At 33.6% G+C, this 279834-nt stretch overlaps 5 protein-coding genes and 1 non-coding gene across 6 annotated transcripts; 3 read left to right on the plus strand and 3 right to left on the minus strand.

Moving 5' to 3' along the window:
- The first annotated feature begins 2470 nt into the window (after nucleotides 1-2470).
- Nucleotides 2471-2552, plus strand: Trnal-aag. Its single transcript has one exon. It is a non-coding gene; the product is annotated as a tRNA-Leu (tRNA).
- Nucleotides 2553-38212: 35660 nt separating this feature from the next.
- Nucleotides 38213-196366, plus strand: LOC123663772 (homeobox protein cut). Its single transcript, XM_045598438.1, has 10 exons — nucleotides 38213-38618; nucleotides 63636-63988; nucleotides 121876-122205; nucleotides 166339-166520; nucleotides 177177-177307; nucleotides 177729-178241; nucleotides 191658-191851; nucleotides 192061-192206; nucleotides 193016-193917; nucleotides 194017-196366. The coding sequence occupies exons 2-10, from the start codon at nucleotides 63866-63868 to the stop codon at nucleotides 195573-195575; spliced, it is 4080 nt and encodes a 1359-aa protein (XP_045454394.1). The 5' UTR covers nucleotides 38213-38618; nucleotides 63636-63865; the 3' UTR covers nucleotides 195576-196366.
- A 2397-nt stretch (nucleotides 196367-198763) lies between these two features.
- LOC123663773 (heat shock protein 70 B2-like) lies at nucleotides 198764-200722 on the minus strand. Its single transcript, XM_045598439.1, has one exon. It carries the CDS (start codon nucleotides 200708-200710, stop codon nucleotides 198824-198826), a length of 1887 nt encoding a protein of 628 aa, XP_045454395.1. The 5' UTR covers nucleotides 200711-200722; the 3' UTR covers nucleotides 198764-198823.
- Nucleotides 200723-202088: 1366 nt separating this feature from the next.
- LOC123663209 (GPN-loop GTPase 3) lies at nucleotides 202089-205474 on the plus strand. The gene is made up of 5 exons (XM_045597905.1): nucleotides 202089-202560; nucleotides 202893-203089; nucleotides 203496-203710; nucleotides 204176-204281; nucleotides 205188-205474. Exons 1-5 carry the CDS (start codon nucleotides 202516-202518, stop codon nucleotides 205453-205455), a joined length of 831 nt encoding a protein of 276 aa, XP_045453861.1. The 5' UTR covers nucleotides 202089-202515; the 3' UTR covers nucleotides 205456-205474.
- A 13940-nt stretch (nucleotides 205475-219414) lies between these two features.
- LOC123663709 (PHD finger protein 12) lies at nucleotides 219415-233917 on the minus strand. The gene is made up of 15 exons (XM_045598374.1): nucleotides 233836-233917; nucleotides 233526-233710; nucleotides 233257-233403; nucleotides 231632-231846; nucleotides 230950-231092; nucleotides 229866-229940; nucleotides 229465-229598; nucleotides 228373-228491; nucleotides 227923-228107; nucleotides 225939-226184; nucleotides 225475-225687; nucleotides 224356-224375; nucleotides 223151-223289; nucleotides 220360-220562; nucleotides 219415-220083 (listed from the first exon to the last, which is right to left on the minus strand). The coding sequence occupies exons 1-15, from the start codon at nucleotides 233881-233883 to the stop codon at nucleotides 219876-219878; spliced, it is 2280 nt and encodes a 759-aa protein (XP_045454330.1). The 5' UTR covers nucleotides 233884-233917; the 3' UTR covers nucleotides 219415-219875.
- Nucleotides 233918-246316: 12399 nt separating this feature from the next.
- Nucleotides 246317-272721, minus strand: LOC123663409 (14-3-3 protein epsilon). Its single transcript, XM_045598094.1, has 6 exons — nucleotides 272532-272721; nucleotides 271171-271334; nucleotides 256969-257124; nucleotides 250761-250919; nucleotides 249820-250009; nucleotides 246317-248095 (listed from the first exon to the last, which is right to left on the minus strand). Exons 1-6 carry the CDS (start codon nucleotides 272593-272595, stop codon nucleotides 248040-248042), a joined length of 789 nt encoding a protein of 262 aa, XP_045454050.1. The 5' UTR covers nucleotides 272596-272721; the 3' UTR covers nucleotides 246317-248039.
- Nucleotides 272722-279834: the final 7113 nt, after the last annotated feature.

Raw genomic sequence — 279834 nt, forward strand, 5'->3', positions numbered from 1 at the left:
GAAACATAAAATTAACATCTGATTCATTCATACGTTACATTCCTTCATCTACTACAATAATATTAATGTGAACATTAACGAGCTTTATTTATATCACTCTATGCTATTTTTTATACAATAAATGCTTTACTGTAGTAAGTCCAGCTTGTTCTGAATCGACAATAAAACCAATTGGTGCTTTTCAATCGATTGATAATTTACGATTAAAAGGTTGTTACTGAACTTAATGTATTCAACACAATTTTAACACTACGATGACAAAAATGTACCGGCCGCCTGGGAGGTGGTTAACGTGGACTATAGATGGAGCAATACCTAAATCTCACAAACATTTTCGGGCTCTATACCCAATGTCGACACGGCGCATCTTCAGGAGTTCTGGCTACGTTGGACAGGAACTCAACACAGGAACACAACACTATTTGGAAACAGTGTTATTTGTCTAAAATCTTCTGTAACATTTGGGTTCACGGATTGAGCTGCCCCCTGATTTTGATCAAGGTACTTTCTTCAGCCCTACCTTGTCAGTGTGTCAAAAACGCGAACGAAATCGTGGCGAACATCTAACTTTGATAAATCCAATCTTAAAAGGGTTATAATTAAATTGGATAGAAACGCGAATATATTTGCACGAGGATGGAATAATATTGTAAATTTTAATACCGATAGCAGTCCGACTATATTGCTCGGAAGTGGGTCGGCGAACCCCCTCCTCTCCACCAGGAGGGGGGGGTGTCGTACGTCTCGATCCGGTACGTGATAATTGAGAAATTCCTACCCTTCTTAAGTACGTCATACGTCACGTCATTTATTTATGCTTTTCGTTGAATTGAGGATTTTTTTTTCAAGTTACACTACAGGGGTCATTGACCTACTTTAATTTTTTTGGGGAAAGGTTTACCCTACGTCCTTACTAATTAGTACTTTAAAAAAAGTAAGCATATTTTGACACTAGTATTGTTATAACATTGTCTGATATCTAGGTATACATACTATAAAAATATACCTAAAGCTAACAAGATTTCAGCCTTAGCCCGACGTTAAAATTACCTTTGTAAAATAAATAATACAGTAAGTTGTGAAAAGTCACTGTATCAATCTTGTGAGTTTCTCTATGATTTAATCGACGTTTTTAACCGACTTCCAGAAAAGGAGGAGGTTCTCAATTCGACTGTATTTTTTTTAAGTATGTTACTTCAGAACTTTTGACTGGGTGGACCGATTTTGACAAAAAAAAATTTAATCGTAATTTGGTGTATGTCATTTGGTCCCACTTACATTTATTTGAGATCTAACGCCTACTTTAAGAGTTATATCCGATAATGCGATTTTACTTCACTATTTTTTCTTCGACCTACGTTGTATTTATTATACCGCATAACTTTTTACTGGGTGTACCGATTTTGATGATTTTTAATTTAATCGAAAGCTGGTGTTATCATGTGGATACATAAAAATTTCATCGAGATCTGATAACAACTTTTTGAGTAATCTTTGATAACGCGTATTTACTTGACTATTTTTTATTGTCGATGTAATTGAAGTCGGTTTTTTTTCCGTTTGCGAGCAAATACAATTATACAGAATATATTATTAATAAACAAAATTCTAATTTCCTAATCTGTGTTTTTTACTTCTTAACGCAATACGTAATATAAGCGAACAAACTGTCGAAGCTTATAACGAAGGTAGATACGAGTATACATACTGAAATCGTTGTAAAAAATCTCTAAAACAATAGAGATTGTCCGCTTTATCATAACAGAACAAAACATCTACCTAGGCACTCCTAACAGACCTAGGAGTCGTGACTCAAAGCGCGCGAAAGTAGAACCCTCTTTATCTAAGAGGCGTTGGGGGGAGGGGGGTACAAGTGCATCTCAAAGAAATGCAGATTTTACACGTCGCTACACTTCGGATGTGTCGTGTGTAGTGTTGAGTTGAATGTACGGTCCGAAAAATAACATTTATAAATATATTTATTTTAATAAAATAAAATGATGATAAATCTAAAATTCTTAACCTGTGAGTGTTAACGTTATATAAATATATATATATAGACACGTCATGCTCAACGCTCGCATCGTTTGTGATATACACCATGTTATATTTTACAGTTATATTTTACATAAATTTAATATTAATAACAAATTGTTGTCTATAGCAAAATATATTGCACTTTTACGACCTACCCTTCAATAACAAACAAGCTACTTTTTAAAATCCCTAGATCAGTGACTTAAAAGAAACGAAATGTCTATTTTCTAAAAATTGTTAAATAGTTATAAAACTAGTTCGATTATTAAGTAGAAAGCTTTTAAACTGTCACAAAAAAAAATATTATTTTACTGTCATCTCAAATGCATTCCTATCACACTAAAGTATCAAACTCGTTAATTTTAAAAATAGCCCATGCTATAAATACATACATCCCGATATACGATGGTAAAATACACTCATAAGTGTCATCGGTAGCGTGGCCGAGCGGTCTAAGGCGCTGGTTTAAGGCACCAGTCTTTTCGGAGGCGTGGGTTCGAATCCCACCGCTGCCATAGATATTTTTTATTATTAGATATGAATTTTACCCTTTAGTATATAATAAAAAGGTAAAGTTATCTCTAGTCTTATTTCTAATAAAGAGTACTTTTAAATTATTTATTTATTTATAAAAAGTGTGTTTTGCTATCCGTCCGTTCCGAATATGACACTCATTACAGCGAGACGAAAGGATTTCTCTAAAATATTTCAAACGCGAGGCGACGTCGTGATTCGCGTCTTGCCTCTTTGTAATTACGTGTAAATACTATTATAGTTATTATTTATATTAAATAAAACAAATGCATACCGTTTAAATGTCCATATACAGGTAGTTGAACAAGATATGCCTGACATATGTGCTGATTCTCTTTAAGTATCATAAGGTTAAAATATCAAGAACTTTTTTTCGAAAATCTGTTTTTTCTCCCAATATTTCTCTCCACCGCCTAGTATGAGATGTTCTTGCCGCTTTATAAAGATAATATATATGGAATAATTGTATTTAAATTAAAATTGTATTGTAATTAAAATTGTATTTATTATATTTCAATAGATTTGAGGATACGCTAGTGCAAAGGTCATAGCACTGGCTTATGGCTGTTGCGCTGGGAGTCGCGAGTTCGACCCCCGCACACGGCATATATAATATTATGTATTGCCCTTACAGGTGTTTTCTTATATCTCGGTGTTAATCGTATTTGGAGCCGTTGAGTGTGAGGCGTTTACTTATTTATTCATTATGTTATAATATTGTTAAAATATTTATGTAAAAAAAATCCAAATAGAGACATTAAAAAGCAGGTCGGAGGAGGCAAATGGAAATTTGTGGGCTATGTTAGCGGCTTGCCATCAGGTGACCTTTGCGTTTGTTAGTCTGAGGTGTAAAAAATACAGTTTATTAAGGCATGAACAGAGAAATAAACAAGCATTAAACTATAAACATAATTAGTTTCCTAAATTATTTTACAGCAAATGGTTAAAGTAATAACAAACAAGGCAAACATAGTTAACATGTCTGTTCACTTTCTTTTTTTATTAACCAAAATATTATACATGTTTTGTTTTACATTACATTATAATTAATACTCACGTCATTATATTAAAACATGTCCCTGAAGATGAATATTTTACGTTTAAAATATAACACAAAAAGTTCCTTCCATTTTATTCTTTGAATTTTGTTACGAAAAAATTTGAACATCATCGAAAAAAAACACATAAAACAAAAAAAAGGTCCTAAAAAAAGTATACATTTTAATAGAACAACATCAGTTCTCAGGAAAATAATTGGATACCAGATAGATTCGCAAAAAAACACGAGAATAAGACTCATTAAAAATAAGACAAATATATAAGAACATAACTAATACACCACAGCTTCTTGTATAAAAATTAGTATAATATTACTGTAGCTCTCATAAAAAATATGAGAAACAAATCGATTTGAATAAAAAAGTTCAAATCTTAGTCAGCATGGTAGAATTTTTCTTTATATAATTATTCTGTAACAAACAACCTGCATAACAAATGAGATATGCATATCCACCGATCCGAAGTGAAGAAGTGTGCTGAACTATACTCCAAACTCACATGTAATATAATGAAGGATTCAGCAGACATTTACAAGCCGTTACTTCACAGTTAAGATCAAGTTAAGAGACATTACATTCGACTGATAAAACGTATTTTTATTACATAAAAACAATTGGAAAACAACCTAACACTTATTTTTAGAAGTCGTTTAAAAACACCAAAAACATATTTCCAAAACAACAAACCTAAGTAAACATCTTTAAAGAGAATCAGAGTAATTATACAAATGGAATGGAAAGTTGGAATTCAGAGCATATTGGATATTTCATTGGATATTTTCAATAACAATGAGCGCCGAACTTGGCACATTACGGGATCGTAATGTAGAGCGATTAAAAGCAAAGTTTTTACGAAAGGGTGTGGTTAGTATCGTTACTTTGTCACAGAACCACATCGAGATGTTATTACGAAATAAGAGCTGATAATATTCGTTAAATATTTAGAGCAAACTATAGTTACTTAAATTATTTCTTTACTGATTAATTAGGACAATAATGACTAAGCTATAAGATTAATTTTCTGATTGTAGGCAATAAAAGACACATAGGAATTAAAAACCAATAGAGTGCAGTAGAGTAGAAAGGGATATAGAAATTTCCATCTCTCATATTGATTATAACAACAGTCAAGTGTAACTTAAGTTAAAAGAGTAACTGGTTACAAATACTTCAAATAAATTCAATGAAAAGAAATTTTCCAACTCCAAGCCGATCTACAATTAGACAATCGGCGCATCGGCGGTCCGTGAGCCATTAGGGTTTTAATTGAAAATAGCGTAACGGTTGTAAATTGTGAGTGCAGCCTGCAGCCCGTGGCCATGTCTCTCTGTCCTCCTGCGAGCAATAATTGCCCGAGGTTCCGTACCATTGCTGATATAAGAACGATCGATGCGAATTAATTTTGTTCAATGCGTTAGCTGGTGGACTTTGAACGACTGATATGTAAACGATTGATGAATTAACGACGATGAATGGATGAATACGAATTAACGAAATCGATTCCATGAGTGTATTGAGTCTCTTGCTGGTAGGAACTGTATACAGGACCGTTGGCCGATTCCACTAAAAATTGAAAATATTTTGCAAATTTCGTACGTTATTTTAAATATTTAAAACCTGTTAAATGAGTTCAAAATAAATTATTTTTATTACGAGTAGTACAAGGAAACTAAGAAGTGTTGGACCTCTGGTCCTCACAGTATAACATGAAGTACGTTTTAATATTTCGATGGCTTTTATTTTTATCGAAATATTTAGCGCCACAATTTTTAAATTCGTTCAAATATGCTTTAGAAGCACTACCTTCTGACTTGCTATTCTACAATTATGTGTTAAACAACCTGTGAGGGTACATCTAAATTTGGAATGTAAATTCTACATATTATACTGAAAAGGATTGCCAAGAATCTCAATTCAATTTTTTTTTTAAATTGAAACATAATTTAGTAATTTGGTTTATTTTCTAATGTTCACGCAAATTTCATCCATTATAATGAAACAACTTTTTCGGATTTTATCACGTGTGGGATGTCACAAGAGGAAGAGCGTCGTCATGTGACCATGGTTGCTGTAAAGTATCCGAAACGTCGGGCATCTAAAAAACTTAATAAACCGCGATAAAATCTGAAAAATTTGATTCATTGTAATTACGTTTTTCGTTATAATTATCTCCAAGATTTGCCAAATCCACACATTTGTATCTTTTATGTAACCCATGTAATGTAGTATCAGTAAATAGATACTAAATAGTACTACTTATATAATATATATAAACATCAACTCTTCTTTTAACAAATGAAAATTTCCTAGTAGATTATACATTTCTCCTTAATAGTTAACTCTTCAGCCTGTAATATCCCACTACTGGGCATAGGCCTCTTTCCCCATGTAGGAGAAGGATCAAAGCTTAATCCACCACGCTGCTCCAATGCAGGTTGGCGGATATATTCCCTAATACGAGTAACGATCGCTATCAGGTGTATGTACATGATAACAACCGGGACCGACGGCTTAACGTGCTCTCCGAGACACGGTGGGGAGACCCACAAGGACTGCACAAACACCCAGACCACGGCAAACACCTGTATGGCCAATACAAATGTTTGTCATGAGCGAGGATCGAACCCGCAACCGCCAACGCAACAGGTACAATCCATGGCTGTAACCGTTGCGCTAACGCGGCGTCCTTAATAGTTATTTACATCATATACCTCAGCAAAATGAATTCCGATACAATTTTTTTTAAATATTTTTCATAAAAAAATAGATTGTAGGAAAACGTTAAAAGTCCCTTTGGAAAAAAAAAGTATTCCTATCAAAAAGAATGTAAATTGGGGTGAACGGCGCCTATTTGACCAGAGAGGGGCCGTGGGTCAATCGTCAGTAATCGGCACTATCGCCCCGATCAGTTCGATTCCCGCGGGTTGTAATTAGATTGTTAGTCGCATGCGATATTAACGTGACGTACACGGGGATTAAAGAGTCTTGATACTTGTTGCTAGTCTCTTGTACTGAAATTAAAAAAAAAAACATAATTAATTTAATCTATTGTGAAAATAATTGAGATATAATTAATATATAAAATAAACGTAATTATTAAATATATTTTAATGGATATATTTTCAATGTACACCTACAAGGTTAAAGCAATTATCATTGACTATAATGTTTTTCCTTATAAATAAGCTACAAAATAATATAATTAAATTAATGAACAGATAATTTAAACAGCATTAATATAATACCGAAAATGTATTAGTTTTTTTTTTTATAAAATAATAACAACAAAATGGTATGCTTTATATTATAAAATTATATTTTTAGAAACAATTGGTGTAGAATATAATAACTTCTAGTAAATAATTGCCGAATAAAATAAAAGAAATAAAGATAATTATCGGAAAAGATTTAATGGAATAAATAATTTCACCACACACACGGTATAAAAATTTATCAACACTGTCGATCGCGGGTTCGTTTCCCACTCGGATCATTAGTTTCATATTTCTACGTATACAATTAATATATTTTTTATCTATCAGAATATAATTATAATACATCTCGACCACATTATAATAAATTCACAAAATGTACTATTTCATACACAATAAAGCGTTGAAATAAAGTACATTTTCATAATACGATTTGCAAAAATATACTGAACTTCAAAATGTGATAAAATTGTGTTACTAAAAAGTAAATGTCAAACGTCATCTTGCAATTTTTACACCGATACTATATATTGTCTTAATAAATATTATATGTTAAGTTTAAAAATATTATACTTATATAGTTATTATGGGTGTCCCACCGTGCCTCAGAGAGCACGTTAAGCCGTCGTTCCCAGCTGTTATCATGTACACCTGATAGCGATCGTTACTCATAGTAGAGAATATATGAATATATAATAGAGAATATAGAATGAATATATAATAGATATATAAAATATATAATAGAGAATATGCGCCAACCCGCATTGGAACAGCGTGGTGGATTGAGCTCTGATCCTTCTCCTACATGGAGAAAGAGGCCTATACCCAGCAGTGGGATACTACAGTCTGAAGCTTAACGAAGCTTAATATAGTTATTTACGTTAATAATGAAAAATGTACCAATCTCCTTCGTTAATTCTCCATACTACATGACATTAACAAAATCATTTATCCTATTTCGACAGCATTGGAAACAATTAAAGAAAGTAAATGAATGAATTACCAAAGTAACTATTTATTTATATATTCTTCCTTGTACACCAAAATAGAGACATACAAAGATAAAACTACAAAAAAGTTAGTCTCTTTCAAAAGTCTCCATTAGGATTAAAGTATCAAAACCGTTCAATACTCTATAACAACAATTTGATGTCGATAAGAAAGTCAGTTGAGAACTATAATATATACACAATTTCTTTTAACGTACACCGTGGCGTGTTACGATACCAACCAATATATAGAAACCAACCTTCGTACAAAAAAGAGTGAAAAAGACAATTAATTATTTGTAAAGGGCAATTACGATGTTTTATAATATAAATAACATTACATAAAATGTGATATATCAAAGAGAAAGTTAACGGAAACGCATAAACACGAGTACATTCTCACATTTATTTATGTTACATTTATTGCGATATGAATGAATAAATATTTCATTAGTTTTTACTAATAAGTTTTTCTATTGCCCTATTGAGAGTGCACTTAATAAAGTTTGTTGTTTTCTTTCTTTAATACGATTCAGTGTTTCTATTTTATTAACTCAAATTTTAAATTTTACCGTCTCACTAATTTAAGGTATTTCTTATAAAAAGTAAATATATGTATGTCATATCAAAAAGTAAAATTTAACTTTCCCCCGAAATGTATGCAAAAAATACCAAATCATACGTATAGAAACAGTTTTCACCCATTTAATATAATGTTTTATTTGTTTTTTGTATAATTTATTATGCTACATATAGTTTTTTTTTTTTTAATATAAGTACGTCTTTAGTATACCAATTTCTTATTGTTTTGAAAAAACAAGAAGCAATTAGAATATATGTTGTTCGAACGACGTCTGCCGTGCGACTGTCAAACAAATCAATGTTTAATATTAAACACGCACACATAGCACGGCGCGCCAAGATTGTTAACACTACCCCCATATAAACAAGTACGTAGGGTTTAATTTTATTTTATTTTAATTAAATTACTTTAACTAACCTAACATATAATTACGATTTTATAACTACCGACACTTTATATTGTCAGGAGGTGATTATCGAAACAAAAAGTAAACGTATGATCGTCTGACATTAACACTATTTTATCTAGTAATTTCTAGACATGCTTCATATCGATGTGTGAGTTTAATTGGTAATCGTATATAAAATCCACACGAATTTAGTGATCCGTAGAAATTCGTGCAAATGTTGTTGCTATAATAAATAAAAAGTATTTTTATAAGCTAGTGTTTATGATTTCGATGCGGTGTTAAGGTTATCGTAGGATGATAAGAGAAAAAACGTAAAACAGAATATATGTATCAAAAAAAATATTGTAGACAAGATTCAGCCAATACCAAATTTTAGGTTAAATGGTACGATTATCACACATAATCATCGAATCCAATCAGTTAAAAAGAGGGTGTAATTAAAAAAAAAAAACATCAAAATCTATAAAAATAAAATTGTAGTGTCTGTTTGTAATATTAAAATGATCGACTTTTAACTAAATTCATATGTATGTATACACGGTACATATACTAAAATAATATTTTTTATAATCTTTGTCCATCCGTCTATCTGGCTTCCGGCTAATCTCTGAAATGGCTGGACCGGCTTCGACGGGACTTTCACGGTCAGATAGCTGGTGTAATAAGGAGTAACTTAGGCTACTTTTATTTTAGTTTTTTATTTTTATAACTGCAATCAGACAATAATTATTTTGTTAAATTTCACGCGGACAAAGTCACGGACATATCTAGTGTTTACATAAAAATCTACAAGAATATTTCATATTGTACGTTTGGAAAAAGAAGATCTTAGATTTACATCAATTAAAAAGTAATAAAAAATGTTACTCGATGCAGACTGTAAAGCACTACTACAACCGAGATGACCTGAATGGTCCTATTGGTCCACGTATGTGAGCAACGTGGTCGACTTCATCATAGAAATTATTATAGGTTACTCAAAGTAAATACCTTCTCGTTTGGAGAGTGAACAGTGAAAAAAAGATTCTAAGGGGTTTTTATTCTTGATACGAATAGGTTGACAATCAACCGTACAGTCCACCTGATGTTAAACGTTTACCCTAGCCTATAGACGCACCCCGTAACCTACAACACCAGAAGTCTCGCAAGCGCGTTGCCGACCCTACGCTTGACCCAGAAGCTCTCCCTTACCACAAGGAACACAAATCCACTTGATAGCTGTATGATTTAGCTGTAATCTTTGTAAGGTTGAGGTACTACCCCGGACGTCTGCTCCAGATTTCTAACAGGATATATCCTGCTGTTTCCTACCTCAATAAAAAGGTATGAGGTAGGGGAGCTACAGTCAGTTGTGTACCACATTTAAATTTATCCTTATCACCGAAGTAACCAATGGTTAAAATATGCTTCCCTATTCATTACAAACGAAATCTTGTCAGTTATCTAAGTGAAATAAATTACGCCGCTGTTAATTGATACAGTTTCGATTGTGGGGGAGTCGGCGATGCGTCACGCGTTATCGGCGCCGATGCCGTCGTATTAATGAGCTGTAGCAGATGTTACTGAATTAAGACGTACATACAAAGTACTCGACGATTATAATACTATAATGTATTGTAATCGAATGCGTTTTAGGATTAAACACCCAAGTTAAGAACGTGAATTTCTTTTATTTACATCTATCGATTTTGTCAAAAGTGACACTTTTATTTAATTGTGACTTGAATATTTAAGCTTTGTTTACTTAATTAATTGATTAAATATTTCAAATTGAAATGAAGTAGAATTTGAGCTACGAATGTCTTGTTTACGAGAATACCTCGTTTTTTAAATAATTTTAGAAGTAAAAATAACCATGTTGCAAATTCATCGTCTAGTTCCTAATTTCGTTTATACTGCTAAAACGAGAGATTTAATTCTACTCTCACGGAACAATCCTGATAAATAAATTAACAACACTCAAATAAAATTCATTACAAATAAGGCTATATAAAATCGTTCAGGAAGCTAGTCAAATGTAAAACTACGTTATACCTAATATATTAAATTGAACACAAGGTGGTAAAGTTTTAGCAATAAATATTGACATGATAATGATCAATACAAGACATCTATCCCCGTCATAGCCTCCTTTTGTTTGGTACTTCCTGAACTAAACCACAGTTTCTTATTCAACCGAACACACATGCAGACCTCTAATTACATTCATATTGGTGACCACCTTCGCAGGTGCACGGTAGAGCGTAACGGCCATCAGTGAAGCGAAACGACAGACGATATTCAACCTTAACGTGATCATGTATAGTTCAAAATGAATTGCTAATTCGATAACAATAGTTGATGTACATATAGGATTTATTGAGAAGACTTTAAAGTTCAATTTGGTTTGGTTCGATTTTCGGTCTGACAATAAAAATTTCCCTGTTAAGGTCAATAGCATGATGGGCGAATTTGGTTCGGTTAATTACTGTATGTGTTTAGAATTTAAGACGGTTCGAGTATTTTCGATGGACTTTCGAGTTAATATTTTTCTTCAGTTACGTTTTAGCAAAACCTTCCGCCATTAGTTTATATGTGTACATACTCTCTGTCCTAATATAACGTAAGGGATTACGGCGTTATAGTCTTTGGGAAATATTTTAAATGACTAAAGATTTACTGATAAGTCACTTTTACAATTAAATTGTCAGATAATATTATGTGCCAACTCATCAGGATCACATGTCTACCATGTACAATCACTGAATACTTATAAAGTAACCCCAATTTTAAACCAAAATCGACTCAAAATTATTCCTCTAGTTGTAAATGTCAATACATCGAAACATTTAATTTCCTTGACATTTGTGTAAGAATAGGGTTTTAGTTCGAAGGTTTTCACAAAAGTAAAAAAAAGAGAGCTTATCTATTACTTATGATGTATATGTATTTCACTGACTACCTTTATTTACAGAATTCTATTGATCATCATCACCTTTCGCAATCCACTACTAGACATAGGCCTCCAAAAGTTATAGCCACCCCCTCTCTTCCCGTGGGTGTCGTAAGAGACGACTAAGGGATGACACAGTTCCACTACCACCTTTGAAACCGGCTTTGAAATACACAGAACTCTATTAAAACCAATTAATTGAACTACATAACAAAAATAAAACCTCTTTCTCTGAAGTCGATAAAAGTTCGTCATTAATTCATTTTAAAATAAGTTAGTTATTATAAGCATTATAAAGAAAAAGTAACGCATCGTTGCCCCCCAGATAGGATGAGTGTGTGATATCAAGTCAAGGATTTGAGTGATCGGTAAGCCGTGACGGATTCGGACACAAAATACTTTATTTCTTGAATTATCAATGCTACAGTAATGTTTTATGGCGCTTGAATAATATGAAATAAATAAATTCATTTTTATTTAAGAATTCGCTTTAAAAATGAGGGTAGACCGAAAAAAGTTTTTCCCTATGACAAATATTCTGTCAATTTTATGCCAAAATATTTTTTTTATGTAACTAGATCGGCAAACAAGCGTACGGCTCACCTGATAGTAAGCGATTACCGCAGCTTATAAAGCGTCTGCAACACCAGAAGCATCGCAAACGCGTTGCCGATCCCATCCCTAGTTCCCCCTCCTAGGAGCTTTTCTTCACCTTACTCACCAAAAGGAACACAACACTGCTTAAAAACAATATTATTTAGCTGTGGTCTTCTGCAAGGTCGAGGTACTACCCCAGTCGGGCTGCTGCATATTTTGAGCAGGAACTTTTACTACTGTGCCCTACCTAGTATAAGTTAAAGAATGACACATTGATACTTTTTTATTGATATTGATTGAAATAAATAAATAAAAAAAAGAGTGACTTATTGATTACACGGTGACGGGTATTTATCTGTTGATATTGCCCTGAGGCTAAGAAGGCCTATTTGTATGCTCTATAAGTTTTTGACTAGGCATATTTTGCCATTTAGGCAAATAAAGACGAATAGAGCACTAGTTCTAGCTCATTAAATCATAACAACTATATTTACTTACTCAGACTACTCTAATTGGATATTTTATAGCCTATATTTTAAAACAATCTTTTTTCTTTTTTTTTTTTAACAATGAAGACTCAGCCTGTACCATCCCATACCTGGATATAAGCTATAAGCATATTTCTTCTTGTAGTTTTTCATTACCCACAAGAAGAGACATCCAGCCTGGAAACAAATATTTGTTGAACTAACCGTTGGTGTTTCGGCAGCTACACGTATCAATAAAGCAGAACAATTGCTTGAAAAAAAATCTGTTATTTATATGCGTACAAATAAATTATTTCAATTAAATAATATTATTATTTTACGCAGATATATAAAAATTAATTAAATGTAAATAAATATAATTTATAAATATTTTACGATCAGTTTTATAAGTGAACGGATACCTACTTATAAAAACAAAAAAAGGGTAATTTTAATTAATATTTAAGTATGTAAAAACTATTAAGGAAAACGATACAGTGCTTAACCCACAGCGTAAGTATCGTTAATTGGCGAATAAACAAGGTTATTTGCATACTAGCAAACCGACCCGATATCACCCGATCATCCATAAAAAGCAAATATCTGTAATATTTATAGAAGTCTTCACGTCAACGTGCAACACCAATGTTTGTACTATAGATCAAAAATGATAAATCCAAAGTGAATGAGCAAAATTCGATATTTTCGATAATGAGTGATATAATTAGAGATAAACTTTGAGCAAATGACATGAAAAGCATAAAGCAAAAAAGGGTTTAGCGGTGATAATAAAACAAACTATATAGGATTATAAAATTTAACTTTAACTAACCTTTAAAAGGAAAGTAGAATATATTTAAGCGATTTAAAACAAAAACAATTGATTCATATGCAACAATATAATTCTTACATCCCTACCATATCTCGTCATTCTCTAAGTCGGTACATTTGTAGCTCATCTGGTGGTGCAGGATCTGGGCAAAGTCAATCACTTAATACACAAGGTGACGATTGTTTTCACATAGACCAATTGCGAATGCTACTGCCACTTAATGGGTTCTGTAGTAATATAATGTTTAGAAACGCGTGTACATTTGTACAGAACAAACTTTAAGGATATATTTAATATTATATTTAATTGATGTGGATCTCTTTGTTTTTATTTTTTATTCTTTGTTACTAATGATTGCAGTAAATTAATAAATAATTAAATAAGCGCTTCTCCCTGTTCTCTTGTGTCAGGGGTTGCCCAAACATCTATATGGCCAATATAAATGTTTATCATGAGTGAAAATCGAACCCGCGACAGCTTTTAAAAATAATAATCATTTTAAAATTTTAATTTATGAAAAGACGATTCGAAGGTGCATTTGAAGCCTATTTGCATAAAGTTATTTTTTATTTTGATTTTTATTTTGTTAGCCCATCACCAGTGCTGACCGCTACGCCAATTCATCGTCAATATTAAATAGTAGACAACGGGTTGCCGCAGTGGTCACTATATTGGTTACTGTGTTACCAGTCAAAATTTGGACTCGAAGCTTGTTTGTGTATGAGTTGTGTATTTCGAACCCCCGATACATTCACACTATTAGGGGTCGTTGAGTGTGAAGCGTCTATTTATAATTACACGTGTACGTACTAAGATACATTCTTTTTTTTTTAAAGAAGTTAAAGAACTATCACCGAATTGTTAAAAACATTATAAATTTAGGGCGTAATGATCTCAAATCTATATGACGAAGATTATTTAAAAGGAGAATAGAATAGAATATACCTTATTGCACACCACTAAGTAAGATTTTTTTTTTACATAAAATAGTTATTTGCACATAGAGATAGTAATGTACAAAGGCGGTCTTATCGCTTAGTAGCGATCTCTTCCAGACAACCTTTAGAAATAGGAAAATATGGATTAAAAAGGTAGATGCAACAGCGTAATTATCTGTATAATTTGTAAATAAAACATTATGCATGCAAACATGAAGCGTTTTAGTTCCCTACATAATAAATACAAAAAATAACATACTTAATATTCCTATTCACTCGTGTTTCTATCATAAAAATACACTAATAGATCAATATTAATTAATAAAAAGAAAAATCATCCATTAAGCTATCTCTAATCAAACTTACGTTACGTGGAACATTGCAAATAGCATTAAATGCAATGTAACAGCTGTATCGCAAGTATTAGCGGAATAATTAGCGAGAATCTCCGGGGAGTATGACATGTATCGCGTGTTTGAATATAAATGAAACTTTTAATTGCTTAGAAGGATCGTTGACAAATAGATACCTAGATAGATCCATACGAGCGCGCACGAGAACTGACTTATTTATTGTTCTATTCATCAACTGTACTAAAATAATAATTAATAATGTACGTATAGGAATTTTCCGTAGATGAAATTGATAACTTTATTTTTAATCCAAAGTATGAAGCAATCCAACTACCTACCTACTCTATATCTCAAAAATATCTTAGAGAAATAACGTTAATTAAATTAACAAAATTAATAAAATAACACATTATAAAAAATACAATAATATCACAAAAAGGTATCTAGAAAAGTATAAAGAAAAACACAAACTAAAAAACGCAATATATCATGCGTATGCGCAGCTACACGCGCAGTAATAAAACGGCATTATGTATACAATACCAAAATACCACAAGATAGCACCACCACGCCACTACGATGGTAGTGCCGATAAAATCGATGCCGTCGAAACGTACAGTAATTAACGGTTCCGCACACCACATGTCATGACATGAGAAACTAATTATTATCGATGGGGAAACGAGACTTCGTGTATGTATATATTTATTTCTATATGTATGACACATGTATTAAGTAAGACGTTCGAAGAAAAAAAATTCCATAGAGAACACATACCTTTCTTTGTTTGTGGGCCTTAATCAATGTTGAGCCTATGTTTTAGTTGTATTTATAGCGTAAGCCTAAGTTATTTTATTTATTTATTAGCAAAACAAACAGTGTTTTATTACAAAAAAACATATCTAAATTAAAACTATAGAACAAATACATGTTTTCACAATTAAAATTTATTGGTTCAGTAATTGCGTAATTCTAATGAGATTTTATGATAATCAACGAAATTTTAACGTCTCACACATATTACAGAGAAATCCTATATATATGACAATTTCATTGGGTTTTTTTATACGATTAGGTCGGTATACAAGCGTACGACTCACCTGATAGTAAGCGATTACCGTAGCCTATAGCCTCCGATCCCCCTGAAGAGCTCTGGTCGCCTTACCCACCACAGGAATACAACATTGCTTGAAAACAGTATTATTTAGCTGTGTTCTGTAAGGTCGAGGTACTTCCCCAATCGGACTGTTCTAGATTTCATGCAGAATATTACCTGCTATGTCCTATCTCAGTTTTAGTAGCAATGTATTTATTATTTTACTTTCGTTTTGTTAGTAACGGTCAAATTCCTACATTAAAAAAATATACGAGTAAATATTATTATTTCATATCATCATCATCATTATTACGATCATTTTCATTTTATTCAATCATTCGAATAAATGACTGTCGATGGTAAACAGAGATGGTAAATGTCACGTAGGATTGAGAATACACGGAGGAAATTGATCGGTACGGTCAAGAATACAAACTTCGTTAAATTTTGCAGATACTAAACGTATTACGCACTTTGGTATTTGTCAATGTGAGGTAAAACCACGAAGTATTATTATAGCATATTCATAAAATAAACCACAATTACAGTTATAGGGGTAATCTCATTACTCTTCGACCCTACAACAAAATCCTGTTAAAGAAACATTTAAATTTAACATCTAACGTTGTTTCTAATTATATTTGACATTAGCGCGAGAAAGAGACAGCCAGACCATTTTATTTAATTGTCTTGAAGCGTGAAAGAGATAGATAGTAAATTAAAGATCGGAAGTCGATTGGCACGCTTCAGTGCTGGTGACCGAATGTGTTTTTTTAATACTAATTAAAAATTCATTCTATTTGATGAATGATATCCTGATTCGTCGGTTAGAATATTTCTTTGTTTATTGTATTGTTAATATTTGACCTTTGAATTTTATATTTATTTCGTATATAAGGGAAAGACCATTAAGTAGAAAGTGTGGGTATTTATTTATATTGATAAATTAATAGTTCTTAAAAATATTTTACCATTATATTGAATTCAAAAATACCTAAAATAAGTTAACTAACTTTTAATCTGTTCTTTAATAAAAACAAATCTTGCATAGCCTTATTTTTAAATAATAAGACATAGTTGACCAATAAGACAACTAACTATGATTAAAAAAACTTAGTGGAAATAAAATTGATTGTGTTATATTAACATCCCCCATCAACTTTTGAAATCGAAATAATTAAATTAAAACAGTTCACTTCTTTATTTATAATCCTCTTAAATGTTTAAATATTGAAATTATTCTCAAAAACGGCAATACTCCGTTTTAATTTCAATAATAAAAATAAACAATATGAAAGTGAACCGTAAGCAATATATAATAAATAAATTCTTAAACGTGAATAGAACATCTACTTATTCGATATTCAAATTTTCAAAAAATCGCTAATACCTATTGAAAGAGTTAAGTGCGTTTCATAAATCGAACCAAAAATAAACTGTAAATCACAATCATGCAAATTAACCCTTCGAAAGCCATCGAAATTCAAATGACGACCATTAAATCGGTTTCCCAACAATATCTTCGACGCATCCGGGGACATTAACAATACAAACTTAAAGCCTACGCCACTTACGCCCGGGTTGGCTTTAGCGTCCATTAATGAGCTATTGAAAAATGATAGCAAAAATAATTCGCTAGAGAAAAATTATCATAAACCATTTTAGGGTTAACCTTTCCCAAGCTCTACGAATTCGGAACGTTCGAATTTCAAATCTAATGTCACAGAATAGGGACTGTTACGGGGGGGATGTTAATTATCTGTGCGGAACTCCGCATTTGAAAAGAGCATCTAGTACTTTGCATCATCTTTCATTTTACAATCACATTCAACTGATTTTGAATGTTGCATGTAAGACATAGAGTTCAAAATTCTAAATTTAAATATCAAACGTAATCATATGATAATTTTTTTTAACCCGTAAATGGCGTATGCAAATTTCTATACGGCTTGTATCGGATGTTTAGGATTTATGTGAGGGTTAAATCTGTTTCAATATAGCGATGACAGATGCGAAGACGGGTTCAAAACATCGTATCGAATTACACGATGTCGTTTGAAAAAGGAATTTCTTTTTAAATTCATCGAATGGGAATGTATAGTCTGTGAGATTTTCTAATCATTCAAAATAAAGATTAAAAATTTAAAACCTAATCCATTTCGTCAACGCGACTAAAGCCGTTCACAATGCTATAATAATATTCGCCGAACTATCAGTTGTATTCAATTAAAATTCTATTATTTATAATAAGTATAATAACACGCGTTTCGTTCGCATCGAGAAACCGTTAATAATTAACTAACTATAAAGTGTTATTGAATTACTGGACTCTATATTTTATTACTGGAGTTAATGCGGTACGGTCGTAAAATACATACACAATCATACACCGCGCATCTGCAGATCAATCTTTGAAAATATTAATATTGAAATTGACCGCTCTGGATGGCGTAGTTATTTCTTGTTAGACATTTTATATTTGTTTTCATAATTACTATTATTAAACTTTTCACTATCTAGATGCAATATAGGCTGTATAAGAAAACCCTTCGACCTAATAGAACTCATAAACCTAAAATAGGCTACAAAATATTAAAGTGTTGAGAAAATTACGATTACTATACAACAAGGCATTATCTTTATCATTGAGGTAGGACACAACAAAATATTATGCTCAAAATCTGGAGCCGGACAGCTAGTGTTTGACAGAGAAAGAAGCGTGTTCCCAGCATTGTAACGTTATAGACTAAATAAATAGATCATGATCTCAATCTATTGCTGTCTGGTCTGCTACCAACGAACTTTACACCACATTTTTTTTATATATAATTATATTTTTATATATATAGATATCGATATTTAAAAGAATTACGGAATTCGAGAATTTAATTCGGCAATAATTCGCTCACATACATTACGCTGAATCATCTTCCTATGTAAATATATTTATTTCTATATCTCAAAATCTATTTATTATAGCTAAGACTTATCACAAAGGTAGATTAACATTATAAGGGAAATATATTCAAAGACTGCATTATAGCTTATGACGATGTCTTCCAGGAAACCTTTACTGTTAAAAGTTAAAGAAAATGTGCAGGAAAGAGTGTGCAAATAAAACAATACAAGGTTATTTATATACGTTTTTATATAAATAGATCTTGCTTAGTAATAATAAATTTGTGACCTTGTATAGAATTTATATCAAAATAGTACTTCTAGTAAAGAAAGTCGAGTACGGGTTCTTGAGTTCGTAAGTCGGTCGAGATTGACAGGTGTCGACCGTGGCACGTGGGTTCGCATCTGGCTTTAATGAACCGCCTTTTGTACATTTTAACGGAACTAGTTCGCATCGCCCTCGTGTTTACACGTACGTTATAATAATCAAGAAAAAATTTTACAAGAACAATACTATTTTTCTCTTTTTTCTAATTTAAAATTTTTACCGGCTTAAAAAGGAGGAGGGTCACATTTCGACTTAAATTTTTTACGTGTACCGTATCATAACTTTTTACTGGGTCTACCGATTTTGTCGTAATTTAAAGTCAATTTGCTTTTATTTGAAAACAAACAATTATTTACACTTTATCTATCAGAGATCTCAAATCAAGGTAAGTCTTGTATAAGTAAAAGTCTTCATAGTAGACCGTGAAAGCTTAACACTTATGTCGTAAGAAACATTTTATTTAGCACGTCAAAATATATAACTATCTATTAAAATTAGACGCTGATTCATAAACTATCATATATCTTTGGCCACTGTGAAAGTGTGAACTAACAAAGCAATTCGCATTACTCCGACATTAAACGTACATAGCTGAAATCGATTTAATAATGGTTCCCTATAACATCTATATTTTTACATAATATTAGCACTTATGACTGTAGGGAACTGACCTCGATTGTCATTTTGAAACTGGCTTCACGGGTGACCATGGCGCATGCAACGTCACTGCAATATTGGGAGAACTTACAAAATGACAACGCGCGGTAAATCTCGTGTAAGTAAAAGTATTCAGGTTAATAATTCTAGGTTAATTAGGATGTTGCTTTTAAAATTGTATCTATAATGTAATCGTAATATATTATGATATCAAAACAAATAAACTTTTTTCGTTATTGCAACGAAAATGCTCCCTTATTGTTCGTAGCCTTCGCCTATAAATAGACAATTCAATACAAAAAGATGTTTTCGATTACGATTCGCTCCTTAGATTAGCGCATTCAACCAAATAAACTCTACAGCTTCATAATAATAATTCATATTCCAAATTCAAACTTTTATACTATTTTATTTTTGTGCCTGGTAAGCTTTATATTCATCCATTCATTCACTCATCAATTACGAAAGCGTTAGGTGGCAATAAAATAATAAAACTCTTCGCTACCGCATTTCGTTACAAAACCGGTATAATTTGACCGAAGAATAGAATACGTTCGATTTTTAAAATTGAAAGTCGAAGATGGGACATGATTATTGGTTTCGAAGAGCTCCCCCTCGAGACCTTGCGCGGGTGGTCTGGGTAACTGACATGCGAGTATAAAACTCGTAGTAATTACAATCGTATTATAAATATATATAATATCTTATTTTATTAAAAATTCGACAAACTTAACGATAATTTAAAATTCATGCGTTTGATAGTTCGCAAGACAGGAGTGTCGTATTAACGAGTTTTTAAATAATGTTTGTATTAATCGTTCTCCACTTGCACAGCTGAAAGCCATTAAACCAATCAGTCAAACAATCAAATACTTTTTATATACTAGCTGATTCAGCGAAATTCGTAGTGGCATGGCTTTTTATTGCCGTAAAACTTCTTTACTCACGCTTGACTTGGAGAGTAAGCAGGTGAATGTGTGACGATAGGGTTACGAAAAGTGTGATTGAGCGAGACGAAAGAAGCAAGAGATAGAGGTGCAAGTACACACCTATATCTAAAATACAATACAGGCCTATTGCTAAATAAGTTTTACTTCAGTCATGTGGCACACTCGTTTTTTTTTTCATATAACCTTTTTTTAATTTTCTTTTATACAAACATTTTCCTGATAATAAAGAGTACAAAAAAGTCATAACCTAATTAGTAGTAGATTGTACATACCACTAATACTAATAACATGAAAAATATTCTTTACCAACAAGCATACCTATTTTAACAGTATGTATACAGTCTAAATCATTGTATTCAAAGTAAACTAAAAAGGATGATTTTTATATGTGATCATGTTTTTTAAATTTATTCTCCGAAAGTCACAAAAACAAATATCCTTACAAACTTAAAAACTGTAATGTCTTTTAAACTCGTGTGTGTTATACAAACGTGTTCATTTCATTATCGAAACGTCATTGCATTTCCGTTAAGTTAACAGATAAATACTTATTACAAAATACTCTAATATAAAAAAAAACATACATACAAATGAACGTTGAACTTTCTTTTTTTCTGAAGTTACATAAAATCGTGCGTTTTTAAAATGGAATTACTTAAATCCAAGAAATTTACTTTAACATTGTTCTATAAGTTACTCAACTATCAAATTACAACCTTTTTAATAATAAGTCAAAAATAATTTTGCTTTTTCTAATAGTTGTTTTTTTTTTTTAAGTAGGAAGTTCCTTTATTTTAAACATTTTAAATGATAGTAGTATAAAAATTTATAATAATAATAACTATCCGTATTACTGGTTGATGAAAAAAAAATTAAGATTCGTTCCATTTTTAAAATCTAGATCAGAAGTCAGACGGATGTCATTGTCATTGTCTCCGTGTCGAACTAGAGATCATTAATCCACATAAACAACAAAAGGAACGAGTTAGGATAACAAATGATTTATTTATAAATGGCGGACAAATCGACAGAAAATCGAATCATCAATACGTATTACACGGTTCGATTGTGATTCGCTTTTGACGTTACATAATTAGCGTAAAGGAGAAACATTAGACGAGAGACTGTACTTGTAAGATGATTATGTAATATGCTGTATGGTTACGGCATTAAAGAATATAGCCACCCCCTCTCTTCCCGTGGGTGTCGCAAGATGCGACTAAGGGATAACACAGTTCCACTACTACCTTGGAACTTAAAAAGTCGACCGATGGCAGGATAACCATCCAACTGCTGGCTTTGAAATACACAGGCCGAAGACGGGCAGCAGCGTCTTCGGTGCGACAAAACCAGCCCTGCAGTCACCAACCCGCCTGCCCAGCGTGGTGACTATGGGCAACACACATGAGTTCACGCCATTTTTGGCGTGAACTTGTGGAGGCCTATGTCCAGTAGTGGACTGCGAAAGGCTGATGTGATGTGATGATGTAACAACTCGATTAAAAAAGACTCCAAAACTACCTTATATTTTACATGTGTCAAAACTTTTTCTACTAAACCTTTCTTAATAGTATTTTCAACTCTTTTGCATATTTATTTATACCGATGAAGTTTTCTTCAATCATTTGAATAAAATCGATAACAATAACTAAGTAAAGTTTCGCCTTGTCTAATAGAAGCCATTTTCTGTAGTACACCAGCGATTTGGTAAATGTTATTTACAACTTAGAATTTTGCGTATTTACCCACTTTTCCACAAAACGCTTTTAATTTAAAAAGTAAAAGCATTCCAACATTTTTTTTTTCTTTTTTATTAAAAGTAAACACTTCTAGTGTATTCTTCTTTCACTTTTAACAAAAAAAGTATCTAACACAACATTCCCATCTTCAATCTTCCCATACATCAATAACAAACACATACAATCAAATATTGCGTGTTCAACCAACACATTTCTAAAAGATAAAAAACGGCAACGGAACTAGCGTTCGAAATTCGAAAGTGGAGCATTCAAAAAACGAACCATCAATTAGAGTAACTCAATACGGTGTCACATTAAAATGACGAGACGCACTAATGGATTTCCAAATTTGAATTTCAAATACGTTCGAACACCATCGGTTCCATAGAGTATGACGTTTTTAATATTATAAATTCAAAATTGTTAACTGCCAGCTACAATAGACAACAAAACAGTTGAAAGGAAAAAAATAATAAATAATATTTTTTTAAAATACACACTTCAAACTTTTTTCTGATCACATGGAAATTTTTAATATTTATAAGATTATAATTGTAAAATAAAACACATCAACATAAAAAAATAAAAACAATATTATTTTTATAAAAACATAAACAGACAACCAAATAACGATCGCAGAATTGTAACTATGTATTAAAAAAAATCGTGTATAGACTATTTAAGGCCACCGCCCACAGACAGACGAACATACAAACCGATCTCATTACTAACAATGCGCCATATATTACGTCGTTTCCGTTCCTCTGTCTCGCTCACTCCTATAGGTTTTAAATCTGACGTCTCTCTCGCACTGACGCATCAACATCATTAGGAGGCGATACAGTGATTTGTTTAATATCTTAAAGGCAATGCTCCTTACCAAGAGATTAATGTGTATTCCGTATTACTATGGTATTTTTTTTTTCATTATAAATTATTGAGGTTTTTATTGTCAAATGACAATTTAGTAGAAGTTAAGAAATAATTCAAAAAATAGTAATTGTATATTTTCCTCGAAAAGTCAACAAAAAATATCTTTAAAAAATATTACTAAATAACCTAAAAAGAATTAAATGCAAACACAGTACCTGAAGAATTTTTATCTGAGGCAGAGCAAGAAGAAATATCCTGCTAAAATCTGGAGCAAAATAAGCATTTCTAGCATTGTATTCCTGTGATGAGTAAGGTGATCAGAGCCCCGAGAGAATTGAGGGTAGGATGCAATGCGCTTGCTATGCTTCTGGTGTTGTAAACATCTATTAGCTACGGTAACCACTTACGTTCAAGTGAGCCGTACGCTTGTTTGCCCATCTTGTTATAAAAAAAATATATGAACAAAATGTTTACAAACGTCACAAAAATTTCTAAAGCAATCCGAATTCAATTTAATTCACCCCAAACCGTAAAACACAAAGTGACACTGCACCGAATATGTTTTAAAAAAACACCAAACAATGAGTTCAAACTCATATTCATTCATTCACCCGTTCATATGCAAATCGAACCGAAAAATTTTGACACAACCATAAAAGATGGATCACGTTATTGAATGAATGGAACGAATTTAAATATTTAAACAATGACTCCGATCTACTTTCGCGTTCGATTTTTAAATATCGAATCTTTTTATCTTGATCGTTTTTGTTGTTTTTTTTTTATCACAAAAGGAAATTGTAATTGTAAATTGTGAATTTAGGAATGTATTTCAAATTCAAATTGCACTGACTTCAGATATTTAAAAGTATTCTGTCTTACACATGGAGTATTTCTTAAATACATAATTGTTTAAAGAAATCCTTTTAACAGGATTATTTAAAAAATTGAATACCTTCATAAGAATAGACCTCACTTAGACTCATCATGAAAAGAGGTTGTAGTCAAGCGCAATCCTATTTTGTATAAAAAATATCTATGCATGTGTATATATTATACTCGTTTGTATATTTTAAGACAACATCAAATAATACATATGTTTTGTTTTCTAATGTTTACGCCAATTTCATTAACTATAGTGAAACAAGTTTTTCGGATTTTATCCGACGTTTTGGATACTTTACAGCAACCATGGTCAAGGGAGGACTGAATTAGTATCCGACCCGTCGGGCATCTAGAAAACTTAATAAAGCGCGATAATATCCGAAAAAGTTTTTTCATTATATTATAATATATGTACATCGCATTGTTTTACTTATTTTTACTACTCTTATTATTCTAAGAACTTAAGTATCTACTCTATTTTTTTAAAGGTTTGGTAATTTTTACCCTTTATTAAAATTTGTCGTTTCTAATATATCAGCGTATTATTTTGCGCTAACGCCAGGATTTCTTAACATTGAATTAATAAATATTATGCCTTAGAAAGCTTCGCTATAGAGGCTGGTTTTAAAACATGAAGTCACACAACTTAAACGAAATTAACACAAACTGTAATCTGAACAGTATCGAAATAAATAATTAATATTAAAAATAAATCTCTAGAGATATCGATTTATCTGTTTAAAAATAAACAATCATATAGAGAACACAGAGATATATTTTTTTAATAATAAAAAAATATGTCCGATCAAACACAAGCTCTGACAATGGCGGAATCATTAATGGATTTGAATAATAAAAAAAGCTAACTAGAGGGGAGATACTCAGCGTTGCATAAGTAATTATAACAATTATTTTTTGATAGATAATAAATTATTTTTGACGGTACGATTTTGCCATTTCGCGCCATAGATTAAAAAGAGCATACGGTTCAATGAATACTACAAAAATAAATGTAGCAGTGGTTATGTGAAATAAATATAGGTGACTTCCTACAATAATAAAGAAGCCTATACGCAGAATATGTATGCTATGAAAAATTCACCAAAACACAAAAATAAGAAAACAATAAAAAGATAGATAATCATTACAATTAATATGTAAAAGATTAAGAAAATAATAAAAAGATATCACACACACGTGCGTTCTTGTCACCCCCATCATTTCCTCCCATTCTCAAGACAGATGCCTTTCTCATTCAAATCGAGTTATTATATTTAGATCTGAACTTTTTGCCGCGACGCCATGTTGTAACAGCTGATTTGTGACTTTTTTTTAAGAAAAAAGGAACTCAATGACTCATGTAGTGAAAGTATGATTTTTGATTTCTATACTTTTTATTCGTGTTTTGATTTGATTCTTGAGATAATGTTTACTTGATTAAGTCATACTTCGGAATATTTATGCTATAAAAATATTCAAATATATATACATAAGGGGCATAATAATAATTGAATACATTTCTATAAGCTAATATTGTAGGTATACAAACTCACAGAAAACAACCTTACATTGTTATTATTTGTAACTATTATCCGGATATAGTTGGCATTATATTACATTTTTTTGCTAAATTTACGTGTAATTAAATATATTTTCAAATAACATACCAAAATAACACTCAAAATCACTTTATGCAGAACTTAGTAGAGCAAAAATAACCAGTTCTACAAAAAAAAATCCATATTAATGTACATATTTGAAATTCACATGCTGTAAACTTAGTAACGAATGTATCTAAAAATTAAATTTTAAAATATATCAATTATAATGCCGTGGAGAGCATCAAGTGCTATCGGATATTGGGTGCAAGATGCAGTTGCAACGAACAGAGCGCCCGCATTGTACACTTGTAATTATTTATGTGTGTACTTATGAACCTATAAAGTTATAGACGCTTTTATATTTTTTATTTATTTTATTTTCTAATTTTTGGAGATACTTGGAGTTGAGAAGATGATAAGAGTTTATGGTATTTCACGATAACACATCCGCATATGAAACCCGCGGTGGCGGTCGCGTCAGGTTGGGCGACGTGCGTTCGCGGCGCTATCATGTGTGTCACTCTTAATTGCAACTACCCTCAAGTTTCTGTCAAAAATCTCAAATCGCGGGCAGTGAGCGCGTAACAGCTATACAAGGCTGCGTTTTATTGCTGCATAAACCTACTTACACAGAACATCGATTATAAAGTTAAAACTACGATTTACTACGAAAACGTACGATGATGGAACATATATATATAAATTTTAACAGTGTATTCTTCTGTTGATATACTTTTTGTTATTAAAAATAATTAATTATTTTTGCTACATAAATTTCGCCTTTTTTTACACAAGTTTTGAAAATTTGTTTTACATATTTATATTTTTAGCATTACACAAATTTCACTATTTTTATTGCTACCAGTTCTTAATTTACATCTTACGTAAAATAATCTCAAAAAATAAATAAATTATGACGTGACTTTATTACGAAGCCATATCTACACTTCGTGTGGTCTATAAATGCATTCATTATTAACAGAATCGTCATTTCTGTTGTACATTTCAAGAATATAATAATAACGATTAATTAATGATGGCTGATTGTGGTGAAACAATGACTCGACTAAGAATTACTTCTATGGGGGCTCCGTGAGGGTCATACAACATGAACCCTCTCTACAGAGTATAAGGTTCAAGTTTGCTAGTTGTAATTGTGTTGTTTAATACATCGACTGTATCTATGTATATTTATGTATGTGTTTTTTTTTGTAATATTTAAGTTATCCGTAAATTGCATTTTATAACTTTGTAAAGGATACGTATAACTAAGTAATAATGTAATACCTATCCTAGTAAACAACATATATATGGTAATTTGCATGTACGAACTTTTTTTATAAAATTTTCTATGTATAATATTCGTATTATGACTTGTTAATTTAAATTGTATGTAAATGTATAAAAAACGTAACAAAACTAATTTGTTGTTTTTTTATTACTTATAGTAGTCTACTACCTTTCACAGACAATTATCTTGATATTACTAGCTATGACACCCCACTTTACATACAGTATATGTTGACGCCTAGAAAACTTCGTTATTTATACTATTACAGCTTATTCAAAGACATTCATCTTAACTTTCACTTAGCTATTATGTTACTTGTTTCATTTATCAATTATGTTACTGTTTATGTAAAAAATTTATACCGATCATTGTTAAATGCTAAAGGGATCGAACCGAAACTTTCCTCTCGTTTCTAACCACTAAGCTGTAACAACTGAACAATAATAGCCGAGCTTTGGAAAAGTGCAATAACATTCGTAACATCTTGGAGGCTTTGATGGCCTCGATTTGTGGAGAGTATTGAAGGACAGAGACATTTATTATTTACATTAATTTAGATAATGTAATACAGCCTACACAATATTGATATCGTATTTTTATATATTACTTTTTACTTATTTAGCAATTGCACATTATGACTACCATCCCATCGAATCCCATGGAATCAGCACTTAATTTCGGATCAAAAAACAAAAAAGCATCTAATATCGTGCTGGTAGTACGAACTCAAATCATGCCAATTTTCATTTAAATTGATTCATTACACCAAATCTGCAGCACAGTGGCTATTGAATGCGGTATCCTGAGTAAAATCTTAAAGACCTTAGCTAAAATTTGGTGTAACTTTCACCTTGATATACTCGTAGGTACCGTAAAATAGTTGAGATTCTGTTCCATAAACAATAGCTGTTAAAATATAGCAAAGTTAATTCCATGCAAGCGATTTTTTTTAAACTATACTTATGTACATGCATATGACATATTATATGTAAATCTATATGCATATGTGTGTCTATTACATGTACCAATATGTATGTCAACAGTTTGTATAGTTGTAACCGTCTGCAATAACCTACTCTGTGTCCTATTATCGAAATGCACATCGCGGTTTTCTAAGGGTTGAATATTTTCTATCACCGACAGATATGTCCTTTACATCGCTTTAGAGCGATGGAAATAAGGTTCAAAATGGTGTAACTGATATTACAATGATGTGGTACAATTATGACACCCGTTGCTGGTCGCATTACCGAAATTGTTTGTGTACCTCTCGTAGTGATACTGTTTAATCTCTGGAATATATAAGTATGTTTATGTAGGTATACATAGAAATTTAGTTTTACTAGATATCACTACATAATAGAAAACAAAGTCGCTTTACGCTGTCTGTCCCTATAGTTATGCTTAGATCTTTAAAACTACGATCTTTAAAACTTTACGCTGTCTGTCCCTATAGTTATGCTTAGATCTTTAAAACTACGCAACGAATTTTGATTTTGAAACGTTTATATGTATAATTCATACATAATATGGTACAGAATAATTTAAGAGGTCACTAACGTATCTTTTGTTGTTGATAGCATCAGCATTGCACCCGTGCAAAGCCGGGGCGGGTCGCTAGTTAAATATAAGTTCGTTTTCGGCGCAACAATCATAATGATGATTATTAGGTATTCGTATAGGCTATACAGATCGCGATCATCAGTTCATGTAAAAACATGAGTTTAAAATTGAGCGGCCCGACTAGAAAAGTACCTCAACCATACACAATATTTGATTCAGCCTGGAACATCCTACTTCTAGGCATAGGCATCTTTCTCCACGCTGGAGAAGGGTCAGAGCTTAATTCACATTCAAAATAAGCTATGGAATATAACTAAGTATAATATGTAAAGTACAGATAATACCGCAGCTGAAATTTAATTATTTTATTGTTTGGGATAAAACTAATTTTTTTAAAGGAATCTTAAGACACATCAGGATTTATCCTGCTCAAAATGTGGCGCAGCCCAACTAGGAAAGTACCTCGACCTTACATAAGATCACAGCTAATACTGCTTTCAAACAGTGTTGTGTTCCTGTGTTGAGTAAGGTGACCAGAGCTCCGAGGGGATTAGGGGTAGGGTCGGCAATGCTTAACGGCTACGGTAAACGGTAATGGTAATGATTGCTTACCATCTAATAAACCGTGCGCTTGTTTGTCGACCTAGTTCTATAAAGAATACGTATTGACACCAAAACCGCGACACAGGAGTAGGTAAATATGGGATGTTGAGTGTTAATTTTTTTCTCTATTTATTTTATTTATACAATCTACTCCGTTCAGGACATGAAAAACAAAATGGATTTTTATGTGCTTTTTACAAAATATCATGAAACTATGTTTATCTTAATTTGAAAAGTAACATTGTAGCTACCTACACCCTTCTTGAGCTGATACCATCAAACATCTGTATAGAGATAAATTCAGAGATCGCCATGTCACCTCCGCACCTTGTGGACAACAAAACAACAACAATAGTCGACAGGAGACGAACTTCACTACGCATCCACTACCGCGCATGTACCTATACTTCATTTGAATATGGCGCAAGTTACAAGATACACGTACAATTAAATTAGTATTTTTACACCAACTACCACTTCCCATGTTTTGTTGTAAATTGTTATCGCAAAGTAATCACCATGTCATAGTAATTGGTAAATGCAGTGTGGGACGTCCTCCGGCCCGCGGGACCGATGATCTACGTAAGATTGCCGGTGCAGGCTGGATGAGGATTGTGGAAAACCAGGATGTCTAGCGCGACCTTGGGGAGACCTATGTTCAGCAGTGAAATGCAGACTAAACTGACTGACTGAGTGATATCCATAGTAAGGCAGCCTTTTGTATAATCGCTATTTCTTTTATAAAAATATAATCTAAATCTAAAAATATAATCTTATCAATAAAAAAACGAGCTTTTTATTGTACCATTATTCATATTATTCACTTCGGTGTACATGCTCGAAATTCATTCGTTATATATATATATATATATATATATATATATAGCATAAATACTGATTCCTAAATCGCTAACGCTTGTGCTATATCCCACGCAACTCGATCAAAGCGCCGCGACCGGCTTCTGGTACAAAAATATAGTTCAACATAAATAATTTATGAAGACTGAAGACTTTATTATAACTGATGTTAATTCAACGTTTAAATTATTTTTATTGACGCGCCATCGCCGTGTTACTGCCTTCATTACTTCGTTGTATAGTGTTTAAATATATCTGTGCGTTTTATGTTATTTTACAGGACTTTAATAAACAACATCGAAAACGTAACGTAATATCCTATATTCATGTGTGTTTAAGGTAAACATTTTACCCATTACTCATATCTTCACATTACAATTAATCCATTTTTGGTGAATTTTAATCTATGATATTTATAGCAATTGTATTGGTTAATTACAAAATTATAGGTGACTAAAACCTAAACAAAATAAGTAAAAATAAACAATAAAATTATAAATAATTAAAATAATTGTTGTAATTATTTCATTGAAGATTACTTGAATTATACTCCTATTATTTCTGGTAAGTCTACTGTAAAATACAGTCTTGCAATGAAACATCAAAATGTACAAGGAACTACTTAAAACCCACACATACGTCATCAAAAGTATCTCTACAATGATGGAATGTAAAAAATCTTTGTTTATAAAACAAGATCATTGCGTGCGCGAAATTATAGCTTATTGTAGGACAAATTTGAAAACACGAAATCAAATCAGAGCAGTAGCTATAGCTAATTGGTCTTTTCTAGCTGATATTTATGATTTCATCTACTTTGCTTACGACTTATGTGTACAAAATGACTTCGTTCCGATTCCAATGCATTTGCTTGTTCGATCATATCCAATTTTGATTTTTTTTTAGAATTATTAGGTCAAATTATTGTTATAAAGACCCCAGTAACCAACATTTTAAACGCTTCTGCCTGTAATATCCCACTGCTAGGCATAGGCCTCTTTCCCCTTGTAGGAGAAGGATCAGAGCTTAATTCAGTAACTATCGCTATCAAGTGTACATGATAACAACCGGGGCCGACGACTTAACATGCTCTCCGAGGCACGGCGGGGAAACCCACAAGGACTGTACAAACACCCAGATCATGGCAAACATCTGTATGCCCAACACAAATGTTTGTCATATGCGGGGATCGAACCCGCAACCGCCAGCGCAACAGCCACAAACCAGTGCTGTGACTGTTGCACCAACGTATCGTCAGGTCATTTTTTTAAACATCTCCCGTATATAAACATTGTCCGGATACAATTTTAAATCCTACTCTACGTACGCCGATAGAGGTGTCCTTTTCTAAGCAGCGACGTCATGCTCGTCACAATAATGAAACAAGTATAGACTGCAAATGTTCATTTTGAAAGTTTTCTATCACACAAATAAAATAATATCGTTGAATACGCATGTGACAGCACACAGTCACTGTTCAGCATGTATTAGGCAGCGGAAGTATGTGTGCGTATAATTATTATTCATACACAGCATTGATATCTATCTCAAAAACGCAGCAGATGTCTTCACTTAAATGTCAAGCTAAAAGCAATAAAAATAGGACACAATTTTATGCAGGCATTTTCAATTCATTTCAATTTCGATTGAAATTAAAAAGATGACTTGAAACATCTCGAAACTTTTAAAAGTTAGTATATTACAAGCCAGGCAAGAATATTTTTACAAATTAAACCTAACTAATTTAAGATGTAAAAGGAAGACTGCGAAATATACTTATATTCAATATACTATCACCCCCTTTTTAATCCTTGGAATACCTAAATGTGACAATAATCTACAAGACTTTTTACCATAACTTCTCATGTAAAACATAAATTAATTGATAAGTTTGTTTATAACAATTAGACATTGTTATAATTAAGCAGCTTTTTCGGATTTTATCGGGAGGTCCTCCCGTGACCACGGTTGCTGTAAAGTATCCGAAACATCATATAAAAAACCTAATAAACCGCGATAAAATTCGAAAAAGTTGTTTCACTATAAAGCATGAAATTCGCGTAAGAATGAGAAATTGCTTAAACGAATTCGATATAAAATAACTGAAATGCAATTATTATTCATCAATTAGAAATATTTTAAGTCAAAGCAAACGAATGAAAAACCCTTCTTCGAATGAAATTCACGTTTATTCATAATGAAGTTTTATTAAATTTTTCACAATTAAAAGAAGACTAATAAATCATTCGTAAATTAATAACTGATACTGTTCGCGCGACGCTCCGTTACCGACGAAATTCGAGTTTGCATAAGAATGAAAACGTCTTTTGATTTTTTTTTTTCTTACTCTTTCGACGCTTTCGTTCTATAAATGACATTCCGTTACATTATTTTTCTAAATAATAATCTAATTGTAATTGATTATTATTAGTAAATATAATAAAGGGTTTGAAGAAAAGTGAAAATTACACATTATACAAATAAGACTTACCAGTAATATTTTTTTGGGAATAAAACTAAGCAAAGAAAATTTAACTAATTTATTTATCATACAAAATTACCCAGATGTCAAAAAAAAAATACAATTATTTTGAGATTACCAAGAAAGCAATAAAAATGTAAGGTTCTAAAATAATAATACAAAATATTACTTTAATCCGCTAACCCGCAGTGGATCAGCGTGATGGATTGTGCTCTGATTCTTCTCCTACATGGAGAGAGGCTTATCTGTAGCAGCCTACTGCTGGACATAGGCCTATATTATCCATCGTCATTACTTTATTCAAACGTAATAAAATTTAATTGTTACTACTCATTCAATAATGAACCTAAAGTTATGAGAAAAGTGATAAAATCGAACGAAACGTCAAATAAAGATTTCCTAAGTTAAAAGTCGAAAATTTAAATTTCTAAACATAATATGAAAGGCTGTTACAATATATGGATGCTTATAACTCTTTCAAATTTTTTTTTTTTTAAATTAATTACACAGACATGATACTGTACATAATTGTTGGTACTTTATTATAAAATCAAGGCCAATACTTCTTCGAGGCAACCCTTATCTTCGATGGTATCGAAAGGACCGCTACAGCTGTTCCGTACAAGATTCCCTGTTCTATTTACATTTTTGGGATCTTTTTGTTCTCATTGTTTACATTTTTCGTCAACGAGTGTTCTTGTTTTATGAATCGAACATCTTAAACAATGATTGTAATCCACCAACAATACATATATATATTAACGAATAATTGAGACAAAATATATTATATAGCATTTGTATTGGCCATACAGGTGTTTGCCGTGGTCTGGGTGTTTGTCCAGTCCTTGTGGGTCTCCCCACCGTGCCTCGGTTGTTATCATTTACACCTTATAACGATCGTTACTCATAGTAGGGAACATATCCGCCAACCCGCATTGGAGCAGCGTGATGGATTAAGCTCTGATCCTTCTCCTACATGGGGAAAGAGGCCTAGGTAGTGGAACATTACAGGCTGAAGCGATGTTATATAGGTTTTGAACACACATAGGCACCCGTATAATGATAAATAATAGGTAGTAGTAAGTAACAGACGCTCGTGTGTGTGCTAGTGCCTAGTAGTCTGCTCCTAGTTCCTAAGATGGATTGTTTAATGCCTTCTTTACCTTATAACATTCACACACGGTCGTCTGTTTGCTTTTTTGATTAATATATATGGAAATAATATAAATATAAATATATAGGTAAATACAAGTATTACACCCAAACTCAGGCGGGAATCGAACCCACAACTCTAACTACGCCAACGAGCTGGTCACGTCTTTGGATTTCGATAACTGCGATGTAATACATATATTTTTAAATTTAATATTCATTTATATAAAAATAACGTATTATAAATATATAATAAGTAAATAATACGTCCAGACTTGAAATGGAAATTGAATCTACAAACTGGAACAGAAAACAGGGTAACTGCAAACTCAGCGCCAACAGGCTAATAAACATTTTTATTCATATACAACCATTTCCAAAATAAATATGTTTTAAAATTATAATCAAAACACAATACCGACCAATTGTAATTACGAATGATAATAAATTTCACAAGAAATAAAAGCGGCGCGAGCAATTCCGATTTCGAGTTACATTTCGAAAGTGCACTCCGATTGCGAAACAAAGAAATTAAATCGTGACAAATTCTAGCTACGTTCGTCTTGCCCAATGCCATCATTGTTCTGATATTAAGATTGCTTCGAGAGGCTTCGAAACAGTTCATTATTGTGGTAAACGTCGAACGGTGGAGTGGTTATCTTTCGCCGATGTGCACGTTCGATTCTCTGTAAATTTTGTTGTAAAAGTATTAGGCACTTGTTTATTTTCATCGTAATTCGGTCGAGTAAAGAATTCAATTTAAACTAGTTACAAATGTACAAATTATCATGAGTTTTTTTCATTGTATTGTGTTTCGACCACATGATATGGTTGACTTGATTTATATCCTTGTTTTGTAGCCTATATTATTTCTAGTACGAGTAAAGTCACTGCCTCATCATAGATTAACTCTACAATTAAAGCTTTTAACAGCAGGCGAAAGTACCTACGTTGGTAAAAAACCCTATACCTATTACTTATCATTTCATTTCAAACAAACGATGGACCGTTATATATCTCTCACAATTTTGTGATATGTCTTCAATTGTAGATATTACCAATATCATACTTATTGGTATGTCGGCTGTTACCTATGACACAAACATCAAGCAGCTTACCTTTAGGAACCAACCACCGTATTGTAGGTACCTAAGCCTATGTTACCGATTTTTTTTTCATTCATTATTTTTATATCGCACAAATAGTGGTAGAATAAATATAGAAAATTATTGTTAAGAGGAATTGGAGAGACGTCAGGAGAGAAACCTTCATTTAGCATACCAACAAGCATCTTGACTAGCACATATTATAAAACACAGCCTTACGGCCGGAGAATAGTGTCATACCTGTACCATTTCGTGGTCTCTAGAATAGTAATTAGGTAACACATAGTGGTAAGCGCTGGTAAGTAGTAACCATACACGACCCAAACCAAATTCTTGTATAAGCACTAAAAAAACAACAGTTTTTCACAGGGTTGTGTGTTCATTTATTTAACAATTTTTTATATGTACAAAATTATATACATAATATATTTGTCATGGAGACTAAAGTAAGTCCTATTTAAATACACCTTTATAAATATTCTTATAATATTTGCAAATACACAAATATAGCTATGCAAATAATGTTTATTTCTTTATTATTATTATTTTTTCTTAACTAAGCAAAGGAAGGAAAAGGTTATTTAATTATAATTAACTAAATAATAATCAAAAATATAAATTATTTCTTACGAAGTTTTAAAAAAAAAATCTTAAGCAATGGTAATTACATTTTCGTAAATATACTAAACTTTGGTTTCTAATCGACAAAATCTAGAATCATACTCACTAGTAAAGAACTAAACTCGTATTCGTGAAAATCTTCTGTCTCTAAAAGAATATTGTGTTAAAGAAAACCTAATGAAAGGTATTCTAAGAATAGCACATGCACTGCACTGCAAATCTCGTAGATTTACTACGTACTCTTCCTTCGACAATTCGACTTGATAACTCTTTACCCAGTAATTAATTATATTTCAATGGACTATTTTTACTTACTTTAAAAGGACTTTTCATTTAAATTTAGTAAGACTAGCTTATATCAAATAAAAACTGAGGTAGGGCACAGCAGGAATTTCCTGCTCAAAATATGGAGCAGCCCGACTGGGGTAGTACCTCGACCTTACAGAAGATCACAGCAAAATAATACTGTTTTCAAGCAGTATTGTGTTCCTGTTGGTGAGTAAGGTGACCAGAGCTCCTGGGGGGATTGGGGATTGGGTCGGCAACGCGCTTGCGATGCTTCTGGTGTTGCAGGTGTCTATAAGCTACGGTAATCGCTTACCATCAGGTGAGCCGTACGCTTGTTTGCCGACCTAGTGACATAAAAAAAAAAAAAAAAAAAAAAAACTGAATAATTGTTTAAGTACTTAAACTAATAATTCAGGAAAACCATTTTCATTTTTTCAAAAAAGTCTATACAACATAATTATCTTTGCTTTTCAATAAACATTATGGACCTTTGAATAAAAATTGAGAATCGACTCCAGATAATAGTTGGTACAAATCTAAGTCGGTTCAATCAAGTTTTAACTTGTCATTACAGATTAATCTTAATGGTGATAGAAAACACTAAGGATGTTTTAATCGGAGAAAATGAATTTCGAAGTTTTGGCGTGTTCAAATTAAATATATTAAATTCGTATAGGTTTTATAATACTAATAAAGGTTTAATAAAATAGTTTTAATAATATATTTTACAGTTTTAATCGTAAAATAAATGAAATTGCGTAATTTTTTACTAAATCAGTCAAAATCGGTTAACGCCTTTTACCTAAGCACGGCAGCATCAGTAGAGCAGAGCACTCCACTTGTCACACGGTATGAACTGTTCTTACAAAGTTACTATCAAAATATCTTTAGATTTCCTTCAATACATATGTCAGTATTATTATTTTAATACTGACATAGTTACATATATACTACAATGAACTTTATAAAAAATACAGGTTGTATACCTTAATCACCAGAAGTGTATTTTCATCACACAATACTTGACTTCATAATATTATCATCTTCATTAATAAAAACATTATACACTTGTTTTAAAAATGATCACGTAATTTATAAACATTTTATTTCTGTTCTTTCGTTTCTATAAATCAGTTTTCCAGTGAGAAAATGCTGTGATAATGAAAAAAGCGACACACAGCGCCATCTAGTAGCGAGAAGAGTTCAAACGTTAACTTTGTGATGCGATAACTACGGAAAGCTCTTTTCAAGACATTAAAGATAAATTTTTCTTTGTAATAATATTAATGATTCATTCTTAGAATATAATTATTAATCCTAATAAAATCCTAAATAAATTTCTTTTTAGTGACGGCATAACATAATCATGCCTAATAGTGTAGACAGTTTTGAAAAAAAAATGATGTTTCATTTCGATTCATATTAAAATATTTTACATTTCTTTAAAATTGTATATTTTATGGTACCTATAAAAATATGTATGTAAATTAAATAAATTTTCTTTTTGTTATACCTGTTATAAATAGAGAAAAGTTACTATTTATTTATTGAGAAAAGGGATTCCCGATCGCACGAACAAACCTAGTAACCGAATTTCGGGTGGCGCGAAACAAAAACTGACCTACATTTGCGCCCTACCGAGTTCAGCCACCCCTGTCGACTGCCGACTGAGACGTCCCTACGCGTCTTGCCCTTTGCATCGCTCTGCACCTTCGATCATTTCAAGGTGAAGTCCTTTTGTTGCATTTTTTATGATAATTGCATTGTCATACTAATTTGTATATTTAAAAAATGCAACCCGCAAACTCGAGCAATGTATTAAAGCCCAATGACAGCTGTGCTCGCGGAAAACAAAATTAATAGAAATTACATTAATGAATGTTTGTAAGCACTCGAAACATTAATGTAAATGATCGATGTGTATCAAGAAGCCGCGAGTGTAAACAAGTAAACGTCGTACGAAGGCCGCAGTCCGAGCGGCGGGCAGTCGATTGCGCCGCAAAAAAAAGCGCATCCTATTATCGACTACAACAAAAGGACTTGTGCAACGATACCTAAGTACACATCTCGATTCATCGTCTCGACTCGATCCGAACCGATCCTATTGGCGCGCCCCACTGTCGCCGCGCGGGAACGGGACGGAGCGAGGCGTCGCGGCCGGGGGCGACAGGGAGGGAGACGGTCATCTTAGCCCCGAGTGGCGTCCCACTGGGCGGGGCCGGGCCAAGGAGTGAGCCTCAGATGCGCGTAGTGGGGCCTCGGCCGAAGGATCGCACTGCAGTCGTCTGTCGCGGCACTGACGCGCGCCCGCGACCACGCGCGAGCCTCCGATCACCTTACGTAATAACCGATCTGATCGAAACCGTTCATCCGATTATCGATTGTGAACAAGTGAACTTTCTTATCTGTGTCCGAGTTTACTTTTTTTTTATTATAATTTTCGCGCCTCGAAGTGAACTCGCATTGTGCGCTCTGTGTCATGTTATTGTTTTGTTTTTGCAAAGACTCGTAAGATTATTTTTGGGCGTAGCTGACTGTGTTTGATTTTGAAATATTTTTGTTGATGACATTGTGAGTGTTTGTCGAACGACTTTATTTGAAACGTTTTATAAGTTTTGGTGATTTATTTGACTTTGTGTGATGTGGACGAATTTTCGTTTCTAATGTGACAGAAACTTTGTTAAATGTAAGTACATATTTTTGCCATTTTACGAACTATCAGTTCTTTTTGTAGGGTTTATTTTTATTATTTTTGTTATTATTTAGTGGAAAATATTTGATGAGATAAAGACAAAATATTTCAATGTCCGTACAATTACAATAAATCTTATAAGAATTTAAAATGCTTATGTTCAAAATAATAAAAATTTTATAGTAAAAAAAAACCAACCCAATAACAATATAAATAATATTGTGGTACTATGATAACATTTTGAATCCTCTATAACAGAGTAACTTTTTCAACAAGAAACTCAACTTCCATGATAATTAAAAATCAAAACATGAAAAAAAAAGAAAATAAAAAAAAACCATTTACAGTTAATATTACTCATGGGTAACTCTAAAATATTACTCATAGAACGAATTCTGAATACTTTAGTGTCTACTGTCTAGTAATCTATCAGTTGATTGACGTGAATATAGTACGCGGCGGCAGAGAGAAACGTTTAAATTGTTTTGTTCTTACATGCGACACTATACTTGAACTATACTTGATTAATGAGTTACACTTTAACGACTATCAGTCATTTATAAAATCTTTAAAATAATTATTTATCCTATACTCACCTTAGCTTAAATCCCCAAATCACGGAACAACTAGACTTCGGTAAATTTTCTTATTGGATTCTGGTAGTAATAATGATGATAATAATTTCATAGTATCATTATTATGGTAATATTATAACTTTACTGTTTTTTCATATTTGTACACATATACTTAGGAAGCTTAATAAATAATTTCGAGTTAAAATAAAGATTTATTTCATTTGTTACTAATAAAGATTGTAAGTGATTGGCCGTTAGAGATAAATTATTACTTTTAAATAGTTTTATAGTCTATAAGGACATAATAGTTAATAACGGCTTTATAAACTGTGTAGTAGGTAATTTTTAATTTATATTTTAAATGCATAGATATTTTATTATTTAAAAAAAAATGATGGTTACATACAAATATTAAATAGGTATATTAGTAATTAAAAGTTCTACACGTTTCCTCACAATAGAATTTAAAAAATTATTAATTTACTCAAAAATCATTTTTATAACATAATAATGATAGATTAATCATTTATAAATTAATTATTAATTCCGTACTTAATGAAGTGAAGTTTGTCGGAATTCGTACAGATGGCGTCACGGGAGGTTCTTGACCCCTTTCCGTTTGTTATATCTATGTTTGTCTGTTCGTGCAAACTTTCCGAAACAATTAGTTAGAGCAAGTTTATTTTTAATCTTGTTCTCGGATGCTCGATTTTTAAATTTAGTTTTTTAATTTTAAACGCAGTTAATCGATACCAGTATACCAATTTGTTTAATTAATTTGTAATTATTTAATTCATTTGTATTGTAATAATTTTAGTATTAGGCGTGTTTGTAAATTACTGAAAATAAAAATAGCTCCTTGTTATTTATAATCAAAAATTATCACGAATTTTCGATTCAGTTTAAAATTGACAAGTCACATAAAAAGTGAGATCAAAATAGTTTTTCAGTGTGTTATCAGATGTATCCTAATTTTTAAATAAATCACCCACTTATACTTTGCAAATTGCACTTGTAGATAATAAAAAACCTAATAAGAAAATGTAACAAAATGTGTTAATTATCGAATGGCAATTAATCACGGATAATAGCGCTAACACGACAATACGAGTATATAGACCCATTGTCTTCAACAACAGCGCTTTTTACTTCATTAAACGTATTTACACGCGTTATTGGCTTTTTTATCGTTTTCCGATCATTTATGTTCAATTCGAAATTCAAAATAAATTATAAAATAATAATGATTGTTATTTATATGACGTTCGGAATTCAAATTACTTATGGAATTATTATAAAATTATAAACTGAATATAAGATTGTTCGTAATTCAAAATTTTACTACAGATGATGATATTGTAAAATTACCTATATGTAATATGAATAATTACTTATTTTATGTTATGTTAATATTATAATAATATTGTTGATAGGCATATTCATAACACAATATGAGTTAAGCTATTGACTGAAATTCTTGTTATTTCTTCTGTTACATGGCGATTTTTTCTGTCGTAATTTTTAAGTTTATATACTCGTATTTATTGTAAGGAAACGAGGTACACTATGTGACTCCTAATGCTAATAGAAATTTTGTACGATATTAAATGTATAAGTCTAATACATATTATTTTCTTTGTATTTGTATGTATTATATTGACTTTGAACTTATATTTTTGCTAGAATATTTTGTTAAAGGTGTGTATATTTTAATAAATGTTATTGTTACTTTGTATTATAATTATATTACCCACGCTTTCTCAGTATACATGCTAATTTTTTTTTTTAATAATGGTTTATTTTGTATTATATTCTGAAATATTAAAAAGTAAAATTGAATAAAAGATAAAAAACGTAAACTTTTTAATATAAACTATAAATTAAGTAAAATGAAACGGTTTTAAACTTCATCAACGAATATAATTAAAAAACAACTACGTTGTACATGTAAATAATTATTCAAAAATATATAAATGTTAAAATTTCACAAAAAATAAAACAGCCATATTTTATACAAAAATTAAAATTTAAAAACGTGATAATTAATAAAACGAACTCGAACCGGTAATATTAAGTAGAACATTTAATAAGCCCACTGAAATGTCCTTACACAAAATTGTTTAATACTAATTTACACTAATCACGAAAACTTTAGATTTTTCGTACATAGTTAATAAAATTATCGCATTAATAAACATAATTACTGTTTTAAATACATTTTAAAGTATTTCTATTTAAAATGTAAAACCGCTAAAATGTTACTTGATCGCCACTAAAAACAACTCCTAACCTGTAATAATTTTAGAGATATAATACTTAATTGTGCTCGTAAATGAAAAAACCGACATAAATTTTTATCGACAAGTAATATAACGTAGGTAGTGAAAAAAAATAATCAATTAAATACGCATCTTAGGGATTTATACGAAACTACATGACAAGCACTGACTTTCGATTAAAAAAAGAATCATCAAAATCGCTAGATAAGTAACCAGCACTCTTTAAAAGTTATGAGGTACACGCATAAAAAAACAGTCGAACCCCCTTTACCGACTTCAAAAAAGAAGGAGATTATGATTAAAAATACGTGTCGTCAATAAGCCGACCATCTTTACTCCAATGACACATGTGGTCATAGTCTCTATAACACATAAAGCGAGTAAACACATGGTGTTAATCGATCCACCAAAGTCTGGACTTCCGCTCTCATCAATTATTAATAAGATAATTATTAATATATATACATTCATTATAAATTAAACATCAGTTTATATCTTAGTATGCGCCAATCCGCATTGGAACAGCGTGGTGGATTAAACTCTGATCCGACTTCTACATGGGGAAAGAGGCCTATGCCCAGCAGTGGGATATTATAGGATAAAGCGTAGTATCTTAGTACTATTTAATTTGAAATTAAATAATTTAAATCTATCTTAAAATGAACTAAATACTGTATTATTATAATTTTATTTTCTTAATTCTTTATCACTTTAAGTTCATAATATCAAATTTGATAAGAGGTTATTTGGGAAGGTTAGACGTACACAACGCTGGGTATCCAATTGTGAGCCGGACAGTTCCCATGGGAGCCGGACAGTCCCCATGGAGGAGAAGTCTGGCCTTTTCGCCGAGGCCAGTCTATCGCTGGAGGGATCCTATTGCCTGCAGATCCGGGACCCTCCAATTCAAGCGGCTGAAGGCTCCCGCAGGGGTTTTGGTCGGTATTGCACCCCCAAGTGCTGAAGCCGACATACGGTCTAGGAATGCCTACCCAGCCATCCTGGATATCACCCGTAAATGGGTTCCCCTCCGATACCAAAAAAAAAGGGGGTATCCTATTATATCTATCTCAGCATTCCACTGCCTATGTTACATTAAAATAAGAATAATAAGTAGATATGTACTCGTTTTGTTTAATTATTTGGTGATAAAATATTTTAAAATAAAAGTTAAAAGTATTTTAGTTCGAAATTTAATGCGTGAAGCGTTGTCTATGTTATGAAGCTGCCACTCTTACTCTTACGTGGAGGAAGAGGCCTATGTCCAGCAGTGGGAGGTTACAGGCGTAAACAACCAATCAATCAATCAAACTTGGTAAGCTTACAATTTTTGTAACTCTGTATCTATCTGCGAAACGACTGGATCTATGGTCTTTGACTAGAACAGGAGTTTCAATTTCTTTGCAAAATTTTGAAATCATTTTACTTTCAATTTTAAATTCAAAATTAATTTTTAAATATAATTTGATGAAATAAATTACTATTCTTTTTCACATTCCATAATTATGTTACGTGTATTTCGTGAGTTTATCGCTTACGTTTCGGTTGTAATTCAGTGGTTAAAACAGGTTGGGCTTGATTATGAATTCAAATCCGTATAAATACATTTAGGGCTACTATTGCTTGTAATAGCTTCTAAAGAGAAGCTATTTTCTTTTATGTCTGTTTTAATTTGTTATTATAATTAGTACATAAAAATCGTTTAAGATGTTTAGTCTCTATACGTAACAAACATACCGGCACATAGAAGTCTCTTAAGTGTTTACGTGTCAAATGACAATGTTAAACAATAGCAGACACGGCGTGAGACGAATCCGGTACCATAAGTCACATATGGGCCGATAATCATGGTGTCATTTTATCATAGGTACTATACATGCCGTTTAAGAAACCTTTGACATTAATCTAAAGATTTGTATACATATAGGTATAAATAAAAATGGATCGCAGTAATGCTACACGCATACTTTGGAAATACAGCATATAATTTCATAAATCTTTTTTTTTGTTAATTTTTTTTAAAATCGATATAATTACAATCAAACGAGTGTGTTTTAGACCACACGACTGAAATAAAACTTACGAAACGTAACTCTCTCTCTTCCTTTCTTCACTAACTTATATCTCTTATAACTTCCGTTCGCCTCGCCCGATCACACGTTTCGTTACGCTCTTGTCACACATTCACCAGCTTACTCCACAGTATAAAAATATGTTGGTAAGAAGTTCGCCGGGTCAGCTAACAGATAATCAAAGATACACTATCTATATCTATATAGTTATTATAGTAATAAAACTTTATTAATGATATTGATTAAAATTGATTTTTAAAGTAATTTTCGATACGTGCGTGGCGATTATGTCAAAATAATTTATTATCAATTTTGTATACTAAATGTCAATGTTCTCGTATAAAATGACCGTTGAATATTAATATATTATACAAAAAACATAATTAAGTAGGTATTGGAAACAAATGTGAAGAATTTTGTTTAAATTTATTGATTAGTTCGAACTTGTCTGCTCAAAGGCAAGATTGTCAAACAATAATTTCTATAATAAATAATAAACTATTGAAAAGTACTTAAAAGCGAACATTATTTTGTCTTATTTCATTTATTTATTTAAGCATACTTATATATATAATTTTTAAGAATACTTAAACTATAACAAACATTTTAGCCTCTAGATTTGTATTGAAGTATTTACTGCATAATTATCTATTTATTAATATACTATAAAAATAAAATTACCATATGCTGTCATCCTACACAATGCCCTTTTTTTTATTCCTAGATGTCATTGTCAAAATTTTATCTTTTGAAAATTATACAATTTTGACATGACTTCTTTCTTAATGTTTAGTATGTTATTATTATTTATCTATGTAAGCTAAATGAGTATGACTTAAATAGCGCATGAAGGCTTAAACTGCATGTTAGAGAAAGTACCAAAAATGATATACTTCGATGATAATCTTTTCTTATCAGCATGACGTAGATTTTTTTAACTTTTCTGTAGCTAGAGAATGATTAGACAGAAACATAATCTTGTATTGTTTGTCCAATTTTATGAGCATTTTATAGAGTAAGTAGTAAGTTATTTATTAAGTTAAACACTCAATTTTAGTTTTTTTTTTTTTTTTTTTTTATAAAAAATATTTAAAATTTTAATTACAAAACTGTAATTTTTTTGCAGTTATGTGATATTTTATTTTAATATTTAAATGAATTCTACTAACTAATTATATTGTAAAGTAATAAGTATCACTACTAAATTTACTTAGATACAGTTTGGTGTCCTGTGTCTACATAACTTATAAACGATGCAAATTGATATGACATAAATTGTAGAATAATAAATAGTTTTAGCGTTAACGATCATATTATATATTTTTATCTACCAATTAACATCGAAGATCGCTGATGCGATTCCCACTCGGAGCAGATTATGTTTATAAGTACAATTATATGATTTTCTATTTCGTGTGTCCCTAGAAATGTGCCTTAAAGAGCAGAATAAACCGTCGGTCCGAATTAACAAAATTTTCTCAACCAATCCACAGTTTGTAGAAAGCCTTTTTATTCAATCATATTTATTAATATTTATTTTTTTAATCTCCTGTATAAGAAATATTCCGTAAAGAGCTTATCTAAATGTAACAAGTCGAACCCGAGACCGGATGTGCTATCAATAACTCATACAATAAACAATGGTACTGGGAACCATCGCTAATATTCGCTACGGCTATGGGAAAATATTTGATAACGTCTCTTGGGTCAGCAATCGTTTTAAGTGTTCCATTACATATTTAAGTAAAATTTTATAATAATAATAAATACACAATCCTCACATTCAATGACAGTAAACTTTACTCTTGGGTAGAGGGTCCAGAAACAACAAAAATATTATTTAATAATCGCATAATTTATAGCCTAAACTAGACGTTTTTTAGCCTATTTCACGTCATCATTATTAGTGAAAGTATTAATTAAATTGTTGTAGTTCCAGAGTCTGTAACTTATAAACAAACAAATCTATTCTCATTGTATAATGTGGTAACTATTAAAGCACTTATAACCATCTACTTTGATAAAATTTTAACAATTTGATCATAAAAAATTAAACAACTAACTTTTAGTTAATTAGTTACAGAGTCTAAAACAATGCATTTGACACAAACGCAGCTAATGTGTTGGGCATATGGTGAAAAAAAAAAATTAAAATATCCTAAGATCGATAGCTTAAGCATGTTATAATGACATCACAACGCCACAATCGTAACCCGATGCCACTAATTGATACTCCAGAACAATTGCTTGCTTAGCAATATAGCGACAAGGCGCGTGTGGTCTAAGTCACGAGTGGAGCGATCAGGAAGTACAGCCATGACATATGTAATAAGAATTGTATCTCAGTTATCGAACAAAAACTCATAATGAATAGTCTTGCATAGTTAGTTATAGTGATGATTAAATCATTTCATGATTTTTTGTGTACTGATGCCGCTATTTTCAGTGTATTGACGAGATAGAGCGCACTGTGACAGCAACAACACGATTATAGACAGACCCTAAAGGTGCCGTTTAGAAATTAAAATATTCTTTATTTCAACTAAATAGACACAGTCAATGACAAAACTGATAAAATAAGATCTGTATGATTGTTGTCTACCATATTATATTGTATAGATGTAATCACAAATAAGCTAGCAATTAATTAAATAATAATTATGTTACCAAATAATTTAAAAATCGCAGGTTGGTAATCAAAACTCTTTTTTTTTAAATTATTTGTTACGATTGTTATAAATATATATACATAGTGAGTTAATTTAAGTTATATAATTATTTATCAATATTTGTATATCTATACAAATAAATAAAATTGGAGTGTCTGTTTATAATATTAAATTAACCACTTTTTACTCAATTCATAAGGATGTATACACGGTATATAATATACCAAAATAACATTTTTTACAATTTTTGTCTGTCTGTCTGTCTGTTCGTTCCGGCTAATCTCTGAAACGGCTGGACCGATTTGACGGGACTTTCACTGGCAGATAGCTGATGTAGTAAGGAGTAACGTCGGCTACTTTTACTTTAGAAATTTACGTATTTCGCGAACTGAATAATATTTTTTAATTCCACGCGGGCGAAGTTGCGGGCACAGCTAGTACTGAATAAAAATCGTACATAATTACAATAATAATTTTAAAATCGCTAACTCCTAAGCTTTGTACCAAGCGGTCATCAAACACAACTCAATAAACACAATATTAGTCTCTATTACTATCACAATAAGGACTGTTTTCCACAGCGGGAGTCGTGAGAAACTATGCCGAACGCGGTGATAACGGGCGATAGTTGAAATACAACTCTATATTTTTATAACGCATAATTTTAAACCTTTTTTCCTAGTAATCATTTCACTGGCACATTATTTTTATACGGTGTCGGAAAAATTTCATCATTTTCGATGATGTGGTTAACATAACACCATCTATAGTATCTGCTTTCATTTTTTAAATAACAAACATTTTAAATAACAAACGTGACATACGTTTTTTTAAATCGCTGACACAGACTGACGATTTGTTTGTCATTTGTTTGTAGATAAAAGAGTATACGAACTTTTTAATTGTAATAATCCGGCCGTGGATATAATTAAATATATCGATAATATTAAAATCTGAAAAAAAAAAGAATCCATTTTTTTTTTAAACAAACATTGACTGTTATACCACATAACTGTACATTAAACAAAAACAAAAAACTATTTTTGTTAGATACCATAAAACACAGAATTCCCATACGAAGCCGATAGTATAGAACTACAGAAAACCGATAGTTATATCCTTCAATAAATATACAAAATAATATAATCGAAATTATAAAGGGACCGATATAAACAAATAAACGGGAAACATGTGGCGAAATCGGTGCCTTAAATAAAAAAAAAACAAAACATCACTATCTCGTTCCTTCTATAGCTGCATCTCTCTCTCACGTCACATGTGCTCCGCGGTATTTTTTTTTTCATTGTTTTTAATAGTTTCATCAACGACCGCTTCATGGTGTCGAAGTCTCTTGCGTTTTGTTTTGATTCAATCATTGACCTCTTGCTGAATTCACTTATGCCAGGTTCCTATATTCCGATAAAGATAACGATCCGTTTTGCGTTCGTATGTTTTGTAAACAAAACAACCCGCTTTTGGATATGGGAACTGAGATTTAAACGTTCAATTGATAATGTTGATAACTTTGTGGTAAGTTTTATAATGCTTTTGAACTCATGCTAGACGCCGTGAGGAGACTTATATGTGACAATTTTTTTGTCTAATGAAACCTAACTTTTTTTGCTTAACCGAAGAACTAGACTATTTACGCCAGGAGATAAGCCATTCAAAGACTAACTATACGACTATACACTACGTACATTTTCTTTGTAATTATTACGTCATTGTGTATTTAATATATATATTCAAGAATTTTTATATCATTTTCCAATTACGTACTACAACCATAACACCGTGCAAGCCCATAAATTTTATTTATGAATTCGTTTTATTTACTATAGCTTGATACAAGAAGGACTTATTTTTTAGTAGAAAAAGCTAAACTCTATAAAGCTAATGAAACAATTAGTAATACATCATAATCTATCAAGCTGTTTTATTGACCTAGGCTATATTACAACATACTACGACTAACAATTGCTGAGTAAACAAATATTAATAAGAATAGACGTATTGTTTCCATTCATTATTTTTAATTTTTATGACCGTAACGAGTCTAAGTTCACACAAACAACTCTGTTCATTATATTATTAATTAAAAAAACGTGACTAACATCGAATGATTATTAATAACGTCATTTATCTTCATTCATTCACTAAAGGTCGTTCAGACGTAATGAATGAACGATACCGTGTATGCCTACTACGGCTTGGTTCTACTTGTGCATTTAAGCAGATAAATGTTTATTAATGAAATAAATTTATATTATAAATAACCATTATTATTATATAATTTCATAATTTTATAACTATAACATTGAGGATATAACGTAACGTTATGTACATTGTAAGTACAGTTATTTAAACTAAAAATAAGTTTTAATTTGAATATTTTTGCGTTACTGGCAGGTGTTTAAAACTTGGCCAAATCCAATAGAATTTTCGTCTCTCTAATGTACACTACGTCAACTGGATTCAAGGTATTGTACGATTTTTAAGAGAAAACTAATCATAAAAGTCTTAAGGTGTTACAATGTCTACAAATATTGAGAAATTAAACCACCGCCAACTAGTGTGACTCCTCAAAACCTATAATTATCGAGTTGTCGTAGTTTTCCTTGGGGGCGTTGTATAACTAACCGATTATATCTGTTTTATTTATTCAAATAAAAATAAGTTATCGAAATGTATCTACGCATGTAACGATATACCTAATTGACTAACTGTTTGTGTTCGTTTTTGATAGGCTTTTTTTTTTACTGTAACTAGTTCTGCAAACAAACGTACGGCTCACCTGATGGTAAGCGATTACAGTAGTTTATAGACGTCTGCAACAACAGAAGCATCGCAAACGCGTTGCCGATCCTATCCACGATTCCCCCAGGAGCTTTATTCACCTTACTCACCAGCAGGAACACAACACTGCTTGAAAACGACATTATTTAGCTGTGATCTTCTTTCAGGTCGAGGTGCTCCATATTTTGAGCAGGAAATTTCATTCTGTGCCCTATCTCAGTTAAAGGCTAAACATTGTATAAAAAAATAGAAACAAAATGTGGCAGTAAGAAGTTTGTCAGGTCAGGTAGTATAATTCATTATTACATTATTCTAAAGTACATTATTTCTAAAGTATAATAAGATATGTATGACGTTGCCCGATGACATTTCATCCTGGCACAGAATCAAGCTATCGAAACATTGGCAGGTGTCCGGATGAAACGATGAGCTCAATTTATACAAACTGCGAACTAAACGCGCGACTCAGATCACTGATTGGAGACATTTTGTTGGCCGTTCGTTACAAATAATATCTGTGTGAAACTCCCGATATTTCGGCGGGGTTACAGAAGCCACGGTCGTGGGTGACTTGTTCATATTTCAATAATTAATAGTAATATTTCCTATGTATCAATAAATCAATGTTGTGTATTTTAGAACGAATATCGTTTTATTAATAAATCCGTTTGACATCAAAGAGGTTAACGTGATTTAATATCGAGGAACGTTTGTGTGGGGGTGCTATTTATATATGGGTATATCATATTTTGATCTTCAGTCTATACCTACAATAAAGTTGTGAGGCGTCTCCATGGTCGAACATATACTTGTGTACATTAATTAGGTTTTGTTTTTGTTAGAATTTTATGAAACTACTTGCTGACCCGGCAATCGTTGTCTTGCTGCTAATGGCTATTAAAAAAGGGGTTGGTGGTAGAGGGTTGAAAAATTAGGGTTTTATGTATTTCTTAATGTTGTATCATAAAAAAACAAAAAAAATAATTCATCTAAAAATTAATTCACGATTCTCAGACCTACCCAATATGTACACAAAATTTCATGAGAATCGGTCAAGCCGTTTCAGAGGAGTTTAACTACAAACACCGCGACACGAGAATTTTATATATTAGATGTAGATAGGAAATGTTTTAATATTATAGATGTTCGTTTTGTATTAATTCTTTATTTGAGCTTAAAAATGTATCAACAAATCTATTTACAATAATACCTTGTAAGCAAAACGCGACCATATTATTTCATTTTTATTTAAAGTGTATTTTGCCTCGGAGCGAACCAAAAATCATCTATTCTTATCGATAGATATAGATAGACAATTGATTCAAATGGCAGGAAAATTATTCATTCCGTAGTGGAACAGCGGTGGATGGAGTTTAAAATCTAATATACTTAAGAATAGAGGTCTTGCAAGTAGTGAGACGTTTACTGGCTGATTAAGAAAAGATTAAATTTTCATTAATACAAACACTTCATTGTCAGACTTTTAAACAGTAGTTGAACAAAATATAATGATCAATATTATTCACTATAAACACGAAAGAACCCCACCCCATATGTTGAACTAGAGAACATCTTAAAATAACACGAAGTTCATTATTCGAATCGATAAAAAACAATCGTAAACTATATAAATATATCGTAACTCCGTCCGTGTGTGCACGTGAATATGTCATTATAGTGAGGCGCGGTATGTCGGTATGTCGATTCAAATATTTCTCTCGAATAGAATTTTTAATTATTTTGTCCCTTTCTTTATGTATTTCTCAATTAGAACTGTATCTACAGATATATTTATTACACTTACAACATTATTTAAGCTTATAAAGGCTTGATGATAATCAGGCTTAAAACACCACTGTTTGTTACCACACCATATGTTAAACATACACATTACACACGCAGTCGTCAGTTCCTAAGGTAAGCAACTAAATATGTGGGTTTTAGGAAGCAGTCGCCGATTTTAGACTTTTTTTAATTACAAAAATTACAAACAGGTACCTACAGGGCAGCAATTGAACGCATAACCCTGGCGCTGAGAGCAGGGCGCTGCCGACTGAGCTATTGGGCCAGCTAAAGGGCCAGTTATCTATTCAGAACTCATTTAACTCCATTAAGACTTTTTATGCATCCCTTCGCAGGGTTTCCAACTCTTGTCATAACTTTCTGTATAATCAATTCTTAGACTATATTACAAGAAATACACATTACACCATTTTATTAACTTCTTACAAAATACGATTTCACCCTAATTTATGAACCTTTGTTATCTTTAATTTAAATAGCTACGATGGAAAGATAAAAAATATGTTTTATAACATTCGCGACAGGAAATTCCCAAATTACAAAATTTTGTAGGTCAATTGTAAATTAAAAAAAAATGAAATCACCCAATATACGTACATAAAGATACCGATCTATGACAACCCTAAAAGGTGGCAACATAAACAATGTCATTTTTTTCTGTTCATAGACAGTATTTTTTTCTGTTACGTTTTTTCCCGCCGTTATGTCATCTCACACAGTATGTCCCGAATGAATAATAAATAGTTTAATTATGCCTTGGAGAGCTTATTGATGTATTTATTACTATTGTCTATGAACGGAAGTATTGTACGTACCTACGTAATCGTTAATTAACCCTAAACTTGGCAGCGTATCTAATAATGCACATTTTATTTAAAAAAATCTGCTGGGTTACAGCGATTGCTTTATAATATATTTTTGTCATATAATGGTAGCATGAGTTATAAACTTTCTACCAATAAATATATTTTTGTGCCCTGGTTACACAATTTGACAGTAGCTCGCAAGATCTCGGACCCTGCGCGTGCGGCTACGAGGCTCAAGGCAAGAATTCACTAAATTTTCTTATTTTGCTTATTTAGGAAGTAGCTAATGTATTTATTTTATAGTTCAATAATTGAACTATAGGTTTTAATTTGTATCTGATAGTAAATAGTTTAATTTCCTGGTAAAATACAGACGTCTTTCCTGATGTATCCATAAATGCACATTGCCAGGTTCATTGACGGATTACATTGATTTTGTCGTGTGCACTTAGAGATACATTGCCATGTTACGAATATTATTGCTTGGGAGTGGTAATGTGCATTTTTGGATGCATTGCCAGTGATTCGGTGAAATAAATAAATACATTTTTTATCTTTTTCTTGACATAATTAATAAAATAAACACTATTTAGTTAATTAAGTCTTGTTTGAATCTTCTACGTTGTTTTATCATTAAATAATTTCATGGTTTGCAATCAATCAAAAGATCTCAGCGAATTTTGGCATTAGTAACTAAGCCAGGAGCAGATTCATATTTAGAAAAAAGCGAAACTTCGGAAGACGAATTGAAACTTCCTGCACATATATCTGATTCTGACAGCTCACCTGTTCCATCTAAAGCTCCATCGTTAGAAAACTTACATTTGCTTTTAGACAATGATAGCGAAACAGAAGAAAATATAGTATCAACTAAAGATGGAAATCAATCAGTCGTTCTACCTACATCGACTTCGTCTTGTCCTGATGTTACTACGTGTAGTCCACTGGCTCCAACACATTCACCTCTGACTCCATTAGTACAGTCTAATTCTCCAGCTGCTCGAAATGTACAGTTCCAACATAATGTAGCAGTTTCTGACATAAATCCACACTTACCATCAGTTGCAACAAATAGCTTGAGCAGTTGTCCGGCCGTTTCCTCTTCTAATGCAACTCAGTCCGGATTTAAAAAAATCTACAGTTGTCATAAAAAAACCTTCAAACAAAAAACCTGGGAAAAAAATGGACAACCCAACATTTTCGTGGGAATGCAGAAATCGAAAAATATTTAGCAAACCTCCTAATACACAGTCTCCTGCAGAATATTTTACTATCTTCCTATCTGACGATATAATACAAATGATGGTGGAACAAACGACTTTGTACCATTTCCAATTAAAAGGTACATTGTTGGCGTACAATACTACTGACTATTGGTCAGCCTTTTTAAGATTCGATAAAGTAGCTGATGTAATGAGCATTAAACGGTTCCAGCAAATTCGAGGATATCTGCATTTTGCAGATAATCTACGAGACAACGGTGATCGATATTACAAAATCCGACCATTTCTTGAAAGTGTTCGTCTTAGTTGTTTGATAGTCGGTTTATGACGAAAGGTCGTAGGAAGAAGGAAGGTATAAGGCACAGAAAACACATTTTATGTGTGCCATGATAGAAAAAAGTACGTTAATTTTTTAAGTTTTGTTTTGTAATTGTTCTGACGTGAAAAAAGATGTTAATAAGCATTATTATTCTTCATACTTCATGTTTAAAAAGTCATGTCATATTAAAGTACTTTGTCTTAAAAAAAAATATTTTTCTCTCTTCCCTAGGCAATGTATCCTTAAGGACACACATTGATTTTCAAATAAAATGTAGAAGACTTGGCAATGTATCTTATAAGATACATGCTATATATCATAATATATAAAAAATATATTTTTTTTTAGATTTTTCTCATATATTATTATGCCTTATTAACTATATAGATTTAAAAAAATATGATAAATCGATCACTTTTATCGCTGCCAAGTTTAGGGTTAAAAAGTTTTTATGATACAATTTTTTGACAGCGTACATTTTTAATATATTTTTATTCCTATTTTAGATCTGTATTAAATATGCCACTTAGATGACATGCTAAGTATGCCTTAGTATAGTAGAACTTCAAAATAGTTAAAAGATGAACTTAAAAAATTGTTGCAATTAACTAACATACATACATTGCTCTCTCATTAGGGTCTTGTTTGTTAAGAAAGAAGAATAACAACAAATGAAAAAATAAATACAAAAAAAACTGTAATAAATTACCTTGTTTACAACCACAGACACGTGTCAAGTAAATATCATACAGTTAAATACCAATAAAAACACTTGATATGAACTGAACTGAAACAGCTTGTAACGTCCCACAGCTGGACAAAGGCTACTTTCTCCATATACGATTATTAGTGAATTACGATATGCATTAAATGTTTAATTTATTATTATTTACATAATTCATAAATTTCTAGTAGGTTAGTTTGATTTTGTTATAAATTAAATTAATTATTATTGTATTGTAGGTGGTATGATTTATTTTTAATGTTGTATATAACTAAATTTGTTATCCTTTAATTATTTATTATTTAATTGATAATTGTATGAAATGTTTCTATTCGTATATGTTTACCTAATTATTTAATTTACTACTGTTATAATTATTTATATTTCTGTGTATATCGATTATTTCTTATTAATGTGGGCTTTTTAGCTTTTATGTTACCAATAAAATACTTTTTTTTTATCGATGAATTGTTTACTATTGAAAACTTTATTGGTTTATGTATAAGTTTTATAAGATTTGTTTCCTTGTATTATTGTACTCTTTGTTTGCTAAATAAAATAAAATATCTAAGGCAAAAGGCGGAGCTTAATCAACCAAGCTACGAATATAATCTACTTGCATTTATTTTATTATTTTTTTTTTTAGATCATATCTGTCATTATTTTACTTATATACTATTTATAGCATAACGCTTTTATATTTATCAGACTTATACTTATAGGTTAAAAATGCCACCCAAATAAATACCAGACATATTTATGCATGAATCATGATAACAGCAAAGAAGGAATAGTCTCCTAATCCATCACCGTTATTCCTAATATATTAGTAAAGTGTCAAAATTGACCTAAATAGGGGTCTATTCTGATGTCCCGCGATATATTATCAAACGATCTCTTACTAGTAACGATTAAAGGGGAAAGTATCACCTGCCCTTTAATAGGTCAAGTATAATATAATTAGAAATCACACATTAATATTATTTATGCTATAATTTATATCCCGACGTTTGAATAATAGTGTTCGTTACTCTTTTACGCAAAAACTGCTAAATGTTTAAAATGAAGATTGTTAGAAATATATATACATATATATATATATCTAAAAGTTATTCATAATTTGTTATTCTCGTATGTGGTACAAGATGGAGCTATACCTTTAATATTTCAATAATTAATAGATTAAATTTTATCGTTTATTTTTTTTTTCTTTTATTGTGTTCTTTTATTTTTTTCATAATATTTCAATAATATTAATATTCAATTATTAAATAACTTAATAAACTAATAAGTTATAACGTAAAGGTTATTAAAAATGACAAATAACTTACATATATAGAAATAGATCAACTATTGTCATTAAAAATAATTTTATAAAAACAAAAAGTTCCAAAGTTCCTAATCAATAAATAAGGCATAGAAGTCGTCAAAACACCTGTCTCTAATAAATAGAAGGCGATGTATCGAATCAATTATCAATGTATCGTGATCGGGGGGTATTAAGACAGTGTCGTTTTTATTGAGCAGTCGAATTGAAATTGTCAATTTGGCCGAGTCATTTTTATTGCTTCGATTCCCTTATCGGTGAATGATATTTGAGATGCCGGAATTGATGCTTTATTGATATTACATTGTGTACGTACTGTTTGATAGTATTTTTTTTTATGTAAGTGATATGTCAACAGCCTTATAATGCCCGTGCTTTTGTTATTCCATATTTTTTTTAAACCTCGGTACTTCACTGCAACATTAGAAAACTTAAGAACTAGCCTTATAGTCTCTAAAAATCGACGCGAGTCCACTGACCAAGACTATTCTATACTAAGAGTACTAACATGCACGTTATCAATTTTATAAATGAACAAACAATAGCATGACGTTTTTTTTTTAATCAGGCAAAACAGTTTCTTTTAAGTTTTGGAGAATTTAAATAAAAAATGTCCCTATCACTTAATATCACAATTCTTACACTGAAATGTTAAAAGGAGACGATAAAAGATGAATGGAAAGAAAAAAAATACCTTAAACCTATTTTAAGACGAAATGTAAACGCAAACCCTTAACACAAAAATGAAAATGGCGGTAAAAATATCCCGTATTTATACGTCATGCACTTAACACACGTTCAAAAAGCACTCGCGTTCGCAAACAAAGAGTAACAGAGGACTCGAAAATCCATCAATCAAAGAACTGCAATGAAATAATCGAATTTCCGAACGTCGAGTGCAGTTCAAAGCGCAAACGAGGAACCACAACAGATTTTAAAAAAAGGAAAAATACACCAAGTTCGGAAATATGACTAATATCTGGCACAAAGTTCAGTGTCGATAACGCGTCTATGGCAACAAAAGGAGAAAGGACGGGGGAAGGAATTTCAAAAAAGGAACGCTCCGAACGCACGGCATTTGAATGTCGAAATAGATGCCGATTTTGATTTGGAATGTTTCCCATTCATATAGCACAGGTTATTTATTATTGACATTTCACAATCTGTCTTTAATACCATTGGCGGGAATTTTGTTTACGTTTTTATCGGCCTGTTTATTTTTCGAAATTACGTAAAAGAAACAATAATATTAAACTTTCTTGAAAGAAAATAAATAATTATGACAGAATATGGGTCGTAAAAGAAACGTCGAACTAAAAGGCATCGATTGAAATGGAGTTCGCCAACTCTGTCACGATACCGATGCACGATAGATTTTAACTGCCTGTCGCTATTACATAAGCAAACTTACGATCGCTTCCATTTTATTTTGATCATTTGAAATTGAACCTTATTCCGTTTTCCATAAGGCTTATTGAGTTAAATTGATTAGTATAAGATAATTATGTATATCTTTCGATGTTTTAAAAGTTTACGCGTGCAGTGATCGAACTGTTTAGTTATATTTATGGACGTGATAAAATTGTTTTGCGGCGGTGTTCAGTTCCTTCTGAAGCACCTGTCTCCGTTTTATCTTTATTGTCTATAAAATTATCGGAAGTATTCATATAAATCACGTGAAAGCTTTCTATGATCGGAACAAAGGTGCTTTGAATGTATGTATTTTTATTGCATACAATGTCATGAAGAATAACTAGTCCAAGCTGTTCTTTGTTACGTTCGGAACTTTGTAAGACATAGTGTCAAGTACTACAACTGTTTTAAAATTGTCTTATACCTCTTCTACTCAATTTTTTTTCCTACATAGAATCACTAAGTGATTATACTAGTATATGTGTATAGCAAATTGACGTATAATTGTTTTCCCTCTCGTTTTTTTTTAGTGTCTCACATGCATAGTTCATTTTACCTTTTTCAGTTTATTCAACGTGTAACCTTTAACTAGGTACAAGTGAATGTCTGTTTTTTAAGCATTTCACAAACTCAATAAAGTCAAAGGACTTATAACTAGGGCAAGTAGTTAAACTAAAATGGTTATTCCATCAAGTTTTAAAAATAATACATGACAAAAAAGTTAAACAAAAAACCAACCGATACATGATTATATAATATTTATTATAATGTAATAATTTCCTTTGAACATTTGAACAAATGGAACACTGTTTAATGGCAATAATGTGTGTAGACTCGCAAACATGCATTCTTATATTTTATAATCTTTAGCGACATGCACACATTCATATTACCTATATTGTGTATATATGCATGTCAATGCATCTAGCAAAGATATTTAAAAGTAAAAATAGGAACAAATTTAAAAATCGAACGCTGTGATTGAAGTATCAATCGTAACGAAAATTCACACTAACAGGTGTGTGCCTAGCCTAAACTTCTCTCATCGTAAATAGTACCAGGTAGGTACTATTAAATGACAATTAAATTACTTTTTTCACGGTGACACTTGCGTTGATGTTTACGACTACTGCTTCCCTCCCATCATTCGTAATTTATTGTTTTATAGCCCCATAACCTACTCTAATAAACAGGCTTTTTTCACGTTAAAAAAATGAAATCAGATCACAAAATGAAATTGACAAATGCAAAAAAACGAGTGTGCCTTAGACGATACGACTGAAGTAAAACTTCTTTAGCTCCATCTAACTCATATCTCCCTCTCAACCTCAGTTCGCCTCGCCCGATAACACTTTTTCTAACGCTCTCGTCACGTATTCAAAAGCTTACTCTCCAATTCAAGCGTGCGTAAAGAAGTTTTACTGACTTATTAGAGGGAGATATAAGTTAGATGCAGCTAAAGAAGTCTTACTTCAGTCGTGTGGTCTAAAGCACATTCGTCTTTTTATTTAGTAGATATAATTAATGGAATTTCAATTGTCAAGAGTTTGTTTGTAGAATAAAATCGACCCACATACTATGCATATTTTCCTATTGAAGGTACTTTACGTCAAAATTTATTTGAATCAGAAACGGCGGGAATATTTGAAAATGGAACGCACCTAAGCAACGTGTCGGTAATAACAGTATTCTTGGAGCCAAGTCATGCGACACTCGACAGTAACAATCGCACTGAATTCAATAAGGACCCTTCGCCACGACAAATTTACAATTCTAATATTATAAGCAATTTAAACGATTTATATTTCACGTATTACAAACACATTCGAAGCGAAATATAGTTGTTAAGGAATAGTAGTAGTGACAAGCACGCGACTCGGGTCGCCATCGACTATAATTTAAATTAGTACTTTTTTTTTAATATAAGAAAATATATTAAAATTGTTAGTTCGATAAGTGGATATGATTAACAAATACATTAAAAATTTGCAATATTTTTAGTTATTACTATTATTGATTTTCAAAATAGGTTAACGAAACAACAATCCAAACATATGTATGTTTTTCTATACATACAATTGTAAAAATCTACTTTCCTACAGCTATAATAAAAAAAAAAATCTCCAAAAATTTGCTAATATGGTTAGCCTACAAGAGCGCCTTCCGATCTCTATCGATGACAAAACTACGACTCCTGCATATCACAATACACGAAACAGTTCAAAACAGATTCTATTTTAAAGACAAAAGGCTGAAACTTATTTTTTGTAAACAGTAGCGACTTATCCAAGACGTTCGATTTTTGAACTGTCTTATTTGAACGTCACATTGTTTTTTGTTCAAATTTTAAAATTGGATCCTATAATTAAGTTTAGAAAGTTATTTTTGGTAATATGTATTTGCCCGGAAGTTATATTGTATTGTTTTATTTTATTTTTAATAGGTTGGGGAAAAAGTCTTGTCGTATTTTCTAGTACGAAATTGCAATAAAATCCTTTTGGCTGTATTGTTTACAACTGGCTGGTTTAATAAGATGTAAGTAACATTTTAAAAATGAAGTTACTTAGAAAAATACGACTGCAGCCGCGAAAAAAAAAATTGTGACGTTTATGGATCTAATTGAGTATCAGTAAGACTAGCACATAATTGTGTTTGCTAGCAAACGAAAAAAACCGATTTCAATTATATCGACGAGTAATACAACGTAAGTAGACGAAACAAAGTAACAAGCGCACTATACCCGAGTAGAAATTTTTTCGTCTTCCTTAGAAGGACCGGACCAGGCATGCCTGATCAGGACTAGATAAGGCATGTAACGCAGATGATTGGTCTGGACCTGATCAGGATGAGATGAAATTTCCTGATCTGGTCCTGATCAGAAAATCTCATCTCATCCTGATCAGCGGGTTCGGTTCGGTCCTTTTAAAAAACACGAATGTACCTATATTTTTGAAAAAATTGTTTAACAAAAAAAAAAGCGAATTGATATAAATATGTATTAACATAATTATTATAATATTTATTTCCGTTTATTTTTTCCAATGTATTATTTATTTATGTTTTTACTTTAAATATTAATTATTTTTATTTATTTTTATGTTTATTTTTGTGTTTTAATTATTATTAATTAAATTGTATTTATTAACTTCTAATGATTAACTACTAACTACTATTTCCTATTACTTACGACTGCTCCACTGTGTAGAAATGGACTCCCTGCTAGATTGTCCTGATAACTGTATATATACTAAGTGCGCTTAAAAACATTAATAGCGCGATTCAGGCTCAGTTCGCGTCATTTCTTTCAGGCCATCCTGATCTGGACCGGACCAGGTCCTGATCCTGTATGCCTTACCATACTTGGTAAGATTTTACATCAGGCTAGCCTTGTCTAGACCGGACCTGGTCCTGATCCAGTATGCCTTACCATACTTGATTATATTTTACATCAGGCTATCCTTGTCTGGACCGGACCTGGTCCTGATCCACTATGCCTTACCATACTTGATTATATTTTATATCAGGCTATCCTTGTCTGGACCGGACCTGGTCCTGATGGAGCTTGCCGGATCAGGCATGCCTTATTCTATCCTGATCCGGTCCAGATACATGATCTGGTTGAGCCTGACCTTTTTTCTACTCGGGTAGTTGCCGCTACGATTTTCGAAGATTCTCCTCGATTTCTCTAGGTTGGCATCATCAGATCCTGGTTTCTTTATCATAATTCCACCCTTGGGATATCTCTTTCTAACAAAAAATAATCAGCAAAATCGGATCAAAAACGACGAAATTATCCCCGAACACACATCAAAATATATGTACGGTCGAATTGAGAAACCTCCTCCTTTTTTGAAGTCGGTTAAAAATTGGTTTAAGTATTTTCAGTCAAAAATGCATTTCATTCTGGTCACCCAGTACAAATGAACGTGACGACATTTTTTCGATAAAATGTCTTCAATCTGTTTTTTTTTAAACTAGGTCGGGAATCGGTAACTAAGCGTACAGCTCACCTGATTGTAAGTAATTACCGTAGCTTAAGGACATCTGCAACACCAGAAACATCGCAAGCGCGTTACCGACCCTATGCAAAATTCTCCCAGGAACTCTGGTCACCTTACTCACCAACAGGAACACAACACTGCTTGAAAGCAGTATTATTTAGCTGTGATCTTCTGTAAGGTCGAGGTACTTACTACCCCAGTCGGGCTGCTCCGTATTTTGAGCAAGAAATTTCCTGCTGTGCTCTACCTCAGTTATAATACAGCCATGTGTATATATATATGTATATATATATATATATACATATATATATATATATATATATATATATATATATATATATATATATATGTATATAATAGATTAGATACGAATTTTACTGTCACGTATTTCAATATACGTTTGTCTACATTTTAAAATTTAAACTATTAATAATAGCAATAATTACTATGGTCGGTATGACGTGGAACGTATCGATGGCTAACCGACCCGACCCGTCTTATCTATCACATCTGTAGTCCCCTAATGAATATTAACTAATAAACTACGGCGAAGTGGGAATTATTTCTGTGTGACTCATTTTTGTTGATTATGTAAGTCATACGGAAACTATTCATATTATTATTTTTTAATTAAAAAGTTAATCGAAAGCAGTTTATATGTAGCATAAATAGGTATTGTCTTTGTTTACTAATATTACTATTTACTATGCGGATAAGTGTATGATGTTTTTTTATTTTATTTTTTTTATTTAGATTTATGTCTAAGTAAATGGTAACTCAAGTCTGATAAATCAGTAGTAAAAATAAACAAGAAAATTATGTCAACCTAGTATGTTTAAACTGGACCCTAATACTGTTGTAGAGAAAAAAATAATTGTATTTGCTCGCAAACGAAAAAAAAAACCAACTTCAATTACATCGACAAGTAATACAACGTAGGTAGACGAAAAAATAGTCAAGTTAACACGCGTTATCAAAGATTACTCAAACAGTTGTTATTAGACCTCGATGAAATTTAATTGAGACCACATGATAAACATCAGCTTTCGATCAAATTAAAAATCATCAAAATCGGTACACTCAGTAAAAAATTCGGTATAATACAACGTAGGTGGACGAAAAAATAGTCAAGTAAAAACACATTATTAGATATAGTGGTTGTAAATTTAAGTGGTACCAAATGACACACACCATCTTTCGATTAAAAATGTTTTTGTCGAAATCGGTCCACCCAGTCAAAAGTTCTGAAGTAACATGCATTAAAAAAAAATACAGTCGAATCGAGAACCTCCTCCTTTTTTGGAAGTCGGTTAAAAACAACACATTAATGGCCAATCTCAAATTCAAATTTGTAATTCGTAACAGTAGTGACTAGTGACCGCAAGTCAGTCGATAGCCGACATCGATTGAAGGCGGTTCGTGCTCGTAATCCTGTTTGCATATCGCCGCACGAAACTCGCACTTATCATGTTTATTGATTGACACGCCAGTAATTCACCGTTCCACCCTCGATAGCTTAAACTAGAGGATACCGCGAGAACCGTAATGTTACAATAATTAAAAATTACGTTAACAATAATCAATTATCCCTTAGTTGTTTGGGGGTGAAATATTTTTACAACATTGATTCCCTCGCTGTGTGTCTACGGCAATAAAGAATATAGCCACCCCTCTCTTCCCTTGGGTGCCTTAAGAGGCGACTAAGGGATGACACAGTTCTATAACCACCTTGGAACTTAAAAAGCCGACCGATGGTGGGATAACCATCCAACTGCTGGCTTTAAAATACACAGGCCGAAGACGGGTCAGGTGTCACCAACCCGCTTACGCCTGCCCAGCGTGGTGACTATGTGCAAAACACACGAGTTCATGCCATTTTTGGCGTGAACTTATGGAGGCCTATGTCTAGCAGTGGACTGTAATAGGATGATGAAAATGATGATGATGAATGAATGACTTCCACACTTTCGAAATGTTTTCTATTGAACTTACTAAAAAACAATGTACCTATCCTATTAATATTATAAATGCGGAAGATTGTGAGGATGGAGGTATGTAAGTTTGTTACTCTTTAACGCAAAAACTACTTAACCAATTTTAATGAAACTTGGTACGTAGATAGCTGCTCAGTAGAAGTTAGTTATTCTTGTAATTCTGTGTCGGTGATATGTCACTAGTTAAAACAATTATTTTCGAACGTCGTAACAATGAAACCAGCAGAATCTAACAAGAAAGTTCGTACGAACAAATTTCGCAAAAAAAAATTATAGAGATGAAGGCATAGACCAGATCGAAACTCGCTTCAGCTTGTACTTTACGTCAGATGGCAAAGTTTTGAAATTTACAAGTGAAGGTTTTACAAGTTTTTGTACGCGGTAACTTGGTTTAGGCGTCGCCCTAACCGTCACTTTTATTATAATTACTGTCTTACCGATCGGCTCGATAACATACTTTTAAAGGGTTTTGGGGAATTAAAATGTTTACTTGAAATAACGTCTATAATTTCGTTATTTTAAGCGTTGAAATTAATTATAAAGTGTACTTACATATTTTAATGTAAATAAAGGTGACTCGTCACGAAATGTTTATAAAATGTTATAATTAGTTAATGTTATAATTTTTATCAACAAGCTATATTCCTGTTTGTCGATGTAAAAGTCAAAGTTTTTTTTTTTTTTTTTTAAATAAAGTACTAAAATTATTCTTCAACGTCTTGGCAGTTTCAGTAAATAGGTACTACCTAAAACGCCTATCAGCTAACACGGCAGGCAAAAAAACGATTAAGGCCGTCGAAGAGTTCGCGCGCGTGAACCGACTACTCCTTTACACCGACCTGTCAATTTCCTTTTTTTCTTTTTCCTTTTTTTCTTCGCGATATCAGCTCTGAGCATCGAACATAACCAAATTAGTTTCGACACGAACACCCCACTGGCCGATTGTCTGCCGGTTCACAATGGAATCGATATAAAACTTCCCCTTTCAATATTCCTTTTTTCTGTTTCAGGTCGTCAGGCACAACACAATAAGAAACTGACGGTAAACAAAGAAACGGCACTCGAACGAATAAAAAGAACAATTCAAAATTCGAACATTGATACTGGCAATCGAGAAAGTTTCGAAAAAGTGTGTCTATTGGTATGAAAATGCGACGTTCGATGTTTGAATCAGGCGTATGCGCGTCGAGAGGGTGACGGGTCATTATGCGCCGGGAGTGAGCGCGGCGCGGACGTCCGGATGCACCCGACCGGCGCGGCCAGCCTGCCCGCCGCACCAGAGGCGGAGGTGCAAGCTATGCACTCGATGGACTGGCTCTTCAAGAAAGAAAGGATATATCTTCTAGCGCAGTTCTGGCAACAGGTAACGACCGCGATAGCAAAACTAATCGCACGAATAGTTTCAGATATACTAACGACTGTCATTACTATTAATGGCATATCGTAGCTTATCTTCGTATTATGGCAATAGCAAAAAGCAGTATAACCACAAAATCAATTAATAGTAACGCATTAGAACCGCAATTAACCTGTAATCGAGCGGGTCGGGCGCTCCGAACCGATCTGAGCCTCGAAACAATTATGTCTATTGTTACAACGACCGTTATGCAAATATCTGATCGACTTTGAACGGACAGATATGATGTTTGCACACTAACGCACACTATCGAACCTTTGAAACAGATGATTTGTTACACACCCACCCACACATGTAAACGAGAAATAAATTGTTTAAACATTCTATTTTTAAAAATTTTCAAATCGTATCGGGTAACGTTTTCCAAACAAAATACAAACAAACAATCAAACAAATAGAAATGCCATAAAACTTAAACGAAACATAAAATTCGAAATTTAAATTGGTATAGGAAATTGCGAATCGGTTATTCTCGAAGGTAATAGACATAGATAACGTATATATACGTAGATAATTATCTCACCTCGATAGAGATGTGGAGGATGTTGCGTAACAATGAATAAGAGGAACTGAGCGTTTTAATAGCATCGAATGAATTTTTCAAGGCTCTGAAGATAAGATTTACATTCACTTATGCAAGCATAAGCGATAGTTAAAGTTGTTTAAATACAATAAAATACTTATTTAATTTGATTTTCAAGTGAATTCAATTATTGTTTATAGATATCCTTTTCTTTTTATAATGCAAATTTACAAATACGAGTTTAATGGGACAATTGTTATTTATGTTAAATAGTTATTAGGCGACCTTTGAGAACAATAAATGTTGATAACGTTTCTGTTTATCGCTGATCTATGACATCGCCATTGATTTCAGATGGTGTCAACTGCAATTACGGCCATTAAATGGCTGAACTCTAATAATTGCATTAAATTGCAACATTAAATATTAAATAAGACATATTGTGACTATAGATGAACTCTGTACAGTCATAGTACACAACGTTGTATTAGATTATAATATCTGAGCAAGGAAATACAAAGAAAATAAAAAATGAGTCAGAGAAATTGTTCAGATTTATAAACTTTTTTAATATAAGTAAAAACGCAATTTCAAAAAAAAAGTGAAGGTATAAATTTAAAATTCAGACAGTGACTCTCCTTTTGATGATATCATTAAGAGTAAAATCGTTGTTTTCCAATCGATCCTATAGCGATATCTGGAGCGGAACAATTACTGAGGGAATCATTGGCAACGATCGCCGCTCAAACTGCCAATAGTGCAGCATTTAATGTTATCTATGACAAATAATTATCGATCAAATTTTCAAATATTAATTACTTTAAAATAATCTCATTCCTGTACCATTATCAAAGACAGTACACGCGTGGAGCAACTATTGTATATTTTTTAAATACGAAAAAATTCTGTATTTAAAATTCGAATATGAGCGTTCGATTTTTAATTCGAAACCGTCCTGTTCCAGAGCGACCGGCGAGCGACTACGCCGCAATATCATTCGTAATAGCAACGAATATGAACAATAGGAGCCCATATTAAAATCGCGATGCGAAATAAATATTCATCCGCGTTCAAGGAACGGGCCCGCGATGCGTCCCAGTGATACACTGCACATTTGAATGCTGAGTCCCGATAGTATTGTTTTAGTATTACTAGCAAAGCAGCTAAGCCTTATATTGATTAAAAAGCGTATTTACATTTAAATTTACATATGCCGTGCCTCGAATCGCACTTATCGATTACAGTCGCAAGGACGTTTTGTTCCGCCGTGGTTTACGAGTAATGCTGCTTAAAAATTCCGCGATGTACCTTGCGACAGGCTGGCGGGCTGGGAATGGATGTTTCTCTGTAATGATTAACGCCTAATCGAAGACTCATTGACTTCCTAATGAAAAATCAGTGTTCGAAGAAGGCGACAGATAAATAACTGTCTGAGACGCGATATAATTATGAATAATTCTAAAGTCGCGTAAATTACTTCTATTGGATGTATTTATTGCGTGACAGTAAAAAATATATACCTAGATATCTGATTACGCGAAAGTATAACTTAAGTAATTATTTGTAGCTATTTGTCCAGTACAAAATTACCGTTTTCAAATATTTAAAACAATAAAAAAAATGGAAAACAAAAAACCTTTCTTTTATTAAATTAAATATTTCCTTCTTTTTAAACAGCTCATCATATCAAACAATAAGTCTAAAGAAGACTTTAAAATACCCCAAATACATATTATAATAGATATCTAAGCTTCAGAACGCAAACCCGAGTCAAATACCCTTAACGTCAGTTTACGAGTCTCATATTAAAACGGCCATAAGTTTATTGTTCTCTGGGTATCAATCGGTGGGTATTACTGGCGGGTAGTAAACCGAGGTATCGTTCAGAACCGATATCAATAAACGCGCCATTAGCCACCCAGCTCGGGACGAGCGTTTAAAACCGCATCAAAAGCGACCTGCCGATGTAACCTGTTGAAGTTTATTCCCTGCTTGAAGATTTTTTGGTTATTTTTTATTTAGGAAGCTAATTGTTATTGATGGAAGATAATTATACTATATTATGTATTTGCAAAAACATCGTTGTAGTTTTTGCAACATCTTCAATTAGTAATGTCTTTGTGCTTCTGATTGTCTAGAAGAGATTGCTAAAAAAGTTCAAGTTTTAAAACTAAGTTACAGCAAAAAATGTTTCAAGATTTATCGCTTCTGCAACTTATAAATAAAATAAAATCAATGAAAACTATTATTTCAACGATTGCTGATAAATTATTTGACGTATTACACTGTCCAATAGATAAAAGTTTGTGATAAGTTTTTCTTTTTCACCATTAAACTTATTAACTAAACTATTTGTCAGATAATTTCTTAAAAATTTGAAGTTTAAGTGAAACAGATCCTAAAGGCCTGCTTTACCACCGCTGATAAAGCCTATCGATACCTCGTCTACCAGATAATTTTTATCAGCAATCGGTGAAACTGACCCTCCTGTTATTAAAAATACAATAACAGTGGAGCGTGTAGCTCACCATCGTTAATAAAACTAACAATTACCGTCTATAAACCGCTGCGCCGGCGTCGATCGTATATTACTCCGAAGCGGCCGCCGATGGCCCGCGATCGATTCCGAGCGGTTGTAATCATCGTTACTGTTTTACGATCGACGAACGGTAGCGAAATTTTGAACGTTTTATTATTATGCGATATTATTTAAAAAAAAAAGTATTTGGTATACAACTATGTCAGCAAACAAGCCAAAATAAAGCCCACCTGATGGTAAGAGGTTACTGTAGACTATATACGCCTGCAATGCCAGAAGCATCGCAAGCGCGTTGCCCTCTGACTCTCCTCAGGGGCTCTGGCTACCTAACTCACGACAGGAACACAATACTACTTGAGAGCATTATTTGGCTCTGATCTTCTGTAAATGTTCCGTACAAAAGATCACTGCTAATTTGATTAAGGAGACATTTATTAAATAGTGTTCTATTACTGAAATTTATCAATCTATAGTGACGTACTTTAGGTAGTTAAGATTTGACCCTTGTGTTAAATAGGATAAGAGCTCCTTGTCCTACAGCGGGATGTTTAAAGGGGCATTACAGGTCAAGACAGTAAGGTATACAAAAGCATAATAAATACGTGAATTGTGTTCTTATTTAGATTATTAAACTAGACTTTTCTTGGAGGAAAATATTAAAAAAACTTACCCAAAATTTATATTATATCGACTTACTCAAAAATTATAGGTACTTTCGTTTCGTCTATCAGATCAATTTAACATTAATATTTACCCACGTAATTTCACATAACTTTAAAGTTTTACTGTATCGTTAAAAAGGTTAATATAACGGTATTAATTAGTTCGAAATTCGAAAAGATTTCGATATAATGAGTCGCCCCGATATATCGGTATCGGATCTCGCATTTCCCTGCAGAATTCCATCGGCCCCGTAGTTCCCACAGCCGCGGAATGTGCACCATTCGGGGGCAGAGGGTTTTGCGACAAAAAGTACGCTTTCCCATGGCCTGTCCGAGTATACACAGACGGACTGGATCACTCGTTTTTTTATTATTATCACTTTAACTCGACCACTATGAAACGTCTACGAAGTTTCGCTAAGTACAAAAAAAATGTTTCAAATGTTTCCATTAAGTCATCAATTTTTACTCCAACTTGTATCGCTTCGTCAAACTGCAAGTTTAACTGCAAGTTTTGGTATGAAAAGTTACTAAATTTAAAAATAATATCCAATAAAATATTTGATTTGATATTATTTAAGTCTCGATAGTAAATACGTAATAATTTTAAGACCTTAATCATCTAAAACGAGCAAAAAACGCAGAAGATGAGACCGCGGCGCGGAGCCGATCTCTGTAGAACTTAACCTGTATTTAAAAATCGATTGCAACCAAAAAATTGTCACTGACAAATGATTCGAACGTCTTGCGGTCGAAATTACGAATTCAAATCTTCGAATTTCGAACAAAAACGTCCATTAACAGACGGTTGTTACCTTTTTTCGGCTGTCGATGATTTCGGGGCTAATCGTGTTTTTTGTCGATACGTTTCGACTAATCGATGCATTGCTTCACTAATTCGATTTGCGCTCCACCCACCGTGTCTATAAGTGGGCGTGACCTATCGATACTTCATCCGGATCATTACCGGCCACTCGACCTCGCCGTGTTTCGATAAACGCAGTACTTCATAATAAATATATTCGATATTTAAATAAAACGCTGAAGTCATCGAACTCGCGAATAAAAAGCGAGCTGTTCGAAGCGAGACGTCACCGTCGAGAAGCATTCGAATCGATTCGGATAATCGACCGTTCAAAATAGCTCGCAGTCGATAATTTAATAAAGTAAAAAGAAGTAATGAAATCGATTGTGGTCGCCGGTGCGTTCGAATCATCAGCGCTGATGGTTTTTTAATGATATTTTTCACGATCGCCGATGGTGACGGCTGTTAGGACGCCTCGAGACACGGCGAGTATGCACGATACATTTTTGTCGACTAGTAATCTTTATGATTATTGCCTTGAGAACCTGTGAAGTCGATTACGATTGCGTTCGAGCTAATCGCGTCACTATTACATGTAACTAAACACTACTTTAGTGTAACTTTGAACAAAAAAGGCCAAAACTTTGATTCTAATTTCTGTCAGTAATAATCTAGTTCGGTAGTTAAATTTCTATAGTTAACGTATTCGGGTCATTGTTTCATACTTCGGTTTATTTTGTAACTTTTAGTTCATTCCTAACGAATGGCATTATTATTTTTAAAATTAATATTGACAAAGATTTCAAGGTAAAAACACTCATTAATGTCTAATAGAGATCGTTAGGACGAACAAAGACGGATTCATTTTTTCCCAAGAACTGAACCGTGCCAAAAAAAAACTGAAGAATCAATGATGGCAATAAAAAACTCATCTTTTCCTTATAATAGTGTAATAAATAAATGTTATTGTCGGTTTTGAATTAGGTACTCATTTTTGTCAATTCATGGTCATTACTTCGCCTGATTTGTTTTGAAGTAGGTACTGTTTTATAGCTTAAAATTCTTAAATAAATAGACCGGATATAAATTAATGGGGATGTATCCATTTTTTTTTTATATTTTTTAATTGTTGTAAGTATTATTATTGTTCAGCAGGCTACAGTCTTGTTAGTAGTTCATTGGAATAACGGATTGTACACAGTTTTGTGTAGTTTACGTTTGTTTGTTTTTTCACAGAAAAACTTATAAACAATGGTGTATCATAAATAAACTAAGTAGTAAATATGTCAACCTTTTTTATAGTTGTATTTTTTTTTTTAATTTTAACACAATATATTCATTTGTTTTCATATAAATTACATTTTTTTTATTTTTTTGTGATTAATATATAAAATTTATTGCTGAATTTACTCTATAAATATATTTTTACCCGACTGCCAAGGAAGGGTTATGTTTTTCGCGCGTATCTTGTATGTATGTATGTATGTTTGTATGTAATATTCTTTACTACCATATATTTCCAAAACCACTGAACGGATTTACATAATTGAGGTATCGTTAGGTTCGTCTTAGCTGCCCAAGTGTTCTTAGATAGGTGACATTAAGAAAAATCAAACACGGCGGCTGCGCGAAGCCATTGTGTTTAATGAAAAAATTTTTTTTATCTTATGTTAGATATTAATACGCTTCAGCCTGTAATATCCCACAACTGGGCATAGACCTCTTTCCCCATGTTGGGAAAGGATCAGAGCTTAATCAACCACGCTGCTCCAATGCGGGTTAGCGGATATATTCCCTACTATGAATAACGATCGCTATCAGGCGTATATGATAACAACCGGGACCGACGGCTTAACGTGCTCTCCGAGGCGCGGTGGGGAGACCCACAAGGACTGCACAAACACCCAGACCACGGCAAACACCTGTATGGCCAATACAAATGTTTATCATGTGCGGGGATCGAACCCGCAACCGCCAGTGCAACAGGCACAATCCATGACTGTAACTGTTGCGCCAACGCGGCGTCTAGTAGATATTATTAATAGAGCATTGTAATGTAAACATATGTATAATATGTAGTATATGTAAAAATAAAAGTGCATTTATAAATCAGGCAGCGTACAATTGTTAAAAAATACAAACGACATTCAGACGGTAATGAAAATTCCGAGCAGCGATAATCGTCACATTAACACCTACTGACGAGATTACATCAAAAACATTTGTACATTATTAGAAAAAAAAACGACTAAAGAGTCTTAGGTTCTCATGTTTTAACAAGTAACCGAATGCTACATTTGTAATTTCTTGGAAAAAGATCATCTTGATTTTATACATAAGAACTTATATTAAAAGTCGTTGTAATTATTTGAATGACTATTGCCTATTTTCTACATTTAGAAAACCACTACTTTTCATCGCCTGCCAACCATTAACCGTTGAATTTCGAACACGAAATATTCAAAATAAAAAAATCCAACACGACATGTTCGAAATTTAAAGTCAGTCAGCCAAACGAGTCGTTTTCAGAATATAGAAAACGGACTAATAATTAGCGGTCCGTTCAATTCCAGCTCAATGTTACTTATATCTCCGCTTAGTACTTTACTTAAAATATAGGTTTTTAATATTACATATTTAGATACAGATACTTCACATTCTTATTATGTGATAATGATGAAGAATCCAAGACAATAAAGACTAGGTACTCTACCCTCAAATATTTATTAGTTGTTATTATTAACGTAGGTACTTATATGTGTTTAATGTTACTCTCAACAGTTAAATCGTAATTATCGTATATTCCTTCTTAATTGATTTTCTTTTAACCACCGATGAAAAAATGTCCTCGTGTGTGGACGCAAAGTCCTAATACTTGCATTTGCGTATGACTTGACATACAAGTGATCTTTAGTGACTGTAGGTCATCGGTCTGATCGTGAGGCATACCTATTATGTATCTATGGTTCCATATGACCGCTAACTATGGGCCTCGTAAAAAAATTCTAGCTCTGTTTAGAAAAAAGTAGTATGCTCAGGACGGAGCAATAAGTAGATACACACTTGCAACAAGTTGTGTTATAAACAATAATCTAACCATTAGCTAGCCATTAAAACATTTATAGTACATACTCAATAATAACTAAGAATAGCCTGCCGACTGTAATTTTATATCTATCAAATAAAACAGAAAACAAAACAATACATTTCCCCGATGCCAATGACAGAGTGACGCGACTCAGCAGCCGTTTGAATATCGAAAACATTTCAAAATTAGAACGCGCATTCGAACTCTTTCAAAAGACGTTCTAGAATCGAAAACAGCGATTAGTTTTAAGTGTCGTCGTTCGAACTTTAAAAATATGTCGCTCGTTCGAAATTTAAATTTAAATATAAGCCGGGAGAATGCGTTCTATTTTGCGTCCACTTTACGACGTTTGTCAGTTAATGATTCTCGTTACGAAATACGAAATACGTGTCGTGATATGAATTAATAGTTTTATATATTCTCTGATCGGTTAGTGTTTTATTAAGGTTATTGTATAAGATACTTGGGAATATTTATTTACACATAATATATTCAGTTACAGGATACTACGTTACGTTTGTAAGATTTATGAACAGTTGAATTTGTTTCTTTAGCTCCATCTAACTTATATCTCCCTCTAGTAAGTCAGTAAAACTTCTTTACGCACGCTTGACATGGGGAGTAATCTGGTGAATGCGTGACGATATCGTTACGAAAAGCGTGATTGGGCGAGGCGAACGGAAGTCGAGAGGGAGATATAAGTTACTTCAGTCGTGTGGTCTAAAGCACACTCGTTTTTTTTTTAATTAATGTGGTCTTTGAACGTAATTGCATTCAGTCGAAAGTACTGTCGAGTAACTTGTCACATAAATTTTTAAGCTGTATTTAAATGGAAAATTAAGAAAAAGGTCTGTCTAAATAATTTAATTGGATTTCAGAGTCTCGTTGCGCGTGAAAGTCTAAAGATATCGATCAATAGCAGGTATCAATTAAAATATATTTGTAACAAGTTAATTTAGCAAGCGATGCGGTATGAACTTATCAGCTTGCGGGTGACGTCTTAATTCCAATGCCTTTGACATATCTGAGCGGCGGATTTGTATCGGTGACAGTTGTCAGTGAAGCCGTTCTGACCGAGCTATGAGCGTTATGGGTCGCGAATTATTTCGCTTAATTAGTTCCTAAGCTAATTAAATTAGTGTTTTTAATTTTTTTTATATTTAATCCTATTAAATTAATTTTAGTATAATATAGGTCATTCATAGTTGCAATATATTTTTCTTTTTAAATAGCCATGACTGTCATTCATAAGTCGAGCGTCGTTTTTCGAACAATGAAAGAAATAATAATAAATTGTTTTTTATTCCATTGACACTCACCCACTTGGCACGCCGCTTAAGCCATTACTATAATGTTTGTATAAAAATATTAAAAACACGCTAAAGAAATATAAATTAAAAAAATATAGCTAAAACGCTAATTAATGATAACATCTACAGCGCCTAACTTATTCCTTGTTTATTATTTGGTATGTAACCTTTTCGCGTTTGACTTATACGTTATAGAAAATAATGATAAAACGTTCGATTTAAAAAATAATTTTATATTTATTTTAAAAAATGTGAAAAAACAGGAACAACACAGGTGCGTATTCCGCGATGCGTTCTAAATTCAAAATCCGAGTGCGACTACGGACCGTGGTTCGATGGCGTTCGATTTTTGAAAGCCGAAATGCGTTCGGAAATAGCGCGCGACAGCTGAGACGACATCGGACTGATTTTTTATTGCCTCCTTCGTGTTTATGACCACTATCACTTTTTTCACATCTCCTGTCACACTCTGATCGGATTATCTATTTTCGATTCACGGCATTAAGAAAGTTTACGATAAACGCCAACGACTTTAACGGTTACATTTTCCGAATAACATTCGATTGAAACGTTTATTAAATTTATTATATATTTATAAACGCGAATCTTTGAAACCCTAATAAAACAGTTCCTCGGCCTACTTTACGTTCTTACTAAACATATAAACGTTTTGCTACAACCTTCAAACACAACAAATGATATAAAAATATCTATAACCTAAAATTTTTGATGCAATTTTTATAAATTCAATTTATAAACAGAATAAACGTAAAGTAATAAATATCAATTGGGGCAGTCAATAACAATAACACCAACACGTGGAGCATCCATTTGATTAGATCATTCAATTCCCGATCGATAAATAAGCGATATCCTTTCCAAACGAGGTCACTTATCGAATGAATCTATAATCGAAATTCGAGACTACTGTGTTTGAATTAACGATCGAGTTCCTTGCCGTATTGAATTTATTCAAATTAAAAAAAAATAAAGGACGCCTATTTGAATTAAGAACGGAAATCAACCGTCGCGACCGATTGTATGAAGTGTGAAAGGATCGATTCAAACGAAGTAGTTTTTTTAATCCAGCTTCTGTTTATTGACATTTTATTATTATTTATTTTTAATTTTTATTGCAAGCGCCATTGTTTTAAGTCCAGTGTTAGTGGTCGCTCACACGATTGTATGCGATTTATTAAAAGTACAGTAAGCTTCAATTTATCATGACCATAACATAAATTAATTTTATTTTATTATTATTGTTATTTTATTTTTATTGTTATTTTATTCTATTTTATTGTTAAGGAACACAAACAATTAAAAATAAACACATACAATTAAATTTCCAAACATAAAACAGAAACCAAAACTGTGTCCACAAATAAATTTAACTCAATCAGCTTTCGCTAAAACTAAAAGCAAAAATACATTTGTTAAATAAATAAAAAATTAACATTAGTAATAAAAAGTAAATTCAAGCTATAACTACAGGCAAAGAAAGAAATATTACGAAACAATATTAAACAAAAAGTAAATCTTAGACATCACCAAGATATGTTGCAAGTCAATTCTCTAACCCTACTCTTATAAGAATTAAGTTAAAATTGTTACATATTTTTTATAATAATCTAAGTTTCATTATACACTTATTTAACTGAAATTTTTGACGTATTTTCAAGTTATTAATATCAAATAAAACAGTAGGTGTCTTCGTTTACTCGCGTAGATATTAACAGCGTTTAGCGTCCCGCCTACACTTTTGACGTTTGTAATTACGTTCTGAAACATTTCATTATTTCCCATTTCGTTATTTATATAACTTCCGTGGGTGAAGATTCGAGCCTAAATCGGTAAACATAATTTTATTGTTTCATGAGTACGTAATGAACCCAAAACTATATATTTTCGTCTATCAACGGATCGTAAAAGGCAAAGGTATCGATCGTACAAGTTGAGCTATTTTATGATCTTTTTATTGTTATTTATAGAGGAATAAAATGTTTTTATGTATGTCATCGGTAGGAAGCATCTCAGTGGTATCGTCGGTAATTAAACCTTTGTTTGATTTTTTAAATCAGTTTTAATTGGCTTTCTAAACATCAACGGGAATAATATCCATAATTTTGATATTAAAGATTGTCGCTTGATTTTATTACTTTAGTGTCCCACTGGTGGGAAAGACCATGTTGAATAAAAAAATATTTACATTGAAATAGTAAAAATTTAAATTAAAAATAAGGTTACGTCAGCGTATATTTGGTATTAAATACAAATTCCAAAATTGCTGACACAACATGTTCTTGCAAAACTACTTACACTACGCCGTATTTATACCCTCTTGATTTTTTTCGCATTAAGATGTAGCTTTGTTTAACCTTATTTATAATAATTAAAGGACAATTGCTTGAACTCAAACACAATGAGAGCGTTCAATTGACATTTTATGTAAAGTTATAAAATAATTGAAAAACGATAAAATTTAATAAACTTTATGTTATTAGGTTTTTATTTTACGACAAAGCCCGCATTAGTGCGTATAATGTCAGTACGTAAAATTCTCAGTACGATCAAGTTGATACCGGACATATCTGGATTAATGATTCGGTTTTATTTTCAGGTAATTATATCATCGTAGCCGTCCATATACACAGTAAATGGAAGGCAAGTATTCTTATTATAAAGTACTTATACAATTATAAGTCCGAATTATAAACTTTTGTATAAGGCTCATTTATACATACAATATTATAAATTAACTAAAATTTGAACAGAAAAACGCCATTTGCGATTATTAGTATCATCAATTAATAATATATTACGATTCAAAAAGTACCAATATCGAAACACTGGCCGCAAAGAAAACAAAATGTAAAAAAAACGAAATAGAAACACAGAGACAATTTTTTAACTTCAGTACTCCCCAGATGAATTTTGAATTTAGAACAAAACGAGATCGAACAAATGCTCCCAACTTCGGCGCGTGAAAATTAATAATTAATTTGTTACCATCGGCCGTCTCCGAGGGACGTGTGCCTGTCTGCCTTTTTATTTTAACAATTTATTATCGTTTCGATAATAGCTAACGTTTGTGCTATTGTGGCGATTTCAATTTTAAGAATCTATACCTTCAAGTACCTATGTATATTTCAAATATCAGTACTTATTGACATTAATTAAAACTATTTAAATATTTTGTTAGAACTTTTTCAAACAAGTAAAGTCAGTATGAAGTGCAATATGTAGTCAACTGCACATTAAAAGTTGTTTAAAGTTATTGAAAGAAAATTGTTTGACATTAAATTATACCTAATGTATTATTGTAGAGTAAACCGTAGAAAAAAACTAGTAAAGGTATAAAATCGATAAGTAACTCTTAATTTTATGGTTCGTAAAAATAATTTTTAATTTATCTAAAAAAACCGTTGAATCTTTAAAAACACACATTGGGGCACTTAAGATATAAAGTCGTAAAATGTAACACTTTAAAAAACACGATTACTATATTTTTAGGCTTTAGTTAGCGAACTACCCGCCAAACGGTCACTTAAGTCACTTTTTAGAAATTTTTAATGTACTTATGAATTCTTTTTAATTAGGTTTTAAAATAATAAGTATACTTTTAATTAGGTATTATACTAAAAGTGAAACAATGTAGTAAAAAAGTAGCAAGAAAAACAAAATCAAGGTGGTAATTACGAATTATTGACTTAAGAAATTGTAACAGATATATCTACAAAAAATCTATACCAAAATTGAATTGATATACCATTTTTCACTTAACATAGAAAAAAAGTTCTCAAAAGGTATCTACCGTCCCGACGGGACGAACATCAAAGCGGCATAACAGTGGGGAAACCGACTTTATGGACTCCGTGTGATCTTACAATGTCACCGGTTTATGGAGGAAATACCTTAAATACACAAGTATAATGTATTGACATTTTGATGTCATGAAAATTGTACTCCAACATAAAATATACGAACTTATCATGAAAATGGTGCCTTAATATGTCGCGGACTGTACTTTGATATATAAAATAAAATATAAAAATAAAACCACCCGTGACCTACAAAACTTTCAGTATTGAACTAAAACAATTTATATAAGGAAAAAATCACATCTAATAATTAAAAAAAAACAACAATGACAATCAGCAAACTCGATAACAAAAAAAGAATAAAAGTGAAAGGGAGGACAAAGTTCGAGTGATTTCTCGAACCCGATGTTTACAAGAAAGGGACTACACAGGTAAAGAGGTACTTAAGATGTTTTTTTCACAAACCGATCACGTTCGATGTAAGTGAGCCATCTTTGTTTCCCGCCCCTCGGCGATTTACGCGCGAAAATTTCATTCCGCTTTATTGATTCTTGTCTTCGTGTTCGAATTTTAAAAGGGTGGTTTTCTTTTTAACTTTTCGATGTTTTATTGCAGATGTTAGAGCGGCCAGTTTGTTTTCAAACATTTTTCATTCAATGAATTTTAGTTTTTTTATTCTTTTTTTTTATTTGAAATGGATTGCACTAATATTTGTCGATAAATAGAAATATTTTTAAACTTGTATATTAAGTTATTCTTATCAAAATGAGATGTATAGAAATTAGATGAGATTATATTAGATGAGATTTATATTGTTTTTTTTTTTTTTTTTTTGAATAATTTACTGTGCGTTGCTGAATTGATTTTTAAGAATTAATTCGTTTAAAAAAAACTACACTATCCATAAATAACGTAAAACATCTAGTAAGAGCAGAATAATTAAAACTTACATAAAAAATAAATTTAGTACACAAAAGTTGACAACAAATCACACATTATACTTAAATACTCGTAGATACCTAACAAAAATGTCATATCAAAAATGTATGACACAACAATGTCATGTCATGTGATAGTGAGAAAGCAATCACGCGGCGCTCCCGTGCACCGTGCAGTCAATTGAAGGCCTATTATCAGATAACTGATCAATCCGTTCTGATTGCAAAGTCGATAGTTAGCCAATTGAACCCGATTCGGCCGACCGACTTACCGACGACGACCGCTTATTTACATACGTTTTTGTACGTTTTAACTGACTACCACGAAAGATAATAATGTCTTCAGTGTTCAAATTTATAAATAAAAAATAGGTGACTGATATTTTGCATTTCTACACATTAAAAAAATCTGGTCTTATTTGAATATACAAAATGTTAGATTAAATTAAATTAGTTGTTACCTTTAGTTTTATTTTTTATTCTTAACCTGATATAAAGTAATTCGTGCTCTACGTCATTAGTGAATGAAAGTGTAGTTTATTTCGTTAATACGTTTTTCACTTTCACTGCTCTTGCACCTGCTTTTAGATAAAAAACACATCGATGCAATTGACAATTTCGTACAAACAAACAGCTGTAACGACAATTCATATAAAACCTTTTATTACATCACGAACGTTAACGAAATGTTAACCCGTTCTTTATTATCGATAAAATTATGTATATTTTATGTTTTCATTTCGAAAAACCAATAATTATGTGAGTTTTTATGTCGTAAAATCACATCAATAACGTAAAAAACTCTTAAATATCGATCGTTCGACAACAGACAGAGGGAACTACCGATGGGGTCTTAAAACTTTATGGTCAATAAAAAACTGACTTATTCGGACACCGCTGGCACTTGTCGCGTTTTTGACTAAAATCAAACATTAAAATTCGATATTACGACCGATAGTTCTAATTTTACGACCTTTTAAAACTGAACGACGTAACCCTTTTTTAATAAATTATTCGATGAAAACGGACATAAAACGTTGTGTTTGATCGAAAATATGATTATTATATGAATATTAATAGAAACTTTTTTAATTATTGAACGATATAACCAAGTGTCATTAAAATCTCGACGTTTATTAAAGCTTATAATGTACGATGAAAAGGTGTTATTTTTTAAGAATGAACCGAAGAATGATTTTGAATAGTAGATAGTAGGTACTTACACACAAGAATCTTTTCAAAGTTTTCCATCCAATATAATTGTATTGCTTAAAAAGCTTACAACTTCACCAATGAAGACAAGTGAGCGACATTCGTCTGTGTGTTATTTTAAAAGAAATTAAAAATTAAACGCAGCATAAACAAGATCGTACAAAAAACCGCAGAGCGAGCACAAATCAAACCGGTTCCGTATAAAAAGGAGGTTCTGTATTTCGAATTCCTGCCAAGGACACGCGGTCTCGAGGAGACAATGTGCACAATGTGCGCGATGCGTAGCGTTTTAATTGTCAAAATTGTCCCTTTGATCTCGCCGACGACGTGCTCTCGTTCGAACGATCCGCAATTTCGATATTCGATCGAACCGAGTTTTTGTAGCGAACGTAAACGCTTCGTAAATCGTTTCATTAATGATCAGCTACCTGTTAAAAGCGTTTAATCGACTCCGGCACATTGTCAGTGCGCAAAAAATATATAAACGTAAAATAAAATGCCGATAATAAGGCCGATCAACGGTGCAAAGGTAAATACTATTGCAAATTACATTTAGCTTCTGTGCGCATCTAGATGACTAGAATAAACCTTTATGTTAAAGGTAATACGAACACAGACCGACGTTCGGGCATTACTCGACGTAAAACAGACACGTACAACAATAAAATTCGTACAAGACAGAACGAACCGCGATTGGACAGGAGAGGAAGTGGCGTGCTCAGTTCGAAGATCATATCGGCCATGTTTGAAAGAGTTATATTTTTTTACAACGCGCCACTAATTCTCGTTCATACGAAACGAGGAAAAACAATCGTTAATCTAACATTTCAAAGATACAATATTGCTTGAAAATAATTTGACGTTACTCGTGAACATCGTACAATGTACAGAGCGGAGTTAAATTAAAAAAATGTACAAAAGAAAATGGATCATATGACTTTTGATGTAGAGCGTACAATTGTACGTTAGTATTCGCTGTGATGTCATAAATGTCACGTCATACGAGTCATACTTGTACGTGCAGACGCTAGCGTGAGCGCACGCTGGCCCTGACCTCGCTGCGCGCGCGCAGAGGAAGTGGGGGCTTGATCGATCGTCTCGGATATAATCAGTTTTGCTATTCGACTTTTAACTCTGATGTCCACCGGAGTGATGTAACAACTGGCAACCTCGCAACGCCTGCGTCCGATACACCGGCGTGCTTCATAGACAATGACACAGTTTGATTTAGTTAAGTTAGCAACTTTGAATGTGTCTTATAATAGTTAGCAATACTTAATTAAAAGAGAGTTTTCTCTGACGAAACAATAAAAGCAATATATGTAATGAGTATATCACAAACTGCTGTAAAAGCCACAAAACAAAGTACTCAGTCGCATTTGTCTCTTCATGGTTTCGTTTCAAATCTTCAAATCGACTTCAATCTTGATAAAATTGCGAGTCAAAAACATTTGCGCGTTAGTTTGTCGACGGCAAGTTAGTGCGCGACCAAAAGGGTTCGTACGAGTGTCGTTCGCTCGCCCACAATCTCGCACGGCGACGACTTTTTGCGCGAATGCCGATTATTCTACGTGACGTTCCCACAGTGGCCGATCGTAATCCCGAATAGTCCCGCAGCGGAATCAAGACGAATTCCTTTTCCGAATTAGCGAATCACCTGTCTAATTACGCGCGCTCCGGCCTTCAAATTCGGAATTCGATTTTAAAACGTTCAATTTTTGGTCGACTTTTATGTCGCTTTACGGAGTTCGCCTTTGATACGGCGACTACTTGATGCTGGTAGAGACATTCCCCACTGATTACTATCGTCGGCTTGATTCCGTGTAAACGTATTCACATCCAGTCGTTTCGAATATTTAGATGCGATCCTCCGCGAGCTCTCGACGAGTTTACTGAAACCATAATTTATAACAAAGGCGGTAAAAAATACAAACAGTATAAAAATCGTCTGACATTAGCATAACAAAGTGTCAAAATCGCTTTCGGATCGACAATCTGACAAATTCGCGGCCGATCGGTGCGAGAGTGCCCCTTTCGCATGCAAATTTCTTTTCTTCGCCGATATATTTTTTTTCTCCTAAACTTCCGCCTATTTTCTCGCTCGGCGCACTTCCGGTGGGGCGCGTCGTCCGGAAATCGGATGACTTTCAAAGATACCTTCCCCCATCGGATCGTAAAGTGGTCATATTTTCTATTTTATGCTCTTTATTAGCTTTACAAGTATTGTATTGTTGAGTTTATTCGTTGACAGCGCCAATAACACCATGAGCCATCATTGTTTATCCGTCGCGTAGTTTGGCTTATACTCTAATCGTGACTAAAAATAAAATTAAATAAAATTGCTTAATAGCGTCGCCGCTATAATTTTTAATTACCAACTAAACAAGGTCACAATTAAAAACACATCAAAACGTACACATTATAAATTCATCGATTCGAAAGCATAGAGTTAAAATAGAGCGATACAGCAGATGTCCCGTATAACCGTCAGTGGGTTTGATTCCCGACACCTGTTGTTTTCAAACTCTTCGATTACGCGCCATTAGCGTCAAACCGATATTCAATACCATTGAACATTCTTGACGTGTTTATTTAAGTTTTATTTTTATATTGGCTCTCGAGATGTAATTGTTTTGTGTACTGGTACTTAATTGTTACGTATTTAAGGAACCATGACGGTTCTAATGATGTTACACAATTAGCTGCCCGCAGCCTCGGCCGCATGCTTTATGACTCATGACATTAATCTCATTTAAAATCATTATATTTCTTATAAGTAATAATTTTATTGACATTATAAATATTACCAAAACATTTTTTTAGACTCTTAAACTAAGTTTAAACAATACAAGTACTCGTAATTACTTAAACGTAATAAAGTTTTAAAACCATTCGAATTGAAGAACAAACGGTCAGCCGCTTCCAACGCAAACAGACAAATTATTTCACTTACTTACGAAAACAACGCCAATTAATATGAATATAGCACCTTGACACTCACAGGAATATCGATTTTACCACGTTGAAGTAAAGTTGAATTTGGAGCGCGAAGTTTCAGAAGTCCGTACAAGGGTCCGACTGAACAATAAAATATTTTCGGTCAGCCACAACTCAATAAATACTTCATAGTATCGGTTTGAGGGCGCCGTCCGGATGTCCGGCCTTCGATCTCTGGCCCCCGGGGCGCCCGGGGCGGCCCGACGTTAGGGTTACGTTAGAACACCGAACTACAAAAGAAAAGATATGTTTCAATTTGAATTTACCCGCAACGACATTTAAAGCAATAAATAACAGATTTTAAAAAACTTTTTAATTAGTTTTATTTAGGCTGTATATTTTAACAGAAAATAGTAATCATCATATATTAGGTTACGCTAAGGTGAAGATGTTTGCCTCCCTTTTTAGAAAAAAACCTCACAATTAATCCAGATAAATTATATATCATTTTATAGATAAATCCTTGCTCTACCGGCATCAACAACTAAAAAAAATATTATTGTTTTAACATCAACATATGATTGACGGTCGGTAATTTTTTTACTTATTTAGTGCGAATTATCATTTTCTTGACATATTTGACAGTTTACCATATATTTATTAGCACGGGTATTGCTAGTTTATAAAATTGTATAAATAGCTAATTTGTTGTAACATTTCTTGCTAAATAATTAAATTACTATATACTTAGTTTAAAAATTCTGTGACAATGTAATGAACTATTCAAATCAATATATTGATAATCATATATTTTATATAATACTTGCTTCCACACGCGGTTTCGCTTGCACAAAACCAGGAAAAAAAATTCTGTACATCTGTTCCACTCTATATGTATGGTAACAAGCCTGGCCTTCTCGCTTATAATAAATGTCGTAACCGTACATTTCTTCGTACGTTTGTGTCTGTTGCGCAACGGAAGATAGGTTTATTTCGACGATAATTTACAAAATATGTAATTAACATTTGTACTATAAAATAAATATTATTTTAAAATAAAAAATTATGACCATTTATAAAATATAATTTTAAGATAATTTTTCAATTAGCAGCCACTTACTTTTGTAAAAAAAAAATCGTAGTATTTATTAGAATTGATTACATTATTTTATTTTTTTAATTTTGCACTGGCATGTATCTTTGACTGTCAGTTTTAATAATCTGTCTCTATAACTTACTATATATAACATTTTGACAACAACTCCAAACAAAACCGTGTCACACATACACAGTAGTAAGCCAATGATTATTGAAAGGGCCTGTTAATGAACAAAGGTCAACCGATATTAATTACGATCAACGGATCAAGTGATCCCGGTAAGACGTCCAGTAGGAGGTGTTCGTCTGAATGATCCCGGATTACTCGTGTCCGGGCCATCGCCTTAATTGGGGTCCAACTATCGACTACCAACTAACCGACTTTAAATAAAGACTTCTATAATTCATGGACTTTAGTTGTTGTTGGGACGAAAGTTTTGGTGCCTTGCTCCGGTGTATTTATTAAATTTTTTTTTAGAACTTTTTAGATTGAATATGTAGGTACTAAAAATAAATACGTAAATTATAAGGAAATCCGTTATTTTTTTCTTTTCGGAAATAGTAATAATAACGACTGTACTTTGACCGAGGCATCCTTACAGACCGCACAATCCATTTTAATAGACCCGATATAACATTAATTGACAAAATAAGCAAGACTGGTTTTCTTATTGACATAGCAGTACCCAACACACATAACTTACAATCAACAATAGCTGAAAAACTATCTAAATATACCGAATTAAAAAATGAAATAACCCGAATTTGGCATTTACAAAAAGTTACAATAGTCCCAATAGTACTTTCCACAACAGGAGTTATACCTACTCAACTACATACGTCTCTACAAACACTAAAATTACCAGCGAGCACTTACCAATTATTACAAAAAGCAGCAATTCTAAACACATGCAGATTGGTAAGAAAATTTCTCCAAAGTGAGCCCAACCCATCCGACTAAAGACTAACACTTATATAAACTGTCACACTAACGATTATGAAATATAATGTATATAAATTTAATAACCCTTTATTTGCTAACCCGTTGATGTACATTTGGCCTAGGCCCGTGTCATCGACTACCCGGCTTAATGGTTACTAGCCGAGATCATAAAACGTAGAAATAATAATAATAATAATACTCTTTTTTGTACACAACAACAATCAATACAATAACATATTACAAATAAAAACAGTGTACAAAGGCGGTCTTATCGCTAGAGGAACGATCTCTTCCAGACAACCTTTGGGCATATAGGACACAGCGTAGTGAAAGCGTTAGGGAAGTGTACACAGAAAAGTGACAATTAGTGTCACCTAGAACAGTAACAATTAGTAAGAAAATTATCCAAATCAACTTTGGTTGAGAAAAAATATGCTTAATAAATATTAGAATAGGCAGCACACGGGTTCATTCGTAGATACAAAAGGGTATATTTAAAGAATCTTAAAAAAAACAACTCGCGAACAATCGAATTTGTACGTTCGTTTTTAAAAAATAAAGTCGATATTAGTATAAGCGTGTGTCACACGTGCAATCTGTACGAAAGGTTACAGGATATTGCTTATTAATGTCTACAAGCTATCGCTAATAAAGACGATCTGACCCCGCGACGTGACAGCTATCTTTACAAAGAAATCAGTAACTAGGGTGCGTGAGGCGTTCGAATTTTGAAATATGAAGTTTGATATTAGAATACAATTTTAATAATAATAAAGAACCTACATATGTAAATATCCAAAAATTTCATCGAAAGGTGATGCATGCCATTTGGTTTCATTTGAATTTAATTGAGATGTGACCAGTAATTTTTGAGTTATCTTTAATAATGCGTATTTACTTGCCTATTTTTACGTGTACCTACGTTATATTACTTGTCCATGTAATTGAAGTCGGTTTTATTTCGTTTGCAAACAAACACAATTATTTATACCAACGTGTTTATTTTGTTATTTTTCTCAAACATATTTTCAAACTTTGTATGGTCTGTACTTTTTATAATCTGCTTCTTTGAATCACGGACATTATGAGTATGTTGGTATAGATTATAATTATATCGTTAACGGATTACTAGAGTAGTACCTACTTAGGTATATAAAAAATAATGCATGCACGCTAAATTAACTTCAATTAATTATTATATATTCTTAATTAAAATGATAAATAAGTAGTTATTTGAATTTATAAGAATATTTATCACATTTTTAGACTCGAATGATGTAATTATTTAATTATTTTATACAAAGATTTTATTAAGATTTATTTGTATTCATTAGTATTTATACCTACCTACGTATACCTTCATATTACACATAGTTTACAAGTAGTGAAAGCACATAACGTACATCACTCACTTCATCCACTGCTGGACATAGGCCTCCACGAGTTCGCGCCACAAATGGCTTGAACTCATATATGTGTTGTCCATAGTAACCACGCTGGGCGTGCGGGGACCGCGGCGCTGGCTTTTTCGCACCGAAGACGCTGCTGGCCGTCTTCGGCCTGTGTATTTCAAAGCCAGCGGTTGGATGGTAGTAGAACTGTGATTTTGTGAACCCGCGAGAAGAGAGGGGGTGCCTATATTTTTTACTGCCGTAACCAAACAGTATACATCACCTGTAGCTATCTAGGTAGTCATACCAAACTTTAGTTGATGGTGGTTACTTAACCATAAAATAATTACCCAAGATACCACAAATTACCATTTTATTTAAAATTTGATTATCATATTTTTATCGATCTCGGCCTATATTGATAGAACCACACATTTTTCGGACGCTAAGCACCCTTTTACTCCGTAATACGATGGTAGCTGCTAGCTACGCATTGAACTGAAAATTATTATTAATAAAATAAAGATTCAAAAGTGAATTTTAATAAAAGAACCGACCTAAATTTAAAAATTATAATTTTATGCGTTTATTACCTATAGGTAAGTATCATTCACATATTTTAGAATAAAACTATTACGCATCAGCCTGTAATATCCCACTACTGGGCATAGGCCTCTTTCCCCATGTAGGAGAAGGATCAGAGCTTAATCCACCACGCAGCTCCACTGCGGGTTGACGGATATATTTCCTACCATGAGTAACGATCGCTATCAGGTGTACATGATAACAACCGGGACCGACGGCTTAACGTGCTCTCTGAGGCACGGTGGGGAGACCCACAAGGACTGCACAAACACCCAGACCACGGCAAACATCTGTATGGCCAATACAAATGTTTGTCATGAGGATCGAACCCGCAATCGCCAGCGCAACAGGTACAATCCTTACTGTAACCGTTGCGCCAACGCGGCGTCATGAAAATATTATAAAATCTTAATTACTTTTTATATGTCTGTTTATTTTGAATTTGTTTATACTTAATCTCTCTAATATGTCATAGTGTTTGGTTAAAATTCATAAGCCTTCATAAGCACTTTAGTTATTAAAAGTAAAGCTACGAACGATTCGAGATGTAGATTGTGCAGAAAAGAATCTGCAAGAGACTCGACAGTTACTCATTTGAAAATAATATATAAAATGTGTTTCAGTACAAAATTAGTAATATCTTGCATGAAATACAGCGTCACTAAGTCGAAACATCTTTATCAACTATGTAATCCTGCACCGAATAATACGCTTTACTATTAATTTTTTTTAATATAAACTTTAAAATTTATGTTGAGACAATTGCAAAATGGTTTGTGGGATTTTATTATACATGCGAATACCATAACCAGAAAGGAGACGTTTACTTTGCGCAGTAGGAAACTTGGAGTCACAATTTTGTTACTCCTTACCGAACTCCTTCGCGTGTTTATTTGGTAGATCTAAAAATATATCGCAGGCTATTTTTATAGCCCTAAGTGATGATGAGTGGTGACCCTATCCATATGACAGAACAACGTTTTCCGGGTTAGTTAGTAACTTATATATTCCTATTGAGACATGTAGTCATTAAAAACGTTTGTGTACGTCGGATTTGTCGTTAAAAGTTTTTTCGTTGAGCTATTTTATTACTGTTTTTGTAAGCTGTATCGGTTTCAATGAATAAAAATTATATTTATTCCCACCAGTTCGTTTGTAAACATTGTATCACGTGTTATAGTTCTATCACAGTATTTATACAAATACGAAGTCCCTATAAGTTTCTATAAGCTACCTAGGGGTAGCCCTAATTGCGGGAATAATAATGATACTTGTATAAGTGCCTTATTCGACGGTCTTAGAAATTAGTATCATTTTATAGGTAGGTTTACCCTAGATATATAAATTTAAATTACAATCAGGTATTATCAAATGTTGATACTAGTCTTATTTGTTCCTGAAACTTGTCATGTACCCACGTATTTCCTAAATTTGATTTCATTTTGTCATAAGTGATTACGAATTCAAGGATTTTTCGAAGGATTTCATTGAGTTTTGAAGTTACCTATACTTCTTTTGGCGCGTAAGGGAAAAATGATGAAAGTAAATTTTTATGATCCACTCGCACACCGTCACAAAAGAATCGACACCCTGAAATTAGCTAGTCAACGAAGTTAACAATGTATAGCTAGCCATTGAATTATAACTTCTTGCGTGCGTTCATAAGTACATAAACACTTTTTTTTATAATAATATATGTGGTATGGAAAAAAGTCTCACAAACAAGATCACACAATCTAAAGATACAAACTATTCGATATATCTTTAATATCTATCTTTCACACGGCGTCGTAAAAGTCAGAAATATCTATTTTAAAAGATATGTGAGATCGTCGATATAATTAAAGTCCATACACTTTTGAATTTATTTTACGATTGTCATAAACATCAAAAATGTAAAGCTCTACTATAATTGTGTTTCCAGTATCTGAAGGGATTTTATTTTATGTTGTTATAACGATTTGGGCGTTAAGATAAAACTGTTCTCGACATACTTGTATATCTTGCTGTTTCTGTTGCGGATCATTGCTTGATGTTTTGTAGCCTATACCACATCTTAATAGGTAATGTAGATTTTATATGTTGCTAAAGAAACGTATACCTAATTGATTATTTATTTTTTATAAAATAATAATGAAAACAATTTTGTAGATTGTTTAAAAGTTGATTTTTCTTTTTGTTTTCCATGATCTTTCAGAATTTCAAACTTTATAATGTTTTATGCTTACTGTAATGACTTTATATCTAGGTACCCACTCTATAACACTGAAGGTCACGTTAAAAAGTCACACTATCAATAAATGTAAACTTACTTTACACTTCTAAACTGTCTATCTACACATAATCTACCGAGTACTGGCATCAAAGATAAAATATCAGATACCTAATAAATAAACCGCTATCTTTACAGAACGTCATAAAAATAAAATAATAAATTATATATCATAAATAAAGGCAGTTAATTAATAGTAATGAAAACAGATCCAGCAGTGTAATCATAACATAAATATAATATAAAAAGCGAACAAGTGTAGATTGAGACGCGGCCACATGTATCACCGCCATTATTTACGTTTGAGATATTTCTAGTACAGAACTAACACGTTCGCTTTTAAAATAATATACGGACGAATGAGACGACATCATAAAATGCATCTGTTATTAAAAAATAATTTGATTTATTTATTTATTTAAAATTCCCGGCTCACGCCACTTCCGTCTACAGATTAGGGCGTGAGTTATGAATTGTTTTATCAGTTTATCTGTTGAGGCGCTTTTAATTTACAAATAAAAAAAAATTGAATTACAAATTTTATTGTTCGAATCAATTTCGAAATTCGAATTCACATCTCAATCCACAAGAAAGGATTCGTTCAGAATTCATCCTTCGAACAACATAGTCGCGTTCGGAGTCGGAGCGACCTCTAGCGAGCGGGCCGGGAATATTATTGCTTACTTTTGAGAAAAGAATGCGCAGATATTACAAAGAAAGTCCCGTCTCCATCTCGCGGCGACAGGGACGCACGTACGCAAGGAGCACACGAGGGACAAGGACGACGGCATGCCCGATAACACGTCAATACATTCCTTACGAATTGCCCACACGAGTATCGACCATGTGCGCGCCGCACAGGGTCCACATTCGACTGCACGCACTAATGGAAAACCGATACCGCATCAATATATTTTACTGCGCGTCCGTTCACACGATAATAGAATCTGTTTCGAGCGAAGTAAGGTTAGCAATGGCTCTATTTTTTATTTTGTAAGAAGGCGTTCTCGATATCTTGCAAGATAGTGAGGGAGGTTCGGAACCGATCGAAGGTCGATAGCTGTTATCGGAAAGTGGCCTTTATGCGACCGCGGCGCGGCGAGGCGTGCCCGGGACACGCCCATGTCTTATATGACGCGAGCTTTTCTTACAAATAATGGCCTTATTGGTTGATACTTTTATTGGTTTCTTTGTATTTATTGTCTTATGAGAAAAACGCTAAAGAAAACTTTATCTTTTCAGGTACGTCCCAAGGATGCTGTGTCTGTTTAAGGTAAATTGTACCACAATTGACGTTTCTATTATACTCGTATCGCGAGAAACAATTTGCTTTTATACATTGCTTGTAAACTCATTAGACTCTTACGTTAGCTGAGCTGTTGGAATCGAACCTCAAACATCCAAATAGCCGGTATCATTAAGTACGTTGTTAGGATTCGTTAAAGGTTGCAATATTCATTACAGGTCCCCATAAGTAATACATAAAAATATTTGAAATAGGTATCTAGTTAGAGACGTTTGAAAGTTTTAAACGCGTCAATCTAATTAAGCACGATTCCTTTTAGAAAACATTCTTATCTTGCTACATCTATATACCTTTCATAGTACGTTGTAATAGGCCACATGACATTTAAAAAAATTCCATCAAAAAGAACCTCGGATACCTTAGTTTAAACAGTACGAAATCTATCCATACGATGGTATATTGTACTTACACGCAATTTAATTCCAAATTCAAATTCGAAAAAGAACGCTCTGACGTTTCATTTCAAACGGCTTGCCGGTAATACGTATTGAATTTCAACCGCGAACAATTCCCGCAAAACAATGCTATAGGCGAATAATCGAATAAAACAATAACGCGCTTATATTAATTAATCGAATATCTGCGTTCTAGCCAATGATTATGTACTTATTTCAAATTTATTCAGTAATCGTTACCTAAGTAAGTCTTAGCTCGCTGAAATTATTGAAAAAATATATGCAGGACATAATAGCCCTGAAACGTGACTTAAATGAAGTGAAAGAGGCTTATTAAAGATTTTTCAAAAAAAAAAGTACCTATATTATGCGTTCGAATTTTAAAACAATACAGCCCTTCACGCGTTGGCCCGTTTGAATGTGGAATGTGACGGACAGTTCCGGGCGGGCTTTCAAATGTTTATTTTTTTGACAGTTTATTTCGGTTTATGGTTCAACTTTTAACCCTTGTGTTTCGCGCGCTTTATTATTTATAACATCTGACCAGTATTGGTGGCATTGATTAAGTAAGGAAGTATTGATTAAGCTTTGACCGTTATTTTGTGAATTGACCTATTTAGATGCTTTATACGCGGAGTATAATAATTAAAGATCGTGGATTTGAATCCGGGATAGCTTTGTGGACTTTTTAGGTCCCCAACCCGATTCAAATTGATCTTATCAGCATGGATGTAAGAAAAATTCGCTAGTTTACTTAGATACATTACGTGGTAGAAATTTTGGGATACTCGTATATTCACTCTCCATTATTAAACGGTTAACCGAATAGTATATTAATACTTACCCTTAACAAAATAATAAGACAGAGAGACATTTTGTCAACTTTGAGACCTTTAGGGACCTATAAGCTGTTACAATACATTTTTATTTTCATTTAACTTGCTAAATAGACCTTATATACTTACAAACCTATACCTAGATGTACCTATACGTAATAATATACTCATCATCATCGTATCAATCGTATCATCTGTGACTTTAAAAAAAGTCTCCCATCAACTAGGAACTTCTTATAAGTAACATTTGTGTAACAATAACAATCGACAAAAGGCGATCGCATTCAAAACGGACTCATTTATTCGGATCCGATATGGCGTCGGAGCAATTTGTGGGCAACAGTGATTGATCCCGGCGATACATCACTCGGTTTTTTTCTATGAAAAATTGCCATAATCGACTTTAAAACTCATTAGGGCCAAGACAAAGGAACCCGCTATTCGTCTAATTTGTTCGTCGATCGACTTGATTGAGTTTTTTTATTAAGTATACAAAAAAAAAACCTCATGATATCTAATCTGTAAACACATTACGTTATATTTTTATTGAATTACAGTTTTTCAACGAGGTCGTTCATGTTCTGCCAGATGCGAATAAAAAAAACCAGCGAGATTAATAATTGTCATCTATTATATATAACACCCGTGACAATGCAGGCAGATTGAGCTCTGGACTTTGACGGCTCATGCCTCAGTAAAAAACAAAATATGCATTGTAGACTCGCGCGCATTTGTCCTTCGTCAGCGGCGCTACATTCACAATCGCTGACAGCAGGAAACGGCAATAATGCCGCACGGGGGACAAAAATCATAAACAATATTTATAATTCTTAAAAAAAGAACTCGTTCCAAATTTGAATACGACGCGATTAAAGGTGTGCTTCGACATTAAGGGGAAGTGGACAAAAAAATCGAATCCGTCACAATGCCTTCGATAATTTAAATCGGGTTCGAAAAAGTTTGTCTCCGTCACCGTTCGAATTGGATGACATAATTAGGGATCAGCAGATCCACGCTCCGAACCCTATACCAATGTATATACATTGTCTTTACTTCAAACTTGGTCAATAAATCTTAGAAATGAAAAAGGACTCGACAAAGATAGCACGTGACAAATAAGCGACGTTTAAAGAAGAATAAGTTTGATTAGTTACTTGTCCCGCAGCCGCGGACCGACTCGAACTTATCGATATTTTGAATATGTATCGCTTTGTATTTGAATAAGTGTCACATTAATATTCTCTTGTGATAAGTTTGAATTCGAAACGCCCGCGCGCCATTGTCTCGCGAGTTATTGGCTCATTAGTGACGTGTCGTTTTGTCACAATTTGAATTTTTGATGTTCGAATCGAACGCGATCGATCCTCGTACAGCGAATGTAATAGAGTGAGTGAATGATCTATGTGTTTTGGACGCGCGCCAGTGCGTGCCCGCGGTCACTCGGTCGTTCAACGCAATTGCATTGAGCGTACTTTTGTTGCTAAATGTTTTTTTTTTTTAAATAGTTAAACCTTAACAATGTGAATGTTCCTCGATGAACTATTGTATTATCATTTTGTCCTTTTAACACTGAGTCGTAGGTACCTACCCAAGTGTCGTAGTAGTGACTCGATTTACCTATAGGTATATCTATAATATAAAAATGAGTCGCTGAATGTGTTGCTAAGCGCAAAACTCGAGAACGGTTGGACCGATTTCGCTAATTCTTTTTTTAAAATATTCCTTGAAGTACGAGGATGGTTCTTACGGAGAGAAAAATTAAAAAAAAAAATTAAATTTCCTGAAAAAGTCTAAAAACAACACTTTTCTATACTCCCATACAAAAGATTTGTGATAATACTTAAAAGTCAATTTGAACTTTAATACCATACGATAAAGTTTGTGTTAGGCGATACGAAGTTCGCCGGGTCAGCTAGTAAATTAATATTATTATTTGTGAAATATTTTAAAGCTTGTAAGTAGTAGTTGTGGTCGGATACAGGGAGGTCTGTCGGAAGGATCAGAACATTAGCATACATAATTCTCGCGTCTTCCCCACGTGGGCGAAAGGCATTGTTCAAATATATCTCAGGTTTTTGTGACCCTTCGGGAGATAGGTACGCGTATCACGGTAGGAATGAAAGAATCGACAGTTTCGATTTATAAAAAATACAAAATTATACGAGACAAAGAGATTTATAAGTTTTGATGTGGGTTTTTCATACTTTTATTTTTTAATATGACAGTACAAAACTGCTATATTTATATTCATAGGTATCAACTATTATCTGTTATAGGTATGTCGAGCTGTTGTCAGTGTATAAATATTGATAAAATATTTGTAGTATCACACCGGTCGGTCGGGCACCAACCCACCTGTCCAGCGAGGTAACTATGGGCAACACACATGAATAACATGAATTTACGCCATTTTTGGCGCGAACTTGTGGAGGTCTATGTCCAGCAGTGGACTGCGATAGGCTGAAGCTATGATGAGTGATGATTTTAAGCATATAAAAATTTAATAAATGGGTACTGAATGTTACCTACCTACATACCTACAGAACTTAACGACATCATGTATATATAAAAGTAAATTGAATTACTTAAGAGTCATTATAAAAAAGACATTTACTTATTATCTTTTATAAAACTGAGTCGTGATACTTAAGCTTCGTAAGTATAATGAATGATAAAATACTATTCGTAAACAAACAAAAAATGTAACTACATTTCGTAATAACATAAAAAAAACAAATGTCGCGTCCCACTAGAGACATCATTCAAAATAAATCGTACCCGCGCTCCCTAACTCCCAAACAATATTAAAAGAACGTCAGAAACGAACGAATGAACGAATGAAACCATGACATTACCGGTAATCATGCTTTATGAGTTCCCGCCAAAATAGACAATATGGCCGCCGTTGACACGTATCCTTGTGAAAAGTTAAAACTGTCCGACTCTTTATTGGCATTCGCGTGACGTCATTAATGTGTGCATTAATTTTTTTATCGTTTCTATTCCAATATAGCCGACACTGCTATAAGAATATTTCGTTTGCTTCGTACATTAATTTATTTTTAAATTACAAGTTTGATGTTGAATTAGAATAGTAAAATTTCGGCTATTTTTAGGGTTCCCTCGTTAATTAGTCGCTGTAACGCTTATAAAGTTTATCGATGTACGGTCTAGACGCGTTGCAACAATTTATTTAGTCTAGGAATTCAGTATCAAATATTTTCCACCTATCAATACCGACAGACGACCCATTATTAGTCATTATCGTTAATTTCCGTTCAATATAATAGCGACATTGTAACCGTCACAAAATATTTTATCAATAGCAACATTGCGATATTTCGTTTGAAATTAGAATCAGTACCGTATCCGCTTCCGTTCGATATTTAAACTGCGTGTTCGAATTAAGAACGCGTTCCAAATAGATGATAAGCGGGAATGAATTATAAACAATTGAATTCCCCCGATTTATTTGAATTTTGAATTTTAAAAATGAAATTATTAAAATTTATTAAAAGAGAAAGAAACATTGTTGTAGAGCACCTGAACCATAGTGATTTCTTTTCGTTCGGAAACGAGCCAGCAAGGGAAGAAGCAATAACCATTAAAAGCTTGCGCAGGGCCGTTCAGAAAGTTTTCTTTTCAATAACGCGTCTAATATTCAAATGAGAGGCACTAAGGCGAGGAATTCTCAGCGATATATCATCGAAGCTAATCAGATTTTTCCTTGCAACGTACATTTCGTAAATTTTCCGGAGATTAAATGGGGGTAGTACGGTCCCCGGGTAATTTAATTGTTCCATTAAATTTAAACACAGGATATACAATTGTTTCTTATAATTACGTATAATACGTAATAAATATACCTGAATACCTATTAATATTGAAATTCCAAAACATTATTGTAATTAGGTTATTAATAAATATGTGCTCAGTTCATTTAAAGATGCCCAACGTCACAAAAGCCCTTAAATGATTCGGTTACGCAATAACTTACTAAAGGAGAATGGGACTTTTGGGCCAAAATGTAATGAGTAGAGATATTGTTTAAAAAATTGGTCATATTTTTTTATTTTAAAATATAAAATATCAGCTCGATTCTGAATCTAGAAGCGGAGAAAATTGAGAAAGATAGTTTTCATCAAATTATTTGGGTATCGATTCAACTATAATCGATTACAGAATTCAAAAAAAAAAAAAGGTTTGCACTAGTTAATTAATTCAAGATATTTAGATGCACAATTAAAGCTGTAAACAATAAAGTGCATTTAAATAAAGTTACATTAATATGGACAATATCAATTAATACCTGATAAACCAAAATGATTATCGATTTCATATCGATTTAAAATAAATCATATTTTTAATGACAGCTTTGAAAGCTGACTACTTGTGACTAACAATAATACTGTGTCCGTCATTCGTTTCGTGTTTACTGTTTTCCGATGCATTCTGAGTCCATTCCTGATATTTATTTATGGTTTCAAGTGTATATCAATATTCGTAGTGAGTTTTCAAACAGTCTTCACTAAATATAATAAATATTAATGCTACAAGAACTTAGTGATCGCGTTTTTTTATAGACATTGTAACATAACCTCACTTTTACAAAAATTCTAATAACTCCACTCTCAGATAGCCAAAATATAAATAATTTTCAGTGAGGAAGCAATAAGCCTAAATGCATTAATTGATACCATTTTCATTTCATTACATTTTGGCCCAAGAATGTATGGAATCGTATCATTCTCCTTTAGGTCAAGCTATTCTAAATTAAGGTTTTAAAAATAACTCAAATAATATTATAAAAGAAACCTTATCGCAATCGTTTAAAATTCCAAAGTTTTCCTAACGTCTTTAAATTTAAAATCGAATGTAAAAAAAATTCTAATCTCCGCTATCAGTAATTCGAAATTCGAACACAATATTCCGCGAAGTCTCAATGCTCCGAAGCGCCATAAAAAATAATTTAAATTGCTCTTAGTGTTCGTATCGCGAACATTTGCATACAAAAATAATGCACGAATCTATGCGAACGCACTCGCCGCGTTTCCCTTCGCGCCCGACGACCGGCGACAACTATACTAAAGTATGCGAATATTTTGTTTGTTTTTTTTTCTTATCGTTTCGCTTCTAGAATTTGTTCGATATTTGAATATTTGGTGACTACTGAATATTTACGACGAAATGACGATACAAAAGCAATTTGAAAGAAAATTTTGTTTTTGATTCATAATTATTATCTTTTTTTGTTCTTTATTGACCTCGTTTCTCATATCATGCATTTCAGAGTTCATTTGGACATAGACAAAAACTAAAGTTTGGTTAGGTTTTCTATTGTCAATTTTGAAAATTTAACCACATCGACGTAATCTTTATCAATCGGGCAATGGAGACGAACCAAAACATTAGAAGCGTGGGGCAAAGAAATTTTATGTGTTATTTTTTTTTTTCTTGTTTTGAAATATGCGCGCCGTTAGGTTATTTATGGGCTCCATAGAGGTTATATTTCGGGAAGTAATGAAGTTTCGTTCGGGAAGGGCAATTTGAATGTGCGTAGATTGAGTCGTTAGGCGTTCATCGGTTACAGCACTTAGAAGTTGCTGAACGTTCAATCGCGATCCGTATTACGAAGGAACTTTTAATTTTATTTTTTATTTTTTATTTTGAATTTAGGATGATTTTTAAGAGGTGAAACATAATTAAAGGATTAATCGTTAGTTTTTAATAATTAAATGTGTAATGTACCCGAGTAGAAATATTTTCGTCTTCCTTAGAAGGACCGGATCAGGCATGCCTGATCAGGACTAGACAAGGGATGTAACGCAGATGATTGGACTGGACCTGATCAGGATGAGATGAGATTTCCTGATCTGGTCCAAATCAGGAAATCTCATCTCATTATGACCAGCCGGTTCGGTCCGGTCCTTTTAAAAAACACGACTGTATATTCTTGAAAAAATTGTTTAACAAAAAAAAAGCGAATTGATATTATAAATATGTTACTTAACATAATTATTATGATATTTATTTCCGTTTATTTTTTCCAATGTATTATTTATTTATGTTTTTACTTTAAATATTAATTATTTTTTATTTATTGTTATGTCATTAATTAATTATTAATTATTATTATTATTTATTAAATTTCATTTATTAACTTGTAATTAACTATTTCCTATTACCTACGACTGCTCCACTGTGTAGAAATGGACTCCCTGCTAGACTATCCTGATAACTGTATATATGTTGCAGTCAAAACTCTTAACCAGTCAAAAGCACTATTGACTAACAAAATCAGTCAGAAGTACTTTTGACCGTTTGCTTTAGTCAATAATACTTTTGACTAAAATAACAGTTAAAAGTACTTTTGCCCAATGGAGCTGGTTAAAAGTACTTTTGACTAAATGATTCCGTCGAAAGTGGTTTTGACTGGTTGTAACAGTCAAAACTCTTAAAAAGTTAAGGTGGTCGATAAAAATAACGACAAACGCACATATAAACTTTTATATTACTCATTATTAGTGGAGAACCTGCTGATATTAGAACAAAAATGAGTGACTACGAAAAGAAAGAAGGCTTTTTGCAAAGAATTTTAGCGATGGAAGATATTTTTTTTTTTTCTTTTTTAAGATATGAAAAATAGTCATTTCAATGTGATGACAAAAGAAAAATTTGAAAAGTTTGCAATGGATGTGGAAGACGCGAAATTTAATGAAAAGAAAACACCATTACAGTACAGTAGACTACAACGCTTTAACATCATTGAAGTTTGTAGTATAAAAAAAAAATGTTACAAACACAGAACCTGTCAAATATTTTTGCCGGCTGAGGAAATCTACGGCATTATTGATGCTGCTCATATTTCTATAGGGCATGGTGGTCGCGATAGACTTAAGAATGAAACGGCAAAAAAGTACGCTAATGTTACAAAAGAAATGATTAATATATATTTATCAATGTGCGAAGTATGCCAAAGGAAGAAAAGCAAGAAAAGGATGGGTCAGGCTTAGGAACCGATCCTGCACAATGAAATGAACAGCCGCTGCCAAGTCGATCTGATTGACATGCAGTCGCAAGAAGATCGCGAGCATAAATTTATTATGGTTTATCAGGATCATTTGACTAAATTTAATTGGAGTTGATTGATTTCACATTTCATAAATATATTTTTATTGACATCTAATGAGTTAATATTGCTTTTGACTGACGCTTATTTGCAGTTAAAACTACTTTTGACGGAGAGCGTCAGTCAAAAGTATTTTTAACCGCAAACTTGCAGTCAAAAGTACTAATAACTAATAATTTTCAGTCAATACCACTTTTGACCAACTTGTCCAGTCAAAACTACTTTTGACTGATTTCGCTAGTCAATAGTACTTTTGACTGGTTAAGAGTTCTGACTGCAACATATATACTAAGTGCGCTTAAAAACATTAATAGCGCGATTCAGGCTCAGCGTAATGTTTTTCAGGCTATCCTGATCTGGACCGGACCGGGTCCTAATCCAGTATGCCTTACCATACGTGATTATATTTTACATCAGGCTATCCTTCTCTGGACCAAACCTGGTCCTGATAAAGCTTGCCGGATCTGGCATGCCTCATTCTATACTGATCCGGTCCAGATACATGATCTGGTTGAGCCTGACCTTTTTTCTAGTCGAGTAGATGAGATCAGAAAGTTATTTTTAGTTATGTAGGTGGTTGGTTAGGTTGTATAAAATTGACCTTTATAAAAACATTGAACAGGCGCTTACATAAATGTAACCAAAATAGTTTATTTTTACTTAAAGATTGATAAAAGAAATTGGTATACAATATTCAAATGACATGGCGTTCATTGTCGATCTTAAAATAGTCGGTAACAATGATTCATTAAATCCAGTTATAAGCTGAAAGTCATTACATCCGCCACGGTAGATAAAACACACCAAACCAGATGAAGAGCCGATAACGACGAACGAAAAAAAAATATATATATAACCGCCAACCGTTATTTATTTTTATTAATTTAACAATTAAACGCCGCTAAGTGTACCGTGACAAGTTCAACGTACGCTTTCGATACAGGGCCGAAATTTCAAATTTCGAACGTTCAAATTAACATTTGAAAAATTTCACTAGTGTTCCGTATAAAATATGTTTACTCGTATTCTAATTCCAACTCTTTATTTTGTTCGAAATAAATTTAAATTTCGAATTTAATTCGTTCGTTAAATACGTTGTGTGAATACAATGTGAGCCGTTTATTTAATTTCAAAGCGGTACTCTAATCATAATTCAAACGCGTTAATTTGAATCTACGTTGCACATAATTCTAAATTCAAAATTGTTAATACGAACAATAACCGCTGAGCGCATTGAGTGTCTGAAACAATAATTTTTCTCATAAAAAAAAATTAATCACTCGTTAACCGATAGTGAACTTTAATTACAGCGATGTAAGTCTCGTAATCGTTTAGCGATCCGCTCCGTGATCGCGATCGTAATACAGATTAATGATAATTAATTAAAAAATATGAATTCAAAGAGCGGTTCGTTTCCAAACTTGAAGTCAACGAAACGTTTCGCTCCATATAGAATTGGGCTTAATTTTTAATATTATATTTTATTTAATTAAAACTTGTATTGTTTTACGAATTATTCGTAATTAATATTGTATTAAAAATGTTTTTGTTACGACCGTTTTACAGTTATTTTTTAAATATCTGATAAAATTCAAGATGCAATAGGTACTTTCTCACGTAAAATATTAATATGTAAATAATTAGAAACGATTAAACCCTCACCTTTGCATGTAGGTCAATAAATTAAAAAAAAAAAGCTACGAAACCGGTCCAAGTATCCGATCGTACATAAATCTCTCACCCTCGATTGTTCTATGATTTATTCTCGATCTTGCATATGCTAATAAGATAAATATATTTTCTCAATAATTATTCGATATTATTTTCGAATCCTGTTCACTTCGGGTGTTTAATATGCGAATAATAATTAGTGTTTCCTCGTTTTTCTGTCTGTTTCTCACGAAAGGGTGAGAGTTCGATCGGGGTCTCGCCTTGTCTAATTATTCAATAATCTATTTAATTTATGCATTTATTACCAACTAGATATGACTATTTAACGGTTGGCCTTAAAAAAGTTACAACCCCTGTAGACCTATTTAAAAATAGTACACGAAACTTGATCTACCAAGTTACTTATCTGATTAATGTTTTTCAGACATTTAAACAATTCTAATAAATATACACATCAGCCTCTCGCAGTCCATTGCTGGACATAGACCTACACAAGCCCGCGCCAAAAATGGCGTGATCTCATGTGTTTGGGCCATAGGCCATCACTACGCTGGGCAGGCGCGTCGGTGACTGCAGGGCTGGCTTTGTCGTCCGGAAGACGCTGCTGCCCGTCTTCGGTATGTGTATTTCAAAGCCAGCAGTTGGATGGCTATCCCGCCATCGGTCGGCTTTTTAAGTTCCAATGTGGTAGTGGAACTGTTATCCCTTAGTCTCTTGCGACACCAACGGGAAGAGAGGAGTTGGCTATATTCTTTGCTGCCGTACCCACACAGCCTCTAATAAGTACACGATGAACAAAATATCAAATAATTCTCTCATTGATCGAAAGTATAGCACTGTATACATTGTATTTCGGAGACACTAATGTATTCGAGGCACTTCATCTGCTCGCTATAAGTCGGTATCAAAACGATATCAATGCGACCCGTCCCATTATTCATTCTTACGCTAGATAAGTAAAGGTGCGTCATAAAGAAACCATTTCCGATATTCGCATTATTCACGAGACTAAACATCAATACATTGACATCTGGCCTCGAGGGTGAATTAACCCTAATCCTATCCGAGACGTGCACAAAGACGCATCATATATTTAAACCTGTTTTACCGATTGATTCCGATATTAAATGTCGTGAATGGGGTCGGTTATTTGCATATGATTTCTTTGGCTATGCAAATGTTAGTTTCGAAGGAGGCAAGCTTGGGAGCGTTATGTTAATTGCGGAGATAAGGAGCGATGCGTTTATCTGTGCGTCAGTTGCTCGCGCGCGGCGGATGCGGCGAGCCGTTCCAAATTCGAATTCAGAAACTTGTCAGGTTTGACAGCGCGCGCTTTTCATACGTATATTTTTTTCAATGAAAATTCGGATACTCTTACTGTTTATTTTTTATGAATATTTTTTTCATATTTTAAGTGTATTAAGTGTAAATATATTAACCTAAATGTTGTTGTTAATAAAAAAAATATATCATGAAAATTCGGAATTATTACATGGAGGTAAGTAAGGAGTTAAATAAAAATCTTAATTAATCATTATTAAACTTTTTTTTTTAAATAGCAAACTTTATTCAAAATGAAATCACAAATAAACAACAATTGATATCTAACTTCCGAAAGAATTATTTAAAAACTGAAACAATTCAATTGCCATTAAAAGTTATCTCTAAAGAGGAAGACGTGTTTATACTATAATTATACATATTATGTTAAAAAAAAAATAGGAATTTGCAATGTCACGTAATATTATTCTTTCAAGTCTCGGTTCTATTAAAACTTCAGAATAACACATACTTATTTCCTGCGTTATCTTCTATATATTAATATGCGAAGCAAAAACTTTATACCTCTTTTTACGGAAATCGTGCAGTGTAGAATGCTAATATATGTTTAAAAATATACATTAATATACAGTAAATTAATTTAAAAAAAAATATTACATACACACACACACACACACACACACACACACACATACACACACACACACACACACACACACACACACACACACAAGGTCACAAGTCCTGGGAACTGCTCTGAGTTTCTCCCTCTGCCACACGATGGACAAGGCACTCTCACGGTGAATCCATGGAATGCTAAGAAGTTTGTCTCAATTAATGTATTAACAATTTTTTCATAATTATTTTTGTTTTAAATGGCCAAAAATATTGAAAATGTTCTTTAATTTAAATACGATTTGTAGAATGTGAAAAATTTTGAAATTTCAATAGAATTTTTTACAGTTCAGCTGTTTTATAGGTCAAAAAACAATAATAATATTTGATATATTACAATTTTATTAGTAAAATTATTATGAAATAATACACACGCATATGTAAGGACGTCACGTTCAGCAAATTATTTGAAAATATTCACAAAAAAAAGAAACTTTTTCAATCAAATGTAATAAACCTAAAAATAATTGAGAAAAAATCAACTCTTGTGTTGGCTAGCAAACGAAAAAAACCGACTTCAATTATATCGACAAGTGATACAACGCACTATAATTTTCAAAGGTTCCCCTCGATTTCTTTGGGATGCCATCATCAGATTCTGGTTTCCGTATCGTGGTACTACCCTTGAGATATCTCCTTTCCAACAAAAAAAGTATCATCAAAATCGCTTCATAAACGACGAAGTTATAGTAAAAAGTATATATATATATATATATACGGTCGAATTGAGTAACCTCCTCCTTTTTTAACCGAGTTCCAAAAAAGGAGGAGGTTCTCAATTCGACTGTTTTTTTTTTTTGTTTTGACCGGGTAGACCGATTTCGACAAATTTTGTTTTAATCGAAAGGTGGTGTGTGCCAATTGGTCCCATTTAAATTTATTTGAGATCTAATAACTACTTTTCGAGTTATATCTAATAATGCGTTTTTACTTGACGCTTTTTTCGTCGACCTACGTGGTATTATACCGCATAACTTTCTACTGGATGTACCGATTTTGATAATTCTTTTTTTGTTAGAAATATATTATATCCCTAGTTTGGTACCATGATAAGGAAACCAGGATCTGATGATGGAATCCCAGAGAAATTGAAGGAAACTCTCGAAAATCCGTAATAACTTTTTACTGGGTGTACCGATTTTGATAATTTTTAATTTAATCGAAAGCTGATGTTTATCGTGTGGTCACATATAAATTTTATTGAGACCTGATAACTACTTTTTGAGTAATCTTTGATAACGCGTAGTTGCTTGACTATTTTTTCGTCGATCTGCGTTGTATTACTTGTCGATGTAATTGAAGTCGGTTTTTTTTTTTCGTTTGTTAAAAAATAGAATTAAATTATGTTTTTAACAAGACTCAGTGCAATACAGCCTTACAGAAGACCACAGCTAAATTATACTGTTTTCAAGCAGTATTGTGTTCCTGTTGGTGAGTAAGGTGACCAGAACTCCTGGGGAGATTGGGGATTGAGTCGGCAACGCGCTTGCGATGCCTCTGGTGTTGCTGGCGTCTACAGGCTACGGTAATCTCTTACCATCGGGTGAGCCGTACGCTTGTTTGCCGACCTAGTGATATAAAAAAAAATACATGGTAGTTACTATTTAATCCTAATTATAATGTATCATGAACTTTCTTTATAATCGTAAAGATTAGTGGTGAGCATAAATTTACTATTGTGGTAAAAACTAACCTCAAAAATAAATTTAATTTCTTATCTTAATAACACAATAACATAGAACATAATTAAAACAATACTAAGATAAATAACAACAATACATTTGTAGGTATATATTTGTAAACACGTTCTCGAAAACAGCTTATCAATTTTAATGAAATTTGCAAAACGTAGAGTCGAAAAATCTGCTTCCCTCTAGCAATTATAGGTATAATATAATTGTACTTAGTTATAAAACAAAAAAGACTTTTTTTAATAATTACAATTTTTGTTTAAAAACTGGCATTTCTTCAGTCATCTCCTCGATACGGGTAAAGCACGCGACCAGCACGCATTAAAATTGATCAACACATAACGACGTTATCCACATAATGCGGACCCTACTCAGCGGTCACTTCGACAGCGGTTGCAAACCTTTTCCGAATCTACCCCCCTGAGCCCTTCCCCCCTAATTTTCAACCCACTTTTTACGTCAATGTTTTTCTATAGAAGCCACGTATAAATGAATGCCGAGGGATATCAAAACATCTCGTACGGGGGGAAGTTTTTAGGGAAAGGATTATGTAGCGACAAGGATGCCCTTTACGTGGGGCAACTCGCCTAGTTTGTTTTTGATCGGTCGTCAGATCCGCTCGAGCATAATTATGACGAGTCATTAGCTAATTCGATATATCGGCACGATTAACGAATAACTAATAATACGTTATCCAACATTATATAAATGATGACATAATGAAACACTACACTACAGACTTTAGATCAAATAACTGAAACGCAGTTTTTTTGTTCATTTTCTCAATTGTATCTTAACTAATTTAATTTTCATCTTCATTATCTGAACGATATATTAATAATGTACGTGCACGTGGATATCTAAAGCTTATGATAATAAAAATAGCTTTTAAATATAAAAAATAAACGTTTAACAGCTTGAGAATTTTTCCGCTTATATTAATTCTTCATATTGACGTACGCTAATTCGCCTCCGGGATGGTGTGAAAGGGTGACCGGTGGGGTGCTAGGGGGGATAGGGGGGGTCAGATAACGGGAGACATAAAGCGTAGGAGATCGCTAATTCATCATAAGTTAAAGGGTTTTTATGTACGTCGGACGAGTATCGCACTCTTTGTACGGTACGCAAAAAGGTTGGCGATGTCTGGAGCGATAGCTTTCGGGATTAAAAAAATCGACGCCTCTCAAAGGCTAAACGTAGTATGAGTTATTAATTAACTTTTAGGGAAAAATTTTAGGTCTAAAGGGATCCTGTTAGGCAATATTCGATTACAGACTAATGGCGAAACTAAATTTTTGTTTTAAAATACACGGAAATCAAAATTAAGTAAAGATATTGTTGTTTATAAAACACTCTTGATATGATATAGCATCAGATATTACTGTTTGGACAAAACGTACAATTACTTTAAACAAATAATAATAAAAAAATACATTTAAAAATGTACCTTTAGAAAAACTATTTAAATATAAACGTAATGTAAACATCATTATTATTACAGCCTATACAGTCCACTGCTGGACATAGGCCTCCACAAGTTTACGCCAAAAATAACGTGAACTCATGTGTTTTGCCCATAGTCACCACGCTGGGCAGGCGGGTTGGTGACCGCAGTACTGGCTTTGTCGCACCGAAGACGCTGCTGCCCGTCTTCGGCCTGTGTATTTCAAAGCCAGCAGTCGGATGGTTATCCCGCCATCGGTCGGCTTCCTAAGTTCCAAGGTAGTAGTGGAACTGTGTTATCCCTTAGTCGCCTCTTACGACACCCACGGGAAGAGAGGGGGTGGCTAAATTCTTTAGTGCCGTAGCCACACAGCACAATGTAAATAAAATGTAAACATAACCAAAACAAAATACAAAAACACACATTTCAAACGATACAAGTAAGTCAATTCAAATATCGTTTTCATAAAAAAAAAAAAACATACTTTTAATCCTATTCCGATTCAATCCTTTGCGAAGTTTGAAAGTTAAAAAAACAAACAGTGAACTTCAAGTGAGCGTTTGATATCGAACCTCGACAGTTCAACATGAGTAACTTTCATGGACAACGAGATCGAAATTTTTAAACTCGCTGCGAGGGATGCTGTGTGTGGACTTGCCGAGCTAAATGAATTTGAAGTGACGGTAAACTTGAAACTCTTTTAATTAATTGATTTAACGACATTATCGAGGTACGAAAGGTCGGTAGAAGCTGTCCTAAGTTGTTGCTGATTCAATTCTTAGTGAAACTCGCAGAAAATCACTGATTTATTTATATTGCTTTTTTTTAAATCAGATAAATTGCTTGTTAAGTAATTTGTTTCTCGATGCAAACAGTGTTATAGTTAATAAAAAATATCTTTATAAATATTCCCCATTAATTAGAAAAGAATTCAAAAAAAGCAGTACACCAAATTTTTTTTATTAAATTCGCTATTCATTAAAAAATGATCTGAGCCTATATTTATCAATTAAAAAAGAACAACAGATACAGATTAAAGACAGGCCGTACCGTAAAGGACATACCGTTCAAGAGTCGTCACTAGCTTCGATGTTTTAATTAGGCGCGTCACTAGTTCAAAGCTCGCTGTGTCATCGATTCGCGCGCCGTCAGGAACGCGATCCGATTCTAATTGGGTTCGAATTCTTGACTCGATACAAGAATAGAACACTTTTTGCGTTAGCCGTCTACATGTTCTTGGCGATTTCGTTCTATTATTGAATTAAATTTAGAATGGAAGACAGAATAGCATGATTTTTGAATTATTTAATTTATGTAAGTAGGCATTTTTTTAAACCGTTTTTGATACATATTTTCTTTTCAGTGTTTGTTAAGGGAAGGAGATTTCTGGTCCAAGTAAATTCAAAATATTAAATGATTGAGTTAAAATTAAAATTGTCTAGACAAAAATAATATAAACAAATTTCATATATACCACAATTTATTACTTGATAAAAACTGAAAATTGTCTCCTCAGAGCTCGCCCCTCGCAGCCGTCCTCTAAGACCCGTCTCGCAGTATTTATCAAAATCCATCCCCAATTAATTCTATTTTGTTCAAATCCAAAACTTCACTTTTAATCCAATCGATCCCTATTAATGCCCTTCCCTACCCTTTTACCGTTTTACGATACTTATAATTGCATCATAGTATATTGATCTGGTTAAGAAGCGGAGGCTCTACTGAGGGTGTGAATGGCTGAAAATCGTAATTAAATATTGTTATATAATTGTGATAAATTTACATTTTCTCGGTTCAGTAAAGAGAATTAAGAAGATTTTACGATATAAATCAATTCCTTTGGATATAAATAAATAAAAACTTTATTTGTTAACTTAATTTTCCATAATATATATATATTTTTAAATGTAGAGTAATCTAGTAATTGAATTATACTTTAGGTCAGTATTACTTGCTTGGTAGAATTTACATTTGAAATCAGACCAAAAACATATCACTCTACCTTAGAAAGAACATATAACATGTAAAAGACATTTGAGACAAACATTGTTGTTGTAGCAACTCGATTGCTCATATATCGCTGTCACACACCTCTCAACGCAAAATCATCCCATCTATCGTCATCTATGAGCACGGCCGCGCGCCGCAACGAGTCGAGTCCACCTGGAGAGGGAAAATAATTAAAAGGCTAACAGAAATCGTAACTTAACTCCGATGCCTATTCGCGTCTCATCGGGAACTTTGAGAAGTTTGCCTCGAGTTGTGAACTTTTCGGTTATATTTGCAGCGTCGACTTTTAGTTCGTTTCGTTAATTTATAATTACACTTAATTGGTTGTCTGTCTGTTCGAGATTGGCTCCAGGGTGCTCGCGATTAATATACAGCGGTATAATCTTATTTGTATATAGTGTTACAGGATTATTACGTCTATGAAGTTATTTTGTAATGAACTGCACGAAAAAACTAAATACAAATGTTATGCTAGCTGATACCTCTTGTCTTGTATATATTTGACTTATACTTATTCCCTGTTTTATCTTCTATATATTAATACGTAAAGCAAAGACTTTGTATCTCTTTTTAAGGAAATTGTGTGGTGCAGAATGCTAATATGTATTATAAATATACATTAAAATAATAAAGAAAAACATTAAACACACTACCATGTACTTGACACACATACACACACACACACACACACACACACACACACACACAAACAAACACTTTTGTTTATTGTTAAAGTCTGACGAGAAATTGAGATTAATAATGTTTGTCTATACTGAATGTCAAACATAACCATGATAAATTTATTAAAACCTTAATAATGTTTAAACTAATTATAGGCTATGGCCGAATATCGACCACTGGGCGACAACTAGTTTAAAGAAGAAGACGACGAATAAAAGAAGAGCTACTTTAAAAATTCAAGTTTAAGACTATTGTAAAAAAATAAGCTTTTTGTTCTTAGCAATTAGGTAATTTGTTTGTTGAAAAAGAAAACAATAAAAAAGTCATTTATATCCCCAGTATTACGCTGTGTGATGTATGAATAGAAGTAAGACCTGCCTACAAAACAAATGGTAATTCTTATTAAAACTAAAAATATTCAATCAAAGGGTCATAATAAATATATTCGATCAAAGAAGCAATTAGTCGAAGATGTAGGCTATTTATCGACGCACCGACGTGCGACCGACGCGCGACCGCGGTGATGTATTGTGAATGGACTCCATTGATGCGCGCGCGCAGCTTGGACCGCTGCCATCTTTGTTGCAAATGTCGAACTGATTGTTTTTTTTTTTTGTCGTCTCGTTGATTTAATGTAGGTTATCATAAAATTAGATACGTTTTGATTTAATGATCATTCATTATAGTGTATGGTGTTACCTATATTTGTTGGGATTAATTTAGAACTGCTTCGATGTTACAGACTCCATTATAAAGGTCTGTTTACACCTGACATATGCTGTTACTTGCTTTATGTTAGATTCAACTTTATTTTATTTCGGTCCAAAACTATTATCTGATTACACGTATGAGTTACACATGTTGACATTTGTAGCTACAGTTTACCAGCACGAGTCGTAGCGTGTTATTGTCACTTCTCAATAAAACAGCTACAAAAAGCGAACGAATCATTAAGTCGGTTTACTATTTTACGCGTTTCAAGCTATTTTAGTTAAGCTTTATTCTGTCAAAACAATTCTGTTTAAGTTTTTCTATATAATTTATTCAAACAAGACCATTAACAATACATTACGTCTACTAGCCGCGATCATTCTGAGATCGCATTTAAACAATATTTAAGACGATCGCGTTAAGATGAACATCTTTTCGCACGCATTGTCCGTGTACCGTTGCCGTTGGTCTGAGATTCGAATCTATCTAGCTACCCAATGTTCCGCCCCGTCTGCCAGTCGAAACCTTATCAGATACAGCGCATCCGACTAAGGTTAGAAAATAGTTCGCCTTGGCGTTTCGAATGCAGAAATGTACGTTGAATTGCTAATTACAAATGCTTTGGAAATCTAGATACTTTTATACTTCAAAGATTAGTGATCGTGAATAATTAGGACAATGTTTTTTCCATCTACGTATGTAATATTATATATATATATAACTAGGTCCCCCACCGTGCCTCGGAGAGCACGTTAAGCCGTCGGTCCTGGTTGTTATCATGTACACCTGATATCGATCTTCGCTCATAGTAGGGAATATATCCGCCAACCCGTATTGGAGCAGCGTGGTGGATTAAGCTTTGGTCCTTCTCCTACATGGGAAAAGAGGCCTATGCCCAGTAGTGGGATATTACAGGCTGAAGCGATAAATAGGTCGGCAAACAAGTGTACGGCTCAACTGATAGTAAGCGATTACCGTAGCTTATAGACACCAAAAGCATCACTAGCGCGTTGCCGACCCAATCCCCTATGCTAAAAGCTCTGGTCACCTTACTCACCAACAGGACCACAATACTGCTTGAAAACAGTATTATTTAGCTGTGATCTTCTGTAACTTCGAGGTCCTACCATAATCGGGCTGCTCCGTATTTTGAATCACAGACGTCTTCCAACAAAAGTTATTAAATTAGTGCTTTAAATCATTTTCTATGACAAATGCACTGAATGTAAATGTTAATTGATACTCAAAATAAACTAATATTGTATTCTATCGATATTAAATAGAATATAAAAAAATTTACTCTGATGTCGATTCTATGTCTGTTCAAAAACAAAAAAAAGATCTGCTCAGAATACATCAATAAAAACAAACACAGAACAAGAGTAACAACAAAATTTTCAGAAACACCAATTAAACTTCCGTCTCACCATTATCGTGTAAGTTGTGCAATACGACTGTCTAATAAACAAACGAAAATTCAGTTATTTCAGAAGTTCTAACAACCAAATGATTGTCCGCGGAGCTCGATGCGGCAGCACCTATAGATTTCCGAACTTTGCCCGCCCTACCGATACCGGCAGAGAGAGATTAGGAAACGCAGATGCGCAAACTACGTAACATATACGATAAACTAACATCAAAAATGTAATTTAAATTTCTTCTAGTATGTGTCACAGAATATAATTATTAAGAGATTCTAATAATACGACAACAGACAAAATTTTAAATTAAATTATCCGTTTAAAATTTATATAAATTTAAAATATATTTTTTTCGAAATAAATAACTATGCAACTATTGATCATATTTTATCTATAACAATAGTGCAGTCTCAACACCTGCAACTCATTTAAAACGACATGCTTTTATACATTTTCCATAAACAAAAAGTAAGATGGCGAATTGAAACAGCATTTAAAAAACCTTAACCGTACCTTAATTCAAAATAATAGATTATCGCTGTTAATGATATTATACGTGTATTGAAATGTTAATAAATAAAGTTATGTATCACACATAAAGTCTCTCAGAGGCAGAGGCACTCGTTGTAGGTTAGTTTGTCAGAGTTCCTCATTGTTCTGTGAGTGCATGCGAGCAGGTGCGAGGTTCGTTCGGTTTTATTGACTCGCCTCCACTCCACTAACTCAATATTTGCTTGTTAATGCACTACACCCGCCGCCCGAGATTTCCTTTAATATTTCGCATCGCCTCGACTTTAGATTGCGATGTGTGTTAGGTGTGATATAGCTGAGTTTTATGTAGCTGGTTGTATGTAGTGTTTTCTCAGACTTAACGATTACCTTTTCTTTGTACTGTTAAATTGAGGCGATTAGAGAACAATGTATTTAATTTTGTCACGTTAGAAACGTACTCCTGAAATGATTACAAAGTATTATATTCATAGTACCGAGGCACCATCGGTCACACCCCATCAACCCCATCACGCCGAGCGTCGCTCCACGCTCAATGTCGAATAACATCCGATTCATTCTGTAATAACACATAAAACAAACCAATTCTCGAGATTGAACGTCGCTACAGTCAAACCGCGCGCGAAAATTACCGAAAACACACGAAAATTCAAATGTGGAACGCTCGAATCACCAATCCGATTATCGTTCTACATGTATAAAAGACGAAAATTCGCGCGAGTTCTTACCCCTTCCGCCCCCCAGCCCCAGTGGGGAGGTGGGGGCTAATGGCAGCGCCACTCGGATTCATTAGTAAATTAGAAAGCGGATGAGTCCAAAGTTACGAAAATTCAATATCTAATAATGATTAGCTCCACTCTCCTAATACCTGTCTATCGTCGATAGACGTTACAAAGCGACCGTCGAGTTTGTCAATTCGAGTTTGAGTTCGTTCTGAATTATGCGGAATTGAATTATTTAGTTTCCGATTGGATTCTGTTTGGATACTCGTTTGGGTTTTGTGTTTACCATCTACCTGAAACAGGCTGACAAATCATGCTTCGCGTTGTTTGCTTGTGTGTATCTGAACGAACGGCTTCCACGGCTCGTGGTTTGTCGAACTTCGGTGCGGACACTAGGTCTGCTATAGGTATACCTTACCTATAGATAAAAATGGGCCCGTGTGCAACTAGTTCTATCTACGCCGTTGTTTTTTCACTTGATTTTCGAATATTTTAGCGCGAGATTATTTCGTCCCGAGGCTGTCGAAACGTGTTTCCTCTGCGTTGTCTACGAAATGAGCTTCGAAAATAAAACTCTCAGAAGGTAATTCGATGCCGGCAGCAAATTAAAACTGACATTGAGAGATTAAGAGCTCGTACCTTGAGTGTGTATCGACTGGAGGGAGATAGACAAACATAATTTTTTTTATTATCGTCCGAATCGACGGTAATTTGATTGCGTATTTTTTCAATTTTGTCCTAAATGAGAAATGTCTTAGCTTTTTAAATTGTATTCGGAATCTAATACAACTATGGCGATACACGTGTACGATTCGTTCTTTAGACGTTAAATAGAAAGCAAAACATTTGGAGATGAGATAATTGTCACAAAATAAATATAATTTAATATCTCAATATAAGAATACTAAGCCCTCTTAAGATTCTTTTGAACGTATCTTTTACGATATTCGTCGTAATAAAGAATAGATACAGATATAAAGGATGGTCAGAGGGGAGCGGACAAAGAAGGTATAGGTAAGTAAACCTGACGAAAAGTTTGTTGAGCTCAGAACGAGCAGACAGGACAGGATACAGTAATATCAATTTAAACACTTTAGTACTTAACATATTGGAGATGTAAAACAACGTGACGTATTAGGTTTCAGCCCTAGTAGTTAGAAGACTCCATGACCCATCACTACAGTTTCATTTACAGACACAAGAAAAAAAAACAGAGAAAATATATAGCAAAAAATCACGTAACTATTGTAACAACCAAATTCGACCATACGCTTTCAAGCTGTAATTTATACAATAAACATATTAAATATTATAATATTTAATTATAATAATTATAATAATTACAATAATAATAAAATAATTTATACGTAATTACGACAGTTCTAAGTATTTCTGATACATCGCGTCGTGCCCAGTAGACCAGAGCGGAATCCCGTAAGCTCTAAACGATTCCACCTAATACATTAATAAAAATCATAACAAGGACAATTGCTAAATAATATTATTTAATATTTTCGTTTTCTTTTTTTTTTTGGTTCCTTTTTATTTATTTATTCATAACAATAAAAACACCTGTTTTTTTCGCAAAGACGGTGTCAAGCATATTTTATAAAATAGCTCGAAAAAAAGAAAATACAAAGTAATATAAAAAATTAAGACATGTTTGAATAGTCGAAGGCTTTCAAAATAAAGAGTTCGAGTCTTACGTGATGTAGTTTTATACTAAATCATAATCTAAGTTGTAAGCTATCATGTTGAAATTACAAATTCTTATTGATATGAAAATAGTACAGTATGTTTGTGTATTTTAACTAACATTTAATACAAAAATAAAAATAGGTAAAAAAACTTTTTATGTTAAACGGTTTTATGTTAAACATACATTGCAATGTTTAAGATAAATGTACTAAAAACCAAAAAATAATAAAATAGATACAGTCGTGGGAATTATAAACATATGCATAGACTAGACTAAAATAAAACCGTGGGGCACGTCAATTGTCTACAATCGTTGATTAAAATGTTTGTTTTGTAATGTTACACTATAATTAGGCAGTTGTTCAACCGACAACGATGGACGTGTGATAAGTAGGGCTAGAATGTGGAAACAAGCTAGCAAGCTCGATTATAAGCGAGTTTTAGGGTTTCATAGTGGTGAGCGAGTAGTACTTTTATCATATGTTTTGTCGATTAAAGACAAACTACGAGCAGTGAAACGATTCCTCGCCAGTCAGCAGTGTGAATGTCCAACGATAAACTAGTTGAAACATCTCTTTTATTTACATGGAGTGTATAACTATTGGAATTTCCATGAGCAAGAAAATAGTAAGTAATTTCCTCATCGTCTGCGGGCCAACTGCCTATTTTAACGACGAATTAAACGATTCTTCTATCGCACATTAAGTCGATAATTTGTAGACAATTGACGTGCCCCACGGTTTTATTTTAGTCTAGTCTATGCATATGTTTATAATTCCCACGACTGTATCTATTTTATTATTTTTTGGTTTTTAGTACATTTATCTTAAACATTGCAATGTATGTTTAACATAAAACCGTTTAACATAAAAAGTTTTTTTACCTATTTTTATTTTCTAGTTTTTAGTTTTTATTTCGCATTCTGTTTAATTCATTTAGTGCTTCATTATTGCAAGGCCCATCTTAAATATTGAGGTTGTATAGTGCACTGTATTCTTCTTATCAAGCCCTTTTATTTGATACCCATATTGGTAGGATTGATAAAAAATTGTTATCAGACATTTGGTAGCGGTGGCCAGCTTAGATTTCAATTTTGCATAGTAAATTGTATTCTACTTGTTGATACCTTTCATTTGATACCCATGTTGATGGGATTGATAAAACCTAAGTTATCCGCCATTTTGTAGAGGCCGCCATCTTGGATTTTAATTTTATATAGTACATTGATTATACTGGTTGAGCACTTTCATTTGATACCCATATTTATGGGATCGATAAAACCTACGTTATCCGCCATTTTGTAGCGGCCGCCATCTTGTATTTCAATTTTTTATAGTATATTGTATTCTGCTTGTTGAGCCCTTTCATTTGATACCCATATTGATGGGATTGATAAAACCTACGTTATCCGCCATTTTGTAGCGGCCGCCATCTTGGATTTCATTTTTTTATAGTATATTGTATTTTGCTTGTTGAGCCCTTTCATTTGATACCCATATTGATGGGATTATTAAAACATGAATTATCCGCCATTTTGTAGCGGCGGCCATCTTGAATTTATAATGATAATGAATAAACATAATTGTATTGTCACCAAAATCCAAAGTGTATACAAAATTTCAGATTAATCGGTTGACAGGAAGAGGGTGAAATTTGAATTACTAAATTTGACCCAAGAATAAATAATAAATAAAAAATAAAACAAACGGGGTGAGCTAAATAAAACCGTTTAAAAATACAAAAACCTTGAGTAATTTTCGATAGTTTCAAGAAAATAGATAACTAATCCAAACGCATATCTCTATTTTCTTCCGCGTGTAATAAAAATAATGAAGTCAGACCGATAACGGTTACTCGCATCCGCCCGGTCGTCCTTTATCATATTTATTTTATTTCAATTCCGTACAAATTTAATCCTTTTCCATTAATTAGTGACCGCTCCCTTATAGCGGGTCTCCCTCCGAGGGCGTTAATTTTTCTTCGTCCTGAGGGTTTCGTATGAAGTGCTTTGTTATCGGCATTGCTTTTACTACCCGATGTTTGATAATTATGTATATGTTAACATAAAATATAAAAATAACAATACGGCAAAATACTATATAGTGGAGTAGGCTTTAACGAAAACTAACTATTTACTTTGAATCGTCTAGACAAAAATGAAAATTTTAAAATCATTACAAAGACATAACTTAACTAATATGATCGATGTGACATCATCAAACCAAGATGGCAGATTAAATTGATAATTGTCAAACAAACAATTAGTTGACAATTCGAATATTTTATTAATTACTGACTTTTCTTTTATTGTTATGATAAGAAATATTAAATCGCGCGGATGGAGGAGTATGTAATTTCGTACACTTATAGTTTATATAGAGAAGGAGTGCAGAATGATATTTTTTTTAAATATGATAAAAAATGTATTAAATAAATGAAAAAAAAACATTACACACAATACGATGTATTTGACATACAGACGCATATTATATATACTCTTTTGTTGATTGTCAAAGTCTGTAGTCAAATTGAAAATTTTTAAAAATGTTCTTTATAAGAAGAAGAAAAAGGTTCTTTATTTTCATTACTTTGTGATTTTTTTAATTTAAATTTTTAATTATAGTCGAATTTTGATCACTGTGCGACCACTCGTTATAAGAAATACAGCTGACTTATTGTAGCTCATAAATACATATATTATAATATTTTTCCTGCATCAATCCTGCGTCATAATCAGTCATTTAACACTCCACAATTTTTGTAAAGTGCACATAGATAACATGTTTTTGCCTTTCTATAGTAGGTATATTTATTAAATCTTTTTATAATTCTCATTCATAGAAAAGTTTCATTTCTAAATCACATTTCGTATATCGAACAATAGTTTAAAAACTTTTTTTTTTTGTTACGTTTCGTGCCGGCAACATTATGTTAATTAATCCGACTGAAATTGCGAGAACGTATATTTTCATACGCTGACTCGCTAATGTACAAATGTAATCTAAAATCGTAAGAAAATAAAAATTATATTTAATTAAGAACGATGCTCCCAATTAATTTGATACATCGAGATAGCGCTGATAACGGTTTTGCCGTGAATTTAAACCACACACAAACACCTAATTCATAATATACAGTTTCAAAATGTTAATCGAGAGAGACTTGTTAGTACCTATATATAACATTACTCCGAACAATTCTTACCTTATGGACATGGTTTGTAAATCAATACTATTTACTTGTGTATATTTATTTATCTGACTAGCTGCCCGGACAGACTTCGTTTTGTTAAAAGTTAATAGTAAAAAAAAATTTTAATATTTTTTTTTTTAGTTTTAGAACCTTCCGTGAGGTTTAAGGAACATACAAAAAAATAAACTAGCCAAATTGTTCGAGCCATTCTCGAGTTATGGCGCCTAGCAACATTCATTTTTATTTATATATAAGATGATTTATTTTGTTTCTATCGATGGTATTATTTTCAACTTCTGATTAATGTAGCGTTCATTAATGAAAAGATTTGTTGTTATGCTGTATGAACTCTATAAATCAAAAACTCACTCTACTCACTACTCAATAACCATAGACTTTAAACTTGACCTAGTGCAAAGCCATAGCGATTATAGTGGTTCAACTTGCATATTCAAAATTATATTTACTTTAAAAATTGAAAAAGTTACATAATATGATTGTTATATAAAATTTTTGAGTCATCATTTTATAATGTATCTAACAATAACATAAATATGAAGCATCAATTCAGCTTATCGCAGTCCACCACAAAGGCCACAGGCCTCCACAAGTTGTGTTGCCCATAGTCACCACGCTGGGCAGGCGGGTTGGTGACCGCAAGGCTGACTTTGTCGCAACGAAGACACTGCAGCCCGTCTTCGACCTGCGTATTTCAAAGCTAGCGGTTGGATGGTTATCCCACCATTGGTCGCCTTTTTAAGTTCCAAGGTGGTAGTAGAACCGTTTTATCCCTTAATCGCCTCTTACGACACCCACGGGAAGAGAGGGGGCGGCCATATTCTTACTGCCGTAACCAAAAGTAGATTTTATTTTAAATTTACTTAGTCATAATTATGTTCTGTCCCTAAAATCAGCATTACTGAACCCACACTTTTTCATGTATATAATCTTGTCCTGTTACATTCCGTTGTAAATAGACTTCATTACATAATAACAAGTTGTATATAGTTTTATTACAAAAGGTTGAAAAAAATTACCAAAATCACGATGAAAAAATGATAAATGCACACAAGACCTCGAAGAAAGCTTACTTTGATTTTATTAATACCTCAGTAGATAAACGTATGTTTCACAGCAGTTTGTTAAGTGATTAATACAATTTCTGAATTAGGTTATTTATATACACAAAAGAACGTACAACGTTATATTCTTCACGTCTAAGGGTAGGCACTAAATACAGTGTTTGTCTCATGTAAAATATTAGTAGTGATTGTTTAACTTGAGTCATTTTTAGCAACGGTGCCAATTCCACAACATTCCGATGAAACATGATGATATATCAAATAGTGAAATCTTTAAGACAAACAATAGGATGAGTTTACTAAGTTTACGTTTTGTGTCTCAATTTGTGCTTTATTGTTTATAAAAATAATTTTAGTGATGAGTTACAACTTTGAGGACTTTAGGAGAGTTATTAACTATGTGAGTAAATAATTATAAGCTAAATTACTGAAAGGCTTCTCATGTACCTTCTTAGATTAAATCTTAATAGTTCGATTGACATCTTCGTAAACAAGAGAAATCTGAAGTTATAATTTCCTTACATCTATAATATACTAATGAGTCGCTGAATGTGTTGCTAAGCGCAAAACTCGAGAACGGTTGGACCGATTTCGCTAATTCTTTTTTTTAAATATTCCTTGAAGTACGAGGATGGTTCTTACGGAGAGAAAAATTTAAAATAAAAATTTAAAATTTCCTGAAGTCTGAAAAGTCTAAAAACAACACTTTTCTATACTCCCATACAAAAGATTTGTGATAATACTTAAAAGTCACTGTTAGGCGATACGAAGTTCGCCGGGTCAGCTAGTTAATAATAAAAGTAAGTTAATTTCTTCAAAAAAATAACTCTTCTAACGTAAACGTAAAACTAATTTTCGGTTCGGAATGTTATAATCTATACTAATATTATAAAGAGGAAAGATTTGATTTTTTGTTTATTTGCATTGAATAAGCTCCGAAACTACTGAACCAATTTGAAAAATTCGTTCACTGTTGGGAAGCTACACTATCCGCTGGTGACATAGGCTATTATTAAAAAAAAATTAGGAAAAAATTTTTTCGAATTTTTTGTTCAATACCCGTGCAAAGCCGGAGCGGGATGCTAGTTATAAATATAAAGGTACGTAAGCAAAAGTACCGCAACACAAGCAATAATATCAGACTCAAGTAAATCGCATTAAACACATTGAATCATTACCCAAACCTACTGCCATTGTAACAGCATCGTGAGAGACTAATCTATTGCTCAAATATTCAACGATGGTTCATATAGATAACAGTTCTTTGTTAAAATCACGGCGAACGAATCGAGGCGACTTAATTGCAGCTCACAAGGCACTTGATCTTGACGTCTAATAAAATCAAGTGAGCACACGTTAATTTCTCATTGTCTAATCATAATATTTTCTCTACGTTTTATTGTATGAATGTATCCGTAATATTTGAATAATTACGCGATTAATATCTGAGTTTTAATATTCCGTTTTGAGAACCGGAAATGTTTAGTGAAAATTTGTATTGAACTTTATAATAGAGACAATGGAAAAAATGGATAATTAAAATGGAATAACAATTAGAAACTAGAAAACAGTTATTTTTATGAAATTTTAAATTATGTGTAATTTATATTTTAATTTAAAGTATTCAGCCATATTGCCGAGCACACGTCATTTTCGATATACATCAGACTTAAGTTTAGATAATGATAAGATAAATGTAATATAAAATTGTATTAGTAAAAAAAATTATAATCAGGTAACTGTCCATCTCTTGCTCATAAATGTATAGTAAGTAATCAAAAAGTACATTCGCCGCTATAAATCGTCGCTGGAAACAACAAGAAAGCCAAATCAATTGTTGACTTTTAACAGAGTTAACGACGTAAACAGAATTCGAGAAACTTTGATTAAGCTATCCCGAATTTATTAAATAGAGGTCCGATTGATGAATTCCGATGAAAGGACAGAAATTAATACAGACGCGCCGTGGGATTGAGGTTGTATTGTGTTGTTACAAACTGTATTGTCTGCCGTAATCGCGTTCGATTTGTTTTCGATTATGAAACTTTGACATATTTTTTTTGATACCATGTTATTTTTATCATAACAAAACTCGAACTTTTATACTGGTTAAAAATAAAGAACATTACTTTAGGTCTTGTTGTCTTCTCTTCGTCATGTAAATATTGTGTGTATATTTTTTTGTCACAAGTGATGATATAGGTAATGTGCCTGCAAAGTTCAGAAGAGTATTCGAGAATTACGCTCCCACTACATTTTGTAGATGAAATTAGAAATGCTATTCAAAATCTAATTAGTTTATAGACAATATAAGGTTATCCGAAGATAAAAAATCGCGGAGCAACGGGAGCTACGGTTCATTCCGCATTAAGAGCCGTTTTAACTATTCCAACCTCATTCCGGTCACCATTGTTTGTACATAACCAAAATAAATCAATGCCTAATTATCATGAAGATGGACGTACTCGAGGTACTCTCCTCATTGTGATTTTTTTTCTCACATTAAACTATTTGGACGATGTCGCCACCGTTATAATAGCAATTATAAAATTTCTTCTGATATTTGAGGTTTCGGTTATTTTTAATTATCCGAAATTATTTTTATTACATCTTTATGTTGCCGTTCACACAATTAAACTCGGTTCTCGATCTGGTGTAATTGAATGGACAAACATTCATGATTTTTTAATGAATTACCGCAATGATTCGCTTTCGGACATTTTCTAACTTTCTAGTTGTAAACACGGAGTTATTCGGACGAAAAATTTAAACGGTTTTTTTTAAGTAGATTAGAACGTATGCATTAAACATCGTTAGAAATAATTTGTATTGTTGGATCTGTGTAGTATCTTTCACTAAATTATTTAAGCAGCATTAACTATGTTTCGACTGACAGCACATTGTGTAATGGGTATAATACTTACATTTCTCGAAAAAGAAAAAAATGCCTTAGCGGTGTGCATAAATTTTTAGTATGATGCAAACAAAGTAAGAGGCTATAAATTTTTCTCTCCCGTATAGGGGCCTCTTCTGCTGTTAAAGATAAAGATATAAGCCTTTAGATAAGTGCAATTGAAATTTTACGCCAATAATGTTCTTTAAGCTTACAAATTATCATAAAAAATTGTCGTCATATTAAACGCATCTACAATTCCTCAACTCCTACGTGATCGGTCTCCAGTCGTAGGCCGGACTGTTGTAGCACTTACGTAATGATTCGCTAGACCAATTGTACGTGATTGATCATCTGTCGGTATGTCTGAGTCATGATGATCTTCTATGACTTAAACATGTCTCAAATGCTAAGTCATCTCCTACTGCCGCTGTTAATACATCTCCAAATGTTGATTCGCTTCCTTCAACATATTGCTATGAATTACCATATAATTTAATTTACAGTTCATCAATCACAACTCGAGATCTTGCCCAATATTCTCAGTCTTTCTATAGCTCCTCCAGATAGAGTTCCTATTACGAATTCTGCGAAAAATATGACAATAGCTGGCCTTTATATGCAGTCATAAAAATATTTACTCGTATATTTTCGTAAAACTATAAAACAACACTGAAATTTCCTTATCGCTATTATATTTTATTATTTTATATCATCAATTTACGTTCACCTACGGAAAGCGGAATTTGAATCGAATCGTGAACTATATTACGAACGAATCTGATCCCTAAGCTCAAGCCTTAAAGTCGTTTTTTCTGACAAATTTAAAACTTAATATACGTTGCAGCCTTTAAAACAAAGTAAGGAATAATCAAACAAATGAACTGAGCGATAAGACGCTAATTATCGAGTGAATCTCAACCATTAATCCGACAATCGCTGATTTCATCGCAACTACACGTGAAACGTGCGTGGACGCAGCGTCTGTAAACCTCCGTACGTTCACACACATGCACACTCACACAGACACACACTAACACATGCCATGCCATGGCGGGTAGTTTTATTGATAGGAGAATGGGGTTACGACAAGCAATCACTACTCAGATATTTTGGCATCGCAACATGTATAGCCATTACTCCTAAGATAGTGCACTGCCAAATGAGATTTGAGCTCATTCGTCACAGGTGCCTTTGTTTAATATAAGTTTAATTTTAGAAAAACATAGCATCAATTTTAATAATATTAATATATACAAAGCGGTCCCAAGCCTGAAAAGGTTCAGAAACAAAAAATTTTGATTTCTAAACTACTTTGGTCGTAATCTTTAATAAATATCATACTATAAATGTATTAAATGGTATTATAAATTATAGTATATCAAGAGAATCTTCAAACCAGTCTACCACAAGCCTAACCAGGCAACCACTCATTGATACTATCTGTCCGCTGTGCGCGCACGCATCTTGCCTTTTATATATTTCTCATCATTCACTTTAATTACTGAAATCTGTTCTAAACTCCGATCAACAGTTTCACCACTTTTATTACCTGCACTAATTAAACAATTACTATATGAATTGCCTGCGTTGTTTTATAAAGACACGGCTTATGGTGATCAAAATCCAAAACAAAACACTTAAATACTTCTACGTATAAAAGATATTAACTAACGTTTATAAATTTAAATTTGCTTAACTTCACTACGTAGAACAGAACAGAAGAACAGAAATAAAATGTTTCAGTTACCGATGAACGAGTAGCTCTAATGAACAAAACCACGGGTAATATCTATTCGTATATAAAAAGCATTGTAGTCAAAAACAATACAAATTAAAATGCAGTTTTTGCCATTAAATAATTTACAGGCAGAGCGAAAACGGTCGAGTAGTTAGCGAATCAAAAAGAGATTTTTGTGCCGGCCAATAATCACTTCACGCATCCGTTCTGATGAGATGAGAGATTAGCAAATGAACGGGCGATGAATAGCACAGGATGTGGCACAAAGGATTCTACGTCACCGACCACAAGAACAAATAGGCTATGGGAACTGATTAATAATTAGATTAAAAACAACACGTGGAAAAGCGAATGCGAATCGATGTTTCCTCTATTGCACCGCTGACTATTGCAATCGAACCTCGACTTTCAACAACCCAATCATTAGGTTCAAATTTCATTGTACACACTTCTCCATATGCCGTGAAACCTCCATAAACTGTAGCTATAACGAGGAGTGACTTGCATTTAATTAAATTTTCATAGTTTATGATACAATGTCAATATTGGGAGCTTTTATAATAATTGAAATTAATATATTATGTTTATCATAATTAGAAACTCATTGTAATTTTCTATTGCAGCGAGCTACCCTGGCGGAGAAGGAGGTAACAACGCTGAAAGAACAATTAGCCACGACCAGCCCAACGCCGCTCCAAGCCACAGTCCCCCCTAAAACCAATGGCTCTCACATAGAACCAACGAGAGACCAGGCCACAGAAACTAGGATACCTGAACGTTTTAGTTCAGATATTAAAGAAGAAAAACGAAGGACGCCGGATATTGATGAGGATATAGAACAAAAGATAGAAATGGCGGCCACTGCGAGGAGTAATAGCAACTCCTCGAGGAGTAGTCCCGTTGTCAACCAAAGCAGCAGCTTAGAGAACGAGCTGGCTGCCAAAGAAAAAGAGGTAAATATTCATGATATTACAATAGTATAATTTTAACTTTTGTTTACTTTGTATCGAAAATAAAGGTATACAAATGGCTTACGGATCTACCAATAAAAGTGTCACTGCGAGATATTAACAAAATGGATATATCATTACTCCTTCCCGTATAGGAAAGGATGATTTGTGTCTATGAGGTCACCCGGTTAACTGACTAGAAAATTACAGTTAAAGGATGCAATAGCCTTGCGGTTAACTGGCTGCGCCCGCGCAAGCCATCTCGTATCGAATATAACGTACGATCAATAAATCAATTACATGTGCGGGGGCATCGTTGAATTGAATTTGACAGTCGGTTTGATCTAGTGACGGGAGTGTATCGATAGCGGATTATCGATTACAAACTCTGACGAACTTATTTTAACCATTTTAATATTCATTGGCTACATAATTACCAATTAAATACTTAATCACAAATCATGAAATACTTTGTTAAATAAAATTATTGTCTATATAATAATTTTTTGACAGGCCACCTTAAGTGTATACCTAAGCGGAAAATTAAGCAGTGTCATAAAATGTTTTCTTAAATTAAATTCTACTTATCATTTAAAACCAAACCCTCGTTTCGCTGTTTTAATTTTTTTAAATATGAGTTAAGTTTTTAATGTCTGCAAACATTTGCAAACAAATAATATGTTAATTACAAATTTAAATATGGTCAGTCGTAACTAGTATATTATTTTATAGTCTATCGATATCGGTCTTCAATAACCATCACTAGCGTGGAACAGGATACATTCAATGGAATGATTGATCGGTACCGAACGGTAATCCTTGCACTAAATAAATATCACGTTGTCCGTCCGTACTCGCTACAAGAGCGTATTGTTTATTGTAATTAATATGTTTGCATTCGAAGAGCTCTTAAAAGAAAGAAAAGTCTTTTAATATCTTTTGAGTTACCGATTGATTAACGTCTAACAACAATGAAAGACAAACTAAAAATCCTGCCAAACTTCGTGACTATAGGTGTGATAATGGAAAATGAAATGGATTTTAGTACCATATTCAGTTCGCCGCTTCAGCCTGTAATATCCCACTACTGGGTATAGGCCTCTTTCCCCATGTAGGAGAAGGATCAGAGCTTAATCCACCACGCTGCTCCAATGCGGGTTGGCGGATATATTCGCTAACAGGTGTACATGATAATAACCGGGACCGACGGCTTAACGTACTCTCCGAGGCACGGTGGAAAGACCCACAAGGACTGCACAAACACGCAGACCACGACAAACACCTGAATGGTGTACAAATGTTTGTCATGTGCGAGAATAGAACCCGCTATCGCCAGCGCAACAGACAGAATCCATGGCTGGTGACCGTTGCGCCAACGCGGCGTCAATATTCAGTTACCCGCTCGGCTCAACACGGGTGCAATGCTGATAGTAAATATAAAATAAATATATAAAATGTAAGCGCAAAAAATGTGTTTATTTACAACATCACATTAGAAACGTCTAAAACTATCAGTATTCCTCTACTATATTATGCATGTATTATACATATAAGCCTGCCTCTGAAATCACTCTATTTACTAAAGAAAACCGCATCAAAATCCATTGCGTAGTTTTAAAAAAATATATATAAGCATACAGACTGCGGGAAAAGACTTCGTTTTATACGTTAATGATTCCACTCTTTATCATTTTTTATAATTATTCCATTCTTATCCTTATTTAAAAAAAAAAAAACTCTAATTTATTGCGAGGTTCAGTTCTGACTTCTAAGTTACTCATTGATTACAAATCAATCGTTATTTACTGCGGTAGTCCATGATAGTGGTACCATCAATCAATATTAACTCGTACGTTCAGTGAGCAGTCAATAACGCACAATTCCCTTGGATCGTTATATTCAATAAACTTGAGCTACAATGCTTATATCATTTATAAAACATTTACTGATATAACAAATCGTTTGAATCGAAAGATTTACAAAAATACTTAGAAGGCAGTAAAATAAGAAGGCAAGTTACTGTTAGTGTGTCGAAAATTCTCTCACAACTCACATGTGTATAAAATATAGTATTTGTGTACAACACGGCGTTTATGTAAAAGTAATCAACGGACACACAACAGTATCCTCTTTATATTTATGAAGATGGATCTTCAATTACCGGAGCTTTACCTAACTAAAATATAAATGTTAAAAGGAGTATGAAAATAGTCAAAAACGTCGGACTCATTCAAGCACCGTACACCCTATAAAAGAACCGACTGCAACTGAATTCTTCCATTCACTGCCCGTCATTAGTGCATTCAATCGCCGAAATCTGCGTTGTAGTGAATTGAAGGCTTTATTTCTCTCAATGGACTATTTTTGAATCCGTGAATCTGTGAATGGCAAAATCTTCACAAAATCAGTTTAGGCTCTAATGTAAGCGGGAAAATTCTTTGGTTTAATTTCGCATATTGAGTATGTTCACGTGTACTAGACGTCGGATTATTTTAATATGTTAAATAGAAATGCGTAAATAAATTTTTATTTAGTATTGAATACGTTCTGTATTGACGATATCATTATACAGAATTCTTTTGTTTTATTTGAAAATAACTCCTTTATTATTCGTTCTTCAGAATCACCTATAAGTATAAGTATTGATACCAGATTGATCACCTATAAGTATTGATACTTATTTCCTAATCTAAAATATGAGTACATTTTCAAACACTATTGTAATATCAGCAAAATTATAACTTCTTGATAAGGTGGCGTAAAGATTCTTGTAAAACATCTGCAGCAAACATTTTACATTATGTATTATCGTATCGGATTTTATATCCTAGAGCATATAAGTTCTAGAATCCTATCGGATCTACTTAAAAATCTTTTTATATTTACAGGCTCACAAAGTTCAATACTAATAGAGAATACCTATCATATTTTAACGGAATGTCTTTAGAAAGAAACCAGAAGACGCCATTTTTTTTGCTAGTAAACTATTAGTTCCTAATTCTTTAGTGAACTTTATACCAATGTTGGAGAATTTAATAATATTTTGGCAACACCAGAATCTATTTGGGCAAAGAAATTGAATAAAGTGGTCGATGAAATTTTATCAATAGTGTCTTAAGGTGTTATCATGTAGCTGTATTAACATATATGTATAAAAACAGAGCAACATAGTCGCAGTAGCGGCAAAGCTTTTTAAAAAAGAAAAAAATAAGTTCAATACCAAAACACTAACAAAATATTACTTATAATAATGGCAAACGACCAAAATTACCACTTGGACCTCGTTAATAGCTATAACTTACAACCATAGATCTTCAGTAATAAAACATTTCCATAAACAATGACGAATCAATGTTTTGCTTATTAACATCTAACACGTTTCAGGAATCAGTTTTAAAAATTGTTTTCTTTGTACCTACAATGTTTTTTTCCAATTCTCGTTCGGAGCGAGTTGTCATAACTTTTCACAAACCTCATCGAAGTGAAGAAGTTTCTGTGACTTTTTTTCATTTATTTTCCCCGATCTCACTCGATTTTAATTAAGTTGGCAATAGAAGGGTTGAAATGTTATTTCTTTTTGATGACAACCGATAAACGATTCAGTTATAAAACAACTTTTTTGATTATGGCTTCGTTGAATTGGTTTTGATTGGAACGAAAGGATATTTTTTTTGTATTTAACTTTGCCATTACAGAAAACTTTGCATTTGAAAATATTTTTCGATTATAATTTAAAGGTGTTTGTTTTGAATTAATATGTCAAAGTTACAAACATTATATTAGAAAATCGTTTACGCTTTACGATCATAGATGGCGCTGAACTTAAATTAGTACTAAATCCTTAATGTCACTCCGGCGCAGGACATGAAAGAGTGATGACGCTATTTTTGTACGCTCCAAAAGGAAAACACTCGAAATTAGTTTATGACGACTGTCTGTCGTTCGATTTATTTTAATTTTGTTATTTTTGGTCGACGCACGCATTTCTCTTATTAGGTTCGACGTCGTAAACTTGCTGTCGGTTCGGCTGTGAATTATATTTTGAAATCGAATGACAAATGATGTGGACGTGAAAGGATGATACGATTTATTATAATAATCATCGACAGAACCTTTTATATATACCTAAGTAAAAATACCGAACATTAATTCAGAGTATCCTTTCGATTCAACTAACTCTCGAATTGAAACATAATAGTTCCGTGCAAATAAAAATAATTCATACCCGATGACTGCCTTTGACCTCATAGATGTCAAACAAGACAAACGCACATTTAATCGCAGTCAATCAAAGAGAAAGCAGCGGATTCGAAACGTCGACAAGAGATGCAATCAGACGCCCCATCAAACGCAACCTATCATCTCTGAAATCGCCACGCACGATAATTTAATAACAAAAAAAGCTAAACGAATAGACGAACGAATCTAAACCTTGTCGGTGTATATATAAAAACGACGCGCGGCGTCAATTGCCGTAATTACACACGAAACATGCGAGCGTACATGAAAGCAAATGTCAAAGTTACATATTTATTTCCAAGTATTGAATACTGGGGTCGGTTTCTCGGAAGATACAGATAAACATCATCTTGTCGATGATGAAAGCGATGTTATTCTTTGTACTCAATGCTGATTAGTCTAATTTTAACATCTCCCAAAAAAAGTGACTGTAATTCAACTAAATCGTGACATCGTAGCGTGTTGCGTCGATTTTAAATTGACTTTTTCCTATTACACTCTATCGGGCCTAGATGATTGGACACACGAGAATTTTTGAGTGATTATTATTCGATTTAAGATGCAACTGGGTCTCAATAGTTTGAGTTTAATCAAAAATCTCTAAATCTAATAAGCACGAAGATATTTTTTTTTATGATTTAATGTACTAGAAGATATCGGAAAGTCAATATTCACTCAATTTCGCTATGAAGTAAGCAAGCACCTTAATAACCTCATAATTAACTAAAACGAATCCGAAGCTCGCATACAACTCACGTTCGTTTATTTATACACACCGAGCGTCGATATTCAGAAGCCAACTCGATAGATTCATAGCAGCCGACATCAAAGGCTCGACATTAATCATAACTCGCATCAATCGCCGGTGAAACAGTTCTGTTTTTATTGTAAATCAGTATTAAAAAGCGACAGCGCGGGCGCATGAATCAAACGAGCGCCTCGAGACGTCAACATACGCGATAAATTCGTGAAATGTAAACAAAAAACTTGCGGCCTGAATAGACCACCCCGCGGCACACCTGTCGCGTCTATTAGCAGAGCGACGCATGCGCACAGTGCGATCGTATCACACTATCTGTGATCTGGTACCGGCCAAGAACATTTTTCTGTCGTTTGTCAAATTATTTGATGCGTTGAGAAAAATCATCGCGATCACTAAAGTCGAACAGTCGCGAAGATCGCAGATCAAACGAATCGGTCCCCGCTCAAATCGTCCGTGCATTTTCTTTTTAATTCAGACGTAAGTACGGCTCTACGACGCGAAACTAATAAAAGCTATACTTCCTACGAAGTGATATTTATGTTTGTACTATGTCTGGTTTCCATCTTTTACGATCGTCAACAGTTACATATTTAATGTTCGATGTTTATCAACATTTCTTTCTTATGCAGGTTTTAGTGGAGCAATAAATTATTTATCTTCAAAGACTCGCTTATTTTCGAACTTTTGTTTCTCTTACAGTGTAATTCTCGGTTTTACAGCTGACGTCACTGGAGTTATTAGTTAATCTTGGTATGGAGGTCGACAAAAACTTCTTCATTTTCATACTGAAGACTTAAATGATCGCGTGTATGCAACATACGCAGTGAAATCTTCAAGGTCATAACGTATTAAGCGACCTATAAATTTTAAGATAACTTCGACGAGATAAGATATTCGTCGAAGATATTCGATTAAAATATTTGAATGATATCATATTGTAAACTTTAATCACGTTGTTAGTCAGTCGTTTGCATAACTGAGTCAATCTGAAAACTATGAAAATGTGACACATCGCTTGGAAACAACGTAAATTACTGTTTGATATCTGAGTAAACAATTATATATATCATCTATTCTCTTATTTTCACATCTATTTGGTGCAAAAATGGCTCTCGCTCGTTTTTTGTGAATTGTGCAAGAAATTCTTGTTAAAAAAATATCTTTGTTTTGATTCAAAAGTGTTTCGTGTTTCATAATATCGCAAATATTAAGACAGCTGTTTTCGTAACGCTACAACATTTTTTCTCTAATCTTATAAAAAGTAATTGTATATTGAATTCACAGGCGAAATATCAACAACACGAAGAATTTAACGAATTGAAACATCTATCACTTTCAAAATAATACTATTCGTTTGGCATTTAAGAGAAAAAAATACTTATAATCTTGGCAGTGACTCAACAAATACTAAAATAATAGTTAAAGTGAATTTAAGAAGTGGAGTTGAGGGGAAATAGTATTATTTATTTAGATATAATGCTATTAGTTACTATACAATGTTCCTCAATAAATTCATTAGCTTTCAATTAAGTGCATCAACGCCTCCTAGAACGACGGCAGCCATTTATTGTAATAGCTAATTAATATTGATAGACCTAATTCTAATACCAACCTGATCCATTATGTTATGATACATAAAAAGTTATGGATAAAACATAACAAGAACATTTTTTATGTTCGTCCTTGTAAAGAAATTCTTGTTTATCGCTCTACATTAGAGTCATATAGTCTTACTTTTATATAACTATTTCACTTACTTAAAGTAGAAATGTTAAAGAAACATGAAAAAAAATGTATATACCGTGCTATTACAGGAATGTGAGAAAGACTTTATTTAACATTATTAACCGTCTTAAAGAAACTTAACAGTGGAAACTTAAAGCGCCGATCGAAATAACAATCACTTCACATATTACACCTCTTATTAGAATACATACTCCGTACGATAATGACACTTATAGTTTATGACGAATTAACTGAAATGCTCTCTTCGGAACGTTCCAATAAGACCTAATATCCGATAACCTGACGAATCTAATATGATCGTTGAGGCGAGCGATAGTGAACTCGATGATGATAGTGCTAAGGCTCCAGTTGGTTCGAACGCAGATCATGCACGCTGTCATATGTCGGTACGCGTTAGTTCGAAGCGAGCAACACGTGTACGGAATATGTCAATTCATTATAAACTTTGTGTAGCGCAGAAGATGATTTGTGACATATTATCGGTATAATGCCCTATCTGTTTGTACGTATCCATTAAGAGGGTTATTGTGTGATCGAGCGGATTCTGAGTAATTGACAAATTTCAATGTCGCGAGATGAATGCCGCCACTATTGTCTGTGTCACTTCATATTGTTTTAATAATTTATACAATCATCATTCCGATATCTATCACTCATTTGCGTCATCAAAGCGTAATTGTCTTACCGTTTTTAATAAGTTATTTCTTTTCGGTTCAAAATAATTTATTAAAATTACTTTTCGTTGACGAACAATAGCCGTGAACCAAACTTTCTGGTACAATTGCCCTGCCCGAAACAATAATTCGTTACATTTATTGAAATTAATGCAAAAATCAATCAAACCAAACTTCTACCCCCCGTTTCCGCTGAATGGTGGAACATTTTTCTTCGCACCCTCGAAAACCTTAGACAATGGGGATGGTTATTAATATTCCAATATAAAAAACACCGGACCTAAACAATAGGTGCTGTTAATTTACTCATTAAGGATTCATGGGGAGTCTCCCGATGGAGAGAAACAGTTGCGAATTTAGAAATAATGGAATCCTTTAATAAATTTTATGGTACCGATATGAGACATATTTACTAACCATTGTTTTACATTTGTAATACAATTCTGCTTCGAATTCATATAGCATTACTTACACGTAAAAATATATTTTAATCAAGTAACACTAAATAGCTTTTTTTTTAAAAGAAGCTGCTATCGGCGCGGAATAAGAAGAACCAGTCAAAACTATTTCATAAAAGAAACAATAATAGTAAATATTATAAATACTGTGCAAGCAACTCGGATTTCAAATAAACAGTCTTCCTTGCGCTTTTGTTTTTAAACTATAACTCTGAAGTTTAAAATTAAAAATTGAAAAACCTAAAGTTGGAATTTTTTTTACTTTCGTAAGCGTTCAGTTTAGGCAAAAACCAAGTTAAATTCTTATAAGTCTGAGATTTCCCTCGAGAGGGCCTGAAGCCATACTCAAGCAACCATGATTGATATACAACTTTCTCGATATCGACTACTACGAGAATTGGAGAGCGGCTTCCTAAAATTAATACATGTCTAAAACCGGTTCTCGGTTGATAAGAGTTTATCAGCTGCCGATGTAAATAAATCAAAGTTTTGAGGACATCGACTAAAATAACAAAGAACGGTACAAAATAACCGATAATTTTAATAGTTTGAATGACAAAACCCATTTGACCACGTGTCGGGGGGTCCGAACTGGTCGTAACCGGTTTCCTAATAAAACACCATTCAATCAAATTTATACAGAAGAAATCGAATGATTTTTAAAGGGAATATAGTATTTAACGTATTGAACTGTATGGTCATTATTCTATGGGGGGCATTTGAATGCTATAACACTTGATTGGTAGAACGTATGCCACCCGTTTACAAAAAATGCAAATCCGAATGTCCAGCTGCCTTTAATCTATTGATACGAAAATTTTTAATGGTTATCGCGTGTTAGTCGTAGCGAAATACTTTTTATTACACTTATATTATATAACGCTACATCGTTTTATTTGTCAATTGATCCGTTCGCTTTTAACATTAAAAAAAACTTGATTAAACTCATAATACTAAATTTGTTACTAATGACAGGCTTTCGATACGGGAAGAGCTAGTGATCGACAGGCTCGGAATCGGTAATCACGCCGACTCGATTCTTTGGCGAATAGTAAAAATAGTTAAACAAAAAAGCGAAATAACCACGCCGCTGATATGATTCAATTAAGTTGAATATCCTCGCCAACGAAAAACAAAAGCGTCAAAAGAATGTCTCGCATAAATTATTCTCCTATTTTTTCTACCACTTCATTGTTGATGATATCGTTAATATTAATTTTTTGACACGGAAACAAACGGATTTTATTTTAATATTCGTGTTATCTCGCCTTTGTCATTGTAATCGTCGATGGAGTGTCAGGTACTCGGCTCGTTAGCTGTGTGTCCGTATGTTCGACCTCACCTGACGGATTGTATTGCACCTGAGACAGATATTTGTTCCGGTCTGGGTCGTGTTGAACTCTGGCTGTATGTCACGTTGTTCGGTTACCTATCTTAGCTATGTTTATTAACATGAAATCATCTTTAGTCTTAGAAATTGTTTTATTAGATTGAGATTTAATTAACCGACTTCAAAAAAAGGAGGAGGTTACTCAATTCGACCGTATATATATATATATATATATATATTTTTTTTTTATGTATGTTCGAAGATAACTTCTTCGTTTATGAAGCGATTTTGATAATTCTTTTTTTGTTGAGAAGGAGATATTCATAGTTTGGTACCATGATAAGGAAACCAGGATCTGATGATGGGATCCCAGAGAAATCGAGGGAAACTTTCAAAAATCGTAAGGGTGACTAGTAAATTTAATCATGTTTTCATTAAGTACTATAAAGCACTACTATTTAATAAAGGTCTGGAGTCGATCTGATGATGGAGAAGAAAGATAGTCGAGGGAACTCTTCAACAATTTATAGCAATTACCTGCTTTTTGAACTTAATTCGTTTCTATTGATGAGAACTTTGCACCTGTATGAGTTATAAGTGCCATTACAGTCTGATGATGGAGACAAAAGTAAGTCGAGGGAACTCTTAAACGATTTATAGCAATTAGCTGCTGTTTGAACTTAATTCGTTTCTATTGATGAGAACTTTGCATATATATGAGTTATAAAATGCCATTTCAGTCTAATGATGGAGACGAAAGATAGTCGAGGGTACTCTTCAACGACTTATAAGTCGTGCTATAGCATGCTATAGCATGTACCTGCTGTTTGAACTTAATTCGTTTCTATTGATGAGAACTTTGCACCTATATGAGTTACAAGTGCCATTAAAGTCTGATGATGGAGACGAAAGATAGTCGAAGGAACTTTTCAACGATTTATAGCAATTACCTGCTGTGTGATCATCTGTGTCGCAGGACCAGGTTTGATGATGGAGCCCATAAACACTCGAGGGAATTTCTCAACAATTTACAGCAGTTACCTTTTGCTGTTTGACGACCGCTTTGATATAATGGTGCATGTTCCGTGTCGGCGGCGCCTAAACACCGACGGTCGCGGGTTCTATTCCCGCTCGGAGTGGATATTTATGTTTATACAAATATTTATTTTCGGTCTAGTTGTTAATCCTTGTGGTTCTCAGACCTACCTAGCCTCAGAGAACACGCTAGGCTGTCAGTCCCGGTTGTTATTACGTACACCTGATAGCGAACTTTACTCATAGTATGTCGACGCGTTAGCGCAGCGGTCACAGCACCGGCCGTAAATACTACAACAACCTGGCTACAATAACAAATACAAACAACACACACACAACAAACAAGTACAAAAAATATTATTAGATATGTCAAAACAATAACAGAATAATAACAGTATTCAACCTAATAGTCAATGAAACAAATTATGAAAGAAAACTGAATACAACTTATGAGTAGATACTAGAGTAGTTATTGTTTTACTTGGCACCGACTTCAAAATTATAAAATATTTATTTAATCATTTTTGATTAACTAAATCAAAATACGAATTACTTTGTACTAAGTAAATTTATGTTTCACTTTTTAGTTTCCTTTTTGAAGTCGGTTTTTTTTTTGTTAAAAATTATTTTATTTAAGTTCATATTATTGTTGTCTGAACATGTGTTCTTATCTTTACATAAAACAAAAAAGGTCTTGAAAACATTATAAGATTAAGGTAATGTATTCGTTTTTATGTTGAACATAAGCATTTGAAATGCATTCAAAAATACGTTGGGCTCTATTACTTATATAGCTTATATGTATATGTATATCAAGTATAATTAAATATAGTTTTCAGTAAAGGCCCTTTTGATCCTGCAGTTAGGTGTAGGTTCGTATTTCGAATGTTACATAATTCGCGTTTTCATGATGACGCAATTATAAAAAAAGACAATAAATCGATTTCGGCAATCACTAATGCCTACGTCCAAAATTCGATGTCAATGGCCCACGTTATCGATACGGGGTCAAATAAGTGTCTATGTTAATTACGATATCAATCGCTATACATGTTCTCAAAGTTTAAGTATATTATTTTATATTAATAAGTAAATTATTTATTACATAGGTATTTCTTTTTTTTTTTAGAAGATATGTAAAACCTATGACATCATGAAAATCCAGTCCAAAATAGATTGCTTCTAATCAGTACTTCCAGTTTAGTTTTATAACTCACTAACTGAAAGGATAAACTTCGTACTGCTATGTGTATATTTTTTTAGTAAATATACCTTTTTTATACAAACATTGTTTGAGCAATAACGAACTCAAAAGAAAATTACAATCCAATTTAATGCAGTCGTTCGAAAGCTATGCGTTTACATATATGTAGTATTTATTTTTATATATACAGATTACTAAATTTTCTACAATTTGAGAATCAATTGGAATCACATCGATCAATCCACGTGTAAGCACTAGTGTTGATAGTGGTTACACAACAAATTCGCCTGTTGTTCTTTTTTTTTTAATTTCGGCACATCCAAGTCGTCAGCCGCCGATATCGCTGGCTTCCTGCGATACCGCCGCGTAGGAAGTCGAAATCGATAGAATAGTGTTTGGACAATTGAGGTACGTAACTATAAACATTTGGTTAAAGATGGTATCATTACTATAGTTAACTATTGTAAACAAAATAGATGAACCCTTCCATCGTTACTTGCTACTTTGTCCAGGTTTATGATTATTCTCATATGAGTCATGAGCATGTTGTTTTGTGACCTACAAACTTCCTTAATTAACAATTATTCAGAAATAATAATGATGATAAAAAATAATAATTTTCAAAATCGGATCCTAATATTCTATTATGAGAAATCGAACAAAGAAATCGGTTTTGATATTTTTTTTTAAATTTGTTTTTTATATCAAGTATAATTGGGCTCATTTTTGTTAGTAACAATTTAATTAAATAACTATGGTAAATGGAAATATTTCACATTCACTCAACTTGACTGGGATCATTACTTCTCCATTCCGTTCGAAATGGCGCAGCAATGACTCACATATAAACAGTCTAAACTGCTGAAAGTCATGTTTAAGATACTGTTACCCCGTAATCTCTGCACCAGGGTACCTTTTGCGCATAGAAGTATAGAAACAGTTGCCTCGAACCGACCGCCGCGAACATCCTTGACGCACTACAGAACTTAGGTAGCCCCAGCAGCACTCTAAATGCGTTATTGTACTGAAATTAGTAGACATCATTAAAGGAAACAAATAAATTCAATTAAAAATTATTATAGTTTTTTGTAATATTAAGTCGTCATTACTTCTGCATTGCTCAGTGCACCAATCTCAGTATTCGGCTGTTTCATTAGCGGTCACGGGTTTGATCCGCGTGCGAGAAAAATATTCATGTAAAAAAAGGGCTTTGAGAAATTTTTCGTGATTTTTGAGGGTGTGTCTGGATGGTAAAATAGAATTTTGTTTTCGACTCTAGGGTTTCATCCAAATTGGAACCTTGACTCTAAGGCATTCATTTGTTCATTTCTAAATATTATTTTTATGGACGATTAAACGAAAATTACTTATCGTCAATAATTATCAAATTTCGTTTCTATATAAACATAATAATGCTTGCTAGTAAATTATGTTTTGAGAAACAAATTTAATAATTAAGATACAAAGATAAACCTCGGTCAGTGATCCTTTAGTACTCAAATGGTAAAATTGTAATAACGTTATAGAAACACTGGAGCTTTCATTTTATTATACAATATTTAGCTATACTCGTATATCTTCCCGTGGGTGTCGTAAGAAGCGACTAAAGGGTAACAAAGTTCGACTAACACCTTGGAACTTAAAAAGCCAACCGATGGCGAGATAATCATCCAACTGTTGGCTTTGAAATACACAGGCCGAAGACGGGTAGTAGCGTGTTCGGTTCGACGAAGCCAGCTTTGCGGTCACCAACCCGCCTGCCCAGCGTGGTGACTATGGGCAACACACATGAGTTCACGCCATTGTTGGTGCTAACTTGTGGAGGCCTATGTCCAGCAATGGACTGCAATAGTCTGAAGTGTGTGTATATGTGTGTCTGTATGTGTGTGTGTGTATGTGTGTGTATGTGTGTATATATAAAAGGAATCGCAGAAGTGTATGTACGCATAACTCTCGAACGACTGCATAGAATGAGATAAAAAAAAATTGTTATTTATTGTCAGGACGAAGTTTATGTAAAAGAATTTAAAAACTCGACATATTTTTAAAATAAAATATGGCTGACGAAATTAAAAAAATATATCGCCGGGTCAGCTAGTTGCGAAGAACAAAAACCTTGAGTGAGATTTGGACTTCTTTTTAGGTACAATAATGTTCACGAATATATATGGTTGAAAACATCAAGGTAAACGTTGAAATGATACATTGATTGTTTGTAGATTTACCATAATTTGTTAATATTATTTAATATTTTATTTTTTATTTTTATAACGGATCTTGTAGTAGATGTCCTGTACTATTATTCAATGATAGAATTTTAATTGTGTGTCCAGACTCAGTGACTGAAACATGAACGTCGAGCAGTAGTTTTAGTAAATGGGATCCCTTAAGCAACTTTTTGACAAAAAAAATTAAATAAAAGATAAATAAATCAAATAGCAACCTCACAGTTACCATATGTTAAAAGTTACATTTATACTATTGTAAATATAAGATAACTAACAAAGCGAATGATAATTGTAACGAATTTTGATAAGAATTTTATTAATATGTGTAGTTTTATATAATCATGTATATAAGTCGTATATGTATGTGGTAACATAATTTGATTATCATAACTGGCGAAATTTGACTATTATATTTACGTGTTTGCTGAAGATTTATTTTCATAATAAAATTAATAAACGAATTCTTTTTGATTACAAATGTAGACGCCTTGCACTTGTACTTAAAAATAATATTAAAATATTAAGACTAATTTCGATGTGAAAAAAATTTAAATGGTTTATCAACCAACGTGAGACATGTATAGTAATTTTTTAACCGACTTCCAAAAAAGGAGGAGGTTCTCAATTCGACTGTATTTTTTTTTTTTTTTTTTTTTTTTTTTTATGTATGTTACATCAGAACTTTTGCCGGTGTGGACCGATTTCGACAAATTTTGTTTTAATCGAAAGGTGGTGTGTGCCAATTGGTCCCATTTAAATTTATTTGAGATCTAACAACTACTTTTCGAGTTATATCTAATAATGTGTTTTTACTTGACGCTTTTTTCGTCGACCTACGTTGTATTATACCGTATAACTTTCTACTGGATGTACCGATTTTGATAATTCTTTTTTTGTTGGAAAGGGGATATCCCTAGTTTGGTACCGTGATAAGGAAACTAGGATCTGATGATGGGATCCCAGAGGAATCGAGGGAAACTCTCGAAAATCCGTAATAACTTTTTACTGGGTATACCGATTTTGATAATTTTTAATTTAATCGAAAGCTGATGCTTATCATGTGGTCACATATAAATTTTATTGAGATCTGATAACTACTTTTTGAGTAATCTTTAATAACGCGTAGTTGCTTGACTATTATTTCGTCGATCTACGTTGTATTACTGGTCGATGTAATTGAAGTCGGTTTTTTTTTCGTTTGCGAGCAAACACAATTATTTTATAAAATAATATCAGTGAAAACTAAAGCGTGCAATTGAAAACTAATTTAAATCGCTTTCATTCGAATCAATTGAAAGCATTTATAGAACATTATCGTCTTCGGTTATAAATATATAAACGGGTATTTAAATTTACACAATGGCTGTACTTACAGAAACAAAACACTACACCACCCGTTTAGATGGCATTAAGTAATTTACCTAATGTCTCTAGTTACACATACAGTTTATACACGACCTTATCACTTATCGATAAGATTGATTTTCTATTAAAAGGACTCCACGTCGAATACTTAACGAAACAAATTGTCGTAAGAGATAAGAATCGTAGAGAATTGTGAATTATTTAGATATGTTATTAAGGTTTAATATTGTTTGGTATTGTTTAGTCGTTGTCGCGTTGTAGACAAGGTTCCGAAGATAATTCCCGTAGGATAGTGGTACCTATCTAATGGTTTGCCGTTAAATTAATGCTACAATTTATGACAGTCGGAATTAGTCGAATGGATGTATACGTTTCATTGATTGATGCCTTGCGATACAAAGGTTTATGGCGCGAGCGGTCTTACGCGTACCCGGTGCCCGTAAACCTTTGCTATAATATGCTATAAAATAAAATTTTGTAGGACATTTTCTTTGATAAATAATGTTTTTTTAACAAGTATATACGTACTTATTATGAAATTCTGTTATCTGTGACATATATTATTATTAAAACTTGTTTTTTTTTTTGTTTGTTGTTGTTGTACAATTTCTAATTAGTAGTGCATTATGTTGATTAAAGTAAAATATCAAACGTTAACTTGAATCGTATTAATTAGTATTGTTGATCCGCTTGAGTGCGTCCGGTCGGCTGATCCGTGCAGAATTGTTTGCCGTGGATAATAACTGATTCGGTTCCGAGGAAGGCAATTTTCTTCTGTTTGATGACCGTCATTTTATTCTAAAGTAGTACACACTTGGGTACTTTAACCAAATTTAAAAAAAAAGAAGTTTTTCTAATGATTAATTTTAATATCATCCATCTTCACCAGTAAAGAACCTTTAACTCGTCATCATCATATACAAACAAAGGCACTTGTACAAATACACACTTTGGTACTTTAACAAACTTTGAAAAAAAGAAGTTTTTCTAATGATTAATGTTAATGTCATCCATCTTCACCAGTAAAGAACCTTTAACTCGTCATCATCGTATACAAACAAAGGCACGTGTACAAAATTGCTAGTAACAAATTTCACAAACATAGGCAACGTCTCGACAAATATTTGCCACCAATGCCGTTTGTCTCCAATGCAAATAATTTACTTACAAACAAGCAAACCCGACAATAGAGGACTTAATGCCATCGATTATTTATTTAAGACTTTCGCCACCTGAGGCTTTGGACAAAAAACCAGTCAAGTGTTAATTAATTATTCGTAAATATTACAGCGTTCTTTTAACTTCGACCTTATTGCAATTGCATTGTGTCGTTAATAGCACGCGTTAGAAGATTCGACCAAAACGTTGGGGATCTAAAACAAAAAAAAAAAATCTTTAATTTAAAATCAATTTGTACTAATTTACATTCGATGTTGTGTATTGAATATATCTATGTTAAAGTCAGTCAGGTCAATAGTTAACTAGATAAGAACTTCATTAGGAATGACTTGTAAGAAAAATATATATTAAAAATAGTATAAATTAGTTTTATACGATAGATATATTCAAGAGTAACATCTAGTAGGTAATACTTTTTCAAAGTTACTTAAAGTGCATAATAAAATTTAAATCCAATACAAAACTTGCATAGAATAACTTCGACCAATCGAAAGGGAACAATAGCAGTATGTCTAAAGAGGCGGTCGGCACCGATACACAATTAAAGGAAACAGCGACTTGTACTACTAATGCTAAGACGAATGTTGCGGAAAATCGAACCCCCTACCCCCCTGGGGACGTGATTTACGACGCCGAGAACAGGGTGGGTTTTTTTAATTTTTATACTCCTTGTTTTTTGTTAATAAAATCGTTTAAGCCGACGCTTTTAATATCGAATTATTATACCCGATTAGCGTGTGATACGTACTTTTGAAATATTTTATAATTTTGATAAAACATTAAAAAAAGAGCCTAATTTTAATTTAACTCACACGAAGGTTTTATACAAAATTTTGTTTTAAAAACAAATAAATAGTAAATGTGACAGTTATGTTTTTAACGTGTAATAAATAACGTGGGTTATAGTTTTTTACGTTTTCAGTACATCGATTTGTGTAGCCTTGATGTAGAGTTTATTAACAATGTTAGTGTAGTTTCTATAAATATATGTATTTGTGTATAGCCTCGACGAGGGCTACTTTATCTACATATATCTACAAATTTATAGCGAACCTTTATCTATACTAATTAATGGACACAGTAGCTATAAAAAGGTCGTTTGTTTACTTATTTATAACATATTCAAGAACGATAACATTAATATATTTTTCTTTTAAAATACTTTGTACAAAACATTACTATACGCCCATAGGCAACTGTTTTTTTTTTTGTTTTTGTTTGTACATCTAATTGCGTATATAAAAAGGGTGACGTTTATCTATGTATATGATTGCCCCTCCATCCCTCCATCAGAGGGTTTTATTTCTCTAATTGATAATTCTTCCACGATCTTTCATCTGCTAGCATAATACAATTAATTCCCTTATGCCGGGCCTACTTATAAATTTCTTAACACAACCCTTATTAGGGCGTCTACACACGAAACGTAAAGAAACGACAGCTTCCTACTGCTAAAATACGTTACCATTGCAGAAATAAATATTTTAATGAATTAGCTTATAATGAAAATAATGCTTGTCATAAAATTGTCTGTTTGTGTATTTGTATCGTATTTAAATACTATAATTTATGAAAAAAAATCGTTTATGTTTCAACTGATAACATAATAAACAGAACGTCTCACAACGATATCCAGTATTCACTCTTATGTAACTACGACTTACACAACGACATTGTACATATGTATTATAATGTTGCAATTTCTAGTTATTTCGATTAATTAATAAAGCACGAGCTTCACGAGTCATCACAAAGTCGAACTTTTGCTAGTTAATATAATTGGATTGAATTCTACAGAACTAGTTATTGTGGCAGTGTCAATGTTATACATACAGAAACGAATTACGGAATTACGAAAAAACTAATCGGTATTTATAATACATATCTATTTCTTCAAACCTCATTATTTCCCGAAGAGAACACGAATAAAACGTAAAACGAAGAAATAAAACGTATGACGTCTATTGAACGCGCGTAAACGTGCGTTTATAAAAACACGCGATTCTCCCTTCAATGTGAAAGTCACTCGTACCTTTGACACCAGACACTTGTAATTGCTCTTAGGATTCGAGCCTCGTATCCTTTGTTACGAGATCCGAACAAACATGACCAAACGGTTGTTTGTATATTTTCTTTATTACAAATATTAGGTATATAAGCAATTTTAAAAATCATCATTAGATTTAAAAAAATGTTTTACTTATTATGTGTGTATTTACATAATAACATTGTAATGCTTTTGTAGCATAATTTCATATGTACAACAGATTTTAAAAAAAAACCATGGCACAGTACAGATATATAGTTTCAATAGTTAACTTAGTTAGTCAATTATAAGCTCTTCCATCAGTCAATAACAAGGTAGCCCGCAGAACTAGAGCCCAGCAGACAATGAAAGAGTTACAGTAACATTACCGATAACGTCTTGTGCAGGCGCCTATTGTCCGCGTCTACTTTAATCGGTTGGGTTATTCGGTAATCGCCACCCTCTTTACAGATGGTTAAACGTTTTAAATATGGCCGTCAAGTTGTGACGTCATCGATACAATTTAGCTTAATTGTTTTTTTCTTTTTAATTTCAGGTAAGGATGTTTTCGTGTTACTGTAAGTTCTAACCACAGAATGCTCGCTAGATGAAAAAAAAAACTAATTACCAATTTCGTTAAGTAAATCTGTCAAGTAGTTATCTTAATACATTACTCTCAGGTATTGAGGTCAACTCCTGTATCAACGACGAACAATCGACGGAACACTTAGCGATCGACGCTCTAATGGTAATGGTTCGAATTTGTCAATATCTCCGATTGTCCGGACGCATTAATACAAATAATCTCGAACGTCAACGATTACACGGAATCGCGCGACTATTAAAAGGTTCCATTTTTAAACGGTCCGACCACAGATAAAACAACGTAATCCCACAAGTTTAAATATCTTTAAATGTACATTATCTGTCGTTAATGTTACGTAACGAAATTAAAAAAAGAACAAACTTCAAATATCGAACTGTAGTCGAAAGAGCCATTCCCAGTTTCCGAACCATAAAGTGTCAATAAAGAAAACGTAGAACGACCGGCATCTGCATATTCCCGCCATTAAAAATCGCGAGAAAAAAAAAACAAAATAGTATTTAGCAAGGAATTAATAACCCGTTCAGAGCTCAAGTATTTTTGCTTCGTTTTATTCCGCCATAACTGTTTCACGAGGATTTATCGATTTCGCATTATTTTGTGCTGTCATTAATAATTTTAATTAATTACGAAGCGTGTAGGGTGTGTTCTGTGTTTATAGAGCGCTATTGTCAGTACACCGTGTGAAATGATTTATGCGACGTCTTTGAACGTGTCTCGAATTATCTTACGGGCTCATTGATTTTTGATGACGATGTATATTTCTTCTGATGCGTCATTATTCAAATATCTATATCTTTCATGGCATCCAGTTGTAATGATATAGCCAAAAATAGACTAACTAAGATTCCTTTGGAAAACACGTCTAGGTTTTTAATGCCATCTGGTGGCACCTATTTATTACAAAAGGAAATAGTCAGTTCCACCCCTTATGATTTTTCAGAGAGCTATCTAATTTTTGACTTAAGCTTATTTATCGTATTAAAAATAACTTTGAATATGAATAAGCAACAAAAACACACACATGTTAACCGAAACTAACCCTATCAACCCCTATCTGCACGTAAAATTGAAGCCGAAATATTACTAATAAATGCGAGCAATTAATCATTGGAATATGAGTAGTCGTTCACAAATATTTGTTCGAGGGAGCCTGTTGCAGATCATCGTCATATAAATATTATTAATAATAATAATAAAAAAATATTTCATTAGCCAATTTACGTTTTTTCATCCATATAGATTTTTACTCTTAGGTACTGCTCATGAATCTTCGTAATTTTGAAGTATTTTTGTTTCTACTTTCTAAATCAAATCGAGTATCTCAAGATAATTATGATACAAAAAACAAATTCTTTTAGTTTCATTATATAACTATAAACTGATAGTGCGAATTATATGTACGGATATGTACGGATGGGGTAGCTATTTTAGCACAGGTACAAAACAAGATACCGATCGCTAATTGCACCGCCGAAAACGAAAGACGGTAAACGAAAATTTGAGTGTGAAAACTACAGACAATTCCGTGTCAAAAACAACGTGCAACGGTCACGCGACTCGAGTAACGTTTTCCAACAGAAAACCCGTGTCTCGGCGCGATTTCTTGAAACGAACGCGCATACACATGAAAATTTGCGCGATTTTTTCCATAAACATATTATATACACTATTTTTACTTATTCGGAACATACCGCGATTGTCATGAAATTATCGATATTTCAATGTTGCAGTCGCAGAGTTTCAAAATGACATTCTCGGATCATCAAAGTATTTATAGTAAACTTATTAATTTATAATATGTGTATGAATATAATGTATGTAAAAACAAGTTTCGGTATACTAATTAATATAATTCATGTTGATACTTTTCGCAGTTACCCTAGAGCGCTATTTTTCTGTAATTTAGTTTTTTTGCATAGTGACTTCGCGCGCGTCTGTCTCGCTGTCTCCTTAGAAAAGAAACGCGGTGTCGATTGTGCTGTTGTTTCGAGTGTAAATGTTATCACGGTCGGCCATTTTGAATCTGCAAAATAATCGCCTGACGCCGTATAATAAAAGTGAATTATAAACTGACTTCTGACTTGTTTTGAATTTTTGTTTTTCTAATGAAGTGAGTCGAGTCTAGTTTGTAACTGAAGCTTTATTATAAATAGATAGCTGTAAATGTTATTTAATCGTCACTAAGTATTTCTATATATAACGAAAACTTTGTGTATTTTCTTTTTAAAGTGCTTATCTCGTGATATCTTCAGATGGACTAAAAAACTATTTTTGTATTTTTTATAGCTTACACATACATACACTTACTACATGACACTACAATTCGTGGAGGCATAACGGAAACGTCCAATACTGTTATTTACTTGCACTTTATTAATTTAATTAAATACGTTGTTTGAATTTATTATTACCTTTTCAAAAAAGTTTAATAGTCAGTTAAGAAAATAATCTATGTCCAGTCACTTATGTACGTCGTCCGATGATATCGCCCCTTGCAATATTTTAAGCAACCCTTTCGATCGCACCCTTACGATCAATCGATCTGTCCACCCCCCCATTATTTACTGATTTTTGTGACACACACAGCTCTGTAATCTAATCAGACACGGTTTAGTTCTATATGTACAGCGTCACTGAGTGTGCTATAGGTATATTTGTATACATAAATATAAAGAATGCTTAAACTTATGTTTAAGTGTTTGTAGGTTCTGTACGTCCTTCTTAGTTTTTATTGCCAATTTGCTAATTTGTTTTTTAAATAGTTTGGATTTTTAAACACCACACGAATCTACAAATACTTTGTATTAACTGTTAATTTCTCTATACTTTAGGTTCAAAATTTTACTACTGCTCATGTCTCCTACAAAATAGGCTTCTACAAATTTCTTATAAATAATGAAAGCTTTCCTCTAACCAAGCAAAACAATAGTGGTGTAAAAAAAGTAAAAAAAAAAACTTTTGATTCACTGATAAACCAATACATTTGTTTAATATAATTTTAACCAATATATTATATATTATATAATAATTATATAAATTTGACCCCACTGAGAGAAAGGGTATTAGCTACATTGTTTGAGACCATCATTCGATAGGGTTCGATCATGATTTTTGAACGCCCCCATCTCGAATTTGGTCCCCAGAGATAAAACCCTTATACACACAAGACACACTGCATCTGAATTATATATTAACTAAACTACCCCTGGGTGTAAGCCGGCTTTTGACTAGCTAATTAAAAATATAAAAAAAACTACATAAAAAAGAAAAATTATCGTTTGCATGTTTAATAGGCATCATTAATTTTTATGGCATCGTAATGGAATTTGTATTGTCACTGTAATTATTTTTATAATACTCCAAAAATTATGCAAGATATAAAACAAAACTTTATATATCTATAGGGTTTATTCATACTTATGTAAAATAACTAATAAAAATGGGAAAAAAATAGTTATAAGTATGTAATCATTTTTATTTATCTAAATTGAAGAAACAAACTTACCTAAATATAAATATAAATGAATGTTTATCTGTATATCCTTTATAGAATCTTAAACTATGCATTTGATCATAATCATGGTCATGATCTTCATCAAAGTGTGCATGAGCCCACAAAGGTTTCTGAGTTGGTACGACCAAAAAATTAATAAATAAAGCGTAGCTACGCGCGCAGGGTACAGCTAGTAACAAATAAATTAAATATAATAAATAAGTTAAAAAAAACTACAACAATTCTACAAATAAATACCTTTAATCTGAATTTCGATCCACGGTTCGAAGCCAAAACAATCACAAACCATAGGCATTTAAAAAAAATGTAATAATTGTCAAGAATTCATATCGTGAAACAATTTGAAACGAAGAATATCAAACAAAACAATACGAGCCATAGACAACGAGCGTTTTTAACCCGAAAAAAAACAAAGACATTTCTGGCACGCAATACCTCAAACGAATATATACGATCATAATCACAGTTGCTATAACCCTTTCGTATAGAATTAACCCTTTGGTACAAGGTGAACAACCCTGTTTAAAAAGGACCCTTCTTAAACTCGGCTCTAAGTTATGATGCTGGAGCGATTTTAGAAATAAAAATGGAAGAAGTTTTGACGAGCCTTGCTTTTTGATCTGTAAAATAATTTGACAATCTCTATTAACAACGACAGTTTTGTTTTGTCAAAAAACTTTTCGTATTTTTATTGCTTTCTAATACGATTTTGGATCAACTGAAAGGCATTACACTTGTAAATGGTAGTTAGGTTTTCTTTTAATCAATATGATTACAATGTGTTCTTAATTTTATATTAATACATATTGTATTAATTCAACAATTAAAAGATGGAATAGCTTACAACCGCCGCGTCTCCTAAACTTGGCGTCGTCAGCGTCACAACGCGTGGTATCGAATATTCATAACGTGCTACTTTTTCATACTTTTCGTAAAAAAAAAACGCGTTCATTAAAAATTTGGATCGGCGCCAGATTTCCATGACGCTATATTTTATTAGTTTTAACATCGCTAAATTCGATTTAATTTACGTTTTAGAGTCCTATTTTAAAATTACTATTGACTAATTTAACTCATTCGACGTGTTTCTTATAAAATATAAACTTTTATCGCGTCTCAAATATCATTCGTCGAAATAAACATTATTTTGTTTGTGATATATTTTATATTTAATCAGTTGTAAAATTTTTAGTCGCGTCTTTACATACATTTTTAACAGTCAATAGATATAGTTTTGTATGTAATATGTAATAATTATACGTACATCACACGGCCAACTTCAGATGTAGAGGCGTCAACTAAAATTATTGTAATTCGGGATGTCATCTGTCGGGGTCGTCTGATTGCTCCGTGCAGGGGTGTGATTTATTGAATATCTCCTAATATATAAAGTCACAGACGTAACAATAATGCTATTATAAAACATTTTATTAAAAACTTCTACTTTACAATTAATATTGGAATAAACATAAATAATGTGCATTAATAACGCCTTCTTGTCTTTGATATGTTCAACATTTGTTGTCATGTGATATTAAATCATAACATTCAAGACCGTACAAATATAAACGACAACTGCGAACCCATTTAATCATCAATAAACATAGATAAATTATTACATCCCTATCCAAGAAACGGCGCGTTTTGACGTTGACAGCTCATTAATGATGGCCGACACTTGACAGCCATAGACAGCGCCATCTATCGTGCCGATTCGATTCCACTCGCCGTCAATCAAACGAAAATAGATTTTTGGACGCAATTTGTTTGGCGTTCATTTGTTAATTTCATTAGTAACATGACAGCTGGCGTTGCGATCATTAAGTTCAAGAAAAAGATGGAACGTTGCGATTTTATCAAAGAAACTTTTTTTTTAAATTACAACTAGTAATTGAGTATTCATCCTCAATAGTAATAAGATGTTCTCGTTTTAAAGTATTCGTTAGAAATGTTTTGTAATAATTTTTTTTTTATAATTTCGTGGAAACTGAATTCCGAACAACATTAAAATAAATTAAATAAAAATATTATTTACATAATAAGAGTTTCGAAATGAAAAGGGTTTAATTATGTTTTACACGTGGCGATACGAGTTTAATCGAAATAACGAACAAAATATCGTATTCCACGCAACCGTGTATCCGAGAACATAATTTACGATATCTAAAGAACATCCGTCGAATATTGTTTCATCTCAAACACTTATTATTTTTAAACTCTTTTTCTGTCAAATTAAATGTCGCGTAACATTCGTAGGCGAGTTTTCCGAGACGAATGTTCTAGTAAATAACCGTTGACGTTGAATATAAACGTTGTAGTCATTTGATTTTCGAATACATATATTTTTTTATGCGAAGTAAACGAAGGTGGTACACAAAAGGTCGCTGGTCCTGATAGCTAAACATAACCGAGAGTAAATTAATTCGGAAGTTGGCAAACAAAAAATAAATGGAACGCGTTGAAAACAATAAGACGAATTTTGTGAAAGGAAACCTCACATCGTCGGAATATCGTTCATTAATTATTCTGTGCCATCAAGCGGAGAATCAGTCGTATTTATTATAAAAGCGAATAATGAGACGCGTATACGAACATCACGTACGTCTCCGAACATTTTGATATCGTTCGATATTTAAATTTTCGAATTAAAATGTAACTTTAATTAACATTCAGTCAAAACTTCTTTGTCGTAAAAAGTGTTTCGTCTATGAGCTCACTAGTGACGCTACCATGCACGCACACGAGTGTCGAGTCGCACACAAATTTTAACGAAACTCATGCATATTTATAAACTAAATGTGTATATTATTTAATGTGTCTGTGTGCGGGGAGGGCCTTAATAACAGATATTCAATCAAAATCAACCCCTTTCCAGTCCGATATCTTTTGCCCGATGCGTCTCCCCTTGCGCTTTGTTTTGTAATGGCCGATTTTATACGTAGATAAATATCATATTTTTAAGGCTTCCTTGTATCTTTGAATTTCATTCGATATAGTTACCGCATCGACGTAAAGAAATCGATAGTAATGTCAGCAGATCAAGAAAGTCTCGTAACGATAATTTTCAAACTTCTTCAGTATCGAGTTTTCAAGTCGTATTAACTATTCAAAAGTAATAATTACGCTCAAAGTATTTGCGACTAATAACACATCGAGGTCTTTTGTGGTGTTTGAATAGAATCTTAGATTTAAGGGTCGATTCGAATACGATTTGCATATGAATAGAAAACTAACTAAAGAACTATAATTTAAAAAAAATGGGTCGAAAATTTAAACGTAACAACTTCGAAACTATTTTTCTATAAAACATATTACTACGTCAATTAACAAGAGTCTAAACTTTAATTGTAATCAACTTTAAAAATATCAAATTAAAAGTCGATTACTGAAACAAAGAAAGCACTCGAACAACGATTAAAACGATTCGTACAAAACACAAACTCAGACATTAAAAAAAATATTAAAATATAATGTATTTGGACGGTATCGCGCGTGAAACGGGCGTAAATCTTGCGGGTGGTGTCTGGACCTAGACCGTAGACCGTAGCATGTTTATGTATAGGTATTTAATATATTCCCTTTGATACGGATGATAATTTCGTTCGCTACGCGCCACCGTCAGCAAATGCCGAAAACCTAATACGATACTCCAAATACTATAAATAAATTGTAGTTAATTGCACTAAGGTTAATTTGTACACTATTGCACATTATTCAAATTAAAACACCGATATCGATATCGTGGCGTTAATAAGCTATTTTGTAAAAAATAATTAAACAATTTCGAGAACTTCTTCAAGTTAAAAAAAAACAACAAAAAATCAAATGTCAAACTCCTAATTTGAATTCCGAACGCAACAGTTCTAAAATTAATAACAGTTGACACGAAATTGAAACGTCGAACAATACATCGACATCGGTGAACTTTTTCCGAACAAGTTTGAGTCAATCACCTATATTGTAAGGATGCGTCGACTCTGCGAACCGTACTGTGCGCTCGTACAGATCGGCTTTGATTCAAACTTTTAAATATCTTTGACGTTGAATATTGCGTTTCCGCGTATGTATAACATATTATTTGTTTTAGTTTCGTCTGAAACGGATTTGATTTTAGACATTTTAGTGTTCCGTAATCGTCGCATGTCGCTGGTCCCCGGACTGTTCTCGACAGAAGAACGTTTCGACTCGGAACAATATAACTTTCAACTTCGCAATAAAACTTTCTTTACGTTTACGATAAAATATAAAATTTTCGTTTTTCTCTTGCGATTCGTGATATGTATACTAGAACATTGTTTAGTTAGTAAGTTATTGATTTAAATATTGAATTATAAAATGAGGTACAAAGTTCAAGATTTTTTTTGTTTGTTTTGAATGCAAACCTCAGTGAAAATGGCTCTATTTTGTATTGTAACTACCAATTCTGATTAGGTAGGGTTTGAAAATTAAAATAGTTGAACATCGAAGTGTAAAACCACACTACATTTTTCTATAATAAAAAAATATATTTTTTATAATAGAAAAAAATAATAGTTCATACTATTAATACACAGATTGGTGATAACAGAGAGTGATAACATTTACGATAAAAAAGTGTAATAAATGCGGATGAATCATGAAAATGTAACAGCGACCCGATCGAGCCAATAACACTCAGTTTCTAGTTATGCCCATTGTATCTCACCCCACAAGGGCAACCCTCCGAGAAAAAATAATAAATTATTTTAGTTAGTATGCAAATAAGGCCCGATATTTTAAGCTACACCCCATTGGGAACACGTATTTTTTTTTTAAATATCAACTTCGCATATCGAAAGGAGTATCGCACAAATTAGTGACAAAAGAATGAATGTTGTTTTTTGAAAGAACGAATAAGATTTCATTTAGAGTTCTAAATTTTAAACTTAAAGAACTTTATCGGTTTCTCGCCGATCTAGATCTTAGCTGTGTGTGTTTTGCTGCGCGAGACGGGGCAATGATATTTAATTCGAAGGGTAGAATATTTTCATCGATTTTAATTTTATGCGCGCATCCCATCTCCTGCGTTATTTGTTTTTTATGTAAATACATTGGGATCTCTTAGTGGCGAGTGGTTCGCGTTCTTTTTATGAATTTTAGACACGTTTAGACATTCAATTATGAGTTTTGATATTCGTTCGATATTTAAAATGCGGCTGCATTTTAAAATTAAACGTTATTCGATTTTTGTATAGGTGTCGTTATTTTTTAATAAAATGTGATTTGGTAATGTATAGCGTAATTAATAAGAACTATTAATATGAACGCGTGTGTCATTAATACTCGTACAAGTCTACTGGAGAACCTTTCGATATTTCAACCCTTATAATACGGCCCGCAAAATTAATATAGCCGAGCAACGTCAAAAATCATTATATTTTATGAGCGGACAGAACAAATGACGTTTATACGGTACGGAGGGAAGTTTACATTTAAATTTCACCTCAGTCCAGCATCTCTAAGGATCAATTTACATATATTTACTGGCTCACATATTTAATGTTAGATACATACATACACGTCACTCAACACTAAGACAAATCCCTACGTTAACAATTAAACGTATAATTTGCTCTAAATGCAAAATTATCAAAATCTAAGTTGATATTTAAAAAACACTTGATTTTTAAAACAATTATCTAATTTCGATTGACAGTTCTAACGGAGGTACACAGAAGCCGCTACCAGAGCAAAGTAACATTTTTAATTACGGCACAGACGCAAGAATTATTTACGAAACTCCTGTATTCTAATTACACGTGTGCGAACAATGAAAATTCCAATTTATTTCGTGTAACAAACTAAATGTATAGCGACAAAGAAAAACTTGGCGTATGTGAAAACGTGTTTGAATTCGAACCGCAAATTAATTTTCAGGAAGTCAAACGAACAGATCAAGACAAACAATGATTTCTATTGTACATAAATATATAACAATAAACATTTACTTCTAGTTATATATTCATTATTACGTATTTAATGTAAACTTTCATATAATTTTTGTTTTCCATTATATTTTATAGTACTACATACATACATAAATATATGTCTAAAATAAAATAAGTGTCGTGTGCGTTACCGTTAGCTATCCTAGATAGTTTCTCAATTAAAAAACTGTCTGATAGGAAGAATAGAATTATAAATTCTGAAGATATGCAAACTTAAATAATTACCGAAGTACTTATATTTAAAACTAAATATAAGTACTTCGGTAATTAATATATCCATCACAAATCCAAATAGTAGTCAAGATAGTAGTAAAATAGTAGACAAGCCAAACGTCCATTCGTACAATACTCAAACTCGTCAAAACAACATAACCTTATATTAGTTATCAAAAACTACCGCAACACAATATTAGAAAATTAATTCCCAGACGAATCGAAAGCATTAATATTACAAAATTTGATTATCCCATAAAAGATTCGGTCCATAAAATTCTCTAGTCGCTATAGTGTGCAGCGAATGTACGAATTAGAAACCCTTTTGATCGTGCCCCCCTCTCCCCCCTGCCATTCATTTTCATAATAAAATCGTAACAAACGGGCCAGGTAACGAAATATGGAGACCGAACGGAATTTATGTGAATGTGAAATGATTTATCCGCGACTGATAAACTAGATTCTTTTAAAAGTTATAAAGTATAACGAATTCGAATATTTTGCTGTGATTTTAATTTTTATTTTCTTTTAACGTTTATCAATATTCCTTTCTTATTTTAGACAATTAAAAAAAAACATAGAATACGAACTGCTCTTTGTTTTTATTTGGTTTAGTTTAATTTAATGAATCAATTTTCAATACGATTAGCAAAATTGACCTCTTTTATTATTTTCAATTCTAAATTTAATTGCAAATAACAAAGATAATTTTAAAAAAATGTTTTTTTTTTCATTTGCTTTTCAAATTTGATAAGGTTATTGGTATTTAATAATTAATATAAAATATTTTTTATGATATAGAAATGTTTTTTTTTTTATAAATATGCTAGCTCCCTCCACACTAGTCAACGTTAGCATAAGCCCAATCAATCTGTCTGTACGAGATACAAGCCTCCAAAATCTAACTATTGTTCACGAATAGGAAATTTCCATTTGGATTTATTCATTTGTCTAACTATTGTCGGGTGCCTTTCAATTTTGAGGCGGTTTCGTGACTTACGTTCGCGCCGAACTTTACCTGACTATTAATAAACATCACATACGAACATAACATATGAACACTTAACGGCATACTAAGACAAATATCATAACTAAATTATAATTAATTTTTTTGTGTACTAAAATTAATTTTAACTCGAACCGATTATAGATTAAAGCGAATTTAATTGAATCGTAAAACAAAAATCTCTTCCGTTTATAGTATTGTAATAAATTTGACGGTATGCCGATAAGGATCGACTCGGAGACGCAATTTTCATAGATATGGCTCAATTAACAATTGGTTTCAATCGTGAAGACGTTCGGATATAACAAACTGCCTCCCCGGGGTGGCTCGGGGCGATCTTATGGCTGTTTGGAATATTGTGGTGTCGATTCCGTGCGGGAGCGAGGAAGGCACTCATATTGTATATTAATTTCACGCGATCGAAAGCGGAATTGTCACTCCCTATATGAAAGAATCACTCGAGCGTTTTATTATATATTTATATTGACGTAAATTTGTACTCTGACTTCTTTATGAGAGTACTCTCGGTTTGACACATCACTTTCTATATAAAATAATTTATTCCTTAATAGGCAATCTTGTAACTGAGGTGAACCTTATAATTATGCTACAAATAAAAAGTTGATTACACAAAAAAATATATAAAAAACATTTAAATTTGCGAACCAATTAATAGAACACATAAAATTTAATAGATACACCAATAAAAATGAAACGTACGAAATTCGTTTGTTTAAACAAAATATTAATCACTCCAAATTTCCGAACGTACCAAATCACCCTTACCGAATCAAACATTGAATAAACAGACGAAAAAAAAAATACAAATAAAACTCGACAACAAAATCACAATATAATCGAGTACAATGGAATTACAATATCCAATTGTGGTTTCGTCGATTGTGCTATAAAAAAAAACCGCGACCCCACAACAGTGTACGCATTAATATCAATCTATCAATAATCAACAATATCGAGGCGTGATCAATGATCATGATCAATAATAAAAAATACTTTTGCTCCCCTCGACTATCGACGATTACCGATCGGCCACGCTGCCGTGTTATGATTGTTTACGACATTTAGAATACTCTATTGAGTCGTTCAATCGATTTTATTTAGATTAGGGATCGACTTCTGACAATTAAATTGTTAACATAATTCTATTTTCGAATATTCGAAAATTAAATTGTTCTTTATGCTTTTGTATCGTGTCGTTTGATCGAATTTGTTTAGATTAAGAATTAGCTAACAATCGAATTTCAAAATATAAATTGTGAATTCATTGCGTTTACGAAAACGTATTTTACGAAATTTGATTATCTTTCCGTATGAAATTATCTAATGGATTAAAGGAAAGTGCTCGAAGTCGTCAACATCTTATTTGTATGTACTTAATTACACTCGACAAATACAATGAACATCAATACGATACGTGTAGATGCTCGCGCTCGTGAAGACAGGGGAGGTGGGGGAGATAGGATCGTATGTTTTTGGATTAATTCGTTCGTAAAATCGTCTCCACCGATAAGAATGGCAACTGCTGTGTACTAATTGAATCTACAATTGCGCCGGGATGTCTGATTTCATTAGATACCGATGTGTGAGTGCGGGAGAAGACGGTATCGAGGAGTTATCGCTTTAAATATGTACTGTCGAAAAATTACTTTTTCGACTTACATCGACAAATTTATTACCTGATCAAATAAATATTTGTAGTTTTTTTTTAGGTTTTTTGTGTACTTATGTGTGCATGTCTGAGTATAAAAAATCGATACGCGGCAGAGAATTCGAATATTCATGAGGCATTTGAAGTTTCTTCAAAACAACACGACGGGGGCGAAAATGTGTATTGTTTCAGAATAATGGTATTTATATGCTACATTGGTTTCAAGGGAAATCACTCTCCGAATCGTCCATAACGTCTGTATCAGGCTCTTGAGCGACTCGGGGCGAAAAGGTCCCATTCGCCAAAAATTCGGCCGTCTTTTACGACTTTGTCAAACCGAATGCGGTTCCAGAATTCGATATTACTTAAGCTCGTATTGAAATTTAGAGCAAAGGGAGCGAAGATTTGGTAGAATATTAAACATTTACGTTTATTAGTTTGTCCTCGGCGAACGTATTTGGAAATCTAAACGGGGTAGTTTTCGATGGGAAACTTGGAAAGTGTGTTAACGAGTCCGCCCTTAGCGAATGTAGTTTATTTTGCTAATGGGGATTACATTGAGTCGATTGTGCCGGTGTCTGTAACTTTGTTCGAGCAAAAACTTCGTAAGTCGAGACCGACGGTAATATCTATTTGACACCTAAACTTTATCGCGTCTAATGTTCTCACGACACCGTCTATCCGGTGGCGTTGTACCGTTTTTAGTCACAACAAGTCGATATAACAGTTCACCGATAAACTTTGACGTGAAAGTAATACCACGTGCCAAGAGATCAGAACGCACAGAGATCATGTAAAAGAGTAGAAGAAAATTGGTATCGTATGATCTACTTTTTATACAGATAAGTAAAGACCGCCCCACAAAGGCAGCTATCGGAAGGAAAACGAAAGGGTAATGCGGGCATAAGATGCGCATCGTCACACACGGCCTAATCACGACATCTCCCCCGCCGCCTCCCCGACTTTTGCATATTGCCCAAAGTGCCCGCTACCCCAGCCGGGTATACATTTTTGCTAGCGGGATAATTCTTTACCGCATTTACTCGCGATGCGACCGACGCCATTCGATTCTGGTTTTTGTTGCGATACAATAAGTTCCTTGTTGATTTTTGCGAGTGTCGCCACGGGCGGCGCTCCTGCGGGATCATTCTTATGAGCGCTGCGTGTGGCGAACCGATCGCCGCTCGATTCTGAACTCTCCGCCATCGACTCAAGACCAGTGCTCAGTCTTGCGACCGTTATTTCGCTGTTTAGAGCAAGGGTGCTATGACGTTTGAGGGATGCGTCTTAATTGTGAGCGTGTTCTGTTCTAGTATTGATTTTTTAATGTGTGTCTCGTCTGTAACTGTTGTGTTTGCTGCAGGCTTCTCGCTCGACTGGCTCGACCGCGAACATACAGAATCGTAATCAGCTCTATTAACGACCGACTCTTTTTCTCAATATTTTGAACTTTGTTAGTTTAGTTTAAGTGCAAATAAGCATTCGTATTCATTTCGTAATTAATCAGAAGAGCAGCTGTTTGTAATTTTTTTTATAGTTATAGATAAATAGCGGCAGCCAAGACAATGGTAATTTTATTGCACAAAAGAAAAAAGCAGTTACATTACATGTTAAGGGAATTATTTCTAGAAATTGCTAACCTACTTCGAAGGCGCACAAGTAATTAATGTCAATTTTATTTATAATTACGAAGCGATCAGATGGGAATTCGTATGAAAAAATGATTTGCTCATAGGACGGCGCGCCTCGGCGACGCGAGTGTCAACATGCGCTGAGAATCCGCGGCCGGCCCGGAATGATAACAACTATGACGGCGGTCTCTTTCTAGCCGCAATTATATCGCATACAACCTTAATATCCTTTAAAACCCACGTCTCATAATTCGAGTGCCATTTTGTTTCAGTCATTAGGAACTGTTTATACTTAGAGCTAATTGGTCGTAAGTGCGAGCTCTATCCAATCAAGCAAGCCAGGAATCTCGGGGAAAGAATTGTTAATAAGATTGTTATTAAACTATTTTTAGGTTAGTTACAGGAGCATTGCCTCTCTGGTAAGTTAACAACTCTGTTTTCTGTATCAATTAAATTCTAGTTAGGTAAACGGCCTTTAGTTACTCCAAATGAGTTAGAGGTTCTCAAACGTTGAACTAATATTTATAGATTACAGAAAATTGGCATTTTTCTTTACGATATCGAAAAAACCCTAACTTCTCAGGACAATTACTAGATATAGGTATGTAAGTCCATGAAGCATATCTCGCCATAGCTTTGCTTCACGTTTAATTGAATGTTCCGTATAGCGTAATATCGTTTTCCATTCTCTTTATCTTGTCATATTATTTGCTTACGAAGCTTGCATACGGGTGTTTACAAGGACATAGGTACAGCCCATAGATGAGCCATGAGCAAAGTTTTCTCTGTATAACGCGCTTAACAGATTCATTGAGAGTTTATTGTTATTATTATTATTATATACCGACGTTAATTTTTTTTTTATTTTTTATTTTAGCTAAAGTTTGTCAAATTTGTTATTGTACTTTATAGTTGTCAAACACAAGATTGCTTATTTCGACACATAAGTATGTATATAATAAATATAATTATACGTTTTAGAACATCCATCCACTTACACAAAAATTATAAAAATGATGACATGACATATAATAGTACATTGTCTTCGTATTTCAAGCAGCCACATCTAGAAGTTGTAGGTGCTTGATCGACTCCCCTTCTTCATACTATTTGCACAACTCCTTAATGCTTTATTTCGTCTATTTGTTCAGTCTAATTAGAAAAGTCCGACTAATTACTAATATCGAATTGTGTCGCTTTTTCCTTCCGTTTTATTTGAAGCTTCATTTGTAATTATACTAAAATTTTATGTTGTCATATCTTTAAAATATGACCTAGAATTGTCTTATATTCATTTTATTGATAAATATGTGTAACATATGCTTAATAAATAATTAAATTCGGAATTAACCAAATATTTGAAGCCATCTGATAAGAACCATTAGATTATTTCTAGTCAGAATAAAGAGTTTTTTCAACCTTTATGATTGTAGTGTATTATAAAAATGTTTCTAGAGGAGAGACGTTTGGTGACTGAATATGTATTAATAATAAATAATAAGTGGTTAGACCTTACGATAATATTAGATGATTTGTAAGAACATCACTATTTTCAATATAAAATCCTATGAGCAAAATAAATAATCTCCGCTAATTCCTTCGAAACCTTTCCGAAAATTAACCAATCAAAACGAACCCTTGTTTCGGAAATCAAGTTAAAACTGGAAAAATACGGCAACAACTTAACAACTCAAGTCGACGGCGGAATGTTTTGTGAACTTCCTCGTGATCTGAATACCTTCACGTATCGCCTGTCGTCGAGATGATCCAATCTCTGGAACGGGTCGCTTACGTCCTTCGGGATCAGGGACCCATAAGAAGTACTTGAATTTGCGGATATTTTGTGTAACATCTACTATAATCTATACAAATAAATATAATCGAAATATCTGTTTATAATATTAAATAACCGCTTTTAATTAAATGCATATGGGTGTATAACACGGTGCATATACAAAAATAACATTTTTTACGATTTTTGTCTATCTGTCTGTTTGTTCCTGTTAATCTCTGAAACGGCTGAACCGATTTAGGCTGCTTTTGTTTTAGAAATTTATTTATCTTATAACTCTGCGAACTGAACAAAAACTTATTTGTTAAATTCCACGCGGACAAAGTCGCGGGCACAGCTAGTTTCCTATATAAATCGTAAAATTTTTGACGATTATCTTGCAATGTGAATAAGTGATCATCGATCGATTGCAAGATGAATACACATCAACATTTTAGAAACAAACTTATTTAAATTGATATATTTTGTTTGAAATTAAGGTATGAATGGTATATTTTTTTGTTTTAATACTACAAAATTAACGTTTCAAAGGTCAATGCTATAGGAATGTCAGATATAGTCGCAAGTAACATTAGTTAGACTTCTATCCACGAATTGGCCTGAATTTCGATAGCAGTGGAGCGATAAATCCAAAACTAAATTAATATAATTACCTAGATTGCAATCCCGGACGGAGCGACCGAATCAGCTGTTTGTAGCCGCTTCGTGCTTAACTCTACAATAATAAATACTGTGAGGATGTTTCGAATAACTTTATTTACACTTATTTATACATCGATTTTAATACCAAGTCGTCTGGTATGCTTTTTATAACACCCCAGATTGCTTCTGGAAATATCATAATAAATGAAAAGTCCTACAATACTAATGTTACCAGAAAAACAAGTTTAATAACGTATTCGAACAATTAGCTGGGATCGTTTGTTTTTACTGTCGATCAAACAATGTCACATACATTTTTAAATAATTAACGATATAAATTCTTATACTTCAGTTTGTACTACGATTAATACTGGCTAAACATGTAATTATCAAAATAAATCGAGTGCGCTATACCGTGCACCTTTTAATTACCCCAACAAAACAATATTTTATAGTCCGCAGTACTTTTTCCCCATCGCCGTTACTCAAAATAATCTAGACCAGATATCTTTGCGAAAACACCCTTGTGCTGCTCGCGCAAATGATGAATGTGCTCTGAAAACGTGAAAGAATAAAAACTTTGCGAAAATTCTTTAGTTTTAACAACCTCAATACTAGCGTGCTGCACTCGCGTGCGACCGCTGACGTGTTAAGAGGTCTGTAACTGACCAAATAGGAGCCTTCTGAGGTTGTTTATCATCCTATTTACTACGTAATGATCACCCACTACTAATATATGAGGGTAGTCGCAGAAGTACAAAAATGTTTTCTTTCTATCTTTGCAATGATATATTTGTAACGTAATTTTGATACACTTATACAACTTAACCGCCACTGTGCACACACGACGCGACTTCCCATAATGAGAAATTATAGCCACAACGAGGAAAACTTAGTTTTCCATTTGGTTTTATAACAGAAACGATAGACAGGCAATAAATGAGGTTCCACAACTTATAATTGCTTCATTTTGTTGTCTGCCTCAAAACTACAGACAATTGCATTCCGGCTGTCTATGAAAGCTCGATTTTCGTATCGGATCATGTCGAAAACAACAGGCGAACCAAAAAATCAAAGAGCCGTCAACGATGGAAACTAATCGCAGAACCTACTACTAATGGCTTGTCAATGCCTTTCAAACACGAAATCTGAGCGACATCAAAAGTGCATAGACAAACTTCTCGCCGATTTCGATGTCAATGTCAAATATGACAGTATATTTTCGAAATTCGAAAACAAAAATCGTCATCGGATTGTGTGCTTTGTGCCGACTCAATATGAGAAGCGCGCGAGAGACCCGTGTCGGCTAATTTTTATCACACGATGCTTTCCGATCACGCATAGTTGATTGATAGTCGTGACGTCTGCTGTCAATCACACCGGCTTTTGTAAAAGCACCGCGACAATTGTTGTGAATATTTATGGAATGTTGCCGATGTCGTGACAATCCACTAAATGGCTAATAAATTTTTGCAATTTAATTCGTATAGTTGCAGCGCTGTCAGTCCGCGAGCCCGTCCATAATTCGAATGAAATGTAAAATGGATCCACCGAAATCTCTTTTCGAGATTCGAAACTCGTGTCCGGCTGTTCAATCATTCACGTCATTTATCATTTTTCCCCGAAATGAAACTCGCTTCAAACTATACACTGTGATAGATGTGGAAAAAGGAAAACTTCAACTTTCCGCCTGTAGAAGCTACTCGAGCGTCTTTTTGCTTTTAACAGTTGGTACCGCTCGGCAGATTTCGGAGGCCGAATTCGAGATGGGGTTCGATGCCCTGGCTGCGCACGGGACGACGAGCCGATCAAATTTCGCCGGCTAATAACGGTTGCCCGCCAATTCGCTCATATTTGACCAGTTTGACAGATCGCCGACATGGATTCCACTTTGTGACGGCAAAATGGCGTAGTATGCGTTTTTTATTCGCCCACTTGTCTTTCATCACTTCTTTTGTGAGACCTGTACAAATTTATGACGATGGATTGTCAGGGGCCGAATCAGATGAGTTTTGTTACTTTATTAGATTTCCTGTCTATTGGCATCGACGTCCGACCACATTCCCCGGGTTTCTGATCGCGTTCTTTTTCTTTTGATGCGAGTGTTAATATGGAAACGTCTGAATGTGGAAAGTTTTGATATTTTTGTTTGCTCGAAAATGATTGGTATGATACTTTTTGTTGCTCGCGTCGGCCGGAATTGTTGTCCGACATTTCTCATTAGAACATAATCCACGATCGCTATTCGGCTGCTAATCTCGAATGCGAGAGATCGCGCTAAATGACAGAAATCGGAAAAACAAGCAAATGATCGCTCGGACGCTGATATTGCGGATGCAATATTAATATCTCGATGAAGATCGCCTCCGACTTCGACTCTTTATATATTTTTTTATTTTATGACGGTTTCAAAAATGAGCACTAAGTGACGTTCTAAAATCATCGTTATCTTATTCTTACGACGCAATTAGCGTTACCGAAATGTCTACTATTTTACACATGTTAAATTATACTTAAGTTAATTAAAATATAATTTATTGAATATTAACTTATCTTAGACATAATGCGTTTTCGAAATAAAGTCATTCGTAAGTTGTCAGAAGTGTGATATCGGCGTCAGCTTAGGGTGATAGATGTTACGGGGTAATCCAGATATCCTAGGCACATAATCGGTGTCAAGCAAAGTGCTTAAATCGTTCGTTTAATAAATGGCTCTATTATAAAGCATTAGGGTCCATAATGCGTTATATTCTCCAGGTGTGTTTGGTACGATTGAAAGGCGACACGTGGCCGACACGATAACGAGCCGGAGATGTCACGACAATTTATAGCTTGGCCTTAGTATTTTGCATTTAGTAACTAAACAATTGAATACACAAAAGGACCTTTGTTTAAAACGCTTTAAACGCACGCACGGAAAACTTCTACAGTATTTATTATACGGATAAAAAGAGAGTTTTATGTAGTTAGCAACGGAGCAAGCTTCTCCGTAACGATTTTCTTTACGAACATTTTATTGAATTTAATTTAGAGATGGACAAAAATATTATAATATAAACAATTTCTTAAACTACAGGAACATTCAGGAAAAATACTATCTCAGTGAAAATCTCTCTATAGAAAAAGTTTTAAATATTTTGTTTCTAATGACAAAGCAAGTTTAATGACATGTAATCAGCATTAGGGTTGTCTCCATCAAACCTGGCGATCATGGGCCGTTGGTCACAGGAACCTTGTAGTGTAATCACACGGAGGTCCAAAAAGACAGCAATTAAACTAAAAACCGGCCTCCAATAAAAACGTGTAACTGTGATGGCCGAAAACATAATTGTCCATAGTAATGATTGTAGGTAATTGTCGAGGGTTACCCTTTAACCCTTCAGAAGAAACCATCGGATGGTGTAAGTTAGAAGTGAGAACTATTTTGAAATATTCATTAGTAATATATTGCGCGTTATATAAAGATAATTTACATATTCATCCTGCCTGATGCACATTATCAATAAATTTAATTATTTTGAACGTAGAATATTATTAATAAATAATTGTATTTGCTCGCAAACGAAAAAAAAACCGACTTCCATTAATTACATCGACGAGTAACGTAACGTAACGTAGATCGGCGAAAAAATAGTCAAGTAACTACGCGTTATCAAAGGTTACTCAAAAAATTGTTATCAGATCTCGATGAAATTTAAATATGACCACAAAATAAACACCAGCTTTCGACTAAATTAAAAATCATCAAAATCGGTACACCCAGTAAAAAGTTATGCGGTATAATACAACGTAGGTCGACGAAAAAATAGTCTAGTAAAAATGCATTATTAGATATAACTCGAAAAGTTGTTGTTAGATCTCAAATAAATTTGAGTGGGACCAAATAACACACACCACCTTTCGATTTAAAAAAAAAATGTCGAAATCAGTCCACCCAGTCAAAAGTTCTGAAGTAACTAATATACATTAAAAAACAGTCGAATTGAGAACCTCCTCCTTTTTTGGAAGTCGGTTAAAAAGTAAAAACAAAATATTAAAACCTCTACATGTAAAGTAATTCAGAAAACAAACTATTTTTGTATATACGATTTTGTCATTTTGTCGATTTTGTATCTATATCAGTCTAACCCGCTGCTGCTTTTGATTCAAATCATCACGTAATAGCGGTCAGCGCAGAGCCGAATTAAGACAATAATTACTCGCGGTTCTGTCCCGGGAAATTTCGTTTCGGCTAATACTTTTTATGTCTAGTATTTGAATGGGCAAATAGGTGTTTACAGGACGGCTATTCTAACCGTTGTTAACTGGAACTAAGGGGATGGTGTAGTTAGGAAACAAGCGGAAATGTTTTCTGTGTTCGCTGCAGACGATTTAAGATTTTTTTCGTAACAGACTATCTTAATACGTAAAACAAACAATAATACATAAATTACATTTAGTTCTAAAATTCCCAAATGATCGGTAATTGTACAAGTAAAACTGCTCAATAGAGTTAGGTTAGGTTAGGTTAGATGATTATGATGGCGCACCTACTTTGTACTGTTGTACTTACTAATATAGATGCGAAAAAGCATTTTAAAAACGTAAAGTAACAATGTTTTCTATGTTAATAACATCGCATTGATTATCCGATTCGATCAGTACCTACTCGAAAATCTGGTCGTGAATCTGATAGAAATTTTAAATACATTATTATTTTAAGTAACTTTCAATTATCATTGATGCATAAAAATACATTTGCTCACAGGGAATACTGAACGTAACAAAAAAAATTAGCGAAATCTATCAAACCCTTCTCAAGCGATGATCTGTTAAACGTGAAATTATGATTCATCTTTATAAATATTAAGAATAGTTACATTAACTATGATATTAAGAATTATATGAACTATTTTTACATGAATTTGATTCAAGGCCATAACATAATTCATAATTAAACGTATAATTCCGAAATCGTATATAAAATAAATAATATAAATCAACTACTTATCCATGTTTAATCTGCCTGATATATTTTAATTTTATAAAATAATAACCGCATCAAAAAATGTATAGAGTGAGTCAAGCGTGAATAACGTTCATATTATTTGATAAATATAACTTTTATTGCTACGAGACTCTGATTCGTGATTCTTTACGATTTTAAAATTGAACGGTTACATCCTATGTAGAATATTGTATGATATTTATTTGTATAAAATATTTAATTAATTAATTGCGTAACTATAAAAGTTTTAATAAGTTCTTTACCTAATAAATCCACTACTACTCTTACATTCCACTCTATTCAAACTACTCTGCTTAAAAAAGATTTATGACAATCCAAGCTATGCGTCAAAATTTCTACTGTTACATTCATATTACATGACTGTTTAATAATTGTGTTTGCTAGCAAACGAAAAAAGCCGACTTCAATTACATTGACACGTAATACAACGTAAGTAGACGAAAAAAATTAACAAACGCACTAGTCGTCACTACGATTTTTGAGGGTTCCCCTTGATTTTTCTGGATTTCCATCATCAGACCTGGTTTCCTATTCATGGTGCCACCCTTGGGATACAAACCTCCAACAAAAAAATTATTATCAAAATCAGTTCATAAACGACGAAGTTATCCCCGAACATATATAACTATATATATACATTGAGTAACTTCCTCCTTTTTTGAAGTCTTTCGAAAAATCAATTCAAGTGCAAAAATTATTGTTTTCGATTAAGTACCATACTCAATCGAAAACAATATGATAATAATTTAATTAAATGTTCACATTCAGTGAACCGAATACCTGTCTTGTTTTTTCGTTCGTCTCTATGTCGAACGCTCAAGGTCTTGTCAATAACGATGTTTGCTCTGTAATAACTAAAGTATTTCACTGATACGCTAGAATACACACAGACATCCAAGCGATTCTAACTTCTACCCAATCGCAAGAAGGTTCACGATAAATTACTTTTAATCAAGAAAATACTCTCTGATACTTTAGCGTCTATAATAAAAACCTCATTTTTATAAGAATAATATCTTTCAATTTAAAATAAACTATATTTTTCACATCAAAAGGTCGACTTTACTTCATTCTATCATCAATAGTATTATCCTAATTATGTTCAAAGTAAATACGTTTGAAAAATTTTATTGTTTCACTAAATGTTAATAAAATGTTTGCATTATGAGCAATGGTTTTTATACGCAATATGTAACTTTGCATAAAAGTAACTCATGTGTGTGTTTTTATGTACATAATAAAGTTTATGCGTGGAATTAAATTCGATATACGTCTAACACAAAATACCTTTTTATAAAAAAATAAAAATCAAATATAATAAAGCAAGAAAATTATATTAAATCGGTTTATAAAAAAATATTTAAAAAATTATATTTAAATAGATTTAAAATATGACGACGATATAAATATATTTTTTCCATAAAATTATATTTCAAAAAATTAAACTCACCGCTAAAAGCATCTCTATTATAAAACAAAATCTCAATTCAATCTGTTGTTTCGTTCCTTTTCGCCGTCATTTCATGGAATTATATTTCCTTTTTTATTTACATTTTCCATTTAAAATTTAAATATATCATCAATAAATATAAATGGTTTCGTCATTACTGGTATAATTTTATCATTTTCTTAAACAATACTAATAATATCAGCCTTCATTGATTAGCATAGAAGGAAGTAGTAGGATTTCCGTTGCATCGAGATAGGGATCTACACGGTCGGTGCGAAGGTCGTCTTTGTGAAACTGAATCGAAGCAAGTGATTCAGCTTTTACAGAAATGTTCTAAGAATTCAAATCTTGATGATAAATCAAGATATGAGCAGGACAGTGGTTAACTTAAAATATATATTTAATATTATTAAAAATATAATTTTGAAACTATTTTGTTGTTATCTTAACAAACAAATAAATGTATTTTATAAGGAATACATCGTGAAATTTGTTCAAAGCTAAAAAAAGTGGAGCAAACGGATACGGATTAGTTTAGGATGTTGATAGACTATACTTAAGAGGACAGATGAAATTTATTCTGTAGTTACCTACAACAGATGTAAGTTTGTACCAGTTATCACTCATCATCATCATCACTTCAGCCTATCCGTAGTCCACTGCTGGACATAGGCCTCCCCAAGAACTCATGTATTTTGCTCATAGTCACCACACTGGGCAGGCGGGTTGGTGACCGCAGGGCTGGCTTTATCGCACTGAAGACGCTACTGCCTGTCTTCGGCCTACGTATCTGTATCAGTTAATTTTGGTTTAATTTTGATACCATAACAATAAAATAAGTATTATTGTAAACTGGAAAGAGCGCAATACACAAAAATTAAATTCTTACTAAATACCTCTTATAAAAGAAATAAATAATACCACAAAAAACGAATATGCACACAATAAACCTTTTTTAGTTGACCCTACAGTATACGTACGTAACTCCTTCTCAACTTCCATTCGCCTCGCCCTATCACACTTTTCGTAACGCTCTCATCACTCATTCACCAGCTTACTCCCCAAGTCAAGAGTACGTAGAGAAATTTTACTTCAATAAAGATAAAAAAATATATGCTAGTATAAGAAATGAGTTTTTGATAGTTTTCAACGTCGATTTAGTATCTACGTATGGAAAGTGACATTAAATATTGCACATACGCAAGACACTACCTTTGTGTTGCTTGATCATAGCCAATTTCTTTTTTAATTCACTAATCTTAAAATCCAGTAAGTCGATTTCTAGAAAACCTGTACGGACATTTTAATTATGTCTTAACATTACAGTGGTTAACAAACTTATAGTCCGCCTGATCATTAGTGGTTACAGTAAACTATGGACACTTGTGACACCAGAAATATCGCAAGTGTGTCCGACCCTAATACTAAAAATTACAATCCACAAAGTAAACTCGTCAACCAATCTATACGTATCAAAACTGAAAGCGAATGAAACAGCGCAGTATCTAAGGACATAACGTAATTCAAACAATTAACAATTTATTTGACACGGAAAACCACATAATAAAAAACTTACAGATAAGGAATAAACATCAATTCGTAATCTCTTCTGATAACTGATAATAACCGCAATAGTATACACCAATCAAATATCAAGACCGTATTTCAAGGTACAGCTAGATCATAAAATAATTCCAATGTAAACCAATCATCTTTATCTTGTATCTTTTTTGACGCAGCGATGTAATTAAAGATTTTTTTTTTATAATGTAATTACTGGAGTTTTACGATTTAATTATTTTGATATATAACCGCGTATATAATAACGTTATTGAATGACATTCAGAATTAAAAAACGATGTAAAAAAGCTTACCCAATGTTTTATTAAAATATATACTTGTGATCGAGATACTTTCATTGTTTATATGCCATTAGATTATGTACAATACCTACAATTATTTTATATGTACCGCGGCCGTTTTCATTACTTTCTGCCCGTCTTTATACCCATTAATTAAATATTCTTGGATATTATTCGAACAGAAATAAAAAGATTCTAGAATAGTACCCAACTATTGCTTAACAAAATCTATTACTAATAAACTCGTTCGTATTTCAATTACAAGTAACTATAGTAAGTTCACTAATGATATAAAAACTTATTTATTGTCAACTTTTTATTTGTTCGGTTGTTTGATGATTTTTATAATACGTTTATAGTTAGATAACTACATTATACATTATCCATAAATATAGACCAAATACACTGAGCAATGAGAAAAAATGCTTATCTATTTCAACTTATTCAATAAACACAAAAACTCTTCATGACCAAAACTATACGGTAAAGCTAACTAATAACAAATAAAATGTTATTCTCTTGATTACAGATAGCTCAACTAGTGGAAGACGTGCGACGTCTCCAAGCGTCGCTATCGGCGCTGCAAGAAGCGCACGCGCAACAGCTTCAGCGGCTAGAAGAGCGGCTGGACGAAAAGAAACAACACATAGCCAGGCTGGAGGCGAGACTCGACACACAGAGGGACTATGACGATATTAAGAGAGAGATCAGGTGAGAATAACAATAATTGACAAGAAACCAGTTTTAAACGGAGTTTCTTTTTAAATCGAATCTTAAATTCATTCTACTTCATAAATCATATTTATCTGGATAAAGTATAGGCTGTAAAATGTCACGTTATAAATATAAAAGCTGAACAATTGACATAACACGCCCTAAGATGTTGACAGATTAAAAAAAAATTGTGTTTGCTCGCAAACGAAAAAAAAACCGACTTCAATTACATCGACGAGTAATACAACGTAGATCGACGAAAAAATAGTCAAGTAACTACGCGTTATCAAAGATTACTCAAAAAGTAGTTATCAGATCTCAATAAAATTTATATGTGACCAATTGCACACCAGCTTTCGATTAAATTAAAAATTATTAAAATCGGTACACCCAGTAAAAAGTCATTGCAGATTTTCAAGAGTTTCCCTCGATTTCTCTGGGATCCCATCATCAGATTCTGGTTTCCTTATCATGGTACCAAACTAGGGATATCCCCTTTCCAACAAAAAAGAATTATCCAAATCGGTACATCCAGTAGAAAGTTATGCGGTATAATACAACGTAGGTCGACGAAAAAAGCGTCAAGTAAAAACGCATTATTAGATATAACTCGAAAAGTAGTTGTTAGATCTCAAATAAATTTAAATGGGACCAATTGACACACACCACCTTTCGATTAAAAAAATTTGTCGAAATCGGTCCACACGGTCAAAAGTTCTGATGTAACATACATAAAAAAAATACAGTCGAATTGAGAACCTCCTCCTTTTTTGGAAGTCGGTTAGTAAGCATTTTCTTATTTAGAGAGAAAAAACACGCCCTTGTTGTGAACAGACTGATAACATATGATCGTAATATTATAATGTCTAATATAAAATGCATCGAATAACGCGACGATGAATGACAAAGAAAGACATCAAACTACTAAAAACGTCCGTCTAGCTTGAAACATTAAACACGAACCATAGACAATAAAATACCGCAAATTAGTAAACGTAATTATAAAATAAAATAAATACCTCAACGCATATCAATAAAATAGCAAATTTAATTAAAATATTTAAATATAATCAAGTTACGTCCGTCAAAAGGAACTAATTTAAATAACATGTAAGCGAATTCAATACGCCTTTTCCGAGTAAACCGAGATTTCATAACCTTTTAAGACGTTATTATCCACGTTCTAACACAGCAAGTGCACTAATCTGCGATGCAAGACGCGAGCCGATTCCTTTGTTCTCGTTAGCACGTCGCCTGTCGCCTTGGAGAAGAGGCAGGATGTATTAAGGGTGATGATTTCATTTAATTTATATTGATTAACAGTATAGGCACTTATCATAGTAGAAATGTTTGAGAGTGTTGGAAAATTGGTCATCGCGTTTATCAACTCGTACGCCGAATGAAAAAAGAATTTTATATTTTTAGAATAACCCAAATAAATGTCATAAATATAGAGATAAATGTGTTTATTTTGATCATATCAACAATAACAACAAGTTCGCAGACTTTCTTTGCTTTAGATATTACGTTTGAGCAATATGTATCAAATGTTATTCAGGAAGATTTATATGTCAGATAGAGTGACAAACAACACCAAAATTGTTAAGTTTGACCGCATAATAGTTTCTTTAGTCTTATCAAGAAATTTTAAAATCAAACGCATTTATTTTATATTAAAGAACTTAAAAATTAATTTAAAACTTCAACAGTATGTTCATACAGTATGAAGGCCTAGAGGCACGTGTTAATAAACTTGATAAGGTAATCAGGGCCGTTCACCCCGTGTTTGAGATGATTAGTTTTGTTTGCACGTTGGGCAACCGAGCCTTGACTGAGGATACCGTATCTTTGTACTGAACCTTCAAGAAATATGGTCTCTTTATAACTATGTAACACTAGTCACCAGCTTGTGGAAAAAGATTTAAGAAAATCGAAATATTTCATATTGTTAATAGGAAACTGATGAAGACCAAGTTAATGACACGAGGTATAAATTATAACGAAGAAAAATTAGAACAGAAGTAGAAAGAAAAAAAAATAAGAAAAGTAGAACTATTTATATAAAAAATGTATAATAATTTAAGTGAGTGATATAAAACGAAAACACTTTAATTAAAACAATAAAGCAACTAAATCGTCTCTTAATCATTACAACAAACAAACTAATGAAGTATATTATATTACTATAATTAAAAGATAAATTACAGTAGGAACTACTAAACTCTGCTTTTAATATGACTGACCACAGACGGTAATGTTTCACAAATATACACAATTCAACAAATAATAAAGAAACACGAATAAGCAAAGTAAATTAATAAACGTGTACTGATTGCAAAACAATGGAAGTCTTTATTTAAATCCAGCAAACTGTACTGTTTGCTGACCCTACCTTTGACTGATAAGGGAAAGTATGCTATATATAATCTATTTCAGGTTTAGATATTACAAGAATCGTAGCATTGAGATTCTATTTAAAGTATTCATTAAGTAATGTCTTAGCTTATCGGTAAAAATTTCTTTTTTAACCGACCTCAAAAAGAAGGAGGTTACTTAATTCGACCGTATACATATACATTTTTTTATGTATGTTCGGGGATAACTTCGTCGTTTATGGACCAATTTTGATAATTCTTTTTTGTTAGAAAGGAGATATCCCAAGTGTCCATGATAAGGAAACCAGGATCTGATGATGGGATCCCAGAGAAATTGAGGGAAAACCTCGAAAATCGTAGTGACGACTAGTGCGTTTGTTAATTTTTTTCGTCTACTTACGTTGTATTACTTACTTGTCGATGTGATTGAAGTCGGAAGGTTCCAAACGCAGCTCCGTTTGCACGAAACCATTTGATACATTGTTTGTATGTCTGTAATTTTACTTGCGGGCATTGCCTTTGCAACACTTTTCATTGATTATCCGCTTCTTTCAGCAGTCGCGTATATAACCTAAAGACGTTCTCGATAAATTGGATACTACATTAAAATAATGTTGCGGTTCGAACCAGTAGCCCCTAAGATTAGCGAGTTCAACCAAAATCTTCAGTTTTATAATATTTGTACCTGAAAGTGACTACCCTCTATCATTGATATCAATTAACACATTAAAATAAACATTATCAAAATCTTAATCTAAGCTCTCAATTATTATACCGATAATTCTATTTATATTTCCCACTGATGGAGCAGGAAGCTAAAAAAAGTTCGAAATGTTCTCAGGGAGCGATTTGTGTATCAATAAATTGTCCAAACACGGGGGAAACGCTAAATTCCTTATCTCGAACCGTTTAGCGGAGAGATGTTAGTTGTGGGACTTGTCGCAACTTCAACCGATATTTGAGGGAAAAAGGAAAAAAAATCCGTAGACCTCCTCAGCGTTGGGAGATTTTAGTGGATAAAGGATTTTAATGTATTAAATAAAACAGCATGTATAATGTATACTACACAGAAGATAATTTTAAAATTTCAATTCCAAAATCAAAAATTAATTGCAATCATTATCATGATTTAACAACTTTTCTATGATTATGTATAGACCAAACTTATAAGTATTTAACGTAATCACTGGACAATAATAATTGTTGACAAGTTTTAAAATAAAACAATTCTAAAAGTTCTGATTCCTAAACATCGTAAACAAATTTATAAAGTAAGTACAAGAAAAATAATACATAAGTACAATAAAACGAGTATAGAGCAAATACAAGTTTATAACAATTTTAATATTTCAACAGAAGGTTACAATATATAAAGGACGCTGAATAAATAATACACATTACGTTGCAGTTATGAGCTAAATGTGAATAAATTTGATTATTATCAACTTTTAAATATTATCTTGATTTGATATTTATTTTCGCTGTGATTCGCAACAGTGGGCTCGGAACCTGCTGGATATTTCATAAATTATGAATCACTATATATCTAATTATATCACTAAGTACTACCGTGTATAAATACGCCGCAATAAGGCTATTTATTACAAAACTTATCTTACGTACCTACCTATATATATCTAACATTTTATTTCTAAATTAATTTTCTTTAGACAAGAAATTAGAATGCTTTTGTAAACTATACCTACACATCAAAATATCACAAGTATATTTTTATTCATTTATTAAATTAATAAAAATTATTTATATTATTACTCGACATGATTTATTTAACTAACATAATTGTAATGTAACTAATCCTGTACTAAAAATGAGTAACTACAATCTATAAGTAATAATAGTAATAATATATTTAAAATTTTATTGTTTTCCAAGTAAACATCAATCGTGACTTTTATAAGTAAAAGTACAAGGAAAGAAGTCTTCAAAGCATACAAACACATCTCTTAAAGTAAGACAAACAACGCGTCTAATATGTCTCGTTTTCAAACGCAACATCTCAATCATGGCGACCTCATCCTGATTGTTTTATGTCGAAAATATTTATGCTTCAAGAGGTTACACTCTCTATTTCATGTTGGACTTTTTACTTCCTGTTAAAATGGGTAGTACTGACATTCTGAATCGATCTTACAATTATACTTGAAGTATTAGTGTTTGAAATTCTTAAAATTCTATTGAAACTAAAATAAATCTGATAATGTGTACCTAATCTACGCGTTGGTGCAACGGTCACAGCACTGGTCTGTGGCTGTTACGCTGGCGGTTGCGGTTTCGATCCCCGAACATGACAAACATTTGTAATGGCCATAGAGATGTTTGCCATGGTCTGGGTGTTTGTGCAGTATTTGTGGGTCTGCCCATCGTGCCTCGGAGAGCACGCTAAGCCATCGGTCCCGGTTGTTATCATGTACACCTGATAGCGATCATTACTCATATTAGGGAATATATCCGCCAAAATGCATTGGAGCAGCGTAGCGGATTAAGCTCTGATCCTTCTACTATATAAGGAAAGAGGCTTATGCTCAGCAGTGCCTGCCGGCGTCTGTATTTCCGAGTTCATACAACCCGAACATGTTTAAAGCGCGAGTGAACAGGCTTCTTCTGGGCGAACTCGCTCCATCTTGGACCTTGGTCTGTGCTCTAGAGCTAGACTGAGGTCAAGAGTAAGCCCATAACATAATAAAAAAAAAAAGCAGTGGAATATTACAGGCTGCAGCGTAGGTACCTAATCTGAAAAATCTGCCTAATCCTAAATACTATTTTAAATAAAATGTAAAACATATAGATATGTACATTTTATTTTCCTTTGAACGTCTTAATGTTTGACCAGCTTTTACTTTAATGCGAATTGAAAGAAAAGAAATCTTAGGTTTCCTGGTCTCAGTATTTCTACTGTGGCCGTCTTCGCCACGGAGCTGGTTAAGAAAGTATTAACATTTTCTTTTAACTCTACGCTATAATGTACAATGATACAAATACCAAATACCGGACCAATTGTCTTATGACTGTCTTAGGCTTGTAAATGTATCGAATGAAAAAGTTAAGTTTGAATTGACGAAACCTATAATGAATTTACAATTTCCCTTCAATATCAGTTTAATGAAATATGTTGTATAAATCTCAAAGTTTAAAACAAAAGACGCATTCCCACGTATCGCGTAGTTGCCGGAAGAAATCTGTCAACATCCGCACAGACAGACAAACACGCATCAATTATCCATCCTATCTATCCCCATTATCCATCAAATCCATTTCCCTTATCTTGTATGCACTATGAACATCCTGATTTCATCAAAAAATGCACCTTTCAAACGGAGCCTAAAAGTTTTGACAACGTCTCATATACATATGTGTGTGTGTACCTAATTAACGTTTTTTCTAAATAGCCTCGAACGCATTAAACTCTCCGCTAAAACACGTCCAACCGATGTTTTCAATAGTTTAATGTGTTATTTTTACCAATATGGCGACCGATGGGCGGCGCCTTTGATCCATCAAAGGGCAAGTCGCATCAAACGGGCCGACAGTCGCGACATAAAATCACGCCTGTGCAAACACCGTAAACAGACTTTTTAAAGAACAATCCTATTTATATCTAGTAATCAATCGATTACCCAACTTAACGGATGTCTGTCTTATAAGACAAATAATTTCGAAAAGAGCATGTAGAATATTAAGGAACGCCGATCAAATCTTTTAAAATTCTCTGCAGAGGTTTCATTGAAGATAAATATATATTCACAAAGTCATTGCTTAAATGAAATCTAAAAAGGAAAGTACTATCAATCATACCTGTGTAAAATAAACAAAATACCCAAACCGTATCAGAAGGAAGGCGACACGACACGAGACAGTATCACCGGGCCCGCACAAAAGATCGAAAGGCAATACGAAGCTCTCGCCCGCTTCGGACAAACTATCGACTTACACGACAAGCTGATAGACAAACGAGGAACACAATAGAAAAAAACTTCGCCTCAATTACCGCGAAGCACGCGATCATTTGTCGTTTTCCCATGATCGAAAACTCTCCCAAAAATAATCCCGAAATAATCTCTGCTCTATGTAATCTTCGCTCAATAGGAACTGTTCGGAGCACCTGTAGCGGTTTATTGCTTATTTATACCGCTTCTCGAGCACGGATTAAGTTATAGCCAGCCTTCGAAGATTAAAGCTTAATAGGGGGCGGAATGGATTGATTTCTAGACGATACCGCGCCAAATCTCCACTAATACGGGGATCGAATACCGCTCGCTCTCTGAATTTTGATTAAATCTCAATTCTAAATTTAAATATCGCGAAGCAATTAAACCACACATAATGAAATTTCTTTCGAAACTAGACAGATTAAACAACGCTCTGTAAACATTTGAATTTTTAGTTGTCAGTCGTAAAATTACATGGAAATGATGGTAAAGCTTTAAATATGAGCACGGCGCAGAGTATACAATCAAAGATTCTACTCTTCGACTAGTGTTTACAATGCACTGGCTCTATACTAAAAAAGACAAATAAGGAATGAAACACCGCTTATCTCTTGTTTAATTAAAAACTATGCATACAAGATTTACATATGCCGGGGAGGCAAATATCCCGACCATGTAGTAGGTACCTCCTATATATCTATGGAGCCTATCGTGGACATCTGTCTCCATTTGCTTAGGCGCTGTTTGACTTACATTTAACGAAAGTTTAGTCACACACAAATTATCAACTAATTTACGCTCCCCGACATTTTTTCGGTCCATAAAGAAAACGTCCTAAGATTTTTACTGCGTCGTGTTTACACAATGATCGCGAGAATATTTACATCTCGGAACTAGGAATCATGCCTTTGTCAATAAGTGCATAAAAAACAAAGTGACAAGTCATTTGACAGCGACTGTGGACTCTATGGTTCACGTACAAGTCGTTCTACGGTTGGGAAAAGACGAAATATTGACTGAGAGGGATGAGTATTTTTTTATCTGTGGTATTTACCTTCGCATAGGTATTTGGAGGTATGTACGAGTATTTCGGTTCGTTCGTCGGCCGTCAGTCGGTATTGACCGATCGATCGGCCGCGATTGGTCAGCGGCGGTGGGCGGGGCGCTGTTATCGGCCGATGATGGGCTGATAACGAGTTACGTCACCTCATTGTTCTCATACCGAAACCGCTTTACTATTTTTTATCGATAATAATTGTGATTGGCGCGAGATAACTTATCTATGTTCTGATTTTGAAACAATAAGATAACCTCTTTGTAATTTTGTGCATTGGCGCAAAACAAGGAAACGTATTATGAAAGAAATAATAATTTCATATCTTAAAGCGAATATACTTCATATCTACTATAGTTGGTAAAAAAAATACTTACAGATTCACATATTTATAAAATTTAATCAATATTCAACATTTGAAACTTCGACGAACTTGCTTTAATATTTGCTAAAATATTAAGCGTCATAATCACAAAAAATTATTAATTTAAAATCGTTATCTGCTAATAAGTTGCAGTGATTAATGAATTATCAGAGGGCGGAATGTGCCCTTTAAGGGAGTATCAAAGACATATTTCGAAAGGGTTGAATTCGATATTGATTTATAAGTAACAAATTCGTACTTGAAACGAGAATTAGCGAAATTCGAAAGGGTAAAATAATTTCAAAACTTTGCATACGAATTGAAAATATTTATGTTACAAAGCATTATTTAAGTGTACGTTATATGTTTTGAGATAAAACACGTCTCCACTCTGCTGTGAAGCGTTTTATATTTTGATAAATTATACATTAAGGTTACTTTGTTAGATAAAAATAAATTATATAATAATAAAAAAATATACTTTTCGACAGTTATGAAAATAAGAAATAGGTACAACACATTATTAACATGTTTAAGCCTCTCTTCGACGTAAGCTAAACAGAATCAAACATCACGCAAGAATCAAGCCCACGCTAATAGATCGATGCTACCACTACAAAACCACGACATCATTGGTAATTAATTCAAAAACTCCTTCCACGGGAAGTTTGCTTCGTAAATTATTCAGTGTGTTACAAGCCTTAAACTGAAGGCTTTTGGTCGAAGACAAAGATGCTTTTAAGCTTCCGCATGAAACAGCAAAGCTTCGGAGATGCTTTTAACGTGAAAATATTAAATGACTTAATATAAAAATTAGCAGTTACCTTAAAGCTATTTTTAAACTAATTATATAATTTTTTTCATTTTAGAGTTTTTATAATACAATCGAAGACAACAAAGACCAATCAAAAATCTTACAATTAATAAAGGAAATTGTCATGAAACGCCTAATCTAAAGTAATTTTCGTTCCGTTTTAAAAACACCTCAATAAATCTGTTTGTAATTTTAAAATAACCGCTTTTTACTAAATGCATATTGATGTATTATATACACGGTACATATACCAAAATAACATTTTTTACAATTTTTGTCTGTCTGTCTGTTTGTTTCGGCAAATTCTTAATTCTTAAATGGCTGGACTGACTTTAACGGGACTTTCACTGGCAGATAGCTGATGTAGTAAGGAGTAACTTAGACTATTTCGGTTTCAGAAATTTATTTATTTTATAATGCGAACTGAACAACTTTTTTAAATTCCACGCGTTGAATTCGCGAGCACAGCTAGTAGATAATAAAAATAATAATAATGCCTATTCCACATCTTTTTCGCCCCCATCAAGGAGGTTAAAACTAAAGCAACATGGCGGCCACTCTCGTAAAATATAACCGTGTCACCGACTCATCCTGACACACTTACAAGGGAAACTGCGAAACTTACACTTTAAGTTTTAAAGATTTAACATATAAACATTATTTATGTGTAAGAAACTTCAGTTAAGAGTTTTTTATCTGATTTTGTTTTAATAAAAGCATAACTTCGTTCAAGACCAATCAATCCGACTATTTGCTGCACAACTATGATAATAACCCCTTTTAAACTATTCAACAATTATATAAGAAAACCAAACTCGAGTACGAATTGTAACAATTAAACATAGCACGTTCAAATCACCTGGGGACTCGATACAGCGTTTAGTGCCAACAATAAAGTAACTCGACTAAATCTGATCGTCGGTCCCCACGTATACAGCCAATGAATTCACCTGCTCCCGAATTTAGCGCCGGTGTCCCGATCAAAGGCTTAATTGGTGATATATTAAATTGTAATTAAGGTACAACCCTATTGTTGTAGGTGTTAAAATCTCTCGAGGCGCCCGATCGGTCGCCGGATTTGTTGCACGACTGATACGGTTACGTGTTGGATGAATCGAATGAATTTATATATTTATATTTTTTATCTGCATTTCTTTCTAGTCAGTTAGGAGTGGATTTAGAAAGAGTAAACGGCTTAGTAATTTTATTTTAATTATGTTTTAAAATGCTAGTAGTTTTTGTACTTTTTATTTTATACTTATTACTTTCTTATCTTCTAAATTATATTGAAAAATCGTAATGAAGAACCGCTTATTAAATATGTATGGGTTTTTCTATGTATGTAATAAAAATTTCAAATTATTACCGATGAGATAATTAGGGCGAGGTCATCCTGATACCTTAATAAATTGAATAAGGGCATTGATTAAAACCATTCCAGGTGAATTAATTAAGTATTTTAATTAATACGATATGCCGGTGTCCTTATTGGCAATATTCCTTTCATAAATTTATTGAGACGCAGCCCTTTGAAGCGGCCCTATTAGCAGATAAGAGCCCCTCTGATAATATAGATTCAACCTGGCCTTTAAATATCGTAGAAAACATATTAATATAATATTTTTAGTATAAATGTTATATTTTTAACTGGTATTTATGTTCTGTAGCTGCTTTTAGTTGTGTATCATTATTATTGTTGCTAATACGTTTGCCGAAAAGTTTGACTTCACATAAATTTGTAAAATATACATATTTTAAATATTTTATACTATACTAGCGTATTCATTAAAATGTGGAGTTTTTTAAACATAATTATATCTCTCATGTATTTCTTAAACGTATAGATTATAAGATATATATAACTAAAAGTTTTTAGTTAATGTATAAACTGTCTCCTTGTTGCAGCATGCTCCGTTTCTCGGAGCTGGGCCCTACTGAGAGGCCACACTCACATTCACACCCTAAAGACATATTCGGATCACAAAATCAGTAAGATATGAACATTAATACTTTGCACGACATCCCATCAACGTATCGCCCTATCAATCGACGGTTAGATACTAAGAAATATTTAAAAGTGAACGTTTCGTTTGTTGCAGCTTGCTGCGATCGATGGAGCTGGGACCCAACGAGAGGGTAGAGCGCAAGGAGGCGCTGCGCTCGCCCGCCGCGCCTGCGCAGCGCGACAGCTCTGCGGAGCGCGAGCGCAGCACAGAGCGCCGCGACACCGGTACGTACCGCCTCTTACCTCATGCCACTAAAATAACACCCGTCAAATTATTCCGCGCCATCCTCCACGTCCCCGACTCGAGTTTTTTTCGCAATTTGTAAGCAACGGCCATCCGAGCCGCATTAAATGAGACGCAAACTCTAGTCGGGGCCCGTCGTGGTGTGCCTGTGTAATGACCGCGCGCTCGACCGCGTGTCCTCGCCTAGTCCGTGTCGCTGTTCTCGCGCGCCGGAACACAGCTCCCGCCTCCGCGCAGATGCGACTCACGGACGCTCCGCCGTAGGCCCCTGAATAACGATACGAACTTGAAACGCACCGCTTGCGCGTCGTACGCCGTCGTATGCCGCTCGCCGGTGCGCACCCCACCCCCCGAGCCCCTCCAACCTCCTCGTGCCCCCGCGTAACCGTGCTCTCACCGCAGGTGGCGACGAGTGGCCGAGCACGCCACCGCCGCTCAACAACAACACCACGCATCACAACAACAACGGGCCGGTCCCGTTGCCGCTGCCGCCGCCGAGCCCGTTCCGTTTCGAGGAGCACCGCCCCTACCGGTTTGCAGAGGACATGGGCCCTCTCCCTCCCGGCGCACTCGTCGGCCGCCTCGGAGACTCTCTCATACCAAAGGGCGACCCAATGGAAGCCAGACTGCAGGAAATGCTCAGATACAATATGGACAAGTACGCGAACTCGAACCTGGATACGCTGCACATAAGCCGGCGCGTGCGCGAGCTGCTGTCGGTGCACAACATTGGTCAGAGACTGTTTGCGAAGTACGTGCTTGGGCTTTCGCAAGGGACAGTGTCGGAGCTGCTCTCGAAGCCAAAGCCCTGGGACAAGTTGACCGAGAAGGGCCGGGATTCGTACAGAAAGATGCACGCGTGGGCCTGCGACGAGGCGGCCATCATGTTACTGAAGTCACTTATTCCTAAAAAAGGTAGCTATTGATACTAAATTCCTTTACAATCGAGCTAACACCAATAATTATACTTGTCGATTTCACATCAAAGTTGCCATATTCATGCATAGTTTCTATTTCATATTTTTTAACTATCGAAGTTTCTATCTTAACTGATATAGATGACTAACCGTGTATGACACGGAAGTGGGTTTAAGAATACATCCGTAACAGAATCAAAAACGATCGCAGGTACGAATCGTTTTTGCGCTATTAATCAGCGAATCACAGTAAACATTACTGGTGCTGGCTCAACCCGCATGTTTTGATAGCGGAACGTTCCGTTCCATCAATTTTTCCCCTCGAGTCGATCTTCCGAACGGTTCGCCACGTTACCCGTTATCAGCGCTTGTCAAATAGCCCATCAATCATGAGAAGAATCCACCGGTAGCCGCTTAACTCGATCCGCAGCTATTAACCGCCGAGAACAAAAGATATATTTTTGTTAAAAATTTGCTACGATCGAACTATGCTCACACTTTAGGAACTCTGCGTCTTGGACGATCATTTCGTTCTTTTTGCAGTGAACGAGGAATAATAGTTCAGATCTTGTAATAATTAATCGCTCACAGTCGTTAGGAGAGCTGCCATCGTTACGTCGGAAGAACTAAAGTCAGCTGAAAAATTGTCCAATTAAGTACCTTTTTTTCGTAACTCCCGACATTGGTTCTTCCGATTCCGCCCTTTATACGAATCCAATGGTTCGTATTCCACCTGATGGCAACTCTCATCTCCGCACTTTTTTTTTATTTAACACATGTTATTTTTGTTTGTTCCTTTGTCCTCGTCCTTGTTCCTTTGCCCTCCTCTCCTCACCTTTTCCCGTGCGGAAACTAGCTTCAGAGGGCCAAGTGTCCCCTCCCTTGCTACCAAAGGGGGGTGGGTGATAAGGGGACATGGTCAAACCGGGCGTACCGCGACTTCAATTTATTGTTTTAATACGTGTCGTTTCCATTAAGCCCCGCCATTTTATTTTTGTTAGTCAAAATAAACGTATTAAAAATAATACGCACACTAATACTTATTATGTAAGTTGTTTTTCATACGAGCCTTTTAGAAGCCGATCCATAAAGCGGCTATAATTTTCGTCGTCTGTCGAAAAAAAGATATGAATTGTAAAAAAGTAGCTCTGTATTACAATGCAGATCGCTCGCAAGCTCGACAAACGACAAACGGGTAGACAAACGGACAAAAGTGTGGGGAGACAATGGGGAAGGAACTAGCCACACCTAGCCACCACTCGCAAAACAAATGTTGCCATTACGTATCGTGATTCTAAACTCGGGGAAAAGTTGACATTTTAGATGGGAACATTTTTTGGATTAAAATTTAGAAACATTTCGTTCGATTTAGTTCTGCGTGCATTTTTACGAATATAAAAATCGTAATTGAAAAAGAACGTATTCTTTTTCAATTACGATCCTTTCCAACGTTGGTAATAAATGTAGAAAGGAAAAAGATTTCATGACATAAACTACATCGATAACTTTTCGAACAATTTAGTTAAATAATTCCTATTGTGTATAATTCAATTCATAAAAAAGAATTAAAGTTTTTTAATATCGTGTTTTATTTTTTAAATTATTATCATCAGAATATTCTTCCGTTCTAAATTTAAAAAATTAACGGACTAATGAACATAACGGACGAACGACCTATCTCCAAAATTAACAAACAGAGAACATTCTAGAGCCAAAAAAAATCATAGAGAATCGTAATGCTGTGTCCACAATAGACAATGGCCATACAAAAGCATGCATTAACCTCTTCTCACTGAGGACTCAAAGAAATTGCAATAGTAATTGGGTAGCTTTTCGACTATTTTTCGGTACCTTCCATTGTTCTTAGAATTAAAATATTCCTCTTGTTAATAATCTTACACACAGAAGATTATTTACATACATAATGATTAATCCAATCACCACATAATAATTAATCTGACTGATTGATAAAATATAATAGTAAAACAAGCGAACAAAACTTACAAAGTAATATATAGGAACATGAAATTATCTTCCAGAAAAAGTTCTATTATATTCTGATAATGTTTTATTAATATATAAAAAATTAGTTTTTTAACAAACTTTTTTTCAGATTTCCAAAAAGCTAACAAAGTAATATTTAAACCGAATGCGAAAACAGTAATCGGTACCCATTATGTATCGATAACGTTTTAATAAATTACTTTAAATAAGTTTTTTTCGTGGTCTTTAGATTCCAAAAGTGTTGATATTGACAAAGAAAAGATGGAGTTTGAAATTTCCAAAGACGTTGCAATAGTAGTGCGTAATTTGTGATTGTTCCGTGATAGCTCTGTAATGGTCGACACAGGAAACTATACATATACCAACCGTGAGAATTTTCCATACTATCAGTATTTCACATTTTCGTTTACTTTCACTTTTATATTTATATTCACATGTCACCGAAAAACTAATCAAAAGTATTTCGTCAAACTTTTATGAGATATAAAATTTATTTTTTATTTTTTTTGTTCTACTAAGCATAGGTTTCTACGTCGAGAACTGTTAATAGATTTCAGAATATTTTATTAAATTATTAATAATATAATATAGGTGTTTGTTTTGTTATCTTAGAGACTCAAAATTTTTTTTTAAGATCGATAAATCCTAAAAAAATATATTTGTATTTATTGGTTGTCTTTGTAGTGGAAGATTATAGGCTGTAAAATATCACAGTGGACTTTTAAGAATACAACAATCTCACGAATATAGTACTTAATCGTAGTTCGGGAATTCGCGTAAGTTTTATAGGTATGCAAGATATAAAGTAGGAAAATTAAGTGGTTTTTCGCAAATATTTAGCTGACTTTCGATTCGCTTCTTATAATCTCGCAGGCCCTCATTACGCTACGGTAACACACGCTCATTACGTTGCAGTAACATGTCATTTCCCGATGTTTCCACAAACGGCCGGCTCCCACGCTGTCCCGCGTAGCGATACCATTGTTGTCTACGTTTGTCCCACGTTTATGCTCGACCGATATGTAATCATCCACGATTGGACCCAAAACACTATAAAACTATCTTCATATACTACTGCCGTATGCCGTTTTCCCTTTCGTTCTATGACGTCGTCTATATAATTTTTTCTCCCGTATTTATTAGTAAATTAAGCCCAATAACAAAAAATTAATTGCTTCGACAACGATCGTTCATGTAGAAGCATGATATTCAGTCAATTTGTTCAACATCCATTATACATATGTCTATTCAAGCAAGACATATACGCAATTTATTAATCATTGAAAAAAGCCCACATAAGCCTCGCTCATGTACTGCATACACAATAAAGTCAATTACGCGCGACCGCCCACACAATTTGTAATAGAAACGGTGGTAAAAAGGCAAAAAATGCGTTTATTAATTAGCGCAAGGCGGAACTGCACTGCCCTGTGAGCGACCATTAACTTTTTTATCCGGAACTGCCACTCGATCGTCGGGAAGATATTCGTAACTATGCAAAGGACTCGCTCACAACGACGCGCGACCCAAAACGTACCACACAACTGTTTCTATTTTTAAAATTTAAAAATGAACTTGAACCTTCTGAGCGTCGTTACGAAAACATTTTTGACATTTAGAAAACATTCGCGTGCGAATGTAACCGAATAATAAGGCTGTCTTCGGTAAAGAAATTGCAATTCGAAATTCAAAAAATCAACTTACTTTTAATTAATGGCCCATGTCTCGCTCCGCCGTCCGCTGTTAATATTAAACCGATATCTATCGTGACTACGTTCAATTTCCGAACATCGAGCGTATAAATCGGTTACTTATCAACGTATATCAAACAATGAACACTGCCAGTTAGCGATATTGACTTTTTTTCACACCCACCGAGCCGTAATGCGAGCCTTATTAATTATTCAGTTAATCCTTCGGTCCAATTAAGAATAGTTATAGCTATTATAATTATTGTTCTTGCTGCAATACGCTCGAGTGATAGAGTGTTCTAACGTGTTTATTTTAGCTTCTTTCCCTCAGAATTGATGTGAAAAATTAACTGTTATTGCTGTTTTTCAGTTCGACATAAATCACGCGTGTTGTTACACGTCATTGATTAATTGATTCGACAATTAGAAGTTGACAGTACATACATTTTAAATTAAGAACACGAAATGGCGAGAAGAAAAGACGCGTGAAAAAAAGGTTGCTATGTTGTTCACGCAGACCGAGTTCGTTTTTCAAATGCGGTCGAGCGTGTGGGAGCTCAAGCGAATATTTGGACAAAGTTGGGCTCTCGAAAGTGCTCGAAGCGTAGCGTGAAAATCTATTTTCAATGGGCACTATCGGCGGGCGCAGTCCAAGGCTTTGCTCAAGTTAAGCGGCCGATGTCCTAACTCCCCCAGTGCTCTCGGTTTAGCGCTAAGCAAATTTTAATATTCAATTGGGCTTTTGTCCGTTCTGGAATAGCTGGAAGATTGCGTGTAATGAAACGTTTCGGTATTAGCATAGATTATCTATGAATTTTCTATCTAATGCTCTTCTCGCTTCTTGTAGAAGTTTCGCTTACTTTAATATAATATAATGTGAACTTTTAACAACATTTACTTTAATAATTACTTTTAAACAATAATTACTTAGAAAATATATCATTAAAATATGTTTATGTTAATGTTTTTTGCTAACTATTCGATTCGAATATCGAAAAGCCGTCAAAATTAAAATTGCCAATGTGTAACATTTAAGAACAAGTAAAAAGGCTTCAATTTGAAATTAATACAAAGCCTTTTTATTTGTTCTTTTTTTCTGTTTTGTCATTTTATAACATTTGAAAAGTTTTACTCCAGTCAATAGAGGGTCAGTAGGTAGCAAGCGAACTGTCGAAAGTGTTAAGCGAAGTTAACTCGAAAACGTATCGCAAAGTGACTACTTACGAGCTGGGCAGCATCGAACGAAAATCCCTTTAGTCTGAAACGTACCGTCGACGGGACTTAATTTAATTTAAACTTATTCTAAGACATAGGCAATTAATTTATCATTTATTTATAAGTATATTTCTTTTATCACAATGCTTTGTTAACAGAATACTTCTATTAGAAATATAATGTTTAAACTATTCATTTACTAATAATAATGACAATAATTATTATTAATTGCCTTAATAAACAAATATAATTAATTGTGAGGTATCATCCGATAACCCTAAAACTGAGAAAGGGTTAAATCAACACGTTGGAACTTTTAAACAAGTGCTCGATACATCATAAATCAAAAACTTCCGGGCAAACAACGAAATCCTGCAAAAGGATAATCACATAATGATCGTCCGTGAACTTCGTCGAGAATCGAATTTTAACACTTCCGTGCCTACGTATAAATATGGAATAAAACTGATTACTCAGACATTATTTCGAGGACAAGTTACGCCATCTAGCGATCGGTAGAGATATCAAATACTTAAAAAAACGTTATTAGATTAGAGCACTAATCTCTCCATATAAGTAAACGAGTGTCTTACGCGTGGACAATTATGAAATTACGATGACTGGAACAGACGTTTAATTTACGAGGCAATTATTACTAAGTACCTACCTACTACAAAAGACATTTCAAGCAAAAACCCTACCAACGGCAGCCACTTAGAAAGCGCCTTTGAAAAACTAAATAGCCGCTTAAAGAGCGTTTACGATGAAATAACGCAAAAAAACTTTAATATAAAAAAAGGGCGAGTATGCGCCCAGCAATGTATACGTAACGCCATCTGTTGCCGAGTGGCGGCGAGTGCGTAGGGTCAAGAAATTATTTCGCAAAGAATTCTCGTCGGCCCGCGGCCGCTTTGATGGCTTCCGACGAAGCAATCAAACCTCTTTACGGGCATATTTATGATTATAATACCGTGTCTCGTTATATACATTATGATTTTGTACCTAACCGAGTGCGCGGGGTAATAGCTGGGTTGTAATTGTTACGCGTAAACGAGTCGCGGGCGAGCTCTCCCACTTATCCTTTATTTATCATATTCTGCGACACGACTTTCTTATTAATTATAGTTTTTTACAATGATCGTGGAGCACAGAGTCAACAGAGTGTATTGGTACTGCGCTCGCTAGGCTGGGATACATTTTACCTAACGTTAATGAACGTAAGTAATTGAATACGGTACACATACCGCATTTCTCTTTATACCTTTTGACCTTCATTCATAAAAGAAAAAATTGTACCTACCCCTTCAATGTTTTTTTTAATAAAACAATATAAGGCATATCTTGTCGACTTGTTTGTTGAATTACATTGAGATACGTTTGAAAATGTTTATTTGAAAACGCCTGTTTTTCTATGAAGATTTCGGTCATGCAACATCAAAGTATGACCACAAATATCAACTAATCCACATACCATGTCGTGTTTGCTTTAATATGGTTGTATATTTATAAATGTAGTCTATGATAAAATTAATATTGTCAAGTATAATATAACAACTGCTAGCAAACCAATTTAAATAAATAAATAAAATCTATTTATCGAAATTTGTCATTAACCTTTACTCATTATAGAAACTGCATTCTTTTTCATATAAAATGTTACAGCTCACAACAGTTTATTTTGGTTTAGATACAGAAACTAAAGCTGAAACCTTGGTACTGTCTAATAAATTTATAAACTCGAGCTAGGAGCGAGATGACTTGATGACGTGGAAAATATAATTCAGTCTTATTTTGATCTCTGTAAGGACAACGACACAACACACTCAAATCGGAAATTTCGGCAATTGACATGACATAACTTTGTCATACAAAATCAATTCTAATTTAATCGTATATCATAAGAGAATTTATATCTTCTTGAATTGTAAGTGTTTTCTTAAACACAAGTCGTAATTTTAATATTTATTTACCTAGTTGATTATGGGTACAAAAGCCGCGTCCACAAGTTATCGTAAACACTCGCCCACGCGTTTCGATACACGTAGAAGCTATCGCGCGAAACGTAACTCGAAAACAGAGAGCAAAACGGTTATTATTATAGCGAAGTAAATCACTCGAAAAGGTTAGTTTACTCGGGGCACGACGTAAGAATTATTGTTACCACGTAAACTTGGCAAACGTCTGGCCGAAATATAGCTATTAACATCGATTCAAACGGCAACACTGCGATTGTCGCGTTCGCGAATCCGTTAATATTGGTGAGAAATCTTAATCGTCCGCCGCAATAACATTTCAGTTCATTATTCGTGTTAAAATAAGTACACAACGTTCATGATTAATTAACGACACACCTATCTTGGGCAAAAGCATGGGTATAAGTCACCGATCTGTCGCGGGAGATGGCCTGTTTAGCTTGTCAGTTCGTCGCAATTTGTGAGCCACCATTTCGCATCTTTGCTCTCCGCCTCGAATAATTAGTCAGGATTAATGTTTCAGCTATGAATGACTTGTTATTGTGAAATTAAGGTCAATTGGCAAAACCCGCCAAAAGAAGTTCCAACGTAGAAATGTTATTTCGATATAAACGCCCGCCACATTAGTAAAATAGATTTTGTATAATCTGTTCCCAGTGTTCCACATATAACATATGTTATGGACTTTTAATTAAAGCCAATAAGGGCGGTTACACACGGGAACGTTGTGGCTCGCGTGCTAGGCCGCAATCAATCGCATTTACAATCAATAAAACTGTATGAAAATCAATGCAATTATACCGGCGTCGTAGCATGATTATATTCCACGGTAGAAAGGGTAAAAACGGCCGCGAATTATCTCTCTAAATCGAATAGAAGAACTTTTTCGACGGACGAAATTTCGAAAAATTTGCAACTTTTGTACGAACTTAAATCAATTGTCGCCACACGGAGCGTGGAGCCAACGATCAGGTGGGACTGAACTATGTAACGAACGTCCGCTGACGTCGCCTGTTATTTCGTTATAACATTTAGCTATCGTTAAAAGTTACAGATCTGCCCCCGCGGACCGGTCACTCACCTAAAGTACACTTTATGTTCCAAATTGACATTTTTTATAACAATATCTTGTTAAATATACAACCTTTTTTGTTCACAAATTATGTATGATTTATATAAAACTCAACTTTAAATGTTAGCTTTCGCCATTTTCTTTAGTAAACTCGGTTCGGGGGCTCTCGGCGGAACTCGCAAAATTGATTATCGAATCTAGTTACAAACTACTGACGTCCGCGCAACGAATGCTCTTACCGTTTTTACCCACACTCGGGGGAATTTCGACAAATACCGACGGGATGGGTAACGTAGGATACCTAAAATATATTTATATTCTCGATTCTCTCATCTACTCTTAAAAATTCAACAGCGTCAGCAACATAAGAATCATTTCGTCGTATACATTTATCTTTAATTTGAACAGTATAAGAATCTGAAGCAATATCATTTCTTATTATGTCAATTATACTGAACCGAGAAACCCATATATCGTAAAGAAAAACTCATAAATAACGGTTATTAATAACACAACAGACAAAAGTAACGCTCCGTATCTTAATAGGGAAACATCCGAGAATGCGTTTGACAGCGACGTTGCATTGTTTTTAATTGACAGAAGTTTTTGCGGCTCGTGAGGGCGATCGTTCGGCTCCGGAATCAATCGTGGTCGCCGCTGATTGCCATCTAGCACGCGATAGTGATCAGCCCCTACGCACGCACCGAACTTGCTCCGGACAAAAGAAATTCTTGGCGTTACGTGCTCTAATAACTCATGGGAAAGGCCGCAGGAAAGAGCGAGCTATTGACAGGAATTCAACGGTTTTATGTTTAATGATTCCGGAATCGTCTATGCGTCCTATTTTGACATAAATTGTTACCAATGTATGCACATCGATACAGTGGGCCGGTAGCAATAAACTTTATTACATAGCGCCGTCAAGGCCACCTGCGATAATTTCACATCTCATTTGTACATTTCGTTCCCGCGATACTTCACCAATGGCACCTAATTCAACAGTAGTCGGTTTTTATGTAACGTTTTCTTGCACCGCATTAACAATTCAAATGCGGGCATTTTTTTCGCTTCCCGCAACACTTTCGAGCCCGGCGTCCTCGCGGACGAGTCCGATGCAAATGAGAATCGATTCGCGTCGTGACGTCTAACGCGCTCTCTCACCCCTTTCTTTCTCCAACTACCCACCTTGATTTACAGTTCCGGATACGCATTCCCCATTCGCCGCGAGCCGATATATGCCGCAACTAAATTAACAGTATATTTTTTTTCACTGTCACAGTGACACGATAATTTAGGGCGCCTTTACTTTCCAAAGCTTTTGAATATTCATATAACATTAGCAATCAATAACCGCTACAAAGGTATAGTTTTCGCGTGCACGCACGCGATACGTTGTCGCATAAACAAATAATTTCTTAGCCTTTATTATTATAATGGCACAACAGCAGCGAACAAGCAAGTATGTAAAAATAATTTACACATAATCTAAATCGCCAAAAATGGAAATATTTTAATAGACACGGCGAATTCTGTCATTTCACACTTCCAAAGGTCGGAAAAAGTTATTAGATTATTAGATGTACGTAGAACTCATAATAATTTGACGTCATAAAAACTTAAATAGTCCATGGTTTCCGAGTAAAAACACATAACATTTCCTATAAGTAGCTTTAATCAAACAATACAATAAACGAGACTTACGTGACCGGATGGCATTAATTGCGAACTCCTTTTTTACTCTCAATATCCATCAAAAATGCACATCGTAATGGCAACAATAAAGTAGTGATAGCATCATTTCAGTTTATAGCTTCGTGGCGAGATAACGAATGAAAGTAAATCAATAGTACTCGTAAGAATCGCTAGCCATCTTGCTGTCACGTACAAAATGGCGACAATGATGTAATGTGTCAATCCCGACCAAGAGCGCAATTTTTGAGTATGTTCCGCGGCACGTCAACGTAATTGTGCGGACGCTGCGTGCAGAATAACAAAACATCCACTAGAAGATCAAAGGCAATAATAGACGTGTGTTGAAATTTATCGACGGCCGTATCGACTGAATCTCTAATAAACGAATCGGTTAACGCCTCTAGTGCCTTGATTTGCCTGTACATGTCAGAAATTTAAATCTTCCATCAGGTGAATATTGACATAACAGTAGTTTTATAAACAGCGATAAAATCTATCGCGTGATTTCGACTACGACTCCATGAAGGACGATGACTTTGGTAAATCTATTATTATTGTAAACGATGGATAATGTCGGTAGTTGAACTTTTTCAACTTAATGAAGATCCTTTAAATAAATAACTAGGCGTTACACGAGATCATATTGATGATATACAAATAGACTTTCTGACACTCTGTAAGAGTTGTAATTAAGTAATGAAACTTAATAAAATTAATTGGAACTTTTCTATGTTACACTGCTTACATTTTTCATACCCTGCTGAAAGATCCAGATAAATCCAAATAAAAAACTAGAATTGATGGGAAATTGTAAAGTTGTGAACTATTGTGTGTTTGAAACAGGGATTCCAAATACTTTATTCAAATTTGATACGTTTACAATTTTTATCTGGGTGTTTTTCTATCCAGATAGATCTATCAGGATCCCCAATGGAACTCAACATTTTATGTCGGAGTTTTTCCACACATACATATATTTCCAAAAAAAAAAATTTAATTACAAATATAAAATAACACACATTAAAAAAAATCCCGCACATTACGAGTTTATATATATATATATTCTTTATATCAATACAAGGACAATTAAATTACCGTAATTTAAAATTAAAACAATTTTAATTTACAAGCTAAAGTCGATAACATCACTGTAAACAACAGGTAAGTAATTGTAAAAAAAAAGAAGTAATAAAACACAAGATTTACATTCGTTCAAAATAGAATAATTTTATTGTTTGTTTGAGTTAAAATTTTCCATCGCCTTGTCTACACCGTGCGTGACTGACGCAGAGAAGAGAGAGTATTAAAAAAATGAAAGCTAACATAATGACCCTAACATGGATCTTGTGAACATTAGAGAACTTAATCGTAATGCCCATTGGATACAAAATCTTACATAAACGATAATTTGAATTATCATTTTGATACAACGATTACATACAATTAGATACAATTACAAGCCACACATATTATGTCACACAATATTTCGAAGTAATTGTAGATAACTAATGTCACGATCGGCCGTCATAACGACAGTTTGGACAGTTAATTTCCTAAAGTATTAGTGACATAAAAATTGAATGCCCAATTAAACGGTCATTAAAAAAGTAAAATGAGCAATTATAAATCCAAATCACGTAAATAGAGTTATTGTCTAACGTTTATAAGACGAAAACCGTGTACATTATGGTCATGTAGATGTAATCTGTGAGACGTGCCCGCCATCTTTGTAAATATATTTGTATCACGTTCTTAGTCATAAGTCGTTAAGTCTCTGAATGGAGATTTCACAAAAAAGCTAGTTTATAAAAAAATAAAGTCTATAGAAGGACATGATTATGTCTCTTGCATACTTAACGAATATCGAAGTAGCACGTGAGAAAAAATGAGTGCGCCATTGCGACAATATGAAGTTGCGTAAACGGCGGTGTTGCAAAGCAAATCTGCTTAATATGATCTATGAAACGGCAGTGTAAATATTTTTACTGCAGCTAACGCCCTTCTAATTTATATTTTCAACCTATTAACATATACTAATAGCAAATCACAAACAACGCTCGATTTGTGAACACAAGTTTTATTAAATTTATTGGAAATTCTACTTGACAAATTACTTTTATCACTTTAATACTACGCATTGACGCTAATCCAAATATATTTAAACTTACGATTCGTTAGTTGCTCCAAATCGACTGTTTTACGTTTCGATAAATAAGGCCCATTTTACGTCCCAATAAAACATTATATATACTCAAAGATACAGCAGCGCATTTTACCTTTTATTACCAATTAATCAAGATGCATTTTTCCTCGAAACGCCGCATCTAAAATAAACGGATTTACTGAAGAATCGTTGAACATATTGTCGGTTTTAAAATAAAATTTAAGAATGCAATTAAGTCTTTGTGATCTGAAAATTAATACGGTACATCTTAAAAGGCACCCTTGTCGGAGTCATTAAGACATCGCAGTGTAAATAACACTACCGAAACTCCCGGAAAGTATGCCGACAGGTGTCGTGTGTCAAAGTTTGTTTTAGAAATAAAAAAGAAAGCAAATTACTCGCCATTTCTACCATTCGCATTCTCACGAGCCGTCTAGTGTCGCAGTTAACTGTCTGTAATAAGCTCCAATCATTCGACTTTCAATGCTCTATTACACGAGGAATCAAACACGTAATTTGCATCGCGTTTTTCTAAAGTCAGACGTACTTTCACGTTTTCCACGCGGATTGATCTTTTTTATTGACACAGACACATTAACTGTTAATCCTCGTTAAAGTAGTCTGATGAACTGTTATAATTTCAATCTATACAATTGCGTTTTCACTTATGCGTTTCGTACATTAAAATATTTGGAGTATTACCTACATACTATAAATATATAGGATCAAAGCTTAATCCACCACGCTGCTCCAATGCGGGTTGGCAGATATATTCCCTACTACGAGTAACGATCGTTATCAGATGTACATGATAACAACCGGGACCGACGGCTTAACGTGCTCTCCGAGGCACGGTGGGGAGACCCACAGGGACTGCACAAACACCCATACCACAGCAAACCTATATGGCCAATACAAATGTTTGTCATGTGCGGGGATCGAACACGCAACAGGTACAATCCATGACTGTAACGCGGCGTATATGTATATGTATATATATATATTTATAACTCTTAATTGTGAAAGGATCTTAGCGAGTGAAAATTAATTGTGCGTTTTAATTAAACTAATGTGTTCATATATCAGCATCTAAATTGTGTCGTTCCATTGTAGTAACGGAGACAATATGTTGACAGGACGAATGACCACAATATGGCGGGTGGTTTTCGCGCGCAGCTCGGATTGTTTATAGTTGCGCGGGCGCCATTTTAAGTTTACTGGCTTAGGCGACGAATGGTCGGCCCCATTCAGCGATTATCTTTAAATCGCCATCCGTTGCACTTCTGCGCTTTAATGACCTACCTAATTTCAATTGTACCAAATATAACTTCTTTATTTATTACTTGGCAAGAGTGTACGTGCGCAACACAATTTAACCGCAATTAAAATTGTGCTGGATGATGAAGTTATTGTACGCCTACCGGCTATAAATAAGAATAGTCAGGACAAAGAACGACTCAGGGGCGTAGTTAAGCACGTTTACATATAATTTAATATTATTTTATTGTATTATTAATTAATAAATCTTTTAAACGATTTGATATTTTTGAACAATTTATAAAATATCCTATTGTTTTGGTCTCAACTGATGATTTCGTTCCAGTTGGGACTAAAGATGGTTCAACGGGTACAGGGTTCGGAAGGCCGGAAGGTGAAGGCGACGAGCGCCTCGCGCACATGCTCACCGAGGCATCCCACATGATGAAGACGCCCACAGGCCAAACCAACAACGATGACTCCAGGAGTAACGAAGACTCGAGTTCACCCAGAACACAATGTCCTTCGCCATTTTCTAAGGTAAGTATTGTTGTGAAACTTGCAATTGGTTATAGGATTACGTATTTTTTTTTATAAAACAATTCCAAAAACAAGTAATTAAGATGTTAATTCTAATATAATATAATAAGATAACACAATTTTCTAATATCACAATTAGATAACACAATTCTCTAATATAATAATTAGAAACAAAAGTACCTAACCATTTTTTCTGAATTCTTTTACAGGATTCAAGTCAAAATAGAAGGCTGAAAAAGTACGAAAATGATGACATTCCCCAAGAAAAGGTAGTCCGTATATACCAAGAAGAACTGGCCAAGATTATGACCAGGAGAGTAGAGGATATGCGTCACAACCGTGAAGGATTCCCTGGGTATATATCAAATTGAAATTATATTTTTAGTTATTATGATCGAATTGAAGAATGTAACAATTTTATAGTCAGTTTAAATTTTTACTCACTCGCGCCACACGCCTTCTGAATCAGCTGTCAGATCAGATGGACCTATTCTGTTGTACTCTGAATGAATTCACGAGAGCTGCTTTATTTATTACTAGCGACCCGCCCCAGCTTCGCACGGGTGCAATGCTGATACTAAATATACTTTAGAATGTCTTTATTTATAGTGTGAAGCTAGCTTATAGCATGATTATTAACATAATAACAACAACATTCAAATATGCGTTAGATTACACATTGTTACAGAATGCGTTGAAGAAATAAAGGTTGACTGCTCGTTTCCCGTAGGTGATAACGTGATAAGATGTAGCCTATAATAATATGTTGATTGACTTCTTAATAATATTCGTACTAAATTTGAAGTAAATCCATGCAGAACTTTTTGAGTTTATCCCGGACATACATACCGACAAAAATTCTAAAAACTATATTTTTGGCTTCGATATCGATTGTAGATCACACCCGTTTTACAGTTTTGACTTTCCTACCATTTATATGTAAACACATAAACATAAATGGTATATAATACCATTTATGTTTATGTGTTTTTATTTATATGTATAGATATGTTATGGATAGTAGTTGTTTTGGTTACAATATTTTATTATGTACTATCGCATTAGGTAATAAACCTGTAATGGTAGTTAGTATATTTATAGCAATAAATAAAAAATTATTGCGCCATAACAAACGAGAGCAGCAAATCTAAAACTAACGTGTAGTGTGTTTCCTCCTTTTTTCAGTGGCGGCATGCCACCACACATGGAGAGGCAACCAGAGGATATCCGCATGGCGCTTGAAGCGTATCACCGAGAACTTGCCAAAATCCAACCGGGTGGTAACATTCCGAACCTCCATAATATGCCAGGAATGCCACCGTTTCCCAACCTTCTCGCTCTGCAGCAGCAAGCAATGCAGGCGCAAAACCAGCACATGAACGGCTCTGGAGCGGTCCAAGATCTCTCCTTGCCCAAAGATAAAAATACCAAAATAAATGGAATGACTGATAGTGATAAGGATAGATCTATGGACGCGGAAGAAGCTATAAGGCACGCAGGAAGTGCCTTTTCATTAGTTAGACCAAAATTAGAGCCTGGACAGCAGTCGACTGGCTCATCAGCTTCAAGCCCACTCGGTAACGCGATTCTCCCTCCAGCAATAACTCCGAACGATGACTTTAATAATTCCGCTGCTGCTAGTCCGCTTCAACGAATGGCGTCAATAACTAATAGTCTTATATCGCAGCCTCCGAACCCTCCTCACCATGCACCGCCACAACGGTCGATGAAGGCCGTCCTTCCACCAATAACCCAGCAACAGTTTGATCTCTTTAATAACTTAAATACTGAGGAAATAGTTAAGAGGGTCAAGGAAGCGCTGAGTCAGTACTCTATTAGCCAAAGACTATTCGGTGAATCCGTGCTCGGATTATCACAGGGTTCCGTCAGCGACCTACTAGCGAGGCCGAAACCCTGGCATATGCTTACCCAAAAAGGAAGAGAACCTTTTATTAGAATGAAAATGTTCTTGGAAGATGAAAATGCAGTACATAAACTGGTCGCATCTCAATATAAAATTGCACCCGAGAAGTTGATGAGAACAGGAAACTATAGCGGAGCTCCTCGTAAGTTTTCAAATTTTTTATTTCGCTATTTATTTATTTATTTTATATTTTATTTGAAAATAAACCCTTACTAAACAAATATTTTTCTTCCTTTTACAGCTTGTCCGCCAAACATGAACAAGCCGATGCCACCAACGCAAAAAATGATCTCAGATGCGACTTCCCTGCTTAGCAAGATGCAGCAGGAACAGCTTCTCAGTTCAGGTCATTTGGGTCACCTTGGCCAACCCACGCCGCTTCTCTTGACCCCGCCTGGCTTTCCTCCTCACCATGCGGTAACATTACCCCCACAACATCACGACAACAACAACAAGGAAAGGAAACCACCACCTCCACCACAACCCCATCATCAACCGGCCATAATGCGTGGTCTCCATCAGCACATGTCTCCCAGCGTTTACGAGATGGCTGCGTTAACTCAAGACCTCGATACACAAACTATCACAACGAAGATTAAGGAAGCTCTATTAGCGAACAACATAGGTCAGAAAATATTTGGTGAAGCTGTATTAGGCCTGTCGCAAGGATCAGTTAGTGAGCTCCTATCAAAACCGAAACCTTGGCACATGCTCAGCATCAAAGGCCGAGAACCTTTTATTAGAATGCAATTGTGGCTTAGTGACGCTCATAACATTGATCGCCTACAGGCCTTAAAGAATGAGAGGCGTGAGGCGAACAAGCGGCGAAGATCGAGTGGCCCCGGTCAAGATAATTCCTCAGACACGTCATCAAATGACACGTCAGAATTTTACCACTCGAGTTCTCCGGGTCCCACATCCGGTGTGCCGTCAGCAAAGAAGCAACGAGTACTATTTTCTGAGGAACAAAAAGAGGCCTTAAGGCTAGCATTCGCACTCGATCCTTACCCGAACACGCCAACTATCGAGTTCCTAGCAGCGGAACTAGGACTTTCTACGAGAACGATAACGAATTGGTTCCATAATCATCGCATGCGACTAAAACAGCATGCACCGCATGGCCTGCCCGCTGAGCCCCCGGCGCGGGACCAGTCAGCGGCCCCCTTCGACCCCGTGCAGTTTCGACTCCTCCTGAACCAGAGGCTACTCGAATTGCAAAAGGAGAGGATGGGCCTCGCGGGTGTCCCGCTACCCTACCCTCCGTACTTTGCAGCCAACTCTAATTTCGCGGCTTTGATAGGACGAGGCTTGCTACCGCCCGACGAGCGCGCCAAGAACCCGTCCGGCGGGCTCGATCTCTCGATGCCGCTGAAACGCGAGCCCGACGGTGACGACTTCGAAGACGACGACGTCGAGAGCAACCTCGGCTCAGAGGACTCGCTCGACGAGGAGTCGAAGAACGAGCCGAAGGCCGCTTCGACGCCCGCCGGCCGCTCGAGCCGAAGGAAACCGGCGGCGCCGCAGTGGGTGAATCCCGACTGGCAGGACGAAAAGCCGCGCAACCCCGACGAAGTGATTATCAACGGCGTGTGCGTCATGAGGAGCGACGACTTCCGGCGCGAGGCCGAGCAGACGGTGCGCATCGAGCCGGCGCCCGCGCCGCGCGAGCCGTCGCCCGCCTCGCCCGCCTCGCCCGCCTCGCGCGCCGCCTCGCCCGCCTCGCCCGCCGCGCACGCGCCCGCCGTGCTGCCCGAGGACAAGATCAAGACCGAGGCGGAGGACGACCGGTGGGACTACTAGGCGACGTCTCGGACTATTATTTATTGTAGGCTAAGTGAGCGATCCGTTCGAGTGTGAGGCCAAAGACTGTGTACATAGTGAGGCCGGCGTGGCGCAGCTCGCGCGCGGCGGGAACCTACGATACAAAAATTGCATTTTGCTTTAATTTTTATACACGACGGTACCCCGATCGGGTACAAATATCTAAGTATTTTTAAGTTACGGCTTAGTGATTTTTATTCGATTGTTGTAAATAAATATACCAAATATGTATCGATGTAGCCGGGAGCCACGATCTTGTATATATGTACGTAGGCTAGAATTACGTTGTATTCTATTAAATAAAGTTTATCGTTGCCGATAATTAGGGCTAGAGGTTCATTTAATTGTTAAATTTTGAAGTGCAATCCGATGTAAAATTAAGCTATGGTCTATACTAAACCCCAGTTGAAAGTATTATTATGTTTATATGAACCGGTGAGGTTTAAAATATTATAATTGGTTTACTCAAGTTTACATTAATTTAAATTATGAATTTTTATTTGAATTCTGTTTTTTTTTCTTTATATAATATTATTTTATTCAGTTAGAACGATTTTCGTCTAATAAAATTGACCCAGACACGATTGTCTTAAAACTATTTTTCTGTCCTTAGAGTAACAAGAGTTGTAATATTTTTTTTTATATTTTTAGAGAACGTACAAATTTAGACAGAAATAAAATACACTACGATTAAGCAAATGTTGTATTGCTTGAGGTTATAGTTTTTTTTTTTTATTTTATTTTTAGCAATAAATTTGCTTTTAATCTAATTTCGTTTTTTGTTGTTTTATTTTTATTTCTTTTCCTTTTGTTTCACCTGCTTTTACTAGGAGATAAAGTAAATGTACATTAAAAGGAACCGGACTCCTTGCATCAGTGTAAATAGTTACTTGTATTGTTTTTTTTTGTAAATACGGAAGTCACGTTTAGATAATTACATAGACGTATAAGTAGAAAAATAGGAACGAACGATTCCAAAGTCTGGAATAAACGAAGTCGATGTTGAATGTGACGGTTCATTACATTGAACATATAGCGTTAGGCCCTAAATTTGAAAATTACCTTAAAAGAAACATCAAAATTTTGAAAATATTCAATATATGAATGAACTTTTCAACGATTATTCAGTTTTAGTATTACCAAACTCCATACATATCGATGTTATATAAAAATATATAAACGAATAAGTTATATAAGATTAGCGAGTAATAGTCAATATAATGAGACCCTTTAGGCTGTTTAACAGTTATTTATTATCTTTATTTAAACCAGTTGCAGTGTTTTGACTCCTCTGAGCTAGTCTCATTTCGAAATTGTTTTTCTCCTGAGTTTTCGATGTCTATAGCTTTACTTTAAAACAAATATTTATATAAATGTATATATTGTTATGATATGAGTAGGTACCGAGAATATTTTTAAGATATTGTTCTTTATTTATAGTACAATAGTAATTTAGTCACAGAAGGTTAAGGAGGGTAGAGGGGAGGAGAATCATCTTTGTATATCAAAAAGTGTCCTTCAATATACATTAAATTAGGGTGGGCCACATTAGTATCAGCGTAAATCTTAAAAGAGGCACCAAATATTATTAGAGTTGGTTTTCTGTTATTCATATACTTTTTCATAAAATTAAATATTAATAAATCAATAAGTTTACGATATAAAATCACACACGCTCCTGGGGGGATTGGGGATTGGGTCGACAACGCGCTTGCGATGCTTCTGGTGTTGCAGGTGTCTATAAGCTACGGTAATCGCTTACCATCAGGTGAGCCGTACCCTTGTTTGCCGACCTAGTGATATAAAAAAAAAACACTAGGTGCACGTTTTCTTATAATAATTCTTTAAAGTGTATTTATACATTATTTTGTGCAGCGTAAGTTGTTGAAATGTTCAATAATTAACTACTTAATAAATGAACGACACGACAATGACATTATTTTTTTTAACTCGGCAAACTACAGTTCATCTACAATAGCTACATTCATACCATCATACCCTTTATCTACACTAGCGTGATTATGAAAGGTTTTTGAACTGTTATTTATAGTATACAGCTGGACACTTTTTCAAATTTTTCTCCCATATGAGATGATTCTCCTCCCCTCTACCCTCCATACAGAGCATGGTGCTTGGAGAGAAGGAGCACGATCGCTGTAGAAAATAGTGTCCCGGAAATATCGACGAAATAGCGTAATTTGAAATGATCTATCAACGTTTAGTCCGATACAATATTTCACCATTTTTTAATGTCTCTTTTTGTCAAAAATTAAAAAAGTTACGGAGCACGATTATTTTCTCACCAATGCCGCGAAGAAAATTAGTACTATGTACATTATTCAACCATCCAACCTTCATCTACTTCTACTCATAAGCACATGCCATAAACAGCTAACTTCACAGACACTATTTACCGACGGTAGCGTGACTGGTGGCTGAAAAATGAACTATTCATTCTGTAATTATGTACAAATTTTTAGGGACAGGTGGGCTAATGCTTTAGTACGTAGCGATAGTTCTCTTTCTCTCCAAGCTCCATGAAACAGAGAGTAAGATTTTAAACAGACCTGTCACTGTAACTTTTTCACAAATTATATTTCATTCGTTGTTACAGATTATATAAAACGAATGCATTTTATTGACAACGCTTTCTATCTTTGTTATTTGATATTTTGCAATAACAGTTTATTGTTTCATTTATATTTAAAGTTTAAATAATAACATATCAAAATATCATTGTAAACGATACGATAACAGCCACAAATTTAATAATGTTTATTCTAATCTGTAAAATATACAATCTGGCTAAGACATGAAATATTCGCGGTCACCTTAAACTGTATTTTGGCCTCTTATATTTGATTGTTTTGTTGATATTGACGTAGCTAATGAAACTGTACATAAGTACTGTAGTGACTAGGCGATTACGTGCGTTATCTCCATTATTATAATATAGGAATAAAAGTATAGCGATAATTATTATTGTTCATATCATAATATTAATAATAATGACGCTGAAACCATTGTCTTCTTTCTGAACAATTTCTAAAGTTATTAAATTAAAATAAAGAAATTGCTAATCAATGTTTGTTTCATTTTAGATTTATTTAAGGAATCATAAACTATATCACGCGTATTTTATATTATAAAAAATCAAAATGAAAGCGTATTGAAAAACTAATATTTATTAGATAAACAAAACAAAAAGAAATTATTACTAATTAAATTTAGTCAACTTCTTCGATAACTGGTCCGTCACGCCCAGTATCCTGGCGGGTTTCTGAACCAACGCCGTGTAATTTCTTTATAATTGGAACACATATTGCAGAAACTTCTTTATATTTGTTATCATACTCGTCTTTCTCCGCTAACGAGTTCCTTTCGAGCCAACGTATAGTCTCTTCACATACGCGTCGAACCATTGAGCTCTCTGCATCAGTAAGTTTAGAACCAGCTTCGTCAATGACTTGTTTGACGCCAATAACATAAGTTTCTAATTTATTTCGGGCTGCAACACGATTTTTTTGTATCATATCTTCTTCTTTGAACCTGTCCGCATCAGCAACCATGCGCTTAATTTCATCCTGAGTTAAACGACCTTTATCATTCTTTATTACAATATTCTTACTTTTTCCAGTGCTTACTTCTTTAGCAGATACGTTAAGAATACCGTTAGCGTCCAAATCAAAAGACACGTCAATCTGTGGCACACCACGTGGAGCTAAAGGAATACCTGTCAAATCAAATGTTCCTAATAAATTGTTATCCTTAGTCATAGCTCTTTCTCCTTCGTAGACTTGAATTGTAACTGCTGGTTGATTATCAGAGTAAGTCGTGAACCTTTGTGAATGCTTGCAAGGGATCTTCGCGTTACGTTCAACAATGTTTGTCATGACTCCACCGGCAGTTTCAATACCTAGAGACAATGGAGTGACATCAACGAGTAAGACATCCTGAATCTTTGAATGACGTTCACCGCTCAATATAGCAGCTTGTACTGCTGCTCCATATGCGACAGCTTCATCGGGATTTATAGACAAATTAAGCTTTTTACCATTAAAAAAACTTTGCAATAGAGATTGAATTTTAGGTATACGCGTCGATCCTCCGACTAGTACGATGTCATTTATAGAACTCTTATCTAGTTTAGCATCGTTTAAAGCTTTTTCTACTGGTTGTAGTGTTATTCGAAATAGATCAGAGTTTAGCTCTTCAAATCGTGCTCTAGATACCCTGGAAAAGAAATCTATCCCCTCATATAAAGCGTCTATTTCTATATTAGCTTCTGTACTAGAAGAAAGAGTACGCTTCGCTCTTTCGGCGGCTGTCCTTAGACGACGAAGAGCTTTGGAATTAGTAGAGAGATCTTTTTTGTGTTTTCTTTTAAATTCATCAGCAAGAAAATTAACAAGACGGCTATCGAAGTCTTCTCCTCCAAGGTGAGTGTCTCCTGCTGTTGCCTTTACTTCAAAAAGTGATCCTTCATCAATAGTTAAAATAGAAACATCAAATGTGCCGCCACCAAGGTCGAAAATTAAAACATTTCTCTCGCCTCTTAAATTTTTGTCTAAGCCATAAGCCAGAGCCGCTGCAGTAGGTTCATTTATAATACGGAGAACATTAAGACCAGCAATAGAACCAGCGTCTTTAGTAGCCTGTCTCTGCGAATCATTGAAATAAGCAGGCACTGTAATCACAGCCTTCATTATAGAGGTTCCTAGATATGCTGCAGCAATTTCTTTCATTTTACTCAAGACCATGCTGCTTATCTCTTCCGGAGCGAATCGCCTAGTTTTGCCTTTATACTTAACTTCGATTTTAGGCTTGCCACTATCATTTATTACTTTAAAAGGCCAATGTTTAAGATCTTGCTGAATCTTAGGATCGTCAAACTTCCTTCCTATGAGGCGTTTGGCGTCAAATATGGTATTACTAGGATTGAGAGCTACCTGGTTTTTAGCGGCATCACCAATGAGGCGCTCAGTGTCGGTGAACGCTACATATGAAGGCGTCGTTCTGTTACCTTGTTCATTGGCAATAATATCAACATTACCATGCTGCCACACTCCCACACACGAATAAGTCGTACCTAAATCTATTCCAATTGCAGACATAATTTTTTGATTTTTTTTATAAATATTTTTTTGCAGTTTTCAATTTTCCCTTAATTGTTTTGACGTCTAATTTCCTATTTGAAAAAAAGAAAAAAACAAATAATTTAAAAAAGCAATGATCGTCGACAAAGGTTTTTCTCTCAAAAAATGAGTATGAATAACATTTTAGTAGAAACACCTTTGCCGTATTTAAACTAATTATTTTGAAGCAAAAAGAACAATTAAAATATCTTTGTTTAAAATATATATATTATTTCAAAAACGTTACGTAATTGTTATGGTCAGCTTGCATCAGAACTGAAATTTTAAGAACTCATCATTACTAACGATAAATACGGTAAAGGTTCGTTATATCCAACTAAAAATATTATAACACAAAGTAAACTAAACAAGGTAAACACAAAAATCAGTATTCGGATTTTTATAAGGTGTTTATTAGTAGACACAGTGATTCATGAGAAAAATTTAGGTGTATAATTTGTTAATATTTTGTGTAAATTGATTAATTAATAAAAACATAAAATCATTATTTTTAACAAAAGATCGAAATAAATTAAGCCGCCCTGAAGTTCTTATTCAAAATGTTGCCAAGTTCCTTTGAGATATATCAAAAGAATGTATAGTGGAATTATATCTCTTTGTTTGTCTAAAAAAGTCCCTGTTGTCAATTAAAGTAATAAAATTAAATTAAAAGTAATATTTGACATCCTATAATCATTGTTTTGGGTGCAATTTGCGTTGATAAAGGTCTCAATAATATTTTTACCCATATATCTTAAATGTACAGACAGCGAGCCGTTACATTTTTATTATTTGTATAGATTGACCATGCAGATGTTTGCCATGGTCTTGGTGTTTGTGCAGTCCTAGTGGGTCTCCCCATCGTGCCTCAGAGAGCACGTTAAGCCGTCGGTCCCGGTTATTATCATGTACACCTGTTAGCGAATATATCCGCCAATCCGCATTGAAACAGCGTGGTGGATTAAGCTCTGATCCTTCTCCTACATGGGAAAAGAAACCTATGCCCAGCGGTGGGACATTACAGGCTGAAGCGCGATATGTCCTTGACTCCTTGCTAGTCGGCCTCGTCATTTTTCGAAGAATAGGTATGGGCGCATTCCACCTAAGGCCCACAACGCTATCGACCACGATCACTGAAATTGCCGTTCCACTACGAAAAACAGCCGTGGGCGTTGTGGCCTTGGAAAATGTTGAAGAACAAGAATAAAGAGCAATGTCATCAGCATATTGTAGAATATTGCAAAAACAGAGGACCGATTTGTCAAGGTCGTAAGTATACAAATTGTACAAAAGGGGGCTCAGAACCTATTAAGTCAGTGGTATTGTGCATGTGTGTAAAGATGACATTGACGTTGTCAAATTTACATAAACACTACTTTATGGTTTAACGTCAAACTGTCCGACTAATAAAAACAAAAATGTGAAATTTTATGCGTTAGCAATTATAAGTTATTTTATACGAAAGCTATTTGTTTACTTAATAGACGGTTTTGTATTTAAGTAAGATTTTTCACAGAATTTAAAACAATTTAAATCAGTAGTTCTGGACCACCGGTCCTAGGACCAGCAGTAGTCCGTGGATCCGCGATAGCGAGGTGCAGGTTATAACTAAATATATTTCAAATTTTACCCCAAAAACGTGGTCCGTGGCAAAACTTACATTTTGACAAATGGTCCCTCATCACTAAAAGGTTAAGAACCACCGATTTCAATTCTACAACGCATAATAAAATTGTCAACATAACCTACAAAATAGATCGCTATTCTTTGTAAAATACTACAAAATGCGTTATGCTCAGCTAGTTGTCGGGCCAGCGGGTAGTGGAAAGGTTAGTAATGTACAGTTTGTTATATTATCATAAGAAGAAAATGGAAAACAAAAAAGACAAAATACAAATTTTCATAACTAAAAAAAATATATACAGGCCGAAGATGGGCAGCACTGTCTTCGGTGCGACAAAGCCAGCCCTGCGGTCACCAACCCATCTGCCCAGCGTGGTGACTATGGGCAACACATGAGTTTACCCCATTTTTGCCGCGAACTTGTGGAGGGCTGGAGGCCTATGTCCAGAAGAGGACTGCAATAGGTTGAAATGATGATGGTGATGATGATGACAAGATTTCATTAACGTGCAAAATAATTTTCTTTTGTTTCATACAGTCAACATACTGTTCAACAATAGTGAAACATGCTACTGATACTAATCGTGTCATAGATGTAGTTAATTTGGATCCTGCAGCCGAACATTTCGACTATGAACCACTTGTAGACATCAGAGAACTGATACATCTCGATGATGCGATGGAAGATGAAGATCTACAGTTCGGACCTAACGGGGGACTCGTATTTTGCTTAGAGTAAGATTTTTAAACGTAATGGTTGATTACATCAAAATCAATACTTGAAATACTTTATATTATACATTACATTTAAACAACATATAAGCTAACATAGCAAGTAGTAACTTACACTTAAAATTATAGTTGAAAATCTTGAAATAAAAATATCAAGTTTTATTTAGTATTGATTATTTGACTAATAATAACAAAATATTAAGATATTATGTAATGAATTTTTGAATTCTTAATGGAGTAAATTTATTTATCAATAAAAAGTAAAAGAAACTGTTCAACAATATCATTTATATATCTTTTAAACTTTAGTCCGTATGACACAATAATTATTCTACAAAAATATTATGATTCACAAAAATCTAATAAATGCTACTATGAATGTTTTTCTTTATGATACATTTTTTTATAGAACTCTTTTAGAAAACTGTGACTGGTTAGAGGAGCAACTGGGTGATGTAGACGATGACTACATCCTGTTCGACTGTCCTGGTCAGATAGAGCTGTACACCCACCTGCCTGTTATGAGGAAACTCGTTGACACTCTACAAAGGTGGAACTTCCGTATATGTGTCGTGTTCATGATTGACTCACAGTTTATGATTGATGGTGCTAAATTTTTGTCAGGTGTGTTTCTTATGGTTATTTGCCATATTTGAAGTGTTAAATTGTTTTAGCCTATCGCTGTCAACAAATGACTGCTGCAGTAGCCAAGAATAGTGTAACTGTCAGAAACTGAGGGCCAAAGTACCTTCAGCAAACTAATGGAGTTGTACCTATAGTCACTGCACTTGGCAAGGGGAAATAATAAAATCTTAGAAACAGATAACATCACTTTTTGATTTTATTCTTAATCTGAAACATTTTAGACATTCAAGACACATACAAGAAATTTGTTTTTTTTTTGTCACTAGGAATTAAGGGAGACATTTACAAAACGATTACTTATATAGAAAACTCATTGCCATTTTCAATAAATTTCCAAAACTACTTTTAAGATAATATTCATTTGAAGAAGTCCCCTTAAATTAATATACATACTTATAAAAATTATATTCATAATTATCGTATTTATTCAGAAACTGGTTACAGGTACAATGGCAGCACTTAGTGTCATGGTTAACTTAGAACTACCACATGTTAACATTTTGACTAAAATGGATCTACTAAGCAAATCGGCAAGAAAACAATTAGACGAGTAAGTATATGAAAAGATTACACCACTGAGCAGTTAGAGCAGACAAATTATTGTGAAATCTTATTCATAACTCAAATATTTTTATTTTCAGTTAGGATTGTTTAATATTAGCTGAACCACTATATAAATGTCATTCAACATAGCTATTGTTAACAGAAGTTTCTTGATTTAGTGTACACATATATATACCTATAATAAAATGGTAGGAAAGTCAAAACTGTACATTGAATATTTTTTAAAAGAATACTTGGGGTGTGATCTACAATCGATACCGAAGCCAAAAATATAGCTTTTAGAATTTTTGTCTGTTTGTCTGTATGTATGTCCGGGATAAACTCAAAAAGTACTGCATGGATTTACTTCAAATTTGGCACGAATATTATTAAGAAGTCGGGTCAACATATAGGCTACATAATATCACGCTATCACCTACAGGGAAGGAGCAGTGAACCTTTATTTCTTCAATGCATTCTGTAATAACGTATAATCTAACGACGGATATTTGAATGTTGTTGTTATTATGTTAATAACCATGCTATAAGCTAGCTTCACACTATAAATAAAGACATTCTAAAGTATATTTAGTATCAGCATTGCACCCGTGCGAAGCCAAGCGGTTCGCTAGTAAATAATAAATCCAGTTTTATCAAAAAAGAATGTATACCTCTATGATTCATTCCACCTTTTACTTTTATAATGTTTATACAGATTTTAAAATATCTGCCAACCCGCATTTTGGCAGGCCCGCGTGGTGGATTAGGCTCCAATCCTCCTACATGGAGAAAGAGACCTATGCCCCGCAGTGGAATATTACAGGCTGAATCGAATTATTCACTTTAATTCTTATCACATATCACTTTATCACATTTGTTTATTATATAGAAGTTTAAATTTTTTTTTTTTCAGTTATTTGGATCCAGATCCACATATTTTACTGGCAGATATGAGGAACGCTAAATCAAAATGGCATGAGAAATATGCTAAGCTCACTGAATCTATTGGCGAAGTAATAGAGAATTTTAGCCTTGTCAGATTCTACCCTCTGAACATCAAGGAAGAAGAGAGCATAGACAACATCCTGCTAACTATCGACAATATCATACAATATGGAGAAGATGCAGATGTAAAGGTCAAAGACTTTGATGAGCCTGATCCTGAAGATAATGATGAATAAATTAATATTTTTTACAAAATTGTTTTATTAACTATAATATAAAAATGAGTCGCTGAATGTGTTGCTAAGCGCAAAACTCGAGAACGGTTGGACCGATTTCGCTAATTCTTTTTTTTAAATATTCCTTGAAGTACAAGGATGGTTCTTACGGAGAGAAAAATTCTAAAAAAAAATAATAACAATAAAATTAAAGAATCGACTGTTAGGCGATACGAAGTTCGCCGGGTCAGCTAGTTTCATATAATTGTGTTTGCTCGCAAACGAAAAAAAAAACCGACTTCAATTACATTGACAAGTAATACAACGTAGATCGACGAAAAAATAGTCAATTATCAAAGATTACTCAAAAAGTAGTTATCAGATCTCAATAAAATTTTTATGTGACCACATGATAAACATCAGCTTTCGATTAAATTAAAAATTATCAAAATCGTTACACCCAGTAAAAAGTTATTGCGGATTTTCAAGAGTTTCCCTCGATTTATCTGGGATCCCATCATCAGATCCTGGTTTCCTTATCGTGGTACCAAACTAGGGATATCCCCTTTCCAACAAAAAAAGAATTATCAAAATCGGTACATCCAGTAGAAAGTTATGCGGTATAAATACAACGTAAGTCGACGAAAAAAGCGTCAAGTAAAAACGCATTATTAGATATAGCTCGAAAAGTGGTTGTTAGATCTCAAATAAATTTAAATGGGACCAATTGGCACACACCACCTTTCGATTAAAACAAATTTGTCGAAATCGGTCTACCCGGTCAAAAGTTCTGATGTAACATACATAAAAAAAAAATACAGTCGAATTGAGAACCTCCTCCTTTTTTGGAAGTCGGTTAAAAATATAAATCCGCAATGAACACAGTTAACAACCCATAGTAAGATGATATTTTGTTTCACTGATTCATAATCTATCCATTTAATATAGATTATAGACCATTATATTTTATTTTGTTAACCGACTTCAAAAAAGGAGGAGGTTTCTTAATTCGACCGTGTACATATTCTTTTTATGTGTGTTCGCGGATAACTTCGTCGTTTATGAACCAATTTTGCTAATTATTTTTTTAATAGAAAGGAGATATCCCAAGGGTACCGTAGTACCTTGATAAGCAAACCAGGATAATGATGGTATCCCAGAGATATCTAGGGGAACCTTCGAAAATAGTAGTGGCGACTAGTGCGTTTGTAACGTTTGTTAATTTTTTCGTATACTTTCGTTGTATTACTTATCGATGTAATTGAAGTCGGTCTTATAAAATTATACATTTTTTATTTATTTATCAAATAACAATAGTGTAACTTATTTATCATAAATATCATTTTAAAAAAACCACACAGGTTTATGACAATGCTATTTAGTAACGAACGAGACAACAAATATAAAACAATCACACATTTACACACCCTCCTATTAGAAGCAAGCTGGGACTGAACAAATCAAACAAACAGATGCACACAATTATATCAGAGCTATCAAGTCACATAGTCACCACGCTGGACAGGCGAGTTGGGGACCGCAGGGCTGGCTTTGTCGCACCGAAGACGCTGCTGTCCGTCTTCGGCCTGTGTATTTCAAAGCCAGCAGTTGGATGGTTATCCCGTCATCGGTCTGTTTTATAAGTTCCAAAACACAGTTCGCGCTATTTTTGGCGTGAACTTGTGGACGCCCGTGTCCAGCAGTGGACTGTGATAGGCTGAAATGATGATCAAGTCACAATTTTCACAATTTGTATCAAGAAAGTAACTTTTAAGATTACTTTTTAAATTAATTGACATAATACTTTCAAGTTTTCAATCAATTCAAACGGTAGATCATACAGGGTGTGGCGTAAATAGTGGTCCACCGTTAAGGATTCGATAAACCAGATAATTTACTATAACATATTACAATTTTATCCATTTTTACCCAAAGGTTCCGGAAATATTTTTATTTTTTATTTTTTTACGATATTTGTACCCCTTGTTACAAATTTGGTTGTAGTTTTAATAAATACCATTATTTTTTCATTTTGATTACTGGTAATTACTGCTGAATACTAGAGCTATCGTTAAATAACATGTTTTTAATGTAAATTTAAAGATTTTGAAGAAAAAAATTGGTTTTACTCTACTTTTAACCCAAATTGTTAACATATCATACTAATTCAAGAGCGATTTTTGTAAAAAAAATGTACTAAGCTGTCAGTGCCCATTCATTTAAAAATATGCCTACCAAATACCAATTTCAAAATGGTATCACAATAGCAGATCCTTTTGTTTAACAGAAAGATATCCAATTTTAATTGAAGAAAAGAAGATTTTCATTAAAATACATTTTAAAATTTAGTTGCGTTAATACTTATGATTTTTGTAAAAAAAAAAAAAAAAAGTAACTACACTGTCAGTGCCTATTTATTTTAAAATATTCCTACTAAACACAGATTTTAAAACGATTTGCCATCCCATTAATAAAAAAAATTATTGCAATTTTAATTGAAAAAGACTTAAAATAAAAAAAAAATTACTACTGTTACAGAGTGATCTTGGCCTAACTTGTAAATTAGAACAAGGCATTAAAAAAAAAACAAGTCATACTGTCATCGTTTATTATTATTCTTTGACATGATTACAAACACTGTAAAAATTACACCAAATGCTCGAAATGGCCCCCATTCGCAGCTATACATGCTCTGCAACGTCGAATAAACCATTTAAGTCGTCGACTCTGTAACACAGCGTATCCAAATAGGTGGATAGGGCGCTTAGGTCCAATAATGTGGCCACCGCGCTCGCCAGACCTAAATCCCCTGGACTTTTTTTATTGGGGTTGCCTGAAAGAAAATGTCTACAAGGAACAAATCACCTCTATTGACCACTTGAGGACTAGAATCCAGACAGTGGCTAGAAAAATCAGCGAGAGCGAGTTTGCTCGAGTCTTTTTCAATTAAAATTGCAATAATTTTTTTTATTAATGGGATGGCAAATCGTTTTAAAATCTGTGTTTAGTAGGAATATTTTAAAATGAACAGGCACTGACAGTGTAGTTACTTTTTTTACAAAAATCATAAGTATTAACGCAACTAAATTTTAAAATGTATTTTAATGAAAATCTTCTTTTCTTCAATTAAAATTGGATATCTTTCTGTTAAACAAAAGGATCTGCTATTGTGATACCATTTTGAAATTGGTATTTGGTAGGCATATTTTTAAATGAATGGGCACTGACAGCTTAGTACATTTTTTTTACAAAAATCGCTCTTGAATTAGCATGATATGTTAACAATTTGGGTTAAAAGTAGAGTAAAACCAATTTTTTTCTTCAAAAGCTTTAAATTTACATTAAAAACATGTTATTTAACGATAGCTCTAGTATTCAGCAGTAATTACCAGTAATCAAAATGAAAAAATAATGGTATTTATTAAAACTACAACCAAATTTGTAACAAGGGGTACAAATATCGTAAAAAAATAAAAAATAAAAATATTTTCGGAACCTTTGGGTAAAAATGGATAAAATTGTAATATGTTATAGTAAATTAACTGGTTTATCGAATCCTTAACGGTGGACCACTATTTACGCCACACCCTGTATATTAGAGTCGAGGCACTAAATTAGCTGTTGTATGTAGTTCGCTCGCCTACGTGTATTTTTGCGATAGCACGGGTGAAGTTGGGTGTTCTATATATTGACAGAATTTTTTATTTAAATAATTTTCCTTTAATATTATATAAGGTCTGTTTTTTTGGAATTGTCCTAATTGGTAAACAAATATGGCGTACTTATGACCACAGACAATTAGAGTATAGTGTAGCTTAGTGAAGTGACACAAAGAGCAAATGAATGAACAATATCAATAAGCCATAGACAAAGTAAAATTAATTTTACATCGAAATATTTAATGATACCATATTGCTGAAATTATTTCAAAAACTAATAATATATTAAATAATTTTGCTAAGAATTAGTAGAGGTACAGAATTACGAAAAAAAATATTAATCGAACATCGAGCATAAAAGGCAACAAAGGGGACTGTCCATTTTGGCCCAAGGTGAACAGAATTCATACAAAAAAACAAATATACCAATAATTTTCATAAATTAAATCATGTTTATTCGTGAATTGCAGTTTTATCAATATAAACTGATGAAAAGTTTATTTAATAAGTATTTTAATTCATTTATTATATACTTCTAGTTTATTTTCGGTTGGTGATTTGATTACAACACGTTGCCAGTCTTAAACAAACAATTATTATTAACGAACAATCGATTTTAAAATATTTTTAAATCAATTATTTGTTAAAATCGATTAAAAGTATTGTTAAATCGAATTAATAAGAAAAAAGTCTAAAAAAAGTCTATAAAAGTGTATTTAGTAAAAAAACATTTAACTTTGGTGAAAAATAAACTATTTTAGAAACATTGTTATTGACTAAATAAAAAGCAAGCAATTAATTATATTAAATTCGATTATCGATTTAATCGATTTATTTGTTTATTGAAAATATTATTTATTATGGCAACCCTAAACTACAGACTTTTGCTTCATACATTCATTTGACTTCGATGTTGCTTTCATGGTGATATAGCAACCTACTGTAAGGTTTTCCGTCAACCGAGAATTCATCACTACTGCGACGTAAAATACACAGTAGGCATATTCATAAGTAGGAAAATATATTTTGTATTTATTTTATATGTAAACAATAAAGGTCAGGCAGAGAAGCCATAAAAAAATATTATTGCAACTGCATGGTTGGTCGACGGACAGTAGGTTGTTGTGGCCATGTCATGAAATTATTTGGTTTTTGGGCTGAAAAAGGTTTCAAGATTTTATAAATCTACCTGCCTAGTTTTTAGATAACATTCTGTTAACGTACGAATCCGATTAGTAAAACAAAAATAACAAAACAATGATTTTTTATTTCAGAAACCTTCTTGTAATTATCCACAAAAAAACAAAAAATGAAACACCTGGATACAAAACTATATCATTTTTCTAATTCATACTTGTTAGTACTACTAACTTAATATATAATTATTATTCTCAGTGACTGTCCACTCAAGGCCGAAACCCCCATACAAAGTGGACAGTCCCCTATATATTTCGTTTATGTGATATGGTCGGTAAAAAAAAAGCCAAAAATAAAATTTACAACAAAATAAAGGGGCCGCCTGTGTCTAAAAAAAGTCTATTAATATTATTGTCACATTATTTGTATTTACTATGAATAAAAAACCTTGCGCCGGCGGCACACTCTCTCTAACATCTAAAAAAAGGACTAATAACATTGTACTCCACGAAGCTCTCATTGGGTAATCTTAAGTCTCATCCTAAAGTCTCAAAAATTTTTCCTGTGAACTACAGTAAACGTTTATGCCGTTGCTATGTGGTATACTTTAATATTATATGGGATAGCATTAAAAATGTTCAGGATGAAATTGATATTCAGAAATATTCATAATATAAAATAAAACCTTTACAATGAACACTTTACCATAAATGATTGACATTTGCAATATTTTGTAAGCATTTTTTTGTGCGCTCAACATAAAAAAAAGAAGAAAAAAAAAAACAATTAATAACAAAATACAAATAAATAACAAATCGCTTTACTGTAATATTATTTAACAAGTTATAATTTGTGATAATTTAAAATATAAGTAAAAAACACGGCCCATTTTATCGCTCATGCCGTTCATTCTCTCATACTCATTCATCTCTAAAAATATTATGACCACATCCCTATTTGCGTCACAAAAAAAGATATTAAAATGTCATTTTCGAAAATATTAATTATCTGTACGCTCGAAATCCGTATTTTAATAATTTTTATGTGTTTAAAATGATAAATTGATATTTGTTTTTAGTGAAATAAATAGTAAATGGAGTTTTACAAGTGTCCGTTAGCTAATATGTTGTGAAAGTGAGTGATAAATGCGGAAAAAACGTGAATTACGATTGACAGCGGTTTGTTTACCAATTAGGACTCTTCCAAAAAAACAAGATATACTAAAAAAATTTTTAGTTCACCATCACATGGTTTTTGTTTATCTTTAAAATTTAAAAAGGCTTTAATTATTTTTCTTTGATGTTTTAAAATCCGTCCAGTGTACGTTTTATAAGTCCGTTAGTAGTTACTTTACCATATCTAATATGAGATCCAGCAAGTGCGTTGTACAATAAAATTTTGACTTTCAACGGTACCCTCTTTTTAACCGACTTCCAAAAAAGAAGGAGGTTCTCAATTCGACTGTATTATTATTATTATTATTTTATGTATGTTACATCAGAACTTTTGACCGGGTGGACCGATTTCGACAAATTTTGTATTAATCGAAAGGTGGTGTGTGTCAATTGGTCCCATTTAAATTTATTTGAGATCTAACAACTACTTTTCGAGTTATATCTAATAGTGCGTTTTTACTTGACGCCTTTTTCGTCGACCTACGTTGTATTATACCGCATAACTTTCTACTAGATCTACTGATTTTGATAATTCTTTTTTTGTTGGAAAGGGGATATCCCTAGTTTGGTAGCTTGATAAAGAAACCAGGACCTGATGATGGAGTCCCAGAGAAATCGAGGGAAACTCTCGAAAATCCGTAATAACTTTTTACTGGGTGTACTGATTTTGATAATTTTTAATTTAATCGAAAGCTGATGTTTATCATTTGGTCACACATTTTATCGAGATCTGATAACTACTTTTTGAGTAATCTTTGATAACGCGTTGTTACTTCACTTTTTTTTTCGTCGATCTACGTTGTATTACTCGTCGATGTAATTGAAGTCGGTTTTTTTTTTCGTTTGCGAGCAAACACAATTATTTAATATTAAAATATTAGCTAAAAACTGGCAGATTTTGTTGCAGACGTATTCAATGTGCCAATTCCAATTAAAGCTGCTGTCTATTGTCAATCCGAGATAAGTACTTATAAGAGCTCACCTCTTCAACAGCTGGGCAGCTGCAGCAGCTTTGATAAGTGGTAGAGCTCAAATTATGGAAACAGCTATGGGTGTGAGCGATGATATCTTTTACGGAAACTGGACGCCAGTATGGGAATATGTATATCTTGTTTTTTTGGAAGAGTCCTAATTGGTAAACAAACCGCTGTCAATCGTAATTCACGTTTTTTCCGCATTTATCACTCACTTTCACAACATATTAGCTAACGGACACTTGTAAAACTCCATTTACTATTTATTTCACTAAAAACAAATATCAATTTATCATTTTAAACACATAAAAATTATTAAAATACGGATTTCGAGCGTACAGATAATTAATATTTTCGAAAATGACATTTTAATATCTTTTTTTGTGACGCAAATAGGGATGTGGTCATAATATTTTTAGAGATGAATGAGTATGAGAGAATGAACGGCATGAGCGATAAAATGGGCCGTGTTTTTTACTTATATTTTAAATTATCACAAATTATAACTTGTTAAATAATATTACAGTAAAGCGATTTGTTATTTATTTGTATTTTGTTATTAATTGTTTTTTTTTTTCTTCTTTTTTTTATGTTGAGCGCACAAAAAAATGCTTACAAAATATTGCAAATGTCAATCATTTATGGTAAAGTGTTCATTGTAAAGGTTTTATTTTATATTATGAATATTTCTGAATATCAATTTCATCCTGAACATTTTTAATGCTATCCCATATAATATTAAAGTATACCACATAGCAACGGCATAAACGTTTACTGTAGTTCACAGGAAAAATTTTTGAGACTTTAGGATGAGACTTAAGATTACCCAATGAGAGCTTCGTGGAGTACAATGTTATTAGTCCTTTTTTTAGATGTTAGAGAGAGTGTGCCGCCGGCGCAAGGTTTTTTATTCATAGTAAATACAAATAATGTGACAATAATATTAATAGACTTTTTTTAGACACAGGCGGCCCCTTTATTTTGTTGTAAATTTTATTTTTGGCTTTTTTTTTACCGACCATATCACATAAACGAAATATATAGGGGACTGTCCACTTTGTATGGGGGTTTCGGCCTTGAGTGGACAGTCACTGAGAATAATAATTATATATTAAGTTAGTAGTACTAACAAGTATGAATTAGAAAAATGATATAGTTTTGTATCCAGGTGTTTCATTTTTTGTTTTTTTGTGGATAATTACAAGAAGGTTTCTGAAATAAAAAATCATTGTTTTGTTATTTTTGTTTTACTAATCGGATTCGTACGTTAACAGAATGTTATCTAAAAACTAGGCAGGTAGATTTATAAAATCTTGAAACCTTTTTCAGCCCAAAAACCAAATAATTTCATGACATGGCCACAACAACCTACTGTCCGTCGACCAACCATGCAGTTGCAATAATATTTTTTTATGGCTTCTCTGCCTGACCTTTATTGTTTACATATAAAATAAATACAAAATATATTTTCCTACTTATGAATATGCCTACTGTGTATTTTACGTCGCAGTAGTGATGAATTCTCGGTTGACGGAAAACCTTACAGTAGGTTGCTATATCACCATGAAAGCAACATCGAAGTCAAATGAATGTATGAAGCAAAAGTCTGTAGTTTAGGGTTGCCATAATAAATAATATTTTCAATAAACAAATAAATCGATTAAATCGATAATCGAATTTAATATAATTAATTGCTTGCTTTTTATTTAGTCAATAACAATGTTTCTAAAATAGTTTATTTTTCACCAAAGTTAAATGTTTTTTTACTAAATACACTTTTATAGACTTTTTTTAGACTTTTTTCTTATTAATTCGATTTAACAATACTTTTAATCGATTTTAACAAATAATTGATTTAAAAATATTTTAAAATCGATTGTTCGTTAATAATAATTGTTTGTTTAAGACTGGCAACGTGTTGTAATCAAATCACCAACCGAAAATAAACTAGAAGTATATAATAAATGAATTAAAATACTTATTAAATAAACTTTTCATCAGTTTATATTGATAAAACTGCAATTCACGAATAAACATGATTTAATTTATGAAAATTATTGGTATATTTGTTTTTTTGTATGAATTCTGTTCACCTTGGGCCAAAATGGACAGTCCCCTTTGTTGCCTTTTATGCTCGATGTTCGATTAATATTTTTTTTCGTAATTCTGTACCTCTACTAATTCTTAGCAAAATTATTTAATATATTATTAGTTTTTGAAATAATTTCAGCAATATGGTATCATTAAATATTTCGATGTAAAATTAATTTTACTTTGTCTATGGCTTATTGATATTGTTCATTCATTTGCTCTTTGTGTCACTTCACTAAGCTACACTATACTCTAATTGTCTGTGGTCATAAGTACGCCATATTTGTTTACCAATTAGGACAATTCCAAAAAAACAGACCTTAGGCTTAATAGTTTTGTTTCATTAGGATTTATTACAATACCAAAATCATGACACACCACTTTGTTAAGCAGTCGAAGTCCAATTGCAGTGAGCTAAGAGCAGTCTAGGGGTTTTTATCAGCAACAATTAGAAAAGTGTCATCCAACTAGAAAGATAAGTCTCCCAGTCTGAGTTCCGCATTTCCGCCGGTCCGCCGCGAAGCCCGTGTCGTTTGTCACTCCGCCGCTTAGTTAGCGTATTATTGTACTTCTTTCTCTCTTGTAAACTATATCTACTTGCTATCATTCGCTTCTTCTTTTTTAACCGACTTCAAAAAAATGAGGTTACTCTATTCGACCGTATAAATATATATATTGTATATATATATAATATGTATGTTCGGGGATAACTTCGTCATTTATGAACCAATTTTGATAATTCTTTTTTTATTGGAAAGGAGATATTCCCGGTGTGGTACGATGATAAGGAAACCAGGATCTGATAATGGGATCCCAAAGAAATCGAGGGAAACTCTCAAAAATCTGCATAACTTTTTACTGGGTGTACCGATTTTAATGATTTTTAATTTAATCGAAAGCCGATGTTTATCATGTGGTCACATTTAAATTTCATCGAGATCTGATTACAACTTTTGAAGTAATATTTTATAATGCGTATTTACTTGATTATTTTTTCAACTAACTACGTTGTATTACTATATCGACATATAATTGAAGTCGGTTTTTTTTTTCGTTTGCCTGCAAACACAATTATGTATTGTAGTGTTTTGCTTCTTTGTGTGTTTATTGTGTATATGAATTTAGAACAATGAGACAATCGTGTAATAAAGACTATTGTGGAGAAACCGTTTATTATTACCTCCTGCTATTACCTGTAGTAACGCACACGCTACTCCATATTATGTTATAATTTTTAAGAAACAACTCAAGAGGTACTACTCAAAAGCTAGGCAGAAAGAATTAATTTTGTTAAAATATTTTTTTTGCACAATTTTATTTCAACAACATGTATTATCATTGGAATATCATAAGAAATAATACATTAAGACTCAAACCTTAAGATTTTCACTCTGTTAGATTAGAAATTTGTTTTTCTTGTCTCCTTCAAGTAATTACCAAATGTAATTACATTAAATTAAATTTAATTGAATGATTCTTTTCTCTTTGAAATTTCTTGGTCAAAAATAATATTTAAACTAATAACACTGTCCTATAATATTTATATATACTTAATTTTCAAACTCAGGTATGTTGTTATTTTTGAAAAAAAAGAAAACACCATATTTTTAAGAGATCATAGCATTATTTGTAATTATACTACATACTTAAATTGAATAGTTTTAACTTTTCATATCTAATTACATCTTACAATTTTGTCTAATCAAAATTAACAAAACCTATTAGAGCAGTTAAGCAGCTATACAAAACAACATATGATAATCTGTAATTTAACATTTTTGCATAATATACTGGCAGACTAGTTTAACTCTAGTTAAAAAGAAAATTACAAATTATTTCTAATGTCATTTTTAATTTAAAAAGACTTACAAAAATAAATCAATCAATAACCTAAAGAATTTTCAAAAAAGTAGCTGTGTAAATTACAGACCATTTTTAGTAGTAACTAATTTCAAACATAAGCAACATCTTCAGGTTGTGTGAGAGAGTTCAGAGTGTTTACATATTATATAGTAGTCACACTAAAGAAATTTTCTTATATTATTACATTTCCTTACAGCTTATGTATAGATATACAATATGTGCTAAAATTATACTATACATGCTGAATACATGAAGAGTTTATGCCGAAACATCAACTTGTTAATACAAGATGATGTTACGGCATAAGAACAATTATCTTAAATAAACGTAGGCGATACAATATTCTGGCTCAGGTAAATAATAAATTTATATAAGACTAAAAAACTACTTTTTCTTTACAGTTTAATTAAGAATCAAAACCAAGAGTAACAAGAAAAAATTATGTGGTGTCATGGGACACCAGGTAGGAACGAAGTTCCTTCGGATAGTATAGAAGCAACACAATTTGAAAAAAATAAAAATAAATAAACACTTCACACTCAACGGCCCCCAGTAGGATTTTCTCCTGTGTCGGGGATCCGGAAACGCACAACAATACACAAGTACAACGCCCAGACCACGACAAACATCTATATGGCCGATACAAATGTCTGTCGTGAGCAGGAATCGAACCCGCGACCACCAGCGCAACAGCTAGTGCTATGACCGCTGCGTCAACGCGTCGTCAAAAATGTTGAATTTTATATATATTTTCTTGTTCTTGATTTTTTTTAATTTTGTTGATTGGTTTTTAATTAAGTACATAAAAGTATTAAGGAAAGATTTCTCACAGTGGGCTATGCAGACGACTTAACTGTAATCATCAGTGGACCATCTGAGAGGACAGTCTGCGACCAAATGAGGGCCGCACTAAAAGTCGTTGAACAGTGGTGTACGGACCACGAACTAACAGTGAACCCCGCAAAGACGGAACTTGTGATGTTCACAAATAAACGGAATTTAGGGAACCTTAAACTCCCTAAATTATTTGGCACCAGTCTTGCCCTAACCAAGGAGGTCAAATATCTTGGAGTAATCCTAGATAGTAAGCTTCTTTGGAACAGGCATTTAGACTCAAAAATCAACAAAGCCAGCATAATCCTCTGCCAATGCAAAAGGCTCCTCGGCAAAAGCTGAGGCATATCACCTAAAATTACTCTATGGCTTTACAAAACTATTGTCAGGCCTATAATCACCTACGGTGCGGTAATCTGGTGGCAGAGAACAGAACTTACAACCGTTAAAAATAAGCGTCAGCGCTTTCAGAGAATAGCATGCTCTGCAATCACTGGCTGTATGCGTACCGCCCCCACAGCAGCTCTTGAGGTTATGCTTGACCTGGCACCGCTTGACTTGTTCATACAACAGGAGGCGGCTATGTCAGCTATCAGGCTGAAACACTTGGGCTTGTGGTGCAACCAGGAGGGACCACACAATAGACTTTGGAGCAACCTTGTGAGCTATGAGCCACTACTTGCTGCTCCTTGTGATAGGATTCACAAACAACATATTAGAAAGTACCATATACAACCGTTTGAGGCTGAAAGAGACCAATCCGGCATACGCGAGTTCCGCATCTACACGGATGGCTCCAAAATGGGGTCTGGCACCGGTGCCGGAGTGTACTCACAAGACCTCAATATCAACTTATCACTAACGCTGGGCCAACACAGCTCCATCTTTCAATGTGAGTGTGTTGCGATAACCCATGCAGCCATCGCCGTCCTGTCAAAAGGCATTAGGGATTGCAATATCCGTATTCTGTCGGACAGCATGGCCGTACTTAAAGCACTAGAGAGCAATTCGACTAACTCTAGTCTTATATACGAATGTCATCAAACCCTGGAAGTATTAGCCTCACAAAATGAGGTAATCCTCCAGTGGATAAAAGGACATAGTGGATCGCACGGAAACGATGCTGCCGACAAAGCTTGCAAGACAGGGGTCCAGTACAAAGGTTGCCGGCCCAACCATTCTATTGCCGCTACCATTTGGACAACTGCGCTCGTGGGTAAGGCAACGTACACGTGCAAATCACAATGCCCTTTGGGCAAACCAAACCGGCTGTAGACAGTCCAAATTGATACTCACGGAAGTATCACCGCACCTAGCGTGCCGACGGCTCAGTCTCAACCGCCTGGACATCAGAATAGTTGTTGGCACGATTACCGGCCACATGGCACTCAATCACCAACTATTCATCATGAATGCAACAGACAGCCCTCTTTGCAGGGGCTGTCTGGCTGCTGAAGAAACAGCCGCACACGTAATCCTGGAATGCGAGGGAGTGGCCGCACACCGGGCTACCATCCTTAAGGAATTAAGGACGCTCCGAGAAGCCTGTGAACGCCCCAGGAGGTTTCTGAGCTTCTGGAAGGAGCTGGGCTGGCTGAACTAGCCAGCCCACTTTTCACGCATTATGGACCACCTTTGCGTCTAAATGCGGAAAATCGAGCCCAATACAAATACAAAATACAAGTATTAAGGAAATTTAGTATTTTAGAAAATAACAAATACCGTAAAATAAAATAAATCAAACAAAATAATAATAATAATAATTCAAACTATTAAGTGAAATAAAAAAACATATGTCTAGTCATTTTTGTCGATAGTATAAAATTACATAAATAATTTTAAAAAAAGTTTACTAGTAATATTTTAGTTTTACAAACGTCATATTATACAGTCATGTGACTGATATTGCGTCACTTCCGTTATATATTTTTCTTATGGTTTTAGTATCACATTTTTTTCAGTTCGGTCGCCCAGCCAAATGTCAAGCCTGCCGTTAGGAACTTCGTTCCAAAAATCATTCACGTTTAATACTTAGACATTTTATTATTACTTAATAAGAAAAGTGAAATACTGTGTTGTGTAACAAATCCAGGTTGTCACTACAGTACCAGTGTGATATAAAAACACTTAAAATTGAGCTATTTGTAGCCAGTACGAATATTTTTACTCTTATAGTAGCTTGATAACTAGACACTTAGAAAGAGAGAGCACCAAGCTTATTAGCTCTGAAAGGTTCAAAATCATATCATTCAACATTTTGTTATATTTTATCTTCACTTTCTTATCAGTAGATGAGTGCCAAGCAGGTTTTGTAGTTAAACCAAAAACAACAGCCTTTTTATGACATTTTCTAACAATAACTTAATAAAAAGTTCTTCTTAAGTGAGGCACTCAAGACAGAGAGGTTGTGGTAGTGATAGATAACGTGTGCGAGATATCTCCATCAGCAGTATTACTTCCCATATAAAAAGTTAACAATCACATTAATAAAACAGCTAGGTGTGAGTAAAATTTTACATCAGATGTGTCACATTGTAAAAGTTTTCAGTCACACTATTTTCACTCCTGAATCGGCAGTCAGAGACCAAGCTCACTAAGAACTATTAAGTGCAAAATACCACAAAGTATCTACACTTTAGTATCACTTAGTTGAATCCACAAATTTACACTTCACAATGTTCACATATATTCACTCATTACACATTTATTTAAAGCGCGGGCTCGTCCAAGGCCGGCAGGTGAGGAAAGGTCTCGTGGTCGGTGATGCTGAACACGTAGAGGCGGCACCCGAACTGCAGCAGCGCGCCGTGAGCCAGCAGCGCCGAGCCCTCCCACGCGCCGCGCGTGGGCGGCGCCGCGTCCGGGCAGGCGCAGCCCGCCTCGCGCTCCCCGCCCACCGTCAGAGACCCGTTCAGACTGGAACATGTCACAAATTTTTATATGCCAGATACAATCATTAATACTTTTTTTTTTTAAATATATAACAATATATATCCACAGGCTTATAATGCCCGTGCTTTTGTTATTCCAATTATTTGTTTGTTACTGTCGATACCTTGACACCTACATATGCAACTTAGAGGACTAATTAAATCGTTAATACTTTTGATTCGAGTGTGATGAAAGAAATCTCATGGATTCAGATTTGATTTTAAAAAGACAAATATTTGTGTATAATTCTAGTAGCGTTACCGTGGTGGACGCCGCTGTCGTCGGCGTACAACTCGGCGCAGTGCAGCGTCGGGTGTGTCGCGTTCGGGTTCTCGTTCGCGGTCTGGGTTGGGTTCCGTCTCTTGCTCGGGCTCGACAGCTCGCGTTACGTCACAAGCAAATAGTACTCCGTTGACGAGCGAGCCCCACTCCGAGTAGTTGATCAGTTCAAAGTGCCGTGTCACCTGCGGGATATACGATGACGATTAAGGCTTCGTATGGTTAACGACATGGTTCATATAACAACGAAAAAACCGTTTCTTTCCTGTTGTGAAAAAATATACAGTTGAATTGGTTGGTCTCTAGGTGCAGTTGCCAGTGAGTCTAATTTCTGCTCCAGGCTTAAGAGTTTGATACCTATTCCGAGTTTTAATGTTAATATTTATATCAGTCAGTTCAGCCTATTCCTGTTCACTGCTGTCCAGCAGGCGTAGGCCTCCCCAAGTTCGCGCCAGACATCCCGGTTTTCCGCAAACCTCATCCAGCCTCCACCGACAATCTTACGTAGATCGTCGGTCCAGCGGACCGGAGGCCGTCGCACACTGCGTTTGCGACGCCTTCCGGCCATCGACCAACCCACTGCCATTTCAATGTGATAATTCTGTAAGCTATATCTGTTACTTTCGTTCTCTCGCGAATAGTCTCATTTCTAATCCTATCTTTGAAGGGAAACCGTTGCTTTAAGCTTGAAGACCAGTTCAGTCAGTTTTCACGTCTCGGCTCCGTGTGTTAACACAGGCAGGACGTCTTCAAGCGTTGCGGAATTCTCCTATCGGGTTCCTACTCGAAGTCGTTGCGGCCAAGTTGGATGGCATAGCCTAGTTATACATGATCCTGAACAGTTGTTCGAAAAGGTACCATCGACCGATACCGGTATCGGTATGACTTGGTTGTTAAACATAACTTTCGTTTTGCCCAAATTCATACCAAGACCGACTCGTAGGAAGGATTTATTTAGGCCGCCCAGCATTTGGCCTAGTTCCTCAAATGTCAAAGATGACGATATCGTCGGCAAAACAAAGGTGCGAGATGTATTCGCCATAGACGCCTCGTCCCTCCTAATACAATATCTTAAAAACATCCTCCGGTGCTAGTAAGCAGTTTCGGCGACATTATCCACCTGTCTTACCCCGCGCCAAAGGAAAATTAGTCTCGTTCCATGGGCTTGGATATGGACGGTTGTCGTCGCCGCGTCCTACGTACACCTCCATAGCTCGATATATTACCAGTCGATATGACATCTCTGCAGAGAAAAGTCCAAGGATTTCAGTATTTTTTATAAATACATTATGGATATGTTATATGACGGCGCTATAGCATTTCAAAACCCAGCGTGCTTCGGTGGTTGGTCTTCTTCAGTTCAGTCGAAGCTGCTTGAGTAGCGGGCATCTTGCACCTACGCCGCATCAGATCCAAGGCTCCGGAAGAACGTTTAGAGTGCTTCGTTGATTTTGTCAACTGAATGTGTCCAGTGTGTCCCAGTAAACACACCGTTTTCACCATGTTATCGGTCAACTCGACCACGTCGATTTTGGAGTTCCAGTTAGAACTGCTCTGAGCCATTTGGAGCCGCGTGGTTGGAGAATAGATTTCATCACGCGGGTCCGCTCTTTGCGTAGGCTTATATTCAGAGTGCCCCATAGCAGCCAGTGGTCACTGCCGGTATTAAGCCTATTAACCACTAAGAAATTTCTGAATAATATGCCTTTTATAATTAATCCGGTTCTCGTCACAGTATCAGGGCTCTGCCATGTCTACCATCTTTGGTGCTTCTTCTCGAAAAAGAAATTCATCAAAAAGAGCCCTTCTGACTCAAGGAAGCTGACGAGTATCTGCTCCCTGCGATTCTTGCGCCGAGTGGTCGGATTTTCGATTCGTCGCGGTCTTTTACTCCCACTTTAGCGTTATAATTTCCCATAACAACGTTGTAGAAGGTCGAAGTAGTGCCATGTATGGCTTTCGATATATCATCATATAAGGCTTCGATCTTATCGTCAGCGTGCCAAGGTCGGCGCGTACACCGGTATAACTTACAGGGTGTACTTGTCAGTGAGTTTAAGTACAAACTACGCTACTCGGGTTGACACATTGCTAACTTCCAAAACGTTGCTAGTAGTCTGGTGGACCAGTAAACCAACGCCACCTTGGAAAAGCACCACACCTTACCACCTACTTCAAGTTCGGTGAAGTGTCCAGCCGTTAAGTGCGTCAATTAAACGTTGCAAGGTGTAGTGTTGGGTCGCAGCTTCTCGTAACACGGTGGTTCCTAGCACCCACCGTTAACGCGACCGCTGCCGTAACCGGGAATAGTGGGGCTACTGGAAACTGAGGGCCGAAATTTTTAACGCTAACTCATTAGAATTTTTTGCCCATAGTCACCAAGCTGGACAGGAGAGATGGTGATCGCAGCGATGACTTATCACACCGAAGCCTACCGTCTTCGGTCTATGTATTTAAAAAGCTAGCTGTAGGACACAGAGACACACACAGACACACACAGCCGCACGATATTAATTATATTGTATTGTAATGGCTCCTTGGCCACGGCCAAGAATATCGTTTATAGATTGGTTAAATAGTTTTTTTAAATAGTTTTTAATATTTTGTGATTAGTTTAAGCTGAACCTGTCAAAATTGCATGCTGTGTTCACTGTAATTAGAATGAACATTGTACACCTTTCAAATTGTTACATACATAAACCCTTTTTTTATATTGTATCATTCAATTTGTGAACCGAATAAAAAAAAAATATACTGCGCTAGCCGGGGTCACCTCGTCGCAGAAGATGACGGCGTGTCGCGGCGACACGTGCCGGCAGCGCGCGTCCAGCACCACGTCGCAGGCGCTGTCGCTGCCCACGGTGAGCGCGGACAGGCGCATCGCCACCGCCGCGCCCAGCGCCGCCTCGCCGCTGTAACGAGCCGTGCTGTCAATGGTTTAGTATCTACGTTAGGCAAATGGTGTCTGTTAACTTCTATTAGCGTCTGTTTAGTTAGTTAAGCCCCTAATTACTAATAAGTGGCTTTTTATAAAATATGTCGTGTCGGTCTTTAGCAACTCTGTAAAGAGTATTCTGTTACAAATTCTAGCATTAGTCCACTAATAAATTAATTTTATTGTCATGAAAAAAAATGAATAGTGTGAATGTCACATTTCCTTACGCCCCTTTTGTGATTACTCATCATGCAAAATAAAGCGTCCTTTATTGTGATCGTTTTTATGAACGACTTCTTGATTAAAAAAAATTACTGATATATCAAATTGATATATAAAATTACGGATAAATAGAAAAGTGACATTAATCAAAAATAGCAAATTTTGCAATACACGCATTTAAAGTTCTTACTTTTATTAAAATTACTTTTTCCTTATAATTTTTATATTTACATGTAAGTGTTAGACATATATCATTTTAAAGCTATTTACATAAAGATTAAGATATCGTTATTATTAACCGACTTCAAAGAAGGTTACTCAATTCGACCGTATATATATATTTTTTATGTATGTTCGGGGATAATTTCGTCGTTTATGAACCGACTTTGATAATAGGGTACTACGGGTAGGGTAGTACTAGTACTACTTTCGGTAGTAAAAAATAAATGATAAAATTTGATAAAAATTAAAATTTATAGAAATACACAAATATTCTGATTTGGAATCACAAAAGCACATTATTGTTTTATTATATTGAAATTATAATTTGTATATTTTAATCTATATATCACGTGACCTAAAACACGACCCGCTATGGTATGACGTCGTACGGACAATAACAAAATTCTGTCAGAGCTGTAAACAGCTAGGTACCTACATATTTATCAACTTTAACTTCAAGGAGTAATACTTGAGCTCTTTCGTTAGTGCATTTCATTTATACCTATTTATTTATTTATTTAAATGCAAAAAGGTTTTGTAAAAACTGATAGTACAAATCTGCCAAAAATTGATTCAATGATGGTTGCAAAGTTTTTTACATGTAACCCAAACTTCTGTTCTGCCGAATTTTGAAATATTAAAACATTTTTGTAAGTATTACTTGTTATATTATACTGTTTTTTTTTTTTTTTTTTTTCGATGTAGGTATACCTTATTTGAAAAATAATGTTAGAAAATGTTAGGTTATTTTTTAATCCTTATGTTACTGCCAAATTAAAACTTAATAGTTTTTTTCTAATGCTAGTATTTGTATAACTAGACACTACAGACGATGGCTATTTTAATTCATTATTTTACAAAAAAAAGACCAAATATTTGTAACTGCATTGAACGACAAAGACTATATGTATAAGGCCGTGCTATAAGGTATTGAACTTTTGACGTATTGTACGAGTTCGGTCTTATATACGTCGTACACGACTTTTGTTATTAACCATATTACGTCACCAAAATGGCTGTTAGCGTTTTCGCGGAAATAAAAAAAGGTTTAAAATGTAATTTAATTTTATGGCATGAAAGCGTGTTTATTTTGCCGAATGATATTTTTTTTGTGGCTTTTTATTGAAAAATCAAGATTGTGAAGTACTTTTTCAAACATCGCGGAATACCCTATTCTTTTTTGTTTTTGTTGGAAAGAAGATATTCCAAGGGTGGTAACATGATAAGGAAATCAGGATCTGATGATGGAATCCCAGAGAAATCCAGGGGAACCCCTAGAAAATCGTCGTGACGACTAGTGCGTTTGTTTTTCTTTTTTTCTTGTTCTTCATCTACTTACGTTCTATTACTTGACGATGCAATTGAAGTCGATTTTTTTGTTTGCTAGTTACTAGACGTTTTTCTACAATCAATATGGCTATGACCGCGGAGTACCGAAATAACACTGGTGAGCTTGACGTGTAATTTTATAAAGGATCTTTTATCCCTATAAAAATAATATTGCTAACACTCTTGTCATTTTTCCATTTAACCGACGATATGCATATAATTACAAGTTAAATATTAATTTTAAAATGTAACATAATTAATTAATATTATTATATATTTATGTTATTCCAGGGTACTAACTCGTCGGGCGGCCGCAGCACCTCGCACAGCGCCGCCTTGACGAGCGCGTCGGCGAGGTCGAGCGCGGGCGGCGGCGGCAGCGGGCGCGGCGGCGGCGGCGGCGGCGCGGGCCCCCACACCAGCGCCGCGATGCGCTCGCGGTCGGCGCGCGCCAGCAGCTCGGACGGCAGCGCGCCGCGCCGCACGCCCAGCCGCGCCAGGCGCGCGCGCGAGGCGCCCCGCAGCGCCGCGGCCGCGCGAGCGCCCCACGCGCCCGGGGCGCCGCGCCGCCAGCGCCCCGCCTGTGCCTCGCCCGCCGCCACCTGTCGGGTTAATACGTGCTTGATATTGCTATATATTTGTTGCGCATATTGTCGTAAATTCCGTTACAGCTCGTGGCAAATATCGGTATCGACCCACCACTACAAATTTCCAATTAAAGACTGAAGCATGTCATCAATAATATAAGTAGTAGTACTTAATTAAAATTTAATCATTTTAGAAATTTTGGTCATTCAAATAAAATATTGATGCCAAATTTTTTATTTTTTATAATAACGTTAGGTAAAAGTACCTGTTGCAAGCGTTGCCAGGCAAGAAGCTTGACCAGCCTCTCATCGAGTTTCTTTAGCTGCTCTTCCACCGTTGCCAGCAACTCCTCGACACCCTCCTCTGCACAGAGTTCGAGCCGCTCAGTTTTGGACGTCCTTTTGCCTGGACTTTTAGTATCGCTCTGAGACACTTTCCTTTTCTTGACTGTAGTCGTAAGACGTTCGAAATCAGAGTCCGAAAAATCACTGGACTCGCTATTTTTTTCAGCCTGAAAAAAATTTTATAATTATTGGACATGTTTCTTTTGATATTTTTACATATTTTTTATAACTATCTACTAGTGCTTCTGCTTATCAATGTGTTACTACAATTTTGCGCTCTGCAAAGTTGAGGTAAATTTGTTCGCAGCACGCGAGTCGCATGAGCCGCGCGGTCTTTGTGCTATTTGGTTTAGTGTGACAACCAAAAAAACATCTTGATCTTTTTTTAATGTATAATCATCATCATCATTACTTCAGCCTATCGCAGTTCACAGTTGGACATAGGCCTCCACAAGTTCGCGCCCGACATTTTGGCGCGAACTCGTGTGTTTTGCCCATAGTCACCACGCTGGGCAGACGGGTTGGTGACCGCAGGGCTGGCTTTATCGCACTGAAGTCGCCTCTTACGACACGCACGAAAAGGGGGGGGTCTAAGGGGGTGTCTACATTCTTTACTGCCGTAACCACACAGCAGTAATGTATAATAAAAACGAATTATGTTATAAAATGTTTTATACATAATTAATTTGTTAAAATTTTCAAGTATACACAGTCAACAGTAGTAACAACAGTCAACAAATTTAAAACAAAAATAAAAAATCAAATTTATGAAATAAATTTTTTAATTAAAATTGATTTATTGTTTTAAGCTTACGAATTAATCGATTATTTACGATATAAATAAAATAGTCTTTTATTATGCTCTAGAAAATTCGAGTGTGAATGTGAGTTGCACCATTTTGGATGCAAGTAAACCATCAAATTTTGCTGGCTTTAATTTTTTATAAACTTAAAAACACAGACAAACAGATTTATTAACAAACAACAAAACAAGCAGCTATTTGTATTGATAATGTGAAAAAAAGATTTTAAATAATACATTTTCTTAGTTTTCTAAGAAAAATATCGTTTTTAAAATTGTACTTATTTGGAAAATATTCGTAAGTTTAAAATTTTACTACGGATTAACGGAGATACGAATGTAAAAAATCTAAATAATGTATCAACAAAAACATATTTCACATATCACCATATTCTTTAAACAGTTTCATGACAGAGATTATTGAAAAATAGGACTTCAAAGTATACATTTCGACCGTTTACGCAGGGAGGCAGCTGATGAAAAGGTTAATAAATTTGTACACACAATATAAATAAAATTTCTGATGCCTAATGTTACTACAACAAAGGTTGCTCTATTACATTTCAAAAATATAAATTATATTATTGCATCCAATAATTTTACAATTCCGTGGATTGTAACCGATTTTTTTTTTTATAAAATTATTGAATTCAACTATGTTATCAAATTCGACAGTGCTGTTGTGTTAGGAACACTGTAACAGATTTATTTATTTATTTATTTACAGAAAAAAAAATAGATACAATTTATGTGATAAACAGTGCAGCAAAAACAATTAAGTAACAGTTTAACAGTGCACTGTGTTTCTAAAGTAATAATACTAAAGTACACACGATATTATATACTAATATAAAATATGTTATAAAGCTATAAAAATAATAGAATATCCATGTGAATATAATTGAAAAGAAAAAAAATAACATTAAGTGGTTAAAGAATATTATAAATAATTATAATAAAAATAATAAATGCGGCCATTTCATCCTCTCTCTACATGTTGGTCTAAAAGATTATTTTAAATACACTTCTCTTCAATTAGAAAAGCTCCCTTTGCCAAGAAGAGTGACATTTTACTGCAGTACAGTAGGATACAAGAAGCTCACCTCGGGCTCGGTCTCCGTATCGGCTTCCTCCTTTATTGGCGGTCGGCGCGCTTCCCTCAGCGGACAATCGCCTTCACCGGAGTACTGTGGGCACGATAGGTTCATGCAGATCTGATGTTTACCACCGTCTGCTTCCTCGTCATCATCGTCACTAAGCGCTCCGCCGACCTTGAGGTTCCTCAGGACTAAAATAGAGATTCATACTTTACAATTTTATCATAGGTAAAACTATAATATTTTTAGTCAAAGTGAACTGAAACGTAAAGATTGTATTGCAGCTTTGTTTGAAGAGTGAGAAAGCCTAAAAATATGCGTTTTCCGAATCATTCTTTATGAACGTTTTTCACCTAAAAACGCAATACAGGAAGTGATGATCAGTGCCAGTGAACATGTCGAGCGTCGTGTGTGATGAGATAGAGTAGGTGTGTAGGTGTGTAGGTGCGGCCTCACCGTCCCGGCAGCGCACGTAGTCGCGGCGCGAGGGCAGCAGCGGCGGCGGGCGGCGGTAGTGCTGGCGCACCATGCGCGGCACGTGCACGCGCCCGCGCAGCCCCACCGGCACCTTCACGCTGCACCACGCACACACACGTCATTGTTCACTTTTTTTAATGCCTCAAAGGTGGTAAGAATGTGTACGGTCATCATTTAATTACATCATTTATTTTAATTTTATGATAAAAATTAAATTAAAAAAAAACCCCGATACAATAACCTGAGTTGCCTTTAAATAATTGTGTTTGCTCGCAAACGAAAAAAAAACCGACTTCAATTATATCGACAAGTAATACAACGCAGATCGACGAAAAAATAGTCAAGCAACCACGCGTTATCAAAGATTACTCAAAAAGTAGTTATCAATTCTCGATAAAATTTAAATGTGACCACATGATAAATATCAGCTTTCGATTAAATTAAAAATTATCAAAATCGGTACACCCAGTAAAAAGTTATTGCGGATTTTCGAGAGTTTCCCTCGATTTCTCTAGGATTCCATCATCAGATCCTGGTTTCCTTATCATGGTACCAAACTAGGGATATCCCCTTTCCAACAAAAAAAGAATTATCAAAATCAGTACATCCAGTAGAAAGTTATGCGGTATAATACAACGTAGGTCGACGAAACAAGCGTCAAGTAAAAACGTATTATTAGATATAACTCGAAAAGTAGTTGTTAGATCTCAAATAAATTTAAATGGGACCAATTGGCACACAACACCTTTCGATTAAAACAAAATTTGTCGAAATCGGTCCACACAGTCAAAAGTTCTGATGTAACATACATAAAAAAAAAAAAAAATACAGTCGAATTGAGAACCTCCTCCTTTTTTGGAAGTCGGTTAAAAATAAAAAATAATTAAAGAAACTCAATCTTAAAGTACCTAAGTATGTACGAGTATTATTAATTCTTAAAAAAAATACATCGCGTTGGGGGACACGTCAAACTTATAACACCCCTCTTTTTGCGTCGGGGGTAAAAAATCATTCATCAGAAGTGTTTTGGCAAATCTTTTTTACCTGAGATGAAAATAACATAATACAAACCGGAAGGAGGGTCGAGGATTGCGCGCGCGTCGTATGAAGTCCACTTTGACCGCGTGCTGGTCGATGGGTCCGCTGAAGCGCTCCCACAGCGCCACGCGCTCCGTCGCGCTAACCGAGCGAACCATCTTCCAGTCCTGGGTATCGAGTACATTTAGTATTGAAAAATATAAAGAACCGACGAGAAAGCAAAGGTATAAATATATAACCATTCATCACAGTATTACTTTATACTAATTGATCATTCTAGAGAAGTTTTAAGGTAACCAATTTGTTTATTCTAATCTACAGCTGATTGGGTACTTTGTTTCCTTGCATTTCTTTTAAATATCTGCATAAATGAGTAACAAAAATTCTACCCCCACAAACAGTTTAATACATAACATGTTTCAAATAGTACTTACAATATACTGCTCGACATGATTGGGGCACATCCAGCGCCCAGTGGGCAGAGCAGTCAGCGGTGGATCCAAGCAATCCTACAAAGTGTAAAAAGTGCGAAAATTTGATTCAGTATCAATAAGGTTATAGTAAATTGTGAATAAGTTTGATTTTGAATTAGATAGACTCTGTGTGTGTACTGATAAAGCTATAATGCAATAATAAATAGTATAAATAAGACTATAAGTCGGCAAATGTCCTGCTTAACACTAAACCTACCGGCAATTCTTGTACCTATTCCTACCGCGCACGGTCAAATTGCCCGGTTATTAGTAAATTAAAAGTTATCGATTTTATTATTAAATGCAGATAATGGTTGTATTTTGCTAAATGTTTGCAAAATAAAAAAAATCATGAAGTTACGTCCAAATTTATATTTATATAATTTCTAAAATCTATACAAATAAATAAAATTAGAGTTTTGGTTTGTAATTTTAAAATAAGCGCTTTTTACTAAATGTATTTGGATGTATACTTGGTACATATACCAAAATCTGTCTGTCTGCTTGTTCCAGCTCGTCTCTGAAACGGCTGGGCCGATTTTGACGGGACTTTCAGTGGCAGATAGCTGATGTAATGAGGAGTAACTTCGGCCACTTTTATTTTAGAGATTTATTTATTTTATAACACTGCAACCTGAACAATAATTTTTTGTTAAATTCCACACACACGAAGTTGCAGGCACAGCTAGTTGTTTATAAAACTCAAATTCAATTAAATTTTTATAAAATAGATTATATTTAATATATTCGGCTTCCTCACACTGTTTACAACTTATTTTAGTATGAAATATCCATTTAAACATTTTTCGTACTTCAAACAGATTTTTGTTCTATTACCTTTACAAAATTTTATTTGACGAGTTTTTTGTACAGACTATTTAGAACTTGTTGAAAACTTGATACTATTTGACTAGTTATTGGTGCGGTGTGCAGTGTCTGTTTTCTACTCCACAAGTTGTGGGTTTAATGGGTTTGACCCACCCCAATTCTGTGTGTAATATATATTTATATATAAACAGCTAATTAGTGGGTAACTTGTAATCACCTGGTGAAATAATAATGGGCAGTAGTCGCACTGTAGTAGAGGCGCCACCTTGCACGTGGCGCGACACACGAAGCATGACTTTGCCGGGAGAGGCACACAGCCCCAAGCATCCACTGTTACCAGACCACTACCAGCTTTGCCTTCTATACAATAAATTACCTTATTATCAATTAGGAATTGTGTTACGGTCACTTTAATTATTGTTTTGTAATAGTTTACTTACATTCTTTATAGCACTTTAAAACATGGTTACAAATGATAATCACAGTGCAATTTTGGCAGGGCAATCTTATCTCTAAAAGATATCTCTACCAGCCTTTCTTTGGTGGTGATGAATACCGTTACCATGGGGCACAGTAGTGCAAGGATTATAAAATAATAAAAAAGTATATAACTATATAAACTTTAGTGTAAGGAAATGTTTGAGAATTCGTCCCAGCAAAAACGTAATATAGAAAAAAATTGATTTACCTTATATACTGTTTTTCTTGCAAGATAGCAATATACAAAGGTAATTTTTTTGACTAATTTCATTTGTTGAAGTAAACAATTTATACCTAATGCAAAGATCTCAGAGCAAGCTGGGTTTGATCGAGTCTTTAGTATTGTAGAGCCTAGTTTTAGTTAATAAAGATATCTGAAAAATAAGATATATAATAAGTACAAGCAATTATTACATTACCTTTTTCAGTTCCAGGAAACACGCATGGGATCCTCATTTCCCGAGGCAACTCAAACTGTTTGGGGTTCATGACCTTGGCTGCTTTCACCAGTATTTCCATTGGAGATAACTCCTTTTCTGGCTCAGTTTCCTTAGCATCTTCTTCGTCTTTTTCCTTGTCATTATCTTTACCCTTCTTCTTAACAAGAGAGTTGGCTCTACTGTTTCGAAGAGATCTATATTAAATGAAATATTTTTACAGTGTATTATACTGTCTCAATTTATTTAATTTTTTTTTTGGTTTTTTTTGTTTTTTTTTTTGTTTTTTTTGTTTATTGAAATAGTTTTCTAATAGTACACACAATTAAAACAACTATCCAATAATATAAGGTGGTTTTATAAAAAAAATTATGCTCTAATTAGAAGCTACACTGCATTCATAGACAACTTTTAAGATATTAATAATTTAAACTAATAAAAACATATATGAAAAAATTGAAGGAATTAATTTTGAATGAAAATAACTTAAGATTATACAAAAACTAGCTGGTACCTGCGACTTTATCTGCGTACAATTAGTAAGTACTTTGAGTAGCTATAGTATTATCTTCTCAATACCTATCATTCTACCAAAATTCATCAAAATTAGTTCTGCGACATACAATAAAAAATGACATCAATTTGTTACAACCAAATGTGCATTAGAAATATATTAATTTTTATTGTATTTATGGTTCACTGTTTTTGCGTTAATGGCTTACTCATAGAAGATAGATATATGCTGTTGTGGATTTTTTTGTAGGACTACCCTAGAATAGCTTGCAGATGGCAGATTTTTTTCGACTTACTTGACAATTATTGTTATATTTTGGACACTACACACACTATTTTTAAAAATTAGTCTATGTGTTATTCTAACGTATAACCTATATTATTGTAAACTTTCATTAAAATCCATTTGGTAGTTTTTGCGTGAAAGAGGAACAAACATCCATATATCGATACATACAAACATTCGGGATTATAATATTAGTAGGACAAGTGCAAGATTCTACTTGTCTGGTTCTGAATTTGTTATTGTTTAACAATGTATTATTGGAATTTTTTTTTTTTTGTTAATATAAATATATATTATGTTTATGCTTTTTACATCATCATCTCCCTGCCCTTATCCCACATATGTAGAGCCGGCACAACATGTTTGTTTCTTCCATTCCTCTCTATTATTCATCACTTGGGCGCTTACTGCTTTCTTTCTTATATCCTCAATCACACAACTCATCCATCGCTTTTTTGGCCTGCCGGTCACTCTTCGTTCTTTGACATTTATTCCTAGCATTCTTTTATCAATATAGCATTCATCCCTTTTCATTTCATGCCCATACCACGCTAACCTACTGCTCCTTTTCTCCGTCACGGGTGCTACTCCGAATGCTTTTTCCACAAGTATGTAATTTTATATCATTATTTACGTATAAATTATGTTCAAGATTATTTCCACAAACCCACAGTGGAGCAGCATAGTGCATTAAGCTCCAATCCTTCTCCTACATGGAGGAAGAGGCCTATTCCCAACAGTTCCCACTGTTAGTTACAGGCTGAATGGATATGCGTAAGATTATTTGATGAAATTACAAAATCTTTACCTTGACTTTTTATCAGTGTCAGATTTATTGTCAATGGGTGATTGTGCTCGACTAGAACGTGTACTGGCTGGTTTGTCGTCACTCGCGCGACATTCGCGGCACAGCCACAGGCCCGCTGGGATGTCATTCTCGTCAAGAGGTGGATCACTGTTAACAGTATATATTCTTTCACGGAATTGTTAAAATTATAAAAGATAGTTCTAGAAATATTAGATTCTTTTTATATTCAACTTAACAACATATAATAACTAATTTTAATGTAAGCTTACTAGCATCCAAGATGAAAGCTGGCAGGGCATCGGTCGCAGCAGATCAAATCGCCTCCTTCACCGCACGCATCACACGAATCATGATTGTGTCCTTTACCAGGACGTTTGTAGTAAGGGTGTTGAGGCTTTTTGGGTTTAGGAACATTCAAGTCTTCGTCTGGCGGTTTGATAAGAGCGCGTATAAGCTGCGAGTGATTAAATATTCATTAAGACCCCAACATATTATGTAAAATCAAATTTATGTTTAACCGAAATAAAATGGCGCTAGTGACTAGACTTTTAAGAACGCATAGAAATTAAGAGTACATACCGGCATAAGTCCGCCTGAAGTATCGAGATCATAGCCCACGTTAGACATTTTTAACTGTTGTCACGAATTAAATCAAATATCTTGTATAAAATAAATAATATTAAGGACAACACTTCAAAAGATTGAAGTTTTAGGAATATATTATCGACTACAACACATGTACATGTATTTATCACATTTTTGATCTGATAAAATAAACCAATCTTTTGATATTTATTTAAAAACACCAAGTACTTTAAGCGTTAGACTAATATTTAACAAACACTACAACACTTCAAATTACCGACTGAAAAGATGGCGGTTTGTATGCCATGCTTGACAACTGACAAGTGTCAATTTCAGGCTGTGTTCCGATTTGCACTGGGACCACCTTACAGTGTGACATCAATTTAGTATACTGTACAGCCCAAGCTTATACAAAATATAAGCTTCTTGTACAGCCGTCCCTATATAGTCATTATATAGTCAGCTATACTAATTACTATTTAAAACGAAACGCAATCCCGTATATTGTCAGCCCAATGTCAGCCGCATTTTTTGACGCAGCATTCAAATTTCAAATGAGTGTATAAAAAAATTTTATGGTTCACTAGCCGACCCGTGCCCACTTCGTTGGGCGTTAATCTATAATATAAAAATGAGTCACTGAATGTGTTGCTAAGCGCAAAACTCGAGAACGGTTGGACCGATTTCGCTAATTCTTTTTTTAAAATATTCCTTGAAGTACGAGGATGGTTCTTACGGAGAGAAAAATTCTAAAAAAAAAAATTAATAAAATTAAAGAATCGACTGTTAGGCGATACAAAGTTCACCGGATCAGCTAGTTATTATTATATTAACCAAATAACATACTTTAAAGAACGAATTTTATAGCACTTAAATAAATAATATGTTGCTCCAACGCCATTTATCAAAAATCGAGAAAACGTCGTGTCGATAGACTAAAATAAGACTAAATTAATAACGTTGAAAGACTAATAAATTGTTTTCTAATAGCGATAGATAGCGCTTGTTTATTTACCATTATGATATATTTTAATCTTATTCTTATTTACTGAATTTTTTGTTCAATTACAATAAAATATAGCCTATGTCACTCCTGGATAGAGTAGCTTTCTGTTAGTGAAAGAATTTTCATGATCGGATCAGTATTTGCGAAGATTACCCCCTACATACAAACAAAGTTATAAACTTTACCTCTTTATAATATTAGTATAGATTAAAACAAATGTTGTTGTAATACTCTCAAATATAAAATATTTTAATTAATAGTAATTGTAAATTGAATTTATAGTATAACTAGCTGACCCCGCAAACGTTGTTTTGCCATATATTTTATTAATCTTCTCAATCTCCCCCCCCCCCCCCCCATAACTTAGAGGAATGAAAAAAATAGATGTTGGCCGATTCTCAGATCTATCCGATATGCACACAAAATTTCATAATATTTTATTAACCGTCTTACCAAATATGCACAAAAATTTCATGAGAATCTGTCAAGCCGTTTCGGAGGAGTTTAACTACAAACACCGCGACACGAGCATTTTATATATAAGATAAAATTAAGTATGTTTTCCATAGCTCAACTTACATTAACTTTGTAAAGTTAATGTACAGATATGTAGGGTAAAATTATGGATTTTTTTTTAATTAATATATACAATGGCAAATTTACGTGTTTCTTTTACACGATCAAAAATTTTCTGCGTAACTTTCACAGTCTAATATGATTTATTTTTGCAATTCTTCCGATGTTTTATTTATTAATCTAAACTAATTACAGAACTTAATAATTTTGTGATTAAACTGGAAGTATTGTTTAAAAGACGTTTGGAAGTTGGCACTCGAGTGGTTTTGACTGATCACGTGATAAAAGTACTTTACCTCAAAACGTACAATGCTCACAGTAGAATATGGCGACGGTTTATGACGTCATATATATTTCCATTATATTTATTTTTAACTTTGAATAGTTACGGGTTTCTGTAAAGAACTCACTATAGACGGCGCCACGGTTCGCTTAAACCGAAAATAAAAATCATCATATCAAAAATCTCGCTCTAGCGGGTACATCGTTCCATAGCTTAATTGGCTAGAGCGCCGACACGGTAATATTCAAAAATGTTTAGAATTCCTAATGTGTGGGTAACACAAAAATAAAATCGTACATATTTTTAATTGTACATCGATCGGAAGTGAATTTCGATTCTGATGCGATCGATATCCAATTAATTAGTTGGGCAATTTAGTTGGAGAAGATGTGCGGGCTAGCATAATTATGTCACTATACCTATTAGTATACTCTGCGATTTAGTCGGCCAACTTACAATTGTATGTCTGCGGGAGCACTATAAACAGACTAATATAACAGAACGAATTTTTCTACAGTGACAGCATTGTGCAGCGCTCGCAGTGCATATCGGAATATACCCTCAATTTCACTATCTGACAGTATATTTCTCACCTCAATGGATGATAAGTCCATAAAAATTAAAATTTGATAGGTAAAATAAAATAGTTCTCTTAAGTTGGCGTGGGTAAATTTATTTTTTAATATTTTTTTTTTTTACTATTTCAATTGTTCACTAACTGTTCTTCAATATTTGATCAAAAAAGGTTTTTATTCGTTTTTTTTTTTTTTTTTTTTTTAATTTTTAAAAATGACTCAAATTAGCACTAATTATTCGCTTCATCGCAAACTGATGCTACCGCATTAACCAATACCGCAGCAACCAAGCTGTATGACTACCGCATTATTAAATATAGCCACTCCTTCTCTTCCCGTGGCTGTCTTAAGAGCCATTTCACAAAAATCGGTAACAATCCGCGAAATTGTAATATTTTGACGTCGTTAATCTCAGTGTTGGATGCAATAATGTAATTTATATTCTTGAAATATAATAGAGCAACCTATGTTGTAGTCCATAGTCAGATCAGAATTTTGATTTATATTATGTGTATAAAATTATTAACCTTTTCATCAGCCTCCTCCCTGGGTAAACGGTCGCAATGTATACTTTGAAGTCCTACTTTTCAATAACCTCTACGTTGAAACCATTTTAAAAAAATATCATAATATGTGGAATATAATTTTGTTGCCCACTATCATAGATTTTTATTCCATTTGTATCTCTATTAAACGATAAAAAAAATTTAAAGTTACGAATATTTTCCAAATAAGTACAATTTTAAAAGCGATATTTCTCTTAGAAAACTAAGAAATTTTAACGAACTATCTTCATCAAAGTAAACTTACATCATTAAGGAATACAAAAAAAATAATTAAAAGATGTAATTATTTTTAATACATTTTATATTAAATAATAAAAAGATAGTATATATTGCCACGCATCAAGCCCGGTAAATCAGTCGAGCGCTAGCGCTCTTAGAGGTAAGGTCCACGCCAAATTCTGCGCAGCCGTCTCTTTCGCTCACACGCGCCAAGCGCCTGTTGTTATAGCGGATAAAACGCATTTGATACTTTCATAATAAAATAAACATATTACGAAAATGACTGTAAAATAATATAATGATAATTTCTGTAAACAAATGTATAATTTAATTTTCTTTTCTCACACTATCAATACAAATAGGCATTTCAATCTGTTTGTCTTGTTATTTGTTAATTAATATGTTTGTCGGTGTCGATGTCATTAAATGCTTTTTTATTCATATCGTAAATATTAGATTCATTCGTAAACTGAAAAAACTAAATCAATTTAAAAAAATTGTTTCATAAAATTGATTTTTTTAATTTTATTTTAAATTTATTGACTGTTGTTATTTAACATACTTGAAATTTTTAACAAATTAATTATGTAAAAAACATTTTATACCATAGTTATAATTTTTATTATACATCAGAAAATGATCACGATGGTCTTTTGGTTGTCACACTATACACGTACTAGCACAAAGATCGCGCGGCTCGTACGACTCGCGCGATGCGACCAAATTTACCTAAACTTGCAGAGCGTAAAATTGTGAAATGGCTCTTAAGGGGCGACTAAGGGGTAACACAGTAGTTCCACCACCACCTTGGAACTTAAAAAGCCGACCGATGGCGGGATAACCATCCAACGAACGGCTTTGAAATACACAGGTCGAAGACGGGCAGCAGAGTCTTCTGTGCGACAAAGCCGTGGTGACTATGTGCAACACACATGAGTTCACGCTATTTTTGGCGTGAACTCATGTCCAGAATATGCACTGTATAATAGGATGAAGTGAAGATTTTTTTTTTGCTATTTCAATTGTTCGCTAACTTTTCTTCAATGTCCGATTTAAAAAAAAATTGTTCGTTTTATCTTTTACTTGATTTTCAAAAATTAATTCAAGTTGGCACTAAATATTGATTTTTTCACTTATTTTTTTATACTTTATGATTAATATTCTTTGTTCGATAAAAAAAAAAAAAAAAACATTAGTTCGTGCTTCGAACCGAAAGTACCACTTTATTATTTATAATCATGCAGGTGACTGATTAATTTTCTTTTATTGATTAAGTACTTACTAGTTGTGCTCGCGAATCGGAATCGCTTATTGAAACAACCTCTTTGAAAAAGTTTTTTTGGTATTCCTAACTCAAATGTAAATGTAATTAACGATACTAATAAAAATAACGTTAATTAATTCAGAGGTTATTTTATCATAATGATTCTTCAGATAATTTATTTCGTATTTCTCAATACCAATATGAATAATTAAAAACCATAAGCAGAAAATTCTTTCTTTTTTGTTCGTAGTAAAAATCCATCCAACCGATCCAAAATCATTCGAAAACGGTGACACTGCTAAAACTTGGAAATTTCTAGCCGTAACCTACTAAGATTTAAATATAAATAATATTAAAACCAATGCAAAACCTTAATTTATCCAATAACTACGTCTGAAAACACAATTAGAATTTAGGACAATATAAATACTCGGCAACATAAATCTTGTTATACTCGTAAACATTGACAAATTTCGGCGATTTTAAAAGAGATTGGGAAGAATCGGAATGAGTATAGTAATACTTTAAAGAAAACAAATAAACAAGATGGCGCCTTTGATGGCGTCTTTGATGTTTCCAGAATGTGTTTTTTTTTTATTAAGCAGCGTTTTTTCAGTCAAAATCAAAAATCAAAATTAGCTTTATTCAAATAGGCGTCAAGAGCACTTTCGAATCGTCATTTTACAAATTAAAACTTTAAAAATAAATTATTATTTTTGGAAAAGTGAAGCTACCACCGATTCGGAATGTAGATTCTGCAGAGAAGAATCGGCAAGAAACTCCGCAGTTACTCTTTTGAAAACAATATATAAACTCTGTTTTAGTACAAAATCACACAAATTACAGAACTTTTGACTGAGTGGACCGATTTCAACATTTTTTTTTTAATCGAAAGGTGGTGTGTGTCATTTGGTCGCACATAAATTTATTTGAGATCTAACAACAACTTTTCGAGTTATATCTAATAATAATACGTTTTTACTTGACTATTTTTTTGTCGACCTACGTTGTATTATACCGCATAACTTTTTACTAGGTGTACCGATTTTGATGATTTTTAATTTAATCGAAAGCTGATGTTTATCGTGTAGTCATATTTAAATTTCATCGACATCTGATAACAACTTTTTGAGTAATCTTTAATAATGCGTATTTACTTGACTATATTTTCGTCTACCTTTGTTTTACATGTCGATGTAATTGAAGTCGGTTTTTTTTCGTTTGCGAGCAAGTCGAAATCGGTCCACCCAGTCAAAAGTTCTGAAGTAACATATGTACAAAAAAAATACAGTCGAATTAAGAACCTCCTCCTTTTTTGGAAGTCGGTTAAAAATCAATCTGATACGTTTTATTATTTTCTGTTGGTTTACAATAAAGTGTATTGTTATGTTATGTCATGTTAATCAACCACTCTTTAAAAAAATTCAATCGATTACGTAATTTGCCTAACTAAAAAAACATAAATAAAATAATAATTGAAAAAGCTGCCTTCATGATTTTTGTAAGTGTACAGTACATAATGTGTGAAATTATTGTGATTTATTTAGCTATCTTTGTGTAATTATTGAATTTTTATCTTATTCCAGCCTTTTCAGTTGACTTTCTGATAGTTGTTCTTCACGCTGGCGGCTTTTCTTGTTTTTTTTTTAAATTATAATATTATTTTTAACCATTGTTATATCGCCGCAATTATATGTTAATTAATACATATAACCTATACCTATGTATTAATAACTGCGACAAACATGAGACATTACAAATTATATACGTACTAAGACAAACGTTTTATACTATGTATGTACTACATTACATACTTATATATACTATACTTACACTTATACTATATACATGTATACACTATAATTATTATGTATGTATCTCAATACACATTCTTACACACACCTCAACCATGTAATTACATACCTAATTTAATACATAGAGTACCTAAGTATTTCGATAACTACACACAAAAATATAGTCATGTATCAAGTCACAAAGAGTGTCCAAGTCAAAACAATAAAATATAATAATAGTTTACGAAATCCAATAATAGTAAGTCGAGTCACAGCAATACGATGCAGAACAAATTTAATAAAACAAGCCAAATTCAGAAAAATAGCACTATGCGCTATATGTACTCGTAGTCACAAACGAAAGATGCGAATACTAAAATATCGTCAACAATTAATAGCTGAATAGCCGGCGCACGCACACTAACACCACGACAGTCACACATAGAAAAAACGGAGCGGAGATGGCGCGGGGCGCGGTAACGGCATGCAGCGCGACAGAAACATTTAATTCAAATACCTATTTTTCGGAAAGGGTTTTCCTCTTAACTTTTAGTCGAACCTGAGAGTTGAACTGAACTTCTTTAATATTTCATGAAAAAAAAAAAATGAAATAAGTAACTCCAAATTTAAGTTTTTATTGTACTTTGAATCGAATTAATTTGGGTACATATTTCTTATATTGTCAATTTTGTTTGTAAAAGATTTTGTTACATAATGAATACGAACATTCAAATATTTTTAACTCATTGATTTTAAAACTTTGTTTAAAATGTTTAGAGCAGAGTTCCCCAAACTTTTTTGTGTCGTAGACCCCTTGCCATGTTTTTCCGTGTTGGGTAGACTACTAGTACTTACCTGATATTGATTTCCTGTAAATTTCTAACTGTAGTGAAGTTTAGTGTTAAAAACTTAAAGTAAAAACACATGTTAATTTATACATTTATTAATTGAATTGAAATTAAAAGTACTCAAAATAAAATTTTGTATCTGTTATGTAAAATATACGTAACATTAAATAAACATAAAATAAACTATAAATAAAATAACATAAGCAATAAGTCAATATTTTTAGTGAGCAGGATGAAACTGATGCTTTAATAATAAATTATCAAAATGTATTGCGACCACAAAACGAATACCAACATCCTACAACTTACACAATTTTATAAACATATATAATAAGTTTTTTACTTTATAGGTACCTTTATAAATAATGTATATGTTTTGATATTATAATATAGTATGATGTAAGTAAATAGCATAGATCAAGTAAAAAAAAGTAGTTAATGCGCGGCCTTTGTCGTTACTGCCACAAAACTCGGCTCCTTCAAGTAAACACACGCGCTCACGCACACATGCATCAAACTACGCTCATTTTCGTTAGTATCTCACGGGGCCTCGTACAGTAACTTTGCCTTCAAAATGCCTTTCTTATATAATTAAATGGTGCAAAAACAATACCAAAGTGAATAAAAAGTCTGAAAAAATATCGTTTCACACGTAAGTACATACAAAACTTTATATTTCTTGTTATTCCAAAATAATATTGAGGTTATTCGGAACTTATAATTTCGATGTCCCGAAATGACGTACCGAGGGAGGGCTACCAGTAATTTTTATTTCCATTAGCCCAAAATGCGGGTAAGTAAATTGTAGGCAATCACAGAAAATTAATTAAGTAGAAAGTGGACAACATTATTGTTTTTTTTTTTTTATCGTGTGATTTTTATGTTTTTCCTAAATTGAAGTCAAGTTAAATATGAATTTTTAACTCGTTTGTTTCTGGTTTAATTTGTAAATTTACTACTCATATTTTACTACTAAATATCATGGTTTTAGGTTTCCAACGAATATTTTAATAGACGAATATTTTTTTGAATGGGTAGCTGCTTTACGACTGAGCCGACATGAACTACAACGACAGCCATCCTCATCTAGTTGGTTTGTTCAAACCATTTTGATAAAGCTGACATGTACAGTACAAAACGTGGACTTCGAGTACCATCAAGTACATACTGCTACTTACTACTACGTATTTTAATGTTATATTTTTTGTTCTAGGACCTACCGGATGAGTCTAAATCAGTCGTTAACCAAGATTCAATCTTTGATACACCTAGAAAACATAAACTAAGAGAAAAGTTAAAAAAACAGGAACTTAATTTAAAAAAAAATGTAAAAATAAAATCAATTTATTACAGCAAAGAGTTAGACGTCTTTAAAGCAGGAACTTGCCCCTCAGAGGAATCATCAATTACTTAAAAACACAAGTTTTCATTGACACAGATTTATATAATTAAATAAATCAAAACATGGCTACAATAGATTTATGTAACAATTTGAATCGAAAAAAGGAGTAAATATATTTAAAACTATAAACAGGTTTTTATTTCCACATACCCATTTTACCTATAGTAAATTGTTTAATAAAAATTTTAGGGACTTTTTTTAAAAAGTGTCAACACTTCACTCACTCACACATCTTTAAAAAAGTGGCTTCACTTTTCTGTTCTAGGTGCGTTATCTATTTTTTTTTACTTTATCTATGGTAAATAGGTACTATCAGTGTATGTGTTGAGATCCACTATCGTGGAACCCCATTTTCATTTCATGGACCCCCAAATGTTTTTTCGCTGACGTAGACCCCTAGGGGTCGATATAGACCACTTTGGGAATCACTATCTACTAGATCACTATCTACTAGAGCATATCCGAGTATGTTTGGTTGGTTACCAGTTTTGTCGCCCAGTGGCACGAATCCATAATTGGCGAATTGCAGTCCTTTGGAAATCTGTAATAACAGTTTCATTAGTATATGAAATTTAAAATTGAATAAAAAAATACCCCAATTTTAGGGTAGGTAATTTATCAGTAACCTAGTTAGCATCCCTAAATAATCTACAACCTGATCAAATTATATAGTTAAAAATGACGGACCAACCTGACGTTAGTTTCGAGGATGATAAATTAACCTTATCACTTAATTTGTTTGGTTAATATATTTATTATTATGATGATAAATGCCGTTTTTGAATATCATATCAAAAATTGACCGCTCCAGCGGGACTCGAACCCGCGTCTCCGACTGACCGTGTCGGCGCTCTAGCGAATTAAGCTATGGAACGATGTACCCGCTAGAGCGAAATTTTTGATATGATGATTTTTATTTTCGGTTTAAGCGAACCGTGGCGCCGTCTATAGTGAGTTCTTTACAGAGACCCGTAACTATTCAAAGTTTCATATTACAATGAAAATCTTTGACAGGAGACGACACCATGCTATTTTTAATATGTACGATTTTATTTTTATGTTACCCACACATTAGGAATTCTAAACATTTTTGAATATCATATCAAAAATTGACCGCTCCAGCGGGACTCGAACCCGCGTCTCCGACTGACCGTGTCGGCGCTCTAGCGAATTAAGCTATGGAACGATGTACCCGCTAGAGCGAAATTTTTGATATGATGATTTTTATTTTCGGTTTAAGCGAACCGTGGCGCCGTCTATAGTGAGTTCTTTACAGAGACCCGTAACTATTCAAAGTTTCATATTACAATGAAAATCTTTGACAGGAGACGACACCATGCTATTTTTAATATGTACGATTTTATTTTTATGTTACCCACACATTAGGAATTCTAAACATTTTTGAATATCATATCAAAAATTGACCGCTCCAGCGGGACTCGAACCCGCGTCTCCGACTGACCGTGTCGGCGCTCTAGCGAATTAAGCTATGGAACGATGTACCCGCTAGAGCGAAATTTTTGATATGATGATTTTTATTTTCGGTTTAAGCGAACCGTGGCGCCGTCTATAGTGAGTTCTTTACAGACACGGTCAGTCGGAGACGCGGGTTCGAGTCCCGCTGGAGCGGTCAATTTTTGATATGATATTCAAAAATGTTTAGAATTCCTAATGTGTGGGTAACATAAAAATAAAATCGTACATATTAAAAATAGCATGGTGTCGTCTCCTGTCAAAGATTTTCATTGTAATATGAAACTTTGAATAGTTACGGGTCTCTGTAAAGAACTCACTATAGACGGCGCCACGGTTCGCTTAAACCGAAAATAAAAATCATCATATCAAAAATTTCGCTCTAGTGGGTACATCGTTCCATAGCTTAATTCGCTAGAGCGCCGACACGGTAAGTCGGAGACGCGGGTTCGAGTCCCGCTGGAGCGGTCAATTTTTGATATGATATTCAAAAATGTTTAGAATTCCTAATGTGTGGGTAACATAAAAATAAAATCGTACATATTAAAAATAGCATGGTGTCGTCTCCTGTCAAAGATTTTCATTGTAATATGAAACTTTGAATAGTTACGGGTCTCTGTAAAGAACTCACTATAGACGGCGCCACGGTTCGCTTAAACCGAAAATAAAAATCATCATATCAAAAATTTCGCTCTAGCGGGTACATCGTTCCATAGCTTAATTCGCTAGAGCACCGACACGGTCAGTCGGAGACGCGGGTTCGAGTCCCGCTGGAGCGGTCAATTTTTGATATGATATTCAAAAATGTTTAGAATTCCTAATGTGTGGGTAACATAAAAATAAAATCGTACATATTAAAAATAGCATGGTGTCGTCTCCTGTCAAAGATTTTCATTGTAATATGAAACTTTGAATAGTTACGGGTCTCTGTAAAGAACTCACTGTAGACGGCGCCACGGTTCGCTTAAACCGAAAATAAAAATCATCATATCAAAAATTTCGCTCTAGCGGGTACATCGTTCCATAGCTTAATTCGCTAGAGCGCCGACACGGTAAGTCGGAGACGCGGGTTCGAGTCCCGCTGGAGCGGTCAATTTTTGATATGATATTCAAAAATGTTTAGAATTCCTAATGTGTGGGTAACATAAAAATAAAATCGTACATATTAAAAATAGCATGGTGTCGTCTCCTGTCAAAGATTTTCATTGTAATATGAAACTTTGAATAGTTACGGGTCTCTGTAAAGAACTCACTATAGACGGCGCCACGGTTCGCTTAAACCGAAAATAAAAATCATCATATCAAAAATTTCGCTCTAGCGGGTACATCGTTCCATAGCTTAATTCGCTAGAGCGCCGACACGGTCAGTCGGAGACGCGGGTTCGAGTCCCGCTGGAGCGGTCAATTTTTGATATGATATTCAAAAATGTTTAGAATTCCTAATGTGTGGGTAACATAAAAATAAAATCGTACATATAAATGCCGTTTTCATACACTATTTCTATTAATAATAACTTGTTAATATGCTACGACTCTCATTCTATCAATATTGTTGCCTAAGAAGGTATATTTTTATCAAAAAAATTGTACTTACGTATGAAAGGTAATCGGCTAATAACAATGCAATAAAATCACCTTTTCATTTTTTAAGATATCACAAAAGGAGTAGGCTCCTAATTCGACTCATTTTTATTAATACGTCACCTCAAACTTCTTTTGTTGACCGATTTCGACGATTCTTTTTTTAATCGAAAGGGTTGCTGCTTCTCATGTGGGCGCCTAGCCAAATTTAATCGAAATCTAACAAGTACTTTTTAGTTATCTATACTAATTTTAAAAAGCTGAAAAGTTTGTTTACAACGTGCTAATCTCAGGAATACTAGTGGGTAGAATTGAAAATTGATGACTTGGGAGTTTAGATCTGCCAGTTTATTGGTTTTTCGTTTTTGTAATTTTATACAGGTATTTTATTATTTTTTTCACGCATAATGGACCACCTTTGCGTCTAAATGCGGAAAACCGAGCCCAATACAATACAGCTATCCTATCACTTCCATGTACATTTTAAAGTGAAGAAATAAATAAAATAATATTTTGTGCTGTGTGGCTACGGCAGTAAAGAATATAGCCCCACCCCCTCTTGCCGTGGGTGTCGTAAGAGGCGACTAAGGGATAACAAAGTTCCACTATCACCTTGGAACTTATTAAGCCAAACGATCGATGACGGGATAACCGTCCAACTGCTGGCTTTAAAATACACAGGCCGAAGACGGGCAGCAGCGTCTTCGGTGTGACGAAGCCAGTCCTGCGCTCACCAACCCGCCTGTCCAGCATGGTGACTAAGGGCAACACACGAGTTCACGCCATTTTTGGCGTGAACTTGTCAGTGGCCTATGTCCAGCAGTGGACTGCGATAGGCTGAAGTGAAATAAATAAATAACAGTAAAATTAAAGAGAATAAAACTACACATGACTTTTTAAAATTTTAATTTAGATTTACACTGTCATTTACAATAAATTTCCATGTAGATGGTAGGACATAAATCAATATTGCATAACACTAAGGCTAATTGCATCAGTATTTTTTGTGGATATAAATTAACAAAATATATGCAATATTACAAATTCAAATAAAAATAATGCTAATATCTTACTCGGGCACGCACTTGCTGCACACTGCCATGCCGCACTAGTTCGAAGATTAACAGTCATTGGCCAGATATTTAGTTTTAACATAGGTTTGAAGATGGAATGTCTTCGAGATGCTCGGCGCCGGCGCATGCGGGTGACAGCGCGCGGTCCGCCGAGCGGTACGTCGCAAATAAATAATTTTTCCCGAGTGCATAACCTTAACCTAGCACAACTTTAGAACTACCGTTTTGTCCCGTTATATTCATTCGTAGAGATGTAGGGCTACAGCGATATTTTCGAGAAACATGCGAAATTAAAAAATAAATTAAAATATACAAAATCTCTATCACAATACTCGTAAGTAATTAAAGCGATTCAAGTGTGAATACTCCAAATGTTGAAATACGAACGAAGCGCGGACACATCGACAATGTCTTCGACGACAAGCTCAGCCGGGCCCCTCCCGTCGAGTCTCGAAACCGAACGCTAATGAATCCGCTCGAAACGAACCATAGTTACTACACAGTAGTCACGATTTATACGAATTTGTTGCGATATATACGAGTACGTACGCTCGACACGATAGATACGTAGGACCAACAGGGTGACGCCACTATCACTTAGCTAAATATTGCGAGTAACTACAATATATCATCTAATAAATGTTACCGTTTAAAATATAGAATAAACGATCAAATGTATACAAATGCAAGGTGCGCGGAGGGCGTGGAGATCACCGAGCTGCGCCGCACGCGGCGCGGCGACCTCGCGGCTCACCGCGACATCAAACGTCCACGTATAAAACGACTATTTGTGCAAACCGAAATCGACATTGACATGCGATGCCAAATGATACAGAGTTATCTATTACATCCACATAATACAATACATACACTTCACTATAGTGTATACAAATTAAATATATAATTCATGTAACCGAATTCGTCGCTATGGTGGTAGTACGATGTGAGTTACAACGGAATTAAATACATTAATTTTACACACGGTATAAAATACTTAGAAAATTTACAATTCCCACCTTAATAGAGTAGACATTAGAAAGATGGAAAAGTCTATCAGCGATCGCTACGATATAGTATAAATCCCTGTTGGTGACACTAATACAACGGCTGCGCGGTTACACGCGAAGTGATACAAACGCCGGAGCAGAGAAAGCTAAGTTAACATTAGAGATCAATTTAAAGTGAACCATTAAGAAAATACATTCTTAGAACATTACAGATAAAATGCAATACCAAAGTACTTTTTCTTAAACATTTATTTTTTTCTTCGTAATCGAAAACGAAACAATTAATATATTAAAAGAAGTACATATTTAAAATGTATATTACTCATTGATAATTTGACACGATACATAAACGAAAGTTGCAAGTACGTTGATTTTAATGTAACGGCCAATTTACTCAGTGTATGTATGTGAGTAGCTCGAGAGCACACCGGAAGCGCGTTGGTACCTTGCAACCGGTTGTCGTAGAGGGCTGGGTCTTAACATGATACTATAGTTATTTTTTTATTATATTTAAATAGAATGTTAAAAAGTATTACGACACATCCTGATCTTCAACGTCCTGTACTTGTTCTTTCTGTTCGGCTTCACCTGAAATGAAAATTATTATATGAATTTACTCATATATATATAAATCTAGACGTAAAAGTCGTGTATTTATTTGTTCCAAGCCTCATTAAGGGGCTACACTACCTCAGCTCGAATTCAGATTTCACCCGTACTAAAAACACATGATAATTGAGAGCGCTTGGTTGTTCATCGCGCGAATTATATGTATTTTCTCCCCACAAACATTACCAATAGTTATTGTTTTAAAAACGCAACATATAAAATGTTCTTCATACTTATTTCAATTACCATGCTTAATGTCAAGTCCATAACTTCTATATTTACTGAGATATTAAGGTTTTAATACAAAAATAGAGGTAACTTTGCGATTTTTTTGTATCGAGAAAATTTTATGGAATCGTGTTTTCGAAACATATGAAAGATAGTTTATGTCCTGAACTTTATACCATACATAAATTTCAAACTTAAATATTCAGTATTTTGGAAGATATGGACATCCTGCCGAGTGGAAAATAAGCAATTTGAGGTAGGGTACACTCTTAAGCGCATAATTATATCTTGACGCATGAGACGTAACAATTACGCGGGCCGTTATAATCAAATTTCTTGATTATCTATACAAATAAATAAAATTGGAGTGTCTGTTTGTAATATAAGCACTTTTTACTAAATGCATATGGATGTATACACGGTACATATATCAAAATAACATTTTTTACGATTTTTGTCTGTCTGTCTGTTTGTTCTGACTAATCTTTGAAACGGTTGGACCGATTTCGACGGGACTTTCACTGGCAGATAACTGATGTAATAAGCAGTAGCTTTAGGCTGCTTTTATTTCAGAAATTTATTTATTTTATAACTCTGCGAATTGAAAAATAACTTTTTTGTTAAATTCCACACGGACGAAGTCGCGGGCCTAGTATATTATAAAAAAAAGTCCCGCGGCGTGCCTGCCTGTTTTCGATAAACTCAAAAACTAATGAACGGATTTTCACGCGGTTTTCACCAATAGACAATTATTCTTATACACCATCTAATTTCAGTAACATATTGAAAGTTATATAACACAGCAAAAGCTAAATGGCCCGGCAATAAATTCAAGTGCAGGTTTCACAGCGATGACAGGATTACCCGTAACTTGTTTCACTAAAACAATACTAAGTCCCTCACTATCACTAAAAAAATTGCCCCCAAGTACCAGTGGGGATCGCTGGTAAGGACTAAGGAACGACAAGACTACAACTATTAACTATTTGATAAGTTCTGTTATAAATTGAGGTAACTGAGTCTAACTGAGGTAGGGCACAGCAGGAATTTCCTGCTCAAAATATGGAGCAGCCCGACTGGGGTAGTACCTCGACCTTACAGAAGATCACAGCAAAATAATACTGTTTTCAAGCAGTATTGTGTTCCTGTTGGTGAGTAAGGTGACCAGAGCTCCTGGGGGGATTGGGGATTGGGTCGGCAACGCGCTTGCGATGCTTCTGGTGTTGCGGGCGTCTATAAGCTACGGTAATCGCTTACCATCAGGTGAGCCGTACGCTTGTTTGCCGACCTAGTGACATAAAAAAAAAAAAAAAAAATTTGTAGGGTTCCTCATTAATTACCTATATAGGCTATCGATCTTAAACCTGAGAAACTAATAAAACTATTTAACTTTTGTTGAATTCTTGACTGCTTGACCAAAAAGACAGTCTTGTAATTGAGAAATAATTCGATATAAATTTAGCGGCGACACCGACCCGATTCGCCGTCGCCCTGCATGTCGGAGGTCCAGAGAGTAAGGTTGTCGCGTAGCAACTGCATGATGAGGGTGGAGTCCTTGTAGCTTTCCTCCGATAGCGTGTCGAGCTCGGCGATCGCGTCGTCGAACGCTGCCTTCGCCAGCCGGCAAGCGCGGTCCGGACTGTTCAGAATTTCATAGTAGAATACCTGCGTAAAACACGAAACATTCAATATCGATCGATAGTGTAAAAGTTGATTGGATCGCTTAATTATTACTTGTTCGAATCTATTAAAAAAAGGGTTAGGTTATTGATTTTATTGAAAATTATGGGAAAAATCATGATGAAATTACTCATGAAAACTCTACTAGTAATCATGGATTTTGTAGTTAAAGACAATTATGTGTATAATGTGTACATTCAATATAATTCATTACAATTGGATGATTTGAAATTGAATTGGATGAAAGCCAAACATTGTAATAGTAATTCATGGAGCACTATCACACCTAGTATTTTGTTATTCGGTACATTTTAGGATTTTTAAAAGATAAGCACAATTGAGTCATCTGTGGGTTTCTTTATTCTATGACATCCGCACGTGACGCACCATCCGCCCAAACGGATGATTAACACCTCAAACGGCTAGCTTTACCTCATAGAATAAAAGATATTTCAAAAAAGTCTTTGCATTGCTTATTTTCATTTTAACATTTGTAATTAAAATGCAGGGAATGTAAGTGATTTCTTTATTTTTTAAATAATATCGATAAACAATGTCATTAATATTGGCTTACTTTTGTATATTATACTTTTTGAAGTCACGCAAAGATCTGGACCTCATTACAACACATTTCTGCATTTATAATTATTGTTTTAGTGTATCATCTGTCGCATAGAAATGTATTACTAGTGGCATCATGAGAAAGAAAAGCAGAGAAATCAGCTGGTGAACTCACTGAGAAGTTAAGTGCGAGTCCAAGGCGGATGGGGTGGGTGGGAGGCAGCTCGGTCATCGCAATGTCGGAGGCGGCCTTGTACGCGACCAGCGAGTTCTCGGCCGCCTCCTTACGGTCGTTGCCCGTCGCGAATTCAGCCAGATACCGGTGGTAATCGCCCTGCAAGAAATAAATATTAGTCACAATACAATCCTAATGTTAAAATTGCTCTTATTAGGCAGCATAAATATGGCACCATATATACATAACCAAACTATTTTAAAAAGACAATATATTTAAGAGCCATTTCACAATTTTACGCTCTGCAAGTTTAGGTAAATTTGGTCGCATCGCGCGAGTCGTACGAGCCGCGCGATCTTTGTGCTAGTACGTGTATAGTGTGACAACCAAAAGACCATCGTGATCATTTTCTGATGTATAATAAAAATTATAACTATGGTATAAAATGTTTTTTACATAATTAATTTGTTAAAAATTTCAAGTATGTTAAATAACAACAGTCAATAAATTTAAAATAAAATTAAAAAAATCAATTTTATGAAACAATTTTTTTAAATTGATTTAGTTTTTTCAGTTTACCAATGAATCTAATATTTACGATATGAATAAAAAAGCATTTAATGACATCGACACCGACAAACATATTAATTAACAAATAACAAGACAAACAGATTGAAATGCCTATTTGTATTGATAGTGTGAGAAAAGAAAATTAAATTATACATTTGTTTACAGAAATTATCATTATATTATTTTACAGTCATTTTCGTAATATGTTTATTTTATTTATATTTTATTATGAAAGTATCAAATGCGTTTTATCCGCTATAACAACAGGCGCTTGGCGCGTGTGAGCGAAAGAGACGGCTGCGCAGAATTTGGCGTGGACCTTACCTCTAAGAGCGCTGGCGCTCGACTGATTTACCGGGCTTGATGCGTGGCAATATATACTATCTTTTTATTATTTAATATAAAATGTATTAAAAATAATTACATCTTTTAATTATTTTTTTTGTATTCCTTAATGATGTAAGTTTACTTTGATGAAGATAGTTTGTTAAAATTTCTTAGTTTTCTAAGAGAAATATCGCTTTTAAAATTGTACTTATTTGGAAAATATTCGTAACTTTAAATTTTTTTTATCGTTTAATAGAGATACAAATGGAATAAAAATCTATGATAGTGGGCAACAAAATTATATTCCACATATTATGATATTTTTTTAAAATGGTTTCAACGTAGAGGTTATTGAAAAGTAGGACTTCAAAGTATACATTGCGACCGTTTACCCAGGGAGGAGGCTGATGAAAAGGTTAATAATTTTATACACATAATATAAATCAAAATTCTGATCTGACTATGGACTACAACAAAGGTTGCTCTATTATATTTCAAGAATATAAATTACATTATTGCATCCAACACTGAGATTAACGACGTCAAAATATTACAATTTCGCGGATTGTTACCGATTTTTGTGAAATGGCTCTTAACAATCCAATAAAGAAAAATAACCATTCCACATTATTCTTTATTGTGTGTTGTCACTAATGTCATATGTAACATATGAGCTAAGTACATATCCTAACGAAATCTTAACCGTATCTGATTTATGTGAGATATTATAGTCCATTTCTGAACGGTGTAGATTCACATAATAATCAGCTTCCATGGCATGTTGGAGTTAAGAATATAGCCAATCAGATCAAAATAAATAAGAAAATAAGAAAGCAGTTTATGAATTCTTTTTTTGTTGGAAAAGAGATATCCCCACTTTGGTACCATAATAAGGAAACCAGGATCTGATGATGGGATCCCAGAGAAATCGAGGGAAACTCTCAAAAACCCGCATAACTTTTTACTGGGTGTACCGATTTTGATGATTTTTAATTTGATCGAAAGCCGATGTTTATCAGGTGGTCACATTTAAATTTCATCGAGATCTGATTACAACTTTTGGAGTAATCTTTGATAATGCGTATTTACTTGACTATTTTTTCGTCTACCTACGTTATCTTACTTGTCTATATAATTGAAGTCAGTTTTTCTTCGTTTGCCTGCAAACACAATTATTCTTGTTTAAATTTTAAAAATGTATACCAAATACCAATACCATTGATAAAAATAGAAGAAGATCAACAATAATACATATATTGTGTCATAAGGCTTTACTTTTTACTTCCGTGATGGTTTCATTTAATAATACATTAATTTGTAAAACAAGTCTTCAAAAAAAAGGATGCAGTGAAGTGGAGCGTGGCCAGACAGTAAGAGCGTAAATACTATATAAAAACTTCAAAATTTTATAGAAATGTGTAAATTTTGCCTTGACCGTAAAGCAACATTTTTTTTCTAGTTAAAACGAAACGATATAGTGTTTATGGCTGATAATCTATAAACATACATAATAGAATTGGTATTCAAATATAATACGCAGCAGAAAGAAGTACTCTGAGTCTGTAAAAGGAAACTTGTTTTTTTTTTGTATACGAAAATAATTTGAAAGCTTACTCCGTTTTGCCTATATCGTATAATTGTTACAAAAGCGCTGTTTTAAACTATCCAGCAAGTCTACGGTAATTTACTCTATAAGAATTACTAGACGTGCGGAGGCCGTAACGAGCGCGGCAGGGTTACATAAGTAGCGAGCGTTCCAAAGCCTCTTCACGCGTATTGATTATCCTAGTTTTAAGGCACGTTGAGCGGCGGACTCTTACAACCTCGTTCATCGGTGCCAGCCGTGACGTCACAGACGTTGTCAACAGACTGACGCGACCGAGTCGTTAGGCTAAGCGCATACAGAGATAAAACAATTCACCTAACTTAATTTTAGAAAAAAATAAAGAATTTTAATTAATTTTTGGAAAAAAAAAAAATAATGTTTACAAACATCTTGCAAAAGATCTAATTGATTGAATATTAATTATTTGTCTTGTAGTAAATATAAGTACCTGCATTTTATATAAAGAGAGTACGTATCGTATACTACAAAGGTAACATTTATCTATTATTGCAAAAAAGAAGGATCTTGATAGAAGAGCAGGCAAATAAGCTAAAAAAATCCTATTATATACGCAATAGTTTTTTCATAATAGACCAATTGAATAGTAAGTTACAAAGGAAATAATAAGTAATCTTGGATAATTCGGATGTAAGATAAGCTTGAGCCGAAAAAGCTGTAGAAAAAAAAAATGTTATCTGCCTCAATTGTTAAATGTGATAAAACGCTGATTTTTCATTAAAACTACAAATCGACAGTCCTGGACTGCCTAGTAAAACTAGGACGTGGTCCGACGCTGACGGTTTTTTGCCCTTACAATTACTCTTCGTTGGAAAAGTATACATTTAATTCATTCGTAGTTTCCGAACATAATTTAAATATTACAATATTCGATAATAGTAAATATGAATGAACTAATCGTGATTAATTGGGAATAACTTAATCGATTACGTTTTCAATTCATTGAGTAATAATTAATCAATAGAATTATTCACTACTACATAAACAGGCTACGCGCATATAGGTTGCTTTATCCCTATATTACGTCACGCTGTAAGTTATACTTTTATCCCAAATGGGGATGAATTAAGTAAGGGATGAGATCTGGATGGCTTCAATTCCAGAATATACCAAGACTGCCTTTTCGAGTTGAATATCTTATCTTGACATAGGATACGTAAAATAAGATCAAATGTCGTGAGTTATGATTTCAAATAAGTGTTAACTTTTTATACGATTTACGAGTGTACTATTTATTGTATTTTGTAAATATATAAATTGAATTAGGACCTCGTAGGAAATTGATTAATATGGCTCATCGAGGGCTTGTTCCGTTTTGCTACGAATAAAGTGTTTCGAAAGCCTAGAAATAAGCTAAATGTTCTAAGAACATTATACAATACGCGGGACATTCCTACGCTCTGAATTGTATTAACTGCACGTGACGTACCTAATGAGGAAATACGTCGTCAACCTCATTAGTGCTTATTAAAAATCGGGTTCCTCTCGCGACGAACTATCACTGCTCCTTTGTATTTCTTTCAATTGCAGTGCATTTACGTCATGTTCTCGTATATATATTACTTCTAATTTAATTTTAAATATAGTTTACAAAAAAAAAAACTTTTGAGTTGTATCTTTTTTCACAATTATTAAGTGCGTAAATTATGTAATGAGAGATACTTGTACGGTTAAATCACTTTACATTTATAACTTTTCTTCGTGTAAACGACAAAGGGCTACAACTTGACAAATATCTGTATTCACGATTTTTTTTTACGTTATATCACTTTGCAAAAACATATACGTGAATAAGATCATAAAATCCGTCATTTTTTCTGATAATGGCCACGTTAAAATAACAAAAACGGTATAAATTGGCTTTTATCTTATAACAGGAGCACGGAAATGTATACTTATAAATAGACAATTTATCGACGCGTCGATCACCCGTGAAAGTAATACGCAAAATACATCGACACTTGAAAGGCAACTCTTACTAAGCGACATTCAGTAACTTTACAGGAGAGCGATTTAATGTACAAATATAAATAAAATAAAAAATCATAACTAATGTACCTAAATGTACCTAACTGTTTGATTAAAATGATGTTAACACTCGTAGAAGTCATTTTTTGTCTATCCACATTGTAAAAATAAGATACCTGTCACTTTTATAAACACCGGTTTGTGTCGGTTAGATAAAATTTACCTGATTTGATAAACAGGTAAATTTATCTAAATAACTACTTCAATAAGTGCAGTAACATGCAAAAATAGGTAAACTTAGTTTAGAATTTTGATACAGAAAGATTGATGTAAAAAGATCTGATAGTTTAAAATAAATCAAGTTAATTTACATGAGCATTTATTAATAATTTTTTTGATTATGGAAATTCTATCTTAGTTATTAAAATTACACCAAACGTAATTTCGTAACTGACTAACCTAACCCAAGAGCTCTAGGTAATTTTATCATGCACGAAAATAAATTAAATAAATTATTATTGAATAATGGTCTTTATTGAAAATTAAACAAATATGCGCCGTAGTACCGATCATACAAAATAAATAATGAAACTAACCATGCAATAGTATTCAGTCTATCACTTTTTTTTAATTGGAAAATTATTATCACAGTCGCAATTATAAATTACACTATCATCTTAATCGCTCACTTTCAAAAAAAAATATAACACATTTTTAATAAATGAATTATGAATTTTTAATAAACTAACTATTAAAAATAGTAAACTAAAGAAATAAAATTCTAGTAAAATAACAGCAAAATTAGTGATGATAAGTGTAAATTTTTTTGACATAGTTATTAAAATTGCTGTCCTTAATTACTATAATAACAAGGAAATGAGGATAAAAAAGAAATATTATGTTGTACAAGTAAAAATCTAAGCTCTAATATACTTCCACTTTATTTCAATTTAACTTGTATAAATGACACTGTCACAAAATATATTAACAAGTTAAAATATATAAACCACATAAATTACAATTGAGTTCTGTAGGTAAAATCTACCAAATGGTTTCGAAGGAAAATTTCATAACAAGTGAAAATACGTAAATACAAATAAATGAAAAATTAAATACATTAAAACCACACTAAGTTCATATTCCTAAGGTTAAGAATGTCGTAACTGCTGGATATTCTTAAAATACCTTTTTTTTTTGGTTGTTTTGTAAGCACAAAATGTAGATCTGACCGAAATCACGCAATATCTAAGCGACGACAAAACTCATCGTAGAGCTATGAGATATAAACCAAAAGACGCAAAAAAAACTGGCGATTCGAATGGTATATATAACTCATTTTACGGATTTATGTCGGTTAGTAAGGATTGCCTTTCAAGCGTCGATATATATTTGACAACTTAATCAAAACATTAAAGACTACAGAAGTTGGCATCTCAAACTAAGAGTAGATAAGATCAACTAAACATAGACCTCAATAGGAATATATCAAATTCGCAAACAAATGCAATAACAAAATAGGCGACTTGGATGTATTTTGTGATTTTTTAATGTTCGTATAATAAAATATGTAAACATAAAATTTTTACAAATAGCGGCTTATTTAAGCAAAAAAAAAATGAGACCAAATGATGTCCAAAAAGCTAAAGATGTCAAGAGTCGAGTCATTTTGCTCACTTAATACGATTTGTTAGTGAATTAAGTTAAAAAAAATGGAATTACCTTCATTTTGTAATAAAATACTTTAGACTCGCCGGTCTGCGAGCTCGGTATGAGGTGTTTATCAAGCACACCGAGGATATCAGAACAGATATCACGCAGCTCTTTCTCCACCTGGCTGCGGTAGGCGCGGATCATGTTCAGTTTGTCCTCGGCACCCTGCAATCACACACACACAACCGAATTAGACGCTGCACACCTGCAACAGTTTAGCTGCTAAACACGTCTACTCCACATTTATACAGTGTCTTTTTAGATACTTAATTACATGCCCCATAAACGAGTTATATTATAAACATTATAACCATCTTTTCAATAATAACTAAAATTAAAAAAATATGAGTAAAATTACAATGTAATCAAATAGGTATATAATTATATTTCACATTATAAATTGATGTCAACTAGTCAATTTCCTTTTTAGTATACACGTGAGACTCCATTTTAAATATCTAACGTACAATTAAATTAAAATATATAAAAGCCCCTCAAGTCATTCATGCAAATTTTTTAAAATACTCTTTTTCAACAAGGATGCAGGATGTCAAAGGAACATAGCACATTGTCAACTTAATATATCCACAGGACACATTTTCACCGCCCGCTTCAATTTAGACGAGAGTAATACAGCTACCCCTCAAAGAATGATGGCCCTAAGCAAATGCATAAAAACGACTGCATTAAGATCAAATCTTCCTTATATGTTCAGATTTTTTTCTACCTTTATTTACTATGAAATAATGATTACTTAAGAAGCGATGGTTTATTAAAATGATTTTGTTTTTTTACCATAGACAATGATAATCCGAGAAAAACTATAATCCATTAATTATAAACACACTTCTACTTTTCTGAAAAATTTTTGACTTGCTTTAATCGTTCGCACATATCAAGATAATATTATATTTGAATGTAGGTAAAATTACATATTGACTCACGCGATTAACGGTTTAAAATATTATTATAGAAGCTAACATCAGAGTTTACAAAACGAAAACTTAATAATAAAGCAGAATTTTATTCAATTAACTGAAAATATTTTTAAAAAATTACGGACAAATGATTTATGAACAATTTCGCTCGTGGTTAATACGATAAAATAAAGTAGGAGTAGTTCTTTCATTTTATTGTGCATTTATTTGAATCAATTTGTATTATAACGGTTCGACAAACATCGAAACGCTAAAAGAATTGGAGCGAGAAATTCAATTCGGAAATGAAAAAATTGACTGCGACTTCGGGTATGAAATTTATTAGTACTACCTGTTACACATTGTTTATTCAGTAATAAAAAACGGATAACGAGCTCGTTTATTTTTGGAACAAAACAACATTCCATTTTTTAAATCTTAGGTGTTTTTAAAATCTTTATCTTCTTAATATATATAAATCTCGTGTCACAATGTTTGTCCTCAATGGACTCCTAAACCACTTAACCGATTATAATAAAATTCGCACACCATGTGCAGTTCGATCCAACTTAAAAGATAGGCTATATTTTATTTTGATATATTATGTTATTATTATATTTCAGGAAAAAATAAGGTGATACGAAGTTCGCCAGGTCAGCTAGTATAAATATATACACTACTACCAACTACTAACTAGCTGTGCCCACGACTTCGTCCGCGTGGAATTTAACAAAAAAGTTATTCAGTTCGCAGAATTATCTAATACTAGCTGTGCGCCACGGTTTCACCCGCGTTAATTTGAGGAAAGGTAGCTTGTAACCTTCATCACTATATCTATATATCTTCTAATGATTGCCCATCAAAATTCAACACAATTATCTAAACAAAAAGAATTTGATCGCAAAAAATTGTCGTATTTAATAAAAAATGTTTGGGTATTTCATATCTATCTGGGCGTTAGGTACTCGGACACGGTAAACATAGTTTTTCCCGCGTAAAACCCTATAGCTAAAGAATAAAAGTTTGTAACTAGACAATGTAAATAAAATCTTATTAACTTAAAATTACTATAACCAATTCAATAACAACTCAGCATGGCTCTTCCAAAATCATCATGGCTAAATGCTGAATATAGTTCAAAATTATCGTAAATAAACAATTCTCGGTCCTAACACAACTCTTTCATATTATCGCCATAGACGCCATTTTTTAACGTTTACTACTGGGTCTCGGCAATCTTTTAGCTATTGTTCAAAAATTTCGACGTTTCGCTAACGCTTGTCAAAACTGTAACATGGCTACCATTTGTATGGGATGTAGTGATCGTCGTTGTAGAAGAGCTTCCATTTCGTTGTAACATTTTGAACGAGTAAACTTGTCTATGATTTTTCTATTCGTTTGTTGTGATCACGTGACTTAACGTTGAGATGATGTCATTCCTATACATTTGGTTAGTTTTCTAATAGCGTAATCGATTGTAGATAGTCAACTTGGCTAAGCCTGCAGGGATATCTCATTTCTAACAAATAGAATTATCAAAATCGGTTCATAAACGACGAAGTTATCCCCGAACATACATATTGTATTGTATTGTAATTAAATATTATGTCGTGATCTTTACTGAAAAAAAGAGCTTAGCGCTCAAAGTCGTAAATAAAATTTTGATTTGGCTAATAAACCGCGATAAAATCCCGAAAAAAATGTTTCATTACATTGATTAAAATTCGTGTAACTAATACAACAATATAAACATAAAATAAAGATAAACTGACTTTTTGTACCATTGTATTATTTCAAATTACCTACAATATTAATGTTTAAGTTCTGATCTAAATTGTAATCAAATGCATTTTACATTAAATAATCAAATCGATCAAAGACTCATACAATCTTGACTCGATTTATCGCGAGTATCGAATACCGTGTCGTATGGTTACTTCGCTATTTACGTCTCTCGATGAGAATTTTCCAAACGAGACTCTTATTTTGTGACGACTATAGTGTAATTTATTTGTTATCGACGAACGTTACAACTTTTTAATCTTATCGAAAATAGGTAAGTCACCGAATTTAAGGTCAATAACAATAATTATAAATGATAACGTTAGGAAGAAGGAGAACGGAACGAAGGGATGAAGCAAGTTTACTTTAGTCTTTCTATCTATCGAGAACTAATCATTCATTAAATATAGTGAAAATCATGGCCATCTCATCATAATATGCGTCTCACTTTGAATAAATTTTTGTCACAACTCATTACATATTATGAACGCAGCTGTGCCCGCGACTTGGCCCACGTGGAATTTGAAAGTAATTATTGTTCAGTCCGCAGAGTTACAAAATAAATAAATTTCTAAAATAGAAGTAGCCTATGTTACCCCTTATTACATCAGCTATCTGCCAGTAATAGTCCCGTCAAAATCGGTCGAGCCGTTTCAGAGATTAGCCGGAAATAACAAGAAGACAGGCAGACAAAAATTGTGAAAAAAAAAATGTTATTTTGGAATATATATATTATATGTACCATGTATACATCCATATGCATTTAGTAAAAAGCTGTTATAATATTACAAACACACTCCAATTTTATTTATTTGTATGTATAGATTATTTCAACTCTTTATTTAGCACAACCGTGGTATTTACCATGTCGCTCGTCTAAGTAGCGGTTATTGTTATTAAAGTAAATGTTGTCCTCGACTAAAAATACTAGTATGTATTCATTTTATTTTTGTTATTATTACTCCAAATGTGAATGAAAACATTATTGTGATATTTTAAGTGAAAAAAAAGTAATTTTACAGAGCTTTGTTTATTTAAACGAGATATTATTTTGAGACTAAAAGCTATAAACTTTAGTCGTTAGGAAGTTTCAAAAATATAAGAACAAGGATAAAACAAAATTCGTTCTATACATTATGTAGTTGTTGAAAACACTCATTTATAACTTTAACGGTGACGATGTAATGATTACTTGTAATGTAAGTCAACTCGGTAGTAACTAGAAGCCAGAACTCCTACGCCCTAGGGGCCTTGCCATTTGGGTAAGTATATAAATCACGTTTCAAGGTTACAAAATTTTATCAACTTTGCCGTTGCGAAAGTGCGGAACCCTGAACGAATTAGGTAAGCTTTGTGAAAATGAAACTGATATATTTAATTTATCTTATAGTAGATTTGCCTTGCGTTTTCACCAGCTCTAAATTTAAACCTGCATATCTGCAAACTTTCTCAAAAACTATTGTTTAAATTCGTACACTGATTCCCTAAAGAATTTGTTTTTCCATTAATTAAATAGTCGTTTTAAAATTTAAATTTTCTTACATAATTACCCATGGTAACATTTTAAAACTTATTTTTTTATCACGATAGCAAAGGCCTGCCAATCAATTTGTTGTTATAAAGATAATGTTCTTAACTACGGTTTTTGTTTTATCTAATCAGTAACGTAGTTAAAACGTATACTTTGACGTCACGATTGTTTCAATAAAACAATCGCAACATTTTCAACGTCTTGATACAACGGATAAGAACGCCTAAAGCTAAGTATCGCTCGTGTAAACAGCTTTCTAATGTGTACTGTCTACAAATCTTTCTAATGACATAATCATGTCCATCGATAGTTTCTCAACTACAAAGTCTTCAATTTTGTTATAAGTTTATTAATTGTTAATTGTCTTACTTGTATATAAAGTGAGGGGTGTATAAGAATAAGGTAGACAAATCGCTAGTGACTATTAACATCGTCGGGACTGCAAAATCGCATCTTTTTTGTTTATTTCATAAAACGTTCCCAAATAACCAAGTCTATCATCAGCTGAAGAGAAATTTTTTATTTTATGCATATATTATTTAGTTGTGGTACTTCTGACAAATCAGTACCTATTAGTCTTAACCCGATAACGTAACAAGTGACTTTTCTCATACTTACACATTAAATACCGGCTAGTAATAATATTAAACATAAATAACCTGTAGAGCATTACTTTAAAATTTCATGATCCTGCTTAAAATAAGTAAAAAGATACACGCAATTTACACTTTGAATCGCTCTCCTGTAAAGTTGCTGTTTTTCACATCCGACGTTTTTAATAGTCATAGGCGATTAATGTAACTCATTGCGCTATGATTTTTAAGAAATATAAAAGTATTCTTAAATATCTAGCAATCTGAGAATCGGACAATAACGTATGGCATGTACCAAAATCAATGCGAAAGTTACACAAAGGTCGCGTTAAGTAGCAGATATTTAAGGAAAACGAATTTTAATGCAATTTACTGCGCTTCAGCCTGTAATATTCCACAGCTAGGTTTTCTTTCCCTATGTAGGAGATGGATCAGAGCTTAATCCACCAGGCTGCTTCAATGCGGGTTGACGGATATATTCAATACTATGACTAACGATCGCTATCAGGTTTACAGGATAACAACATGCTTAACGTGCAGACCCACAAGGACTAACAACCAGACTGGATAGAAATATTTGTATAAACACAAATATCCACTCCGAGCGGGAATCGAACCCGCGACCGTTGTTTTTTGGGTGTCGTAGTGTAGGATGTTTTAGAAGCGATTAAGATCTGATGCTTCTCCTACACGGGGAAAGAGGCCTACGCTCATCAGTGGGATATTACAGACTAAAGCGTAGCGTATAAGACCAAATAGACATTTTTGTGATAAAAAATTAAAAAAAAAAACAGCATATATTAGTTTGATTAATACAAAACTAAATTTTTAAACAAGAAGAAAAAGAATCATTGTCTTTACATTATTACAGAGACTTTTACAAAAATAATAAAAAATCAAAAATAAATACGCAGCAACACGCAACTGCGCAGTAAAATGAACAACGTATAATGTTAGATTAATGTGAGGCAAGACGACAAAAATATTGCACGCCTCCGAGAAGGCTGTGCTTTACTGTCACAAACTGAAAAATATGGTAAACGATTACTCTTAAACCACTACATTTTTATAATGATACATTAATATGCCATAAAATACACTCTTTTATACAGAATATACATCAAACTATAAATTAATTATCATTTGAAGTTTACTCAAAAGAATCGCTTAAATAAATATTATTTTGGACGTCAACATTTTGGATGTACGGATGACAGCAAAATAACGCCAGAAGCACTTGACAAAATAAACTGTTTTTTTTTTTTTTTTTTAATTATGTTAGGAAACTAAGTAGACTATTTAATATGAAGGCTGAAAAATTCTTCAATTTTTTACAATCAATATTTTAATTTCTACCACAATAAAATAGTGAATCCAAAGCCATTTGTGATTATCTGCAAAAACCAAATCAACTAATCGAACTTATAATCGTTGTACGGTCGATCATTAGTTTCTAAACAAGCTACTAGCTAGAGGGCATGGAGGCATTTTTGGATTTTCCAATTTTTTTAACCTTTTTACTTATTAAAGTTGTTAATAATTGGAGTAATTTTTCCTAACGACAAGTGTTGCAATTTGGACAAACAAAATGATTCTGGTTTTTTTTTTCTTTTTTTTGAAGTAAAACTTCTTAGGGCACGCTAACTTGGGGAGTAAGCTGGTAAATGCGTGATGAAAGCGTTACGAAAAGTGTAATCAGGCGAGGCGAACGGAAGTTGAGAGGGAGATAGAAATTAGATGGAGCTAAAGAAGTTTTACTTCAGTGGTGTTTTCTAAAGCACACTCGTTTTTTCTTTTAACATTTAATACTAAACTAAAAATAAAAATATTTATTCATTGTTTAGGTCGATGATTAAAGTTCGTAATAATGAAGTTACACGATAAGTGTAAATAAATAGCTATGACTGCGTTACTTACAAATTACAACAAATCCGCGACGCAAATTAAGGGTACCCAGATTACTCGTGATTATAATTCAACTAAAACAATCATGTTGTTGTAAATGACTTAGAGAATTTACTAAGATTTTGTGGATTTATTGTACCGACGACAGCTGCATAGTACAATGAAGGGAAATATTTCGTGAACTTTGCGTTATTATGTAAAAATCCATTCTTTATATTTATAATGTGATTCGTAATCATTGAAAAAAAAAATACAAATTGTCACTTCTTTAAAAAAAACGTGATTTTACTTAAACACACGCATAGCAAAACTGTATGCTGCTTTGTTTTTTCGTAATAATTAAAATATAATATAAAACTTACAACTCAACTGTTACATTAAATTAGGACAAGTGATTAGGCAGTTTAGAAAATTACTTGATCAATATGCAAATCGGAACAGTCTCGTGCCGCCTTGTCTTCAAAGTCAGACAATTGTTCCACTGGTGCCGTGGGGGACCACATGACCGCGAGCTGGTCAACTTAAAAAATATGACTTAGAAAAATGATATATTAAGATGAAATATGTAATATAGTGTAAGGAAAAATAAGTTAGTTCTTTAAGAATGGATAGGGTAGTGCAATAAAAACTTATCATTCCCTTCAGCCTCAGCGGTTAATCCACCACGCTGCTCCAATGTGGGTTGGCGCATAAAATTTATCATTAACATTTTATAAATAAGTGCTTAAAAGCTGACTCCATCGGCTACATAATTATGTGAGGCCCAACTGGTGACCCCCATGGTGTTCAACGTGTTAAATATTACGACTTTTATTCGAGTGGTGTAGTTCAATTCAAAAACTGCACATTGGTTGCATTTGTAACTTATAAAAAAACGACTCCACAATACACTGACCCAAATGCGTACCGTACGTTAGTAGTTAGTAGGCCCACGAGTTTCCAAAAGCATTAACGTTACGTGTGTAATAAAAAGGCAGTGTTATTATTACATCTTTTGTATAATAATGTAAACTTTTTTAAAAATACACTTTTCTATCGTAAATACAAATATATGGAATAAACTGTGAGCAATCAATAATCTAAATTATCTCTGATCACGGTAATGAATTTTTTGTCAAGAGTACGGCATCATTTTTAGTCATGGCAAGGCAAACTGACAAAGGAGATGGCGACTTTTGGGCCAAAATGTAATGAGTAGAGATATTGTTTAAAAAGTTGGTCATATTTTTTTATTTTAAAATATAAAATATCAGCTCAATTCTGAATCTAGAAGCGGAGAAAATTGAGAAAGATAGTTTTCATCAAATTATTTGGGTATCGATTCAACTATAATCGATAACAGAATTCAAAAAGAAAATGTTTGCACTAGTTAATTAACTCAAGGTATTTAGATGCGCAATTAAAGCTGTAAACAATAAAGTGCATTTAAATAAAGTTACATTAATACCGACAATATCAATTAATATCTGATAAACCAAAATGATTATCGATTTCATATCGATTTAAAATAAATCATATTTTTTATGACAGCTTTGACAGCTGACTAACAATAATACTGTGTCCGTCACTCGTTTCGTGTTTACTGTTTTCCGATGCATTCTGAGTCCATTCCTGATATTTATTTATGGTTTCAAGTGTATATCAATATTTGTAGTGAGTTTTCAAACAGTCTAACTAAATATAACAAACATTAATGCTACAAGAACTTAGTGATCGGGTTTTTTTATAGACATTGTAACATAACCTCACTTTTACAAAAAGTCTAATAACTCCACTTTCAGATAGCCAAAATATAGATAATCTTCAGCGAGGAAGCAATAAGCCTAAATGCATTAATTGATACCATTTTCATGTCATTACATTTTGGCCCAAGAATATATGGAATCGTATCATTCTCCTTTCTAATGTTTACGCGGATTTCACTTATTAACCCTAGATTACTAACCTTCGTCGAAACGACGACGCGGACTTAAAAAAAGTGATATAAATTTTGAGTGCGTCGTCGTACGCATTCCAGATTCCGGCTAATCTCATTCGACCCACAACTCGCGCGGCACACGGGTGAATTTTTGTGTAGGAGCCCTGTGTGCGCCATTCCAGCCACCATGAGTCGTCGAATCGACGAAGGTTAGTATTAACGTTATTCTTGCAGTATTATTTTTCATTCTTTTTTGGTGCTATAATTATTTTGGTGTTTTGTAAACTTTGTACTTAATTTGCCTACATTGAAATAAGGACCTATATCATTTTTATTTGAATATATTTTTATTTAAGATACGATTCTTCAGCTGTTATTAGATAATAATAGTAACGAAGAAAACGACTCTGAGAGATAGAAAGAAGACCACCTTGACGCTGATTCGGCTTATGAAACAAAGAAATTTGTTTTGTGACAAAACAACCACCTTCAACTGAAGACATCCAGGCAAAGTTCATCTTCATCAATTGAAGACCCGTGAGCTAGTACTTCAAGTCAGTCACACGAATTAATTATTACACCAACAAGTAATATTATTCGCGGAAAAGGCAAACACAAATGGTCATCAGTGAAACAGAGTTCGTGAAGCCGAACAGCGTCAAAAAATATTGTTACTAATATTCCTGGACCCACGTGTACTTGTAAAAACGAACTAAGTACATCCGCTTTCTTGCTTTTTATTTTTTGTAACTGATAGTATGATTGATTTAATTGTAACCCATGCCAGGAACCAGTAGTTCTATTTCTACACACGAGACTGATCAAAGAAAAGATGTAGTTAGTCTTCCTATCGCCGAAAAAAGAAAAATTTGTGCAATTTGCCCCTCCACAAGGCGAAGAATGACGAAGAGTTATTGCACCAAGTGCAATAAATCCTTGTGTGGCGAACACAAACTTGGCATTTGTCACAAATGTATTAATTAATAGTTTTTTTCTATAATGTTTCTTTATGTTGCTGATTTTACTACCTAATTTTGATATTTCAATATATTTTTAAGTCTTTGTTTTTTTAGTTAATAAGATTTAAGCATTTAAAAAAAACAAAAATGTACAAAAGCGTAAAAATTCCGGTTTCAGTTAAAATAGTGTCAAAGTAATTATAATGTAATTTTAGTAAATAAAAAACTTATAAACATGTTAACAAATGATTATTGTAATAAATAAGTAAAACAGATATGAATATTTTATTCCATAAACCCTTAGAAGCCTCCCTTTTATACGGCGTAGTCGAAACGACGAAGGTTAGTAATAAGCGTTGTAAAATAAGGTTAGTGATCTAGGGTTATAATGAAACCACTTTTTTGGATTTTATCGCGGCTTAAGTTTTAAAGGAGGACTGGTCCCGTGACCATTGTTGTTGTGAAGTATCCGAAACGTCGGGTATCTACAAAAATAAAGCTCGATAAAATCCAATGTTGTATCATTATAAGCTATCAAATTATGTTTTAAGACAACTTTATGGTTACAACGTCCTTTCAATTGTCGTGTTTCAATGTTGATTTACTGCCTCTCTTGCTCAAGCTACATGACCACACTCACAATTTCATATAAGCACAAGAAGCTGTTCAGGAAGTATACTTTGGATATTCCATTGGTCTAAATACTGCAATGTATATAAGACATGTGTCTATAACGCGAGCAATCTCGTGAAACACGTCGCAACCTCCAGAAGATAAAAACCGCAAATTTATCATCTAAATCTTTTGTCATTGTAGTTTACTACTTAATTACTTTAACTACAACTTAATAACAAGATCTCATTGTAAAATAACCGACCTATGTGGTTTTGCATGAGATTCATATTTTTGACTTTGATACACGCACGTCGTAATCATACTAGGTGTCACCAATTTCTCAGTAGGTTTGAGATCTTTCATACAGAAACCACACGAAACACAAAATTTTCTTAATTATTTTGAGGGTCTAAAATCTAAATGATAATTTTTGCAGATATTTAAAAAACTTTATTGTTGTAGAAGTGTTGTTTATCCAATAGAGTTAGTCGGTTGATTAAATAATTTGTCATTAATAAATACTTTGTTATGATGAAAAACATTTGTTAGTAGTGGATATACCTATATTAATTATTTAATTAGTTAGACAAAGTTATTATTATTATTATTATTTATTGATTTTATTGAATTGTTTAAATTATTTGTTAAATTTAATGTTATTTGTATACAAAAATCTGTAGATAGAGGTAGAATTTGTGATCAACTTAACTAACGCATTGGGTTCACTGTAATGTTAGTTTTAAGTTTTTTATGCATAAATAAATAAATATTATATGGTTATTTTACTAATTAAAATTTTCAAACTAAGGAAATACGAGTACTCAAATCTCGCGACAAGCTTTTCTATCATATATTACGTATCACGTATGATGTTAAAGAGAATAGATAGGATATGCATATCACGGCGAAGGCGAATAGAGAGCCATTTGATTTGAGCACGGAAATGAGAGATACGATCAAACTTTCGTAGGCCAAAAATGAAACGTACTACGAGATTCTGAAGTCGCTCCAATTTTCTAAGCTGCTCCTTTTGTCACATCCAGATAGCATATATCGGCATAGTCAAGGATAGGTAGTAGAAGGGATTGCGCGAGCATATATTTGGTTATGAAAGGAAGAAAATACTGGAGACGCTTGAGAGAGTGGATTGAGTAATGTATTCTTTTGCTGATTTCATTAACATGAGCATTCCAAGAAGGTTGCAGTCCATAATAAGGCCCAAATTTCTAACTTTATCAGCGTAAGGGATTGGGACCCCAGAGTTACAGATTTTAGGGACGAATTCCCAGACAAATCTGCTTCCTAATCTACTTGCTGCTAATAATGATGGCTTGTGATTTGGCAGGATTTACTAGCAGACCAAAAGATTTAGGGCCCAGGCCTGAACAGCAGCAAGATCATCAATGAAAATTCGAACAGCCTCATCCAATTCAGTCAGCCCGAAGAGTCGGTATATTTGCAGATCACCTGCATACAGGTGGAGGGAAGAAGTGGTAGCACGGGAAACATTATTAATAAAAACAGAAAACAGTAATGGAGATAATACGCCACCTTGTGGAACGCCAGCAGTGAGGTCCATCCAATATGACGAGTTATCGTCAAGAGTCACACTGCTGGCGTCCAGATAGATAAGAGTGAAACCAGTCTATAGCTGTGGGAGAAATATTCGCAAGGTACCAAAAGAAGAATATCGTAATGAACAGAGTTGAAGGCACTGCTGAAGTCCAGTAGAATCATGGCAGTGAGCTTGGTTTGATCCATCGCACACCGCACATCCTCCGAAACATTCAGCAGCGCTCCAACAGTGCTGTGGGATGGACGGAAACCGGATTGAAATGGACACATGAGGTTGTGATAGGAAAGATGGTTGTAAATTTGATTATGGACGATGGATTCTAGGACTTTGGAGAGTAGAGGAAGAATAGATATGGGACGAAGTTGAGAAGGATTAATAGGATCGGTGGTTTTAGGAAGGAGTATGACAAGCGCTTTCTTCCATAGTGATGGAAAGACATTGCATGTAAGTGAAAAGTTAATAATGTGTGTTATTACAGGTGCAATGTCCTCCAATAGAGGAAGAATCATGCCGAGGCTGAGGCTATCACTACCAATAGCTTTTGTTGAAATGGAGCAGACATGCTTCTTGATAGTTTCTTGCAAGACTATTTCAAAAGAAAAGAGAGGTAGGTCTGGTGAAACAAGAGTAGATAAAATGAAAGAGTAATGAGTTTTTGTCTTAGAGTCCACAATTATAGGAGTAATGAAGTAAGTATTTAAAGAGTTGAGATTAATGGAACTTTTACAAGTTACCATACAGTTACAGTACAGTAGTTACATATAAATTATGTAATGGCTTTCTGTATAAGTAGATAGTTTTAAAGTAAAAATTTATTTTTTCGTTTTAGCGCATGCAAATAAAAGCTTGTTTTTTAAAAAAGTTTTTTACTTTTAATTTATTGACTATGATAAATGATTTATTTTGTTATTTATTTTCAGGAGACAGTTATCATTCACTTATTTATTTCGTATGCCAGTGTCAACAATCTTATTAATAATTCTGAAATTTTGTGAATCTATATTTATAGTATTGAACGATATATATGTTAGTCCTGCTACAAAAATGATAAGGCTCTTAGTGATCTCCTTGCTTCACATAAAACTCATTTTGGGCACTCAAACATGGTGCGGTATATTGAAAATATCAAACATGTTTGAAAACTTTTCAACTACACTAGACATTGGGCATAAGGTGTTCACACAGCAGCTGAGACAACACTAATTAACGTGTCACAATAAATTTTACGATTAGAGACACTCCTATTCATACAGAGACACTCAATGTATACACCAAGTATTTGGTACATAGCAAAAACAAATTGTAAGGATAATAACTACATTAGTATAAAACTGTGTCACAGTCATTAACGCTCTCCTCACAAAGCAAAGTATAACGTGAAGTGTCGTAGTCTAAATGTACCATAACACTAACCAACAAGTTTCCAATAAAATTAGTCTCAGATGTTACACAATTAAAAGGGAAATCCCATTTTGAACATGATGGCTAGGGTATTTATATTCATCTAGTCTCAATAGTATCTAATTTATTTAATATAAATCTGATGAGTTTGTTTTAGTGATCACTCCTTAGACAATCTGGAGTGTTTATTTGGAAAATGTTAAATAATTATTAATGCACAAGTGAGATAGTTTAAAACAAAAAGTTCCTTAAAAAATATTTAAGAGGTGATTATTTTCACATACATGTTTAAGATATTGTATTTTAAAACCATTTTATCTATGAAAATGTCAGTGGTAAGGCAATTAATTAATTAGGAACAAAAATAATTTAAAGGATTTTCTCTATCATTTTATTTTATATTTAATAATCCTAAAATTATTTTTTTTAAAATTAAAAAATAGGTACTACCCTCAATTATTAAGAAAACAAAGGCGAGGTATTAAAATTCATTGATATACATTAAAACACACTAGACATGTTATTGGAATTACCCAAAAAATTAAGTTATTTCATAAGAAATTTAATATTCTAAATGTTACCTCTACCATTTTTATCACAGTATATTTATTATTTAACCTATAGTAAGTGAATACATTCTTATGTACTTAAGATTTTTATAAATATCTGTGACAAACCACATGGGTGTGGCACATCTTATTACACTGTCTTGTTTTATCAATTGCATCTTTAATTCACTGATCAATCTTGTAAGAAAAAGGGCAAAAAGTTTTACCATATATTTGGATTTAAAATCTTATAACATTAATGTAACTTTCCTTCACAATCAATCAATCAATAATCAATATATGCATTTATTATACTATCCCGTATTTAGTTTATATAATTTAAATATTTTAAAACTTTATAGTCAGTGTGCCAAAAATACTTTTTAATTAGTGATTTGTTTAATCAATACTTTCTAGATAGACTAAATTCTCCAATTGATTATAGTTAAGTAAAAGATGTACATACTTTAGTTTCTTCCTTCTGTTCAATAGAGGAAATAATCCTCCAGGAGGCTCGGCGGGCGCCAATCACATTCTTGTATGCAACAGAGAGGAGATTCCTCTCTTCCACTGTGAGTTCATTGTCTGAGACATTACGTGAGGCTACATTCTTCATCGCCTCAACCATTTCTGAAAAAAGAAAAGACGTCAATGTAAAGTGCCTTAGTTATTTAATAACTTAAAAAAGCTCGAGTTACTAAATCAATTACAAAGAATTAACTCATTAATTTTTCTATATCTTATCTCTGTAGTAATTTTTGTCATGGACATTTTCATTGAAATACTAGTAGTATAATAATTTTGTTTCCCATTATATTTAAATTATAAATGATTAATAAAAATTTCAACAAGTTGGTATTATTATGGATTTAGATCTAGAACTCTTCACTCACTTGTTATTTTATCATAACTGTTAATTTATCATTTATCAAGACAAAGAGAAAGCTGTTGAAACTAAGAATTTATAATTTTTCAAGTAATAAAATTTGGACATGAACCATAATTTAAAAATTGCTGTTTAAAATTACAAGAATGGCCTAAAAATAAGCAGTGCAAGTCGATTTAATTAAATCAATTAAAAATGTTCAATTACGGATTTTCTAAAACGAAGCTATTATACATATGACACCACTCTATCTTTTAGAATCATACGTGTGAAAGTTTAAACGATATATATCTTTACAAAGAACTCGGTCATTCGTTATGAATGTGTGATAAAGGTCGGAGATATTCACATCTAACGTAGAATCTCGAACAATAGGTGAAAACTTAGACACAGAAGGGCTGACCTTTTACTTAAAACTTTAAAAAAATCTAGAACATTCCAAATCTCTAATCGACTGGGTTATCCAAGTTAAGCTACGCATGAATGAATTCGGTGACATCGATCGAGTATCATCGCTTTGAAGAAATAGGGACATTTTTTACACATTTACTCGGTAAATGTCATTTGCCCATCAAATTTAATATTTCGACTATAGGAATTCGAAATATCGGTCATTCAGAAGTCTAGTTATGAGATTTCTTTTGGTCATTTTATACTTTTATCACAGAATAAGACGTAAAGGGCATCCCACCGGCGGATGACGCATCGATCGCTGACCAAGCCTAACGAATGCCATCGATGTATAAAACTTAAGGTAATAAAGTCCTCAAAATGAATGTATTGTACATGTCTTGGGGCTAAAAAATACATTTTTGATAGCAAAGAATGTGGCATACTAAGAAAAAATTTGAAGTATAAAGAATTCGTCTTTCAACTGTCGGCATAAATACTAAGGATTTTACGTCCCAATACTAAAAGTTATACCAAAAATAAGTACTCACCATCGTAACGCTCAGCCTGTTCGGCAAGTTTGGCTTTGTAAACATTATCCTCTCTCTCGGACATATTGGATGACAAATGATTTTTCACTAACTAAAACCGAATCGCCAGGTCACAAATTCACCAAGATGGCCGCGCCCGCCAACCGAATCCAAATTCGATCTTCAACTAAACTCCGCCCATGACGTCATAGAAATGGCAGTTTCCGCTCTTTCGATGTTGCCATTAATTTGCATAAAACGTTCACTACAAAAATAAAAGTAAAAATACATAATAATATTTAGAAATAAAATTTAATTATAATTTTTTTTGAATAAGAGGGTGGAAAGTCTAGTCTCCTCTGGTAGACCGGACTCCCCCGACCACGAGCTCCCGTAGTCTCCTGCGGGGTTTAATTCAACCCCCGCACTCAGTCTACCGAACCGCCCGCACGGCGCTGATCTCGCATCTCCCACGTAATATGATTCGATAAGCGCGCGCTACTTAAGACGAAGGTTTTTGCTCATAACTCACAAGTTTCTACACTTGAGGAATATGAACTAACTAACTGAGCTTTAATTTATTCTTTAAAAAGTGGTTTACATGTGCGTATATCAATTATAAAATCGCGCTTGTTTCAGAGGGAGTTAGAAAATTATAAGTATTATGATACATTTGTCGTTGATTCTACTTATTTTGTTTCCCAATAGTATCTCTATCTAGCTCTAAACAGCAAAAGAAATATATTCTGATACAGCAAAGTTTATTTCTTGTCTCTTATTTCTTTTTCAAAGTTTATTAAATGTCTACACAACACACACACGGTCGTCTATTCCTAAAGTAAGTAACTTAATGATTGTGTTATAGGTAAGAGCCAACTGGTATAGCTATATATATATGTCGGATGGAGGTAGACCTCTCTCGCTCATCGTCTCAGAGTACTCGGTCTACTGTGGGCTTCAGTGGTCAATGTTGGCACAAGTAAACACAATTTATGATATTGCCAATTTATTATGACACAGGAATTACTTCACAGAGAGAACGCAGCACGGAACGTGGGATAGTTATTAGTTAACGAGGGGAAGACGAACTTCTTAGCATTCGATGGTTTCACCATGTGGGTGCCGAGTCCATCGTGCAGCACAGGGAGTAAGTAACTCAGAGCAGTGTCTAGTACTTGCGACCTAGGTGTAGGTTTAAGGAGGCCCCCTTTGAGATCTACATCAACGCTCACCTTCACTGCTCGAATTGTCCGCCCTGCCTAGCCAAATTATAGATCGTTATGTAACAATTAATTCGTTTGCACAAATTAATTATTGAGCTTGGAGGAGATAATGTGAATAAAGCGAAGAAGGTGTACAGACTTAAAATAAAAGAAAACAGGAAGAAAACCAAATATACACACATACATGCATACATATATACACGTACTACAAACAATATTAACTATAAATAATACATATATAAATATATAAATAAACATTTTTGAATATCATATCAAAAATTGACCGTTCGTTCCGGAACGTTCCATAGCTTAATTGGCTAGAGCGCCGACACGGTACGTCGGAGACGCGGGTTCGAACCCCGCTGGAGCGGTCAATTTTTGATATGATATTCAAAAATGTTTAGAATTCCTAATGTGGGTAACACAAAAATAAAATCTTAGATATATAATATAAATATTTATATTATACCCTGACTCGGGGTGGGAATCGACCCCACAACCCTCGTACCAGAAAGCACGGTCACTACAAACTGCGCCAACGGGCTAGTAAATAGGTGGTCTAGATTGCAGGCGCTCGACATTACGACGACTTACGACATTTCAATTACACCTTGTAAAGCAAATACCGTAGGTACTGGGTTTGTACTTCATACTTCATTTAGGAAAATTAATCAATATTAGTATTGAAGATGAACAACGCAACGATAAAACTAAAAACAATATTTTTTAGCAATAATATCTAAAGAGAAAAAAAGAAAGATGATAGAAGTAGGAGGAGAGAAAGTAGAATATTTTTTTGAAAGCAAACTATACATATTTTACGTATCCTCGACAAATAGCATTATAATTATTCATAAAGTATACAAAATACGCTTTGTATGGGTGTATAATGTGTACATAATTTTCTTATAAAGAAAATAAGAAAACTCGATCTAAACATACAGCATTACGGTGCAAAAATTGGTGGGTACGGGGAGACTTGAACGAACGTAATCGCAGCTAAATGTAAATATATATTTTGTTTTTATACTGTTAATTTTTTTAATTAACGAACATTTTGTTGTAACAACCGCTCTGGTGTAGTGGTGCGAGTAGTAGCTTAAAACACCTGACAGTTTGCGGGTTCGATCCCCCCTAGGAATGGATATCTGTATTTGTACATATATTTCTATTCGGTTTGGATGCTTGTCCTTGTAGGTCTCTCCACTGTGCCTCGAAGAGCATGCTAAGCCGTTGGTTCTGGTCACCATCATCAATCATCAATCATAAATACCTGATAGCGTTCATTACTCATAATAGAGAACATATCTACCAACCCACAGTGGATCACCTTTTTTTATGTAACTAGATCGGCAAACCAGCGTACGGCTCACCTGATAGTAAGCGATCACTGTAGCTTATAGACGTCTGCAACACCAGAAGCATCGCAAGCGCGTTGCCGATCCTATCCCCAGTTTCCCCCAGGCATCAGCATGATGCATTAACCTCCAATCCTTCTCCTACATGCTGAAAGAGGCCTATGCCTAATAGTGAGATGTTGCAGGCTGATGCTGAATGAAACGTTTTTATCGGGTTGTACAATAATTTAATTATGAGTATTATTTTCAAACCTAAATTATAAAATAAATTTAGTTTGTGTTTTTGGGTGCATGTTTTCAGATTAATAATGATAATAATAATAATAATTCTCTTCAGATTCTCATATTAAAACAAATTTGATATCGATTAGTACGAAAAGTTTGGTTTAACGGAGAAAAATAAACCACGAAAACTGCGGGAAATTAGAAAATCATTGGTGTGGCATTCCTACACCACTATAATATAAAGTACTAAAAAAGAATTTATCCTAGGGCCAAAAGGGCCATGGTCCGGGGGAATTCTGTGAGGATCAGCACAAGTAGATCACGAGGGGTGGCCCAAACCGAGCAGACGCACTAGCGATGTAAAAAATTATGAATTTATGAAAAATTCAGGGCTGTCAAACTTTATTGGTCCGGGGCGCTGCATGTTAAAATACGCCACTTTAGGCTTTAATTGCAAATATACATGAACATCATTATCCATCTCTTATTATTTTTATTCTACTTGAGGCTGATAAATTAAAACACCTATATAATAAGAGTAATTTTTTCTGCAGATGATGTTAACGTGCTCTATGATTGCATAAAATAACATTATTGTTATTTAAATAAGTTTAATATAGGACTGTGGTGTACATTCTATGAAAGTCCCTAAATAAAGATTTAAAAAACGTTACTTTATGGACAATATTTGATTCTTAGTGACTGTTTCATTAGTGCCTGACAAAGTTTATCTCTCACTTAAGGTAATATTAGCAGTTATGAGTAGAAGGGTAAAGTCATTAGGGCTTTTTACACATAAATTAATTGAACTATCGCCTATCGAAAGAATAAAGTACATAATAAATAGTTATTGGATACCGTTATACATCTTATAGGTTATCAGTAATCATAAAACACAGTTTATCGTGTATATAAGTTACTTTATAATTAATATTTTTAGTATTTATAATTTTGACGATGATTATATAACTTGCTCCTCTGCAGATGAATATGCAAGCGCTGAAAATAGTATTAGTTCTTCGCTATCTGATTGGGATTTACTCGAAGAGAAGCTATGAAAAGTTTTTCTTAACGACCTTAACTCTCTCTCTCTTTTGTGCATATCAATGCGCAGAGTATTTTGGCTCATTACTCGGATCTACTCACATAATTTCAACAGTGCCTTTAACTCTGTTGACTACGACATTCTCCTTGGTACCTTGCGAGCTCACTCTTATCTTTCTGGACGCCAGCAGTGTGTGACTCTCGATGATAAATCATCGTATTGGATGGACTTCACTGCTGGTGTTCCACAAGGTGGCGTATTATCTCCATTACTGTTTTCTGTCTTTATTAATAATGTTTCCCGTTTTATCACTTCTCCCTTAAATCTGTATGCAGACGATCTACAAATATACCGACACTTCGGCTTGACTGAGCTGGTTGAGGCTGTTGGGATTTTAAATTATGATCTTGCTACTGTTCAGGTCTGGGGTCTTTTGGTCTGCTAGTAAATCCTGCAAAATCACAAGCCATCATTATTGGCAGCAGTCGATTAAGAAGCAGACTTGAATGGGAATTTGTACCTAAAATCTGTTACTCTGGGGTCCCAATCCCTTACTCTGATAAGGTTAGAGATTTGGGCCTTATTACGGACTGCAACCTATCTTAGAAAGGTCATGTTAATGAAATCAGCAAAAGAATACATTACTCGATCCACTCTCTCAAGCGTCTCCAGTATTTTCTTCCTTTCATAACCAAATATATGCTCGCGCAATCCCTTCTACTACCTATTCTTGACTATGCCGATGTATGCTATCTGGATGTGACAGAGGAGATGCTTAAAAAATTGGAGTGACTTCAGAATCTCGCAGTACGTTTCATTTTTGGCCTACGAAAGTTTGATCGTATCTCTGATTTCCGTGCTCAGATCAAATGGCTCCCTATTCGCCTTCGCCGTGATATGCATATTTGCGTTAACAGCACGGTCTTCTACACGGGCCTTGTGACAACAATAGTGGAAGTACGTCGCCTTAATGGTTGTACTTTTATTTTCAATTTACATCCACTAGAGACATGACGATAGATGGGTGTGCTCTTTTTCTATCACACGTAACGCATTTATGTTTTAAATATAACCAATTACAATGACAAGTCACTCGACCAGCGTAAGCAGTTCGCACTGTGCACCGCACCCATCGACACGTAGACTTGGGTAACTCATGAGTGAATGATACAAATTAAACATTTCTTTTCAAGTGAGCTGTTCTCTCATCAGCTCACTTGTGTTTCAAATATATCTCCAGCTCATCAGGTGTATGATTCAGTTTCGAGATACTGACGTACTGAGCGAGAGTAAACGAGACTGAGCTAGTGAGCCACTCGATCGCATGATGGTGGTTATCATGCGTAAAAGAGAGATAGCTATGGTTCTGTATCTTTTGGATTCATATTTAATAAGGTCATAGACTCAATCGTCTTGATTTGAACAAGTTTGAAAAGTATTTTTTGTTGACAACATTAGGTTGCATTATAAAATTATTTCACTGAGCTAAATGAGCTGAAGAGCTGAATGAGCTGAATGAGCTGAAGAGCTGAATGAGCTGAAGAGCTGAATGAGCTGAAGAGCTGAATGAGCTGAAGAGCTGAATGAGCTGAAGAGCTGAATGAGCTGAAGAGCTGAATGAGCTGAAGAGCTGAATGAGCTGAAGAGCTGAATGAGCTGAAGAGCTGAATGAGCTGAAGAGCTGAATGAGCTGAAGAGCTGAATGAGCTGAAGAGCTGAATGAGCTGAATGAGCGGAAGAGCTAAATGAGCTGAAGAGCTAAATGAATGATATATATCCTAAGATCAAAATGATATATATCTCTCTTTTCTTTTCAGTGATATAAACTTCGCAAGGCTAGACGATAGCAGTGACGTACAGCGACGTTGACGCGAACGAAAAGTTGACATCATCGTAATAATCTCTCACCATTGAAATTGGGCTCCGTTACAAGACCTGTATATAAGATCGTTGTTAACGGCAACCAGTGAAACAGATCCTTAATGAAGAACAAAATGTTAAACACAAGGCAAGTGTCAGAAATAAAACAATCTTATACAAAATATGATATTTTATTGCACAGGGATATTTTAATACAATCAACATGAATAAAAATGAAATTACGTTGTAACGTTATTAATACACATACCATATACATGTTATAAAAGACTTTCAAACTTTGTACACCCCAGGAAATTGATTTTATTTAGGATATATATTAAAATATCATATTTAGATAGTATTAATTGTATGAATTTAATGGTTACGTATATTTATTATATTTTTATACGTATATTATTGACAAATATCAATTAATCGATAAAATGACAAAACTTACTAAACTGATAATCTATTATTATTTGATGCTTAATATTTATAGTGTACATATATTTACAGCAACATAGTCATATTACGTTTTATTTTACTCAATATTAATCATCAAAAGTAGCAAGTCGAGTACAAAGTTATTAAGTACCATCACAATTTTTATTTATCTACATTGACCTCACTGATTCAGAATGGTTTGTGACGACCCTGGTGCCAGGAATAAAATTGATAACTTTACAGCTAATATATTTAAACATGGACAAAATTATTTCTATACCGAATTTTATTTCCTTTTTAATCATTGTGCTTCGTTACTTAACACTATTTTATTATCTCTGCTTTTGAATTATTAGTATAATAAATAACTGGAAAATGAAACTTAAATACTATTTAAATACATCACATCACTATAATATATTATAAAATAATCATAACTTACTATTTGTATACAATATTTATGCGGTATGTTTCGAAAATTAGTATAACATACAACCAGTGAGACACATGAAATTGAAACCATGGTCATAGTGTGATTTAATAACAGTGTCATACTGTACTGGTTAGTGGTGGTGTTGGGGTTTAGTTTCGAAACTTACCTATCATATAAGCAGCAATGCCTTACAACATATGCATAGTCAATAAAATTTAACTCGAAATAACCATAATTAATAATAAATATTAAATTAACATACATGAACTTAAAAATAACTTTTTCTTTTCCTAATATCTTTTACGGTTTATTATATATAATAAATGTATAGAAATATACTTCAGTATCTGGCAGTTTTGTTGTAGGCCATCATTTTTTGGTTACACTGAAATATTCATCAAACCATACAGATTAAATACGTAATTATAAATGTATAAGTATACTACATTATATTATTATTTTTAAAGTAATTAATAGAAATTAAATGGAATACACATATTTATCATTTATTACGTGTACACTTATATAAATACAGAACTAAAAAAAAAAATTAAAACATTGCTGCAAATATTGTAATTCAAGAATAATCTTAAAATACTAATATCGGTCTTATTAATAAAATTTAATTTACGAAGTAAAGCAGGTTAGTGTAAGATTCTGCTATACAGTGCGTAAATTTTCGTAAGACAATTCTAACTCGAGTATTCGTTATCTATATATAGCACATCACATTCAT

Source organism: Melitaea cinxia, chromosome 20 (genome assembly GCF_905220565.1).
Source record: "Melitaea cinxia chromosome 20, ilMelCinx1.1, whole genome shotgun sequence".
Classification (NCBI taxonomy): domain Eukaryota; kingdom Metazoa; phylum Arthropoda; class Insecta; order Lepidoptera; family Nymphalidae; genus Melitaea; species Melitaea cinxia.

Excerpts from the sequence above, each read along its gene's own strand:
- LOC123663772 (XM_045598438.1), top strand. The coding sequence starts at position 63,866 with ATGCACCCGACCGGCGCGGCCAGCCTGCCCGCCGCACCAGAGGCGGAG. Across the intron at positions 177,308-177,728 it reads CACAGAGCGCCGCGACACCG|GTGGCGACGAGTGGCCGAGC; the intron begins GTACGTACCGCC and ends CTCTCACCGCAG. Across the intron at positions 178,242-191,657 it reads GTCACTTATTCCTAAAAAAG|TTGGGACTAAAGATGGTTCA; the intron begins GTAGCTATTGAT and ends ATTTCGTTCCAG.
- LOC123663773 (XM_045598439.1), bottom strand. The coding sequence starts at position 200,710 with ATGTCTGCAATTGGAATAGATTTAGGTACGACTTATTCGTGTGTGGGA.
- LOC123663209 (XM_045597905.1), top strand. The coding sequence starts at position 202,516 with ATGCGTTATGCTCAGCTAGTTGTCGGGCCAGCGGGTAGTGGAAAG. Across the intron at positions 203,090-203,495 it reads GGACTCGTATTTTGCTTAGA|AACTCTTTTAGAAAACTGTG; the intron begins GTAAGATTTTTA and ends ATTTTTTTATAG. Across the intron at positions 203,711-204,175 it reads TGGTGCTAAATTTTTGTCAG|GTACAATGGCAGCACTTAGT; the intron begins GTGTGTTTCTTA and ends AACTGGTTACAG.
- LOC123663709 (XM_045598374.1), bottom strand. The coding sequence starts at position 233,883 with ATGTCTAACGTGGGCTATGATCTCGATACTTCAGGCGGACTTATGCCG. Across the intron at positions 229,941-230,949 it reads GCCCATTATTATTTCACCAG|GATTGCTTGGATCCACCGCT; the intron begins GTGATTACAAGT and ends TACACTTTGTAG. Across the intron at positions 220,084-220,359 it reads CGACAGCGGCGTCCACCACG|TCTGAACGGGTCTCTGACGG; the intron begins GTAACGCTACTA and ends GACATGTTCCAG.
- LOC123663409 (XM_045598094.1), bottom strand. The coding sequence starts at position 272,595 with ATGTCCGAGAGAGAGGATAATGTTTACAAAGCCAAACTTGCCGAACAG. Across the intron at positions 257,125-271,170 it reads AACAGAAGGAAGAAACTAAA|GGTGCCGAGGACAAACTGAA; the intron begins GTATGTACATCT and ends GTGTGATTGCAG. Across the intron at positions 250,920-256,968 it reads TATTTTATTACAAAATGAAG|GGCGATTACCACCGGTATCT; the intron begins GTAATTCCATTT and ends TATTTCTTGCAG.